At 42.4% G+C, this 288,358-nt stretch overlaps 2 protein-coding genes across 4 annotated transcripts in view; both read left to right on the forward strand.

Annotated features, from left to right (window-relative positions):
- Positions 1-31,212: 31,212 nt before the first annotated feature.
- Positions 31,213-169,160, forward strand: LOC126091602 (epidermal retinol dehydrogenase 2-like). 3 transcript variants are annotated; one of them, XM_049907075.1, is made up of 8 exons: positions 31,213-31,366; positions 105,152-105,223; positions 132,113-132,284; positions 142,529-142,680; positions 152,129-152,306; positions 162,317-162,564; positions 162,742-162,867; positions 168,507-169,160. In XM_049907075.1, exons 1-8 carry the CDS (start codon positions 31,362-31,364, stop codon positions 168,577-168,579), a joined length of 1,026 nt encoding a protein of 341 aa, XP_049763032.1. In that variant the 5' UTR covers positions 31,213-31,361; the 3' UTR covers positions 168,580-169,160. The 3 variants fall into 3 exon arrangements, with proteins under 3 accessions (XP_049763032.1, XP_049763034.1, XP_049763033.1); XM_049907077.1 differs by lacking the exons at positions 31,213-31,366; positions 105,152-105,223 and adding an exon at positions 118,754-118,866; XM_049907076.1 differs by lacking the exons at positions 31,213-31,366; positions 105,152-105,223 and adding an exon at positions 121,501-121,523.
- Positions 169,161-197,153: 27,993 nt separating this feature from the next.
- The window catches only part of LOC126129784 (17-beta-hydroxysteroid dehydrogenase 13-like), a 112,332-nt gene continuing 21,127 nt past the window's right edge, over positions 197,154-288,358 (forward strand). Inside the window, exons 1-6 of the mRNA XM_049915161.1 lie at positions 197,154-197,172; positions 206,982-207,124; positions 216,125-216,262; positions 231,086-231,175; positions 251,882-252,011; positions 268,479-268,599. Of these exons, the coding sequence (XP_049771118.1) occupies positions 197,154-197,172; positions 206,982-207,124; positions 216,125-216,262; positions 231,086-231,175; positions 251,882-252,011; positions 268,479-268,599 (641 nt within the window). The remainder of the gene's footprint in view (positions 197,173-206,981; positions 207,125-216,124; positions 216,263-231,085; positions 231,176-251,881; positions 252,012-268,478; positions 268,600-288,358) is intronic.

A 288,358-nucleotide genomic window follows, 5' to 3' on the forward strand; every position in this document is an offset into this window, starting at 1 on the left:
GAAAGGAAATCGGCCGTGCCCTTTCAAAGGAATATTCCCGGTATGCCTGATGCTATTTAGGGAAATCACGGAACACCACATCAGGGTGGCCGGACGCGAGTTTGAACCGTCGTCCTCCCGAATGCTAGCACAGTGTGCTAACCACTGCGCCACCTCACTCGGTAGCTAAACCTTAAAACATCTGCCACATTCGTCTCATTGTCATTTAAAACAGAGGGCAAGTCCTGTGGAAATGACAAACCTTCTGGTCAAAAAAGCAAGCAAGCAATTAAAAAAAAAGGTTCAAATGGCTCTGAGCACTATGGGACTTAACATCGGAGGTCATCAGTCGCCTAGAACTTAGAACTAATTAAACCTAACTAACCTAAGGACATCACACACATCCATGCCCGAGGCAGGATTCGAACCTGCGACCGTAGCGGTGACTCGGCTCCAGACTGTAGCGCCTAGAACCGCACGGCCACTCCGGCCGGCAAGCAATTTCAGTGTTACATTACACCATCCTCAGGCCTCTTCACCAACGTGAATTGGGAGGAATCCAGTCTCGTTTGCAGTCATAACAGGAACCAATACTAAATAACCGGTGTCCGTAGAAATATCGTTTACACGACACTGTCTCTTCGTTCATCAACCGACGACTGTCAGAACAACGTCCAAGCCAGAACCAATGTTGATATTGGACGTTCTGCTTTAATATTGTCCTGACAGTCGTCGGTTGATGAACGAAGGGATAGTGCCGTGTAAACCAGATATCTACTGCATTGGTTACATAATATTGACTCCTGTTACGACTGCACACGAGACTGAATTCCTTCAAATTCCCGCTGGTGAAGGGGTCTGAAGCTAGTGTAATGAAACACCGAAACTTGTAGCGTAAATTAATTAAATGTGACAGGGACGACTGCAGGTGTTACATTCTTTTATTTAAGAAACATGATAGGCTGAAAGTCACAAACTTAATAAAAGTGGTGATAAGAGTGTAAGCCCATCTGCAGAACCGTCTCTCTCTCTCTCTCTCTCTCTCTCTCTCTCTCTCTCTCTCTCTTTCACCTCAATATACAATATACGTGCGAAAGGTGAACTCTACACCAAATGAAAACTGCGGAAAAATAATGGGATAATTATTACAGTGCTACAATTAGAAACAATTTTCTTTTCATAACACAGGAAAGAGACAATGGTTAGTTCATATTATTATTATTTTATAATGCTTAGTAATATCGTTATAATTTTTGTGCTTTTTTGTAATATAACTTGTCTTTCAGAATTTTATATGTTACGAAGACGGGAAAAGCTTTTTAATTTTAGTATCAGCCAAATTAAAATTCTTTCGCCTTGGGAACTTCGTTTACTGATACGTTAGAGGAAAGTGTTCTTGGTGAGCAGAACAGGTTAAACAAACATGTTAGTTCGCTTGTCAGCTTCGTTCGGTTGCTAAGAAAGAAGCAATGACAAATATATTTTATCTTTTTAGAAGACAAATATTGCAGCTGCAAATTACAAAAGCATTAGTTCCGTCGTGGTGCGCTTTTGGAAACTAGTGATCTACATATATTTATAGGAAGGGAAGAGACTATTATGAAATACAGTAGTTTGTTTGAGCTGCCCGTATCCCATAGCTCCAGATACAATAATCTCAACCCGTCATGCCCCTGACTTTACTACTTTATCATAAATAAACGGACTTAGCTGCATAAAGACGGATTAGTTGTGGTACTAGGGCTTGGCTTGAAGTGAGTGAAAGAAGTGAGAGCTCCAGATGGCGAATACTTTAGAAGAATAAAAAACTGTTTTTCGGGCGAGTAGGGTGATGAATGTCATTCATTTTAGCATAGTTTACAGGCTGCGTTTGGCACACTGAAAAGAGTGGGTCGAGGCCATATAGTGGGACTTTTCTTATTATCAATTTTCACTTTACACACTGCAGATATAGCGAAATAATTCTAAATAAATCGTATTTATTAATAGGCAAAGGAAAGCTTGGGATTGCAAAAAATTTTCAGAAAAGGAGTGTAGGGCGCACACGAAAACTTCGAATATAAAATTAGATATTCTTACTATTTTACAGCAGTTTTACACGTGCTGGGGAGATATTGATGGCAAACAAAAGGAAAACAGAAATTTCCCGGCATCTTGCACACGTTATAAATGCCGCATTTCTACAATTATTTCATCGCTTCAAAGTTTCTATAAGAAAACAAACTTAGTTTTCGTTCATAAAAGGTCGTTTCTCATGACACAGTTTAGAAGCAAACTTCGTGTAACACAACAGTTTGCTAAATATTGGCGAGGATAGCTGATCCTGTCCGATGGAATCTATTTTAACGCAGTCTTCTCGGGATGTGATTTCTTATTCTCACTCCATACAGCAGTTTTGAAGCGTTTTGATGAAATCCTTTATCTGACGATAAAAATACGCGTCGCAGGTTGTGCATTTACGGAGAATCACTTTAAAACTGCCTATCCCAGATTGTCCTATACCTTCAACGAAAGTATTAATAAGTACAATATAACGAGCATTATTTCGTCTTATTTCAAGTGTAAGTAACGTAAAAACTGAAAATAAAAAAAAGTTTCCGCATAGGGACTCGACCCCACGATTCGGATTACCGTGTTGTGCTCTCTCCACTGCGCCACTCGCTGCTTGGAAACTACGCCAGCATCATGCTTCAACCGACCCACACAACAAATGCTGTTTTTCTAAAAGATGGGCCATCTGGACTGCCTATTCTGGTCACTTCCATTTCTGGCCAAACCTCGCATATAACATAAATCTTGGGGAAACCGTTGAGTGCGAGAAGGTGCGGTCCCTTTGTGAAACTCAGTTAGTGAAGTTACAAAGCGATTATAGAGACTACACGTACCTGGTAGCATGTATATTTTGAGTTAAGGGTGTCTGCTCGACTGCCTGCCGTTAGCTTATCGTAAATACAAAGCCACAAAAACGCATAATATCCTATGCAGTCACATACGAAATACTGATTTTAGGTATTCACAGAGATTTGTTGAGATGTATTACACTCCGTGCAGCTGCGCGTAAATACTGCACTTTGTTTACTCTAAAATAGTGACACAGACAAAGATTTTACAGATATGAAACTTACATGGAACCTTACAGGAAGAAGACTTAAAAGATTATCGCAGGAAAGACAAAATAAGAACATCTATGGAAGTCACATCACTATGGTACGGCGGTAAGTTTGTACGTGGTCTGCAGATTTCGAATGGGTTTACAATGGGAATTCAAACTGATCTGTCCAAAAGCATAACACGTACTGTAAAAGTTGTTTTTAGGAAGTCTTATCAATTTTTATTCGACATCAGAAATAAACTTAGTTAAAGCCTTGAAGAGATGAACGCAAGGGTATTTCGCTTCTTTGCGACAAGTGTCACAGCTCAAACGTCGCTCATTTTTGTGACTGGAAAAGAAGGGATAATTAGCGGTATTTTTTTTTGATTTAGTACTGCTCTTTACAGTATTTATCTTGAATTACGCTGCTGTCGGACTGCGAAATGACGTCTTACCACGCCAAAGTGTGTGTCCCGAAAAATATCGTATTTGGGGCGATTATTTCCGTGATGCAGAAACAGAAACGTTTTAGACTTGTTGCCTTAAACTTCGTTCACTACTTCCTGAAAACTTTTTCCGTAACGTTACGAAAAGTGTCATAATGATCACTTGATGTGTGCATGGAATATTCAGCTAATAGTTATTAGTAAAAATCGCTTTATTTTCGCCTCCTTTATCACAAAGCAAACAATTTCTTGTAATGAAATAAAACGACCTGCTTACGTGTCGCTGGCATAGGCGAGAGCGAGACTTTCAACAACCATACCGAAAGAGGTGGCACTACTATTGGCACATTGCACTCGCCATTCTGGGTGAAGGTTCAGATCCTCGTCTCGCCATCCAGATTTAAGTTTTCCGTGAATGCCCTACATAGCTCCAGACAAAAGCTGGGATATTTGCTTTCAAAAAGATACGGCCGATTTCCTTGCCCACTTTTTCACAATACGAGTTTGTGTTCCGTCTCTAATGACAGCGCTGTACTCTATGTCAGTCTGATATCACATATCTGTTTATATTATTAAGAGTATATCTATCTAAATATCTTTAATTCCTGATGAACGTAACAGATGTAAGCCTAACAAACCCACAGATGACAAAACCAAAACTTCCATCTCCTACTGTCACTCCTTTATCTTCTGTCTCTGAATCTCAACCTAAATTGTTATTTACCTATAATTTTGCCATTGTTGGTAACATAATTATTGAACTTAATATTTCCAACATGTCACTTGATTACATCAATGACCACAAAGTTTAAGCTACATACACTTGACAGAAAGGATTTTTTACAATTCAAAATATTTAATCTGACACATCTATTCATTTAGTCAACCCAAGAGCTCCATAAAACTTTGAGGCTTACTCTGAAACAGTGGTTTCGTTTTGTTGCGAGTTGTTTGTAATTTGAAATAGTGTTTCTGTTTTTGTTATATATGCTTTATATCTGTCAGTTTCTAGACACCACCTTTGTTTACAAAGTGTGATAGTTTGTACGTGATATTTTACGACAGAGAAAGGAGCCTCCGGCAACTGGAGGTATCCAATATATTTATTAGTACATTTACGTTTACGTCCAGATTTGCAAATACCTCCACAGAGCCATGTTCTGAGATAGTGTTTAGTTTGCCTACTAGGCAGTACCGTAGGCTACCCAACTGTGGTAGTCGAACACACATGACACTTTAATGCAAATAAATCTACACGATAATAAACGTTGGAACCTTGAAACGCGTTGAGGAAATAAATAGTACATGAAATGTATTTGCAATTGCAAATATGAACCATCAATGGCCGTATATTAGAATGATTATAACGAAAATCTGTACCGGACTGCGACACAAACCGAGATTTGCCGGTTTACACGAGCGGTCGCCTGTACTCCTTCGGCTATCCGTACACGAATCACGGCCAGACCAAACTTGCACATGTGGTACGTGTGTCACAACGTGCACCCGCACGCCGTGCATATTCCCGTCCAGGAAAGACGTGTTAACTGATAGTCGAGGGCCTGGTATTGGTGAATAAATACGAAATAGCAGTGTCTGTGTTATTAAGTACTACGATGCAATGGCCGGCCGTCGTGACCGAGCGGTTCTAGGCGCTTCAGTCCGGAACCGCGCTGCTGCTACGGTCGCAGGTTCGAATCCTGACTCGGACATGGATGTGTGTGATGTGCTTAGGTTAGTTAGGTTTAAGTAGTTCTAAGTCTAGGTGTAACGCCGGAAATGCATAGCCTCCTATTTCCATCTATTGTGCTATTAATTTTTTTCCTTGTTTTGTTACCTCAAGATATGACATTTCTGTCTCTTTGTATATTGTAATTGTTTTACTATTTGTATATTTATGCATTTATGTCGATGTATAATTGGTTTGTTTCGTAAATATTATTTGTATTTTTACGCTGGGTCTTGCCTAGGGAAAACTGCTATCGAACGATTACGTCGATAGGTCGTGTGAAGACTCAAAGTGTGTAGGATCTTTGGTAGTGTTAACTCTGCCGCGTGGAGCGCGGGCTGGGCAGAAGGAGTGTGGCGGGAGTAGCGAGTGGAGCAGGTGTGTTGTGTGACGCTCCCGCGAGTTGCCGCGCTTTCGGGGTTTGGCAGCATGTAATTGCGCTCGACTTGCGATGATAGTTTCTGACATGGTGTCGCGGACGGGAAACATTAACTAGCGCACATCAAGAGCCCGTTTCGTCTGGTGACCGTGTCGAGAAGAAGGCGCGCCAACATCCAGCTTCTGCAACAGCGACGGCCGACAATGAGTGACTGTTGCCACCTCCTCGACCGACGGCTTCAAACCTTCAATCAACCGACAAGGAAGACTGGACGCACGTAAAGTTTTAGAACTGTATGGCAGACCTCAGCTTTTCAAACTGTTCCATTTTCGTCACTATAATTACAGCAACTTAGCATGAACGTTTGTTGCTCATTGCCCCAATTGCATTACCAAGCAGAGTCCCTTCCTTTTCCGAAATGAACCCGAGTGTCGTTGAAATTCAAACGCCAGCATTAAAGTAATATAGCTAACTCGTTTTCACTGCTTTAATTTCAAAGTTCAATTATGGCATTAATAGCTGGCTACAATATTCAGATTACACAAGCACGAATTAAGAGTGCGAGCTTTGTTACCGTATTTTAGCTTACCTGTGACTGCAGCTCAGCTTGGTACGTACTAAATTTTACTATTGTTAATTGTTCGGAATCATTTAATTCAAGTTCAAAGTTAAATCTCTTATTTCTAAATTGCGTAGATTCAAGTAGTTTTTGAAATGATTGTTGAGGTAGTCCAAGACTAACCGTATTTTACTGAATTTCGATGTGCTTCAGAAAGAAAGCTCACTATTAACTTCAGTCACTAAATTAACTTTCGATTTTCCGGTTTTATTAATTCTTTTGCTAAATTAAGTCAGGGTGTAGCGAAATTTATTACTTCTGACAAACTTTCAGTTTTCACACTACACGTGTCAACCTTCAGTTGCCACACTTCTAGTGCTAATTATATGTGTAATAACCTTTCTTTTTCAGTTACTATAGTAATTGTCCTTAGGACTGGCGACCGTGATTTCCCCCAAATCTCAAATACCTAATTACCGCTAGTTAATTGTTAATGTAACGGCTGCACATTTACTTTCTTTATTAACTTTACCCCTTTTCAAAATTAATTTCCACCAGTTTCATTAGCACATTTCCTTTCATTTAGATGTAACCCTTTCCTCCCTCTTTACCGACAATTTAACTTCGGTGACAATTGCTTTTCCAAAACTCCCATTAGGTACACGCGGTTTCATTTTTCACTGTCATTAAGGTCGGTAAGTGAGGGGGAGGTTACATAGGGACTGATGACCTCAGATGTTAAGTCCCATAGTGGTTAGAGCCATTTGAACCATTTTAACGATGCAATGTTCCTTCAGACATGTATGTATTTACAGCCGATAGTGATTCATATTCGTAGTTAATACATATCTTTTATTTATTGACGGCTGTAGTCGTTCAGTGCCTGATCCTTCGGACGTGAATGCGAACTTGCTGTTTCATTCAGTATCAATAACAGTCACCGTAGAGCTTAACCTAAAATGTTCACGAAAAGAGGAGCTGTAGGAAGACGTCAGCATTACAAAAGAAATAATAAACAGGGAGCGATTCTTGTGAAAGATAGAGACACAAAGTAACAGATATAGGGAAACAGGTACGTGAGACAAATGAAGGAGAAATTAATAATCAAGTTTCGGAGAGAGGCAGACAAATGTGTACAGTCTGTACTACTCAGCGACTGTTTGATTGTTAAAAAGTGAATGTCGCAGGGACAGTGTAACACAGGGGTACAGAAAAAAACCGCAAAATTATTCAACAGGCAGGGAAGAACCGGCTTAAGGGACTGAGAGCACTTCTAGACCCAACTAAGGAAAAATATCCACCTCATCCATAATACACAGACCAATATGTATCTATTATATGAGATAGTATTTATCAGTTAGCATGGTGTATTAATACGATCAGTTTTGTGCTACTGACTGCTCTTTCTTTTTGTGTCTTGGTTTCATCACCAGATGAATCAATTTTGTAATAAGCTACAAAGACCAAACACCAACAAAATAAAATAAAAAAGGAAAGAGATACAGACCGTACACACAGGACAGGAGAAGCAACTGTACACTGTCGCAGGTGTACGACACAGAAAGTTCTCCGCTTCCACTGAACTGTTTTGCTCGATGATGATCGCGGCAGCACTCATCTCACAAGGCTTTCCGCATTCGTAATGTCATTTTGACGTCACACACACTATCGACAACTGCAGTAATTACTATCGACTTTGTCACAGGGAAGAATATGAATGTCATTGCCCCTCATTTCATTCGCAGCATTTAAGCTGTCCTCTTAGGTTCATGCCTAACCACACACACTTGGAAATCTCATATTTCTTTCATTCTTCGTTCTTTAATCGGTCGGAAATGCAAATAGCATCCAATATTGAAGATCGTACATGTATTACAAGCATAAGAAAGTGCAAAATGTGTTAAAATGCTAAGATGAAAAAAATATTAACATGTAGCGTCATACGAACCTACATGCTTCAAGTATGTAAACCACGACGTTATCCATGACGTTGGCGCTTGACCATGTGATTTTAATCTCCTGTCTTGGTTATTACAGCGTTTCTTGAAGGTTATGCGTTATTAACTGACATGTAATAATAATGGTGACATGTTCTTGATAAATTTCCAACGCGCCGTTGCTTCTCAACTGTATAATGCAAGTTATAAAATGAAACATCTAGATATGCTGAAATGAATAAGGCGCCTGCTGGACCGATAGTCGAGATTGCATGTGACGTCAAAATTACGTTACGTTTGGAAAAAGTCTTATGAGATGAGTACTGCCCTGATGTTTAGCAGTGCTCGGGGTTCTTATTGATGGAAAACAGACGGAAATAGAGTATCCGATCGCCGCAGCATTAGCTGCGCACGTGTGTTCCAGAACGCATCAGGAAGGCAGGCCGCGCGTGCGTGGCTGGGCGCCAGCGTGCAGCAGACGGGACTATAAATATTTGAGGCACCTCGCGTTATCTTTGGCTGGCTGGCGGGTGGAGGTCCTCCGCTCACACAGGCTGTTTCCACCTCGCCGCCCGACCGGTTACAAAGTGTCTCCTGCTGTCAGGGCGGGAACTTCCGCAAGATGCCCCTTCCATAATCCAGCGCCAGTAGCCGTCTGTTCATATTAAAGCTACACTAAACCTACCGCATAATCTGAATCAAGATATTTATCGATAGTAACGACAAAGTTTGTTAAATGATCGCAGCGTACCGAGTCATCTACATTCGGTACGTCGCATTGTCGTTAAACTACTCTTCTACATCTACATCTATACTCCGCGAGCCACCTTACGGTGTGTGGCGGAGGGTACTTATTGTACCACTATCTGATCCCCCCTTCCCTGTTCCATTCACGAATTGTGCGTGGGAAGAACGACTGCTTGTAAGTCTCCGTATTTGCTCTAATTTCTCGGATCTTTTCGTTGTGATCATTACGCGAGATATATGTGGGCGGTAGTAATATGTTGCCCATCTCTTCCCGGAATGTGCTCTCTCGTAATTTCGATAATAAACCTCTCCGTATTGCGTAACGCCTTTCTTGAAGTGTCCGCCACTGGAGCTTGTTCAGCATCTCCGTAACGCTCTCGCGCTGACTAAATGTCCCCATGACGAATCGCGCTGCTTTTCGCTGGATCATGTCTATCTCTTCTATTAATCCAACCTGGTAAGGGTCCCACACTGATGAGCAATACTCAAGAATCGGACGAACAAGCGTTTTGTAAGCTACTTCTTTCGTCGATGAGTCACATTTTCTTAGAATTCTTCCTATGAATCTCAACCTGGCGCCTGCTTTTCCCACTATTTGTTTTATGTGATCATTCCACTTCAGATCGCTCCGGATAGTAACTCCTAAGTATTTTACGGTCGTTACCGCTTCCAATGATTTACCACCTATGGCATAATCGTACTGGAATGGATTTCTGCCCCTATGTATGCGCATTATATTACATTTATCTACGTTTAGGGAAAGCTGCCAGCTGTAGCACCATGCATTAATCCTCTGCAGGTCTTCCTGGAGTACGTACGAGTCTTCTGATGTTGCTACTTTCTTGTAGACAACCGTGTCATCTGCAAATAGCCTCACGGAGCTACCGATGTTGTCAACTAAGTCATTTATGTATATTGTAAACAATAAAGGTCCTATCACGCTTCCTTGCGGTACTCCCGAAATTACCTCTACATCTGCAGATTTTGAACCGTTAAGAATGACATGTTGTGTTCTTTCTTCTAGGAAATCCTGAATCCAATCACAAACCTGGTCCGATATTCCGTAAGCTCGTATTTTTTTCATTAAACGTAAGTGCGGAACCGTATCAAATGCCTTCCTGAAGTCCAGGAATACGGCATCAATCTGCTCGCCAGTGTCTACGGCACTGTGAATTTCTTGGGCAAATAGGGCGAGCTGAGCTGAGCTCTTCCGACCTTGTATTCCACGGAGCAGGGCACTTCAATCATCCCAAGCCTACAAGGATTCTTCAAACGTTGGAAATAGCCGTACTTTCAGCCGAAAACGGAGCTGTGACTCGGGGAATAAGATCACAGATGTAAAAAGAATGTTGGAGAGCTTACTGCAGTTAATTGGTTGGTATAAACTGGAGGATCATTTGATGGAGCATTGTCGCGGCCAGTTAAATATCTCTGCCTTTATGCTTACAAGGGAGTTACCGCAAGTTGAAATCACAGTTGCAACAAAGTTTTGGTTTGCAGATTTGCCGACCATAACATACGAGGAAGAAGAAATGTTCAAATGTGTGTGAAATCTTATGGGACTTAACTGCTAAGGTCATCAGTCCCTAAGCTTACATACTACTTAACCTAAATTATCCTAAGGACAAACACACACACCCGTGCCCGAGGGAGGACTCGAACCTCCGCCGGGACCAGCCGCACAGTCCATGACTGCAGCGCCCAAGACCGCTCGGCTAAACCCGCGCGGCTCAAAAGATTACGAGGGTGAACATGACAACAGAATATCAAGCGCCAGAAATAGAGTTGCTGATCACAGTAGTAGCTCTGTGTGAAGCAGTCTTCAGTCACAATGCGTTCAGGCTGTGTTTGAAACCTCTCTGATCTGAAGTCATTTTATCCAGCTACAGTCCAGGAGTACCGAACAAAGTCTGCGAAGACTGGAGAACAGAGCTGATTGTGTACACACCAGCAACGAAATACAATCCCTCGACGTAGGTGTGATCTGGTAGTCGTTAAGAATACTGTTATCTTCAACCCGCTTCAGCAGCGCATTGTCGGAATAAAAGCACATAAAGTGACTGACTGTAAGGTGTGCACCCAGATCGGATGGTCTTGACTGGATACACCATATTTTCCGTCGTATAGCTTCGATAGGAGTTCCGTCAGATATGTCCCAGCGAATCAATCGGAAGAAGAGACTCCTTCGCTGCATATGGGAATTATACATCTTAAAGGAATTACATCAGCATTTGTTTCGTAATTAGGTCTTACTTCGAGGAAGCTTGAATCAGATTTTGCGGTACACTATGTGTTGCACTAGTTGCACTCCAAACTGACCTCTGGGTTTCTGGTAAATTACCAGAATCTCTGCAAACACGTACCCACTTGCCGACGTAACGGCTTGGTTCAAATGGCTCTGAGTACTATGGGACTCAACATCTTAGGTCATAAGTCCCCTAGAACTTAGAACTACTTAAACGTAATTAACCTAAGGACACCACACACACCCATGCCCGAGGCAGGATTCGAACCTGCGACCGCAGCAGTCCCGCGGTTCCGGACTGCAGCGCCAGAACCGCTAGACCACCGCGGCCGGCGTAACGGCTTGGATGGTGTAAGAATGAGTTGTTGCATGTTTAGCCTACTCCACACCGAACTTCTTGCACATTTCTGTCCCTTGAAATGCAGAGTTCGCGAAGAGTCAAGTTCTCTCCGTATACTACTTTGATCGGTATTATAAAGCTGTATACTTCCATGGTGTTCATTAATAACATTGTCTCCTTGCGAATAAGTGACATCTTTCATTCACGTCACCACGAGTATTCCAGGCTTTAATGGTTATACAGTTTGTTGTGCACCGTGAGCCAAGATGTTGTCTCTGCTTAAATCTTGCAACCTATCCATGGCCGGCCGCTGTGACCGAGCGGTTCTAGGCCTTTCAGTCCGGAACAGCGCTGCTGCTACGATAGCAGGTTCGAATCCTGCATCGGGCATGGATGTGTGTGATGTCCTTAGTTTAGTTAGGTTTAAGTAGTTCTAAGTCTAGGGGACTGATGACCTCAGAAGTTAAGTCCCATAGTGCTCAGAGCCATTTTGAATGTAATTATCTCCTTTGCCTTTTCAAAAGATATCACAATACTTCTTTCTCTTCGGTGGTCTTGGAAGATAAGCAGACGACTGGCTTCCATCACTCATAACAACTCTTCGTCACTATCAGGTTCTAGATCAACCGTCAGTGTTTCACAATCAGACAAGGCCTTCTGCGTGCTCTTAAATATAGGCTATTGTACTTTCGTGATCTGTGTTATTACCATTGGTTGGCACTGTTCCATCTAAGAATCACGTTGACTATGAAGGCAGCTGGATTTCTCTCTCTTACTGTAATTTCTGTGGATCTTCTTTTGTGTTTGTAATTGCTAACTATCATGCTCATATTTGCAGGTTTCATTATCACACGATTACGTTGACAGTGAGAGTAACGTGACGCGTTACGAAATCAGTAACATCAGAAAGCGACGGATTAACTGCCGAGGTTGACGCAACACAGACGAGGGCCAGTATTATACTGGTTTCCTTGCTTTTATGTGTAATGTCTGTCTGGTTCCCCTAGATGTCGCATCGGACACTTTGTCAGATGACCTTCACTACGGCGCAGCGTGTGTCGACCGTATCAGACAATGCAAATCTCTACCTTAGCTGGAGGAACAGTATTACGATGACTACAGTTACTAAAGTCACGACATCATGTTAGGTATGATCCACTGCGAGCGGAATATCGCATGTTCGTAGCTTACAGCGTAATTGGCGATGACGCTTAGTTCATACAGTTTCGTAATCATCGCCTTAAGCGTTTATGCAAACCATAATTCAACTGCAATAGCTATCGCAACTTGCGCTAACTCCCGTGTTAGTAAAAGCGCCAGGATTTTACTTTCAAATATTCCCTTTACGATGAGGAAATAATAATAAAAAATAAACAGCCACCAATCTTTATACACTGCGGTTTTTATACAAAGACATATGCAGCCTAAACAAATCACTTCATCTTTTGCAACTTGGCGTAGATAGGAAAATACGCCAGTTCTGAATTTATTGACCTTCCTTGTTCACCAAGAAATATATGATGAGAAACGCAGTCAAGTGGCGTGGTGTGCCATGTACCACGTGTTATCTTTCAGACAGTGTACTTTCTCACCGTAATGTTGTCTCAAGGAACAGTATAAATTACATGTTCATACGGTCACAAGTATTCTTTCATATTGGCGTGAGCCGTTATTGATGCAGTGGTGCGTAACGGTTTGCGTCGCTGGCTTGGGTCTCCAGTTCAAACACAATCACCCGAAATTATTTGTTATTTAGTATTTATCATTTCTGAGTGGTTCTCGAAGTTTCTTATGTTTATAATGTTTGTATACTCTCTAATAATCCATATTCGTATAGCACCACCCTCTGTCCACAAATTCAGTTCTGTTCTGGCTGTATGTTGGTGTCGGCAATAAACATGCCTTCAGCGCTTAGTGTTGTACTTCACTGAAGACCCTGCTTTCGGATACCGACTTAAGTCTTTTGACGACATGGCAGCATTGTCATGTGACACTTATACGACTGTTTGTTAAGAGTGAAGTGTAGTGGACTGACAAGACAGCCAGTCCACAGTGACGGGTAACCGAAAGCACGCGTACACACACACACCGGCTGGCATGAGTTCTGGAACAGGATACTTTGTGAATGCTATAGAGAAAAGTATGCAGCTCCTCGAATACTTAACTTTATTCCATCATTGTGGTACATCGCTCTTGACGATACAAATGAGACTTTAATTACAAGCACTGTAAGGCTAATGGCGCCTTTCTAGGTCGTAGCCATGGACTTAGCTGAAGGCTATTCTAACTGTCTCTCGGCAAATGAGAGAAAGGCTTCGTCAGTGTAGTCGCTAGCAAAGTCGTCGTACAACTGGGGCGAGTGCTAGTCCGTCTTTCTAGACCTGCCATGTGGTGGCGCTAGGTCTGCAATTACTGACAGTGGCGACACGCGGGTCCGACATGTACTAATGGACCGCGGCCGATTTAAAGCTACCACCTAGCAAGTGTGGTGTCTGACGGTGACACCACATGAAGCACTCAGAAACAATGGTCTGCAAGGCGCCACGGTAAGAGAACGTGTGTAACAGCGGAACCATAGTAAGTGATGTAAATGGCAGAGAGGTGGCGTGCACTTAAGCCAAACAGTGCCCTCTTTTGTTCGACCGGGTAGGTCAGTGCCACCCAACGCTCAGTCGGTGCGCAGCCGTCATACGAAGTGCAAACGTGTAATCGAGTGCACCATGGCTCGCAGACATCGCAGGGTGGAATAATCGGCACATACGTTCGAACGGTCCAGAATAACTGGTCTACGGGAGGCGGGTCTGTTGTTCCATGACATTGCAGCTAGTACAGGACACGCTGCTAAAACACTGAGGTCTATGTGGAATCAGTGGAGCAAAGACGGCTGTACACAGCGCCACAGCGACCACAGAATGAAATGATCGCCATCTTGTCCGCTTGGCCGTAACGGACAAAACAACTTTATCCACAGTGGCCCGGATGTGGACATGTCGCCGCCTTCTGCGGGTTCAACTTTCGACACGCGTGCCATTGCGTTGGGCCCGCATCTCGTGGTCGTGCGGTAGCGTTCTCGCTTCCCACGCCTGGGTTCCCGGGTTCGATTCCCGGCGGGGTCAGGGATTTTCTCTGCCTCGTGATGGCTGGGTGTTGTGTGCTGTCCTTAGGTTAGTTAGGTTTAAGTAGTTCGAAGTTCTAGGGGACTGATGACCATAGATGTTAAGTCCCATAGTGCTCAGAGCCATTTGAACCATTGCGTTGGCTTCCGTTGAAGGACCCGATAACACTGCAGACTGCACTGTGGACGTGAACGCAGACACTGGCGTGCGGAGCAGCAAAATGCAGTGTTTGCGGACGAGTCCCGCTTCAACTTGTACTACAGTAATGGCCGCATACGGGGTGTACGTGCTGCTGTGGTGATCGCACACGGCCGCTATGGCCGAGTGGTTCTAGGCGCTTCAGTCCGGAACCGCGCAACTGCTATGATCGCAGGTTTGAATCCTGCCTCGGGCATGGATGTGTGTGATGTCCTTAGGTGTAAGTAGTTCTAAGTCTAGGGGGCTGATAACCTCAGATGTTAAGTCCCATAGTGCTCAGAGCCATTTGAACCACTTTTTGGTGCTCGCAGGCTGTATTGTTCAGCGGCATAAAAGCTAGTGGTACCAGACGCTCCGAATTTTCCGGGACGTCCCCCATTTCCGGCATAATTTTAAATTACCCGCCGCGACAGGCTCCGTCCCGTATTTCAGCCTTGTTCGGTTATTGCTGCGGCATCTTTCGCGCTACAACTGGCAAGTACCTAACATCTATACAAGTACAGCAAGAAGATACGGCTAGCTCGGTTAACAATCTATCATAGTGCCGGGCGGGCTGATATTGAGATTCCTATCCTCTCGCCCGACGCAGCGCGTCTCTAAGTGCCCCTGTCTGTTCTACATTCTTCTATTTGCTTACTATACATTTCATTTTCTTTCTACAATTTTGTGTTTACATTTTCATTCGTTTTCTGTCACGTTTAAATGCTATGTCACCGCGTATTAACAATACTGGAATGATTTTTTTTATTCCGTTCTTGACTGTCATTCTACTTTAAAAATTCGGTCATTTGAGAGAACTGCTGAGTGTTGAACGTGCAACGCTTGTGAGTCATTTCTAAAACTGCAGAAAAAATTAGTAATTTAAGTGACAATGACACAGATAATTCGTCTGGAAGTGGTGGAAGCCTTACTAAGTATAATCCGAACTGGTAAAATAGTTACTCCTGGTTAAGACAAGCAAAAGAAAAGTCGTACAAGACGTACTGTCGCCTGTGCAATAAAGATATCTCTTTTGCTTATGGAGGCGTTGCTGATGTAAAACAACTTGCATCTATTAAATATCACTTGACTGTTGTCCGGGCCCGGTAGCTGAGTGGTCAGCGCGACAGATTGTCAATCCTAAGGGCCCAGGTTCGACCCGGCTGTGTCGGAGATTTTCTCCGCCCAGGGACTGGGTGTTGTGTTGTCCTAATCATCATCATCATTTCATCCCCATCGACCCGCAAGTCTCCGAAGTGGCGTCAAATCGAAAGACTTGCACCTGGCGAACGGTCTACCCGACGAGAGGCCCTAGTCACAAGACATTTACATTTTAGTACGAAGCAGCACAGCAACGTCCTGCAGTCAGAGCCGCTAGACATCGTGGAATGGAATGTAGGAACTCCTGAATACGCTGCAGAGGAATACTCTGCCACGCGGTTTGTAAGCGCGTCCACAAAGCATCAACTGTGACTGCAGGAACAAGTTGCCAACCGACCATAACCTAGATATATTCGATGGTTGATACGTCAGGCGAAGGACAAGCCAGGGAAGCAGAGGTAACCGTCGTTCTTCGTAGAAGGCTAGTGCGTTCCTCTCCACATTCGTCCGGGCGTTGTCCTGCTGAAATTTGGCATGTGGAACGGTCTGTTCAAATGTGTGTGAGATATTATGGGACTTAACTGCTAAGGTCATCAGTCCCTAAGCTTACACACTACTTAACCTAAATTATCCTAAGGACAAACACACACACCCATGCCCGAGGGAGGGCTCGAACCTCCGCCGGGACCAGCCGCACAGTCCATGACTGCAGCGCCTAGACCGCTCGGCTAATCCCTCGCGGCTGGAACGGTCTGAAAGAGTGGCAGTGCCTTGGTATGAAAAATCTCCCTGATGCAATGATAGCTGTTCAAATTGCCCTCAAGACGTAGGAGACGGTGTCCCGTGTTCAGGCAGTGGAGCCCAAACCATCACACTTTGCGTTTGTCAGTTTTGCCAAGTACTGCCAATTTTTTTTTTTTTTTACCCTGTAAAGGACAAATATTCGTTTGGACAAAAAAGCGGGATTTCATTTTGTCCTCGGGACAAATGAAAAAATTATTTTTGTCACTTATTGGTCTTTATTACATTTTAAAGAATAATGTACAAGTTTGAATATGCTTTGTTTGGTTTTACATATTTCAAAAACCAATGCAGCTATATTAATAGCAGAAAATGGTCATTAATACAATTTTTATCAAATTTGGGGTACATTTATTTCCTACATCAGTCCATTTTAATGCCATCTGTGAAGATTCAAGAAGAATATAATAATTCCAATCCCAAAGAAAGCAGGTGTTGACAGGTGTGAAAATTACCGAACAATCAGTTTAATAAGCCACAGCTGCAAAATACTAACACGAATTCTTTACAGACGAATGGAAAAACTAGTAGAAGCCGACCTCGGGGAAGATCAGTTTGGATTCCGTAGAAATACTGGAGCACGTGAGGCAATACTGACCTTACGACTTATCTTAGAAGAAAGATTAAGGAAAGGCAAACCTACGTTTCTAGCATTTGTAGACTTAGAGAAAGCTTTTGACAATGTTGACTGGAATACTCTCTTTCAAATTCTAAAGGTGGCAGGGGTAAAATACAGGGAGCGAAAGGCTATTTACAATTTGTACAGAAACCAGATGGCAGTTATAAGAGTCGAGGGACATGAAAGGGAAGCAGTAGTTGGGAAGGGAGTGAGACAGGGTTGTAGCCTCTCCCCGATGTTATTCAATCTGTATATTGAGCAAGCAGTAAAGGAAACAAAAGAAAAATTCGGAGTAGGTATTAAAATCCATGGAGAAGAAATAAAAACCTTGAGGTTTGCCGATGACATTGTAATTCTGTCAGAGACAGCAAAGGACCTGGAAGAGCAGTTGAACGGAATGGACAGTGTCTTGAAAGGAGGATATAAGATGAACATCAACAAAAGCAAAACGAGGATAATGGAATGTAGTCGAATTAAGTCGGGTGATGCTGAGGGAATTAGATTAGGAATTGAGACACTTAAAGTAGTAAAGGAGTTTTGCTATTTGGGGAGCAAAATAACTGATGATTGTCGAAGTAGAGAGGATATAAAATGTAGACTGGCAATGGCAAGGAAAGCGTTTCTGAAGAAGAGAAATTTGTTAACATCGAGTATAGATTTAAGTGTCAGGAAGTCATTTCTGAAAGTATTTGTATGGAGTGTAGCCATGTATGGAAGTGAAACATGGATGATAAATACTTTGGACAAGAAGAGAATAGAAGCTTTCGAAATGTGGTGCTACAGAAGAATGCTGAAGATTAGATGGGTAGATCACATAACTATTGAATAGGATTGGGGAGAAGAGAAGTTTGTGGCACAACTTGACCAGAAGAAGGGATCGGTTGGTAGGACATGTTCTGAGGCATCAAGGGATCACCAATTTAATATTGGAGGGCAGCGTGGAGGGTAAAAATCGTAGGGGGAGACCAAGAGATGAATACACTAAGCAGATTCAGAAGGATGTAGGTTGCAGTAGGTACTGGGAGATGAAGAAGCTTGCACAGGATAGAGTAGCATGGAGAGCTGCATCAAACCAGTCTCAGGACTGAAGACCACAACAACAACAACATGTCGTATTTAAATCTGAGAATATATCGGTGCTTTTTGCCACCATTGAACCAAAGGAAGAAAGGAGGCCTGGCGGAATCAGATCATTCATCAATCGTTGTGTCTATGTCTCACGATCAATTGAAGGCCGAAATGGCTCTCAGCAGTATGGGTCTTAACTTCTGTGGTCATCAGTCGATCAATTGAAGGCAAAGAGCATAAACATCGGTGAACTGTTGAGAAAACCACGCAGGCACTGTGGCAGCTTAGCGACGAAGATTAACTAGAAACATAGGTTTATTGGTATTCAGTTACATCCAGCAAGTTTCACATAGTTCCTCAATAAAGAAGCCATGAGGCCTGGTACTATCACACATTACCGGAGATGGTAGGTACATAGTGTTATAGAAACAATTCTGAAACACCATCTTCAGATACATAAACAGTTCTGAAGAGCTCTCTTTGGGTTTTTATTCAACCAGTGTAGAAAATGGAAGCTTTCCACGTACGGAATGCACTTTAGTCGACGAGTCAAACGCATTGAGATCGGCGCAAAAGCAAGGTAATGCTTGAGATCGGTAGTGGGAGGTGCTAGAATGGCTTAAGTCGAATTGCCGTTCCAGAAAAGTCACTGTTTGAACCTGTAACGAAAGTTCTGTGGTGATTCTTCTCAACTCGCTTTCTATGTTTCCAAAATAATCACAATTCAGATATTACTGATTGATGTAGAATTCACCCTTAACCTCATGCCGCAGTAATATTTATAATCTCAACGGTCTGTGCCCCATTCTACATGCGAGTATCGTTTCCAGACGTGAGTTCATGGCGGTGTTGCTGTGTTACTAGACTGTTGTGTAACTACGGCTGGAAACAGGACAGTGCGACCTTTATCTGCTGTCGGCAGCACGTGGTATCGCGTTACCCAGGGACTCACACAGTGCGCCATTTCGCCATCCACCAGTACATATACAAATGTAAATTACGAGAGTTCCCTCAACTACACCTATGTAAGAAAAACAATTTTATGTTCTGGGCAACCGCGGCTGTTGAAGGGCATGATGGCAGGAAGAATTCCGCTCGCAGCTGGTAACATTGTTGTTTATTAAAACGCGACCGGTTTTCGCGTCTTTAAGCCGCGTCATCAGGAGAACAATGTTAAAAGATCATAGGCATACCCACCGCTCCTAGGCAAACAAATTGTAATGTATGGAGCACTTCTTCCTTACCTTTCGTTCTCCATAATATTGACGACATTATCTGAATAGTAACTTTTGACTAGGAGCGATGTGTGTGTCTATGATCTTTCAACACTGTTCACCTGATGATGCGGCTCAAAGCCGCGAAACAGGTCGTGTTTTAATAAACAAGAAAATGGTTCAAATGGCTCTGAACATTACAGGACTTAACATCTGACGTCATCAGTCCCCTAGAACTTAGAACTACTTAAACCTAACTAACCTAAAGACATCACATACATCCATGTCCCAGTCAGGATTCGAACCTGCGACCGTAGCGGTCGCGCGGTTCCAGACTGAAGCGCCTAGAACCGCTCGGCCACCAGGCCAGCATTAAACAACAATTTTACCAGTTGTGAGTGGAATTCTTCCTGTATGTAAGAGGTGCATCTCCCAAACAACTAAACCGCTAGTTACCAGCAACAACAAAAGCTAACTCATTAGTTTTAATTTAAGGTAGGTTTTAGGTTAATTAGTTTTAACTTGACGCATGTTTAGTCTACTGTGCATTGCTCGCAGCATTTTCTGCGAAGGGACTTCAAAAAGTGAGTTACACGTCACTATGCAATGCCAAGAAACTTCTATTGAATGCTGCACTTCACATCAAAGTTACACAGATACATGACGCTGTTTTGCATTATCGTAACCATGTTTTTGCGAACTACAATAGGAACTTTATGCCAATTTTTCAATTCATCGACGATAGACATCCACTCCTTGGTCATGCAGTTACTCGAGTACATCTGTGTGAAAGTCCTCAGCCTGTTTCCCCCAGATCGTCTTCCAGTTTGCCGAAAACATTCAAATCGCACATATGAACTGTATGGCCAATGTTTCTAAAAAGCCCATAGAAAGCATGAACGCGAAGCTTGCGTCGTGCGCGACTTGTCGGATGTTGCATTGTGGTAGAGAACAACAATGCCTTTGCTGAATACTCCACGTCTCGTTCTCTACTGCGTTGTCCAGCGTGCCAGTGTTGCACAGTACGTATCGGCATTAATGGTAAATGACCTTTACCATAAACTCTGTGTACACGACTCTTTCACAGTGGAAGGAAACTGTGACCACGACCTTCCCTGGTGATGGCGCAACTTTGCGTTTCTTCCGCTGAGGTGAAGTTGTGTGCGTCCATTCCATAGACACGGGTATGAAGCAACAGACCCACGTCTTCTTGCCTGTGATGATGCGGTTTAGGAAACGATCACCGAAGTCCCGAGACGCCATAAACCCTGCGCCTTGGCTCCGGTCTCGTGAACTGATATACGGTGGGGAGAGCGGTGTTTTGACCACATGCCCCTCCATATCTGCATCCAGTGACGCCTGTGGATGAGGATGACACGGCGGACGGTCGGCACCGCTGGGCCTTCCTGGCTTGTTTGGGCAGAGAGAGAGTTTGTGTTCAGGTGACAGTGACAGTGGCCGGCCGGTGTGGCCGAGCGGTTCTAGGCGCTACAGTCTGGAACCGCGAGACCGCTACGGTCGCAGGTTCGAATCCTGCCTCGGGCATGGATGTGTGTGATGTCCTTAGGTTAGTTATGTTTAAGTAGTTCTAAGTTCTAGAGGATGATGTAGTCGATGATGTAGCCGGGACATTGAGACGACAACTACCAAGCACAGACACCTATGACCTTTTAAGACGGGAGGAGACATTTCAAGTACTAAACACGCTAGCAAACGAGGTATCACAAAAAGTATTGACAACTTTCTTGAGAGACCTTCATGCTTGCCCGCAGCTCGTGGTCGTGCGGTAGCGTTATCGCTTCCCACGCCCGGGTTCCCGGGTTCGATTCCCGGCGGGGTCAGGGATTTTCTCTGCCTCGTGATGGCTGGGTGTTGTGTGCTGTCCTTAGGTTAGTTAGGTTTAAGTAGTTCTAAGTTCTAGGGGACTGATGACCATAGATGTTAAGTCCCATAGTGCTCAGAGCCATTTGAACCATTTTTGAACCTTCATGCTTAAATAAATAGACAACACCGAATGCGACCACTGCCTCAATCCCGTACCGCCTGTTCGTGGATAGGTCGACTTTACAGTTGGAATCCGCCACGACCGGGACCAGGGGGACTGGGGCGATCCCGAATTAGGAAAATGCACCAGGAGCTTGCTCATAGGGATTAGATCTATGAGCAAGGCATCTAAGTAGGTTTATATTATTAAAACTGGCACACTTGTAACGCTGCAGGCAGTTCGTACTAACCAATCGTAGTAACTAGAAATTATGTTAGCTAGTAAACCAGAAGTAGTCTGCCTAGTAGAACTCGTAGAACTGTCTGTAGTTAAGAAAAATATTAAAGCTGCTATTGTAAATTTAGAAATATAGGACCCACTAATCACTAAGGTGGTGGGTCATTATTGTATAATTATTATGAAATGAAATAAAGATTTTTTTAAAAAATAAAAGTTCTAGAGGACTGATGACCTTAGAAGATAAGTCCCATAGTGCTCAGAGCCATTTGACAGTGACAGTGGTCGCGGAACCGAGCGTGAGCAAAATTTCCGATACTGCACTCGATCCCGGACGATGTAATGAGCGCTGCCAATTGATATGCGCAGGTGTTAAAGAATGCCGGCGGTAGTCATTATGCGAAAGCTCCGAATCAATTTCTAGATTGCCTCGATATTATCGTCTACGGTCGATGTCGATGGCTTTCCTTCGCCAGCACCACCAAATTCTGTGACGTCTTGGTCAAATTTCTTACAGCATTTCACCACCGATGGATGCGACATTGAATTTGGTCCATATATCTTCAGAATATCAGGGTGAATCTGGATGCAATTTAGACGTTTTGCTCACATGAATCGAACTGTCCTACGTCTTGTCACTCGCACACTGTGACGCACATGTTATCCATACTGTAGCGGAAACGTCTCTGCAGGAAACCCGGGCCGTGTCCTCACTTCTGACAAGGCGCAGCTTTTATTGTGAAATGGTCTTAGCGCGGTACGACATCGTTTACGTACTCTCTCAAATCCCTATCTAGAAACAACAGTCGGTGCATGCAATCGAAGAACTTTTTCGTTGTCATCGCATCTATCAATTTAAACAGAAACGTTATGTGAAATCGTCTGTTTCAGAAGAGCAAGTGCACCTTCGTTTGAATAATATCAGGTTATAGTTCAGGTCATGGCACTTGTATCATTTCAAACGAATGAACGATGCCCGCAAGACACTGTGGGTCAATATGTTATATTGTGAAAACAGTAACACCGAAAATATAGCCCCTGCTTTAAGGCTTAATAGACAACAGTTATACAGCTTAATAGGAGGGACAGGACACAGCTCACTCAATCTAGGGTCACACTCTAACGGCTTTTTATAGTCTGTAGATACTTTAGTTTTTGCTGTTACTATTGTTTAACCGAATCGTGTGGAGTAAAAACCTACATTAAAACAATACATTCGTGTTGTGGAGGATCGGGTTCAAGTCTGTCACACATCCACATTTAGTTTTTCGTAGAATCCCTGTATCACTGCTGCGCATGATTAACAGTCTACGACTAATTCGCTCATAATTCGTTCCTATTCTGCTCTCTATCTACAGGGTGTCCCAAGAAACACCGACAAGCTTTAGCGTCAGGTTCCTTACCACAAAAACAACAAAAATGCCTAGTAAACATAAGCCCTAAAATGGATACCTTAAGCCCTATGAGCACTTGCTCAGTAGAAGAGATGTTTCGCACTAGTGAAGATGAAAAAGTGCTAACAGCTCTTAAGGTATGCATTTTAGAGCCTATGTTTACTAGATTTTTTATTTTATTTTATTTTATTTTTTTTATTTTTTATTTTTTTGCTTTGGTGTAAGGAACCTGATCCTAAAGCGCTTGTCGGCTTTTTTACACCCTGGTTTTAAATATTTTTGCCTTTTTCAAAAAGTCCAAGTAAATGCTATCTTTCTGTTTCATGAAGTCACGAACCGGACTGGCATGTTCGGAAATAATACGTTCGAAATTTCATAAGCAGTCTTGCATTGATCATGGCTGACTGTTTTATTATCCTCCAAGTCCCCATCCCTTCCTAGGTAAGATTCTGGTTTGAGTGTCGTAGTACTTGGACTTGGCTTGCGTTCTTCGAGGCAACATTAAACGGAGCACAGCGACAGAATGTTCATTATTAATTCAGAAAGGGGTACCATGCTGCTACCGGCAATATCCAAATGGGTTATATTGCGTAAGCCTGTGGAGGTAGTCTTCCTGTTGCTGAAGTTACATCGTTCCTTCCTTATTCATCACACTCGCGTTTCAGTCCTTCTGCAGGGAGCTCATTAATGATTCTCCTAGCATTTTCAAGTGGCTCCACAAGTCATCTAACAAAAAAACTTACACATCCGTAGAACACTGGGGGGTTCTGTTGTGTTTCTTAGGGACTGATCAAAAGGCCCTTTTTTATTTGGAGTTCACCTTCTAACATAATATGCTATGCTATGTTCTGTCAGGCAAATGTTTGGAGTCACACACATTCGTCAAAAAAAGCACACTGGGGCGATGTGTTAGCCTGTTTCGGTGCAGCATACACACATTTGGTAATTTTTAAATCTGTCAAATGAAAATGTGGTTCACTGTATTCATACAAGATTTAAGGTCTTAATTTGGTATTTTCTGCTTGAGACGTGCTGTACGAGGCGTGTTTTTTTTTAAGTAAGTACCGTTTTGAAATTAAAAAAAGACGTGGTAAGATATCTCAATAATTTTATCTTTACATGAAAGCCTGTACCTTAATCTACGCACTGGCGCCATTATAGTCTGATTCTTCCTTGTTTACGTTGTGTACTGAGTGTTTAAGATACCTCCGATAATCGTGAGTCCCGCCGACTGTGAAGTACTGGCTATTATAGCATTTCTTAGTGCTAAAGGCCTAGAAGCGAACGATATTCATCGTGAGATCTGTGCAGTTTACGGAGAAAACATTATGAGTGATGGAATGTGTTGTGGCGTAGCAAGAGCCACGCCACTCTGAGGTAGCCGAAAGGCACGCGATGTAATGCAGACGGGCGTGAATTCTGGAACAGGATAACTATTGAATGGTAGCAAGAAAAGTACGTAGCTTCGAATATACTTAACTTTAATGTATCCTTTGGTATACAGCAATCTTCATGATACAAGTGAGACTCATTAACATACATGCAATGTTACAAATGGCGCCTTGCTAAGTCGTAGCCATTAACTTAGCTGAAGGCTATTCTAACTGTCTCTCGGCAAATGAGAGGAAGGCTGCGTACGTCTAGTCGCTAGCAATGTCGTCCGTACAACTGGGGCGAGTGCTAGTCCGTCTTTCTAGACCTGCCATGTGGTGGCGCTAGGTCTGCAAGTACTGATGGCGGCGACACGCGGGTCCGACATGTACTAATGGACCGCGGCCGATTTAAGCTACCACCTAGCAAGTGTGGTGTCTGGCGGTGACACCACATTCCTCCCCCGCAAATCGGCGAACGGTCGTGTTATAAGGCTTCCGCCCGCCGTGGGGAGGGCCCCATGTTGACGTATGCGATGAGGTGGGGAGCCTAACAACAGGCGAGGCTGTGCCACCCGCACCCGGCCATTCGGTCCGAGGGGAGCTAGGAAACGCCTGGAAACCTACTCCAGGGTGCACGTCAACATGCGGCGTACGCGCCCGTAATGAGACAGGGTCGACCTCCATTGCGTCGGGGTAGCCGACGCGCGATGACGCCATGTGGTCCGGAGCGGGCAAGAGTTCCATGGCGGAGGACAGCTGGTCACGGGAAGCGATCGGCGGCGCGTGACCCAGGGAGGCGGATGGCGGCTGCAGCGAAGCATCCTCTGCGGGCGGCAGCGGCGGCGGCTGCAGCGGCGGCTGCGGCGGCGCGACGCCATGGGGCAGAATGGAAGGCATCGTCGGTAACACCTGGGGATGAGGCGAGCCAGTAGATGGGTCCCCAGGGCGCTGACCGGACGGCTCCGTCGCTGAAAGCAGACGGGGAGCGGCAGAACCCAGGCGACGACAGAGGCGCAGCTGATTGAGATGCCGACGCACCTCACCAGAGGCCCCCAAAACCAAATACATCGCGCGGCCGAGGCAGCGAAGAATGCGCCCTGCGAGCCAACGCCGTGAACCGCGATAGTTGCGATAGAATACCACGTCGCCAGGAGCAAAAGCAGGAGTCTGCCGCTGCACAGGAACCTGATGCGGCGGATGCAGCAAGGACATCAAGGTTCGATGAGGACGACCGTGAAGCAACTCAGCCGGCGAGCGACCATCGCGGGGCTGAGAGCGATACGAAGACAAAAAGAGCAACAACGCGTCCTCCCGAGAATGCGACTCGTTCAATTTCAACATCTGCGACTTAAAAGTCCGGACCAAACGTTCAGCGGCACCGTTTGACTGAGGCGAAAACGGCGCGGATGTCAGATGTTGAATACCATTGGCCTTGCAGAATGACTGAAATTCTGCGGACATGAATTGTGGGCCATTGTCGGAAACAATAGTCTGCGGAAGACCTTCAATGCAAAAGATAGCAGACAACGCTTGGATGGTGGCAGAGGACGTCGTGGAAGACATCCGGACAACAAAAGGAAAATTACTGAAGGAATCGACAACAACCAACCATCGAGCATTCCAGAATGGACCAGCAAAATCTATGTGTAAGCGTTGCCAAGGGGAAGCGGCTTTCGGCCAAGCAAAGAATTTCCGCGGCGGTGCGGATTGTTGTTCGGCACACGCCATGCAAGAAGAGCACATAGTCGTAATCGCAGCATCGATTCCGAACCAAGTACAGTGCTGACGAGCAAGTTGTTTCGTACGCACTATACCCCAATGTCCTTGGTGGAGAAGCTTTAAGACAGAGGACTGTAACGAACGTGGGACCACGACCCTAGACTGATCATTATCGGAACGCAACAACAAAACACCACGTCGTACAAAAAGTCTCTCCTTGTGAGCAAAAAATCTGCGAACCAACGGATCCTCGATCCGTGACTTCGACAAGGGCCATCGTGTAGCAACAAAACGCAAAACGGTAGCAAGGACAGGGTCAGCAGCTGTGGCTGTAGCTACACGACGAAAATCAATCGGAAACGATTCGACCACGTCATCGGTTTCCGCATCAATGAACATGCAAGCAAGTTCGGAAGAATCGAATGCTTTATCCTCGGCAACAGGCAAACGGGACAACGCATCTGCGTTTCCGTGCTTAGCAGTGGACCGGTACAAGATATCGTAGCGGTACTGCGAGAGGAAAAGAGACCAGCGAATGAATTTCTGCGCTGTACGTGGAGGTACAGGCTTGTTCGGATGAAAAAGCGATGTCAAAGGTTTGTGGTCTGTAAGGATGGTAAAGTGACGACCATACAAGAAATCGTGAAACTTCGTAACACCAAACACGAGAGCCAAAGCTTCTTTCTCTATCTGGGAATAATTGCGTTGCGCTGACGACAGCAATTTGGACGCAAAGGCAATAGGGCGATCATGCGAACCATCTTTGTGCGCAAGCACAGCACCGATCCCGAAATCCGATGCATCTACCATCAACAAAAGGGGTTTCTGGGGATCGAATGGCGTAAGGCAAGTATTTGAAAGCAACGCCGATTTCAATTGGCGAAAGGCGCGTTCGCATTCCGTCGACCAGACGAACGGAACACCTTTACGGCGTAAGCGATGAAGCGGAGCTGAAATGGAAGAGGCATGAGGAAGAAATTTATGATAATAGTTAATTTTTCCCAACACACTCTGTAGCAGCTTCACATTTTGCGGCGAAGGCAAGTCCTGTATGGCACGGAGGTGCTCTGGACTCGGATGGATGCCTTGGGCATTTATGACATGTCCCAGATACGGCAAGTCACGAGCAAAAAACACACATTTGTCCTTCCGCAAGCGAAGACCATTCTGTCGCAAGACCTGAAATAGTGTTCTGAGATTTTGTAAATGTTCTGCTTCTGTCTTTCCTGAGATCACTATATCGTCCAGATAGTTAGCTGCAGTAGGGACCGACGCACAAATAGTTTGTAAATATTGCTGAAACAATGCAGGGGCGGATGCACACCCGAATGGCAGTCTTTTGAATCTGTATAGTCCAAGATGCGTGTTAACCACCAATACGCGCTGGGATTCTTCGTCCACCGGTATTTGCAAGTACGCATCTGCTAGGTCCAACTTTGAAAAATATTTTCCCGGGCACAGGTTGTCAAAAAGATCTTCCGGGCGGGGCAAAGGAAAAGTAGCAGTCACTAGTTGTGGATTCACTGTTGCTTTGAAGTCCACGCAAAGTCTCAATTTGCCGGAAGGTTTTTGCAAAATCACTAAGGGTGAGGCCCAGAGAGAAGCCTGCACACGTTCAATGACACCTTGGGATTCTAAATCGTGTAATGTTCTTGCGACCTCGTCACGCAACGCGTGGGGAACATTGCGCGCTCTGAAAAATTTCGGTTGCGCGTTGACTTTTAGTTCCAAATGTGCTTCATAGTTCTTAGCGCAACCAAGGCCCGGTGCAAAAATGTCTGCAAATTCCTCACATAGACTAGAAACACTGGCTGAAGGCACAGTCTGGTTCACTGATAGGACCTGATTCACTATAGACAAGTTAAACAATTGAAATAAATCTAAACCAAACAAGTTCACTGCAGCAGAAGAACGAAGAACGTAAAACGACACAAGTTTTGTTTGTCCCTTGTATGTTGCAAGAAGGCTGCACTGTCCTAACACAGGGATATGCTGTCCTGAATAACTAGTGAGCTGAACTTTTGCGGCACGCAACGGCGGTGCGCCCAGTTGTTTGTACGTGGCGTGATTGAGCAATGAGACTGCAGCTCCGGTATCGAGCTGGAACGGTATCACTTGTCCGGCAAAGTCCAAATCTACAAAGAGTTTATTGTCTTGCTGACGACAAGAGCGACTGTTTTGTGCAACTTGAACAGACTCTGGGACAGAATCACTTGCGACGTGACGGGAGTGCCGTCGACGTCGACGCACACTTTTTGTGGGACGAACACAGTCACTGTTAGAAAGAGTAACACTGGGCGGAGTGGCATGAACTACGTGAATGTCCATGGGCGAAGGTTCCCGAGCCTGAGTGTCCTTGGTTCGATTCCGGCGCGAAGCATAGGGCCTGGAACGGTTGTGATTGTCTGATCTGAGCTTTTTCTGGCAAACACTTTGAACATGTCCTTTCTTGTGACAGTAAAAGCAAATAGCTTGGCGTGACGGGCAATTTTCACGCGAATGTCTAGTAGCACACCGCGGGCATGATTTCACTGTATTTGTGTGCTGGCGAGGCACACCTGGTTTAGAGCGCGGCGTCAGCTGCGTCGAAGTGCGCGAGGGCCGGTTACCGGGCCGCGCAGCGCGTCCAGCGGGCCGGTTAATGTTACACACTGCTGGCGAAGCTTCAAAAGATTCCTGAGCACAGTCAAGTGTGTCTTGCCTATCCAATATGTCTATCACTTGTTGAAGGGAGGGATTAACTAGTTTCAAAATCTGTTCCCTTATGCGAACATCAGAAACGTTCTGTGCTATTGCATCACGCACCATTGTGTCTGAATAAGGAAGGCCACAGTCACATTCAAATGCGCAGTCCCTAGTAAGGCCTTGCAAAGTTGCAACCCACTCCCGATTAGTTTGACCGGCCGTACGTTTCGTACGAAAGAACGTATACCTTTTGGCAACGACATTTACTGTTTCTTTGAAATAGGCATCTAAAGCCGACACAATTTCTTCGTAGGACAGAGTAGCTACGTCGCGTCGGGGAAACAATTTCACCATCACACGGTACGTGTGCACGCCGACACAAGACAATAAGTGAGGCTGCCGCTCGTTACCTTGAATTCTGTAGGCTGCGAGATGAAAGCCGAACTGTCGTGACCATTCCGGCCACGATTCTTGAGTGGAATCAAAGGGTCTGAATTGCGGTGCAACAGCATGTGGTGGCGGCGGCAGTGACGAAGCGGCGGCGGCCACATCGGTGTGCAGCGCCCGTTGACCCTGGACGAGCTGTCCCAGGGCATCCAATAACGCCTGCGTCTGCTGATTCTGCAAGCGATAAAATTCGGACAGTACATTTGGAGATTGTGGCGAAGCCATGACACAAGTAAATGTAAGCAATTAGAAAGAACAAAACCCTTTTTTAACTCGTCGCCAAACTGTTGTGGCGTAGCAAGAGCCACGCCACTCGGAGGTAGCCGAAAGGCACGCGATGTAATGCAGACGGGCGTGAATTCTGGAACAGGATAACTATTGAATGGTAGCAAGAAAAGTACGTAGCTTCGAATATACTTAACTTTAATGTATCCTTTGGTATACAGCAATCTTCATGATACAAGTGAGACTCATTAACATACATGCAATGTTACAAATGGCGCCTTGCTAAGTCGTAGCCATTAACTTAGCTGAAGGCTATTCTAACTGTCTCTCGGCAAATGAGAGGAAGGCTGCGTACGTCTAGTCGCTAGCAATGTCGTCCGTACAACTGGGGCGAGTGCTAGTCCGTCTTTCTAGACCTGCCATGTGGTGGCGCTAGGTCTGCAAGTACTGATGGCGGCGACACGCGGGTCCGACATGTACTAATGGACCGCGGCCGATTTAAGCTACCACCTAGCAAGTGTGGTGTCTGGCGGTGACACCACAGAATGGTAAGAAAGTGGGTGAGATCATTTAAAGATGGCCGCACAAATGCGGATGATGAACAACGGAGTGGGCGTCCTTCGGTCGTTAATGAAAGTTTGGTGCAGGAAGCGGACAATAAGGTGAGAGAAAACAGACGCTTTACGATTTCCTCCTTGCGGGATGACTTTCCGAATGTTTCTCGTAGTGTTTGGTATGGCATTGTGACCGAGCACGTGAATTACCGAAAATTGTGCGCACGTTGGGTACCGAAAATGTTGACGGATGTGCACAAAACCAAACGTTTAGACAGTGCATTGACTTTCCTTGAGCGGTACCGACGGTGATGATTTCTTAAGCCAAATTGTTACGGGCTATGAAACATGGGTGGCCTACGTCACACCAAAATCAAAGCAACAGTCCATGGAAGTTGAGCAAGGGCATCGTTTTGCTGCAAGACAATGCCCGTCCGCATGTGGCGAATCAGATCAAAGATCTCAACACATCTTTTCGATGGGAAACTCTAGATCATCCTCCGAACAGCCCCGAACTTGCGCCCAGTGACTACCATCTGTTCCTGCATTTGAAGAAACACCAGGGCGGTCAGAAGTCAAAACTGTGGTGATGCAGTGGTTAACAAGTCAGGCGTCAGACTTCTATGAGGAGGGTATTCAAAAACTGGCACAACGTTATGACAAGTGCCTCAATATTGACCGAAATTATGTAGAAAAGCAGATTAAGGTACAGGCTTCCGTGTAAAAATAAAATTTTTGAGATATCTTAGCACGTATCCTTTATAATTTGAAAACGCCTCGTACTTAGGGAGTGGAAAGGAACCCTGTGGTATTCACTGTGGAATACTTGATGTGTCACAGTAAATTCGCAATACGTGGGAGCCAGAATGTGGTAATCCGAGGAGAAAGACTGACCTCGGAGCATCTCCTATTCAGTGTCTGGCATTGCGGAAGATGGGAAGTACCCGGCGGGGGAGATCTCGCTGGCGGGGAGGTATCATTGATCCCGCATCGGGGTGTGTTGTGGGTCGCTGAGGACTGGTGCGCGTGCGCAGTAAGAGTCGGTCAGTGTTATCTGCTCCGGGCTGGGACGCCGCGCGGCAGTGCGTCGCGTCGCCGTAGCCAGGGCGCACACATCGCCGTCGCAGCACACCCTGCTACAACACAAAACACGTGTGCTCACTGTTCTGCTCTCCTGTGACAGCCGCCACCAGACATGACGTGAGTAACACAGCGCCCCAGTCGCGCGCATCCTTCATACACAGTCGTCTGCTGCCAAAAAACACCTACACATTACAAAAACAGTGAATATAGCGAGGTGCGTCTCAGAGGTTAGAATAGACGGGCTAGAAGAAAATAATAACTGCAGTAATCGGTCTAAGCTCTTGTAAAAGTATGGAAGCGCAACTGTGTGCGGTTAGCCGAACATTTTCGTTCGGCTACTCTTTTTTTTACAGCGAATTAAAGTGATTCAGACGGTAAACACTCGCATCGTCTGGATTGGGTGAGGGCTTCAGTTTCTCAATGCAGAAGGATGAATAGAGTAAAAGTGCGTTTTTTACATCGGTCAGCCGGCCTGTGTGGGCGAGAGGTTCTAGGCGCTTCAGTCTGGAACCGCGCGACCACTATGGTCGCAGGTTCGAATCCTGCTTCGGGCATGGATGTGTGTGATGTCCTTAGGTTAGTTAGGTTCAAGTAGTTCTAAGTTCCAGGGGACTGATGACCTCACATGTTAAGTCCCGTAGTGCTCAGAGCCATACATCGGTCAGCAGTGATAGACTGTTTATGAAATTGTGCCAATCAGATTCACCAGAATCGAAGTTTAAAGAGGTCTTGGAGGCAACTATCTTCTAGGATGCAACGGGCGAGTTACTGACTGAATTTATCCAAGACCATAACAGACGAGGTAGAAGAAATGTTCAAATGTGTGTGAAATCTTATGGGACTTAACTGCTAAGGTCACCAGTCCCGAAGCTTACACAATACTTAACCTAAATCATCCTAAGGACAAACACACACACCCATGCCCTAGGGAGGACTCGAACCTCCGCCGGGAGCAGCCGCACAGTCCATGACTGCAGCGCCCTAGACCGCTCGGCTAATCCCGCGCGGCGAGGTAGGAGACAGAGACATTGCACTCCTATATATACTGCTTCCTGCAGCGTCCAAACGCATTACACATAGTTCTCGTCCTCTTCTGTCTCTCTCTCTCTCTCTCTCTCGTGTGTTGTGTGTGTGTGTGTGTGTGTGTGTGTGTGTGTGTGTGTGTTTGTTTTGTTTGTTTGTTTGTTTATATACCCTGCTAATAAATTAAATCATTGCATCTTTTGCGATCTTTCCTAGTCAACTTTACCTCTCTTCGTAGACGCACCTAGTGCCACCTTCCATATACACTGAAGCGCCAAAGAAACTGGTACAGGCATGCGTATTCAAATACAGAGACATGTAAACAGGCAGAATACGGTGTTGCGGTCTGCAACGCCTACATTAGACGAAAACTGTCTGGCGCAGTTGTTAGATCGGTTACTGCTGCTATAATGATAGGTTATCAAGATTTAAGTGAGTTTGAACGTGGTGTTATAGTCGGCGCACGAACGATGGAACACAGCAACTCCGAGGTAGCGATAAAGTGAGGATTTTCCCGTACGACCATTTCACGAGTGTACCGTGAATATCAGGAATCCGCTAGAACATCAAATCTCCGACATCGCTGCAGCAGGAAAAAGATCCTGCAAGAACGGGAACCACGACGACTGAAAATCGTTCAGCTTGGCAGAAGTGCAACCCTTCCGCAAATTTCTGTAGATTTCAATACTGGGCTTCAACAAATGTTAGCGTGCGATCCCTTGAACGAAATATCATCGGTACGGGCTTTCGGAGCCAAAGGCGCCCTCGTGTACCCTTGATGACTGCACGACACAAAGCTTTACGCCTCGCCTGATGACTGGCAATGACAGGAAACATGTTGCCTGGTCGGACAAGTCTCGTTTCTAACTGTATCAAGCGGATGGACGTGTACGGGTATGGAGATAACCTCATGAATCCATGGACCATGGATGTTAGCAGAGGGCTGTTCAAGCTGGTGGAGGCTCTGTAATAGTGTGGGGCGTGTGCAGTTGGAGTGATATGGGATTTCTGATATGTCTAGATACGACTCTGACAGGTGACACATAACCGTCCTGTCTGATTACCGGCATCCGTTCATGTCCATTGTGCATTCCGACGGACGTGGACAATTACAGCAGGACAAAGCGACACCGCACACGTCCAGAATTGCTGCAGAGTGCCTCCAGGAACACTATTCTGAGTTTAAACACTTCCGCTGGTCACCAGACTCCCCAGAAATGAACATTGTTGTGCATATCTGGGATGCCTTGCAACGTGCTGTTGAGAAGAGATCTCCACTCCCTCGTACTCTTACGGATTTATTGACAGCCCTGCAGGATTCATGGTGTCAGTTCCCTCCCGCACTACTTCAGACATTGAAGTGATAATTAAATCAAGACACTAAGCTGTCGACAGGCTTTGATATACATCAACGGGGACAGTTGAAAATTTGTGCACCGGCTGGGAATCGAACCCGTGATCTCCTGCTTACATGGCACACGCTTTATGCATCTGAGCCACCGAGGGTAACAGAGCATAGTGCGACTGCAGGGATCTATCCCTTGCACGCTCCCCGTAAGACCCACATTCCTAACATAATGTCCACACACTACATTCGTAGTGCCCCTGCCCAATACACTCATTACTCGCGGCAGACAATCTTACCGAGCCCCGTAAGAGTGCGGGAAATGCGTGTGCATCCAGCACAGGAAAAAAAAAATGGTTGAAATGACTCTGAGCACTATGGGACTTAAGATTTGAGGTCATCAGTCCCCTAGAACTTAGAACTACTTAAACCTAACTACCCTAAGGACATCACACACATGCATGCCCGAGGCAGGATTCGAACCTGCGACCGTAACGGTCACGCGGTTCCAGACTGAAGCGTCTAGAACCGCTCGGCCACACCGGCCGGCCCAGCACAGAAAAAGGTCAATGGCCGGTTAGCCTTAACTACACTCCTGGAAATGGAAAAAAGAACACATTGACACCGGTGTGTCAGACCCACCATACTTGCTCCGGACACTGCGAGAGGGCTGTACAAGCAATGATCACACGCACGGCACAGCGGACACACCACGAACCGCGGTGTTGGCCGTCGAATGGCGCTAGCTGCGCAGCATTTGTGCACCGCCGCCGTCAGTGTCAGCCAGTTTGCCGTGGCATACGGAGCTCCATCGCAGTCTTTAACACTGGTAGCATGCCGCGACAGCGTGGACGTGAACCGTATGTGCAGTTGACGGACTTTGAGCGAGGGCGTATAGTGGGCATGCGGGAGGCCGGGTGGACGTACCGCCGAATTGCTCAACACGTGGGGCGTGAGGTCTCCACAGTACATCGATGTTGTCGCCAGTGGTCGGCGGAAGGTGCACGTGCCCGTCGACCTGGGACCGGACCGCAGCGACGCACGCATGCACGCCAAGACCGTAGGATCCTACGCAGTGCCGTAGGGGACCGCACCGCCACTTCCCAGCAAATTAGGGACACTGTTGCTCCTGGGGTATCGGCGAGGACCATTCGCAACCGTCTCCATGAAGCTGGGCTACGGTCCCGCACACCGTTAGGCCGTCTTCCGCTCACGCCCCAACATCGTGCAGCCCGCCTCCAGTGGTGTCGCGACAGGCGTGAATGGAGGGACGAATGGAGACGTGTCGCCTTCAGCGATGAGAGTCGCTTCTGCCTTGGTGCCAATGATGGTCGTATGCGTGTTTGGCGCCGTGCAGGTGAGCGCCACAATCAGGACTGCATACGACCGAGGCACACAGGGCCAACACCCGGCATCATGGTGTGGGGAGCGATCTCCTACACTGGCCGTACACCACTGGTGATCGTCGAGGGGACACTGAATAGTGCACGGTACATCCAAACCGTCATCGAACCCATCGTTCTACCATTCCTAGACCGGCAAGGGAACTTGCTGTTCCAACAGGACAATGCACGTCCGCATGTATCCCGTGCCACCCAACGTGCTCTAGAAGGTGTAAGTCAACTACCCTGGCCAGCAAGATCTCCGGATCTGTCCCCCATTGAGCATGTTTGGGACTGGATGAAGCGTCGTCTCACGCGGTCTGCACGTCCAGCACGAACGCTGGTCCAACTGAGGCGCCAGGTGGAAATGGCATGGCAAGCCGTTCCACAGGACTACATCCAGCATCTCTACGATCGTCTCCATGGGAGAATAGCAGCCTGCATTGCTGCGAAAGGTGGATATACACTGTACTAGTGCCGACATTGTGCATGCTCTGTTGCCTGTGTCTATGTGCCTGTGGTTCTGTCAGTGTGATCATGTGATGTATCTGACCCCAGGAATGTGTCAATAAAGTTTCCCCTTCCTGGGACAATGAATTCACGGTGTTCTTATTTCAATATCCAGGAGTGTATATGAAGATGGTATCTGTCCTTTCGGATATGTCCCAAAGAACAGATACCATCTTCATATACTTCAGACATTAGTCGAGCCCATGCTACGTTTTGCTGCGGCACTTCTGCGTGCTTGCGGGGGCCCTTCGCGATATTAGGCATTCTACCAGTTTATTTGGGTCTTTAGTGTAGCAATGACGTGGTATTTGCAATTCCTTTCCGGTAGTAAAATGATACTGTGCAGTGACAATTCTCTGGACGCATAAAAGCCCATCCATTTTTGACGTAATTCTATGGTTTTTCTCTGCAGATAAAGGCTTAACGGTTATTTGCCGTTGTACATGAGTAAAAAGCTAATCAATTGTTGTTGTCGGTATACCTTGAAAACCAGCGGTTCACTTCGTGACCTCAACGTCATAGACGTCAAACTGATTCGCTGATTGTGTACCCATTCTTGTCTTTTAACATTCTCAGAATAATTGTTGGAAATTGAGAATACTGTGCCATAGGAGTTTTGGCGACTTGTAGAGCACATGAAAGAACGTACACAGAGAAGGCGATGAAAGAGGTAAAATAAAATAGCTATGTATGTGTATTGTCTAGGAAGCCTGCAAACTAAGTTTGCTAGACAAACAATCTAATAGTCGTATTAATGAGTTTTATTACAGTAAGAAAATTGTGTCGCAAGCAAAGGGCCACGAACGAAACAATTCAATGTTCTTCAGTATAGACAATACCAAGTCGGCCCTACATAGAGGGTACAAGTGAAGTGATCTAGCGTTGACGCTGCTATCGAAGTCACTAATCTTGGAGTTGCTATTGAACTGGGCGTCACCAGTCGGTCGCGGCGCTTATGCCCTCTTCACACAGGGGGCCGCTGCCGTCACGTTGTCGTTCTTGAGGGAGGGCTGGTCACCGTGCGATTGGCACACTTCTTCTCAGTCTTCCCATCTCTCTCGTTCCCGACTGACTTTACGTCGTAACGAGATGGACTTCTTGGAGGTGAAGGTGTTACATTAGAAATGTGTATGATGGTTCTTGGACGACAGTGCCTTGATGAAACTTAAAACACAGTAATATCAGACTGACACATCTAAGCCGTCATTATAGTCACCGATAACATCGGCAGGGGCAAATCCATGGTCACACATGGCGAATATCACAAGAAGAGAAAGAAAAGAGTTGCTCAGTTAGCGCTAAGCAACACTCCGTTAGTAGATAAAAGACGTCTGCCAGTTTTTGTATTCTTGAAGCAAGTTTGCAGTCAATGCCGTACACTTCACTTGTCGGAGAGAACATAGTTTATACCTCCTCCTTTATCTTGGACGTGAACAAAATTGTGCTCTGAGAGAGAAAACAGTCGGCCTTGTTTGACAATACGCAAGTATTCGAGTACATGTATTAAAAACACTTGTCGGAGTACCTTTCGATTCACACCTTCAACCACTGGTTACGTCAACTTTCTGAGTTGCCGACCCTCCCACTACTTCCTTGAAAGTTTCCGACGTTGCCTCCCGACAGCAGTCTGTAGTGACTTTCGTTTGCTGATTTTGGCTGGGGTGTTTTTCGGCAGACATCCCATATCTTTTCATATTTTGTACTTACAATAACCCCTGAAAGTTTGTCCAACAACAAAGAAGTACCCTATGTACATAACGTCAGGCGACTGAAAAAAGTACTTTGTCTTTGTCCATTTCCCTGATACGGCTTACCTGCATAAAACATTTTGTTCTTTGTCAGTCTCTCATTTTTAGCACATGATCACTAAATTTCTTCCAGCTTACCATTACTGGGCACTTAACTAGTTTTTTCCTGTCGAATAATTTCAAAAACGCTAGCTAATTCGCTATTGTGGTTCAAGTGAATAGTGTATACAGCGACATTAGCACAATATGTTTTAATTGTGTGGTATTTTATTTTTGACATGTTGATGTTGTCTGACACTTTAATTACAATTTGACACAACATGACTATGTGACTTAGTGTTGTAAAAAGGATATACATCTAGTTATGTTAAAAGATCCGGTTACGACAGCGTATATATATATATATACTCTTTGATATGCAGCCTAATGAGAGGTAGCGACAGCCCAGCATACAGTGCCCAAAACATTTATCAAAAAAAGGGCCACACGCTGCGAAGATGTCAAGTGGAGAGAGTTTATATTGCTACAGTTGATCTCCCCCTTGCTGGCTAGCTTGACAAACGCGTAGACGGCAGCTGAGAGTTTCGACTGACGTTTGGTAGCTCCATATTGCCGTAATACTTCGTGTGCAACGCTGTTCCAGAGAGAGAGTCGCTGTTCGTGTAAATTTCCGTGGCCGGACGCAGGGGACAACTAATTGTACCCTCCTACGTGGGACAAGAAAGATCACACGCTCGCGGAAAAGTAGCCTCCAGCGAATAACGTAGTGTTTGTCGGCAACAGACAACAACAGTGTGGGAACAGGATGGCGTCATCTTGAGGGGGAAACAGCTGCCGCAAATGGAAGCCATCACTAACGACACTGGTTACCATTACCGTGGTTATTAAGAAAACAACCGGTTGAAGTCCATCGTGTACAACTGCGAGCAGTATGCAATCTATCACATGACTGCTACGGTCGCAGGTTCGAATCCTGCCTGGGGCATGGGTGTGTGTGATGTCCTTAGGTTAGTTAGGTTTAAGTAGTTCTAAGTTCTAGGGGACTTATGACCTAAGATGTTGAGTCCCATAGTGCTCAGAGCCATTTTTTTTTTTGCTATCTATCACAACGCGTATTTAATCCGTTTGGATGTAATAAACTCGAGCCGACTGATTTCACTTGCTACTAATGTCCAGCTACTGTCCAGTAATAGTGAAGAAAGGCCGGTTTATTGAAGATGAACACTTCAACCCCTGACTTCCTTAACTTTGTCAGCTGACGTCCTCACTCGTGCAGTCTAGAACGGCTTCAAATGAAAATATTTATTGTATCTACATAAATTAATTCATTCTTTACAGTCATTTTCGTGTGTTGCAGTGAACTTCACTGAGTATGTTCAGTCTGATCCACTTACAGTGAGGCTCAGCTATTTGCGTGTGGAGAGTGCATCACTTTCTTTCAAGCCTGAACACTTAGTTGTTGCAGAAGGTACGCGATTGCAACTCAGGTTTTCAACGTGGCAAAATCTTTCAACGATTTCGTTTTAATGAAAACGAGTGATAATATTTATCAATGTGTGGGATATATTGTTGAGTACAGAGCGTTTCTGTAGTCAGTTTCGTTTTTTGTTTGTGGAATTTCCTTCTATATTAAAGGGGTCTATACAAATATTGAAAGCTATGGAGCCACTAATGCATGCTTGTACGGTGGCTTTCTACTGAAGATGTAGCCAGTTCGATTACGTACGTTTTCTCACAAACATTTAAAAAATCCATCTGATGTTAACAGGTGTCAAGAGACATAAACTAACTACAGTTCACATCCTTTTTTGGTACTCATAATAAACACGATAAACGTTTGAGACACATCTTTAAAAATAACTTCAAAGGACAAATTGTTCAAAATGGTTCAAATGGCTCTAAGCACTATGAGACTTAACACCTGAGGTCATCAGTCCCCTAGAACTTACAGCTACTTAAACATAACTAACCTAAGGACATCACACACATCCATGCCCGAGGCAGGATACGAACCTGCGACTGCAGCGGTCGCGCGGACTGAAGCGCCTAGAACCGCTCGGCCACACGGCCGGCTTTCAAAGGACAACCTCATACGCTTACACTCCCTGATACATAATCGGAAATCCTGTAAGGGAAACGGCACCGTATCGGTACCTGCGAAAAAGTGTACTATTACTGCTGTTCGTTTCGGAAATGGCGCAAATCTTGGCACAGAACGAATTACAATGAAGTATACTAATGATGAAAGTTTAGCGTAAGTGATTTGTTGGTGCGGATGTAGGTTCGTGAGAGTTTTGTAGCAATTTGAACTATTTGAGTACTTGGTACTGGTCAACACAATTTTCTACTGTCCGATTACCACATAATCTCGGCTTGTAACGATTCACAAATTACACGTACTTAAAATGCCGTCGCACGATTACTGAACGCTGCACTATATAACTGCAAAATCACACATATTATTTAAAACCAGACGAAACTAAAAAACAAAGAGACTAACGAAAGATTTCAGGTTAAAATATTGACAAAATTTTGCAGCGATACGTCGCTAACCAAAGCAGATTCACGCATGATGTTTCCGTAATCGAAAAAGGGCTCGCATAATGACTCGAGGTATTTCATAACCACCTCTCGCTTACTGAAACTTATTTGTACCGTTTTTAAGTTACAGCACGAGTCCTTCAGTGAGTTATTCAGCTGGTGCGTAAGCACAAAAAGCAGCGGCTACACACAGCACCGCATTTGTTGCGAGGCTACCGTGACATACTTCGTAGCGTTCCTCCATTTCACGGCTCTTACTGTTGCGTACAGCCCTTTAACTGTTTGCACATTGTGTGCCTGTTTTGTTCAGTTGTTCCACGCCCTTGTTCCCTAAGCCCTTAAAAAAATGAAGCCACGGCGTACGCCGCAGCGATTATTAATTTCTGTTGTAGTTTTCAAAAGATGATAACGCATCGAGAAATATTGTGCAAACTGTAGTTAATGAAGTTGGATAGGTAGCCAGCTTTGGTGAGTGGAGAAGAGTATATAAAATTAGATGATGTAGTAATTTATAAACACAAGTCATTAACGAAATTTAGTTATCATTTACCCAAATATAAGGTAATTACGTGGTATTTCGATACGCGTATACACGCAAAACTCGCACGGTAAGATAGGGGTTTGCTTTCTACAGTATGTATAAAGATGTCACCTAAAATGAACTTCCACTCCTAATTAGATCAGTCTAAGGTTCTGAAAATAATTGTTCGAAAACAAATGTTGCCTAACACACATCCAAGCCCCACGTCTTGAGCTCACGTTTGAAAATCAGTGGCTACACAGGATATACACCCCCCATGTCACTTTCTATTTTCTCCTGACGAATCCCGCACATCATCGTCCGTTGCACTTTTCGGACGACGTGGGTCTCGGCTTACATCCCTACTACAGTCACTATCTTTGCAACACTCCACCAGTCACCACCCCCCCCCCCCACACCCCTCCCCCACTTCCCCCCCCCCCCTCTCTCTATCTTTCTCTCAAAAAAAAGAGACAAATTGAAGTAACATCATTTCCTTTCTGACTTAAAGTGACTTTACGACGTGGCCATTAAAAACTAAACGATGTCTCCGAAGTGAGAGAAAGAACAAGAAAACTGGCAGTTTACTGGCCAATGAATCACTCTCTTGGTGAGGTTTTACGAGTTATTAATTTTGACTGCAACGTAGAGCTAGGCGAAGCAGTGGCTAACACAGTGATGATCGGAAAGAGGGTTAAAGTACCTGTTCGCCCGTCCCGATTTACATTTTCCCTATTTTCTTGAACATCTCGTGGTCAAAGCGGAGGTGGTTGTTTCAGCAGGGTAAGGCCTATTACTTTATCGTCCTGGAAAACAGAACCAGTAACCTTCGTTGTTTGGAAAGCAACGTTAAAAAGCAATGCAGTTCGTGTTCAGCTGTTGTGGCATGTTCTCGAAGCGTTAAAGTTGCTCGATACTGATCAGATGCACCACAAGTAGCTACGAACAGTTCCATTTCACGAAGACCAGAGGAAGTCCGGTCAGCAACACACTCATATCCAGCAGGTACACGTTTCCCGGGGGAAAGTATTCTTAATCGAAGAGCAATATGGGCAGGGGGAGGGGGAAAGGAGGGGTCAATGTCTGTTGCGAAATGCCAGGCATGGCTGAAGATTACGTAAATGCGTGGCGCTGTCAGCAGAACATGGCGATGCGACAGAGACTGTTGTATCTCGCGGAGTTCAGTTCCATCAGAGATAAGCTTGCCAAGAGACACAGTCGTGCAGATTATTCCACCAGGAACGCTCTGTCAGGCGACAGACGACGCACAATTGCAAATGACGCTGCATGCGTCGAATATTTCATTAGTTCAAAAAAATGGTTCAAATGGCTCTGAGCACTATGGGACTTAACTGCTGTGGTCAACAGTCCCCTAGAACTTAAAACTACTTAAACCTAACTAACCTAAGGACATCACACACATCCATACCCGTGGCAGGATTCGAACCTGCGACCGTAGCGCTCACGCGGCTCCAGACTGTAGCGCCTAGAACCGCTCGGCTCATTAGTTCACCTTCCTTCCCTTCTTCCTGTACTTACAATCGGTAACAAGCATTATATTCATTGTTAAGTACAGCACCGGAACCGGGAACTACAGTTTTCCAATCTGATCACTTCATGATGGCTGTGGAGAAAATGCCCTATGTTCGAGAAGGATGTATGTAATATGTGGTTAATAGAAAACATGAAGGAACTTACCTGATGTGCGTATGCACCATATCACAAAGAAGCGAGCTGAAGGCTATTACACAGAACCAAAATCTTCAATAAATGACGTTAAGCGAGCGACAGTCGTAACAACCGGTCTTCAGGAGTAAGAAAATCTGACAGAGTTCCAGAGTTTGTCAAGATGGGAAAGACAAAACGCTAAAAAAAACGAATCCACGATGTAAATCAGGAAGACGATTCCAACTGCTCCTGATCGCGCTAGTCCCACCTTGGAGCAGAAAGTGGTACAGATACGCGATGGAAGAAGAGAAAAATGGCTGAGGGTGTTTCTAGCTACCTACCAAATTCCTAAAATTCAGCGGAATTGAATGACAACTATATATATCCAGTCAGAAATAATAGACTTCTTGTAGGAGAGGACGAAGTGGTGACAGAACGGGGAAGAATCAACGCAACTTTCCCTGCGGAGTAGAGCAACTGTAAATTTGACAAGCGGATGATAGAATTGTTCACTGTTGCTTCGTAAAGCGTCTTCATCACATTTAACATGTTAATGTAAGAACATATCTGAAGCTGATACTCGGTAACAAAGTTAAGAGGCCAAGAAATACCTTAAGCTTCCGGGAAGATGAACTCGTGGAAGAAACGGGAATAAGAGTATGGTATTATAATATCTAATACGAATTTTTTGTATGATTTGTTCAGCCCTCAAATGAAATACTAGCGAAAAGCTCTACTACATAGTTGATCAGATCTGTTATAACGTAGGACTTCGTGTAAAGAATACTTTGATTGGAGATGATTAAAGTTGTGCCTTAGATATATTTCGTGAATAAGCAAAAGGGGTTGGTGCAATATTTTCTTTGCGCCTCACGTCCCCAACTATCGATCCGTGCCACAAAAAAAAAGTCTAAAGAGATCGAACAAAGAGCATATCGTGTATGTGTCACTAATGGCCATGCTTTGGGGAAGAACATCTTTTCAGAAGAACCACCACCACAGAAACGTTATGAAACATTTCTAATTTGATCAGCTAGTCAAAACTGATGTTTCCGGTGTAGCAGTATCTACCATTATGAGCATCTATTACTTTATAATGCAGTTATACATTTGATTATATGCCACGAGCAAACATTGTTTCTTTGTGTCGATCCTCTCGTTTGCAACGTTACATTAAGTTGGCAAGCCGCGGTTTCCTACCCTATTACTCAATCGAATGTAATAGGATAGAAAAGCAATTATTTGCAGCATTTGCCAGTATCTAGATATAGGTCCCACTATAACGCAGAAAGGCACATGCGACTGTATGGAGATGAATAAAATTATTCATTTTAAATGTTCAGGTATGGGACGCTGTAATGATCTTTCGATGTTTAAAATTTTCGCTGCTTAGTATAACGAAGTTGTTAACACCAAAAAAAGGGGGGAGGGTGGAGGGAATATTACACTGCCACTAAACCATCTACATCTACATCCATACTCCGCAAGCCACCTGACGGAGTGTGGCGGGGAGTACCTTGAGTACCTCTATCGGTTCTCCCTTCTATTCCAGTCTCGTATTGTTCGTGGAAAGAAGGATTGTCGGTATGCTTCTGTGTGGGCTCTAATCTGTCTGATTTTATCCTTATGGTCTCTTCGCGAGATATACGTCAGAGGGAGCAATATACTGCTTGACTCTGCGGTGAAGGTATGTTCTCGAAACTTTAACAAAAGCCATCGTCCTCTAATCATTGCAGTCCTTGCTATTTATTTTCAACAACTATCTGAACAACACAGCAGAAATACTCGTTCTCAACAAAGTAAACTTCTGTCTGTACCACTACAGAAGGCTGCCGTGTTCTCGAAATCATGTTCGGGATCAAGAACCCAACTTTGGAACAATCTTCCTCAAAAATTTTGAAAAATTGAAATCGTTATTAGAAAAATTAAAATCGTTTCACACTCAAAAAGACAGTCAATGACCTACCTTCTATTTTGCAGTTCACTATCCTCAGACCTCTAACCCCTCCACTTCATCTACAGAGTTCCCTATTGAAATTCACTTCTTTCTTAGCAGCCGCAGTAACTTTAATTTCAATCCTCTCCTCTCTTTCGTTGTCCATTCCGCGTTTCTAGTACCAAACAAGGCTTCAAAAGCGCTAAACAAATCATTCTCAATGGCTCCATTATTTTATTATTATTATCGGTTCCATTATTATTATTATTGAAAATATAACTTTTATTAATAATGCAAATTATTATGATTGTGGTTATTACGTAGTATTTTTTTGTATGTGTTGCTCCTGGTAAGAGAGACCCTGAATGCCCTAATGTGGTCGGGTTCGGTATAACCGAGCGGTTCTAGGCGCTTCAGTCTGGAACTGCGCGACCGCTACGGTCGCAGGTTCGAATCCTGCCTCGGGCATGGATGTGTGTGATGTCCTTAGGTTAGTTAGGTTTAAGTAGTTCTAAGTTCTAGGGGACTGATGACCTTAGATGTGAAGTCCCATAGTGCTCAGAGCCATTTTAACCATTTCTGGTCGGGTTAAATAAACAATAAATGAATAAATAAGTGAATAAATAACTTTTGCTAGTCCACATTTTATTAATAGGAAATGATAGTTTTAGGTTATACATTAGGTACCTGTATTAGAGCCCAAAAAGTGTTACATACCAAATTAGGTACAAAATGTCATATTTTACGTACTTCCGTAGTCGTAAATTTTACGAGGGTTTAGTAATCAAGGGTTAAACGTCCTAAAGACATAAAAGACCCACTTTCAGTTGACAACTGCGTTTCGTACGGGGTCATTATACATGGTGTGCCATAATTAATGGCGTAAACGCGTACAGTTGAAAGTACACGATACTAGAAGCAAAAAAGTCTCAGTAAACATAGGGCCGAAAATGCATACCTTAAGGGCTACGAGCAATTTTTCATCTTCGATACTGTGAAACAAATCACTTCTACTGCAAGTTCTTTGCTTTCCATGTTTTGGGAAGTGGTAGTATGTACTAAAACAAGAAAAAAAAGGTCCAGTAAACATGTGCTCTAAAATGCATTCCTTAAGAGCTATGAGCACTTGTTCATCTTTGCTACTTTGAAACACAACTCTTCTAATGATGAAGTGCTCGTAACTTTTAAGGTATGCGTTTTAGAGCACATGTTTGCTGGATTTTTTTTCTTATTTTGGTCCATACTACCACTTCACAAAATATGGAAAGCAAAGAACTTTCACTAGAAGAGATTTGTTTCACAGTACGGAGATGAAAAATTGCTCGTATCTCTTAAGGTATGCATTTTCGACCCTATGTTTACTGAGACTTTTTTGCTTCTAGTATCGTGCAGTTTCAACTGTATGCGTTTACGCCATTGATTATGGTACACCCTGTACAGACGGCCGACTCTACTGAAGCGTCACCTGGCTTTTCTAGCAAGAAAGTTTTCTATACATTTTTGTGAAAGCTGATCCACTATTCACGCAGAACTTATCGGCCGTTTACATTCCTGTTGGTTTTGTGTCATAAAGTACATGTGATACCTGCTGAGGAACTATTACCCAACTGGAAGAGTTTAGATCTGACGTAATAAATGTCACCTAATGTCACAGAGTAATAAAAACCTGTAGCCCCGAAGGGAAAGTGCGATTGTTGGGAAAGGTCTCCGTTGGTAGTTCCCTACGACCATTCGCATCTACAAAGTGACTGTTTCCTTGTGCCTCAAAGTTTCATTCGCTAGTTTCTCTCCAAAAAACTCAGTTGCGTCTTTCATTCATTTTGCATTGTCACATTTCTTATCACTGTCGGACTTAAAATTAGTTTTGCTAATCAGCTTTCCTGTAGGGGAGTGTTGAGAAACAGAGAATGTAATAGCTTAATTTAGTTCTTCTACTTGAAGTTTGGTTAAAGATTAACACTACCACGAGAAAGTTTCCCCCATCTGTCGCAGCCGACTGCCGTATATTGTTACGTAGGATGGACGGCTCGCCGTGTACAGAATCACACTCCATTTAAAAGCTGGATAACAACAGGTGGCCAGACATACCATCCTGGACCATGTTTTCACTTTGAGATATAGAGGCCACCGCCCTATCAATGTACCCGAGCTCACCGTACGTCATACGAGAGGTTAGTATCGCTGGAACGTCGTCTGACGCTCGAGGAAGCGAGAAAAGTCGCTTGCACTGACTTCTAGAGAATTATTGTGACGGTGCTTGAAGTACTACATAAAGCGATGTATCTCAGTTGTCAACAGAACACCGTTCAAAAAAATGGTTCAAATGGCTCTGAGCACTATGGGACATAACATCTCAGGTCATCAGTCCCCTAGAACTTAGAACTACTTAAACCTAACTAACTTAAGGTCATCACATACATCCATGCCCGAGGCAGGATTCGAACCTGCGACCGTAGCAGTCCCGCAGTTCCGGACTGAAGCGCCTAGAACCGCACGGCCACCGCGACCGGCGAACGCCGTTCACACAGGTGGCGGAAATATTCTCATACAGGAGTTGTGCTACACAGAACATAGGAGCCCTTGTTAAGTTTCCATGGTGTCTCATAAGCGAACGGTACTGTGATCTACTGCCCATGATACTCACCTGTATCACCAGTACCATTCGGCACTTGGAGGTAACCTACACTTTCGGCAGGAGATTGCACTATCCTAACATTCCCCAATTGTCAGAATTGTTTTGAAGGATAATTCGCTGACATGAGGGAGCTTCTGGCTTCCAACGGGTTCTGTCATAAATGCCGTTGCACTCAACTGGAACCCATCGACGAGACTTGGTCCTCTAACGCTTCTTGCCTTCAGCCCCGACCAGTATGAATGAATTTTGAACGGCGATTGAACAGTCATGGACAAAGTTGTTTCTCCAACACGTCCTGTAACTTGCGGAGTCCATGCCTCGACGGGTCTCCACCGCCATTCGGATGAAAGGTGCTGCTGCTAACTACTAGACCGGAGTTTCTTCTGAGTGCATTTGGCTTCTGAAGAACAATGTATATTACTTGAAGAAATATAGCTATCAGCAACTTTTTGTATAGCTTTATTTATGCCAAGACATGTTTCTGGATTTCGCCCGTCTTCAATTGGCGTAATGCATCTACATCTTCGTCATTATAAGGTTTTTATCGACTGCATTTTGTAGCTCCTTTCTCCGCTGTTATATGCATAGTACAAATATTAAGGTTTACTCACATGCTGACGCAGCGCGTCTTGCACAAATGAGGCTAAAGAAAAAGTAGCTGATTTATGCAGTCCTTTAAGTAATTGAATTCGCAACCACGGGACTCCGCCACCATTAACATGGATAAATTAATGAGATTTGATAGTGACAGAATGAGTGTTTCACCATGCAGGACAGTTTGTTTAATTAACGTTCTTGATAGATTAAGACTGTGCCGGACCTTGTCTTTTTGTGCTCTACTGACCAAAGCCTTCCACGAACCGCCACGGCATGCTGCAAACTTCATTGTACCGAATGCTTCTAAGTTTTCGTACGCAGTGAAGTTCTCTTAGGGGCTATCTGGCGCCTTCTTAATGCGCGAAACCTGGACTACGAATGCGACATCTTACTGGCCCTTACTGGGAAAGACTTAGGATTCCAGTTGCATGAATGAAAGAGCATAAATCACATCTGAAAAGGACACGGAATGTGTGTATATCGCCTGAGTAAACGGGGTGGTGTAATCAATCCAATGCAAACTGTGATTGTGCAGCACCGAACCAGACCTCATTGTCGAAGAGTGTAAATTGAGCCTAACAGGATGAACCAAACGAATTTCATGGGTACACCATCATGCCTTGGTTCGATAAGAAGACTGGACGTTAGTATATAACACTTGTTTGCTAGTTTAATGCAACATTTCTATCTTTCTTCTACTTTTCGTTGTATTTCATGTGTACTGTTATACGATTGGTACATCTACATCTACATACATACTCCGCAATCCACCATACGGTGCATGGCGGAGGATACGTCGTACCACAACTAGCATCTTCTCTCCCTGTTCCACTCCCAAACAGAACGAGGGAAAATTGACTGCCTATATGCCTCTGTGCGAGCCATAATCTCTCTTATCTTGTCTTTGTGGTCTTTCCGCGAAATATAAGTTAGCGGCAGTAAAATTGTACTGCAGTCAGCCTCAAATGCTGGTTCTCTAAGTTTCCTCAGTAGCGATTCACGAAAAGAATGCCACCTTTCCTTCAGAGACTCCCACACGAGTTCCTGAAGCATTTCCGTAACACTCGCGTGATGATCAAACCTACCAGTAACAAATCTAGTAGCCCGCCTCTGAATTGCTTCCATGTCCTCCCTCAATTCGACCTGATAGAGATCCCAAACGCTCGAGCAGTACTCAAAAATAGGTCGTATTTGTGTTATAAGCTGTCTCCTTGCAGATGAACCACATCTTCCCAAAATTCTACCAATGAACCGAAGACGACTATCCGCCTTCCCCACAACTGCCATTAATGCTTGTCCCACTTCATATCGCTCTGCAATGTTACGCCCAAATATTTAATCGAGGTGACTGTGTCAAGCGCTACACTACTAATGGAGTATTCAAACATTACGGGATTCTTTTTCCTATTCATCTGCATTAATTTACATTTATCTATAGTTAGAGTTAGCCGCCATTCTTTACACCAATCACAAATCCTGTCCAAGTCATCTTGTATCCTCCTACAATCACTCAACGACGACACCTTCCCGTACACCACAGCAACATCAGCAAACAGCCGCACATTGCTATCCACCCTATCGAAAAGATCATTTATGTAGATAGAAAACAGCAGCGGACCTACCACACTTCCCTGGAGCACTCCAGATGATACCCTCACCTCCGGTGAACACTCACCATCGAGGACAACGTACTGGGTTCTATTACGTAAGAAGTCTTCGAGCCACTCACATATTTGGGAACCAATCCCATATGCTCGTACCTTAGTTAGGAGTCTGCAGTGGGGCACCGAGTCAAACGCTTTCCTGAAGTCAAGGAATGTGGCATCCGTCTAATATCCTTCATCCATGGTTCGCAAGATATCATGTGAAGAAAGGTCTTTGCAGGAGCGATGCTTTCTAAAGCCGTGCTGATGCATGGACAGCAACTTCTCTGTCTCAACGAAATTTATTATATTCGAACTGAGAATATGTTCGAGAATCCTGCAACAAACCAATGTTAAGGATATTGGTCTGTAATTTTGAGGATCCGTCCTTCTACCCTTCTTATATACAGGCGTCACCTGCGCTTTTTTCCAGCGCTGATTAGGTAAATCGTTTCTACTAAAGGGCAAGTCCGGGTTAGCATCACCTAAGAGCACAGTTCCTGTCGTTTCAATATATGAAAGTACGGATTGAATCCTTCCATAATACGAATTTAGAATGATGTGCAGACATATCAGTTATATGTCAAGCTTTCTGAACCCAGTCTGCCAAAACACGTTATTTACTCTGGGAAAACCTCGTCACCGGTCACATTTTCTCCACCAAGCTCGCCAAACGAGCAGCGCTGTTGAGCAGTAGTAACTGCTTTGAATGAATCACTAAAAGCGCCGAGTAAAACACGCACAATGCGAACAGGGCGACCTTGCACATCGAGAGATGCTGTAAGAATCTCCCAGAATGGACACGAACGAGGTCGAGGAATGCGCTGTTACAAAATAGCACTGGTTTGTTCAGAGAGCACTGCTGGAAGTGCAACCTCTGGTTCTCGTAAAAGCTTCAAAATTCCACGCTAGCAATTTCCAAGGAACTCACGCTACTTCGATTTAGGAACAGGATGCATATGGAAGTGGAAAAGCCCCCTGATACTTGTCTTCGTTTAGAAACATCCTTTTGATTCCTTCAGGTTGGGCGGTACAGCCTCCATACTTTTAATGCAGCGCTCTAGAATGAAATGATAATTAAACCAAGACCCTACGCTGTCGACAGGCGTTGATATACATCAACGGGGACAGTGGAAAATATATGCCCCGAACTGCACTCAAACCCGGGATCTCCTGCTTACATGGCAGACGCTGTATCCATCTGAGCCACAGAAGGCACAGGGGATATTGCGACTGCAGTGACTTATCCCTTGCACGCCCCCCTTGAGACCCACATTCCCAACTTTATGCGCACACACTACATTTGTAGTGCCCCTGCCCATTACACTCATTACTTGCGGAGACAATCTTACCGAGTCCCGTAAGAGTTCGGGCAATACGTGTGCTTACGCACAGATGAAGCACGTCAATGGCCGGTTAGCCTTAACTATATGAAGATGGTATCTGTTCTTCCGGACATGTCCGGAAGAACAGATACCATCGGAGACCATGCAGCGCTCTAGAATGAAATGATAATTAAATCAAGAGCCTACGCTGCCGACAGGAGTTGATCTACATCAACGGGGACAGTTGAAAACGTGTGCCCCTACCGGGATCTCCTGCTTACATGGCAGACGCTCTAGCCATCTGAGCCACCGAAGGCACAGAGGACAGTGCGACTGCAGGGACTTATCCCTTACACGCCCCCGTGAGTTTCTTTTAAAGAACGCCTTGGTTTCCACGAGACTTATTTTAAGCTAGTACCTTATGAATAACGACAAGGTGCTTTCAAGGGTCTGTTCATTGTCGACTGTAAATGAATGTGGACACATCATTCTCGTGCCTACTACAAAACAAATCACATGTCAGTCACAGTTACGCATGTAATAAGTATGCGAATAGCTGTGTATGTGTGGTTTGTGGATACGATACCAGATCTCTTGTACAATGAGGACTGTGTTAACCGTAACTATACATACGTGGGATTTGTTTCGTGCTATTGTGGAATAAGCTCTCATTTGCAACTAAATAGTAGTTCTAAGTAAAGCTTTAATTCGCCACAGCAGCCTGATGAGAACGATGCGGTTCCTTGGTGTCGTCGTAGTTCCTCTTGTTATTTGCAATTATTTCTTCAGTCCGTGTTCCTTTCAGCTGTATCTCGTTGAGGTGCTAAATGACTCAGCTTCGATGGAAAAACATGGAGACGTTACAATGCATATATGTTCAGGTACTGTATGACGAACGGTGGTCAGTTTGACAACTCACAAACGTACGGTAAGCAGTAGTTCTTCGGTAGCCTCGAGGGCCGCAGCCGCCGGCGTGTAGCGTTCGCCTGACCTCGCCACCTACCTCCGCTCCTTCGCTCGCCCGCTGACTTGTTTACACAGCTTTTTATTGCTAGCGGCTCTAGCCATGTGCCGCTATGTGCTTGGAGGTGCGGAAACAGCACCACGAACTACTTATGGTCCTGCGCATCTCACCAGTTGGGAATCGTGTACTGACTGAACACGAAATGCGAAAATTTCGAAGGTTGTTAGGGACATTTTCCGGGTGTTGTGGCGTAAGGACGTTTGGTCACCGGCGAACTTTTAGACTAATTGCATTTCGTTTGAATTCTTATCCCCAGTTTTATTCGTATCCCTATGCACAGAATAGTGCCTGTGACGACGGTAAGCGCTGTGTGTTGCTCTGGAAACAAACTTATTCCTCATGACGAAAGTAATGCCTACTTTGCTATCGCCCTCAAACTTGCAATCGCATTGCTTAGGTCATCCGTCCCTGGACGTACACACTACTTAAACTAACTCATGATAAGAACAAGACACACATCCATGCCCGAGGGAGGACTCGGCTTCGTTTTTCCGGGTGCTTTAGTAGCACGTTAACTGCCATACACAACGGTATGGGTGAAGGTGATCGGGTAACAAACCGAATAAATCATAATTACGTCATTTCTCTGTAACGAGCCATTGCAGATCACGGATCCCTTATGCGAAAATACTGAAATTGTCGCTGATCGGCCTACGGAACTGTGTCGGAGTTTGGGTTCACCGTGTGTCTGTAGTGATGCGACTACGTCGCAAATCGATAGAGTGTGTGCAAGAGGATATTTTTCATTTTACAATGTATTTCGTGGCGTGCGCAGGAAGAATGATTCCTCCTACAACCAACACTAAAACAGTGGAAGGAATATAGCGTGGAAATAGCATTTAGGTCCAATTTTGCGAACAGATTATTTCGAATTAAGCTTTTGTCATAAGGTGGGCTGAAGACGCAGATTTTCCGTGTGTGTGTGTGTGTGTGTGTGTGTGTGTGTGTGTGAGTGAGTGAGTGAGTGAGAGAGAAAGGGCCGCTCGGTTTGAGGCGTCATGTCACGGAATGCGCGGCCCCTCCCACCGGAGATTCGAGTCCTCCCTCGGGCATGGATGGTGTCTTGTTCTTAGCATGAGTTAGTTTAAGTAGTGTGTACGTCCAGGGACGGATGACCTAAGCAGTTTGGTCCCTTAGGAATTCCGTCTCTAATGACCTCGTTGCCGACGGGACGTTAAACACTAATCATCACCACCACCACCACCACCACCACCACCACCACCTTAGGAATTCACACACATTTGAACAGAGAGAGATTTCATTTTAATGGCAGGCCGGAGTGGCCGAGCGGTTCTAGGCGCTACAGTCTGGAACCGCAAGACCGCTACGGTCGCAGGTTCGAATCCTGCCTTGGGCACGGATGTGTGTGATGTCCTTAGGTTAGTTAGGTTTAAGTAGTTCTAAGTTCTAGGGGACTGATGACCTCAGCAGTGCTCAGAGCCACTTGAACCATTTTTTTTATTTCAATGTTTGTCTCGTTATCTCTAATTTTTTGGAGAGAGAGATTTTTAACGTTTGTCTCTTTGTCTCTAATTTTTTGCAAAAAGGCAGCTCGTGGCTGCATACTGCTGAGCACTGACTCGTCGCCTAAACAAGAGGTGGCTGGATACGGAATTAAGGAGCAGCGTACATTTTCTGTTTAACATTACTGGCCAGTTGCTAAACGTCGAAGATGAATAGTTGCCGAAATAACTTCAACTATTTTAGCCGCGTAATTTTTTATACTTTTTCTTCTAGATTTCATATGGAAGAACACCAGTATCTTTGTTGTGGAACTTCCATGTGCTCTCTTCCTGCCTAAATACGGCCGGCAGGGCATTCTTGAGAGACAGCCTGATGTTGAAACGTGGATACAACTTGCGCAGGGGATAAATAACACGTCTTCGTGACTGTTAACTGTTCAGAAATCCTAGGCGTACCTACGGGCAACGAGTGTGTAAAATATTAGTCTGGGGTGCTGGTACTCTCCATACGATTAAAAAGAGTCTTGTGTTACTAATATATTGGGTACTTACCTGAATAATACAATTGGAGCTATTTTTGATCACGTGAGTCGTTAACTACTTCACGATAAAGCCATTCTTAATGTAACCATTAAGAATCCAATGAATATTGTAGGGTCTTCATTAGTCAAATTTTTTATTTTCTCAGATGAAAAAATCTCATTATCACGGGAACTTAGAACTTGATTTCTCTTATTTACAGCTATACTTTCCGGGGTTTTTAGCGGACGGTACTGTAACATTTACTGAATTTTTGACTGGAGATTAAGAGATAGTCTTTCACAGGTACATATCTGACAGTGTCAGACTAAAATTACGAATCTTTCGTCTTGAGATAGTCTTTCACAGGTACATATCTGACAGTGTCAGACTAAAATTACGAAGCTTTCGTCTTATATTTCCTATTATCAACACTTTATGCCTAAATTCACCATGAGCAATGCACTAACATACACGAAAATTGCCTGCTCGGTTGTTCGTACTCCCACTCAAGAGGTCTCCATACATTCCGTCGCGAATTCGAAGTATACGGCAACAATATACTGGAGAGGATGGGTTTCTTTTAGTGAACTACGAAATAAACATCCCTGTATGTGCTCTAAAAGTGTCAGTAGATTCTGTTTGTACTGTGATGATGATGTTTGGTTTGTGGGGCGCTCAACTGCGTGGTTATCAGCGCCCGTACAATTTCCCAACCTTTTCTCAGTCCAATTTCGCCACTTTCCTGGATGATGATGAAATGATGAGGACAACACAAACACCCAGTCATCTCGAGGCAGGTGAAAATCCCTGACCCCGCCGGGAATCGAACCCGGGACCCCGTGCTCGGGAAGCGAGAACGCTACCGCGAGACCACGAGCAGAGTTTGTACTGTGTGCGTTATTCATGATGTGTTTAATTTAAGCGGCTGGTAAACTAAACTTATTTGTTATTACATGAATAGAGGTTGCAAGGAGCTCCGGCAAATTTTCATTAAATGTCTGTAGACTGTACTTCCGCTCACTGGTACTCAAGTCGCGAGGTTTTGTATTACATTGCCCTGCGCTAGAGAAACCAGGGATTTGAGTACTTGAGGGCGGCGCTTTGAACTCGTGTCCGGCCATCGAGGTTGGGTTTTCTTTGGTTTCTCTAGATCGCTTAAGGTAAATGCAGGGATGGTTCCCTTAAAAAGCACATGACATTCTTACATCCCCAGCCTTGCTCCAATACGAAGCTGTACTCGGTCTCTAATGACATCGTCGTCGACGACAAGGCGTAATATCCTAACATGCCTCCCTCCCTCCCTCCATACCGCCCTTTCTTTTCCTTCCTTTATTGTGCTTGGGAATAATTCGATAAATCATAGTTAGTGTAAAGTCGTAATGACACGTCCCCCTTGCTAATATGAAGCAGTTACATACAGCTGCTGAAAAAAACTGCCACCACAAGAAACAAGCCCACGCTAAATGTCTGTGCATTCGTCACAGCCGCGGATCGCACCATATAGTAACGCTCGTCACGAATGTTGCTTCTGTAAATGTGGGTAACGGCGGACAAAGCTCTACACGTACTTTCTCCATTTCATCAGTTATGTCACTGATGTCTGCAAAAACATTTTATACGCGTCATTATACTTGTGCTTAACATCAAAACAAAATTACACAGTTAGCTTTCGACCCGAGGCGCAAATCACCCACAATTAAAAGTATCATTAACGGAATTACAAATTAGATTGTAATACTCAGTGGTCAGCTCACACAGAATTTTATATAAATTGCTTAATTCTTTTGGCTTTGCAGCCACAACCAGATTTAAAAATCAGAAAATGTAAACAAAGACACATCAACACATTTACTAAACTAAGACTGGACATTAAATGTGCGAATAAAATGAACAGTTGCCGAGAAATGTTTAAATATTTATTTATCAGCAACACCTAGGCGCATAGTCAGTTTGTAAAAGAATAAGAGGAGGTGAATGCATAGTTGCAGAGTAAATAAAGTTTACAATGATCGGCGCCGGTCGGGGTGGCCGAGCGGTTCTAGGCGCTACAATCTGGAACGGCGAGACCGCTACGTACGCAGGTTCGAATCCTGCCTCGGGCATGGATGTGTGTGATGTCCTTAGGTTAGTTAGGTTTAAGTAGTTCTAAGTTATAGGGGACTGATGACCTCAGAAGTTAAGTCCCATAGTGCTCAGAGCTCTTACAATGATCGGTCCTAATGGCGCTAGAAATGTACCAGTTACAGACAGTTGAAAATATCTGTACATAAAAATTATATGTATTAGAAGCAGTAGATTCGGGTACTTTTCATCCATCTCTAAAATGTGGAATAATCTGTATATTTGAACGAAATTTAATTTAGAAATATAAATTTAAAATTTAATGTATATAAAACCTTTAGATCAGCTTCTTTCACGCATGATAAAAGAACGTAGTACATTCACGTGAAATAAAAGTTAAAAATATAAAAACAATTTAAAATGTGCTTGAAGGCTGTAGCCATACAGCTGGATCACATAGGCATAACATGAAAGGCGGTACATGCATCGCAGCTGTTACACATTATTATATGTGAAATCCCTAAACACACGATGGGATAGGACGAGGAAAACATGGAAGGACCAACCCACAACAGGAGCTTCATTGGTCATTTGATTGTTTCCATTTATTTAACTACCACATTATAGCGTGAATAAATTGATACAATAACCACAAATAATGAGTGACAGGGGACTTTAACAAGCCACAAAATTCAGTGCCAGAATAAATATAAAACAGTAAAAACATTTTTAAAACCTTTCCTTATAGAAGACAAATTGCTCAAAATGCAAAAGCAACAATCTTATAATTTAAGAAAACGTGACAAAGCCTTCAAAGGATTTTCAGGAAACTAATTGACGATTTTTTTTTTAATTAGAGAAGTCCCTATCGCACAGAAGGGCAAATACACTGCTAAAAATCAGCATAAAATCTACAGAAAATTTCATCAAGTACCAAAACAGCAAATGAGGCAAGTACAATGTCAAGTTAGGCTCAAACAGTAATTGTGGTTAAGTGATTTGCAAAAATTCACCTAACATAATGATAAAAGACAGTACATTGGTTAAGAAAAACTTAACTACCTGGTATTCCCAAAATGTGTAACATGAGCGTATTCCAAACTAAATGTAAAACTTTAAATAAGGTTCCATAAATCAGAACGTAGAGTAATATAGCCATTACTCAACTTAAAATATTTTAGCAGACAGCTTGAACCAGAGGGCAAAGACGATCACGGACATGCTTCAAAAGCAGCCAATAAACACCAAAGCTGTGCATACGGCAAAAAGCCCACGCGGCTCAGAAGACTACGTAGAATTGTTAAACGCCACTTAGGTGAAACATTGCCAAACAAACAACTTAGGCAGATATTAATGGCCACCATATCGAGAAATGGTCAGCATGATGATGATGATGATGATCATCATCATCATCATCATCATCATCATCATCCTTAAACAAATTTTTATAAAATTAAAAAGGGTAGTAGCGGCGAAGGTAATGTCGCTTCGAGCATTTAGCAAAATAATATTTGATACAGGAAAACTTAATAAATGCTCAGAATAAGTTCTGAAAGTAGTGTAGCTAAACCACACGGCAAGGAACCTCACGTGAAACAAATGGTTATGCAACGAAAATGACAAGCTTACCCTGCTAGGCGGTACCTTGAGCATTGCGTCCTTCCGTGGTATTTAGTTATGTAAATTTACAACTGTTTTAATATATATATTAAATATAGGAAAATTTCGTTAAAGCAACAAATATAAAATAAAAGATTAAATACAAAATGCTTAAAACCACTGAAATACACGTACAGTTATATATACAGCCAAGTTCGAGTGATCAGAAATGTGGATAATCTGAAGCCGAGCCGTGGTTTAGATAATTACACTCAAATATTTCAGCCGCCAAGTGGAGGCAATAGAAGTGGGCGTATCTTAGTACGACACATTCTGACCATGAACGCACGATGTGGCAGACATTTGGTAATCCTGGAACTATCCAACGCGACTCCCCGCACCCAGTCCCACACAGCATGGAATACGAAACTATGAAACCCGGACAAATACGCGACCGCGAACAGGACGACGCCGTACTCAGCTCGGTGTCGTAACTCCGACTTCACCAGTTACACCAAGTTTGAACATAAACAGAGCTAACGACCGACTGAACCACTGTGTCCGGAACTCGGCCCGTAATGCCCTCTTGTCCACTGCCACTCTCTGCCTGGCTCTTGCTCTCCACCAACGATGCTCAAGGCTTAGGACTCGCTCTGCCAGAGATAATCAGCGAAAAGCTACAGTCGTTTCTCGCTGCCAACATCTACATATACAGTCTGCAAACCACCGTCAGTTGCCTGGCAGAGGGTACGTCCAATTGTACCAGTTTTTTTTGTTCCTGTTCCATTCACGTACGGAGCGCGGGAAGAATGATCGTTTGAATGTCTCTGTGTGTGCAGTAATTATTCTAACCACATCCTCACAATCCCTATGTAAGCAATGCGTAGGGGGTTTTAGAGTAATCACTTAAAGCCGATCCTTGGAACTTTGTTAATAGACTTATTCGGGATAGTTCACGTCTGTCTTAAAGAGCCTGTCAGTTCAGCTACTTCAGTATTTCTGTGACACTCTTCCACGGATTAAACAAACCTGTGACCATTCTTGCCACCCTTCTCTTTATACGTTCAATATCTCCTGTTAATCGTACTTGGACGGATTCCACACGCTTGAGCAATATTCTAGAACCGGTCGCACGAATTATTTGTAAGCAATCTCTTTTGTAGACTGATTGCACTTCCCCACTATTCTACCAATAAACCGAGGTTTACCACCTGCTGTACCCACGACTGAACCTGTGTGATCATTCCATTTCACACCCCTACAGTGTGTTACACCCAGGTATTTGTATGAGTTAGCCAATTCCAACAGTGACTCAAAGGCTATCACGTTTCTTCGTTTTGTGGAGGAGTGAAAAATTTTACATTTCTTAACATTTAGAGCAAGTTGCCAATCTCTTCATCACGTTGCAATCCTATCAAGATCTGACTGCATATTTATGCAGCTTCATTCAGACAGTACTTCATTATAGACAAATGCGTCATCTGCAAAATGCGTGATATTACTATTAATATTGTTTGCAAGGTCATTAATATACATTATGAACAGCAAGGGTCCTAACACACGTCCCTGGGGCACACCTGAAGCTACTTCTACATCTGAAGATGACTCTCCATCCAAGATAACATGCTGTGTCCTCCCTCCAAAAAGTCCTCATTTCAGTCACAAATTTGACTTGATACCCCACATGATCGTACTTTTGACAATAAGCGTAGTGGCGCCGGTGATTCTTCCTCGAAATCCAGGCACGCGAAATCTGTTGCGAGCCCGCTAAGGCTCAAATACACATTGTCAGTATATATCAAAAGTATTTTTAGTTTTTAGAAAGGTATAAGAAGTTTTCCATCTGCTAACACACACTATTTTTTATGTACAGATACATTAAATTTTCTGTAAATGTTATTTTACTAGCGCCGATCGTTGTAAACTTCAAGTAATCTGTAAATATGCACTGCCTACCCTTGCTCTTTTATGTACAGACTACGCCCCTACATGTTGCAGCTAATTTTTCTTTGGATATTTTGTTCACTATGTTCTCACAATTGACACCCATTCCTGTTTTAGTTTCATAAATCTATTATGTTTTTGTTTACATTTTCTCATTTGTATATCTGATGATTTCTGCAAGGCCGAAACCTGCAATCAATTTTATTACTATATTATGTGACGAAGACACAAACTTTTGTAATCTAGTTCGATAAAAAGTCAACGGTCTCGTAAAGACGTACAAACACATTTCACGAAACTACAAATTACAGTTTTTTTCGTGATACTGGGTTACGGAGGAGTTTATTCACTGTTACCTTACTACTGAGTTGCTTCAGCTAACGAAATTCTAGTTCACTGTGCGTCTCCATATGTCCTTCGTCATCTTCGGATGTATTTTGATGTCTGTTTTTTTTTAACAAATGCAGCTTTCTAAGCTATAAATAGAAGAGCTATTTCTTTACAAGGAATTTATAGGCTTTCATCTCGAGTTCCCACCAGTGGTAGTCTCGAAATGGCAGTGACATTTTACTATAAACGAAAGAATTTGTGGCATCCAATTTCACCTTGTCAAGTATTCGGCTGAAAACAGCTATGGTACGTTAGATGACCGCGGATCTGATACTGCGGGAATGGCCACGAGTCCTAGCGAAGTACACTCCTGGAAATTGAAATAAGAACACCGTGAATTCATTGTCCCAGGAAGGGGAAACTTTATTGACACATTCCTGGGGTCAGATACATCACATGATCACACTGACAGAACCACAGGCACATAGACACAGGCAACAGAGCATGCACAATGTCGGCACTAGTACAGTGTATATCCACCTTTCGCAGCAATGCAGGCTGCTATTCTCCCATGGAGACGATCGTAGAGATGCTGGATGTAGTCCTGTGGAACGGCTTGCCATGCCATTTCCACCTGGCGCCTCAGTTGGACCAGCGTTCGTGCTGGACGTGCAGACCGCGTGAGACGACGCTTCATCCAGTCCCAAACATGCCAGGGTAGTTGACTTACACCTTCTAGAGCACTTTGGGTGGCACGGGATACATGCGGACGTGCATTGTCCTGTTGGAACAGCAAGTTCCCTTGCCGGTCTAGGAATGGTAGAACGATGGGTTCGATGACGGTTTGGATGTACCGTGCACTATTCAGTGTCCCCTCGACGATCACCAGTGGTGTACGGCCAGTGTAGGAGATCGCTCCCCACACCATGATGCCGGGCGTTGGCCCTGTGTGCCTCGGTCATATGCAGTCCTGATTGTGGCGCTCACCTGCACGGCGCAAAACACGCATACGACCATCATTGGCACCAAGGCAGAAGCGACTCTCATCGCTGAAGACGACTCGTCTCCATTCGTCCCTCCATTCACGCCTGTCGCGACACCACTGGAGGCGGGCTGCACGATGTTGGGGCGTGAGCGGAAGACGGCCTAACGGTGTGCGGGACCGTAGCCCAGCTTCATGGAGACGGTTGCGAATGGTCCTCGCCGATACTCCAGGAGCAACAGTGTCCCTAATTTGCTGGGAAGTGGCGGTGCGGTCCCCTACGGCACTGCGTAGGATCCTACGGTCTTGGCGTGCATCCGTGCGTCGCTGCGGTCCGGTCCCAGGTCGACGGGCACGTGCACCTTCCGCCGACCACTGGCGACAACATCGATGTACTGTGGAGACTTCACGCCCCACGTGTTGAGCAATTCGGCGGTACGTCCACCCGGCCTCCCGCATGCCCACTATACGCCCTCGCTCAAAGTCCGTCAACTGCACATACGGTTCACGTCCACGCTGTCGCGGCATGCTACCAGTGTTAAAGACTGCGATGGAGCTCCGTATGCCACGGCAAACTGGCTGACACTGACGGCGGCGGTGCACAAATGCTGCGCAGCTAGCGCCATTCGACGGCCAACACCGCGGTTCCTGGTGTGTCCGCTGTGCCGTGCGTGTGATCATTGCTTGTACAGCCCTCTCGCAGTGTCCGGAGCAAGTATGGTGGGTCTGACACACCGGTGACTGTGTTCTTTTTTCCATTTCCAGGAGTGTATATCCTACGCGAAATGAGGTCGCTTGACCCTTTGTACGCTATAAATTTTAATTAACTAATATGTGACCAAAACATTGATTTCTATTATTCAAAGATTGTCCTTCTACTTGGGATCAATTAATAAACTTGTGCACCTCTCATACTTATGAGAAATAATTAAGTAAATTTGGAATAATAGTCGTCGTGACAGACTATCATAAGCTGCCCTGACATGGATAATGAACGTTTCCTTCCACGCTTTGCTTCTGTGTTCCAAACTTTTTCATAAACAGGCTTTAGCTAATTTGCAAATACCCTTAATCGAAAACACGATTTTTCACCTAATACGATGTATGATGCTTCTAAATGGACGAGCGATGATATAAATTCAATTAGTATTTGTCTTTGTCTATACATATTGGGTCGCATGTTTGTCATCTGTGCAAGGAGACGTATTAACATCCAGCATGTAAGACAGCCTTACAGTCACACATAGCATCACTGCCTTCTTATTATTTTCTGATGACAGGGATTGAATGGAATGCGTTGTGCAACAGCTTATTACTGCATAACTGGAAGCATAGCTTAAGGGAAAATGTTGTTCTTCAACTATCTATTGTTTGCCTTACCACGAGTAGAAGACTGAAAAACTTTTAGATACTTTATCATCAGACCTTTGGCCTGCAGAATTGCTGTGTGGCTGAAGATAACGATTACCTCATGTTGCTCGAGTTGTTTATTACAACAGTCACTCATACTGCCGCTCATATTTGCGTTGTAACTGCTGTGTGCAAGTACCTTGACCACAGGGGCTTGAAATCGTCGGCCAACATTTCCTTCTGCTGCGAATAGCCAGTTCAGAACCGACTAGTACAAAAAACCTTCCGTTTTCTGAAAGTAGCTGGTTAAGTTCTAAACATTTTAGACATTACACAAAAGATAATCGGAAATCACTTAGTGTGCTTGAATCGCGTGATAGAACCATAGACTGGTGATTGTGCTACATTGTTCACAATGTTAGGTGCAACTTCTCTCCTGTGTGTCTTGTATCTGTTTACAACAGAATGATACTGCAGTAAATTAGTGAGAATGTTGTTTGTTTATGGTGTGGCGTTTGGTAAACGGCTTTAACTAGAGAAACAGCATTAATGATCTACAGAAAAAAAACGTGAATCCACGCAAGTAAGTAGAATAAGAAACACGTAAAAATTATTTTACAGCTGCACTTTCATTTCGAATAATCACCGTTCAGTTTTCCCTTTGGTAAAGCATTGCATGAGTTAAGAGGTGTTAACAAAAACGACTTCTGGCGTAGTCAACACAAATCAGCGTTTGCTTGCCACTGGTGCCTTATCATGATCTCTCAGTTCATACAAAATGTATTTAATTAATAATACCCATAGGATTCACTGTAATGTAAACTTCGTATTCTACTTCTTGACACATTTTCAACAAGTCATCAGTTACGCTCGTATAAACATTAAATTATTGCTTGTTAATTATGCCAGCAGTCTCCGTTGTTACAAGAACGGTTTATAATGCACTAGCAGACGCGCTTCGTTTAGGGTTCACACAATCTCAAATTAATCGTACGTCATTGTCTGGGTGGAGGAGGAGGGTGTGGAGCGAGGAGAGTTCATGCCTTCGACAGTGAAATCTTTACAGCAAGTTACTTAGTATACCTCTCCCAAGCAATGTATGAAATAGGTTAACTTTTATAATATTTCTGCACAGTGGTAGCTGGAAGGCACACAGGAGCAGTTCATTGTATTTATAGGAAATATTAACTTCCTCTAGCTACATTTTGTTGATGTTGATCCGTCATACCACACCATTTCGGAATACGTATTCCGTCATCATCAGCGTCTGAAAAACCAGCCACATTTATATCGGTTCAATTAAATACGTCCATGCATGGATAGTCAATAATCACAGGTATCCTGCCGTACCATATTAGCACGTAGTTGATGCAAAGTGTATTCCGAAATCGTTCACGTGCTTTATGTGGCTAACAAACTTAAATACAGAGCAACGCGAGGAAGTCCTTAACATTTCAAATAACAGGTCAAGCGTTAGTTTAACCTTAATGTATTAATTGTGTGTATCACACATCTGATAACTGGAACATGCTCAAGACATCGCATTTTAGTTTCACTGTATCGTAGTGTTAAGATAACGAACACACTAGTGCTGCAGTTAATAAACTGTAACTTGATGCAGCACCGTTAGGATGCTCATTTTCAGCTAACATTGACAACCATCATCCAGCTACCATACCTTTTCCACATGTTCAACAGTTAGCTATAAAAAAAGAGAGAAATGGGTTCTTCCTTCAACTTCTTAACATTTCAGTTCACATTGTTAAAAATGTTAGTCAGGTATTGCAAATGTTTTAACCATTTACATCATGTTCTCAACGGGAAAAAATACACTCCTGGAAATTGAAATAAGAACACCGTGAATTCATTGTCCCAGGAAGGGGAAACTTTATTGACACATTCCTGGGGTCAGATACATCACGTGATCACACTGACAGAACCACAGGCACATAGACACAGGCAACAGAGCATGCACAATGTCGGCACTAGTACAGTGTATATCCACCTTTCGCAGCAATGCAGGCTGCTATTCTCCCATGGAGACGATCGTAGAGATGCTGGATGTAGTCCTGTGGAACGGCTTGCCATGCCATTTCCACCTGGCGCCTCAGTTGGACCAGCGTTCGTGCTGGACGTGCAGACCGCGTGAGACGACGCTTCATCCAGTCCCAAACATGCTCAATGGGAGACAGATCCGGAAATCTTGCTGGCCAGGGTAGTTGATTTACACCTTCTATAGCACGTTGGGTGGCACGGGATACATGCGGACGTGCATTGTCCTGTTGGAACAGCAAGTTCCCTTGCCGGTCTAGGAATGGTAGAACGATGGGTTCGATGACCGTTTGGATGTACCGTGCACTATTCAGTGTCCCCTCGACGATCACCAGTGGTGTACGGCCAGTGTAGGAGATCGCTCCCCACACCATGATGCCGGGTGTTGGCCCTGTGTGCCTCGGTCGTATGCAGTACTGATTGTGGCGCTCACCTGCACGGCGCCAAACACGCATACGACCATCATTGGCACCAAGGCAGAAGCGACTCTCATCGCTGAAGACGACACGTCTCCATTCGTCCCTCCATTCACGCCTGTCGCGACACCACTGGAGGCGGGCTGCACGATGTTGGGGCGTGAGCGGAAGACGGCCTAACGGTGTGCGGGACCGTAGCCCAGCTTCATGGAGACGGTTGCGAATGGTCCTCGCCGATACCCCAGGAGCAACAGTGTCCCTAATTTGCTGGGAAGTGGCGGCGCGGTCCCCTACGGCACTGCGTAGGATCCTACGGTCTTGGCGTGCATCCGTGCGTCGCTGCGGTCCGGTCCCAGGTCGACGGGCACGTGCACCTTCCGCCGACCACTGGCGACAACATCGATGTACTGTGGAGACCTCACGCCCCACGTGTTGAGCAATTCGGCGGTACGTCCACCCGGCCTCCCGCATGCCCACTATACGCCCTCGCTCAAAGTCCGTCAACTGCACATACGGTTCACGTCCACGCTGTCGCGGCATGCTACCAGTGTTAAAGACTGCGATGGAGCTCCGTATGCCACGGCAAACTGGCTGACACTGACGGCGGCGGTGCACAAATGCTGCGCAGCTAGCGCCATTCGACGGCCAACACCGCGGTTCCTGGTGTGTCCGCTGTGCCGTGCGTGTGATCATTGCTTGTACAGCCCTCTCGCAGTGTCCGGAGCAAGTATGATGGGTCTGACACACCGGTGTCAATGTGTTCTTTTTTCCATTTCCAGGAGTGTACATTAAAAAAATCAGTAAAATAATTAAGTATTTCGGTTTATCGCAGTGTTACATGTGAATCAATGTTAAATGCCACGACACTCACATGGGTAAACTTCAAAATAAGGTAGATTCGTCATGTCATTGCAACTGTCTGTCAACCTCAAAAGTCTAAATAGAGATGGGAAATATTGATGGTTGCGGTTGCGTCTATAATATCTAACCAAATAAGTGATTGCGTATGTTGTCGTATCTCAAGAAATACAGTATTTAATTATAGTGAAGGCTGCTGCTTCAAGCAGCTTACCGTCTTCACTGTCACGTTCACCGCATACGACGTCATGTTCTGCAATTGGTTTCATTGGTTGCTATCTTTAGCTGTGTCATTCTTACCCATTTAGTCGACAGTCAGCCAGCAAACTTGATGAAATTTCTTAGGAGGTTAAAGAAACGCGTAAATAACTATCTTCAGTTTCCTAGTGGTCATACAGAAACACGACAGGTGATATATCTTCTCCATACTTGCGGCAGCAGAGAAAGTGGAGAAACGTTACAACGCCCCGACAGCACGCGACGGCTTTGACACACACACAGACACACACACACACACACACACACACACACACACACACACACACACACCAATTATGCCTGCAGTAGTTCCGAGGGACCTGGTTTTGCTTTTGTTAACGAAATCAGTGCCTAGTTATAACAACAGGTGAAAGATTTGTCATGTGTTAACAGGAGAAATTATTTACATCTAACAGTTCCAGTAACTCATTAAGAAAATACGTCAGTATCGCAGTAATAAGTTTTCACTCTTAAAATAACTTAATTTCCAATCTTGATTTCATGTTTTATAATTTGCTGTAACTGGGCTAATCCGACTGATCAGTTCCCGTTAGTAAACTTAGCGTCATTCAAACTACACTCCTGGAAATTGAAATAAGAACACCGTGAATTCATTGTCCCAGGAAGGGGAAACATTATTGACACATTCCTGGGGTCAGATACATCACATGATCACACTGACAGAACCACAGGCACATAAACACAGGCAACAGAGCATGCACAATGTCGGCACTAGTACAGTGTATATCCACCTTTCGCAGCAATGCAGGCTGCTATTGGCCCATGGAGACGATCGTAGAGATGCTGGATGTAGTCCTGTGGAACGGCTTGCCATGCCATTTCCACCTGGCGCCTCAGTTGGACCAGCGTTCGTGCTGGACGTGCAGACCGCGTGAGACGACGCTTCATCCAGTCCCAAACATGCTCAATGGGGGACAGATCCGGAGATCTTGCTGGCCAGGGTAGTTGACTTACACCTTCTAGAGCACGTTGGGTGGCACGGGATACATGCAGACGTGCATTGTCCTGTTGGAACAGCAAGTTCCCTTGCCGGTCTAGGAATGGTAGAACGATGGGTTCGATGACCGTTTGGATGTACCGTGCACTATTCAGTGTCCCCTCGACGATCACCAGTGGTGTACGGCCAGTGTAGGAGATCGCTCCCCACACCATGATGCCGGGTGTTGGCCCTGTGTGCCTCGGTCGTATGCAGTCCTGGTTGTGGCGCTCACCTGCACGGCGCAAAACACGCATACGACCATCACTGGCACCAAGGCAGAAGCGACTCTCATCGCTGAAGACGACACGTCTCCATTCGTCCCTCCATTCACGCCTGTCGCGACACCACTGGAGGCGGGCTGCACGATGTTGGGGCGTGAGCGGAAGATGGCCTAACGGTGTGCGGGACCGTAGCCCAGCTTCATGGAGACGGTTGCGAATGGTCCTCGCCGATACCCCAGGAGCAACAGTGTCCCTTATTTGCTGGGAAGTGGCGGTGCGGTCCCCTATGGCACTGCGTAGGATCCTACAGTCTTGGCGTGCATCCGTGCGTCGCTGCGGTTCGGTCCCAGGTCGACGGGCACGTGCACCTTCCGCCGACCACTGGCGACAACATCGATGTACTGTGGAGACCTCACGCCCCACGTGTTGAGCAATTCGGCGGTACGTCCACCCGGCCTCCCGCATGCCCACTATACGCCCTCGCTCAAAGTCCGTCAACTGCACATACGGTTCACGTCCACGCTGTCGCGGCATGCTACCAGTGTTAAAGACTGCGATGGAGCTCCGTATGCCACGGCAAACTGGCTGACACTGACGGCGGCGGTGCACAAATGCTGCGCAGCTAGCGCCATTCGACGGCCAACACCGCGGTTCCTGTTGTGTCCGCTGTGCCGTGCGTGTGATCATTGCTTGTACAGCCCTCTCGCAGTGTACGGAGCAAGTATGGTGGGTCTGACACACCGGTGTCAATGTGTTCTTTTTTCCATTTCCAGGAGTGTATTTTGCAACTTGTACCATTTCATATAGAACATTAATCCTTGTGGAACTATTGCATTCAATTCATTTGCAGTTCTGCTAAGTGAAAGAAATTTTCATAGGACAACCTGCATCAAACCAGACTTGCTGTTGTGGTCTTCAGTCCAAAGACTGGTTTGATGCAGCTCTCCATGCTGTTCTGTGCACGCCCTTTCATCTGCAACCTGCATTCTTCTGAATCTGCTTAATGTATTCACCTCTTGGTCCGCCTCTACGATTTTTACTCCCCACGCTTCCCTCCAGTGCTAAACTGGTGATCCCTTGACGCCTCAGAATGTGTCTTACCAACTGTTCCCTTCTTCTAGTCAGGTTGTACTACAAATTTCTCTTCTCCCTAATTCTGTTCAGTACCTCCTCATTAGTTACGTGATCTATCCATCTAATCTTCAGCATTCTTCTGTACAACCACATTTCAAATGCTTCTATTCTCTTCTGGTCTAGACTTTTATCGCCCATGTTTCACTTCCATACATGGCAACTCTCCATACAAATACTTTCAGAAAGGACTTCCTGGCATTTAAATCTGTACTCGACGTTAGGAAATTTCTCTTTTTCAGAGACGCTTTTCTTACCACTGTCAGTCTGCATTTCATTTCCCCCTACTTCGATCATCATCACTTACTTTGCTTCCCAAATAGCAAAATTCTTCTACTACTTTAATTCCCTCCTCATCACTTGATTTAGTTAGACTACATTCCATTATCCTTGTCTTTCTTTTGTTGATGTTCATGTTACATCCTCCTTTCAAGACACTGTCCATTCCACTCAGCTGCTCTTTCAAGTCCTTTGCTGTCTCTGAGAGAATTACAACGTCATCGGCAAACCTCGAAGTTTTTTTCTTCTTTCTGGACTTTAATTCCTACTTCAATTTTTTCATTTGTTTCCTTTACTGCTTGCTCAAGATAGACTGAATAACATCGGGGTTAGGCTATAACCCTGTCTCACTCCCTTCTTAACCACTGCTTCCCTTTCGAGCCCCTCGACTCCTATGACTGCTACGTATTTTCTGTACAAATTGTAATTGTAAATAGCCTTTCGTTCCCTGTATTTTATCCTGCCACTTTTAGAATTTGAGAAAGATTATTCCAGCCAATATGGTCAAAAGCTTTCTCTAAATTTACAAATGCTGTAAACACAGGTTTGCCTTTCCTTAACCTATCTTCTATGAGAAGTCGTAGGGTCAGTATTGCCTCGTGTGTTCCTACATTTATCCGAATCCAAACTGATCTTCCCAGAGGTCTACTTCTACCTGTTTTTCCATTCTTCTGTAAAGGGTTTGTGTTAGTATTTTGCAGCCGTGACTTGTTAAACTGATGGTTCGGTAATTTTCCCACTTGACAGGACCTGCTTGATTTGGAATTGGAATTATTGTGTTCTTCTTGAATTCTGAAGGTATTTCGTCTGTTTCATACATCTTGCACTGACGGAATGTTTCCTGTTCCCGTGGTCTTGTTTTGACTTAAATCTTTCAGTGTTTTGTCAAATTCTTCAGACAGTATTACATTTCCCTTCTCATCTTCATCTACATCCTCTTCCATTTCCATAATATTGCCCTGAAGTACATCTCCCTTGTATAGACTCTCTACATACTCCTTCCGCCTTTCTGCTCTCGCTTCTTTGTTTAGGAATGGTTTTCCATCTGAGCTCTTGATATTTGTACAGTTGGTTCTCTTTTCTCCAAAGGTCTTTAATTTTCCTGCAGGCAGCATATATCTTACACCTAGTGACATATGCTTCTACATCCTTAAATTTGTCCTCTGGCCATTCCTGTTTAGCCATTTTGCACATCCTGCAGACTTAAGACAGCAAAAAACAGTATAAATTATAATCTTTGGGAAAAATGACAATATTATTGTAGAAATGATTGACGTATTCCACATCTTTTTCTAATGGGCTATCATAAAGTTATCGTGGCTTTGCTGCAGTGCATATGCAACGTGGCGCGACATGTTAGAACATGGGGATATGTAAGAACATGGGGATATGTAAGAACACGGGGATATGAAAGAGCATGGGGATATGTAAGAACATGGGGATATGTAAGAACATGGGGATATGTAAGAACATGGGGATATGTAAGAACATGGGGATATGTAAGAACATGGGGAATGTAAGAATATGGGGATATGTAGGAACATAGGGATATGTAAGAATATGGGATATTAAGAACATGGGGATATGAAAGAATATAGGGATATGTAAGAACATGGGGATATGTAAGAATATGGGGATATGTAAGAACATGGGGATATGTAAGAACATGGGGATATGTAAGAACATGGGGATATGTAAGAACATGGGGATATGTAAGAACATGGGGATATGTAAGAACATGGACATGTAAGAAGATGGACATGTAAGAACAAACATATAGGCAAATGATTAGTGTGGCATTGTGTCTTTCCGACGTGCATGCCGGAAATGAGCAAACGTGAGCTATGACGATGTGATTACCAAATGTGTCCAAACAGGACCGACCTGGTGTTGATGTTATCTTGGCTGCCGAAGGACAAACACTAGTAGACACCTGTCGGACAATGAAAAATGTGTGTGGGGCAGTGGTGTCATCCATCGTTCCTTCGTCCCAAGTACTTGGAGCCACCTTTTTACTGGAAAGGTGATGCTCACCCTGTTCTAGATTACCGGGATCCGTTGCTTATTTATTTCAATGAACCTGATGTCTCCATCACTTCGGAACGGCATCCATGCCATTATCATCCCATCTATACTTTAGGGAACGACTTGAAGAGTCAACGATTCCTGTCGGATGGGCAGGCGGTTACGGACTTCTTCACGCAGCAGGACACGGTGTTTCACCAAACGAGTACCTTCAACCTGGTGCGTCGGTGGGATGATTGTCTCAGTGCTCACTGCAATTCTGCGTGATTGTCATATCTGTTCTGGACTGTACGGCCTTCGAAAAGAAACTCTTTGATGACCCATTGTATTTTAGGCATAATCGCCGGTCTGGCTAAACACTGACTGTCTTATCACTGGTATTCGGCGAACAAAGTTTTTGTCATATGCTTTGTCATGTGTTATGAAACCCGATAGTGATTATAATCATCTTATGTGACTGTCTAAAATAACTGTGTAATTGTTCATAAATCGTGCATATGGCTCTTCGATTTAATGTTATTTGATCGATCGGAAGCCATTTGAAGAGAGTTACTACTCAACCGTATAGCAGCAGATGATTTGATGTTAACACTATTTATTGTGGCGCATTCAATACAAAGATGTGAAACTTTAATAATAAGAAAATCGACGGGTCAGAGTCTAGTTACGACTTACTGTTGTTTTTTTAAATAAGATACTGATAGGATGATGATACGAGTATACAGCCGCTCTCATCCTACTGCCAACCTCACCTGCCAGTGGTGTATCCTGCCAAACAGACGAGGCTTCGACAGCGGAGCATCGGTGGTATAACCATAACCTCGAGTACAGAGTAAATGCTGTACCACACCCTGTTATGTGACTTAGAGCTATGGCTGGTAAAGCTCACAGATGGCAGTCCCATTGCCAGTATTGCCTACAATGGGCCAGTACCCCATACAGGGACTCAATAGGCGTACTTGCATTACTCAATCTAGCCTCAGGAACAGGGCGGATTACCGGGATACGACATGGGCAAGAAATGGTGTAATGGAGCTTGAAAAATTGCCACCTGGAAAGTTATGGGAACTGCTCTTAAGCAAGTTGAATTAGCTAAACATTTTAAAGAAAAGGAAATAGATTTTGCAGCAGTTACAGAAACAAAGAAGAAAACATCTGGAACTAAATATATAGAAACGGAATAAAGCAGAAACAAAGAGCAAGTAAAGATGGTGCCATCCACATACACAGAAAATTGGAGGATAAAATTCTGGACTATGAATATGTAAATAATCGCAATGTGCTAGTAGGAATTAAAGGTCCAAAAGGAATCCTAAGAGTAATAATAACTTACGCCCAGAAGAAGGAAAAACTGACGAGTCAAAGCCTTTCTTTTACAAACAGTTACAAGTGATCGTAAACAGATCCAGGCCTTTGGTACCATTTAGTTAAGGTAATGTCTGAATTAAAGTATAATCATTCCATAAACTTTTCTAATGAGCTGTCCATTCATTCTCTCGTATATTATTAACACGTATACGATCATGTTCTTGTCTGCTGAGCGATTTCATCACTTTATTAGCGATAGCTTGTTGCCATGTAAATCGTGCTCTACTACAAAGAGATGCTTATATTCAATAGTATAATATTACTGCGTCGCCACCATGTATACCTCTATACATATTGTGTACTGCCTGATGATCGATTCGATAGACGCTACATTAGTTTCGTCAGCAGTTCTTGATGGTAAGTACATACGACTTTCATTAAACATTTATGAGCTGTGGGGGGGGGGGCAATCACAAACTCCTCAAATTATTTTATCTTCTTGTGGATGCCATATCTGCTGCCACATTGTCATTTACCGCATTATGGGAGGGGAACTTATGCACATCACCTGTCTATGAACCGGGTAAACGTCCTACGTTCAGCACATATCAGAATGTGTATTGGAAAAGTCTAAAAACGCAGCCGACTCCTGTCAGCTTACCAGTTCGTAGGTAGTAAACATGTCGCAAGGCTTTGATGGGTACATCGCTCACCTCCTGGTCTCGATAACCAGCGATCTAAGATTTTCATTATACGCGTGTGGTTTGGTAAGCCTGATGAATTTTTATGAAAGAATGGAACATTTTTGTTGTGCCTTCATGATTGATAAGCTTGACTATCCTGAGGAGAGCATAAAGAATGTCAACAATGTTCAGCGTACAGTTCATAGCTGACAGCCGTCTGAACTGGTCAGTGAGTCGACTGCGATTGAAAATAGAGAAAACTGAGGTGCATGCTGTTATTGAACACTTTCATTTGAAAGGTTGGACTGCTACATAAATCAAAACAGAAATGGGTAACGTTCACGCGGACTCTGCACCATCACTGAAGACCATTTACTTTTGAATTCATTAATTTAAATTTGGTCGGACAAGTACCGAAGATGGATCGCGCTCCAGTCGTCCTGTTGAGGTCACCACAAAGGAAACCATTGACAATATCCATGATATAGCAATGCAAGACCGCCGAATTAAAATTTCTGCGACTGTAGGTACTTCAAGTAAGCCAGTGCATAATATTCTGCACAGAGAATGGGCCGTGAAGAAGCTGTCTAAGAGATGGGTGCCGCGATTGTTTACGTCGATGAAAAGCTCATGTGGCACAACTTTCACCACAATGTCTGGCGATCTTTAATCGCTAGCCACAAGACTTTATGCGCCAAATTGTGACCTGGATCCATCATTACATACCAGAGTCAAAAAGGTAGTCAAACAATGGACAAAGACTGCTGAAAGTGCGCCGAAGAAATTTGGTATTGTGATGGCCGTCCGCCCCTCGTGGTCTCGCGGTAGCGTTCTCGCTTCCCGAGCACGGGGTCCCGGGTTCGATTCCCGGTGGGGGCAGGGATTTTTCCTGCCCCGAGATGACTGGGTGTTGTTGTGTCGTCTTCATCATCATCATCATTCATCCCCATTACGGTCAGAGGAAGGCAACGGCAAACCACCTCCATTAGGACCTTGTCTAGTAAGGCGGTGCGGGTCTCCCGCATCGTTCCACTACGCTCTGTAAAGAAGCATGGGACATCATTTCATTTTTTTTTCCATTGTGATGGTCAATTTTCCTTAGGATTCTCAAGGAATAATCGACGTAGATTACTTGAAGAAATGTAGGACTACAGCTAGACCCTATTATGCTTCATTGCTGCATCGTTTGAAAGTTGTATTGGCTGAAAAAAGAGCAAAGTTTGCACCCAAAAAAGTGTTCTTTCACCAAGGTAATGCACCATCCCACATATCAGCAATAACAGTGGCTTTGGATTGGCAACTTACTAACGCGATTCACCAAACTTACCCCCAGGTGTCTTCTTCCTTTCCCTTCACTTGCACTTTCACTTGCTGGGAAGAAATTTGCGTCAAAAGACGAAGCAATAGATGCAGTCCTTGAGTATTTTGCAGAGTTTGGCAGAACATATTGAACATATTTTTCAGATGAGATGAAAAGCTGGAGGATCGCTAGACCAAGTATATGTCTCTCAAAGGAGATTATGTCGACAAGCTATGTGAGTTATTCATGAAACATTTTTTTTTGTTTTGTTTTGTTTTACCAGATATATCAAACCACTCTCGTACCAACAGGGCAATCTTAATCTCCGCGGAGCGTTCCGCACTGTTGTTCGGAAAGAAACGTGTAGAGACCAGGCCGCCGGGTAGATGCTGTGATCGGTTGCGCCGCGAGTTGTCAGTGGCCGGCCGGTGTGACCGAGCGGTTCTAGGCGCTTCAGTCTGGAACCACGCGACAGCTACGGTTGCAGGTTCGAATCCTGCCTCGAGCATGGATGTGTGTGCTGTCCTTAGATAGATTTAAGTACACTACTGGTCATTAAAATTGCTACGCCAAGAAAAAATCCAGATGATAAACGGGTATTCATTGGACAAATATATTATGCTAGAACTGACATGTGATTACATTTTCACCCAATTTGTGTGCATAGATCCTGAAAAATCAATACCCAGAACAACCACCTCCGGCCGTAATAACGGTCCTGATAAGTCTGGGCATTGGGTCAAACAGTGCTTGGATGACGTGTACAGGTACAGCTGCCCATGCAGCTTCAACGCGATACCACAGTTTATCAAGAGTAGTGACTGGCGTATTGTGACGAGCCAGTTGCTCGGCCACCATTGACCAGACGTTTTCAATTGGTGAGAGATTTGGATAATGTGCTGGCCAGGGCAGTAGTCGAACATTTTCGGTATCCAGAAAGGCCCGTACAGGACCTGCAACATGCGATCATGCATTATCCTGCTGAAATGTAGGGTTTTGCACGGATCAAATGAAGGGTAGAGCCACGGGTCGTAACACTTCTGAAATGAAACGTCCACTGTTCAAAGTGCCGTCAATGCGAACAAGAGGTGACCGACACGTGTAACCAATGGCACCCCATACTATCACGCCGGGTGATACGCCAGTATGGCGATGACGAATACACGCTTCCAATGTGCGTTCACCGCGATGTCGCCACACACGGATGCGACCATCATGATGCTGTAAACAGAACCTGGATTCGTCCGAAAAAAATGATGTTTTGCCATTCGTGCTCCCAGGTTCATCGTTGAGTACACCATCACAGGCGCTTCTGTCTGTGATGCAGCGTCAAGGGTAACCGCAGCCATGGTCTCCGAGCTGATAGTCCGAGCCGCTGCAAACGTCGCCGAACTGTTCGTGCCGATGGTTGCTGTCCTGCAAACGTCCCAATCTGTTGACACAGTGACCGAGACGTTGCTGCACGACCCGTTACAGCCATGCAGATAAGATGCCTGTCATATCGATTGCTAGTGATACGAGGCCGATGGGATCCAGCACGGAGTTCCGTATTACCCTCCTGAACCCACCGATTCCACATTCTGCTAACAGTTATTGGATCTCGACCAACGCGAGCAGCAATGTCACGATACGATAAACCGCAATCGCGATACGCTACAATCCGACCTTTATCAAAGTCGTAAACGTGATGGTACGCATTTCTCCTCCTTAGACGAGGCATCACAACAACGTTTCACCAGGCAACGCCGGTCAACTGTTGTTTGTGTATGAGAAATCGGTTGGCAACTTTCCTCTTGTCAGCACGTTGTAGGCGTCGCCACCGGCGCCAACCTTGTCTGAATGCTCTGAAAAGCCAATCTTTTGCGTATCACAGCATCTTCTTCCTGTCGGTCAAATTTCGCGTCTGTAGCATGTCATGTTCGTGGTGTAGCAATTTTAATAGCCAGTAGTGTAGTTCTAAGTTCAGGGGGACTGATAACCTCAGATGTTAAGTCCCGTAGTGCTCAGAGCCATTTGAACCATTTCTGAGCCAGTTGTCCGCTACTCGGTACAGTGGGGACGCCGGTGGCGGTGCCCCGCGGCCACGGCTGTCGGTATCTGGGTAAGAGGGCCGGCGGAGGCGAGAGTCGCCGTAGCTGCAGCGGCGGCCGCGCTGCACTGCGCAGCCGACACACTTCCAGCGACCCCGGGCTCTCGCGATTAGCCGCGGCTGCAACTCACAGGCTGCTGCTCCCCCTGTCAGCAAGCAAGATTCCGCTCTCCCACAATGCTCCTGCACGCCTTCTCGACTGTAGTTCTATGGTAATAAACGGGCAAGTTACCGTTTTGTTCCAGCCCCAGCTCGAATACACCAGGGTGTTCTGTTGCTGGTCTTCAGTCCGTAAGACTGAATTCATGCTGCGCTCGGCACTAAACCTTCCTGTGCAATCCTTATCTGTGCGCAAATGCTGTCTTTTGCATCGATTTCTAACTACTTGCTAAGTGAAGCCTTAATCTCCATCTACAGTTTTTACGCCCGACATTTCCCTCCATCTCCAAAATGACGACTCCACGGGACCTCAGAGAGTATCCTGTCAACCAGTCCCTTATTTTAGTAAAGTTATGCCACGAATTACACTACTGGCCATTAAAATTGCTACACCACGAAGATGACGTGCTACAGACGCGAAATTTAAACGACAGGAAGAAGATGCTGTGATATGCAAAAGATTGGCTTTTCAGAGCATTCAGACAAGGTTGGCGCCGGTGGCGACGCCTACAACGTGTTCACACGAGGAAAGTTGCCAACCGATTTCTCATACACAAACAACAGTTGACCGGCGTTGCCTGGTGAAACGTTGTTGTGATGCCTCATGTAAGGAGGAGAAATGCGTACCATCACGTTTACGACTTTGATAAAGGTCGGATTGTAGCGTATCGCGATTGCAGCTTATCGTATCGCGACATTGCTGCTCGCGTTGGTCGAGATCTAATGACTGTTACCAGAATATGGAATCGGTGGGTTCAGGAGGGTAATACGGAACGCCGTGCAGGATCCCAATGGCCTCGTATCACTAGCAATCGAGATGACAGGCATGTTATCCGCATCGCTGTAACGGATCGTGCAGCCACGTCTCGATCCCTGAGTCAACAGATGGGGACGTTTGCAGGGCAACAACCATCTGCACGACTAGTTCGACGACGTTTGCAGCAGCATGGATCGTCAGCTCGGAGACCATGGCTGCGGTTACCCTTGACGCTGCCTCACAGACAGGAGCGCCTGCGATGGTGTACACAACGACGAACCCGGATGCGCGAATGGCAAAACGTCATTTTTTCGGATGAATCCTGGTTCTGTTTACAGCATCATGATGGTCGCATCCGTGTTTGGCGACATCGCGGTGAACGCACATTGGAAGCGTGTATTCGTCATCGCCATACTGGCGTCTGACCCGGCGTGATGGTATCGGGTGCCATTCGTTACACGACTCGGTCACCTCTTGTTCGCATTGACGGCACTTTGAACAGTGGACGTTACATTTCAGATGTGTTACGACCCGTGGCGCTATCCTTCGTCGATCCCTGCGAAACCCTACATTTCATCAGGATAATGCACGACCGAATTTCGCAGGTTCTGTACGGGCCTTTCTGGATACAGTAAATATTCTACTGCTGCCCTGGCCAGCACATTCTACAGATCTCTCACCTATTGAAAAGTCTGGTCAATGGTGACCGAGCAACTGGCTCGTCACAATACCCCAGTCACTACTCATGATGAATTGTGGTATCGTGTTGAAGCTGCTTGGCAGCTGTACCTGTACACGCCATCCAAGCTCTGTTTGACTCAATCCCCATGAGTATCAAGGCCGTTATTACGGCCGGAGGTGGTTGTTCTGGGTATTGATTTTTCAGGATCTATGCACCCAAATTGGGTGAAAATGTAATCACATGTCAGTTCTAGTATAATATTTTTGTCCAATGAATACCCGTTTATCATCTGGATTTCTTCTTGACGTAGCAATTTTAATGGCCAGTAGTATATTTAGTTACTTGATTTGCGATAGGGATAGAAGTTGAAGCAATGACTTAAAACTTCTGCCAAGGCTGGGACTCTAACTCGTTGTTTCTTGGGAAGAAAACATGTTTATTTTAATAGAGTTGTCGAAGATGATTTACTGAAGGTAGCGTTATTTGGAAGCTACAACCCCTTCACAATTTTCGGATCACAAATGGACTGTGCGATCCAAAAAATTCACGTTCTTTTGAAGCGACCCAGTCATTAAGCCAATTTAGAGATCGTTGAAAGATGTAAAGTGTTATTGAGAATGACAATGATGCATGGGCCGGAATAAGTGATAATCGGGAGGTGCTATGTTTGTTAGGTATGGTGGTTGGGTAAGACATCGTATTGAGCTACCTTAAGTCCCAGTCTCCCACGCTGCGTTAATACAATCGCTGCCTCTCTTCAATAGCTCAAAAATGGTTCAAATGGCTCTAAGCAGTATGGGACTTAACATCTGAAGTCATCAGTCCCCTAGACTTAGAACTACTTAAACGTAACTAACCTAAGAACATTACAAGCAACCATGCTCGAGGCTGGATTCGAACCTGCGACCGTTGCATCAGCGCAGTTACGGACTGAAGCGCCTAGAACCGCTCGGCCACAGCGGCCGGCTTCTTGAATAGCAAAAAATTAATTGAAGCTCCCAATAAAATTCACCGCACTTCGATTCGGTACTTCGTCATTCGTTACTGCGTCTACCCATCTAGCCTTCAGCATTATTTCGTAGATCCAAATAAAGACTTTCCATTACCTCCTTGTCCGCATAGCTTGTCATCAACATTTCAGTTCAGTACAAAGCATCGCTCCAACGATATTCAGAAAACGCTTCCTAATCCTTGAATTTATGTTAGATGTTAACAGCTTCCTCTTTATCTGAAATGCTTTCCTTGCTACTGTCGGTCTGCATTTTATATCCTCTCTACGTCGACCATCGTCATTCATTTTGTTAGCCAAATAGAAAAATTTGTCTACTACTATTAGTGAATTATTTCCTAATGTCATTGCCTCAATCTCACATGATTTTTTTTATTAGACTAGGTTTCGTTACTCCCGTTTTACTATTGTTGAAGGTCATTTTATAACTTCTTTTTCAAGACGCTATCTCCTCAAATCAGCTTCTCCTTAAAGCTCTTTGCCGACGTTGACACAAATACAATGTTATTTGAAATACTCAGTTTTAATTTTTTCTGCCTGAACTTTATTTCCACTTCAGGATTTTTCCACAGGGTATCATAAACTGAGTATTTTCCGATAAGGAAACAATAATTCCAAATGAAAGTTTAGTTTTTATTGACATAAACAATTTACACTTTACAGCAACAGCTTAAGCTCATAGTCGATCAACTGGCGCATTGTTTGAATTCAAACTTGATCAATAGAAATGAAGATTGGGTTCAAAATAATTTTGGTCCATTGGTTGTACACCTTGTCTGTAATAGGTATATAAATGCTGATCTACAGGATTCTCAACACTACAGCGCAGGGGCGCTTGATGACTCTTCTCCCACACGGTCCAACAACATCTCCTGAAATTCTACTGTGCAAACAAATTTTTCTTGAGCTCTCTGTAGCTTGAATAAACCAGATTTTCGCAAGTTTCTGTCCATGGGGATAAATTTCTTGTATTGAGAAGTAGCTTGTTGGGAAACTTTTCTCTGTACCTTCGATCAGATTTCTGGATACTATATTCTGATATTATATTCACCTGATGTGCGCCTGAAAATTTCAGTAACAAGACACTCACAATATTAGATGTATCCAGTTGGGTACTCCAAGCTAGGCATATCACAGGCAATAGTGCACCATTTTTGAAGATAGCGATACCATCGTCGATGTGGCACAGGTTGTTCATCATGGAACATATGCGTTTTACAAACACGTGCATCACAAGCAATCAGGATTTCGTACTGCCTGAAATAACTTTTTCATTTCCGACTATTGCGGCCTCATCTCAACATAGTATAGGAAGTTATACAGTGTGCTTAATTTTGACCCTAAGGTTTTGCGGCGCGTCTCTCACTTTTCGTCGCTCACCGCTTTCTTTTCTTATCTGCAGCTTGACTTTCTGCACTGTATATAGGACTTTTTATGCAGTTTAGTTAGTTAATTTATACAGAGCTTCGGGTATACTCAGAGTTGACTCGATGCATGTGCCACGTAGTTCTATTTGACGTGGTTTCAGATCTAGTAGATCACTCTAGTGATAATTCCTGGTTTTTATTTTGTCTGCTTTGTTCATTACAGTATTCTTCTATGTGTTCACGTATTGTAAGTGGCAAATAGAAACGATGATACAGTTCTTCCTAGAAAATGACCAATCAATGCTGGGGACACTTGGTACTAGCTGACAATCATCCATCCTGTAAGCCGAAAGGGAGGAGGAATCGGCGTTTCGAGTTTGTAAAAAGTCCGTAGTTCTATATTGTATGTTGCTGTTATGCAAATAAGCCGTATTTGTTTTAAGTACACTGACTCGTTGCCCCATCTCCTAAGTGGAATCAAGAAAGTAGAAAAACAAATTTTATTATGTCCACGTGACGTTGCCGCATATAAAGAGAGCTCCCATTTTCCTAGTTAGGAAACTGATAATGGTAACAGAATTAAGAAAATACCATTCATACCTTTATGCTACATAAAGAACAGGCAAAATATGCAAACAAAATTATAAAATACGTCTAAGAGGTATGCTTTCTTTACAAGTACGCAACACAGAAAATCCTTCCTAACTCCTAAGTAAAATTTGATTCTAATGAAGTTCGTCATGTTTCTTGGGGGGCCGGAAGCAGATAACTATCTTGGGCTCGTGCTGAATCATAATGGTCGGAGATAATGGAAAAAGAATCACTCCAGGTTTCTCCCAGCGTGAGAAGCGTCGGCAGATAGCTTTGTCAGAGTCCTTATCTCGACTGATAAGCAGTTTACACGTCTGAGAGTCCACTGACGGCCGGCAGTACCGTAACGTCGCCGTCAGATGCCGCTGCCTCTGATGTGGCGGTAGTCGAGTCGCCAGACATTAGAAAGTGTCAAATTTGTTAGCATTGTCAACCATGAGAAACGTGATCTGTCGTAATTTTTTTTTATTTATGTTAGGAATTCAAAACTCATGAAGGAGCTTATGGGTTTTCAATCCCTAACATAAGCTGTTAAAAATTAGAAAGTGGTTACTTTCATGATCTTCGGCATGTGTACTACACGACAAAAAATGATCGTGAACAATGGTAGAAAAAAGTAACTTTAATATTTAGCATATCTGTACCCTCATAAATTTATTCTGTTTTATTCCTTACATATACTCTGCTGTTTGACTTAGAATGTTACATTTACTTTCTCACCATCCCTCCTTATCAAAACTAAATCTCGATTTTTATCCGAAGAAAAAGTAATTTTGAGACATCAGCGTGTACTTAGGGAAACTATATTTATCGATTGTTCTGGTATAAGTCGCTCAATTTAATACAGTTTTATTTCACATAGAGCAAGTTTATGTCCAAGTCTATCATTCATCCTGCTTACCCACATAAGACACACTCTTTCACGCAGTTAGCGTTCAGAATGCTTGAGTTATTTAGTTACGTCACCAGAAAGTGTTGGACTTCTTCCGATTTCCAATTTTTATACACTGTCATATTTAAAGATATTAGTTTACCATGTGCTCCTAACGACTGCGGTAACATATCACTCTGCGATTCGCAGATAGTAAATTGCAATTCTTTCCAGTTAACTGAACAAAAATATTTCCCATGAATAATCAATAATAGCAGGACTGAGATATTTTTCTTATCACTTTCAAACTATTTATTCTTCAAAATTGTTCTTTTCTCTGCGGTTGTGGGCAGCAGCCCGACCATCGCCCTTGACACTCCAAGGTCTCGGTGGCGCACACAGTCCATTCGAGAGTCCCCGATTGCTGATGCGAAACTGTGGCGTCCAGAACCTTCTAGCACATTGATACCTCGACAACGGAAATGATCTGTTAATATCGATCTTCATTAATGGCATCGATAATAATAGTACTCCTGCAAGTGTTACACTTATTAGTTCAGACTTGAATATTGAAACTGAGGGAGAGGGAACAGTAGTTAAAATTCTGAATTCGCATTTGAAGGATCACGACTCAAACCGCCGTCAAGCCTTCCAGATATAGGTTTCCTGTGATTTCTTTGAATAGACTGAGGTAAATTCCTGGGTTAAATTTTTTCTATACTTGAAAACCATATAATAAATAATGGGGTTTAAACTAAACTTTCACATTTCGATACTGAAGCTCGGGGAGGAACACTGGACTGAGAATTTTGTTTCTATTATATGTGGTTATTCTGAGTCTGCTTCCGGTTCTCAAGACGTGACGAAGCTACTTCCCTAAAATCAATCTTTACTCAAGAAAATGATAGAGTACACGGCACACGAATTACACAACCACTGCCATTAGCTACTGTAGCTATGTTATTTACAGACAGGAGGCAGGTGGGGTGCGAATGCAATACTGTCTATTTCTGCTAACAGACCTCACCGACGCAAGTGTTTCAACCCTTTTTTTCTTTAAGAAAAAAGACAGTAGTGCTATGTTCTATGGAAGTGAACAACAGACAACATAGCTGTAAGTGAGGATTACGTATGCACAGATATAACGCTCAATACTAGATTACGCCGTAAAATAAATAAATAAATAAATAAATAAAAACGAATAAAGGAAGTAGCAAAATCACTGTGACGAAGCAACATTCAAGGACCGTACTTGGAATGGATAGTCTTATCGAGTCAACTTTTGCAAATAATTTACACTCGTTGTAATGGGAACGTTTGCTTACTAAATGGCTCTGAGCACTATGCGACTTAACTTCTGAGGTCATCAGTCGCCTAGAACTTAGAACTAATTAAGCCTAACTAACCTAAGGACATCAAACACATCCATTTCCGAGGCAGGATTCGAAGCTGCGACCATAGCGGTTGCTCGGTTCCCGACTGTAGCGCCTAGAACCGCACGGCCACTCCGGCCGGCGCTTACTATAAATGGATGTTAAGAACTTCTCTCTGGTGTTTATGTCTGTAATATCTCGCTGCGGCCCTTGTTTTCTCCCGTCTGAGGTTCGAGTCCTCCCTCAGGCATGGGTGTGTGTGTCGTCCCTAGCGTAAGTTAGTTTAAGTTGGATTAAATAGTGTGTACGCTTAGGGACCGATGACGTCATCAGTTTGGTCCCATAAGACCTTACCAAAAATTTCCAGTTTTTTCCCTGTTCCCTACCAGCATCTAAGGAAATAACCTAAGAAGAAATGTACGGAATATAGCAGTTTCGGTCGTGTTTTCATGTCGCTGCTGATATTTGTACACAGGCAAAGAAGATTAGAAAGGGACGAACGCAGCAATTAACGGACGATGGGGCGAACCTCAAGATTGAACAGGCGCAGTAGCGAACTGTAGCGTTCAAATGGTAGTGGTTGGTCAATTATGAAACTACATGGGAAAACTCCTTAAGCGAGTTACGCAGACCATGTTTGAAATTTCTGACATAGCTTTTAGCATCTTACATTAGAGACTAGAGATCGACCCTCACGGGTCGGTTTGGAGCATCACTCCAGACGAAAGGAAATGGTTAGACTGAGTCCAGAGTAAGATAAGGAATCTTGAAAGTATGGGAGTCCATAAGAATGTTGAAGGAAGGTCCGCTTGACTGGGTTGTTCATAAAAATGGGTATCGTCTGAAGGCCGATGGTCCAGTCCAGTATACGTGCAGAACAACTCTTCCCCAGAGCGTGTGGTAACCGCCCGGCGCATGCAGGGCTACACACACACGCCCGCGACGGTCACGTGCTGCCTTGAGGTCATGGCCACCAAACTGTGCCAAGAGCGACAGCCGCGTTCGGCTCAGGCCTTCACCGATGGCCCCGGACACACAGACACCTGCTGCTGCACTTTCACTCTCCCATACCAACCTGTTCCGTCCCAACGCCATTTTATACAGGATCGATACGCAAAACAAATGCACTATCACAGTCCAACAGAGTAGCTGACTTACTCTTGACAGCAGTCAACACCTAAATGGTAAATAGCGGAGATCAGGATCCGAGACTATAGCTCACACCCCTACATACACTCTCGTGAGTACTATCTCATAGTGTGTAACCGACACTGTCAGGAGTTTCACACACATTAATCGCCAGTACAAGCCTTGCCAAACAGGTTAAAGTGTCTCAATACCTAAAATTCACCTGGAAAGATAGAACCGAGTTCTTCTTTTATTATTTTGTATTAGAGAGGATAGAATTTAACACAAAACTGTATTGCATAGTTTACGGCGCGTTATTTGACTCCAACACGTCTTGGCCATATGCCGACAAAATATCGCTGTGGAAAACGACAGGCACCGCCGGGATTTACAGCAGCTAATTCCTCAGTCCAGTGATAACGCCTCACCGATGTGCTATGCCTTCCCAACTGAGAAGTCGTTTTCAGCATATTAAAAATTATCGTTTTAAACAATGTCGATTTTCAATGACGACATTATTTGGGGGGGGGGGGGAGGAAAAGGAGCGGTAGGGGGGAAGATGAGTTTTTACTTTTTGGTTCACGACTCCAAGCTTACAACACAAAGCTTGCAGAAAGCGATAATGGAACGTCTGTTGACAAGCCTTCACTTGCAAACACAGGAAGAAACGTCTGACCCTCGAAAATAGCAAATTACGAGGGTAATCCCAAAAGTAAGGTCTTCTATATTTTTATAAGTAAATAGACCTGTTTATTTCTAAAATGGTTTATATCAGTTTACAGGTTGAACATTTAGCTATTTTTCGACATAATCACCATTCCTGTCGATGCATTTTTGTAGACACTGTGACAGTTTTTGCAAGCCCATATCATACCAGCTCGCCGCCATGCTGTTCAGAAAGTTATGAACCTCTTCTTTCACCTCGTCTTCGGAGCTGAATCGCTTTCCGGCCAAATGTTCTTTTAACATAGGGAACAGGTGAAAGTCACTGGGCGCCAAGTCAACACTATAGAGTAGGTGGGTGATTATGTTCCACTGAAACAGTTACAGGAGAGCAACGGTTTGCCGAGCGATGTGTGGCCGAGCGTTGTCATGGACAATGTGTACACCCTTGCTCAACATTCCACTTCTCCGGTTCTGAACTGCCTGTTTCAGTTTTTTCAGAGTCTCACAGTACCTTTCAGCGTTAATTGTGGTCCCAGTGGGCATAAAGTAGACCAACAATACCCCTTTCCGATCCCAAAAAACGGTTGTCATGACTTTACTGGTAGACTGAGTTTGTTTGAATTTCCGCGGCTTTGGCGAAGAAGGATGCCACCACTGGCGTGATCGTTGCTTGGTCTCAGGTGTAACGTGGTATGGCCAGGTTTCGTCGCCCGTGACAATTGAGTCCAGAAAGTTGTCCTGTTCGGCAGCAAGGCAGTGAAGAAATGCGCGGGAAGCATCAACTGATTGCCGCATGTGGTCCTCAGTCAGCATGCGTGGCACCCATCTTTGCTAGCGTTTCCGTTAAAATTCTGTGAGCGGTGGTTCGGGAAACCTCAGGAACCAACGCACAGAGGTCATCCAGGGTGATCCGTCGATCTTCACGCATGCTTTGCTCAACCTTCAACACTGTCCCCTCAGAAATTGACGGTCTCCCGCTTCTTTGTTCGTAGTGAATTCCGGTCCGACCAGCAGCAAACTCACGACATCACTTACGAACATTTTTGACATCCATGTACGACTCACCATACACTTCCGTCAATTGGCAATGGATTTCAGTCGGAGCAGTGCCCTTTGCGTTCAAAAACCGAATAATTGCGCGCAATTCGCACTTGGCGGTAACATCCAACGGGAGTTCCATTCTCAACGGCTGCCAAGCCAAGACTGAGCGCCTCAGCGCGGCGTGCGCACGTTTACACTCAGCGCGTGAAGCACTCTTCATAACAGTGTGACCAACTGCAACACAAAGACAGCTCTGTACTTATAAAAAAAAGTAGGAGACCTTACTTTTGGGATTACCCTCGTAATTGGAGTCTGTGGTGTCACCGCCAGACACCACACTTGCTAGGTGGTAGCTTTTAAATCGGCCGCGGTCCGCTAGTATACGTCGGACCCGCGTGTCGCCACTAGCAGTGAGTGCAGACCGAGCGCCTCCACACGGCAGGTCTGGAGAGACTTCCTAGCACTCGCGCCAGTTGTACAGCCGACTTTGCTAGCGATGGTTCACTGACAAATTACGCTCTCATTTGCCGAGACGATAGTTAGCATAGCCTTCAGCTACGTCATTTGCTACGACCTAGCAAGGCGCCATTATCATTTGCTATTTATCTTGTGATGCATGTACCGTCAGACCGATGTTCACCAATTATGGATTAAAGTTAAGTATTCCAGAAGCTCCGTACTTCTTTTACTAGACTCAACTCCTTTAACTGTTCCAGACCTCACGCCAGCCTGTGTGAGCTTAAACGCGTGCCATTCGGCTTTCTTTCATAGTGGCTTGGCTGTCTTGCCAAGTCACAACAGAGTCGTCATGCTGTTAGCGACTGGGAAACTTCAGTCAATTAAAGCTTTCGAAATTTAGTACGTCCACGCCTCAACACAGAACGTGGAGGTCGGAGGCTTACCCTCTCTATCAAGTATCATAGGCAGATCTGACGAATGAATAAAAAGCTAGCGCTGGCACAAGTGTTTTGGAGCACACCAGTCAGCGAACAGCAGAAAATAACATCGACATTTTTAACTGCAGCAACTAAGGGATCTTAGAGACTGGACTGTGGATCAGTGGAAATGTATGGCCTGGTCGGATGAATTGAGTTTCTTGTTGCAGCTGGTAGATGGCCGTGTTTGACTACGCATCATCCATTTCTTGACGCAATAATTTACCAACAGCCGTATGTATTGTAGAAATTTATTTTATGAACTTCTTCTGTGCTACCAGTTTCGACATTACACTGATGCCATCTTCAGGCCCTACACGTCATAGTCGTAAAATCGGATACACGGAAGGAACCATGTAACTGGATCCGTGAATTAATTCGCAGTGAAACAGCTCTTGGTACCCAGGCGACACAGACTATTTTACGACTATGACTGTGGGGCCGAAACTGGTAGCACATAAGGAGTTCATTAAATAAATTTCTACAATACATACGGCTGTTGGTAAATTATTGCATCAAGAAATACATGCCAGCCGTTGTCCCACAGTCCATAATGGATCAACAAAGACGCATGCCCAGGCGAATGGCTGCTCGAAACGCACCGCTCCACGGACGCAGGCCGACGGGGTAGTATTACGTTATAGGGGAGATGTACTACTTTAACGGGATACTTATATGGATATGCTGTCCGTTTTCTCGGACATGTCCGAAAAAACAGACACCGCATCCTATATCGTTCTGACAATACCGGCCATGACCTTCTTCTTCTGTGCGGATGCACACATATTACCCGAACTCTTACGGGACTTGGTAAGAATGTCTTCCACGAGTAATGAGTATGTTGGGTAGGGACTACGAGTGTAGTGTGTGGACATATAAGGTGAGAATGTGCATCTCGCGGGAGGCGTGCGCGAGATAGTCCCTGCAGTCGCACTATCCTCTGTGCCCTCGGTGGCTCAGATGAATAGAGCATCTGCCATGTAAGCAGGAGATCTCGGGTTCGGGTCCCGCTCGGAGCACACATTTTCACCTGTCCCCGTTGATGTATATCAACGCCTGTCAGCAGCTGAAGGTATTAATACATAATTCTAATTAGTTTAACGGGAGTTGTAGCAGTTAGCGCAGGCACCGTGACGGCTGTGGATTACGTGACCGTTGTTGTGAACTATCTCCATCCTGTATTGCTCGATGTATTCCCTGAAGGCGACGGCATCTTCCAACAGGATAACGATTCGTGTTACGACGCAACACTTGTGCTATAGTGGTTTGAGGGGCATAATAGTGAACCTACTTTGCCTCATTGGTTACCAAATTCGCCTGATCAAAATGTGATGGAGTAGATCTTCGACGATATCAGATACCAGCTGTGTGCCCACAAACCACCGGCCCACAATTTACAGGATTCACGTGACCTGTGAGTAGCCACTTGTACCACGTGCCTTTGGAAACCTACGAATGAGTTGTTGAGTCCATGCCACGCAAAAATCGTTCGTGTACTACGTCACAAAGGTGGACCAACACTGTATCAACCAGGTGGTAAATTGCTTCAGTTCATCAGGTACGTCGTAGTGGTTGGATCCATTTGCTGCACGGCACCTACGTATTAGAAGGTTATCTGTGAGAGAACGTGCTATGGATTCAAATGGCTCTGAGCACCGTAGCGGTCGCGCGGTTCCAGACTGTAGCGCCTAGAACAGCTCGGCCACTCCGGCCGGCGTGCTATGGATCGTCCGTCAAGAAATCCTCTTCATAGACTCCTCGGTAGAAAACCAACAGAGCGTATTTGCATCACTGTAGGTATAGTGCAAGGAATGTTTGTTAAAGGAAAAGAAAGAAAACGTCCTGCATGTAACTGTGAGAAAACGTTGTTTAAATAATCGCGACTTCAGTGGTTAAATTCAGATGTTTGTCCATCCAGATATAGCTAAAAATCTGGTTCCAGAGGAAACTAATGTTTCATGGAGTGGATAGCTAAGGTTAAAAACTTTGGTAAAGTAATGATGCCATTGTGTATCTCTTCGTTGGGCGTCGACGCAATCTAAAATTTGCACATATTAATAAAACTAGAAACGTATCAAGTTTGGAAACTTCACCCTTCCAGCCCACAGTTATCCTACTCTGCCACAGATACAGGAGTTCGACAAAAGTATGGAAACGTCGCTAGAAATACGTTCTTGAACGTAAATGAAGAGCTAGCAAGCCTGCGTTTGGTGCTGTTGTATTTGACCACGAACGACACGTGTGCGATTTCCTCAATACGTTGCAAGTATCAGTCGTCACCAGAAAGGTGTTCTGTGTTGTTTCAAGTGCATAATATGCTAAGTGAATTCTAACGTGGGCAAATTGTTGGTGATTGTATGGTAGGCGAAATGTTTGTCTGATGTTCTAAATGGTACCTTATCGAAGACGTTCACCGGATACAGAGAAAGTGGAAAAACAGGTTCTAAGCCACAATGCGGATGACAGTGTGTGTTGAGTGATCGTGACAGGCGGTCATTAAAGAAGACTGTGTCGAAAAATAACAGGAAAACTGCGAAAGTCACTCCAGAACTGAATGTCGCATTTGCGAACCCTGTCAGCACCAAAACAACACGAAGGGAGCTCCAGAAACAGGGAACTGGATGGCGAGATGGAATCCCAAAACCACTCGTTAGTGATGCAGATGCGCCTAAGAGGAAAACTTGGCACCGAATCCGTAAAACGTGGACTATTGAGCAATGGAAGAGAGTCATTTGGTCGGGATGAGTCTTGTTGCACACTATTTCCAACTTCCTGCCGAGTTTATGTCCCAGGAGTGAAACATGGCGGGGGTTCAGTGATGATTTGGGCAACGATATCGTGGTAGTCCATGGATACTGTGCAAGGTCGTATTACTGGCTGATAAGGTTCATCAAATGGCACAATGTTCATTCTTCAAAAGTGGTGCTACATTCAAAGACGATAGGTTCCTGTTCACACAATTCGCATCGTCCATGACTGGTTTTGTCAGCATGGCGATGAATTCTCGCATCTCCCTTGGCCACCGGATCTCAATATTACTGAGCCTTTGTAGGGTGGCTATAATTTCGCATCTTACAAGCAGTCATCCACATACTGTGCCGTCATCTACAAACACAATTAGGTATCATGTGATAGGTTGTACATCATATACATAAATATATAAAGGAGTCTGACATTGTAACGTGCGTCTTGCAAATAATTGTTAACGCTTATTACATGAAAGGTGACGGAGTGTCTTTATTATAAAAACGGCGTAATGAATGATTGCCTATACTAGTAGAGGTTGGAACGCCAGTGGAAATGAACGGATGGTGGAAATAAAGCCCTGGGTGGAAGGCCCACACAGGTATGTTGGTCCTGCTTAAACACAGGAAATAGCAAGATGGACGTCGTAGCACCTAAGCGCTGGAGCACAATAGAGTCGCGACCGGCCGGTTTTGTAGCCGAACCGGACGGATTATACTTCGGAAACGCTGAAAATCTTGGACGCAGGTGAGAGGAACGAAGAAGCGGCACCTCCGAAACCACGCAGGTTGGGTTATTTCCAAGGATTTTTACTCGGAAGCGTACCATTGCACGAGTATAGGTTTTTCCTCGCAAACTTTCCGCACTGGTCGACAAAGACTAAAATATGGTTGGTCGGCGTTCGGAAGAATCTCAAGAGAGGGAGAATATTCCGTGGTTTCGGGAATATGATTCGATTGCGGAATTACGATGGTGGGGAGCCGAGCCTTGCTGGGAGGCCAGCGGTGGAGAGAAGAGGTCTTCCGTTGTGAGCGCCCGTGTGTGACGGTCGCTCGGTATCATCTTCGGTGGTACAGACGGACTTGCTGTCTTTTTGCTCTCAGGAGAGTTTATAGTTAGAACAGTTAGGTACTATACTGTTGCGAACCTATACGATTCTGGACTTCACCTCCAGGTTGGAAGTCGTTGTTGAGCACGCAGCGTTCAGTAATTGAGGGTTCTCCTTCTGCCTATACTTACGTTGAGACGTTATGTGAACTCCGTCCTTGTGGCTGGGAGTTCGCGTTTCTTGTCTGTAGAACACAAAGAGGAGAAGACAGTATTAGAATATATTAGTCAGAGGACCGCCTTCTGCCGTCCTAGTGTTTGAAGGAGTTTTAGTTTGCAGCTCCGGCCTATTAGGACTATAAAAGCTAAACAGCTGTGATCACGTTAGTTTATTTCCACTGAAGTTCCACACCATCGTAGATCATCTTTGAAAGTAGTGTCTTCTAGTGTTTGGTACGTAGATGATGCCAGTCATTTCGCGTTTTTTATATTAGATGGCACAGTCATAATAAGGGGCAGAGTTGGGCAATTGTTAGTAATTTTACTTAGGAAATGTAAACTTTGTAATATAAAAGTTTGTTTTTTAAATCTACAACAAATATATAAGCAGGCATCACGTATATCATTTAGTAGTATTAGTTGCCTTAATCATTCAATTATGTTTAGGTTGTAATTTATATGTTAAAGTCCATTAAGAGATCCTAAGATCTGCTTCAGGGGGTAAACCAACAGGGTCAAATCTTCATTTTAGCGTTTATTATTTTCCGTTGCGCACATTCATTTTACAGCCGCCTGGAGTAGCATCTTGGACCTTTGTGTTTGATTTACTTTAGTGAGCAGGTCGCACCTGATGAAGGTTACGAGCTACGTGACCGAAATATCGTGCAAGTACGACGCTGATATCCGGCAGAACACCCGACAACCCAAGGTGTCACTCTCCATCTCCATCATCTTTACCTGATCTTGCCTCCATTTTGAAGGAAGAATGGCGTAAGATTCCCTTGAAAACTATACTGGACCTATATTTATCCATTCCGAGACGACTGGAAGCTGTTTTGGATGCCAGCGGGTTTCCTAAACCGTATTAGCTATGGTGTAATGTGCCTTGTAAGCCGAAAACCGATAAGCACAATAAAAGTAATACTATAGAACAAAAGCAAACTAGTGCTTTTCATTCACCATGGTGTAATGTGTACGGTTGTTGATGTTCCCATATTTTTGTCCACCCCACCCAGGCGATGCACAGCATATCTTTGCGTTTTAGTAATTTGGTAATTTAGTTTCCTGAAAATGTTTTCTCACTTTCTCAATGACCTCTCCAATGTTGCGAAAGGCACGTCGCAAGGACGTTTCGCAGCCACGTAAAGGAAAAGTTCGTCTGCTTTCTGTGTATGATACGTTTCGCCTACAGCCAGGCAGTTTTTTCAGAGTGAGCGTTCACTTTTCGCGTCAGTGACGGTGCAACAGAAGCTGCTAAACTTTCTCCTTTCACGCGGAGCCCATGCCATTCACACCTAACTTCTCTCCCACTTGACAGCGATGTACTTGAGAACCTGCGACCTCACCGCTACATCTATAGAATCACACATGTTTGTATTGGCGAAAGACACGGCTGTAAACTGTCTGTACCGACTGTACACTGTTTCAGTTGTTAAGAACGTGCTTACGGAGACAAGAAAAGCGATACCTGAATTTTACGAACTGGTTGAACTGCAGTAAATGTAATAAACGGCACAACATTTTGTCAATCAATACAAAACATGATATGGTAACGTGGCTTCTTGCAGCCGACTTTTAACGGTGGAAATACCTTTTTTTTTTTTTTCTTATCTGAGAATGATGAGGTGACTGAGACACTGAGAGATAGGTCCAAATCTCTGTTCAGTCATTGTGAGTTACATTCTAGTAAGTTACATAAGACAACAACTGAGATGGTTGTTCTAAAAAGGCCACATAGTCTATTCTCAACGCGTCGCTCGTGTATTAATTACATGGAAAATTGTAACGACTACTCAGTCCATATTGCCGCACTCAGCAAAGGAATTTATTTTTTTCTACACAATGTACCATATAACTAACACTCAAGACGGTACTTCAAAGTATTCGCTAACTTCTTGTCATAGGGCCAGTACCCAGAATCAGACCACGTAAACAGTTAACTGCTACATGTTCCCTCTGAAGATAAGGTTCGGCAGTGTTCGAAAACTGGAGTATGCAAATATATTTTTCATAGGTGTCGCCAAAGTTACCAGCATCTTTATTTTGTATTGTCAAAAGATTCAATATATTTTCTTACGAGCCGAGGTTAATAGTAAAAAAATGGTTCAAATGGCTCTGAGCACTATGGGACTTAACATCTGTGGTCATCAGTCCCCTAGAACTTAGAACTAATTAAACCTAACTAACCTAAGGACATCGCACACATCCATGCCCGAGGCAGGATTCGAACATGCGACCGTAGCAGTCGCGCGGTTCCGGACTGAGCGCCTAGAACCGCTAGACCACCGCGGCCGGCGGTTAATAGTATTTATTTCTCCAAATAAATCTGCAACATATGCAGCTTAGATTGTGTGTGTGTGTGTGTGTGTGTGTGTGTGTGTGTGTGTTTGTGTGTGTCACAGAGACACGCTGCACATAAATTGGCAGGTGGTAATATGTCGTAATTCTTCCAAAAAAAAAAAAAAATAGCTGTTAGAAGCCGACCTCGGGAAAGTTTGGATTCCGGAGAAATGTCGGTATACTTGAGGCGATACTGATCCCACGTTTTACCTTGAAGATAGGTTGAAGAAAATCAAAATGGGTTAATAGGATTTACATAGTCAGAGAATACCTTTGACGCTGTACTTGAATACACTCTTTGCGATTCAGAAGGTAGCAGGGATAAAATACAGGGAGTAAAAGGTAGTTCGCTACTTTACAGAAACCAGACGGTAGTTACGAATCGAAGGACGTTAAAGAGAACAGTGGTTGAGAAGGGAGTGAAACAGTGTTGTAGCCAATCCCCGATGATGTTCCATCTGCACATCGAACAAGCAGTAATGGAAACGAAGGCTAAATTTGGAGAGGGAATTACAGTTAATGGAGAAACAATAAAAAATTCCAAGTTTGCCAGCTACGTAGAAATTTTATCATGTACGGCAAAGGACTTGCAGGAGCAGTTGCATGGACTAAACAACAGTAAAAAGAAAAATAGCCAGGTTTGAGTAGGACTCATGCTCTGAGAGTTCCGCACAAACTTAATTACGTATACAGACAGTTCACTCACCCCAGGAATCCAAAATCTCAATGATTTTTGCCTGTTATCGACATCGATACTAGCAAGACATCGCTTCAAAATGGTTCAAATGGCTCTGAGCACTATGGGACTTAACTGCTGAGGTCATCAGTCCCCTAGAACTTAGAACTACTTAAACCTAACTAACTTAAGGACATCACATACACCCATGCCCCAGGCAGGATTCGAACCTGCGACCCTAACGGTCGCGCGGTTCCGGATTGTGGCGCCTACAACCGCTTGGCCACACCGGCCGGCGCAAGACATCGGTCCCAGAAACTCAAAAACTTTTGAGAATTTTTCATTTTTAAGATTTAAGTCGGGTAACAAATGACAATAAAACTACTTTCTTCGTGTTATATAATTACAAATGAACACTTTCCGGATTTTTTTCCTTTAGGTGCACAGTTGAACATTGCATTTTTCTAAATTTTATGATTCTAGGTCAACGGGACGTATTCTATAGGTTCTGATGAGTGAGTCTGCAGTATCAACATACGTGACATAAATGAAGGGCTTATTTCAATAGTGGTACAAGTCCATTTTTGCTTATTCTCAGATCCAGAGTCCTAAAGTTAAATGAGCGCTGAAAAATCTGCAGTTGAGATACCAGAAATATTCAAGTACATATACTTGTACCACAATTGAAATAAGCCCTTCAAATGTCCGTATTTCTTTACCACATTGACTTAGCCTACATTTATTACACCGCCAAGGAACTGTAGACTTAAGCATGTGCTATAAGTTTCAACTTGACTCGTCTGCTCGCTCCTGAGGAAAAGAGTTTCAGATAGACGGACAACAAAGTGATCTGTATTGGTTCTGTTTTCACCGGTTGAGATATGGAACACTAAAAAAGCGTAATGTAATGTTGAGGATTTAAATTGGGCGATGATGAGGAATTAGATTAGGAAACAAGTCACTAAAAGTAGATGAGGCTTGCTATTTGGACAGGAAAATAACTTATGATGGCCGAAATAGAAAGAACGTAAAATACAGATAGCAAGAAAAGCTTTTCTGAAAGAGAGAAATTAATTAACATCAGATATAAATTTAAGTGTTAAGAAGTCTTCTCTGGATGTATTGGTTTAGAGTGTAGTCTTGTGTGAATGTGAAACGTGAACGATAAGCAATTCACACAAAAACAGAATAGAAGAAATGTGGTTTTATGGAGATGTGAAAATTAGCTGGGCGTATTGGAAAAATAAGGAGGCAGCACTGAATTTTATTGGGGCAAGAGAAAGGAATAGTACAAACTGACAAAAAGAAGAGATGCCTTAATACGACACATCCTGAGGCATCAAGAAGTCGTCAGTTTGTTGATAATGGAGGGACAAGTAGGAGTAAAAAATTGTAGTTGGAGGTAAAGACGTAAGTGCAATAAGCAGGTTGAAAACGACGCAGTAGTTAAGCAAGAAACAAGCGGATCATCAAAAAGGCCAATACGAAAAGAGGCTTCATGAAAGGAAGATCCTTTGTGAAGCATGTTTCCTGTCTGAAAAGCATCTCCGTATTAAGAGAAACATGAGGTAAAAATACTGTACTTGCGTACGTTGGCTTTAAAACTGCGTATCTCTCTATTAACCGCCAGGCTCTTAATTGTTTTGGAATAATTCTAGGTCAATTATAAACCAAACGCTAATGGAGACCACTTTAAAAGCAAAAGTTCATGGAGAAATTTCAGAGCTCATCCAGATAGGAGTTATTCAGGGAGATGGACTATCATCAATTTTGTTTAACAGTGTCCTGGAAAGGATTACGTGGAAGGAATCCACAAAAGGTGTGGTGGTCAACGATAAAGAAGCAGCTCTAAAAATGATCGAGAAGCTATACGAGATAGCAGAAAAATGTAGGACTTGTGATCTCCGACGAAAAAATTGAATGCATGGAATATGAAATTGATTTAGAAGTTCATCTCAATACAAGATTTGGAAAAATAAAGAGAACTGATACATCCAAGTATCTTGGCGAATGGATACAACCAAATAGGTTTGATAAAGAAGAAAAGGATGAGCCAGATGAGTAGAACTAGCACACAAGTTAGTACAGAATAGAAATAATAATAAAAATAGTGAAGATCCTTGGACAACAACGTTACGAAGTTACATTGAAGAACAGGAAAAATGAAGATCTGTGAAAACAAGTGGAGATCATCACACACTGTACACAATATAAGACTGACTTTCATGGATACCTCGACAGAACGAGTGAATGTAGATTTACAAAGAGTATCGACCACAACAACAAACGAAAGGTGACCACCAAATCGATTGACGAAATTAAAAAGAAGGATATGGAGGAAGTTCGAATGAATCGGAAAGACCTCTGGGATAAAGAAATATTTCGAATAAAGGTTCACAGCCGGCCACTAGTGGTTCTAGACGCTACAGTCTGGAACCGCGCGACCGCTACGGTCGCAGGTTCGAGTCCTGCCTCGGGCATGGATGTGTGTGATGTCCTTAGGTTAGTTAGGTTTAAGTAGTTCTAGGGGACTGATGACCTCAGCAGTTAAGTCCCATAGTGCTCAGAGCCATTTTTGAAAGGTTTACAAATTTAAGGGATTCCAGGAAGAGATCATGTGGACAGAGGGAAGGAAGAGGAACCTCAGCGACAGAAGTCCAAACAAACTTCATGGTTGTGGTGGTAGTGGGGTGGTGATGGTAATTATTATTATTATATAGCATTATTACTGAGCAGAAACATCGGCATTGATAACGACATGAGGATGCAGAATGCAATGGAAACTATTGCACTGAAGACACATAAGACGAATCTATAGATCATGTGGACTGTAATTGGGACAAAGTGTGTTGACGATCTCTCCATTGGCAGAAGATTCCTGATTAGTCTTCCATTCGGATTTCGGGAAGGAGACTTCCAAGGGGCAGGTGACCATGAGAAGAAATGGAATGACCAACGACGGGATAACAGTCTAAGAGACGGGGCATGGAATGTCAGAAGTTAATGAACGTAGTAGGAAAGCTAGAAAATCTGAAAAGGGAAATGCAAAGCTCAATCTGAATATAGTAAGCGGAAAAAAAGAATAGACAGTATAACATGATTCATGACCCGCCAGGTTAGCCGAGAACGCTAATGCGCTGCTTCCTGGACTCGGGTAGGCGCACCGGCCCCGGATCGAATCCGCCCGGCGGATTACCGACGTCGGTCGGTGTGCCGGCCATCCTGGATGTGGTTTTTAGGCGGTTTTCCGCATCCCGCTAGGTGAATACCGGGCTGGTCCCCACGTTCCGCCTCAGTTACACGACTCGCAGACATCTGAACACGTTCGCACTATTCCATGAATTACACTAGTCGCAGACCGCAGGGGTACACTAATTCCGTCCTGGGGTGTACGGGGTAGGGGGTGGCGGCAGGAAGGACATCTGACCACCCTTTTCCACTAACCTTGCCAAACCCGTTCCTAACAATGCCGACCCTGCGTCAGCGCGGGATATGGCACCAGTGAAAGAAAGAAAGTATAACATGATCCATAGAGGTTCCCCGCAGAATCGGCGAAGGAAGGGAGATACGGGAATCTCTGACAAGCATAAGGCACAGGATGATAAGACATGTGTATCACCGCCATACACACCCCACCGCCCAGAGGAGTAATCGCCTTAGGTTTGGGACGACTGCTATAGACCCTTTACCCCTTTCATCAGAGTCCACGACTCGTCCATGTGACGCGGAACGCAGAAGCTGCCAGGTAACAGGAGGTTAGTCACGCGGCTGGAACAGCTGGCTGGTATCTGTGCGGCGAGGCGTCTGCGGGAGAAAGGACGGCGAGTGCCAGCAGGCGAGGCGTGTGACCGCCATGGCAACTGCCTACTTGGCCAAGTGGCGGCAGCGGCGGCGGCGGCGGCGGCGGCGGCGCGAGCCGAGAGTGAAAACGCCGCGAAATGACACGGCGCTCCCCAGCCGCGACGGCACACGCCAGCGGGGGTTTACCCACTGCCGTAATTGCTCTGATACAGTCCCTGGAGTCCAGCAGTGTCAAGGCTCCCGGTCTCGTCCTGACGGTGAACAGTCACCACATCGCATTTAAACTGTGCCTTCCCTCTTGGAGAATTAATTTTAGAAATAAAGTATAGAAGCGCTAAACGAAACAAAATTGAAGGCTTCTAAACACTAAGAATTTAAAATAAAGTTTTTCTCAACACGAATGTTAGTTTTAAATAACACAGGACTTTAGTAGGTCGCGTTGCAGGTGGTATGCTGTTGCCTTCCTTCCAACCCCAGCTAATTTATACTAGACCCAGCCGTTTAACGTAGTCCCCGAGCCAAAGTGCATCTTGGCATTTTTCACTTAAAAATCTCATTTTCAGAGGAGGGCCGGCCGGTGTGGCCGAGCGGTTCTAGGCGATACAGTCTGGAACCACGCGACCGCTACGATCGCAGGTTCGAATCCTGCCTCGGGCATGGATGTGTGTGATGTCCTTAGGTTAGTTAGGTTTAAGTAGTTCTAAGTTCTAGGAGACTGATGACCTCAGAAGTTAAGTCCCATAGTGCTCAGAGCCATTTGAAACATTTCAGAGGAGGAAGAAGCGATTGTCCACAAAATTTCAGGAATGACTTGAGGCCGAATCACAGACCTCAGAATTTAAACAATGGGAAGTCCAGATTTGAATATCAACAATTAGGACCAAGACAGATTGCTGTTCACCGTAAAGATAGCACTTAGTGTGTCAGGCAGGCAGAACGAAAAGACTGTTACACACCCAGCTTTTGAACCAAGCGTTCTCCTGAAAGCCCAGTGTGTAACAGTCTTCATTATGCACGTAACTCAACGTGATATCCTTGTGGTGAGAGAGACGGTATAATTTGTAATCTGTAAAGTATACGGACGGAGATATAAAATAAACATTACACTCTGGATGAGACGAATAATGCAAATTGTAAGCAATCACAGTTACCTCTTAAAGAGGACCAGATGTTAAAGACTGGTTCTTACTTAACATGCTGATACATCCACACACGGATACTCATGGCTATGCAGTGGCATCATTTCACTTGTGAGCATCAACGACATTATTGTAGCTTCTGTGTAGAGACTGTACGTAAGGGTAAGTGACATCAAGCAGATGATGCTCTGAATTACAAATAATAAACAACACAAGGAGCTTTCTCACTCTCGGGAATAAGCTCCCACGTGAACGAAAGTCATAAATTGAACGTGATTCTTGAAGGACAAGTCACATGTTTACGTGAAAAACTTCTTTGTTCATTATCAAGCTCCCAACACTCAGAAAACCCGTTATCAGATGCTAACATGTACGGGAATTTTATCGATAACATCGCGAAAGTACGTAACAGTGATATGGTAGAAAGGTTCAGAGAGTTACAATACAGGCGGAATACTTTCGAGATTTCTGTATGACGCTGCATGTTGTAGTTCATATAAACGGCTCCATCAGATGATTTGAGAATCTCGGTGGATTTCTGAAACCTAATTACAATTTAAATTTTCGAAGATAATTACGACCGCCCTCAGTCAGAAAATCAGAACCTGAGTCTCAGTTAGTAACCCGTAGACATCCGTCTACTAGCCGCCACCTTTGTTACCATTCTATGTATTTACCAGTACAGATGGTACAAATTTCTACGAGAAGAATTGCGGCCAATAGGCGATCGTTGTTGAGTGATGCAATCCTTAAGACTTTTGCGACCACTTAAAACCAAGAAGCGAAATGGAAGACATGACGGGGGTCAATGACGCCCGCTCCGCTGAATCAGTATGGAAAACACTGAACAGGTAAAATGCGAGATAAAGTGCTTACTCGTCGGGCACAAAAATGTTTGGAGCTTGTACGTCCCCGAACAGTAAAAAAGTTAATTTCTATGTAGTTCAAGAATTATGTCATACTCACTCATTCCGCGCACTGCTGTGCCTACCGTTCCCAGATTGTTTGTGCGTGACTAAAACAATTATGTACAATAAGTGTAGCTACAGAATACTGATTTTCACAAGCGATTTAAATGCATATTCTGTGAGCTGTCGTCAAACTCTTTAACAGCAAGAGCTTAAGCTCATAGAAAAGCTTATAGACTAGAGGCAGTCCTAACTTCCACTCGCTCTGACGGAGAACATGCAGAAAATTCTCTCTTAAATATCATTTCTGTCCATGGGAAGCACCGTGGTTATCTCGATGTGCTCGGTTACAGTTCTGTGCTACGTGGAATAACAGGAACTTGATTGTCGTTTCACTTTCTAATGCAAATAGCGCTAGCTGAAAGCAGATTATTGAAACCAGTCTGTAATGACCTCGACATCGAGTTAACGGACATTTTACAAATAGGACAAGAAGGCATGCTTTTGTTTTGGTATCACGATGTTAAGTACAAGCGTGTTCATAACTGTGTTCTCTTTCAGACGGCAGAATTGTGTAGCGGATAGCGTCAAGTAGCAGTTAGTCAAAATTTGTGTTCCGTTTTTTTGTTGCATTGTTTATAGCAACCTGCTTTCCCACAAACCTAACTCCACTATTCGGCAACTAAGAAATTTCCTTCTTTTCCAGTCCTTACGAATTGCTATTACGTATGCTTAAAAAGGAAAGGAAACACTGAAGATCCAAAAAAAATTGTGATGATTTCGTGCGGCGCAGTGGCCTGGTGCAAGTCTTCCACTTGGATGTTACTTAGGTGACTTGCGTGTCCCTAACCTAGCCCAGTAATTCTACGAGGGAAAGAAAGTTTAACGTGGGATCCGAACCGAGTGTCATTCGTGGCGAATCGTCACTCATTGAGAAGTGAAAGCTAGGTTAAAGATAGACCGTCATTCGATCCTGCTACCTTTAGATTTAGAGGCACCCGACAGACCACCAGGCCCGAATGAAATAGATGACCAATCACGGAATAGTTGTTAGGGGACAGAATTATTTGTAAAATAAAGTCTGTTTCTCCAAGTTCAAATTCCTGGTCATTTAAATTTAACATTTGTGTCATGCTAGACAAATTTGTAACCATCTCTATAAGATGTAAGAAATTAGCAATAAAATTGGGTGTACAAAAGTCGTAATTTTGCGATTCTTTCTGTGATTTGATCTTACACATATATAATTAACGTTATATCTGTTTGGGACTTCAAAGTTTTAAGAATAGTCTGAGGGCGGCGAGGAAGTTAAATAATAGCAAAACGAAATACTTTCCCCTTTTAATCAGAGGAAATTTTTTCTTAATTTATTATTATCCGAATAAACGGTTACATATGATTACCGACAACGCAGGGGAGAGGGGGGGGGGAGGGTCTGACACGTGGGTCATAGATTCCGATCACGCTTTGCAAGGACGTCCTATTCGAAAACAGACACGCATTTTGGCTTTTTATTAGACACTCCCTTAATTTTTGAAAAAAAAAGATATGGGTCAGAGTTTATAACGGAAAATCGTATTTTCAGTATTATACATCGAAAGATCTATAAAAAAAATCACCTTTGATCAATATAATGTGGGGTCCAAAGCTAATAATGTTCGCGTTATTAACGTTTTCTTTTCTCTGCCTCGTGATGACTGGGTGTTGTGTAATGTCCTTAGGTTAGTTAGGTTTAAGTAGTTATAAGTTCTAGGGGACTGATGACCATAGATGTTAAGTCCCATAGTGCTCAGAGCCATTTGAACCATTTTTTATTAACGTTTTCGTTTCTTCGCGTTGTATTCTGGATACCCGCCATTCATAGCGTCTAGCAGAGCGATTTTCGTGGCAGAGCGGTCAAGGCATTAGACCAGCGGACTGATGGTCTGTGTTCGATTCTTGGGCGTGGCATTTTTCGTTCGATATTTTTTGCGGTCTAATTGATAATATTCTGATGATCGAAACACTTCCGTTTGCCTTTTTTGAAATAAAACGCAGGGAGGCGTGATTAATAATTGAATAAGTATATATTACAATGTATTGCCAGTTATTTTCTTCGTGATACGTAGTACAAAAATACACATAAAGTACATTACTGCGTAATCCTATCGGATCATCTATTCGTGAGCGTTCTAACAATCAGCGGGGTGAAAATTATCATAGAAACAGGCGAAACTAAATTTTTATCGCACCATGCGCAACACACGAACGACATCTTGCCTCATTCACATGTTTTCCGGTTCATCGTTCGTGGAAAACATATCTGATTCACATTTCTAAAAACAGATCTATTAGATATCATTTTCGGCGCGTACGCAGTGTCTCGAAAGACACGCGTGGACAACTGGTTATGGACCAACGCATGAACTTTGATAACATGCGTTCTCTCATGTAATTCTGTGCTCTGCTGTGATGGAGCATAAGTCTGAGGTCATGCGATGAAGTCTTTTATCTGTCCGAAAAAGTAAACGTCACACGATTGACAGAAAGCCACATTTCGGTGTTTTCACTTTCACGGTGCAGATCAGACGAGCGTCATCATCCACGAAAGTCCTATGTAGCGCGTCATGTATAACGCTGAAAACGTCAGTACACAATAATATATACCTCTTTCGTGAATAATCACATCTCACGATATTGTATTTCAAAAAAAGGCAAAGAAAAATATTCCGGTTATCAGAATATTACCTGCAGATCGAAAAAACATCGAATGAACAAAAGTGACGACCAAGAATCGAAGACGGACCAGCAGAGTGGTATTTAATGCCCAGGTCACTCGACCGCCGACGTCCCTCTGCTAGACTTGTAAAATGACGGTTACCCAAGGTACAGCACGAAAACACCAAAATGTTAATAAACTGAACATTAGTAAATTTGGAACCCGCATTATGTTGATAATGAAATTCATCTAAAAGCAATCTTTCGATGCATAACATTGAAATTACGATTTTCCGTCATCAGCTTCGACCTCGGTTTTTTGCAAAAACTGGGCAGCGTCTATATTTTGAATATAGAACGTCCTTCAAAAATTTGATCAGAATAGGTGATCCACGTGTCAGACCCTCCTCTTCTAAGCGAGATCGGGCGCTGCTTCAGCCATTGAATTTGAATTCATCAGGGATGGCTTTGAAGTCCACTGTGGCCAAATAGTTTAGATTTTGCGTGGTAGCCTCTATCAATCTGAAGCCAGGATGGTTCCTTCCGTGAGGATGCGACCGATGTCCTATCCCATTTGTACTGGAACTGAGCTTGTGGTCTGTCGCTAATGACCTCGTCGATGACGAAACGTTTAATCCTATGTTGCCTTACTTTTGAATAATTACTTTTATCCAATATATCTAGGCGTGGCGTAAAAACCAAAGAGGCAGGCATAAAAATATTACAGAGCTTGAACAACGAATCTGACGTGCTGCTTGACAATACTAGGAACGTGGTCGCGCACGCGCACACGGTTTTGTGAAGCAAGTCACTCAGGTATACTCTCTTTAGTTCATACGACACCCGAGGAAGTTCCTGATGACATATGGCGGTCCGTCCTTGGTTCCAAAGCATCTCTATCTGGCGGGATCATCTCTGGCGACGCAACGGACCCGTTAAGTCCACGCCTGGCAAGCAGGGGAGCGGCTAATTCCACTCTGAATAAACAAGCTGTGTTGTAAACACCTGCCAAGACCTTCGACTGCTTCCAGACAGCGCAGAGGCAACTCTGTCCAGGGCTCTAGCAGCTGCGTTTGCTGCCCTAATTTGGTATTCACTCTGGGTCGAGGAGACGATGTGTACATGGATATACAGTTTTGTTACAGGCTTATAGGTGAAGTAATTTCCATTCTTCTGGATCCCATTGCAACAGTCATTAACGATGTGAGGACTCGGTGGTGCAAGCAGTAACTGTCAAACTAGCGGAGTGCAGAGACAGCTGTAATGAAGACTTTGCTGCTGCTTTAAGAAGCCTATGTTACTCCGCTTCATACCACTCCGTAAAATTTCAGATTCTCTCATCTACTCAAGTAGGGTACACATGAACAACTCACCTTCCATTCTATAATGTCAAAGTTCCTTCAGTTTATAGTTCAACTGTTACAGCAAATACCTTACTGATGTCACAGACTCCAATTATTTATCCTGACTCTATACTAGAACGATGTTTGTTAGCGTCACTGGCCGGCCGATGTGGCCGAGCGGTTCTAGGCGCTTCAGTCTGGAACCGCGCGACCGCTACGGTCGCAGTTTCGAATCCTACCTCGGGCATGGATGTGTGTGGTGTCCTTAGGTTAGTTAGGTTTAAGTAGTTCTAAGTTCTAGGGGACTGATGACCTCAGATGTTAAGTCCCATAGCGCTCAGAGCCATTTGAACCATTTTTTTAGCGTCACGCTGTATGCTATTCTACATCTACATAGTTACTCTGCAATTCACACTGAAGTACCTGGCAGAGGGTTCATCGAACCATTTTCATACTTCTCTACCATTCCACTCTCGAATGGCACTTGGGAAAAAGGAACCCCTAAATCTTTCCGTTAAAGCTCTGATTTCTCTTATTTTATTATGATGATCATTTCTCCCTACTTTGATGGGTGTCAACAAAATATTTACGCATTCGGAAGAGAAAGTTGGTGCTTGAAATTTCGTAAACAGATCTTGCCGCAAAGAAAACCGCCTTATTCAGTGACTGCCACCCCAGCTCGCGTATCATATGAGTGACACTCTCACCCCTATTGCGCTATAACACGAAACGAGCTGCCCTTGTTTGCACTTTTTAGATGTTCTCCGTCAATCCTACCTGGTAAGGATCCCATACCGCGCAGCAATATTCCATCAGAGGACGGACAAGTGTAATGTAGGCTGTCTCTTTAGTGGGTTTATCGCATCTTCTAAGTGTTCTGCCAACAAAGTGCAGTCTTTGTTTCGCCTTCCCCACAATATTATCTATGTGGTCTTTCCAATTTAAGTTGCTCGTAATTGTAATACCTAGGTATTTAGTCGAATTGACAGCCCTTAGATTTGTGCGATTTATCGTATACCCAAAATTTATCGGATTTCTTTTAGCACCCATGTGCATGACCTCGCACTTTTCTTTGTTTAGTGCTAATTTCCACTTTTCGCACCATACAGAAATTCTCTCTAGATCATTTAGTAATTGGAACTGATCGTCTGATGATTTTACTAGACGGTAAATTAGAGCGTCATCTGCAAACAATCGAAGGGGGCTGCTCAGATTATCACCTAGATTATTTATATAAATCAGGAACAACAGAGGGCCTATGGCACTACCTTGCGGAACGCCAGATATCGCTTCTGTTCTGCTCGATGATTTACCGTCTATCACTACGAACTGTGACCTCTCTGAGAGGAAATCACGAATCCAGTCACGCAACTGAGACGATACTCCATATGCACGCAATTTGATTAATAATCGCTTGTGAGGAACGGTATCAAAAGCCTTCTGGAAATCTAGGAATATGGAATCGATCTGAAATCCCTTGTCGACAGCACTCATTACTTCATGGGTGTTGCACAAGATCGATATTTTCTGAATCCGTGTTGGTTACGTATCAAAATGGCTCTGAACACTATGGGACTTAACAGCTATGGTCATCAGTCCCCTAGAACTTAGAACTACTTAAACCTAACTAACCTAAGGATAGCACACAACACCCAGCCGTCACGAGGCAGAGAAAATCCCTGACCCCGCCGGGAATCGAACCCGGGAACCCGGGCGTGGGAAGCGAGAACGCTACCGCACGACCACGAGATGCGGGCCGGTTACGTATCAATTAGTCATTTTCTTCACGGTGATTCATAATGTTCGAGTACAGTATATGCTCCAAAATCCTACTGCAAATTGAGGTTAGTGATATGGGTCTGTAATTCAATAGGTTACTCCTATTTCAATTCTTGAATATTGGTGTAACCTGTGCTACTTTCCAGTCTTTAGGAACATACCTTTCGTCAAGTGATGAAAGTTAAAGGTTAAAAGTTCGTGCAAATAGTATGCAGAAGATCCCACCGCAGCAGTGGCCGAAAAAAGTGTGTAATATATACAAGTTTCGACAAATTTTGAATGCTTGCGTGTATTTTACCCGCAGGGAAATATTCTTCTCATGTTGCTGTGGTGGCATGAATGTAGCCGTATTGTCAACAGCAGTCGGCTGCGTCTAGGAGGAAGTTCGACGTAACTTATTTTCTTTTCACCGATACGGATATGATATAGCCACATTCAGGAAAAACATTACATTCCTCTGACCCTCACTGATACAGGTACTGGGTCTATATTCTGCTTTCTCTACGCACAACTGAAAACGCTGTATATTTCATAATGAATTAGCCGCGAAATGTTGTCTAGATATTTAAGTAAACCCTGGTATTTCAATTTGGAAAGTTCGATGTAAACATTGATCTGCAAAGAAGATGTGAAATTGCTCTTGCCTGTCCCTGTATCTCTCATAGTATTGTTCTACTGCATGTTTGTCATGAAGATTATCATCTCACAGAAAACATATTTTCCTTATGTGTATATTCTGACGTTTACTGGCTGTATTTCCGAAAAGATAAATTGTCTTGAACTACCACATAGACTTTTTTATTTTATTTTGCAGCTTTGTATGTGCATATTAACTGACGTAAGTTCTCTCTTTCGTTGCAGGTCGATAAAATCGCCGGATATTTCCGTAACAGAAAAGGATAACAATATAAAGCATCATTTCAAGATAAACAGGTAAGATATCAGTTTCTCCAGCATAAGTCAATCTAGCGATTGTCCGAAGCAGGAAAATGTCTACTCGGCTCTCGCCGTCCGTAGTGGCCGAGCGGTTCTACCCGCTTCAGTCCGGACCCGCGCTGCTGCTACGGTCGCAGGTTCGAATTCTGCCTCGGGCATGGGTATGTGTGATGTCCTTAGGTTAGTTAGGCTTAAGTAGTTCTAAGTCTAGGGGACTGATGACCTCAGATACGCCGGCACTGTACCTTAGCGTATTCGGTCAGAGGTTCAAAAAATGGTTCTAATGGCTCTGAGCACTATGGGACTTAACATCTGAGGTCATCAAACCCCTAGAACTTAGAACTACTTAAACCTAACCAACCTAAGGACAGCACACACATCCATGCCCGAGGCAGGATTCGAACCTGCGACCGTAGCAGTCGCGCGGTTCCAGACTGAAGCGCCTAGAACTTCCGGCCACAGCGGCCGGCTCGGTCATATGGTTAGCTGCCCTGTGTAATAAAAAAAAGTGAGTGAATGGATCAGTAATGAACTTCAACGGGCGACAGGGGACGTTCGCCACGAACAATTGCAACGAACAAAATGAGATTTAAAAAATAAATAAAAAGAAATTTTACCCGGCCCTCTTCCTTATATCTGCAGGGGCCATAAGTTAATTCTCTGCATGCAATACGTTGCTTGTGTTACTACAACAAATTACATGTGTTACTCATGCCGGAGGACACTTCGCTTCGCATAAGCTGCTTGGCACTGGGACAGGAGCGAGTCACGACTTGAATCTGACACCAGCTGCCTTCCTACCTCTGTACTTCGCCATGCAGCAGAAATTGTACTGTAAACGCTTGGGCTCAGCTTATAGATGGTGATGCAGCTTTATAGCCGATGATTTCTTACTACAAAAAAAAAAAAAAAAACAAATAGCACAGCATACAGTGGTTTGACCTGTTATAATTGTTTGCAAGATAGTCTCCACGAGCTCGTTTGGGTAGGAGAACGATAATGTTATGAGTAAGGCGATTCCGTCCCGGGGATCGAACTCGGAAGCTTCAAAGGACATGTCCGCAGGACATGTGGCCTTTATTTGAAAAAGTACCATGATGATCTCTCCAATGGTAAAAAAGTTCCGGACTAGTACCCCACTCGGATCTCTGGGAGGGGTCTGCCAAGGGAGAGGTGACCACTAGAAAAAAATTGAATAATCAACGAAACGGTAACTTTCTACGAGTCAGGACGTGAAATGTCAGAAGTTTGAACGTGGCAGGGAAGTTAGAAAATCCGAAAAGGGAAATGCTAAGGTTCAGTCTGGATATAGTGGGGTGTCGGTGAAGTGAAGTGCAAAGGAGATAAGGATTTCTGGTCAGACGAGTATAGAGTACTATCAGCAGCAGCAGAAAATGGTATAACGGGAGAAGGATTCGTTATGAATAGTGGGGTAGGGCACAGAGTGAGACACTGTGAAGAGTGCGGTGTTAGGGTTGTTCTTACCAGAATGAACAGCAGACCAACACCGACAACGATAGTTCGGGTATACATGTTGACGCCGCAAGCCGAAGATGAAGAGACAGAAAAATTGTATGCGGATATCGAACCGTAATTCAGCACGTAAGGGGAGATGAAAATGTAATTGTCATGGGGGATTGGAATGAGGTTGTAGGGGAAGGAGCAGAAAATTTTGAAATTTGTGGTAAGGTCTTACGAGACCAAACTGCTGAGATCATCGGCCCCTAAGCTTACTCACTATTTAATCTAACTTAAACTAACGTACACTAAGAACAACACACACACCCATGCCCGATGGAGGACTCGAACCTCCGACGGGGGCAGTCGCCCTAACTGTGACGAGACGCCCCTGACCGCGTGGCCACCCCGCGCGGCGAAGGAGCAGAAGAAAGGCTTAAGGGAGAATATGGGCTTGAGGTTGGTACTAGGAATCAGACAGGAGAAAGACTGATTAAGTTCTACAATAAATTTCAGCTAGTGACAGCCAATACTCTGTTCAAGAAGCACAAGAGAAGGAAGTATACTTGGAAAACGCCAGGAAATGCGGGAAGATTTCAGTTAGATTACATCATGGTCAGGTGGAGAGTCTGAAAGCAGATACTGGATTGACTGGCGTACCCAGGAGCAGGTATCGATTCAGATCATAATGTAGTAGTGATGCAGAGTAGGCTGAAGTTTTAGAGACTAGTCAGGAAGAATCAATGGCCAAAGAAGTGGGATCAAACAAAAGTTTGTTCGTAAGGACTGACTCAGTATACAGAAAAGTCAAAACGACCTTCGGTGAAATTAAAAACAATGTTTGGTAACATTCAAGGAGCAACTAGAGTTCCACTGTTAAACTCACAGGAGAGAGCGGATGGGTGGAAAGAGTACATTGAAGGTCTCTATGATGAGGAAGACTTGTCTGATGTGATAAACAAGAAAGAGGAGTCGATGTAGAAAAGATAGGGGATCCAATATTAGAAACAGAATTTAAAAGAGTTCTGGAAGATTTAAGGTCAAATAAGACAGAACGGATATTTAACACCCTATCAGATTTTATGAAATCATTGGGGGTAGTGGCAAAAACTAACTATTCACGTTGGTGTGTAGAATGTATGAGTCTGGCGACATGTCACCTGACTTTCGGAAAAATATCATCCACACAATTCCAAAGAATGCTGGAGCTGACAAGTGCGACAATTATCGCACAATCAGCTTAACAGCTCATGCATCCAAGTTGCTGATAAGAATAATACACAGACAATGGAAAAGAGAATTGAGGATAAGTTAGATGACGGTCAGTTCGGCTTTAGAAAAGGTAAAGGCACAAGAGAGGCAATTCTCACGCTGCGGTTGATACTAGAAGCAACACTAAAGAAAAATCTAGATAGGTTTATAGGATTTGTCGACGTGGAAGAAGCGTTCGGCAATGTAAAATGGCGCAAGATGTTCGAAATTCTGAGGAAAATAGGGTTAAGTTTTAGGGAGAGACGGGTAGTGTACAACATGTACAAGAGCCAAGAGGGAACTATAAGAGTAGAAGACAAAGAACGAAGTGGTCGGATTAAAAAGGGTGTGCGACAAGGATGTAGACTTTCGGCTCTACTGTCCAGTCTATGCACCGAAGAAGCAACGACAGAAATAAAAGAAAGATTAAAGAGCGGGAACAAACTTCAAGGTGAATTGACATCAGTGATAAAATTCGCTGATGTCATTGCTATTTTCAGTGAAAGTGAAGAAGAATTACAAGATCTGTTGAATGGAATGAACAGTGTAATGGACACAGAATATGGATTGAGAGTAAATAGAAGAAAGACGAAAGTAGTAGCAGAAATGAGAACAGCGAGAAATTTGACATCAGGACTGGTGATCAGACGCAGATGAAGTTAAGGCATTCTGCTATCTAGACAGCAAAATAATCAATGACGGACGGAGCAAGGATGACATCAAAAGTAGACTGGCACTGTCAAAAATGGCAGTCCTGGCCAAGAGAAGTCTACTACAGTAGAACCCCTCTAATCCGACATTGGATGGTCCGTCACTCCGGTTAGTCCGACTATGCTGAGGCTCGCGAGCCTGTGCCAACTTGTCACTGACTGGACGCCTGGCGGGCCATTGTTGCAGTGTCTATCGCTGTGCATATTGTTATACTGTACGTTATTGTGCAGTTTTATCCTTTGTTGGGATTAAAAAACTTCGTTGTTTGCTTTATTTCGTCTCCTCTACCGTACTTATTACTGTAGATTCACTGTGTGTACAGTTGTCTGTTTTTGAACATGTCTGGATTCGAACGTAAACACGTACCTCTTTCACTAAATGAAAAATTAGCAGTGCTACAAAGACTGGACGAAGGAGATTCGCTCCAAAAAATTGCAGAGAAACGGAATGTAGGTGTTACGACAATGAAGGATTGGAGGAAGAATCGGAATGACATTGACTCCTATACAGTTACGATTTATGGTGAAAACACTCTGAAGAATCGCAAAACATTAAAAAAGCCTAACCTTGAACTGCTTGATAACGCATTGTGGATGTGGTTTTGTCAAGAAAGAAGGAAAAGAACTCCAATATCCAGGCCAATTCTCAAAGAAAAAGCTGTAGTTTTGCACAAAAAACTGGAAGCCGAAAGTAAATTTGCTGCCACTGAAGGCTGGATTGATCCTTGGAAAACTCGTCAAAAATGTATCCCCGACTTTTTTTTCAAGTAATTTGTTTTCGTTTGTACTGTAAAAACAATGCATACAGTATAATCATTCCTTAGTTTATACATACAGTAGTTTATTTCTTTGTAAAAAATTACTTTTTTATATACAGTGCTATAAACAATTTTTAGTTTACAGTATATATCGTTTATACGTTATTATGTACAGTACAGTACTGTAATTTGTTTGTCGTTTTTCCTTTTAAAACCAATACATATTATAGTGTGTAGACGTTTTTTAGTTAATATACTGTTTAACACTGTGTAAAAAACATCTCTTTTATATTACTGTAGACATCTTTTAGTTCTTAAATCGTTTAATTTTTGTACTAAATGTCTTTTTACATTTTTTGCGATAAATATTAGATTTTTCGGATAATCCGACCTTTTTCTCGTTCCGACCATAGTCCCGGTCCCGAAGGTGACGGATTAGAGAGGTTCTACTGTAGTATCAAACGTAGGCCTTAATTTTGAGGAATAAATATCTGAGAATGTACGTCTGGAGCGCATCATTGTATGGTAGTGAAACGTGGACAGTGGGAAAACCGGAAAAGGAGAGAATCGAAGCATTTGAGATGTGGTGGTACAGACGAATGTCGAAAATTAAGGGAACCGATAAGGTAAGAAATGAGGAGGTGCTTCGGAGAATCTGTAAGGAAAGGAATGTATGGAAAATACCGACAAGAAAAAGGGACAGGATGGTAGGACGTCTTTTAAGACATCAGGGAATAACTTCCATGGTACTAGAGGGAACTGTAGAGGTTAAAAGCTGCAAAGCGAAACAGAGATTGGAATACATCCAGCAAATAATTGAGGGCGAAAGTAGCAAGTGCTGCTCTTAGATGAAGAGGTTGACACAGGAGAGGAATTCGGAGTGGGCCGCATCAAACCAGTCAGAAGAATGATGACTTAAAAAAAAAAAAAATTCAGCAAAAGGCGGGGATCTAGGTTCACTAGTCAGTCGCTCTGTACTGGCAACACATGTATGGGGGCGGTCGGAAAGTTCCCGTTCCAAGGCCTCACTAATCAAGATATTAAACGTGGCTGAAACAGCAACTGTTGAAATTCTTCACGGTAAATCATGACAGCCAAAACAGTTGCAGGATAAAGATTTATTAAAAGTCTTGACCACGGTTTCGGTATATCTAAGTATATCTTCATCAGAAGTAAAATACACTAAAATCACATCCTGCAATGGAGATTCATAAAACAATTGTGCCAAAGGCGTCGTCAGTAGTTAAAACATCAAAAAATGGCTCTGAGCACTATGGGACTTAACATCTATGGTCATCAGTCCCCTAGAACTTAGAACTACTTAAACCTAACTAACCTAAGAACATCACACACATCCATGCCCGAGGCAGGATTCGAACCTGCGACTGTAGCAGTCGCGCGGCTCCGGACTGAGCGCCTAGAACCGCTAGACCACCGCGGCCGGCCAGTTAAAACATCATCTCCATTTATACAACATAATTATGGACAGAGGGTCGATGCGAACACAGCATAGCATCAGTACTCTAGGCGAAGTAGTGGTGCCAAGCTGTATTCTCATCGACCCTCTGTCCACAATCATGTTGTATAAATGGAGATGATGTTTTAACTACTGATGACGCCTTTGGCATAATTGTTTTATCAATCTCCATTGCAGGATGTGATTTTAGTGAATTTTACTTCTGATGAAGATATATTTAGATATACCGAAACCGTGGTCAAGAATTTTAAAAGAATTTTAATAAGTCTTTATCCGGCAACTGTTTTGGCTGTCATAATTTACCGTGAAGCCTCACTAATCCCTTACCTTGTAACATTATGTGATTGCCTTATCATTTTTAATCATTCACTAATCGAGCAGTCGCTCGGCAACAGCTACAGTTAGCAAATAATGTTGCGAGAACTTAAAAGGTGAACGACCTATGACTAACTTGTTTATTGTCGAAGCGCCGTCAGAGATGCAGTGAGTTACTGAGTTTGAAAACCGCGGCGCGAAAAACGGACAGAAGAATACTTTTACACATTCTTTTGATGTACGAGATATTCTCGATGAACAGTTACTCATTCTTCTCTTGTCTCTTGTAACTTGTGTCGGACGCGCATGTCCTGCCGCCGTATTATTATCGTTAAAAATAATATTATTTTAGTGTAAAGCAAAAGAGCAATACTAAAAGTGCAGTACTGCATAGCAGTAAATTTATTGTGCGACGTGTATGTGAAAACGTCAAAGGAATTATCTTCATTACGAGAAGAGAAGTGCCAGTCAAAACGGCATCCATGTTAAATCCTTTATTGCAGTGTAAGTTCATCTATTAATTGCCATAAATTCAGAGTTAAATGGAACTGGTGTATGGACTATTTATTTAATATAGAATCTATGTCTCACTCCTTCGTGAAGTTATTTAATTTTCTTTATGTTTCTGCCAAATAGAGAGTTCACAGTCACGAATTCTTTCGTCGAAATCGGACGGAAGTTGTATGCGGTGAAATATTTTCTCCGCGCCATATTCTGCTGGTAAATGCATAATAAACTACGGTTCCTTAGGAAATTCATGTTGAGCTATCCAAAAATAATTATATTTTGAATAGGCATTTACTCTCCTCTGCAATGCAACTTCCGACTGATCAGACGATCCAACAAGAAACAGCCGCACACGGTCGGCGTTCGCAAATATATTTCCACCGCTGATTATAGCTATATGATACAGCACAAAAGTAAACATATTGTTATAATTAGCGACTACGAACGGCGACATTTATAACTGTATGTTTATGTATACACATTACGTAAACATATCGTTATAACCTACATGTTGTTGCTAACGCATAACCGCAAGGGAATCGCGCTGCATCTCTTGGTCGTGCGGTAGCGTTCTCGCTTCCCACGCCCGGGTTCCCGGGTTCGATTCCCGGCGGGGTCAGGGATTTTCTCTGCCTCGTGATGGCTGGGTGTTGTGTGCTGTCCTTAGGTTAGTTAGGTTTAAGTAGTTCTACGTTCTAGGGGACTGATGACCATAGATGTTAAGTCCCATATTGCTCAGAGCCATTTGCACCATTTTTTGAATCGCGCTGGGTTGCATATACGCCACAGAAACGCCCTCAAAAGAACAGTTTTTGGCCGCCAACATATAATTACTGTCCATTACTACGATCACGTCATTGAATTCTCTGCTTTAAGGAGGCCAGGAAACAATACAGCAAAAATACCTCACGAAAATGCAAGTTATCTTTTGCATATTAGTTACTTTCATCTCGCAGTGGCCTCACTGAGTGACACAGCTAACAGTTTTCCTAACACAGTTCACAAGACTTTTAGATTTCAGCATAAATCATGTATTTTTTCAGGCTAAACCTTAAGCAAAGAAATCGGTTAAATTTATTGTTGTATGTCCATTCTCCCGATTGGAGGTGTGAGGAACTTCGGCAGTTCTCTTATGTATTAAAACTAAACACCTACAGCCGTACTTAACGATATTATTCATTGTACGGTTACCAGTTTTGGTGGTGAGTCAGTTGGTAGTTGATGGTTGGAGAGACAACATCTTTGTTACAGGTAGCCTGCGAAAACCAGTTCATAGATGTTGGTCACTGACGAATCGTGTATACTGTTGGAGTTAACACCCTCAGCGTCAGTTAAGGCATCAAGATGGTGCACTGAAGCACCAAAACTGGTAGCCATATAATAAATAACGTCGTAAGGACCGCTGTAGGTGATCCATTTTACTACATTAAAATTTGTTGATCTATACGACCGTGTTACACATAAGCATTTATTAAATGAACCAGTCGACCTGGTCACAACGGCACGATAAGAACAGAGATAGACTCAGTCTCATAAAAAAAAAGGTTTCGATGAACATAGCTTCCAAACCTAAGGCCCGTAAACGATTTTTTCTCACATTTCCTAATTAAGAGATGTTTACCTTGCGCAAATATTTGATATGTTATTTCTAGTTTCCCCACCATAATTCCTCTGTAAATCTTTTTCGGGGCTTCTTAGTTTCTTTTAATTCCGGAAAACTCTTCAAAAACCTTTCTTCATGCAAAGTAAATGTATAATTACCAACTGGGTGCACATTCACACAGACCTAAAAGTTACAACTGTAAGATATTATTTGTAGAAAATGGACTTTCACTGAGTTTAAAAATTAATTGCAATTCAGTCATACCACTGACGAGAGAAACTCATCACTTAGAGTGCAAGTAAAAGACAAAAATTCAGGAAAGCCAGAATCCTCATATTGCTGAGCTACACCGTCGGAATATAACAGCACAAAAGGGAAGCCAAACTACAATGTGTAATTTAGGCCACCGTTCCAGCTAACGAACGCAGTCTGTAAAATAACGGCACTGTTTATAAGTGATGGACCTTATGTCAAGCCAAGCTTCTGACGAAAGCTTATTTAACGTCTCGTCAACGTCGAGATCGTAAGAACTGGACCACTTTCTTAAATGGAAGGGGCTCTAGAATCGAATCGGTCGTGACATTTCAGAGACGAAACCTGAAAATCGATGTCTGGATAGAGCTGAACCCAACTTCTCCTATCTCAACCAATGTTTCAGTTCACACTGGAGAAAACGTCCGAAAATTGGAGATGATCTGAACTCGTATAAAAAACGCATGCGGTAAATTAAAAAGCTTTAGGGGCGATACCGATTGACAGCACACACACATCAAATCTAACCAGTGAGGACAATCGGGTAAAAAAGGCAGAAAAACTTAAGCTATTTCTAGAACGCAACCAAATTGCTATCATGGGTAATAATGTAAGTAACAAAGACTAAAGTAATTAGAGCATCGTCAGCCTGAAAAGTTTTCAAGTGCCCCCGATAAATGTGACTCGTCGAACAAAAAAGTTATCAGCAAAGAGAGCGGTTCTAATCACCGTTCAACGCCCAGCATTAAATATCCTATTGTTTCCCGTAAGTCGCTAAAAATTTTGGAAATCCCCACACTCAACCCAACGCCTTTCGCATTTGTCTACAGTCGGGTCTCCAGCGACTTCATCGTTGATTAGATGTTTAATCATTGCCGCACCTTATAAACAGAGATCACAACCAAGAGGAAGCTAGCAAAAGAAGAAATGGCACAAGCAGACTACGAACGAGTGAGGTATGGAAGTCGAAATTAGAAATCACAGAGGAGAAACAAAAAAAATTAGAGAGATCATGTGTTTCTGAAACGAAAGTAAATTTCATTTTTAAATCTTTCATTTTTCATTCATGACTGTGAAACAGACAAGTATAATTTTGTTCTTTTCGGCCAAATCCCAGTAAACACGGAATTGGGCCGGTTGTTGTCAATCAAGAATTTTGGGAGGTGTATCCACCGTCAGTATTAACCAGATAAGCCAACGAGACATCGTTCGGAAACTGGGGATTATAACTTTTTTTAGATTTGTTTCCACGACAATATTATCCGTTGACACATACAAATATTAATAATTTCTTTTGTTTGTTTGTTTAACCTGTAAGATTAGGGCCATCAGAATCTCTCGATCTTACCAGGCATTCTACATATTCTAAATAGCATTCATTACAAGATTGTTAAAAATTAATGTGCTATATAACATTATAAAAATTAATTACTACAGTGATGAAAGAGAAAAACATAAACACTATTAAAAGCGTTCATGAGAAGTACAACACTAGTGACCAGGTTACAGGAAGGCAGATCTAAACTATGAGGACCAGTGGCAACTGTCATGACGAAACGGATGAAGAGGGAGAGGAAGAGGAATGTGATAAAACACAGGGGAAAAGAAAGTTGCATCATGTATTAGAAAATGAAAATGCAAAGAAACCTAAATGGAAGCATTTCTTTTACTGTTTGGCAGAGGGAAAACACTTTGTTAATTTTTTGGAAAACGTTATGGGCGTGACGGAATGAAGCGTTTCAGGTGCTTCGTAGTTCAAAGGCGGACCACAACAACAGAGAATGAGTCTGTCAATTTTTTTGATAACCACAGCTAGAGTACTAGTTGTATTTCGATTATGGTGATGACAGGCGCTTAAAGACTGATGCGAGGTAGTGGGATGCATGAGACAATGAGAAACCGACGAAGTAAACATAGCACATTCTTTAGAAGCTTAAGCAAGCATAGAAATGTGAAGCTAACGTGATAAACAACTTCCTGTGGTTCTTCATTCTGTAGGAATTGTACTGGATCACGAGGCACTATTCTCAGTTAGATAGGCGGATTGTGTATTTCGGTGGCCGCAACCAAGCTAACTGGGTACGTGAACCACTGACACTGTCAAATAGACGGATGTCGCAGACGTAACGCACACAAGCATTCGTGGTTAGTTTAAACAGTCTAGCGTTCTCACTACACCGCCACAGATGTGGTTCGGTAGATAGAGTGATTGCGTAAGTTCACGTTTCACATTTTGTGGAAATATCTTTCGAAACTTTGATAACGGTATAGTGGCAAGTGGAAGACTTTAGCATAACAACATTTTTTGTCCAGTGGAGACGTTAATCAAAACATAAAATCAAGTTCTCCACTGTTTTCTTGGTATGGTATAGGGGCTATGCTCCAGACTTAACGCTGAAAGGCATAATCAGTCTTAAATGATGATGATGATGATGATGATGGTATAGGGTTACATTAGGGAAGAATAGGAGGCTATTGTCCACGGAATTCAGGACTTCCTCGCATTTAGTACGCTGTATTTGTGTGTGTGTGTGTGTTTGTGTGTGTGTGTGTGTGTTGCATTAAGGCGGTAGCAGTGATAGCCACTAAGTATGTCAGACCTGAAGTAAGTTAACGTATTACAAAAAAAAAAGAAAGCCACCTGGAGTATGAAACAGTGTTGTTTGAATATCAACGTGTAGTTGTTAGGAAATACCTTTTATAATGCCAACCATCCTTTCCTTGCTACTTAATTGTGCAATACATTTTATGAAGTTACGTTGCATTTATGCCACTGGAAATTATTGGAAGCTTAAGCAAGCATAAAAATGTGAAGCTAACGTGATAAACAACTTCCTGTGGTTCTTCATTCTGTAGGAATTGTACTGAATCACAAGGCACTATCCCCAGTTAGATAAGCGGATGGTTTGGCTCGCCAGCTGAAGCGACCGTGGGTACACAGTAGATCGTATTGAGTCTCGATCTCCAGCAGTCACCGTACGGTGTGCGTGCGGTATCCGGTAGACGCGTTACCAGCGAATTGCATCAACAGCTGTATTTCATTCACGTGGGTTAAACGGAAACTTACGCCTTAGCGCTTTCGACCGCAGCCTAATTTCTCTTATAGGATCCTCTTGTTCCTTATGCTATATGAAAGTCAGCCTGAAACACTGAGCATACCGAAAGCTTTCTAGACCATTTGTGCTCCCCAATTTCTTTCTTTTCCCCTTGAACTGTCCGAAATACAAAAACATTAAGTCAGCCAATGACTGTGTAGATGTATTCATTACGCGTTATTTTTGCTTTACCACTCAGTATTATTATGAGAAAGGAGAAATGAAAGTATTTCTATGCCCTTTTCTCAAATAACTTACTCGTAACACAACGTTTTTGAAAAACACGTTTTGCTGCTAGGTACAGTGTCAAAAGTACAGTGTCAGCCAAAGGGCAAGGAGAAGATAAAGTTTTGATTCCTGGACATGACACTTCTTGCACTGATAACTAAGATAGCATTCGCTATCTCTTCCATAGACCACTGAAAAACTCCAATAACATGTTAAGCAGTTAAAATTGTTTCGCGGTCGTTCATATGAATTTCTTTTATTGACAGCACCGTTCAAAGTCTCACTCAAGTTTTCAGATAAAGTCTAATATTTTATAGGAGCAAATCGACGTTTAACTGTTAGCACCACAGATTCTCATTGCTTCCTACTTTCATTTTCTTTTTGTTTCGACATACTTTTGTCGAATTAAATTTAAATATTTTATTGAAAGTTGCTTCCTATGCTAATATATACGTCTACCTGAGATTAATCGGTACCTGATTCTTTTATTAGTCTTCTGATTGATTTGATGCGGTCCGCCAACCTCATCATCTCACTTGTCAGAGTGACAATTGTACCTAACGCCCTCAAGTATTTGTTAGGTGTATTGCAGATTCGTCTTCTGCTACATTTTACCCTCTACGACTGTCTCTAGTACGATGGAAGCTACCCCCTGATGTCATAACACATGTCCTATCATCCCGTCCTCCTTTTTTTCAGTGTTTTCTACACGTTCCTATCTTCGCCGTTTCTGCGGAGAACCACCTCATTCTTATCAATCCGCCTAATTTTCAACATCTTTCTGCAGCATCATATCTCAACCACTTCGATCCTCTTCTTTCCCAGTTTTCCCACAGTCCACGTCTCGCTACAACACAGTGCTGAGCTCAAATCTCTTGAGCCTAAGAATTAAAATAATGATATTTGTCATTATTGCAGACTTAACGTAGGCAGCAATAATATAAAGTTGCAGACATGGAAATCGTACAGGCAGCCTGTGGTCAGGTACTTCGCTCTTGGCTGCTATTTGCCTTTCCTTCTACTTCTACATGATTACTCTGTAATACACACTTGACTGCTTGGTTGAGGTCTATGTCTCGACCATTCCACTCTCAAGTAGCGACTGGGAAGACGTTAACACCTGAGTGTTTCCGTGAGAGTTTCATTTCTCTTATTATATTTCTCCCTGTGAAGCAGGAGTCAACAAAATATTTTCGCAATTGGAAGACAAAGGCGGTGACTGAAATTCTGTGAAAAGATCTCACCGCAATGAAAAAGGCCTTTGTTTTAATGGCTGCCACCCCAACTCATTCCCCTACTTCGCGATAGCAAAAAACCAGCTGCTCACGTTTGAACTTCGTCGACTCCCTCCATCAATGCTGTCAGGTAAGGACCCCCACATCACAGCAGTAGTCCCGGCAGAGGACGGACAAACGTAGTGTAGGCAGTCTCTTTAGTAGAGCTATTGTATCTTCTAAGTGTTCTACAATTAAAATGCAGTCTTCGGACCACCTTCCCTCTCAACATTTTCTGTTACAGGATTCTAATTAAGCTGTTCGTATTTAGTTGAATCAACAACCTTTAAAACGACTGCAAAGTCGGAAAAGCTACATACAAAATTAATTTTGATTGCATTACAGTTCCGAATCGCTTTAGGTTAAAACATAAAGGAATGTAGAACATGGATGTTAGAACTACAACATGGATGATAGAATTTGAGAAGAACCATGTAAGCTACACCTCTCATTTTTTAGTTTTCTGAGTCACTACTAATCAACAATGTTTCTGTGGCACCGTCCAGCTTCAAATAGCATAGCCCACAGAAGTAAGTCTCTAAGATAAGCAAGGGTCACCCAACGAGTCGGGTTATCAACAAGCTATCGCAGTTCTTATGTAAGCACCAGAGAAACGGACCAACCAAGCCGACTCACAAAAGTTTTACAACACTGTGTATAGTCGTTTAGCTCGTAACATGAGTCTTCTTCAATAGTATTTCCTTCGTAACAGGTATTAGTGTCACAGTTCTACTTGTATGTTAAGATTTTACTATATGTGATATGCCTTCCAATTTCCATTTATTTATCACAAAATACAAGTACTTCAACTCTTTCTTTTTTTCTCAGTTGTACATTCACTCCTGTAAGTAGCAGCTTTTTATCCTTTTGCCCTCGGTCACTATGGCAAAACAAAATTTTGATCAAAACTGTCGTAAGCTGTTGTTACTTGCGCAAGAAGTACGCGTGGTGTCTGATGTTACTCGTACTTAAGTTATTCGGCGTTCTTACAGTCATCAGATGACGACAGGCTGTTTAATCTGTTCGTTCACAAGTAGTATATCATCAGGATACAGTTCGTGATATTCTGAGTGCTAATACCATTGTTGTTCATTGTATTTAGGTGGAGGTAAATATTTTATGATTTTTGTTTGCAGTTGTTACGTAAGGAATTGTCGCTCAAAGACGTCTAAACTCAAAAGGATATGACATGTACGAAGTTGTTGCGCAGTGTTCAGGCACTAGAAATCCTGGATGAGACGGCTGCCATAGAAACTCCTAATTTTCAAGCATTCTTCGTGTCTGTTGATCTGTAAGAGGACTCTGTGACTGTTTCAATCGAAATTGTCCGTACCAACCCTATGTACTTTCTCGTAAGGAACACAACTGGGATTATGATGCCCTGTATAGTTGAACATTAAGCTGCACTCTGGTTCACTGCTAAACGCGCCAAAGCACAAAACTGAGCGGACTGGCTGTGTGTGTAGCCGTCATTTTCAACGAAAGAATTGGGATTAGTTGCCCAAGTTTACCCCGTCTTCAGTTACCCATAATTTATTATTGAATCGTTCTAAAAGAATAGCTACGGGCGATGGCGTAAGTATCGTAGTGTTGATGCAACAACAATAGTAGAGAAGTTATTATTAGATTTATTCGTTACCGTATTATTGTGAGGAAGTTGCATTCCGCTGTGATCCCACTCCCCAACTATAAAGTGTGGGGCTCGCTCATTCTCATAATATACCTCTATCCGCCGTCCAGTCAAACCTCATCTCCAAGAAGTCTACGTACTCTGAAGCCCAGTGAAGACACTAACAGATTTTCTTATTTAATTTTGTTCGTATATGCTCCTTCCGTCTGTGTAAGGCATCGGTAACAATCTGTTCATTCCAGTGACTGTTCTCTCTAGGCGAAGGAAACCCATTCGATTGCGCAGCATAATCAGTACACTATTATATGGAGCCTCTAAACGCCTGTCGTAACACAAAAAAAGTCAGATAAATTGAAATATGCCGCAGTCGTACAGACAGATCCTTTCTCTTATCTACAAATTTACAGAGACCTACATTAGACCTATTTCGACGAGAGATGGAAATCCATGCTGACGAATTAAAATTCTAGTTTTGATTTTCCTCGATCAATTGCTTCCTGTGAAAACTACCACTGAAAAAAGTATGCTTGCATTCTTCGGCGAAATTTCATTAGTTGCTCGTAAACCAAGATTTTGAGATGAACAAATTCTAAGCTCAGAGAGGAAATATTAACAACGCATGAAACACACCTCTTGTTAATACTGTGTGCAGTTTCATAACATCAGTTTCATGACACTCTAATCAAAATGACACTGCCTATACACTTCTACTCTACTTTTGACTCAGTCTTCAGAACTTCGTACTAAAATGAAGTTTCCTCCATGTAGCATATCCAGCAATATCTTTGAGCATGTCTTGATATCTCAATGCACAAAAGGAATGTCTAATCCTGGATACGGAAGAAAATAAACTGTTGTAATCACTTCAGCACGGTAAAGCTAACTGCGGTATTATTTGATATGTTAACTCATTCTGCCAAATATAGTCTGTTTGTTGCCTACTGGACGTAACGGATAACTTCGTCCACCTAAATGAAAAGGTTTTCCTTTTTCGTGCAGATTGGCATCTTTCCTAGCAGAGTGAACGAGTGACAGAAGGTGAACCCTGATGCTAACACGTAGCCTGCTTCTCTCAAACTGTATAAGGGACGCCACTAAGCTAAATGTGTTGTCCTGAGTTGCGGGACACCATCAACAGTATGACATACCTGACACCATTAAACACTACCGAAATGTATGGGATTTAACCCAGACAAAGATCTGGTGATCATGAACTTAACGCCGATACTTTCATTTTCTTTGCCTTGTCATATACTGAAAATGAAAATGTCGTTCATAACGTGCACTTGAACAGGTTACGACCAGGTCGAGCGCCGGAAATCGGAGCGGTATTAGTTACCATGGCAACAGGAGAGGGTTGTTCACAGCTCATAAAATTGTCACGTGAAATGAACTTTGTTGCATGTTGTGTCGTCTGATAGCACCGAAGAATACAAGAATATCGACAGAGGAAAAAAGAATATTTTGGTGTTGGGCTACAGGTTGCATTATGTAGAACTGATCAAAGTGTGTGATTACGAGACTACAGTACACACACGTATCACAGCAATAAATAGCGGTGCGAATCTTGATGGAACGCTATCAGAAACCTGACAAATATAGATAAGGTCCGAATCGTAAACAGTCTGACTTTGAGAAGCAAGTGTGCGGATAACTGAGCAGAACGTCTCAGCCGTTCTATCTGTTGAAGTGCGCTAGTCTGCCAGGCTACAGTTGCGCGGACCGAAAACCATGCAACGGTATGTAGTTGAACCCGATTACTGCATGATATTTCAGTTGCAAATTTAATCGTCCATCGTCATATATACACTTTTAAAAAGGTGGACAATTATTTTTCTGAAAATTGGTGCATGCTCCTAGGACTTGAACTATTTATCTTACTCGCGTCCACCCTTCCTGAAATGTTTACTAAGCCTGCCGACATTACTTTTAGTTATTCCGTTCCGTAAGCAGCTGTAGCGTTTATCACTGTGGGAGTGACTTCCAGAATCATATAGAAGAAGATGATTTTCTTAACATCGTTTGTCTTAGTCTTCCCAAATTGTATTCTGAAAAATATAGCATCAGAAGTTTACACCATGTATGGTAGAGCTGTGGTTTCAACATTGGACCATTATTCACAATGTTGTCGTTGTTGTTGTTGTTGTTGTTGTGGTCTTCAGTCCAGAGACTGGTTTGATGCAGCTCTCCATGCTACTCTATCCCTTGCAAGCTTCTTCATCTTCCAGTACGTACTGCAACCTACATCTTTCTGAATCTGCTTCGTGTATTCATCTCTTGGTCTCCCTCTACGACTTTTACCCTCCACGCTGCCCTCCAGTACTAAATTGGTGATCCCTTGATGCCTCACAACATGTCCTACCAACCGGTCCCTTTTTCCTGTCAAGTTGTGCCACAAACTCCTCTTCTCCCCAATTCTATTCAATACCTCATCATTAGTTATGTAATCTACCCATCTAATCTTCAACATTCTTCTGTAGCACCGCATTTCGAAAGCTTCTATTCTCCTCTTGCCCAAACTATTTATCGGTCATGTTTCACCTCCATACATGGCTACACTCCATACAAATACTTTCAGAAACGACTTCCTGACACTTAAATCTGTACTCGATGTTTCTCTTCTTCAGAAACGTTTTCCTTGCCATTGCCAGTCTACATTTTATATCCTCTCTACTTCGACCATCATCAGTTATTTTGCTCTCCAAATAGCAAAACTCATCTACTACTTTAAGTGTTTCATTACCTAATCTAATTCCCTCAGCATCACCCGACTTAATTCGACTACATTCCATTATCCTCGTTTTGCTTTTGTTAATGTTCATCTTATATCCTCCTTTCAAGACACTGTCCATTCCGTTCAATTGCTCTTCCAGGTACTTTGCTGTCTCTGACAAAACCTCGAAGTTTTTATTTCTTCTCCATGGATTTTAATTCCTATTCCGAATTTTTCTTTTGTTTCCTTTACTGCTGCTCAGTATACACATTGAATAATATCGGGGAGAGGCTACAACCCAGTCTCACTCCCTTCCCAAGCACTTCTTCCCTTTCATGCCCCTCGACTGCCATCTGGTTTCTGTACAAATTGTAAATAGCTTTTCGCTCCCTGTATTTTACCCCTCCACCTTCAGAATTTGAAAGAGAGTATTCCAGTCAACATTGTCAAAAGCTTTTTCTAAGTCTACAAATACTAGAAACGTAGGTTTGCCTTTCCTTAATCTATCTTCTAAGATATGTCGTAGGGTCAGTACTGCCTCATGTGTTCCAACATTTCTACGGAATCCAAACTGATCTTCCCCGAGGTCGGCTTCTACCAGTTTTTCCATTCGTCTGTAAAGAATTCGCGTTTTGCAGCCGTGGCTTATTAAACTGATAGGTCGGTAATTTTCACATCTGTCAACCACTGCTTTCTTTGGGATTGGAATTATTATATTCTTCTTGAAGTCTGAGGGTATTTCGCCTGTCTTATACATTTTGCTCATCAGATGGTAGAGATTTGTCAGGACTGGCTCTCCCAAGGCTGTCAGTAGTTCTAATGGAATGTTGTCTACTCCCGGGACCTTGTTTCGACTTAGGTCTTCCAGTGCTCTGTCAAACTCTTCACGCAGTATCATGTCTCCCATTTCATCTTCATCTACAATAAGAGGGATAAAAATTTTCCATTCGATTATTCTAATTTCGGTTTCCCGTGCTTGGCTAAATAACTTCATGTAAATGCAAACCTGAGGCGACTGGATTTCTCGCCATTGTCAGTTGAAGCCCGTATTTTAATGCTGACAGAATCTTAAATTCCGCCTTTTCTTCCCTGCATTTGAAGAAGCTTGTACTGCCATACCTTACCATCATGAAGTTGAAGTTACTACTGTGTCACAAAATATTATTTCAAAACATTTTCTATTGTACACACATTCGTTTCAGTTTCCGAAAAATGAATTCCACTGCCTTTCAATGTATGACTTCATAGTATGGATTATCTCACTGAACACAATTTTTAATGTGCGTCAAGAATCATGTTCATTGCTCCATACCTACAATAGCTCATCTTACATAGATAATAGCTGCACTTTCAGCCGAGGTTACTTTAAAGTAATTTCTAAGTTCAAGGAAAAGTATTCCACAATTTTGAATTCAATAACAGGCTAAATAACAGCACAAGGCATTGATCAACGTCGATAATGGACAGCATATCGTCGCCAGATATACTGAAACTGTATATTTTAAGGATAGTTGAGTCTGTTGGTCTCATTACATAGCATAAATACCATACAAGAGTCTGTTGGTCTCATTACATAGCATAAATACCATACAACCAAGAATGTGAAAATAAATTTTCTATTTGTCATTGTGCTGGAGCACTGCCCCGATTAAGAGAGAAGGAACGTTTGATGCTTGGACGGCTAATTTCAACCATTCTGTAGTTTGAAGTTACCCAGTGACTGAGCTAAGGATAACAGAAAACTCGCTTCTGGTTTTTCGTGACTTGGTTTCAATATTGTGATGGCAAAGCCAGATCCCGCTGCATTTTAAAATGATAATTACATAACGATAAGCGAATTTTTTCAGCACTTAGGACTGGTGTGAAATACAGCAGCAGATAGATCCAAATAGCATGACACTCATCGTCCTTCCAGCAATAGATCTCTTGACGCTGATTGATTAAAACTATTCAAATGGTTCGAATGGCTCTGAGCACTATGGGACTTAATATCTATGGTCATCAGTCCCCTAGAACTTAGAACTACTTAAACCTAACTAACCTAATGACATCACACACATCCATGCCCGAGGCAGGATTCGAACCTGCGACCGTAGCAGTCGCGCGGCTCCGGACTGAGCGCCTAGAACCGCTAGACCACCGCGGCCGGCTAAAACTACTATAATAACAACAAAAGTAGCAGCAATTCTTGACACCAAATAGTATCGCATTTATATGCAGCAATAAAATGACGTTTGCACTTGGTAAGCTTTATCCACTCATGTAAGATTTTTATGTTTGAGGAAACCTGTAATTTTGTTTACGGCACACATTTGTTGCCTAGGTTTCGTCAATAGGTTTCCTGCTTTATACCCCTGTCCGGCTCACTCATAAGTTTCTCCCTTCTTACTTGTGGAGGGAAGGAGTATTACCTGTGTATTTAGAGTGTACAGTTACATTACTGTGACAACCTCTCAAAAACTTGAATAACCACTTTCCGCAGTGTGGTCCGTTGAGAGATGTGCAGGAAGAGAGACAGTGACTGGAAGATACCGAAGAAATGTGGTGCCATCTGGACTCCACTGCCGTGGGCATCTACGATAGACTTCTCGGTTGAGGACCCATGTCGCGATGAGACCGATTGTGGTGGTCCCACAGTCTCGATTGTGTTTAACTCCTGGGAGTTTGGCGGCCAGGTGAGTGCGGTAAACTCACTCTGGTGCTCTTCGAGCCATGCACGTACACTGGGAGCTGTGTGACACGTTGCATTGTTCTGCTGGTAGATTTCATTATGCCGAGGAAAAACACACTGCCTGCAGAGGTGGACATGGTCCACAATGATAGATACATATTTCTGTTGATCCATTGTGCCTTCTAGAATGACGATATAAGCTTGTGGGGAACGGTATCAAAAGTCTTGTGGAAATGGAGGAAACATGGAATGAACTAGAGATACACTGTCTGTAGCACTCACTATTTCAGGTGAATAAAGATTCAGCTGTGTCTCAGAAGAACAACATTTTCTGAATCTGTGCTAGTTATGTGTCAATACATGAACTTCTACAAGACATTTCATAATATTATAAAACAGTAGACGTTCCAAAACCCTACTACAAATACATGTCAATGAAATGGGTCTATAATTCACTGTATTTCTTCTATTTTCTTTCTTGTATTATGGTGTGACCTGGGCAACTTTCCAGTGTTTGGGCACGGATCTACAGCTTTTATAATTTTAATGACAGTTTGGGACTCCCAGCCCATATGCAGGGTATTCCAACTAACGCTGGCATATGCAACAAGTGGTTACTTTCGATGTGGCATGAAACTGTTACAAGCTGAGAACGATGGATTCAAAAAGCGCTATCTGTTCACGCTACCGAAAAAAATTAGTTGAATGATATTCTAATACAACGGGCACAAGTACTTTTAAAATGGCACCATGGAACTTTTTGCACCAGTGGAAGGGAAAGACTGAGAATGTAACTTGCTAGGAGCAGTGGGGTGGTTGGCTAGGCTAAACAAATAAAATGAGATCCACTGTTAATAGTGTTGAATCCTGCCTAATCTTGAATATGGAGTGTCTAGGAAACCTCCATTCTCGGATCCCTAGACGACAATTCGAGCAAATCGTATTAATGAGTTTTATTACAAAAAAGTAAATGACATTCCTTAACTTTGAGAAATACATAGATGTGTCACAAGCAAAGAGCGACAGACAAAATAATTAGTGTTCTTCAGTATAAATAATCCTAATATAAGCTAAGTAATAAAGTTGACGCTTGTAGTCAGGTCGTTAGCCTTGGAGCTTCTCTTCGACTGTGCCGCGACCAGTTGGGCGCGGTGCCTATGTCCTCTCCGCATAGAGGCCGCTGCTGTCGCATTGTCGTCCTGGAGAGGGGTCAGTCAACGTGCAGTTGGCTGTCATCTCGTCACAACTCTCTCTGTTCTGTGGTTCCCGACTGGCGTGCCGGCTCTTGTCTTTACGCCGTAACAAATAGATAGTAATCTCATGAATATCACGGCTAATACAGACTATGGTGTGACTATATTCGAGATTTCGAAGTATCGTTGATAGGAAGAAAAATAAAATTTTGTTCTTGGTTTACAAAATTCATAAAATAATTATAAAGTTTTATAAATAATTTTAATAATATAGCATAAAATGTCCATCTTTCGTTACTTCAGCCAAATAAGCAAAAGATAGGAAAGAAACCTAAGACTACAGGTTTGGACGAATAAGATGACGACGAAAAACACTCCGGCCAAGATTCTAGTACAAACGGCCACTAAATAATCCTACACATATCAGTGTACTGGAAACTGTATTAATAAAAACAATAATTAATAATTAGTTAGCTTTAGTTTGCATTCAGGTCGATGTACCAGACTTTAGCTCCGGCCTGCGCCACTGCTTACGAATGTGGGAACATACTACAGTATCTTAGGGAATACCGGTGTGCAAGTTGCAAACAGAGCAACAGCTGTGCGGCGAAGTGCAAAAGTGAGGCTGTATTATATTATCTACACTTCACCTGGTCACCAATGAGGCCGCTGCGTTCAACATTGCAATCCACAGTCAGATGAAAGGGTTGCTTAAGAACACAAGTTCAGTAGTTCCAGACGGTTGTTTCGTGTCCAGTTCTTCAACCGCCAACCTCGACCTAGCGCCACGCTCCTCACTTCTAGTGGGTGCTGACACCGAATACAGACTCGTCTGGTGCTGTACTGATGCCGAGCTGTCTCAGCGACACCAGGCGGCACAGTAAGACGATGATGTCAGCACGGCAGTTTAGCCCGAAGCGGGAATTTGAAATGTGCCGGAGGGTCGGGCATGCCAGACTAGCAGATACGTAGGAGATTAAATTTTACAGGCACGGTTTCAGCTAGTATACCATTCCCAAGCAACACTTCATTATGAAGTGCATTAAAGCCTATCCAGTCCTCATCCTAGTATCGATCATATTTCGTGTCATACACGCCATCTGATCAAAAGTGTCTGGTGACCTATTAGTATATATTAATATGGGATGCTCCACCCTTGGCCTTTGTGACCGCTCGAATTCTGCTGTGGACACTTCCACTGAGGGGTCTGCAGATAATGGCAGCCCTTTCTTTCTCAAAAGCCGAAACCAGAGAAGATAATGATTCTGGACGCAGGGTTCTGGAGCATCCGAACGGTGTTCCGTTGGGTCAGGTCGGGACCCTGTTCAGGCTAGTCCATTTCGGGAATGTTGTTGTCCACAAACGATTGCCTCACAAATGCTGCTTAGTAACGAGGTACTTTGTCATCTAAGGTACAATCACGACTCCGAACTGTTCCTCTGTTGCACCCACTTAGCGTTTTCTTAAGCGCAATTAGAGAACCACACCCCAACCACGAAAAACGCACTTGCACCCGAACATCACGTTGTCTGTACTTCAGGGATTCACCAAAGCCAAACCTTTCTGCCGGATTGCCACAAGCTGTGTCGTAAATCATCAATCCAAACCACTCGTTTCCACTCATCCACTGGCGTCGCTCTCTACAGAACTTAGTGTCGTTTAGCGTTGACTACAGAAGTGTACAGCTTTCGAGGAGCTGCTCGACCACTGTATGTCGTTACTTTTAACTCGTTAAGCACTGTCGTTGTGCTAGTTGGACTATTGGTAGCACTTCAAGAAGTCCACGAGTGATTACTTCCACTGACTTCACGTGATTTCTTTTTCATGCAAACACTCTCCGCAATGCTCAACGGTCCCTGTCTGTTGGTACACGAAGTCCTCCTGCTCTTGGTTAGTTGTGGTTGTTTTTCGCCGTCTCCACTTCACACACCAATAATAGGTCTTTGTAGCTTTAAAAGGGTTTAAATGTCATTCAGATGAGTAGTCTACGTCGGAAACTAGTTAGCTGTCCTGACCTACCCATTCTGAAGTTATTGATTCTTTACAACACAATATTCTCTGCTTCCTTTTACATTGGCTGATCCGCCTCTCGTGAAGTATAGCGGTTAGTTCAGCATGACGTAGGAATATCCGGATGTTTTCGATCAGGTGGTGTAGATGACGAGGAATCCCGTTTCCCTACGCTTTGGTGCACTTCATAGCGAGTTATTACTTGAGAATGGTATATTGGCTAAAATCACGGTCGTAAATAAATGAATTTCGCCGCAGTCCAGGCAGGAAAACTGGTCTAACTTCATGAGAAAGGAGGATTTTGATGTTGTAGCGGCTTCTCGGCTGCTATGCCGACCGGAAGTTTGTGCCACCGTCCACCGAAACTATCGCTGCCGAGGCAAGCGAATGCTTGACGTTCAGCCTGTTCTCGATGTAGAGTGCAGTGAGCACCGCGAGCGGCGCACCATTCAAACGGCCGCAAGAACAGCGTAACAATACCCATACTCCACGTATATGTACTGTGTCATTTCCTGATAATTGTACAACATGTAGTAGCGTTTTCAAATATTCTAGAGACCGCTGTATTTTTTAGAATGTCATTCAAGTGATTTCGGTAGACTAAGCACTTCCGACTTTTCGAATGAAACTGCCTCATCTGAGTAATTTTTCTTGTCACATCTAAATTAACGTTATACACTGATGTGTCAAAACATTATAACCACTTGCTTAATAACTTGTTTGTCTGTCTTTGGGCCGCGGTGGCCGAGTGGTTCTAGGCGCTTCAGTCCGGAACCGTCGAATCCTGCCTCGGGCATGGATGTGTGTGGTGTCCTTACGTTAGTTAGGTTCAAGTAGTTCTAAGTTCTAGGGGACTGATGACCTCCGATGTTAAGTCCCATAGTGCTCAGAGCCATTTGAACCATTTTTTAGTCCGTCTTTGGAGCGAAATACATCTCTTATTCTGAATATCAGGGATCCGACAGTTTGTAGTTAGGTTAGTGGAGGTGTGTGGCATTATATGTCTACGCATAGGTCGTGTAATTCACTTAAATTACGGCCCGCTGATCTGCTTACGTGATGATGGCGTCCGATAGCGATTCAGAAGGGTTCCATAGGATTTACATCACGCGAATTTTGTCACCGAGACATCAACGTGAGTTCACTATAATGCTCCTCACACCACTGTTGGGGAAGATATCAAGCAGGAAGCGATGCAGGTGGCTCGAAGCTATCAGCGTGTCTTCGATTACAGCCACAGGTCCCATGCAAGCGCAGGAGAATGACTCCCATAGCATAATACTGCTCTCACCAGCATACGTCCGTGGCACGCAGCACGTTTCGAGCCGCCGTTCACCTCGATGACGGCGTTTGTGCAGACGACCATCGACCTAATGAACCAAAAATGTGATTGGCCCAAAGAGCTAACCAGTTTCAATTGATCGATAGTCAAATCCCGATGGTCCTGTGCCCACTGCAATCGTAATTGACGATGTCGTTGAGTCAGCATGTGAACAATTAGGGATGGTCTGCTGAGGAGCTCCATGATCAACAATGTGCTATGAACGGTGTGCTCCGAAGCACTTTTTCGAACATCAGCATTGTGCTCATTTGGCAGAGATGCCACAGATCATAATCTATCCCACTTTACAGAGCAGACAAGCCTTCTAGCCCCACGTTCTGTGAAGAGTCCTGGACGTCCAACCATCTGGCTCCCAGTGGTTGCTTCACTGTCCTTCTAATTCTTTCCTATAAGCTCACGACAGTAGCACATGGACATTCGACCAGCGTCGCCGTTTTCGAGATACTCGTTCACAGGCTATGTGTAATAGTACTGTGCCCCTGTCCAAATCGCGTAGCTCAATAGATTTCCCCATTTGCAGCCCACGTCTTCCGCTAGGGTGACCCCTCGTCGTATCAAGGCCGTTATTACGACCACAGGTGTTTGTTCTAGGTACTGATTTCTCAGGATCTATGCACCCAAACTGCGTGAAAATGTAATCACATGTCTGTTCTACACTCCTGGAAATTGAAATAAGAACACCGTGAATTCATTGTCCCAGGAAGGGGAAACTTTATTGACACATTCCTGGGGTCAGATACATCACATGATCACACTGATAGAACCACAGGCACATAGACACAGGCAACAGAGCATGCACAATGTCGGCACTAGTACAGTGTATATCCACCTTTCGCAGCAATGCAGGCTGCTATTCTCCCATGGAGACGATCGTAGAGATGCTGGATGTAGTCCTGTGGAATGGCTTGCCATGCCATTTCCACCTGGCGCCTCAGTTGGACCAGCGTTCGTGCTGGACGTGCAGACCGCGTGAGACGACGCTTCATCCAGTCCCAAACATGCTCAATGGGGGACAGATCCGGAGATCTTGCTGGCCAGGGTAGTTGACTTACACCTTCTAGAGCACGTTGGGTGGCACGGGATACATGCGGACGTGCATTGTCCTGTTGGAACAGCAAGTTCCCTTGCCGGTCTAGGAATGGTAGAACGATGGGTTCGATGACGGTTTGGATGTACCGTGCACTATTCAGTGTCCCCTCGACGATCACCAGTGGTGTACGGCCAGTGTAGGAGATCGCTCCCCACACCATGATGCCGGGTGTTGGCCCTGTGTGCCTCGGTCGTATGCAGTCCTGATTGTGGCGCTCACCTGCACGGCGCCAAACACGCATACGACCATCATTGGCACCAAGGCAAAAGCGACTCTCATCGCTGAAGACGACACGTCTCCATTCGTCCCTCCATTCACGCCTGTCGCGACACCACTGGAGGCGGGCTGCACGATGTTGGGGCGTGAGCGGAAGACGGCCTAACGGTGTGCGGGACCGTAGCCCAGCTTCATGGAGACGGTTGCGAATGGTCCTCGCCGATACCCCAGGAGCAACAGTGTCCCTAATTTGCTGGGAAGTGGCGGTGCGGTCCCCTACGGCACTGCGTAGGATCCTACGGTCTTGGCGTGCATCCGTGCGTCGCTGCGGTCCGGTCCCAGGTCGACGGGCACGTGCACCTACCGCCGACCACTGGCGACAACATCGATGTACTGTGGAGACCTCACGCCTCACGTGTTGAGCAATTCGGCGGTACGTCCACCCGGCCTCCCGCATGCCCACTATACGCCCTCGCTCAAAGTCCGTCAACTGCACATACGGTTCACGTCCACGCTGTCGCGGCATGCTACCAGTGTTAAAGACTGCGATGGAGGTCCGTATGCCACGGCAAACTGGCTGACACTGACGGCGGCGGTGCACAAATGCTGCGCAGCTAGCGCCATTCGACGGCCAACACCGCGGTTCCTGGTGTGTCCGCTGTGCCGTGTGTGTGATCATTGCTTGTACAGCCCTCTCGCAGTGTCCGGAGCAAGTATGGTGGGTCTGACACACCGGTGTCAATGTGTTCTTTTTTCCATTTCCAGGAGTGTAGTATAATATATTTGTTCAATGAGTACCGGTTTATGATCTGCATTTCTTCTTGGTGTAGCAATTTTAATGGCCAGTAGAGTATGTCATCAAATTCTGACTCTTAAGAATAAATATGTTCTCAGCAAAAAATGTGGGGCATTACTTTTTGAACGACACTCGTAATTTAACAGGGGGGGGGGCAAAAAGGACATCGTCTATTAATTTAAAACTGTTACTAAAACAATAAAAGCACGAGATAGAGGATGGATATACTATTTTGACGGGGTTGTAGTGTACTTGAGGCGTCGGGACTGGCTGAGCAGTGTGTGCGTTTGCCCGCAGCTCCGAGGCGCTGGACTCCGAGCGCGGGATGCTGCTGAAGGTGTACTCGGGGCTGGTGCTGGCGGCAGACGCGCTGCTCGTGCTGCTGCGCGTGCTGCTCGCCATCCTAGAGGCGCTCGTCTCTAAGTTCCTGCCCGCCAAGGAGAAGTCCGTCGCTGGCGAGATAGCGCTCGTGAGTACCCAACGACCTTTTCGCTCTCTCCGTGTCGGTGGTAAACACACTCTCATCAAAACGATCAGGAATCTCCTATTGAAAGGTCTCTTTAAATAAATAAATAAATGTAAGAGTGAAAGTTCTCTTTGAAATAATTAAAAATATCACTGAAATACTGTTTCCGATTGTAAGCTCTGAGCTGAAATAATAAATGAACTGTCGTAATGAAACTTGTACTGTCGTAATGTGAAAGCAAAGCTACACTACAACAGTAATAAAACAACGGAAAATTCAGGATGGAATGTAACAATATTATGATAAGGAAAGATGCTGAGTCGCAGATAGGCACAACAAAAAGATTCTCACAATTATATTGATGCTCGCAGTGTAGTTTCAGCTGCCTGAGACTGCAGTCGTGTGTGTGAGTTGCGTTTGCATGTGTGTGTGTGTGTGTCTGCGAGCGCGTATGTCTGTTTTACAATTGTATTGACGAACTAGGATCACGTTAACAACTTTAGATCCTCTTCTTCCTTTGTTGTTGCTTCCTATTTTTCCAGTATTCCCTCATTCTTTCCACATGAAGTCTCTTCCTTTCTTCTGCCCATGTTGTTCCCGATTTTTTATTTCTTCTGCTTTGAAAGCCTTCCAAATTTAGTATTTTGATTTAAAACAGTTTCTTTCTGCTATTTCTGATTCTTTGATGTTGTTTCTTTCAAGATCTTTTCTTACTTCCGTAATCCATGCTATTGTTGATATCTTCTTCCAAAAATATAGGAGTATTTGTCTTGTTGGTCTATTTCGATCCATTCGGTAGAGATGTCCAAAACAGGTTAATCTTCGTTTGGCCATTAGTTCATATATTTTCTCTGTATTTTTGTAGATCTCCTCATTACTTCTTATTTTCCAACCATCTGCAGTTTTCATTGCACCCATTATTTTTCCAATAACCTTTCTTTCCAGTACCTGTAGTTTGTCCATCTTATAGTACATCGTTAGGCATTCACATCCATATAAACATTCTGGTCGTACCACTGTGGTGTAGTGTTTTAGTTTTGTTTTTCTAGATATACATTTCTTGTTGTAAATATTTTTGGTCAAACCATATGCTCTTTCCATTTTGTTAATTCTTACATCTATTGCAGATTTTTATAGTCCATTCTGTTGTATAGTTCCTCTGAGGTATTTAAATTTATTTACTCGCTATATTTTACCTATTTGTGTTTCTATGTATTTTGCTGCATTTTTTATATTTGTCATAAATTTCTTTGTCAGCTGAAAATTTTGAGACCAGTTCTGTTTGCTAATTTTTCCAGAATGTTTATTTGAGTAACTGCTTCTGTCAGGTTTTCTGAAAGTATTGCGAAATCATCCGCAAAAGCCAATCAGTTTACCTTAATTCCATTTGTTTTCCTTCCCAGAGTTATTGGTTCAATTTTGTGATTTTTTAGCTCCAAATTCCAGATCCTTACATTTTTTTCTAGAACACAGTTAAACAGTAAAGGTGCTAAACCATCACCTTGTCTAACACCAGTTTTTATTTCAAAAGGCTGAGATACTTCTCCCATAAATTTGACTTTAGATACTGTACCTGTTAGTGTTTCACGAATTATGTTTGCTAGTTTTGATTTAACACCAAATTCTCTAATGACCTTATCTATCGTTTCTCTGTCTATACAATCAAATGCTTTCTTGAAATCTATAAATGACACTGATATTGGTTTGCTGGTTAACATTCAATGGCGAATTATTGACTTTAAGTTAAAAATTTGTTCTGCACAGGATCTTCCCTTTCGAAAACCATCCTGATATTCTCCTGTTTATTGTTGACGAAGACCTTAACGGCCGAAAGCTATAATTGTGAGAGTCTTTTTGTTGTGTCTATCTGCGACTCAGCATCTCCGCTCTATAATAGAAATTAATCGTCACAATGAAAAGGGAAGTCTTTCATACTGTAAAAGTTAGCAGTCTGACTGCAAGAATTTTGAACAGTGTGAACTGCCTCAATAATGAGCTTTGACATGAAACCTACAGTAATTGGTTTTGCAAAACTGATCACAAAAGCTTTCTCTGAATGACATAAATTGGCCCTGATCGAATAAATAAATAAAAACATCAAAATATTTCATCCTTACCTCTATTCTGCGCAAATCTGGATAACACGTTGCAGTACTGCTCTGTCTTGCGCGCCGCTATCCTAAAGCTGCAAATTACTGTATCTACACAGAGGCACTCGAGAGGTGCAATGAGTTCTCTGTTAGTTGCAAATCGAACTCATTTTCCGAACACACTTGGTTCCACGATCCATTAAAAATTGTAGGAGAGGGGTTGGTAAAAAAAATGAATTATGCGCGTAAATGACAACACTATGTTTCTTGCATACGGTACTGTGAAAAAGTGTTCATGGTTGATTTTAAATTTAATGAACTTCTTAACATTCAAACAATACACTTTCCTATCTCTCAAATCTAGCAACTTTCAGTTCAATAACCAAGTCAGTCCGATGGCACAGCAATAGTGAAAAAGCAACATCATTATAATATTTACCTCTGACATTCCATTAGTCTTCTTCCTTCACAAATCAGTTTCCGTTACAATCTTAATATAATCATGTTGATTGATCATACTGATAAACTGAGACGTTACATTTGAAACATAACATTGCCACTGCTTCCTCACTCGAACACAGCTTAACATTGTCTGCTGCACTGTGCCCTCGAGCACATCAGAGATAGTAACCTAACTTCTGCGATGTAGCTTTACAATATCGCTGCTCGCTCACAATCGATTCAGATTCCAGTATCATACATGATACCTATAATTACCCCGCTGTGTGGCGGACCAAAATTTCACAGGCGGGCTGATGCCAGTGACATTGTATAGACTGGGAAATTTTACTTTACAAAAACAATATTCTGATAGAAAGATGTAGAGACGTCAGTACACAAGTTCAAAGATACAATACTAGTACACAGGTAATAATAACACTATACATGACAGAAAATACGAGGGTTGTTCGGAAAGTAGGGAACGTTACCGTGTGACGCGCGCGCCGATCGCGTATATTTTGGTATGTGCGTGATCGACAGCTCAGTCGGCATCCATCCGTGACAGTGGGAACGTCTCTGCGCGTCTGGTTTTTTCGATATTCGAATTTGAAATATGCGCTGCAATCGAAAATCCCGCCAGTTGTGAGGTGTGGTTTTTGTTGGTAAAAAACCCAAAACCGTAGAAAATTATCGTGAACTGTGTGAAGTGTCAGAAACAACGTAATGAGTGAATGTTCCGTCCGGAAATGGTGTATTCGGTTTAAACATGGCCGAACCAACGTTCATGATGAAGAGAAGAGTGGACGCCCGAGCATTGTGACTGACGATCTTGTTGCTAAAGTCGATGAAACGATTCGTGGAAACAGTCGCTTCACAATAATGGAGCTTTCGCTTTCTTTTCCACAAGTTTCGTAAACACTGTGATTTGTGAGCCGGGTACAACCGACAACTGCCACTGGAGACCGCGAGAGTCGCAAATCGTGAGGAGCAGCACGTTCCGTTGTAATGGCGCCAGCTCGTTCCTAAGCGTGTACCAAGCGCAATGTAAACCACGTGTGGCGTGCTTAACGAAGACAATCACGCCCTGCGTCCACAAATGAACGGTTCATTTTTCTTTCCTCTCTGACCCACGGGGTTGTGTGGGGAAGGAGACAGACAGCGAGGTCATCGGTCTCATCGGATTAGGGAAGGACGGGGAAGGAAGTCGGCCATGCCCTTTGAAAGGAACCATCCCGGCATTTGCCTGGAGCGATTTACGGAAGTCACGGAAAACCTAAATCAGGATGGTCGGACGCGGGATTGGACCGTCGTCCTCCCACCCATGTATGTTCGTGTGGCGAGGAGCTATTTAACTCAAGACTTTTGTGCACACTTTCATTGTTGAAAACAATGATAAGGAGTGGAACAAAAAAGCCAGAATAACTACACGGTATCGCTCGCATCAAAGCAAACTGTTTTCTTCGTCTATGAAATGGAAACAATTCCATTATCCTTCCTTTGTAAACAGCCTTACAATTAGTTCCTAACGTTCAAGCCATGAAAATCTCTTCTTGGGCATTATTCAAAGGCCATAGGATAAATCTGAACATTAGAAGACATGTGATATTATATCCTGGCTTTGCACAGCGCTTGTGAATGTAAAATGCGAGGTGCTTTCTTTTTTACCGGTTAGACATACAGCTACGACGCTCGCCAATCTTAGATTTCCGCGTCGGAAGATGGACCCCGCTGGGAATTTCTCCGCCGGTATAATAGCGAAACTCGCGCAAGCAGCACTTTCTCCCCCGTGGTACTCGCAACAGATCAGAAAGCTTCCTCACTGAGGCTCTCATTAAAATGTGGGGGCTGAGGAGAAAGTGTTCCTCTGATGAGCTCCAGTCGCTTTAAAATGACTTTTTTTTCTCGTCTACAGAGTGACTTGCGACCGTCTGTAATTTCTTACTTTTTGCCATTCACTGCCGCATAGAGTACAATGCATGCGTCCTGCTTCGATCAGTTGCATACAAGGGCGATCAAAAAGTTTCCATTCCAAGTCGGTATGCCAATCAGGCAAAATCGCCGTGAACATTGAGGTAATATTCCCACCGAAGCACCAGGTTTGGTAAAAACCCGTGTCGTCCTGCGTGACGTAGTCCATAACTCCCTACTGCACATCCCAGTGCTACAGGAAGCGTCGACGCTCAAGCGTCTTTCTTAGGGAACCGAAGACGTGATAATTCACGTTTCCGCATTTACTGCACGCATGTCGTAAAGACATGAATGCCACCCTGGTCGCTTGCCTATGTGATATGTGATTTATTCATCTCATTACGTACAATTTTCAAATAAATAGATTTGATGTACAGGAGACATGTCAAGGTTTACAAAAAGAGAAATACAAAAGTTTACATTATATTTTAAATTTCTATGTTACAGCTACACAAGTACATAAAATAATACATATAATACAATCCCTCTGTTCAGACTTTGAAGCTATCCTCAATGAATCATTCGACAGAATAACAACACTTTTCCACCAGAAGAGTAAAGAGCAATCTTTTCAGTGAACCAAGCTCCATCTTAAATATATTACTGCCTTTTATTTCATCGAAAATTTTTGACCCCATATACTCTGGTGTTTGGGCATAAAGTTTTAAACAATGTGTTGGAAGTTTGAAATTATCTCTGTGGCGAGTGCTGTAGTTGTGGTCAAAACGGAAAGTGTATATTGATTTTTATATAAGAACACCACCACCTCATATATGTAAAGTGAGGTGATAGTATTTTTAAATTTTTTAACAGTGATCGACAGGATACACTTTTTGTTTTTTGCAATACACGTTTCTAATTACTTTCTTTTCTAATACTAGGAGGCTAATGACATTTGCTGAATTTTCCCAGAAGATTATGCCATAACGAATAACTGACTCAAAGTAGCAGTGATAAATTATCTTTCTGGTATCCATGTTTGTGGCACCTGACAAAATACACATTGCAAATCCCAAGCTGTTCAGTTTCTTTGCTAAGCAATATATGTGTACCTTCCAATTTAAATTTTTATCTAGATTTAGGCCTAAGAACTTCAAGTGGTTTGCTTCTTTGATATCCTGATCATTCCAAGTTACCTTTATTTCAGTCCTTTCTTCTGATTTAGCTTCAAATTGCATCAATTTGGTTTTAATTACATTTAGTTTTAACCCTTTTTGATGGAACCAAGATTTGACTTTTTGTTGAATGCTTGCAGATACCTCATTTTCAATTACAACTGATGTATCATCAGCAAATAAGTCTGAATGAACATCAATAGTAAGTGGTAGGTCATTTACGTAAAAAAGAAACAGATAGGGACCCAATATCGAACCTTGTGGGACTCCTTGGGGAACTGTTTTTCAGTCTGAGGCACAATTGGTTCCATTTGAAGTTAAAATTACTGTTTGTTTCCTGTCTGAAAGGTAAGAGCTAAACCATTATAAAGCAGTGTCCGCGATTCCATACATCTGTAATTTGTGAAGGGGTAATCCATGGTTCACTGAATCGAAAGCCTTAGATCACAGAATATTCCTGTGACCTTTCTACCCTTATCTAACGTGGAGCATATTTTTTTGGATAAGCTCATTTATAGCATTCATAGCGCTTTTACCATGTTGGAATCCAAACTGGTGTTTAAAAATTATATCATTTACAGTAAGAAATTAATTAATTTGTTTTGCTAATATATGTCGGTGCTTACATATCCCCATCGAAGTCACGCTACTTTGCATATAAGGCTGCACGAATGCCCTCAAACGGAAAATTTCTGACCACCCCCTACATTTTTATTTTATTTATCCTGGAAAGTTAAGGCCAAGAGACCAACTCTTACATCTAACTAGGCATTTTACATAAACAATCTGACCAAAATTATCTGTACTTCCCTATGCAACTCGGAATACATCACTTTATGTCAAGAGAGGTGGAGCCGCGAGTATAGGAGTCGTGGGAGTACTGTGTTGGCAGCAGAGAAGCAGTCACAGCAGAGTGGATTGGTCAGGCGAGCTCAGTGACTTCGAACATGGACTTGCCACTGGATTTCACCAAATAAATTCATCGGGGACGTTTAAACCCTTTTGCAACTGCCCAAATCGACTGTTCGTGTGATGGCTGTAGAGACAGGAAGGACCACCACAGCTAAACTAACACCATGTATTGATAATGGACCACTGCAGAGGGTGGGCGAATCACTGATGAGTTCCAGCAGTCGAGCTAGCACAATGACTGTGCACAAGAAGTTGAAAAGAGTGAGGTATAGTGGTCGAGCAACTACTTATAAGCCACAAATTTCTGTAGTCACATGTACGTGACGCTTCAGATGGTGTAAAGAGAGAAGCAACTAGACATTGGATGAATGGAAACCAGTGATTTGGAGTGATGAATCACGCTATATCCAGTGACAATCCGATATAGCAGTCAACGAAGGATAATTAGGGGAAAAATTTATGTACTCGAAAATTTTTGTACCGTGGTAGGCTAGAAGTTCAATGAATAACATACTGAAAATCTTGATCGGGGGAGGGTAGGAAAAGCGTTTCTTGACTACCTCGAAACCCGCTGCTCCTAGCGAAAATGCTTTCTGGTTAAAGGCCCTACTCTACGACTAACAGTTTCCACGTTGCAGGGGATGGTAAAATAGTAGATTATTAAAAATAGTGCTTTAATGGTTTAAAATTCATATTTATTGTTAACTGAAGTAGGTTAAGAATAAATGTTGTGCGCACCACATAGTGCAGTAGAACCGTATTAAGGAATAAATTGTGTTCTGGTGGTGTAACGAGGCGGAAAGGAGGGGCTGGAGATTAGAAGCATGAGGGGATGATGGTCGCCGGATTGTACTCATGCATTTGCCTCCTCTCTACTGCACAACGTCACAAAGCAAACTACAAGCTGTTTCATAAAATCATAGAGACACTTCTGCAGCTCGACTTAATGAATCAGTGGCAGTGGACTGTGAAGGCATGCCGGTGTTGTTTATTTATCACAAAGTGTGTTAACGCTATAGGGAATACATATATGAATTACTAACCCAAGAAACTTGTTGATCATTCAGTAATTCACCACCAGGTGATTACAACATGGCTTACAACGTGTGACAGAGTAGCAAGATACCACATTTACCAATCAAATCTCTTTGCTAGCAACGCTACATATGTCAGTGATAACATCACACTTAAAAAATAAGCACTTCTCAGTCACTGTTTAGACTTCCTGAGGAACGTAAGAGAGGTACTGAAAAATAATACCTCCGAACATTTTATGTGTAAACTCTTAAAGTTTTTTAAGCGTTTTCGACATTCTACATCATTATCCTTCACGTCTATGTATTTATTTCTCAATACAGTCACCCTGGCAACGAACACACTTCTCCCAACGAGGGCACAGAAAACTATAAAAAGCAATCCTCAGATACAATAAGCTACAGGCGACAGCCAAGTTCCTTATTATTTTATTTCGCTCATCAGGCACGAGCATCTTCATATATTCATTACCCTGACGGCAACAACACAGTGGTATTGACGATGCTACTGAACGGAGCTTTAAACATCTAACATTCTAACTTCTTGCCATCAAGGCAGTTAACGTATAAAGATGCTCTGGTCTGAAGTGAAAAATAGTAAAAATAAAGTAAATGGCCTGAGGCGGCTTATCCATACTATCGTCACCTCAACAAATTATGTACGTCCTATCAGTAGTAAAATAGATTAAAAATATGAACACAGCCATTTTCTGCGATTTAGTAATAGTCTTACTTTCATCGTTAAGATTTTTGCTGAATTTAGTGTATCATGATATCAGTAAAGGATAACTCTCCTGACAATGTGTTGCTTGTACAAAAAGGTTTCTTCCTTTCTTTCTTTCTTCCTTTCTTTCTTTTTCATACTGAAGTTCCTTTCTGGATATGTAAGAAAAACCTGATTCAAGAGAGTTAGTTGGCTGCACCTGAAAAATAAATGGAAATAATCGTCAAAGGCATGCTTGCGATTTTATTTAAACTTGATGCGCCAAGGGAGCCAAGAACAGTTTTTACGTTCTCCTATTATTGCCTTTCAACTTTAAAAAATAACGTAAATAAATAAATAATTAATTAAACACGATAAACTGTCCACATCTCGAAGGTTGCTTTAAGCCCCACCGTTCTTTTCTTCCGACCTCTGCACAGATACACCGAGCCTACCAAATAAAATGGATCCTGTCCTTGATGGTTAAGCACCAAACTGTTGTTGTGGTCTTCAGTCCTGAGACTGGTTTGATGTAACTCTCCATGATACTCTATCCTGTGCATGCTTCTTCACCTCCCAGTACTTACTGCAACCTACATCCCTCTGAATCTGTTTAGTGTATTCGTCTCTTAGTCTCCCTCTACGATTTTTACTCTCCACGCTGCCCTCCAACGCTAAATTTGTGATCCCTTGCTGCCTCAGAACATGTCCTACGAACCGGTCCCTTCTTCTTGTCAAGTTGTGCCACAAACTCCTCTTCTCCCCAATCCTGTTCAATACTTCCTCATTAGTTATGTGATCTACCCATCTTATCTTCAGCATTCTTCTGTAGCACCACATTTCGAAAGCTTCTATTCTCTTCTTGTCCAAACTATTCATCGTCCATGTTTCGCTTCCATACATGGCTACACTCCATACAAATACTTTGAGAAACGACTTCCTGACCCTTAAATCTATACTCGACGTTAACAAATTTCTCTTCTTCAGAAACGCTTTCCTTGCCATTGCCATTCTACATTTTATATCCTCTCTACTTCGACCATCATCAGTTATTTTGCTCCCCAAATAGCAAAACTCCTTTACTACTTTAAGTGTCTCATTTCCTAATCTAATTCCCTCAGCATCACCCGACTTAATTCGACTACATTCCATTGTCATCGTTTTGCTTTCGTTGATGTTCATCTTATATCCTCCTTTCAAGACACTGTCCATTCCGTTCAGCTGCTCTTCCAAGTCCTTTGCTGTCTCTGACAGAATTACAATGTCATCGGCGAACCTCAAAGTTTTTATTTCTTCACCATGGATTTTAATACCTACTCCAAATTTTTCTTTTGTTTCCTTTACTGCTTGCTCAATATACAGATTGAATAACATCGGGGACAGGCTACAACCCTGTCTCACTCCCTTCCCAACCACTGCTACCCTTTCATGTCCTCGACTCTTATAACTGCCATCTGGTTTCTGTACAAATTGTAAATAGCCTTTCGCTCCCTGTATTTTACCCCAGCCACCTTTAGAATTTGAAAGAGAGTATTCCAGTCAACACTGTCAAAAGCTTTCTCTAAATCTACAAATGCTAGAAACGTAAGTTTGCCTTTCCTTAATCTTTCAAGATAAGTCGTAAGGTCAGTACTGCCTCACGTTTTCCAACATTTCTACGGAATCCAAACTGATCTTCCCCAAGAAGCGCCAAACTACAAATCGAAAAGGTCTGGGGTTCGATCCCCATACGACCTAGAATGTTTTGTCACTTGCTGTCTCTCAATCTCTCTCTCTCCTGTGCTGTAACGGTATGTTAATGCAAAAATACCAAAAGTACCTATTCCTCGCTAAACCACCCAGTGCAACTGGTTGAGTATGCCACGTCAAAGGTCGTGCAAGACTAGGGTGTATCGCCAACAATAAGACCATACCTAGATAAGCACTGCAGTGTTCAAACCAGTCTTCGGGCTGCTGTCATAACCTTGATGTTTTATGTTCGCAGATAACTGGTACGGGTCACGGAATTGGACGCGAACTTGCGCACCAGCTGGGTGCGCTGGGTGCCACGCTCGTCTGCTGGGACGTAAACCAGGAATGGAACGAGAAGACGGCTGCGGAGCTGCGCAAGAAGGGCTACAAGGTGCACGCCTACAAGTAAGTAGCCCACAGCGTCCTGCCGTCTAGTACGCAGGGCAGGTTTACGGCCCAAGCGACACAAGTCAACATGGATTCCGGAAACAGCGATCGTGTGAGACCCAACTTGCTTTATTTGTTCATGAGACCCGGAAAAAATTAGATACAGGCTCCCTGGTAGATGCCATTTTCCTTGACTTCCGAAAGGCGTTCGATACAGTTCCGCATTGTCGCCTGATTAAAAAAAGTAAGAGCCTACGGAATATCAGACCAGCTGTTTGGCTGGATTGAAGAGTTTTCAGCAAACAGAACACAGCGTGTTGTTTTCAATGGAGAGACGTCTACAGACGTTAAAGTAACCTCTGGCGTGCCACAGGGAGTGTTATGGGACAATTAGTTTTCACAATATATATAAATGACCTAGTAGATACTGTCGGAAGTTCCATGCGGCTTTTTGCGGATGATGCTGCAGTATACAGAGAAGTTGCAGCATTAGAAAATTGCAGCGAAATGCAGGAAGATCCGCAGCGGATAGGCACTTGGTGCAGGTAGTGGCAACTGACCCTTAACATAGACAAATATAATGCATTGCGAGTGAATAGAAAGAAGGATCCTTTATTGTATGATTATATGATAGCAGAAAAATCACTATTAGCAGTTACTTCTGTAAAATATCTGGGAGTATGCGTGCGAAACGATTTGAAGTGGAATGATCATATGAAATTAATTGTTGGTAAGGCGGGTGCCAGGTTGAGTTTCTTTGGGAGAGTCCTTAGAAAATGTAGTCCATCAACAAAGGAGGTAGCTTACAAAACACTCGTTCGACCTATGCTTGAGTATTGCTAATCAGTGTGGGATCCGTACCAGGTCGGGTTGACACATGAGATAGAGAAGATCCAAAGAAGAGCGGCGCGTTTCGTCACAGGGCTATTTGGTAAGCGTGAAAGCGTTAAGGAGATGTTTAACAAACTCAAGTGGCAGACTCTGCAAGAGAGGCGCTCTGCATCGCGGTATAGCTTGCTGTCCAGGTTTCGAGAGGGTGCGTTTCTGGGTGAGATATCAAATATATTGCTTCTCCCTGCTTATACCTCCCGGGGAGATCACGATTGTAAAATTACAGAGATTCGAGCGCGCACGGAGGCTTACCGGCAGTCGTTCTTCCCGCGAGCCATACGCGACTGGAACAGGACAGGAAGGTAATGACAGTGGCACGTAAAGTACCCTCCGCCAAACAACGTTGGGTGGCTTGCGGAGTATAAATGTAGATGTAGATGTAGAAGTGGCCTCTTGAAGGTGCCAAGCTGAGAGTGCAAAATCTGTACACAGGGTGTATCATAATAATTAGTAGCGGAAACTACTCGTTTCCAAGCTCACTAAATGTAGATTGGTTTTAAAGGTCTTACCAAGAATAGCAACTAACGCGTGTGCGAGGATGGGAGGGATGGAGGGAAGCAGTATGGGAGGCCCCATGTGATCCACCACTTCTGTAGAAAAATGGAGGGGGTAGGGGCGGCGAATTATATGTCGCTTTCGTGGAAAAATGTTAACGAAACGGCCCTGTTAACATGACTAGGATGTAAGAAGAGACGAACGGAGAGGGCAGTGGCATAAATACTACTATAGTTGAGTCTGCGAAGTTGATCCCTGACAGCTGGCAAACGCTTGCAGCCGAAAAAAATAGCCGTCTATAGAGCTCCGGCAACACTGAAGCGCCCAGCCCAATGATAGCTGTCAGGGAAATTCTTACAGCGACTCGATTATACAGGGAGGATAAAAATTGTGTCACGAAATTTTAACCCAGGATAGCTGCTGCCAGTTGGAGCCAAAATTACTAATGTTGTGTGGGTTGCCAACGTACCATTTTTAAACTACGGAAACTTGGCGCCAAGCGCTCCGATTGGTCGTGAGATTGCCCTGTTGCCATTCGTCGGTTGTAGGGCAGCGCTGTGGTTGTCGATTCACACATACAAACGTCCCTCGCGCCGTCACTAAAAAAAATGTAAATGTCGGGTGATTAGTGCCTCTCATCAGATAGACCGAAGTCTTTCGATCTGACGCCACTTCGGCGACTTGCGCGTCGATAGGGATGAAATGATATGATTTGGACAATACAACACCCTGAAATGATGATGATCAGGACAACACAACACCCTGTCCCTGAGCGAAGAAAATCCCCGACCCAGCCGAGAATCGAACCCGGGCCCTTAGGATTGACAGTCTGCCGCGCTGACCACTCAGCCACCGGGGGCGTACGCCTCGTCACTGCCCCAACGTGATACGCACACGCGTTGAATAGCTCCTGCTGTTTGTCTACACCTCCGTCAGAGGCATTCACATGTAAGCATGACTTCAGAGCACACACATGTCACCTGCGATTTAGTCATACAGTAAGCATGGCGGCACAGTATTCGTTTGAAGAACAACGATATATGGTTATTGTTTATGGACTAGCCGACGGTAGCGCACGTGAAGCTCGACAGTTGTATGAGGAATGGTACCCAGCAAGACACCACCCACACCCGCAAACGTTTACAGGAATTCACGAATGAATTGACGTAACAAGATCGTTAGTGGGATATCATAGCGATGCTGGAAGACCTCCAACACGACGTGATGGTGTATTTGAAAAGACTGTTCTCTAGCGCTTCGAGGAAGAACCTACGACAAGCTCTCGAGCGGTTAGACACGACATGGGGGCCATTCGTCGGTTAGTCTGGGAGGTTTTGAGGGATGACGGCCAGCATCCATTTAGTTTCCACCCTATCCAAGACCTAAATCCTGTGGTGGACAATGCACACAGGCTAGGGTTTTGCCGGTGGTTTCTGCGACGTGTTGCACGAAATCCCGACTTCCCCGTCATTGTATTGTTCACTGATGAGTGCACCTTTCATCGGGATGGCCTTTACAACACTCAAAACATTCATTAGTGGGCAAGGGAAAATCCTCACGCCACGTACGTCCAAGGACACCAGGCACGATTTTCGCTCAACATTTGGGCAGGCGTTGTGGCTGACCATCAGATTGGGCCAGACCGCCTACCTCATCCAATTACCAGGGCAAATCACCTTCACTTTTTGCAAGAAACTCTACCCGGCCTGCTGAAAGATGTTGCCCTGGACGTACTGTTACGCATGTGATTGCAGCATGATGGGGCACCCGCAGATAACAGTCGTGCTGTGCACGGATATTTAAATGAACTCTTCGACGGCTGGGTAACTGACAGAGATGCTCGTAGGACATGGCCCCCACGACCAACAGACCTCATGGTTGGCTCTGAGCACTATGAGACTTAACTTCTGAGGTCATCAGTCCCCTAGAACTTAGAACTACTTACTACTGTAGCGCCTAGAACCGCACGGCCACTCCCTAGAACCGCACGGCCACTTCGGCCGGCCAGACCTCATGCCACCAGACTCTTTTCTGTGGGGATTCTTCAAGGTTCTAGTTCATCCACCCGGACACGAACCTTCTAGAAACAAAGAGAAATTAACAGATTGCATTCAACATGCCACCCATCACATCAGGGAATCTTTGAAAGAGTTTGGTAAAACACTGTTCGACGTTACCAAGCTTGTATCACATCAGAGGGTCGCCAGTTCGAGCACCTGCTTTAAGTAAACAATGTCCTAGGTCCTTTCCAGGGCCGACCCTATTTGTAAAAGACTTTCTGTATGCAAACAAACAGCTGTTAACAGGTTTCTCCCCAGTATGTCTTATCATGAAACTACAATGGATGTCTCAGGTTTCGGCCCCCAGGCAGATTCGCCTCCAGGCCCCCAGAGTGGAAGGCTGGCGTGCTACTACCGAACATTGGATACATCGCTATCTTCGGCAGGCAAAGCATTCATGGACATGCATTGTCCAGAGCATTCGGCAACGTGGCAATCCCGCGGCCAATTGGAGCGCGTGGCACCAAGTTTCTGTAGTTTAAAGATTGTGCATTGTCGACCTACACAGTATTATTAATTTTAGTTTCTACTGGCATCAGCTATCCAGGGTTAAAATTTCGTGACACAATTTTTGTCCAACCTGTATAATAGGTGATTTGCTTTCTCGCTTGGCGCTAGCGTTCAAAAGGCTGCGAGCATATCGAATCACTCATTAGCTTAATGCAAACTTGCCAAAACTGTGTCTCACGCATAATTCCTTGGGTCTCCTTCTTTTACCATATTATCTGTACACCTCGTTGGCAAGCAATCTATGCATCATTATGATTGTAACGTCAGTCTACGAAGACAAGTCAATAAGTCAGTCCTTTTTTCCTGATCGATAGGTTGATAGCACTGACTCAATAATAGCATTTTTTACGTCTTTGTAGTTCTTGTGCATTTGAGACAATAGCATTATTAAGTGTTCCCCGTTGTACATGTGCATCAATGAAAAAAATTGGTTAGGGATTGATTTTATGTGTTATATAAGGACAAAACTCCGGAGCTTATTTGGAGAATGCAGCTGCAGTACGTAATGGTGACAGTTGTCTTAATGAACGAAAAATTTACGAGAGAATAGATTGCTTCAGAAGTGACGCAGCCTGTCGATGAGTCTTCGTGTAGGCTGTACGCTTCGAATATCGAGAGGAAAGTCGAGACAGCCGGGTGATTCGTTTTGATCGTCATGCCACAAATGATACTGCGATAACTCAGACACGGTTTAACTTTTGCAATCATTCATGAAACTATGCACTATCGTTCAATTCGTGTTCGTTTGGTGTCACACGAACTTGCAAACGTAAACAGGAACACTTGGAAATTTTGAAATTACATTTAAGAGATCTTGAAGAGGAGGGAGATGTAACCATTAATAGGACGTGGTTCCATCACTATGAACCAGAGTGTAAGAGTCTGTTTGTTATATGCAGACGACGCCAAATTTTTGGCAGCAAAAATATGATTAACGAAAAGAAATGTACAGTACCTGTAGTGTAAAATACTGAAAGATTATTGTAACAAAAGGAAAATACATCGCAAGAACAAAAATCATTTTAATTGAATTAACGGTGGATTCTTGGCGAAACGTTGTAAATTAACCAAGCAAATACAGTTTTTTTGCCTTGTTTCACAAATTTTATTATGGTTACTGCACAACCTTAGATTTCGGATTAGAAGCCCATTTTCAAGTACGTTACTGAATCCTAATATGGTAAAAAATAAATAAACATCACAACTTCTTAATGTATCGATCCTTGGGTTAATGTAAAATTACTTCAATGGCCATTGTATGACAAATAACATATGGAATTACACAATTCAGCAATTACACTAACATGACTAAACCAACCTAGGAAAACTGTTCTATGTCAGCCTTCTCATGGACTGAGGCCCAAAGTTTTACTTCTACTTGGTGACAATTACTGAAGTATGTGAATTGAAATCGTCATAACTTTTGAACGGTTTGTGTTAGGACATTCAAACTACATGTTTGGTCATGAGGCATACCGTTATGGGAATTATTACACTCTTTCTTGCTTTGGTTTAGCGACGAAGCTCACCTTCATTTGGATGCGTTCGTCAATAAGCGAAACTGGCGCATTTCGGGGACTGAGAACCCGCATTTCGCGATCGAGAGGTCTCTTCACCCTCAACGGGTGACTGTGTGGTGTGCAGCGTCCAGTCGTGGAATAATCGGTGCGATGTTCCTTGATGGCATGGTGACTATCAAATGGTATGTGAAGTTTTTGGAGGATGATTTCAACCCCTTTACCCAAAGTGACCCTGACTTCGACAAAATGTGGTTGATGCAAGAGAGAGCTCGACCCGATCGAAGCAGGAGAGTGTCTAATGTCCTGGAAGAGCACTCTGGGGACCGCATTCTCGCTCTGGGTTACCCAAAGACCACTGGCATGGGCCTCAATTGGCCGCCATATTCTCCGGACCTGAACACATGCCACTCCTTTTTGTGGTGCTATATTAAAGACAAAGTGTACAACAATAACCTCAAATCAATTGCTGTGCTGAAAATAGCCATTCAGGAGGTCATCGACATCATCGATGTTCTGCCACTTCAGCAGGTCATTAGGAATTTTGCTATTCACCTGCACCACATCATCGCCAATCATGGCAGGTATATCAAACATGTCATAACCTAAATCCGAATATCTGTAGTGACGTTTACATGGTGAATAAAGTGTGTGCACTCTGTAGTTGTAACTAATTTGCGTTTTTTTCATATAGTTCAATAATTATCACTCTGTATCTAGGAGTTGTGGTATCATCTAAAAATAATTGAATTACGTTTTTTTCATTTAATGGTGGGTGTGGGGGTATATCCATTCGTCTTTTTTCTTATTTCTGGAATTCATAACTGGCTGAGTTTTGCCACTCTGTGTGTAATACTTCTACATCTATTATATATTTTGTTAAGGCAATGTTCCACAAATGCTTGAATCAGAACTCTTCAGTATCCAACTTCTGACCTCCCAGTCTGTCCAATGTAGCAAGATTGACACTCCCGGTATATGATCTCATAAACCTCATTTTCTGTGATGTCTTTTCCATTGAACAAGCAAATACCTATTGTCTGATGGACATAGAAAAGCACAGATTAGATTAGGTTAGATTAGATTTACTTTCATTCCAATTGATCCGTAGTGAGGAGGTCCTCCAGGATGTCGAACATGTCAGAAAAACAACAATACATGACAAATATTTACACCTAAAACAAATAAGCTAATGTACCATTCCACAGGTCCCAAGTGGAATTATCGTCATTTTTTAATGAACACTAAGAGTCATTTTACAAATACTAATGCACTGAATTTAAAATAAAAAAGTTTTTTATTTATTTATAAGGTAATAAACATGTAATACAACTACTGTAATACTCATTTACAATGAACACATTACTGCACTGAAATGGTGCAGAAGTTAGATTATACTCACACACACACACACACACACACACACAAACACACACACACACACACACACACACACACACAAATTTTCAATGAACACATTACTGCACTGAAATTGTGCAGAAGTTATGTTGTACTTATACACAAATCAGTTGGTTTTACTAAGAAATTCATCAATGGAGTAGAAGGAGTTGGCCACCAATAAATCCTTTAGGCTTCTCTTAAACTGAATTTCATTGGTTGTTAAGCTTTTTATGGCTGCTGGCAAGTTATTGAAAATGTGTATTCGTGAATAATGCCACCTTTTTGTACAAGACTGAGTGACTTTAAATCCTTGTGAAGATTATTCTTATTTCTAGTATTGATTCCATGAATTGAGCTGTTGGTTTGAAAAAGTGATATATTCTTAATGACAATTTTCATTAAGGAATAAATATATTGGGAAGCAGTAGTTAGTATCCCTAGTTCCCTAAACAGGCTTCTGCAGGATGTTCTTGAGTTCACACCACATATAACTCTTACTGCACATTTTTGTGCCCGGAAAACTTTAGCTTGGCTTGATGAATTACCCCAAAAAATAATCCCATATGACATTATGGAATGAAAGTAAGCATAATATGCCAGCTTTTTCATTTTTATATCCCCTATGTCTGACAAAATTCGCATTGCAAACAGAGATTTGTTAAGACGTTTCAGCAGTTCTGTGGTGTGCTCCTCCCAGTTGAATTTATTATCAAGCTGTAATCCCAAGAATTTAACACTGTCCACTTCTTCTATCTTCTTGTCATCGTATGTTAGACATATACTCATGGGACACCCCTTACAAGTTCTGAACTGCATGTAGTGTGTTTTTTCAAAGTTTAGTAACAAGGAATTGGCTAGGAACCAGTGATTAATGTCCACAAATATTTTATTGGCTGATCTTTCTAAGACTACACTTGATTTGCTATTTATTGCAATGTTTGTATCATCAGCAAACAAAACAAACTTGGCATCTGGTAATGTTACTGATGAAAGATCATTGATATACACAAGAGAAACCCTTTGCTTTGAAAATGTTATGTTTCTTGTTTGACATTTTCCCTAGAGAAGGGAATCTGCACCATTTCTTTTCCAGTTTGTCTATCGGAAGAAGACTTTGGACAGGAACGTAATACAATAAAAACAAAAGCTATAAATAATGATTTTCACCCCAATATCATAGACAAAATTCTTAGTAAATTGATGAACAGCACAGATAAACTGGAAAACGAAATTTTTTATTAGAGTATATCAAAAGATTCACTAACTACAGCAAAAATTTCTGCATTACCTATTTTGAAGGCCACACAGAAAAAAATAGTTTTCAGTGCATTGCTGCACTTAGGAGAGAGTACACACAAAAGTATGGAAAGTGTCAAAACCATGCGACTAAAGCAATACGTAAAAGGACCTAGGTTGTCAATTCTTCATGGTACTCAGGTGCAGCAAAAGTGGCACAAACTAGTTCACATGAAAGAAGAATGTTGGCTGTGGATACCGTCAAATTCACACATGAAGAAAGTGAACAGTAACTCCACATTGGTTCACCCTACTTAAATAATATTTTTCTAAGCTTTTTGTAAGAATTTAACAGAAAAGTGCAGGAAAAACCGCCAAAAGAACTTTACTACAATATGGTGTGCTTCTCACATACAGACCAGTTGACACAAAGTAATCCAGAAACTTCCAAATTCATGTCACAGCCCAAGTCTGTTCCTGTGAGAGCTCACTGTCTTGACAAACTACAAAATAAAAGCAACTCATGAATAGTTTTGAGTTCCTGCTAAAATGACTGAATGCCTGTAAAACCTATCTATGTGACCTTCACAACGAGGTATATTGTGTAATTTTCACAAAGGTGCTCGAAATTTTTGTGTCTTAGCCTGACAAAAACTAGATAGGTTTCTGCCACAAACACATTGTGTATAGATATCAAGATTGATGATGTCAATGGCTGAAAACCTAGTAGACAGAGAACCGTATGACTAAATGTAACGTTCGATGAACAATGCCAGAATCGTCTCATGCAAGAACACAAATAGAGTTCCAGATCAAACTGTAAGTTCGAAAAAGTGAGGTAAAGCTATGTGCTAGAACTGGCATAGTGAACATATCTATAATGACAATTAACTACTAATCCACCCATAATGCTGCATATTATTTTCTAAGAAGGCCAATGGCCTTCTCCATGTGACCTGTTTGCTGCAGCTACCGGAGTTGTGGCAGCTGAAAGTGGAATTGAGTGTGTCACATGAATAATATACCTGCCACTCTGAGACAGTCTCCATATCACTAGTGTGGCAAGTCACTAGATCCTTGCCCCCCTAACTAGGCCATAGGAGTGGTAGTGGCCATGGAGTAAAGTAAAGACTGGCAATATTGTGGATGGAGGGGGGAAGGGGGGCAGCTATCCACCTGATGGGTTAGTTACAAAACAGTTTTCTGTGCCTCTGTCTCTATTGGCCTCATCACTTTCTTCTGCCTTTCTTTTACTGTCGTCTTTCCCATAAGCAGTCTCATTGACGACAGTAAGGAAAACTGGTTTATAAGTTTATCGCTTCTGTTTCCAATGGTCACTTCTGTAAATTTTTTCAGATGTGATGTGTCAAACCGTGAAGAAGTACTTAACCTAGCAAAGAAAGTCCAAGCAGACGTTGGTGATGTCAGCATCATCATCAACAATGCTGGCATCATGCCTTGCCGACCTTTCTCGACATACACACCTGAAGTGATACGTCGCATCTTTGATGTAAATGTGTTTGCACATTTCTGGGTATGTAAATTGAATTATTCTTAATTTTGCTAACATTGGTTAATTATATTTTCTTTTTATAGACATTAGACTGTTCTGATTTTACCCCAATGTCTGTTGTTGTGTAGAATATTCCTTTACTAGAAAAATATTTATGATTCAATAGAGACTTTAGAACTAATTGTTTAATGATGTGCTTTACTAGCTCAATAAACTTAACATACATGAGCTCGTAATGAGCTTATTCACTATATAATTATTTGAGATAGATCTACAAGAAGGACAGCAGAAGTGACTGACAAAACTACTATCAAATATCCTTGACATCTATTTGTTGTAGAATCTTTAGAACATATTCTGAGCTCAAATGTAATGAGATATTCTAACAGAATGATCTCCTCCAAGACCACCGGCATGGATTCTGAAAATACTGATAATAGGAAACTCAGCTTGGGCTTCTATCAGGGCATCATGAAAGACATGGGCTAAGGCAGTCAGGTAGACTTTTGAAAAACATTTGACTCAGTACCGCAAATAAGCATGTTATCAAAGTATTGTCATGATGGATACCAAATGAGATATGCAACTGGACTGAGGCTTTCTCAATGGTTAGACACAAAATCTCATCTCTGATGGACAGTGATCGACAGATGTAGTAGTAACTTCAGGTGTTCCCTATGGAAGTGTGTCAGGAATCTTTCTGCCGATGTTGTAAATAAATGATATTGCAGACAATAGGAAGTCACTTCAGAATTTTTGCAAGTGATGCAAAAATCTATAAATGAAATACTATCTGAATAAATCTGGACAAATATTTAGTCACTAATTGATTAGATTTCAAAATGGTGCGAATTTGACAACTCACTCTTAATGTTCAGAAATGTAAAATGGTGCATTTTGAAAAATGAAAAAACTTAAGTAACTTATGGCCACAATAGCATTGACCCACAATTGAAATCAGTCAAATCATTCACATACCTAGGTATAGTGCTTAGTAGGGACTTGAAGTTAAATGATCACATGGGCTCAACTGTACCTGAAGCAGGTGGCAGTGTCTACTTCATTGGTAGATTACAAAGAAATGCAGTCAGTCTACAAAAGATATTGCATACATAAAACATTCATCTGACCTGTCATGGAATATTGCTCATCTGTGTGAGCCTGTACCAAATAGGACTAACAGAAATAACGTAACTGGCAGAAGCTTTGCAAATTACCCCATGAAAGCCTACTTCTGATTCTAGCAGCAGTTTTATGTGATGGACCTAGAAATATACTACAGCTATCTACATATCCCCCAAAGAGGGACAGCAAAGACAAGATCAGACAAATTGAAGCACACGCAGATATATTTAAGAAATCATATGTCCTTTGCTACGTAACTGGTACATCTGAATGTATCCTCTGCCAAGCAATTCAGTAGTTCAATGTTTTGTAGAGTATAGGTGAAGATGTAGATGTAGTGGGCATACTACCTTCTCCCTCTGCTTCAGAAAAAATAGAGTATTTTATATTATTTTGATGATGCTAAACAATGATAAAAAGTAAAAAATACTCCAATCAGAGAAAGTAATGTCCATATAATGAATAATATAAATATTTGTGCAGTCTCCCACAAAGTAATACTAAACTGTTGCATCCTGTATGTATGACATTACATTAATAATAAAAATGGTGTTTAGCACAATGGTAGGTATTCATTGTCCAACATCAGCATGAAATTATAAACTACTGTTCAAGTTTGTAAAGTCACACCCTTTGGTTAAAATCTTAGCCATTGTACTTTCTTGACAATCAGTGCAAAACTGCTGTAAAGTACTGAAGCATCTCTGAGCAGCTGTTGTGCAAATTCAGGTACTTATAAATGACTGAATGCTTTTTGGAATAACTTCTTAATAAAAAAAAGTACTGAAAAGTTTACTCAGGTGGGACCAATATAAAATTTCAGTTGTGAGCTCTCTGAAAAACAGTACAAAGAATTTTCACAAAAATGGCAGGCACATATCTAATGAAAATATTGGAATTAAATTTGTTAATAACCCAAAATTGTGGAAATTAATGATAAATTTGGTTCTATTTCATTAATAAATTATATTAATTAATCACTGTTATTGGAGTTTTGATTATTTCATTGGAATGCATTTGTTTCCCCACTGGGAAATGATAAAAGGATACAAGGCATTCCCCTTCCAGTCTCCCCCCCTCCCCCCCCCCAAAGAAAAAAACCATGTCACACACATGTACTTACCGTATTTACTTGAATCTAAGCCGCACTTTTTTTCCGGTTTTTGTAATCCAAAAAACCGCCTGCGGCTTAGAATCGAGTGCAAAGCAAGCTGAAGTTCTGAAAAATGTTGATAGGTACCGCCACAACTAACTTCTGCCATCGAATATATGTAGCGCTACACAGGCATCCTTTGTAGACACAAAGATAAATACTGGCGCCAAAACCTCTGCGTCAATAAATAAAATTAAAAAAAAAAAATTGGAAGACGAGCTTTTTTCTCCGCCCGAGTTTCGACCACTGCATTTTCATACATTATCCAACGAAGTAAATACAAATTCCGTATTGTTCATCTTCGAATTTCAATGTACTACGAAAATCCGACTGGTAATACTGGGATTTTTGTCAATATGGCCAACTCTACATTCTGAATTTTTTTCCTACCTGTGAGAAGAGATGGTTGCTAATAGGAACCTGATGAAATGTGAATCACATGCAGTATTCTCTTCACCATAAGAATAATACGAATATAAACATTTTGCCATGTATTCTTTCGTGTTTGCTTCTATCTCATTTAAATCCTGTCTGCCAAATGAACTACGAAACTAGAGTGAGACAACAGCAAACGCGGCAGAATATACGTATCGTGTCATGTTTATATTCGTATTACTCTTATGCCTAATAGTGATATAGTCAGAAATGAAGCACGGCAACTGACTAGATTTTTGAATCTAAGATGACTAATTTCTGTGTAGAATTTGATGTACTAAAGAAGCGGCCGCAAAGATTTTCAAACAGAGAAAAATTTTCGCCAAACTCTCATTCAGAACATGTTCTATCATACGCAGTCTATTATTTGGTTCTTGTTGATCATTATCAAAGAAAGCAGCAGTGTAAGTAACAACAAATAGCAGTCTCTTGCCATTGTTTCGCTAATGAGACGATTCCTCTCTTTTTTTAATTGTAGGCGGCGGTAGCGCGCACAAAAGCAAGCCATGCCGCGAGCAGCGACAGGCCGTAAACACGCACTATCAGAATGCGACAAATAAAGCATGACACAGTATAGTAATGCATTTTCAGCTTGGAGTGACTGACGTAAACACCTATAACATAGAAAACGGCACTTATCAGATCAAAGCAAAATAAGCAATCGATTCAAACCAAACGAAGCACGTGAAAAAGGAAGGTATCCGTATAAATACGGACGGAGCGCCTGACGCATAGCAATGGCTACCTGGTAAAGCTTAACTGCTAAGCTTTCGACTCGAACCAAACTACTGTAGCTGTATCGTCATTCATTCGACCTAAATTGTGTCACATATTACAATGGACCAACTTTGTTTCGATTTGGAGGTGCGGCCTAAAACTTCTCTCTCCCCTTGAATTTCGAGTCTCAAATTTCAGGCACGGCTTAGATTTGGGAATTTTTTTTTCCTTTATTTCGAGTCTCATTTTTCAGGTGCGGCTTAGATTCGAGTGCGGCTTACATTCGAGTAAATACGGTATATTCATTCTCCTCATCATAAGTTAGTGTCCAATTTATTTATTTATTTTTATTTGGTCCTGTGACATCGTGTTTAGATATAATAAAAGTCAAATTATAGTGCACAGATAAATATTACAAATTTTTCATACAATGACAACACAGAATGTTTCCTACAGACAACGCAGTTATACAGTACACATATATGGACACAGACAATACAGAAATTAATCACGATACACATTCAGTCTTAGAAATGTTTAATACACATGCAATAGATATGATATAAATGATTCCTATACATAATACGGCTAGACAGTAGATGCATATGATCACATTTATACAATTTACAACACATGTTCACCATTTCAGATAGAGGTAGTATTTGCAATGGTTGGTAATTTTACTTTGGAGTTAGATACCGTGTTCCAATTCATTTGATAAGAAATTCATTAAAAGAGTAGAAATTGTGGTTCATCAGAATAGCTTTAGCCTTCACTTATTTATTTTGAACAGGGTTTCTTTAATTATCACTTTATGGTGGATGAGAGTTATTATACAATTGTGTAGCACTATGTAGGACACTGTCCTGGTAAGCAGATGTTCTGACATGAGAGAAATGAATATTACTGCAATTTCTTATTTCTTTATTATGTACAGAGCTGTTTTGTTTACAAGCATTGAAAGTTGTTAAAATATCCCTTACAAATACTATGGCTTCATGTATATACAAGCACAGAAGGTTGATGACTTTTAATGTTTGGAAAAGAGAACAATATGAATCTTTTCTCTTTTTGTTGCAAATGATTCTAACAGCTCATTTTTGTGTTTTGAATGTAGTTTAGCTACATGGTGAATTTCCCCAGAATATGCTTTCATACCTGACTACAGATTGGAAATGTGCGTGATATGCCTGCAATCTGTTTCTCTATTGCATCTTGAGTTCAATATCCACAGGATATAGCCAATATATGACATCTTACTTGTTGGAGCCTGAATGTGTGTGTTTTCTACTTGAGATCATCCTACATATGTGTTCCCAAAAATTTCACATCATCAGTCAGTTTTAAGCTTTTGTTGTTTATTTTCAAGTGGAGGTGATTCTGTTTGTTTTTATTGCATGTTTGAAAGTTCATGGCTACAGTTTTTTCAGTGTTTATAATAAGTTTATTTTTTTCTTTCAAACCTGTCTGACAGTTGCATCAGTGTCCTATCTGCTGATGACTGAAGGTCTTTTTTATATGTTCCTGTCATCAAAATGCTTGTGTCACCCACAAACAGAATTTTTCTTTGGCATGAAGGAATAGGATTCGAGCTAATGCAAACCCTTGTTGCACACCATATTTCATGAAAATTTCTCTGATGAGTTTCTGTTCTTATGATGTGTCCAGCTGTGTGTCATGTTTAAGAATAACATTTTGTTGCAGGTTTGTGAGATACGATTTGATCGATTCATTTGGAAAACCTTTAATACCCACACTTTCTATTTTGTGTAGTAGAGTAGTGTGATCTGTAATGTCAGACACTTTAGACAAGTCCAGAAATATTCCATTAGCCATTTCCTGTTGGTCTATGGCTTTCAGGATTGCATTTACATACTCATAGACAGCTGTGTCTGTGGATCTAGATTTCCAGACACCATGCTGATGGTTTGATAGTAATGAATATTTGTTTGTAAATTCCGGTAGTCCATTGCAAAAGAGCTTCTCAAAGATCTTTGAGAGTGAATTTCAGAGGATCAACAATATACTTCCCTGTTAGTTTTATAAATCTGTCTGGAATATCACCAATACCACATGAAAGTTTTGTTGGTGAGTTTACTGCCAGTATGAGCTACTCTTGTGTGATCTGTTTGAGAAATATTGAGCCTTTGAGAGGTGTGTTTTTAGTGTGGTGGTTTTTTGTATAAGGTCATTTGCAATATTGCTAAAATAATCAATAAAGATATTAGTTGCTGTGTTGGCACCAGATACTTGTCCACTTTCCAACTGCAGCTTAATTCTGTTTGCAACTGCCTTTACACTTGTTTCAGATCTGATAATGTTCCATGTGGCCCTTACCTTTTTTATGAGATATATTAATCATTTCTCTTTTTTAATGAGGTCATGGTAGATCTTCTTGTATATTTTTCTATAATTTCTTATTTGTTATGATACAGGGTTGTATTTTTCATATGACTCTAAGAATATTTTTGTTGCACTGGAGGTTTTTATGCCAGCTGGAAAGGCTATGTCAAAATAATGCTTATATGTATCGTGAAAGTTACTACTGAACATTTTATTTGTATCTGTCTCATTGTTCACTTAATCCCATATTTCTTGGCTTAGTAAGCAGCACAAGTGTATAATGTTACTATCAATGAAGTCCATAAACTTACTTATTTTTGACTGGTGGCCTTTTCGGTGAAAATACTTTCATGATTGCTGTAGCTTGTACTTATTACTTCAGTGCTGTGTGGGTAGTAGGTTTCTTGAATGAATGTTTGGTCTAGGGCAACCTCATTGTTTAAAAAGATTCTTGTTGGTGTATATGCAATGGAGTTTAGAATGAAACTTTTTGTCATGTTCAGTAGTTCGTCTCTATGATTTGACTGTTTCAAAAAAATCAATTTTGAAGTCACCACATGATCTTATTTTTGGTTGGTTTAGAGTATTTAAGAACATTTCTAGGTTACATAGAAAGTCTTCAAAATTTCCATCAGGGCATCTGTACATAGTGACAATAACAATGCTCTTACCAGAAAGTGCAATGGTTGCTATTTCAGAATCCTTTTCTTTTATACAATCAGGATTTGTTTCCATTGCTCTATAGTTTAAATTCTGCTTTACAAATATGATTGTTGCTCCATGTTTGTGACAAGATTGCACAATGAATTGCCTAGGAGGAAACAAGGAATGTTTAAAGTTGCTGCTTTCCTAGGCAATGTTGAATTATGCAAATGACATCAACATTTAGGTCAGATCCCAGTAGTACTTCTAGATTTTGTAACTTGTTTGCTATTGATCGAGCATTGTGATACCTTATACTAAAAGGGGAAGCGCTGATTTTGTTTTCTTTACTATTGTCATTGCTTTTATTCATTTCTGACGAACTGCTTACTTTAGGTAAGGTCATATATCTGTTTATTTTGTGGCTTATTGATTAGTTAACTGTGTATGATTACCTAAAGAGTAATAAGAATATGGATGTGTGCAATTAAAGCAGACATATGAGAAAGCTAATAAGAAAAATTATCTTAAAATATTATGAAATGGAAAATTTAAATCCCAAAATTTAAGTTGAGATGGTTACAACTGCATGTACCAGCAAAAAGCAGAGCCTGACTGACAGCAACTCCAAACAGATTAAGATACTTCTAGTTTTAAGTCAACTTTTCATCAACAGAAATAGTGTCTAGGATGTATGTTTTAGTTCTATATTCTTACGGTTACTGTAATTTTTTTTTTTTCGTCCAGTTATATTCTACATATTTTTAAACAGAGCTAAATATAGAATTAATGACACCACATGGGGGGCTATTAGTCTTTCTTCAGCAATTCAGTGTACTATCTTTGTATAAATATAGGGTTTGTATAAAAAGTAATGTGACTGATTTTTTGCTGATGCAACTGTACTCCACAGAGCGCACTCACCCGGGGGGAGGGGGGGGGGGGGATTGGTGGTGGTGGGTGTCTGGCCAAAAACGCATGGTGTGCCAGTCTCCTGTGGACTCTTGTCACGGCAGCATTATGCATCTAGTGGACACATTGTAGAGTTGTCAATCATGGTGCAACCTGCAGCAAACAATCAAGCAACATTACACCATGAAGTTTTGTGTGAAACTTGGAAAATTTGATATGGAAATGTTGGATATGTGTCAGCAAGCCTACGGTGAGGATTGCCTGTCAAAAGCACAGGTTTTCAGGTGGGTTAAGAGCTTTAAAGATGGCAGCATTGAGGACAAGGCCTGCACTGGACGCCAGTTAACCAGCAAAACTGACAAAAACATTGACCATGTGTGCCTTTCATTGAACACCGACCATCGGATGAGTGTCAGGATGATAGCAGAAGATCTCAGGCTTGATAAAGTGACAGTGCACAACATCATCACCAAAGAATTGTTGATGAGGAAGATCTGTGCCAAGATGGTCCCGAAGATTTTGTCAGGCGTTCAAAAGCAGACACGTGTGGACACCTGCAAAGACAACCTCAGAGCCTTGAAGCTGATCCAGAATTTTTAGATAATGTTATTACCAGATACAAAACCTGGGTGTTTTAGTACAACCCGGAGACAAAGCGCATGAGTGCCGAATGGTGTACTGCAACATCCCCATGTACAAAAAGGGCTTGCATGAGAAGATTGAAGGTGAAAGCCACACTGATTGTGGTTTTTGACATCATGAGTTTGTGCCTCCAGGCTAAACTGTCAACAGTGCTCAAGAGACTGAAGCCAGGGCCCATCGCATGGGGCTAGCCATTGCTGATGATTGGAAGTTGCATCATGACAACGTGCCGAGTCACACCTGCTTCATGGTGGCCAGCTACCTGGCCAAGAAAAAGATTCCCCAGCCCCCCTACAGGCCCATTGTGGCATCGCCAGACTCTTTTTCTTCCCCAAACTAAAAACTTGCCTGAAAGGACACTGTCATGGGACCCTGGACAAGGTCAAAGCCACCATGACAAGGGCTTTGAAGGCCATCCCAGACTCAGTGTTCGTGACAGCGTTTGAAGTGTGAGAATCTTGAATGCAGTGGGTTATTAACTCTGTAGGGTCATACATTGAAGAGTACTAAGTGGTTGTAGCGATATCTACAATAAATTTTGATTCACAAGCTCAGTCTCATTACTTTTTATGCAAACCCTGTATAATTTATTTTTAACTTTTGGTTTTTCTTTTGGAATATTAAGAGATCATTCTGAAATGGGGTTGTCATAAAGTCTCAATCCATTTATGAGAAATAATCGATGCATTTACATAATACATTATTATAATATAGTTCTGTGAAAACATGAGCCTACCACCACCACCACCACCACTACCAGGATAATCAAGAAGAATGCTTATGCTATAAGGGTGCATGTGGCTGTTGTTAGTGACATGATTGCACAGTTTATCTCACCTGGCTGTGCAACAAGAGTCCACTCAGAAATTTCACAAGGCAGCACCATTAAGAGCAAACATGCAGTTATTTGTCAGTAAGTTCCAAATAAATGGAAACATTGCAGATGAAGAACATTGTAGGAGACCTCTTGTACCACAAGAGGCCATTCAGAAAATTGGAGAAGCAATGGATAGAAGTCCAAATCCATCAACTCTTTGTTAATCAACAAATTAGACATGCCAAAATCAATGATTGTGAAAGTTTTGCACATTATGCTAAAAAATCTATATCACATTAAAGTGGTTAACAGATTAGACTATGAAGATGATGAAGCTTGCCAAGCTGCATGATAAGATGTAATAGAAATTGTTTACAGGAAACATTTACCTTGATATGCTGGAGCAATTCCTGAAACCATAGTTTCAGCAAGAAGGCTTTGCTGACTCTGTTGTGTTTCAGCAGGATGAGTACTCCTCTCATTTTACTCTTATGGCAAGGGAGTACCTAAACTGAAGATTTGCCAACAGATGGATTGGCAGATGTTCAACAAGACTGTGGCTATAATGTTCATGTGATTTGACACCCTTGAATTTCTTTACTTAGGTGTATATAAAGTCAAGAGTGTACAAAACAAAAATAAGGGATCTCCAGGATCAAAGAGCTTGAATCAGAGATGCAGTGTTGGCTCTTTGACAAGGTATGCTTCAGAATGAATTTATATCTGCTCTACAACAACGGAAGCACTGTTTCAAAATGGATGGAGGCCACGTTGCAGTGCAATGAAAATGTGTACACATATTGGCAATAAACATAAATGTGTATTATATATTTGCATTCATTATTGCCTAGAAACAGGTCTACACTTCATGACTACTCTGTATAGATACTTGAAAAGGAGGAAACAAGATTATAGAAAGGTTGTTGCTTGCACTTGTGATATGTAGATCAATGTAAATGCAATTAGGACTTCAAGATTTTGTAGATGTTAAGCATAGAGAATTCAGGTACTTAGACTTGAATGTCTTATTATTTTTAAAGACTAAAATAAGAAATACCTTTAAGTGACTTCCACCACTTTTTTCCAAGTAGTTAGTTGTACTTGAAATAAAATAGAATGATTATCATTATTCAGTTCTCTCTATTATCACATGAAGTGTGTTAAGTCAGTCTCATGACATGATTTCCCCTTATTATGGGCTACTTCTAAAAGTAATATTTGGTATTGATCAATTTTGTTTCACAGATCTTGGAAGCATTCTTGCCACGTATGATATCAAACAACCATGGACATGTTGTGGGTCTCTCTTCTATGGCTGGTGTAATGGGTATCACAAATTTGGTACCGTACTGTGCTAGCAAATATGCAGTTCGAGGGATGATGGAGGCTTTATCAGAAGAACTGCGGGAGAACTTGAAGAACTCTCAAATACATTTCACTACCATCTTTCCATTTATTGTTGATACTGGCCTGTGCCAGAAGCCACGTACCAGGTATGTGATAAATATAACAATAAGACACTATGTAACTAAAAAACTTTGCAGACAATTTTGTATCCAGTGATGTTTTAGCCAGAGAGTGTAGTTTTTCCACAGTATAAAAGTAACTATAAGATGGTTTATGTACAAAGTTGAATTTTATTTTATGTTTTTATTAATATTATATTTCAGGTTCCCCAGTCTTCTAGCTATAGTACAAATTCCAAAAGCAGCATCAGAAATTATTAAGGCAATGAGGAGAAACTACAATGAATATTCCATTCCAAATGGGCTGTTGGACTTAAATCATTTCCTCAGGTATGATCATTTTCTTTCTGAGAGTTGTGTTAAAACTTTTTATAATAGAAGGATATCTATTTACTTGTTATTTACCCATTCTATCTGAAAATTTCTAACTAAGAATACTGAATGGGTCACACAGTTTCTCAATTAACTCATAATCAGAAAAACAATAATTTTATTGGCACAATAAACTAAATTAGCTATAAAGGTATGGTATACTAAACAAATATTTAACTTTGTTATTTTAGACAGTCTTTGATAAATTCTTGTATTGTATAGAAACAGTTCTTCTGAAATAACATTTTTTACTTTAGCTCTGATTTGTTCTCTATTCAACTCAAAACGTATTATAGAACAACTTTGATGTACCTTGTGCTGTGGTGCCCTTTACATAGCCATTGACTAATTATAGATATGTCACTTGAATGACAGAGTGATGATAGTAAAAGTTATTTTTGGTAAAAATTGTAAATCTTCAGGAATAAAACACAGCTTTTTGTGAATATAAATACAAGGCACTGACTGGAGACTGAGCTCCCAGAAGTGGATGTTTACTGGTGAAGGAGAAAGACACTTGTCTCATTATCTTAACTGCTCACTTCTGCATAGTAAATATCCCTCTATGTGACACCCAAAAACAGAGTGCAATATGTGAGTGTTAGATATACAACTGCAAATTATGCACATTTTAATGTTTGAATGTCATACTTAACTCATGACATTAAATGCACAGCACAAACTGCCCAGTCTGTTTACTAACTTCCTTATTTTATATGTTCCACCACAGACTGTCTTCTTTCTACCCTCAGAGGAACTTAGTGGTTACCTCTCAGTTTATAAGGCACATTTCCAAATCTGCCCTCTATTCTTGATGGACCTATGTGATAGACAAAAATTTACGCACTGTTTTGTCTTTAATCAGTGAAGTTACTGGTACCCTTTCATACTGCGTGTGCATTTTTATGTTAAAGAGGCTTAGCCTTTGACAGTGTCTCTGCTAAACATCTTAAGCCTGTTTTTCACCAGGGGCAACCATGTGTCAGTTGTCTTGTTTAGTAGTTCCCCTTACCTCTCCTGGCTTTTTCTTGTATCTTATTAGTGAGCTAATTATTTTTAATGTCTCTTACTAGCATAATAGTTCCATACATAAACACCTTTTGTGTACACTGTTGTGATCAATAAAATTCAACTCTACATTGTCTTTGTAACATTTTGTCAACAAGCATTGCAGTTTTGTCTATCAGGAGTTTTTTTCCTTGTATATAATTTGTGTTGTCCTTTCAACTCTCCCCTTTATTGATATCAGCCCCAAAAACATTTCTTCTGCTTATTTCTGTAATATAACAATTATTTATTGCAAAATCCATTTGGTTGGCCTTCCATCAATAAATTAGTACTTTCGATGTCTTAAAATTTAGAATTTCTTCTAGAATTATTTCAGAGTTCTTATCAGATATGGGACTGACTGATATTTCCCTGTACCTTCCTAATTCATGCCTACTTCCTTGTTCAAAAATGGATGTACTTTACTCTGTTCTATTTTATTGTTTTTAAAACTTCTGATAGTGTTTTTTTCAGAATTTTCTGATTTTTACCTTGAATTTCATTAATTTAGTCTGTTTTATTATGTGCAATCAATTTATTTGCTGCAGTTAAAAAGAATTTATTGTATCTTAGGTATCTGCATTCATTTTTCCAACTTTTTGGAGATGACTGCATTCTGTACATAGTGAAATTCATCCTGTTCATTTCTTTATTGTCATCTTCAGCATACTTCTTTCATTTATCTCTTACTGTCTCGGTCACCTCATGCAAACCATAATAGTTTGTTTCAGCACAAAATGTGTAGTACTTTTGAAAACCTTTATTCATTCTTTCATATTCTTCTACTCGTAGAGTAAATAACACTAAATGATGATCTGTAATACTGATATATACTGGAGCATGTGGCTTTGATAGAAGTAAGGTCTTGGAAAATGAACTTGGAGTAAAAGAAGGCTGGGGGGGGGGGGAGGGGGGGGGGGATTAGGCCTACGTATTACATAGACATGGGGAACACACATCAATCTAGAGGAATGACCATGACTGATGAGTGTCATCAGAAATATGGGTAGATGTAAGAAGGAGAGATTAAAAATGAAAATGTGAAAGGGGTTAATAAGGATGTTAGTAACTGACTGTACAATACTATATTCATTAAAATTACAAGTAAAAAATAGAGTTAGACCTTAGGAGTCATGGTAGAGATCAGTGTACTGAAGTTTTTCTCGCTCTTCTTAATTACTGTCATTCTTTTCTTCTTTTCATCAGTTTCTTTTGGTACTTTCATCATCATCATCATCACCATCATCATTCCAACTAACTCGGTGGGTCAACAAATGAGGCTTCTCCACCAGTCATGGTTAACATTTTAAATGCTCTGGACGTGTTAATGTGCACACCTTTTTACCTGTCCCTATGTGCTCTGAATGTTCAGAGCACACAGGGACAGGTACAAATGCGTGCACGTCAACCAAACCAGAGCAGTTAAAGCATTAAATTTCACTCCCTCTTCAATGATGTCCCAGGTATATCCTCCTTGCATGGTGTTAGATTTCACCTTATTCTTGTACCTAAGTCTTGATCCTTCATCTCTGAGTTTCAGATCACACATTACTCTTGGTAGTCTTTCAGCATTCATGCATCTTGTATGCCCATATCATCTCACCTGCTCAATGTTATTTTGTCTGGTAGTCTTAAAATTTGAGCCTGTTTCAGGTTCCCACATTACAAGGGTCTGTCCCTCCATGTCTTTCTGACTATGCTATGGATAAACCTCATTTCAGCTGCCTGAATTTTGCTGATATCTTTACTTCTCATGTTTTTACTTCTCATGTTCATGTTTCACTATCATATCTCAAAACTGGAATGTAGTAAGTTTTGTAGATGATGCTCTTACATTTTTGTGGTACTTTCTTGTTTCATATTAGGTTCTCAACTGTTTGACAGAAGTTACAACATGCTTGGATCCTGTGGGTGATTTATTTTTCTTGTTTTCTTTGTCATTGTTACTTTATTTCTGTTTAATACCCCTCTCCCTCCCCCCCTTCCACCCTCCCTCCTCCCCCCCTCCAACACCAGCAGGGGTGCAATTCACACTACCCTTATGCAGCTTTACAAAGCCTTGATACAATCCTGCCTTGATTATGAGAGTCTGGTAAGCATTTCAGCATCACTCTCAGCCTTGTGGATACTGGATCCAATACACCACTGGAGGTTTGACTTGCAACACGAGCCTTTCAAACTAGCCCTGTGAACAGCTTACTTGTGGAGGCTGGGGTCCCTCCATTACAGATTATGGGCCAACAACAAATGGTTCTAATGGCTCTGAGCACTATGGGACTTAACTTCTGAGGTCATCAGTGCCCTAGAACTTAGAACTTCTTAAACCAAACTAACCTAAGGACATCACACACATTCATGCCTGAGGCAGGATTCGAACATCTGGCCGTAGAAGTCACGTGGTTCCAGACTGTAGTACCTAGAACCGCTCGGCCACTTCAGCCAGTGCCAACAACAGTATGTCAATTGTGCTACCCAAGTTCACAGCTTCCCTAAGCATCCAAACTACCTTCTCCTCTTTCCAATCCATCTTGCAATCCATTTCCTGCAACAATCATAGCTGACATCTGGTCCCTCATCTCCTTTTGTTTCCTCTTCCACCTCTCCTCTGGACTTACTCACCTCTGTGGTGCATCTCTTGGACACAGCTTTTTCGTCTTGACCTGTCACAAAGTCTGAAAGACTTGGTTCCTCTCGAGGCCCTCTGTCACCAATTTTTCTTAATCCTTGGTGCATCCTGGGGCTCAGAAGTAGTCTTTTCTGATGGCTCAATGGTTGCCAGTCAGGTTGGCTTTGCTTTTACTCACAGAGGACATATTGAACTGTGCTCCTTGCCAGATGGCTGTAGTGCTTTCACTATGGAGTTGGTAGCCATCTCTCATGCTCTTGAGTGTATCCATTCCTGCACAGATGGGTCCTTTCTCACCTGCAGTGACTCCTTAAGCAGTTTGCAAGTTCTTGACTGATGTTGCCTTTGCCACCCATTGGTCATTGGTACCCAGAATTCCCTGTATGCACTACAACAATGTGGATACTCAGTGCCTCTCACCTGGGCACCCGGCCATGTCAGGATCCCAGGGAATGAACTCGCAGATAGCCTGGCCAAACTGGCTACTAATAAACTGACTCTTGAGACTGGTATTATACCAACAAGTTTTAGGAATGGTTTAGTCTGCTTTACCAAACAAGCTACAGGTGATACAGGATACTACAAATTTGTGGAGGTCCTCCATGGAGACCTCTTGCAAGGAATCTGCAGTTATTTGCCAGCTGCACATCGACCATACTTGGCTGACTCACGGTCATCTCCTTCATCATGAAGACCCACCCATTGTCATTCTGGTTCTCTTTTGATGGTGGTCTATATTTTGCTAGACTGTCCCAATGTAGCCACCCTGCAGCAGACTCTTAATCTCCCTTACTCTCTATTAGGAGATGATGGTGCCGCAATGACTGACTTAGTTTTACGTTTTATTCATGAAGGAGGGTTTTACCACTCTGTTTGAGGCAGGGGCACTTAACATTATCAGTCCGCTGAGATGTCGGCAGAACACTCTGTTTCCTCCTTTGTCCAGACTGGGCTGCCACTAACTGGGCTTGGTGGTCCAGCCTGGCCCTGGCCCTACCTGCTCTTTTACTGTTCTTCTCCCTTCTCATGTGGTCTGTTAGACTTGTTCATCTCTTGTCTCTCTATGCCTCTCTTGTCGTGTTTGTGTTGTTAGTCTTTCCTATGCAATTTCTGAGGGGTGTGCCTCTGGTAATTGGTATAGGCTGGGAGGTGTATGTCCCCTCAGTGCACTCTGCTTTCAGGGGCCTCTGGCTGCTGCCTAGATAGGGCACCTTACCTTCCTCTCTTCCTCTGTCTCTCTTTCTTCTTTTTGTCTCTTATCTTGCCTTTGTTGACCTTTTGTAGACCTTGGGGTTTTCTTCCCCTGGGTTTTACATGACAGGCTCTCCCTGATCTACTGTCATGTAGATCTGTCTGTTTGAGGAAAAAGGGACTGATGACTTAGTAGTTTTGTCCCTATAATCATCCAATCAACCATCTAATCTGCATTCCCAACACTCCACTGTGTCAGACAGTCATTCATATAATATTTATTTGCCATGATGACACATTACAGTGCACTCTTCTGCAGGACACATGATTTCTCTTCTTAGAAGCAATGCTATAGCATAGTTTACCCAACTCCTGCTCTCAGAGATGTTGATACAGTATGACTTGGAGAACAGCATTGTGATCTGCAAAGATAAGATGTATCCCTCAGTACATCTACTGCTAACGTACTGTACTCCTCTATATTTATGTAGCTTCCTCCTCTGGGTGTCCACAACATATCACTTAGCATGGTTTTCATTACACTCAAGAATCTAGTTCTATTAACCATCACTTAAACTCATAAACATAAGAAATAAGTTGTTTATTTTTAAACTGTTTTTCATATAGCTCATTTTATTGTGCAAAAATTATTTTAACTGTTAAATAAACTTTTTATTTATAAATTTATATAAATAGAGAAAAACAAGTAATTCTAATTTTTTTTTAATTTTAGGTTGCTGCCACTGAAAGCAACAAACACAATTAAGGATTTTGTTGACAGTGGAGTGGGTGCCCATGATGAGTGAATAATCAGAAATAAAACAAAATGTCTTCAACTAGCAACTTGGATGTCATTCTTCTACAACAATTGTAGGAATGATAAATTTTGTTTGTAAATACCAGAAGTTTACAACACAGAGACTTGAATGAGTGAGCTTCATGTCAAAATGTGAATATTGACATGTACATAGGCAGTTGTATAGAAAACATCAGATATTTTACAGTTGAAATATTGTGTAGTCTTTTTCTATTACCAAATCACTTACATATGTGGAGTTCAGAAACAAAATTATAATTTTCTGTGATTCGCCATTAATTTTAGTGAAATATTTGGCACAAGATAGGAAAAAGATACTTTTTCCCTTGCCAACAGTAACACATGTTGTTGGAATTATTGATATATTTTACCTACAAAAATAATGACCAACTTTTGCTGTGTGCTATTCATAAAAAAGCAGAGCTGAAAGACATCCAAAGCAGGAAAATCAAATGAGATTTTCCAGTAACAGATTGTACCCCTTATGAACAAAAAGTATTTCTCTTCATCATAAAAGTATGGTGATGAGTTAGAAGAAGTTGAAAAGACTTCCACAAATGCCAAAAATAATTTAAGGGACACACATGTTCCAACAGCATTTATTTCTCTCTCTCCATTTTGTACAACAATTATAGAATTTTTTTGATACAACACCACAATAAATATAATTGTGTAAACTTACAGATAAACATGTGATTTTAAAGTGAGTATCTATTTGTCTTTGCACAGTGTACAAAAATAAATCATATATATTTTTATATATGTGATATTCTGTAATATATAATGGCATTTATGTTATGCAACAAATATGTATTTTTGTACTAGAATACAACATTCTTGCCATCAGTGCTATGTTTTGTGTCTGGATGTGTTTGCAACTCTCATTTGTGCTGTCATTAATACATTTTCCTACATTACTTTGTTACTACCTCTAAAATTGATAATGACACCACTTTGTTATCCCTCAGTCCAGTTAATGGTGCAAACAAGCTGTTCACTAAAATTCTTCCATAACAAAGTTCAGGAATTGGAGGAAAAATAATACCTAAGGTCCTTAATAGTTAGTGTGGTTTTTTCCTTCCTTTTTTTTGTATGAGTATTTAAGTAGAGTAGAGGGGGGGGGGGGGGGGGAGGGTTGAGAAGGTACCCATTTAGGACTGCACAAACTACTTAGAAACATTGCATGGCCTTCTTCTGTGACCATATTTCTTTCATTATTTTGTTGTTAGCTTGTTCCCTTGCTTCAGAAAATGTTTCCCCTTTGTTTCCTTGTGTTAATGTGTATGTAATGTGTACTTTTGATCTTGTGGTTCAACACTGTTACATTATATACACAGTAAAATAAATGTTACAATCAAGATTTCCCTGTTTGTGATCAGGTGTTGAACAAAGGATGATTGCATACTAGGACTCCCTGGGGGGAACGCGTAACAAAATTTACACACTTAAAATGAACAGTGGTGGTAAGAATGCTGTTACACGAATACATGGATGAAAATGTCCCTTTGTAATAAAAGAAAGCTTTTGTGGGGCGGCGGGTGGAATAAATTGTTAAATGTTCCTATTATTTATTTAATGCTGTTGTTCGCCGTTCTCAACACTGGCTCTCTAACTACAATATTGGCAACCAGAAAGTGATTAGCAAAACGTGAAGCCTGTAATTAGAATTCCTAGTGCCCACTTCATCTGAGAAATACATTTATAGCTACAGCTTATAGCTCTGAGTAATTAGGAGATTGTCTGGGATTCATAATCGAAAACCATTCTATCTAAAATGTTCACTATATTCTGAAAGTCACAAACCAAAAAGAATCCACACAATCCAACTACCAGAGCAGTTCAGAGTCTAATGCGCTGATGCCACTATAACTGTTCAAATTAAATGTTTAAGTGAATGCTCATCATAATTTGATGATAATGTTCATCAAATGCCACGCTAAATAATGGTAGAATGTCTGTCCCGCGGCGGCACGTGAAAATACAACATACACAAACTGAAGATAGATCATTAAAGTCATCCCAGAATTAACACTTCACTCGAGAATGATTTCATGGTTAAGCGTATCCCGAGTAACTTATTACGGCATCCGAGGCTGTTTATAGCAATGATACTGACGCTACGTGATGCGACTCCCGGCACAGGTGGTGCGCTAATCAGCATCTGGAGAGAACTGGGGCCTTCTTCCTTCTCTTCTTCCACTTCTGAAGGCTGATGGCAGCTATTTACGAAGGATTTACCGGTAGGCATTGCCTTCATCTTAAGGTTTGGGGGAAACTTGTTATCTTTATTTTTGTGTGTTTTGTGGGAAGGGCATGGGTGGTGTTAGGAACTTAATTTATTTTGTTTTCTTCTTACTTAATTGCGTTGGTTTCTTGAGGTTGCAGTGCTTCATCTGTCTATCATTGCAACAGGTCGTTTGTGTCGTTCTCGTGGTGGTGGTGGTGCTCCAAGGTCCCTGATGAGATGATTTGTCGACGTCTGCGTCTTCTCGTAAAAATGTCTAGCGATCTTCTTATGTCTTTCGAGGACTTCCAACTCTTCTGCAGCTTCGTGGAGGTACTGATGTGGAAACTGGCAGTGTACATGGTAGACTCTGCGTAATATTTTATTTTGTAATGACTGCAGCCATTGAATATGCGTCTTAGCAGCAACGCCCCAGACTTTGCAAGCGTAGTCAAACAGAGCGCGGAGATACATCCGATAAATAAGGAGGCCGTTCGCGATAGATAATTCAGACTGCTCGTTGAGTATAGGGTATAAAGCCCCTAGGCGCTGATGAATCTTCTTTCGAAGGTCTGTGATGTGCTGGTACCACTTGAGTTTCTTGTCCATGATAACCCCCAGGTATCTTACTGATGACAGCCAGGTTAGTTGCGTTCCGTAAAGTCGTAGTTGTCGTTGTGGCATAGTCCTTTTCCATGTAAAGATAATAGTCTGCGTCTTCGTCGGGTTGAAGCTGATCCTCCAGCGAGCTGTCCAGTCTTCTAATCTGTTAAGACTTGCCTTCTCCACCCTGGGTACTGTTGGCATGTCAGAAGTGTACATTATGTACAGAACCGGTCCAAGAACCGATCCTTGGGGTACGCCGGCGTTGATGTTGCACGCACGAGAGACTGCATTGTCAAGTCGTACCACAAACGTCCGATGCTCGAGGTAGGATGCTATCAGTTTCACATACACTCTTGGCAGTCGAAGTGTGTGGAGTTTCCAGAGTAGTCCGTGGTGCCAGACGCTGTCAAACGCTTTAGTTACGTCTAGCAGGACTGCACCGCAGAATTCTCGTCGATTGAAGGCGTCTTTAATGTACTCAACTGATCGAAGAATTAGCTGAGTAGTCGAATGTCCACTACGAAAACCGAATTGCTCCGGTGGTAAGATGTCAAGTTGTGTCGCCAGGCGTTGAAGAAGAAGTCTCTCAAAGAGCTTGCTGACATGAGGAAGCAAGCTGATTGGTCGATAGCTGGTGGGGTGCTTCTTGTTTTTGCCCAGTTTCGGTACTGCTATGACGACAGAGTGCTTCCATGCAGCAGGAAACGTAGCTGTCGTAAGGATCCAATTAAACAGCGCATCAAGATGAACGATCGCCGACCGGGGTAGTTGCTTGAGTACTCTGCCGGTGATGTCGTCCGATCCTGGTGCCTTGTTGTTTGGAAGCATTCTAATGCCCACTTGTACTTCTTCAGGTGTGATTGGGGTGATTGGTTCTTCTTCTTCGACGTCTTCTTGTAGTAGGGCGGTGACTTCTCGTTCGATATCAGCAGTACGTTGCAAGTCGACTCGGTCTTCTAGCGGTTGAAAGTTGGCTTCGAAGACGTCTGCTAGCATGTCAGCTTTCTCTTCAGGTCGATAGGCTGTTCGGTCTTCAGTCGTTAATGGTGGCGTTCTCGTTTTCCGATTCGTGAAGTGGCTCACTGTATGCCATCCTAGTGGATCGGGTGTGAAGCTTGCCTGCCCATCGCTGGTTACAATGTGCAGCAATGCCGGCTCGGATTTCTGGTCGGAGTTGGTTAATACGACGTTTGAGAGCTGCATTGCGCGTGATGCGCCATTCTCTGCACAGTCGATTTCACGTCCGGATGGAGGCGAGGATGTCCGGTGGCAGGCTGGGCACTGGGCACCACAGGGTGAAGCGGCTGCGGCGGTGGTGTAGCTTCATGTTAGGCGTCAGTGACAATGTTGGTGAGTCGGTTGAATGAATCTTGAGTGATGTCTTCGTCTTCGTCGATGAATGCAGAGTCTACATGCTCGCGGAAGCGATCCCAGTTCATTCGTCGTAAATTTAGTCGTCCAGGTACATGTTCTGCTGTCACTCGTAAGCTGAAGAGGACCGGAAGGTGGTCGGAATTAAGTCATTGAATCACGTCGGCGTCGAGGAATTGTGGTATTCCTTTTGTAATTGCAATGTCAATGACATCTGGCACACCCCGCGAGGGATAGCATGTGGGCTCTTCAGGGCCGCATGCGTGAGCGTGGGCTTCTTCAAGTGCCTGGAGAAGAATTCGTCCACTCCAGTTGGTTACTGTCGAGTTCCATGCAGCGTGTTTACAGTTCAAATCTCCTGCTATGAAGAGTTTGCCTGGTACACGTAGGAGCGATCTTGCGTCTTCAAGAGTGATGATTCTTCGTGGACTGCGGTAGACAGAGATGAATGTGATGGGTCCTGTTTGTGTTTCGAGAAGAACTGCTGATGATTCGATGTGCTGAGTGATGGGCGGGTGAACTTCGTGATGTTGGATGGAGTTGTGGATGAAGATGGCGGTGCCCCCTCCATGAGTCGGTCGATCCCTTCGATAGCAGTGATAATTTACAATATTGCTACATGTGCCTGGTTTTAGAAACGTCTCGTTAACGAGGCAAACATCGATGTTGTGGTCATACAGGAACTGCTGCAGTTCGGAGATGTCTTGAGTAAGGTTGTTTGCATTATAAGCAACAATCCTTAGTTCTTCCAGCCTTGGTGCTCTAGGCATGCTGGAGTGTTCTTGTAGCTTCAATGGCTGCCGTGACGGCTCTTGAGACCGCCGTGTCGACTGCGACGGCGATGGTGTTGGGCAGCTGTGTTAGCTGCTTAGTAACGTCAGCCAAGGTGGTGACGATGCTTGTCAGTAATTTGATGATATCTGCGTCGTTCTGTGGAGCTGTTTGAGGCTGTTGGCGCTGTCTTTGAGAGGCAGGCATTCGTGGTGGTGCAGTAGGTGCAGCTTCTGTTTGCTGAGCAGAGGCTGCAGCAGCGTAGGCCGCTGTGAGTCGTGCCTGGGCCGGGTTGCGAGTGCGTAATGTAGGCCAGGAGCATCCATCAGCAGGAGGCGGTGGTGGTGGTGGTGGTGGTTGCCGTCGCGGTTGCATTGTAGAAGAGTTCTTAAGTGGTGGTAATCCTCTTCTCCTCCGGTTGTCCTCAAGTTTGCTCTATGAGGGCCGCCGCAGAGTCCGCATGTAGGTGTTTTTCCCTCTTGAAGTGTGCACGTTCAGCTGTCATGTGCACCGCCGCATTTGATGCACATGATGGGCATCGTACATAGGCGGGCAACGTGTCCGAAGCCCTGGCAGCGGAAGCACTGTATTGTGCCCCGCGTCTTTCGCAGTTTTTCAACTGTGACAGTTAGGTTGAAGAATCGCGTAACATTGAAGATACTGCGATGTTGTGGAGTGTCCTGTAGGATGACAACTCGGTGTCCAGAAAGTTGATTAGTGCCTGGCATGTGATGGTAGTCCACTTTGGAAGCGACGTATCCCATCTCCTCCAGTTCTTCTTTCACATCTTCATGCGGTAGTCTCTTTGGGATTCCTTTGATCAGTGCTTTGATGGTGGGCAGCCTATCCGCCTGGAAAGTGTAATTCGGGATTCCCTGCTTCCCAAGTGTGTCCATTACTAGTACGTAGTCCTCTGTGGACGACAATGTCAGCTTTAGTAGGTCCTCCCCGATTTGCTTCACTGTAAATGACTGTTTACAATTGTCTTTCAGCCAGTTACGTAATTTCTTATAGTCCTGTTAGAATTGCAGGACGATTGGCGGAACTTTTCTAGAGGCTGCAGTTGGCGGTGCTTGGTCGGTGTTTTCACCGACATCTTCTTCGTGATGCTGTTCAGCTTCCTCAGGGCGCTGCTGCTCAGCACGGCCGCGCTGGTGGGCTGCCAGGGATGCAATGGCTAGTTGCCCCCGTTCCTTGCAGCGGCTGGTAGCGATTGGAAACCTCTAGTTCCCGAGCAACAATGAGAGGTCTAGGACGCGCTTGCTTCTTAGCCGGAGGCTGCTGGAATCCGTCAGTGGGCGGCTCGTCCCGCACAAATAGTCTGTCAGTTGTGCGTGGGCGAGATCTTCTCCTTCGCTCCTCTTCACGACGACGCGCAATGCATTCATCTGCGGCGTTGTCGGCATCATGTCATAATTGCAGTCCATTTCGGCGTCCTGTAGCTGCTTCGCAGCGTGGGTACTATTACCTCCCCCCGCTGCGGGTCGGTTCGTCATCGGTGTGTCGGCTGATGGCGGGGCAGCCGACGGGGCAAGCCCCATCGGACCGCGGCCGGCAGACACGTGATCGCTCGCATCTCGAGCGCGCGCTGACACCCCCTCCATACTGTGCGACATCTCAGTCGGCACTCTCTTCCTCCTCACGCAGCGTTCTTACATATAAAGCCGCGGTGCGGAAGGCTAAGGCAACGCCTGATCAAATCTGCTTTAAAATTTAATTACACTACACGCAGTAGGCGAGCTCTGAACTTGCTCTTTGGAGATACGCTATAGCTATAGTTTTATAGTTATTCTGTTGAAACTTCTCACATTTTTATGATTATAGTGGATCTCCCTTCTACTTAAATTTAAACATCCTAGCTTTATTTATTCGCCTACTTAATCTATCTTGCTTCCTTAATTTCTAAGACAAAAACCAGAAAATCATGAATTTCAACTAAAATTTTAATTTGTGAGATCCAAATACTGTTTCTATTAAATTATTATGCAAAAGGAATCTAAATATAAATTTTTAATTTTCTAGCTCTTTCCTGTTGCGCCAATGATTTTTACAGAAAAACATCCAAATTTCGAAAATGGTTAAAGTTATTGAACTGATATCCAACACATATTGATTTTGTATTACTCCTGACATGCTAGAAACGTTTCAGATTATTTACTTGATTTTTAAAGTATTGCGCAACATTTATGACGTCAGAGCTAGTTACAGCGGACTCGCTGGCACACAATGGAAAGACTGATGTGAATTTTATAAGGCGTGAGTAGGCTGCTTCCCTACACTTTGTCTAGTTTTATGGTCTGTGCAATGTCCTCATAAACATATCTAGATCACTAGATATTATATCTTCACGTTATATTGAAGGAAACATATTTTTGGATTGTGCTTCACCTGCAGTTCTGCTCTTTTGGTGGTGATCATACTGGAGTTGGAGATAGTGTGTGTGTAATGTTGTTCTTAATTAAGACAGTGAATAATGATAGGAAGACCAAAGTAAAATTCAGTATGCTTTTCAAAATCAGTTTATTATTTGCCTCAGTACAAAATGCAGTCCACTTAACTAGTGTAGGCCAAATGTGTCAAGTACCTGTGGCACACACTGAAGAGTAACTATCTGCTCTGTCAAAGCAAGCTAGTAATAAACTGAGAATATACTACACAACTGGGCCACCTGTATGTACTGATCAGCTGGAAAATTATGACCACATACCTAATAGCCAGAGTTGGACCACATATGCGCACACACACAAGTCACCTAATTCCCATAAATTCTAGGGTGAAGGGGGGGGGGGGGGGGGTAATGACCTCTGAACGCCAGATTCAGCCACATCCCAGATGTGTTCCATTGGGTTCAGATCTGGTGAATGTGAAGGCCAGCATATCAACTGGAACTTGTCACTGTGTTCCTTGAATCACTCCATCACATTCCTGGTCTTGTGAGATGGGGCATTATGTTACTGAAAAATGTCCCTGCTGTCGGGAAACACGATTGCCATGAAGGGGTGTAAGTTGCCTGCAACCAGCGTATGATACTCCTTGGCCATCATAGTGCCTTGCACAAGCTTACTGGACCTATGTGAATCTTCCCAAGAGCGTAACAAATCTGCTGCCACTGCTATACCCTAATACATGTGTTTTCGCCTGGAAGATGGCAGATTGTACCCTCCCATTGGCATGAACGACCAGTGCTGATGGTCACACGTCCATCTCAGATATAATTTTACCAATGCTGGCTTTGTTAGGGCTTTGATTATCTGTCTCCATGCCCCGAAATGATGGACATCGTACCACCCCTCCTAATGTGGTATTCTGTCACCCACCCTATTATACATCATAATAGTCCTTACCTATGCCACTCACACTCCCAACCATTTGCCACAGTGATCATCCCAGTGACAGGCCAAGGTGCAACATCTACCCAGTCCACTCACCCAGTACCTCCTTCTCCAGTCCTGTCACCCACTGATCCTATCCCTTCAGAGGCCAGTTAAAGCAGCCATGTCATACACCAACTCTGCTGCAAACACTGCACAGCTTTTAACGTGAGATGACTGTCAAGCAGTTGTCCACCAGAATTTATGGCCAACACTATCAAACTGTTGCCAAGAACAAAGTTGACCACCCAGTGGCACAACATGCAACTGAGCTCAATATCCTCAATTTCAATAGCTGCTTCACAACCAAGGCCATCTGGAAGCACCTGTATCTCTGAATTACACAGATGGAAGTTACATCACATCCTCCACTCCATCAATCCTCTTGTTCTCAATTCCTGGTAACCCACTGATCCCACACACTCCATCCAACAGTTTACCCTCCCTCTGTCCTATCACGCCCTCACAGTGCATGCCACAATGTCACATTCAGCACGTGCCACTCCCCACTAGCTCCAACAACTTTGTGTCACATGCCTGACCCAAGTACTTTCTGTCTCCCATAGAGATTTTCTGTCTGTATGTGAAGGTTAATCTCAAAACCTACTGCAGGGATTTGGATATGGAGATGGACTGATTTGCAAGGTAGGTATGGGTGTACAATTTATTACCACTATGTCAGATCAGTCATCTTACTGTAGATACTTTGTGCTAGCTGGGGTGAACTGCTAGTTATTACTGTAAATCTATTTCTCAATATTCCTTTGACTGAAGGAATCACTACATAGAGCCACATGTGTAGTGGGAGTACCGGGGAAATAGCATTCTCTCTGCAGTTCAATAGAGTGCCCTGTCTCTTCAGTCATGAATGGGACATCATTATTTCTGTACACTGTTCGGTCTGTCCAGGTCTCAGTGTAATTACATGACTACACCACACCTACATTGTCACTTAACAACCCTTCTTGTTGTTATCATAATAAGTTCACTGCTGATTGGCATACTCCTCAGCAATACTGTTCAAACTTTCAACTGATATTCAGAGTCACAAAACATTGAAGATCTATCTCCTTGTGACTGCCCACATTTAACATTATTAGCCAATGACAAATTATGGCTCATAGGTTCCACAAGGAGAATGCTATAGAACTGTGCATTAGCATATTGGAGGGCAAAGCAGGCAGTATGCAACCATTTGCACGTGGTGATATGGCCTCCAAGTATCCATAATTAACAACAAGGTAAACACCTCACAACTGAAGGGAAGATAACAACTGGAACAAAAACTGTATCAATAGCATCAGTTTTCTTCTCAGACTAGTGTGTGAATTCTCTGATGCCTAATGGTCATAGAAAAGTGACAAAGTGGTCAGGTACTTCTGGCATGCAATCCCATGAGTTTACCACGGAGGTGGGTCAATCATATTTTTTACTGATGTGTTGTACTGACCTCTGATCTCTGTTGACCATAATTTGATGGCTGTGCTGTTCCGAACAGAATCTTTGAACCTATAAATCAGCCCTGTAGTCAACATTCATCATAGGGTTAAACTTCCTGGATGATGATGCTTGAGGACATGACCTCCACTTTGTGAATCCCCTTTTCCAGGAGGCAGGAATCAACCGAATAGACTGACCTGTGTCAGGAACTGACATGAACATGACTGATCACACTTAGGACTAGTTGCATCTTGCAGTAGGTATGGGAAAAACTGACTGGTTAGAACCAATAATGATATTTTAATTCTGAATAACCAGAATTTTTTGGCACTTGTTTGGTCTCAGTTGCAACAGTTTTTTTTTTTTTTTTTTTTACTAATAACTGAGGGAAATAACCAAAATATCAATCAGGCTTAGCAGCAGTGCTGAAATTTTTCATTTTTAAAGAGCTACTTTTATTTATAATATTTACAATGGTTTGAAATATTGTACTAGTATAGGAAATGGGAAAAGTGATCAGTGATATTTTAATAATAATGCCGACAGAAACAAGTGATGTATGATATAAGAATTGATACAGCATTGACAACACAATAATGCCGACAGAAACAAGTGATGTATGATATAAGAATTGATACAGCATTGACAACACAATAATGTCCCTGTTGCTGTGTATCGTGCCTTTAGGTACACATGTATCTGCAATGTGGAAGACTTGGACCACCTGATCTGTGTGGCAGTTGCTTACTTTTGTAGCAGAACATGCATTGCATTGCAGAATGGCACCATCCCTAATCTGGAAACATTTGTGCAAAGTGACTTAGCAATGAAGTACAATGCTTCATCAGCTTTAAAAGACTGAAGATTTGCCTGTCATTTCTAGGAAATAATAGAAGAGGAAGGAAATTATAGTAACAGTAACAAATTAAAAAATTAACAATTCGTTCATGATATACAATAAAAATAGAAAATAGCTCATCTGTTGCCAGTGTCTCTTGAAAATTGACAAATTAACGTGGAAATCTTTGTTCAGTTTTTACATTTATTTCAGGAAATAATAGGAATAAAAAATGGAAATTAGTTATTTCAGAAACAAGTTATTTTGAGTGGTTTTAAGAGTCAGGTAAAAATGGTATGGAAAACTGGTAGTTTCAGTGATAACCACCATCCCTGTTTTGCAGTGCATCGCTGTAAGGAGCCTAACTGCACACTTTGTGAGTATTGCCATTCTTGAAGGGCGGGACAGGTTTGAGCACCAATATCTTGACCACCAAGCAGGAGCCAAACAGATTACAATGTACAGAGTAGAGAAACACTGTATTGGTTGTTATCCAGCAGCACATTTTGTTTCCAGAAGTGTGCTCTTTTGAACAGACCATCTATATTGTGGTTATTCTTTGCCTTTTACTTCTCAATAAGTTCTTTTTTAGTATCATGAGTCTTATTCCCTCATTCCCTGATTCCCTTGAACCTCAACCATACACATTTGCCAATATGAGCTGTTTATATGTCACCACTTAAAGGCCCAAAACTGAGGGTACACTGCTACACACAAATCTTTCGTTTATTGAAATCAAATGCTCGAGTTTCATTTACATAACTGATTTAGACTAAACTAAGTCATTGTCAACATTATTAAGCGTCTATGCCAAGGACAGTCAGAGGGGGTGGGGATGGGGATAGTAGTGGGAGAGGGGAGCGAGGGAAGGCGGATTTCTTTCTCTCCCTGCCACTCCTCCTTTCATGGAGGTGTTACATATGCTTACACTAGTTTTAGGACATGGATTATTCAAGACATTTTCAGAGATGTGATCTGATTGCCAACAGGAAGAAACAATGAGTGTAAAGATAAAATATTTGTAGAGCTCAGGCAAAAGAAATTATTAATTATTTTAAGGGGCACTGATAGCAGGTGAAATGACAATTAGTATGGGCTTGTAACAACATAAGTGAAGGTATCACACATTATTTTATACCAGATATGAGGTATTAATAAGTTATTGACCTGACTCATGCCAATTGTTTGTTTAATAATGGGCTCTTTCAGGATTCTGTCACAACTGCAACTTCATTAAAATGTTAGTGAGGTGAAATTATGTTAACCCCTTCATGTTTTGGCAAAAGAAGCTAATTTTGATATGGCAAAAAGAGAAAGAAAAAACCTTTTTAAGTCAGGTGAACAAAACTCACTCCTTCTGCTGCAATTTCAATGTTAATCTGTAACCATTGCATTTTTAATAATAAATGATTGACTTGTTGAATTGTAGGTTGTATATTCATTTTCAATCTCCCAAGCTGTAGCTTGCAAGTTCTGCGAGATGTATGTTTGTGTAGAACTAACTACCTATCCCTTCCACAATGGAACTACGCCACTAGCATTGTCCACTCCCCTACTGTGCTGCCTATGCAGCTAGCAGTAAAGTAATTGCACTCTGGATAAATACCTCAGAATTTTTTAATATCCATCTGTGAACACACTTTACATCATACTATTTCATTTTAAACTTTTTCTTCACTCACATGTGCTAGGCTTTTTTAGGATACCAATTGGCATTTTGTTTGTCACATGTAACTTAGATCTCACAGTGGCTGGTACTCCACTTGTGTGTGTTTACATACACACAGACTTCAGCGCAGCATATAGTGACACTGTGCCTTGGATGAAACAGCACATTCCACACACGTTGATCTTAGTGGCTCACACAGTGTTGCATCATGGGTTGGTAGCATATTTCGTGCACACTGTTTTGTTAGCAGCTCATATTGTGGTGCACTGTGTTTTGGTAGCTCACTAGTGCTTCATAGTGTGGTGTGCGCAAACTTGTGATGCCATGTATGCTGGTGTTCTGTTACTGTCGTGAGCCAGTTGCATGGGTATATGATTTAATGGTAACACTTGGGATGACACTGCCCCCATACCTTGTAAATAAACAGAAAGAACGGACAGCAGTATCACATAGAAGTAATATTTGTGCCACTCCCACCACCAAACACGTAGGCACTTGTCAAGGTCAAAAACACAACTTGCGGCTGGAAATAACAAATCCTTCGCAACCTGGAAGGTTATCAAAAGGCTTAGGAGTAGGAGCTCAAGTTGCAAGAATAGCCTTGCTCAATGGGGCTACTTTGGTAGGGAATTTCTATGTGATTATGGAAATGTCCAAACAGACAACCACTTACTGAAGTCTCCAAAGCTAGACACAAGCTGTGCCCCGCTAGATTTACAACTAGCTAATGGTATGACAATCAGTGTCGCTAATTATTGGGCAAAACATATTTAAACTTTAAATTTAATTAGGTCCACATATACTAGATTTTAATGTGCAGTGCTCTGGACACAGAAAATAAAATAAACAAGCACTACCAATGTCATGATTCCACTCCAGTTGCTTCATCGAGATCCAAAATGCACACCAAAAATATGCGATTCTCTTAAACAATCGCTGGAGGTATTCTCAACCAGTCTATTACACGTTCACTTCTAATGTTGCTTCTTGATTGTTCATTCACCTGAATGATGTTGTTGAACTTCATTTTCAGTTGTGTGACGCAGTAAATTGTTCTGCAGATCATTGAACAAATACACTCCTGGAAATGGAAAAAAGAACACATTGACACCGGTGTGTCAGACCCACCATACTTGCTCCGGACACTGCGAGAGGGCTGTACAAGCAATGATCACACGCACGGCACAGCGGACACACCAGGAACCGCGGTGTTGGCCGTCGAATTGCTCAACACATGGGGTGTGAGGTCTCCACAGTACATCGATGTTGTCGCCAGTGGTCGGCGGAAGGTGCACATGCCCGTCGACCTGGGACCGGACCGCAGCGACGCACGGATGCACGCCAAGACCGTAGGATCCTACGCAGTGCCGTAGGGGACCACACCGCCACTTCCCAGCAAATTAGGGACACTGTTGCTCCTGGGGTATCGGCGAGGACCATTCGCAACCGTCTCCATGAAGCTGGGCTACGGTCCCGCACACCGTTAGGCTGTCTTCCGCTCATGCCCCAACATCGTGCAGCCCGCCTCCAGTGGTGTCGCGACAGGCGTGAATGGAGGGACGAATGGAGACGTGTCGTCTTCAGCGATGAGAGTCGCTTCTGCCTTGGTGCCAATGATGGTCGTATGCGTGTTTGGCGCCGTGCAGGTGAGCGCCACAATCAGGACTGCATACGACCGAGGCACACAGGGCCAACACCCAGCATCATGGTCCGGGCGATCTCCTACACTGGCCGTACACCACTGGTGATCGTCGAGGGGACACTGAATAGTGCACGGTACATCCAAACCGTCATCGAACCCATCGTTCTACCATTCCTAGACCGGCAAGGGAACTTGCTGTTCCAACAGGACAATGCACGTCCACATGTATCCCGTGCCACCCAACGTGCTCTGGAAGGTGTAAGTCAACTACCCTGGCCAGCAAGATCTCCGGATCTGACCCCATTGAGCATGTTTGGGACTGGATGAAGCGTCGTCTCACGAACGCTGGTCTAACTGAGACGCCAGGTGGAAATGGCATGGCAAGCCGTTCCACAGGACTACATCCAGCATCTCTACGATCGTCTCCATGGGAGAATAGCAGCCTGCATTGCTGCGAAAGGTGGATATACACTGTACTAGTGCCGACATTGTGCATGCTCTGTTGCCTGTGTCTATGTGCCTGTGGTTCTGTCAGTGTGGTCATGTGATGTATCTGACCCCAGGAATGTGTCAATAAAGTTTCCCCTTCCTGGGACAATGAATTCACGGTGTTCTTATTTCAGTTTCCAGGAGTGTATTCATCAGGAAATATTGTTTTGAGCTCTTAAGATGTGATAAATTTTCATGCACCTACATTAGCTGATCAAACAAATCTGGATGCCTGTTACTGGACATTAATATGGGTTGTGCCCACCTTTTGCCTTTGACAGGTTGAAATCTGTTGGGGCACTTTGAATGAGATGTCGCAATGTCTATGGAGCAATTGCAACCCATTCTTCCTCAAGAACTGGATCCAGAGAAGATAGTAATACTAGATTCTGGTCTCTGGACTGAAGTCCATGTTTTCTCTCATCCCAAATGTCTTTCAGAGGGTTCACTTTGGGACTTTGTGCAGGTCAGTCCATCTCAGGAATGTTCTTGTCTACAAATCATTGCCTCACAGATGCTGCTTTATGATAGGGTGGATTGCCATGCTGATACAAGCAAACCTTTGTCTCCAAACTATTCATCTACAATATGCAGTACATAATGCTGTAAAATGTGTTCATATCATCCATGTTTAACATTTTCTTAAACCCAATGAGGGAGGCCACACACTAACCCAGAAAAATACTCTCATACCATAACACCACCTTCTTCATAGTTCATTGTTGGCTCTATACATTTGCAACTGCATCTGCATTACAGTGTGTCATGGATGGTACTTTGTGTACCAATGTCACTCCTCCTCTGCCCATTTTCCTATTCCAGTCATGAATGTTCGTGGGTCATGGGAAGAAAGATCAATGATAAGCCTCTGTGTGGGCTCAAATCTCTCCAATTTTATCTTTGTGGACTTATTGTGTGATACACATAGAAGGAAGCAATACATTGGTTGATTCTTCCAGAAACCTATGCTCTCAGAAGTTTAACAATAAATGACACTGTGATGCAGAACACCTACAGATAATGGCAGGTAATGTTCCACAGGCATTTTCCAAACCCAAACCTTTTCATTAAATTGTCACAGGGTATACCATGATTCATAACTTAAAATCATTCATTTCCAGTTATCCACTTGCAAGTGGTATCACCCTTTATAATACCTCAAGTGTAGCTCAGCACTGACTATAGAAATGTAGCTTACAAGGAGTTGTTTGACCACTGTGCCTTATTCTTTGTCACTTCCTACACACAGGCATTGAGCTAGCTGGACTGCTGGCAGCAATTTAAAACTTGCAAGTGATGCCTTCCTGATTTCTTGTGTTCTGATTTTTTTTTTTTTTTTACAACCACCCTCTGTAATTTACAACAGCCCCTTTCTGTCAATACATCACATTTTCGCTTCATAGTCATGTCAGCAGCAGCTGTTGACGAAGACAGCTTCAGAAGGTTGAAAAGCCTTGGATGAATTTGTTAGTCAGGTGACATCCAATGACTTGTCCTTGATTGGAACTACTAATCTTTCCTGACAAATCCTTTCTGCTGTTCTTGCTTCTCTACACACAACACAATACTCCACACCCCAGAGCCAATCATAATCTCCATTCATTGACAAGACATCCTTTGTGCTGGGACTTAGCAGCCTCTATACTCTCATTCCAGGCTATTCTTGTAAACAGGTCCTGCTAGGACAAGAATTCCAGGAAGACAAGCTGAGGCATCACGAAAACTCCTACAACAACAAAAGCGAGCGTTAACTATTTCAGAGACACTTCACAATATCTGAGAGGGAGACTTGGCTCTTATTTACATGAGACGTCAGTGTAACATTGACAACCTTTTAGTTGCACCTGTGTGGTTGAGTTGCTAGGCAAACATCTCTGCGTCATCGCACCAGCAACAGTGGTTAGGTAAACTTGAACATGGCCAGATGTGTCTCAAATGTTGGACCGACAAACTCGCACTGCCACGGCATGCGCACTTTGGGGGTTCTATAGGGAACAGTTCGCTGATACGATGCGGTCGGTTTTCTTAACGATAGTTCGAAAGCGTTTTTACGTGCAACCAGTGGTTGTGCACTGCATTACTTTTGGCTGTTTAAGCATTGTGAATGTGTTTCCAGAGCATCATAGACGCATTATTTTTGACGATTTTACGCTTAGTGATCATGTCTGTACGTCAGTGTACCAGTGTGCAGTGTAACCCCCCCCCCCCCCCCCCCAGCATCAGACCATCCCCTCCTCTGGTTTTAGTTTATGCATCCCAACCTGGGATGTTTATTTCTCACGCACTTGAGTAAAACTTTACATATAATTTAAATTTGTGGAGCCGAAACCTGAAAGTTTACTTTTAATACTATTAATATGTTTGCTTATTAATTTTGAAAAAGTGTTATGTAGTAGTTAAGCATTTCAAAACATTTAGAACTAAATGACAAGACGACACATGCCACATTTCCGTAGCATGCCACAATGTTGCAAGACGTCGCCCCAGCGTAAACGAGGCTTTATTGTATGGTATGTAACGGAAGCACTACAGGTAAGAAGATTTCAAAGTGATGAAGACGTCATTGCTGCGGTACAAAATTTGTTACAGATGCAACCGATAAACGTATTTTCTGATGAAATAAAAAAAACCGTAAAACGTCAGGAAAACTGCATTGAAGTCCGAGAGGTTACGTAAAAAATAACGCATGTTTCAGTTTCCTATCATCAGCTTTTCACAAATGTGCCTTTACTTTTTGAATTCCCTTCGTATACCTGTATGTAAATGATTTTGTAAATAAGCTTTCTATAATGTACTTTTAAAGATATAATAAGGAATGAATTTTCTGATAGTGCATACGCGTGAATAGTGAGTTTCGGCATTAACATCTATTTATAAATAACTGTTTAACCATGGGTAGCGCCCCGGTCCAAGCTAGTAACATATATAATTATACTAACCCCCTAAGACATCCCCCCTACTGGTAAAAGCACACATCGCACACTGCAGTGTACTGCATTATTTTGTGAATATGTTTGTAGGCTGTGCAATGCATTATTTCGAAGGTTTACAAGTAGTTAGCGTGTCTGCAAAACGTTTTACATGCATTATTTTGACAATTTACGAGTTGTTTGCATGTCTGTTCATCAGTGTACTGCATTGTTTTCGTAATTTACGAGCATTTTGCAGGTCTGTAGGCTGTGCAATGCGTCATTTCGACAGTTTATAATTATCGAGTGTGTCTGCAGAGCCTTTTACATGATATTATTTTGACAATTTACGAGTTGTTTGCATGTCTGTACACCAGTGTACTGCATTGTTTTCGTAATTTACGAGCAGTTTGCAGGTCTGTAGGCTGTGCAATGCGTTATTTCGACAGTTTATAATTATTGAGTGTGTCTGCAGAGCCTTTTACATGCATTATTTTGACAATTTACGAGTTGTTTGCATGTCTGTACATCAGTATACTGCATTATTTTGTTAATTTACCAGTAGCTTGCTGGTCTGTAGGTTATTTATTGTGAACCAAAGATCGGGGTGAGCATTCTGTACCAGCGTAATAAATAAACTATGTGAAATCCGTCCCTAAAGAAATTGTTCCCATTTCCCACTGAAAATAAATAAAGTACACCCCCACTCCTCTCTCTAGCAGCTGGACACAGTCTGAGTCCTTTTCCCACCATTTTTCCCCAGGCCATCATTGGACCACAGCACTCTCTGGTGGCAGTACTGTGTGCTAGTTCAGTTGGACCCTGGACCTCATAGTGAACACACTGGATGGAGCAATTACCCATGACAACTCAAATTGTTTAAATAAAGACTGCATGCAAAATAAAGACTTATGTCCATCCTATCCAGCAGCCCTGCACAGGCTGAGTCCTTTTCCTGCCATTTCCAAGGAAAACGTGGTGGTTGGATGACTTTGGTTAGTGTAGGTAGCCCAAGCGACCTTTTTCCCGCCATTTTCTAAGGTTATTGGAGGTAGTCCAAGTGAACTTTTTTGCATGAAAATTTTTCTACCATTGTCTTACGTTAGTGAAGGTAGCCAAAGTGATTTTCTTCCCGCCAAAATTTGATCTTCCCACCATCTTCTTAGGGAAGGGTGGTGAGGGGGAGGAGAGTGAGGGGGTTAGGTTACTGGAGGTAGCCCAACTGAACTATTTTTCCTGCCAAAATCTGAACTTCCCACCATGAAGTAATTGCAACATTGCCACATCTATCGCTGCCAACTTGGATCTGCCATCTTGAATAAATTTGGCAAGAATGCTATATGGGGTGGTGCTCTCGTTGCCATACTAGTCTTGTACTCTCATGGGAGTGAGTGTTTGTGCTGTGTTGCTCATAAAAGAGCTTTAAGGCCTAGAGAGCAGTAATCAATTTGAACAGTAGTGGGTCAGCAATAAGTTTGATCAGTTGCACTGTGATGCCGTCCTGTCATTAAATGCTGAACTGAAGACTTTTTCGATGGCATTGTCATCTAAAGACACAATTTTTCACGACTGCCATCATTTACCTTCGTGAAATAAGCAGTAGGTCTAAGTTTTGCTTGTAGTTTAATAGTTCTTGTGAAGTGAAGTAGTCATCTAGTTCCTTGGCTGGGACAAAATGATCGGCTGCAGTTTCTACTTCGCTTATTCTTCTCTAGGTCACACAAGCTTTTCCTGGGCTTTATGTTTTAGATTAATGTATTGGCATGCCTTAGTTATCGTTTCTCACAGACTGATTGATTCTCTTTGCTTTTTGCTTGTAATCAGTTTTATTTTCAATGGTAGGAGGTCATTTGTAAGTCCAATGTATGGTGTCTCCAAGATTCAGGAACTGTTTTCCGTTAGCCAAGGTGCAGGTTTTTCCTTCAGGTTTCCGATCTCTGAGGGAGCATATTTATTGTGTAATCGAAATAGTTTGGTAGTAAATCCATGGAGCTTGTCTTTCAAGTCCAGGAATGGAAAGGAAGTCATCTCGCAGATTATCTCTTGCACCTCCGATGCATGTTCCGGTACACTGATACACTTAAAGTCTCTGTATGTTGTCAGTTACACTTCATTTCTTGGATATTTTAGAAATAAAGTCATGAATATGATGATGTGAGCTGATTCCAGGTAAGAATTTCTTTGCTTGTGTATTTCGTGGCAGATATTTGTATGAGGGTGTGATTATAGGCTGCATTATAGGTAGGTGTAAGCTGAAATATTGTTACATTTGAAGAAAAAACTACACAAGTGAATCTGAAAGTGAAGGGGATGAATACTTATCTGTTACTAGTATTACTTTATGTTCCTAAGTCGAATAGAATTTAAAAAGGTCAGTTTCGAAACAGGCTACCCCTCCTACTTTTAGAGGTCTGTAGAAGAAGCAGATTAGGTGGATATTGCTAAGGAATTTGCTACTTACGAACATAGGGATATTCGACTTGTTTGTCTTAATTACAATTGGATGTGAGTACCACATGCGGTAATAAGTCACAGCGTTTGTATGCCACTGCTCCACCTCCTCGTATTTTCCTTCTGTAGTGACTTAGGACTGTGGAGTCTATATTGACGGAAAGGGAGAGCATGCTTGGCTTGAGCCAGGTGGCCACGTTCGTTAGAAGAAAGGCAATATGCGAGGGTTTCACTGCTGAAAGATAAAAATTTTGAATAATGTGATATCCAAACTTGGGCTATAACGCGTGTGAACAATATATGGGAGGATAATGGTGCGGATAAAGGATGGAAAAAAGCAGTGCAAGTGGACTCTAAAGCCCGTGCTTTTGGAGCTACGAACTTGTCTACTCATGCAGCCCCATCTTATACATTTGTGTCTGTATTGTTACTGTAGAACACTGTTGGTCATCACTTCCAACTCATTTCGAAGAACCCCACAATTAATCGCTATGACTGTTTCAGACTTTTTCGTATATGATACAAACTTCACGATTGTGGGTCTAAATTTCGCATATCATAACGTACTACATCCTACCTTATAACTGCTGATCATAGGATCTGGTGCATGTATGTTTGTTTTCACTTTAAGCTTTTACAATTTAAAATATCTATGTTAAAAGTAAATCTTTTAATTTTTCCAGCGTACTTTTCAGTGCAGCACAATAAAATGTCAACCACCTTGCCTTCGACTAGAAGAATTACGAGCGATGTACCGTACAATTTTACCAAAATGGAAGAAAAGTGAAAATGCCGTTACTGTCAGCAGATAATTGCCATGGCTTCTATCTCATCATCAATCCTGAAGGGACATCTAAAACGAGGAATCCTATAGTACCTCTGGAATGATGTGGGTCAGGAAGCCGATAAAGATCGCCATCAATCGATGCAGAAATTCGAGAACTCATTTCTTGTGAACCGTCCTCACTGACATCTGCTTGCACCTCTGGTGAACGTATCCTCTCATAAAGGCGAAGTCGGCCTCAAGCTGTATCCAGCCCATCACTGTCGTCAGGTTCTGGACCTAGTCCTGATTTATTTCCTTTTGTGATGCCTTCACTTCAAACTGTTTTTCATTTACAACAACCATTAAGTAAAGGTTTTAATATTATAAAGCTGCTGACATTAATTAAAAGGATAGCATTCGATGTACAGATTTTAAAATATATATATATATATAAAGAATCCAAACTCTCTCATTCCTGGATTGTATCACTAGTTATTCGAGAAGATCAGAAATGATTGGCCACCGTAATGGCATTCTGCCTTACGTCTGATGCGTGGACGAGTGTAAATAACCGAAGTTTCTGTGCCCTCACTGCGCATAGCATAGATGAGAAGCGCGAACTAAAGTCATACAAGTTACAGTGCTCACAATTCGAAGACAGACGCACTGCTGAGGACATCTCAAACTGGCTAAAGTCTGTTATTGTCAAATATAACATCGATTTTAAAATCACCTCCACGATAGCAGACAATGCGTCGAATATGAAATTACCTGTCATCTTCTCAAATTTCCACATATTCCATACTTTTTACATTTTTTAAACCTCGCTGTGTAAAACGCATTTCAGAAGTCTATACAGAAAACCGTTGACGAAGTGAAAATAATTATGTTTCTTAAGGAAAGGCCTTTTTATTTAAGCAAATTTACTGAAAAAAAAAATTAAAAAGTGGCCGACTAAAACTGAAACAATATGTCCCAAACAAATGGAACCCTACTTACGAAATGTTGCAAAGACTAAGGTCTACTTTAGATATAGATCACATAATTTCTTGCCTCACTATTCTAGGTAGAAAATCTATCACCTTAAACTTAAAAGATACTGACAGGGAGATAATGCAACAGGCTTTACAGATTTTGAAAGTTGTCGATGAGGTAATCAAAGAAGTGTTCTAAGAGAAAACAGTCTTACACTCAAAAATGAAAATACTGCCAAGATTAATGGAACAGCAGCGGAAATCTTTTAAAGACAAAAATAAAGAATGTCCTCAAGAAATAGAGTCATTAGTTTATAATTTCCTTAAAGGGTTATGAGAGTGGTTTTGGGGTTATCTCCAGGAACGAATTGACTCGTTAGGCAACTTATTTGACCGTTTCTTTCGTTGGACTGAGACCTGTCCTATAAGAGACGCAATGACAGCAACTATAGCTACAACCTTCCTTTGTGAGTGGGTCCCATGTTTTGGCGTTCCTCTCTGCGTCACTAGCGATCAGGGCAAACAATTCGAGTCGTATCTCTTTCAAGCAATCTCAGCACTGCTTTGTATGGACCGTATTCGAACCTGTGTACCACCCCGCAGCTAAAACTGTTGTGGAATGGCTCCATCAGCACTGAGATGCCTTGAACAGAGTGCTGGACTAACAGCCCTCTTATTGTCCTACTAGATTTCTGGGCAGATTTCGAAGACCATCTCAGTGCAACAACTGCTGGGTTGGTGTATGGATAAACACTTGAACTACCAGGAGAGTTCTTAAATGGTTCAAATGGCTCTGAGCACTATGGGACTCAACATCTTAGGTCATGAGTCCCCTAGAACTTAGAACTACTTAAACCTAACTAACCTAAGGACATCACACACACCCATGCCCGAGGCAGGATTCGAACCTGCGACCGTAGCAGTCCCGCGGTTCCGGACTGCAGCGCCAGAACCGCTAGACCACCACGGCCGGCGGAGAGTTCTTTACTGACACATCAAACAGTATTATTGGAGCCTAGAACTTTGCGCAACATCTTCACTCTCAGGTTCGCTAGCTCCGTCCTGCAATTTCAAAAGAACATTCTACCCTACGGCCATCCGTTTCCTGCGACTTACTTAGCCAAACAGGTTATCGTCTGACACGATGCCGTTCTCCAACCACTATACGATGGCCCACACACGGTATTGGGATGCCACGGCAGAAAATTTGAAGTTGATGTCAGTGGTTCTTTTGCCGTCATATCCATCGACAGACTCAAGTCCCAGCTGTGGCTTACACCATTTCAGAGACAACTGCTAACAACAAGACGCTACCGACTGTGGCTACAGTCCATTCCACGAGAACACCTGACACACCCAGTCTTCCACAGACAGTGCCTCCAAATAAACGTCAAGTCAGAACCGGTTTTGGATGCCGCATACATTTCAACCCCAAATAACACGTGGTGGGGAAAGGAGGGAAGGGGTGGGGCGGTGTCGGAGTGATGTGTACAGTGCATCGTCTGCAAAATTTTATGTGAGCAATGCAAATTGTCTGATTCTTTGCGCTGCCTCTGAACTACAAAAAAATGACAGGTAGACATTCCTTGCAGTCTTGTGATTACAACTCGTAATTAAACGCTAACATTACTTTGAACAAGTAAATTGTATTTATGCACGACAAATACTTCGATAACAAAATCGTAAGCACATTTCATTAGTGTAATATATACTGTATATTATTAATATGAATATGAAATCCACCATTTTGATTTAGAAATTACATCAATCTTCGATTAATTACGTGGAATTCAATGAATGATTCGCAATAAATATTTTTATTAATACACCAATAATGTTAGGCTGTCACAGAAAATTAAAAATCTGAAAACGAAAAAAAAGTCAGAACACTGGAAAACATCCTGCTAGTATGCAGAAAAAATAATCAGGAAAAATTCCAAGTTAATACTTCTGAGAGTGAAGAAACATAAATAAACTTAAAACTGCACTATTTCCTATCTCAGCAATGCTAAGTCAGTTATTTAGAAAGATCTCAGATAATCATTGCTAAATTACGCGAGAATATTGTAAGGAATGAAAAATATATACCCTCAGGTTCCAGGAGGGACGAGCACCCCTCCCACCCCCTTCCACCACACCACCTCTTGCTCCTTGTTGAGGACACATATGCACTTCTCATTGATAAGTATCAAAGCATTGGCTAATGACAGTTCTTGTTATGGCTTTATTATACCTTAGTTTAGCTGTTTGTTGCTCTGTGTCCTTCCGTGGTGGGGAATAGCTTAAAACGGGACGACAGACTGATTTGAACAACGCAGTACCCAGTCGGTTGTTTTTTCGTCCAGTCGTTTTTTTTTTCAGTCGAATGAAACAACGGAATAAAACTACCCTTTGCTGCCATATCAGCTGTATGAATATTTTCCTTCACTCTCCAGGTCTGAGTGGTTTCACTTAAGGCGAGGCAACCGATTGACAAAGGTCTCTGACAGTTACGGCAGTTTTCAGGTTTTGCAGCCTTTTCGGTTATACTGAAGTTGAACCATGACTAGGGTTGCCAACGTTTTTCGGAGAAGTGATGTAAAGTATATTTCCAAAAATAATGAAAAGTATATTTCCAAAAATAAGATATTTTCAAAATTAATTTATAAAATTAAGTAAATACTTGTATTTCTGACATTGAATATGATTTTTTGTCGATTTTAAAAGTTTAACAACTGGTGCTACATTATGAATTTATGTTTAAATAAATGAACATTTATTTCCTTATTTAAATTTATTCAAGCTCTGTCTCTCTTTTCCCACTGGGTTGCAACCACCAACGATAATTCTAATTCGGTAAATGCTAATGTGGCCTGAACCGAAACCACGTAAGATACACTTCTTTGACTGTTTGGTGACCTAGTCATTTCCTCTTCACGCATATACACTGATAAGCCAAAAATAATGACCACTGCCCGCCGCGTCATTTGACGCCGCCTTGGCCGGCCACTGTGGGCGAGCGGTTCTAGGCGCATCAGTCTGGAACCGCGCTGCTGCTACGGTCGCAGGTTTGAATCCTGCCTCGGGAATGGATGTGTGTGATATGCTCAGGTTAGTTAAGTTTATGTCTAGGTTTAAGTAGTTCTAAGTCTAGGGACTGATGAGCCATTTGAACCTTGTTTTGAACTTTTTTTTTTTTACGCCACCTGGTGGCGATGCGGCCATGTGATGCGGTAACAAAAGTACAGGGTGTTTCAAAAATGACCGGTATATTGGAAACGGCAATAAAAACTAAACGAGCAGCGATAGAAATACACCGTTTGTTGCAATATGCTTGGGACAACAGTACATTTTCAGGCGGACAAACTTTAGAAATTACATTAGTTACAATTTTCAACAACAGATGGCGCTGCAAGTGATGTGAAAGATATAGAAGACAACGCAGTCTGTGGGTGCACCATTCTGTACGTCGTCTTTCTGCTGTAAGCGTGTGCTGTTCACAACGTGCAAGTGTGCTGTAGACAACATGGTTTATTCCTTAGAACAGAGGATTTTTCTGGTGTTGGAATTCCACCGCCTAGAACACAGTGTTGTTGCAACAAGATGAAGTTTTCAACGGAGGTTTAATGTAACCAAAGGACCGAAAAGCGATGCAATAAAGGATCTGTTTGAAAAATTTCAACGGACTGGGAGGGTGACGGATGAACGTGCTGGAAAGGTAGGGCGACCGCGTACGGCAACCACAGAGGGCAACGCGCAGCTAGTGCAGCAGGTGATCCGACAGCGGCCTCGGGTTTCCGTTCGCCGTGTTGCAGCTGCAGTCCAAATGACGCCAACGTCCACGTATCGTCTCATGCGCCAGAGTTTACATCTCTATCCATACAAAATTCAAACGTGGCAACCCCTCAGCGCCGCTACCATTGCTGCACGAGAGACATTCGCTAACGATATAATGCACAGGATTGATGACGGCGATATGCATGTGGGCAGCATTTGGTTTACTGACGAAGCTTATTTTTACCTGGACGGCTTCGTCAATAAACAGAACTGGCGCATATGGGGAACCGAAAAGCCCCATGTTGCAGTCCCATCGTCCCTGCATCCTCAAAAAGTACTGGTCTGGGCCGCCATTTCTTCCAAAGGAAGCATTGGCCCATTTTTCAGATCCGAAACGATTACTGCATCACGCTATCTGGACATTCTTCGTGAATTTGTGGCGGTACAAACTGCCTTAGACGACACTGCGAACACCTCGTCGTTTATGCAAGATGGTGCCCGGCCACATCGCACGGCCGACGCCTTTAATTTCCTGAATGAATATTTCGATGATCGTGTGATTGCTTTGGGCTATCCGAAACATACAGGAGGCGGCGTGGATTGGCCTCCCTATTCGCCAGACATGAACCCCTGTGACTTCTTTCTGTGGAGACACTTGAAAGACCAGGTGTACCGCCAGAATCCAGAAACAATTGAACAGCTGAAGCAGTACATCTCATCTGCATGTGAAGCCATTCCGCCAGACACGTTGTCAAAGGTTTCGGGTAATTTTATTCAGAGACTACGCCATATTATTGCTACGCATGGTGGATATGTGGAAAATATCGTACTATAGAGTTTCCCAGACCGCAGCGCCATCTGTTGTTGAAAATTGTAACTACTGTAATTTCGAAAGTTTGTCTGCCTGAAAATGTACTGTTGTCCCAAGCATATTGCAACAAACGGTGTATTTCTATCGCTGCTCGTTTAGTTTTTATTGCCGTTTCAAATATATCGATCATTTTTGAAACACCCTGTATCTACGCGGAGCAGACAAGGACGTGGGATTACCCTAGCAAAGATATGGGCTGCAAATGGGGAAATCCATTGAGATAAGCGACTTTGATAAAGAGCAGATTATTATTATGCAGAGCCTGTGAACGAGTATGTCGAAAACGGCAAAGCTGGTCACATGTTCACGTGTTACTGTCGGTGAGCATGTACGGAAAGAGGTATAACGACAGTGAAACTACCACTAGCCGCTGAATGACAGGACATCCACGACTCTTCATACAATTTGGGGCTCGGAAGCTTGTCTGCTCTGTAAAGTAGGATAGATGTTGGTCTGTGGCATCTCTGCCGAAAGATCACAATGCTGGTGCACGTACAAGTGTTTGGGAGCACACCGTTGGACATGGAGCTTCGCAGCAGACCACCCCTATGTCTTCACACGTCTACCTACGCCGTCAATTACGATTGCAGTGGGCACTTGGCCATCGAGATCCGACCGTCGATCAACCGAAAAATGTCAGCTCTTCGGATGAAACACATTTTTACTACACTAGGTCGATGGTCGTCTCCACAAACGCCGTCATCGAGGTGAACGGAGTCTCGAAACGTGCAGCGCACCACGGACGCAGTTTGGTGGGAGTAGTATTACGCTATAGGGGACATTCTCCTGCGCTTGCATGGAATCTATGAGAGTAATCGAAGGCACGCTGACAGCTGCATTCCCTTCACGACGACGATGTCATCTTTCAGCAGTACAATTGTCCGTGTCTCGGAGCAAGAACCGTGCTACATTGGTGTAAGGGGCATTTTAGTAAACTTACGTTGCGACCAAATTCTACTGATGTAAATATTATGGAACCCATCCGGGTCACTATCGGGTGCCATCAACACGTACACAAATCCGCGGCCCGTTCTTCACGCGAATTACATGACCCTTTCATAGACATCTAATGCCACATATCTCCACAAACCTACCAACAAACTGTTGAATCCCTGATACGCAAAACTTTGATGTATTTCTTTCCAAAGACGGACAAGCAAGGTATTCATCTGGTTGCCATAATGTTTTGATACATCAGTGTACGCTCACTTGTCGGAAGGATTGTTTTACGAAAACATTTGTCATCATTCATCAATTTCCTTAGCATGTATTTAATTAATTTGGTTTTATAATGTGAACCATTCTTGCAGATACTGTGTATCGCACTGAATTTGTTTTGAGGATCACTTTCTAATCCAGTCGTATGATTTCACCTCCTCCACGCCACTGAGTGTCGTTTGTTTCCATTCGGTCGCTCTCACAGATGAGTTCACTCGAAAGAGGCGAATGAATGATAATATAAGGGTCTGTAGAACTACAGCCTACTGAATCGACTGTTTTCATTCGGTTGCGCCGACAGACTGGTTTCACTCAAAAAATGCATGAACAGTCCAGCCGACACTAAAGACTACAACCGACCGAATCGATTGTTTTCATTCGGTTACTCTCATCACTAGAATTACTGCCGTAAAGCGTAAATGAAGTTGGCGTACTCTCTACGTTTCACTTGGCCCAGTGACATTACGCCATCTACATTAATAATTAGTACGACACATTATGTTATTGTTCTCTTTAACTATCTTGTAAGGTCAAAAATCACGTCTTTGAGGTCCTTGCACGATGAACAACTCACGTAATGAACGATAGTAATGAACGTGTACTCCATTACCGACTGTAGTCTGTTAAGAGTCTTGTCTGACACCTACTCAAAAAGAGTCTGTTGCTGTTTATTTACTATCCAATACAAAATATTCGTGTCAGTCAGTCTTCTTACTCTGAAAAGCGATTTTTCCGCTTCTTGTACATAAAATGGCTTCCGTTACATTGAAACACAATTGCAGGGGATAGTAAGACAAAACAGGCTCTCGCATCCTATTGATGACCAAATCTAGAAGAGAAAGTTGCGGAAATCTGAACAAAATAAAATGACTCAGTAGTACCGGTAGATATGGTGAATAGTTACAGAAGCTGCATATGTTGGTTTAATACACATATACCGTTTGAGTTTTCATTGCTTTTCGTCAGTAACAGAGATAACCATCGATTTTATTTGCAGATTTCGAATTATCAATTCTTTGTGGCGTGCCCTGAAGTCTTAATGGATGTACGTGATTCTTCTATAATCTAGAATCTTTGATACCTAATATTTCCATGGATATTTCATTTCCGAATACAATCTTTGGCACATCTGCATTCTTCCAAAGAGTATATATTCAGTTTCATGTAGATTTTCGGATGCTAAATTATTCCAGTGAAATGACTGCCACAGTTATTGGTAAGTTATTTTCTCATCAGAATATTAGCGTTGACTGTCATACTTTGCATATTACGATGGAGCGCAAGGAAGAGGTACTGTCATTGCACCATGTTCTTAGTGTTGGCCACCTTCCTATTCCACACAAACATGGACTTTGATGTAAAAGCAACTTTTATTGTGTTTATTGGGTCGTAATTAATCGTAGCGTTTCCGTTGGGTTCTGACACGTGAGTGTTCATAGATGCTCCCAAACTTTACTTGCCAGATATTTGTCATAACTGTTAGTTGTTGTGGCCTGTTAATCCTTAATAAACGACAAACGTATTTTTAGATTTAATGTCTTGCTCAACTTTACATTTCACTACGGTTAAATCCAGTAGACAGTTCCTACACCAGTCTTGCCAAGCTCTGAGGAATTCTCATTTGTGCAGCTTTCTTAGGACGAAAACTTGTCACAGGTGACTACATCATCAGTGGACAACTCGCGCTAACAACTTTTGTTGTAAAACAAACCATTAATATTCATAAATATTAGGACTCAGTCAGTTCTCTGACGTTACCTCTGTCTCTTTTGATAACTTTCCGGCCTACATTACACGCTAGATTATCCCTCTGAAAAAATCGAGTTAGGCAGTCTATATGAATGAAGTTTCTTCCACACCCTACAATGCAGCCTTTCTAAAGTCAACGAACACGGTCAGTAAGGTTACACTGATCTACATATCTACACTTTTACGCTTCACTCATAAATGCCGCTTCGCGTCACTCATAAATGCCGCTCGAGAGATTGAAGTCTAAAGTAGGAAACAGGCATGCGTTAAGCGGTGATTATTGCCAAAGCCATTCGGGGGAGAACAGAGATGGAAGCATATGAAACAACGCTCTGCTCCAATTGTTTCACAACACTGTGATTGATAACAGAAACATAAAAGATTTTTTAAAATTAAAACTCCTGGAAGAAAGGATATCACAGTTTTCATCTGCCAGGAAGTTTCAAAACAGAGCACACTCTGCTTCAGAATAAATGATTCATTCAAGAAATTTCCATTTTTGAGATGATGGTGAGCCTATGTCGATTAGAAGGCCGCAGTTCTCAGAAGAGCCGTACCGCGATGATAATGCACATTTCTTTTAGCGTGATGTATAACAAAGAACAGATTTTATTTATAAATTATTAATAGTGGATAAGTTATTAATTAGGAATTAAAGTAAAGGAGTTATAATTAAGAGTTGGGAAAAATACCCCTTTCCAGGAAGTGTGTTTCTATTACAATTTTACATTGAATTTTCTTGCTTCGAGCGAAGCAGTATATGAGGTAAACTCTTAGCTCGGTGATCAAAAATCTTAATGCTTTCGTTGCTTTAGTGTTCGTTTGAGCTAGAATAACAGTGCTCTTAACGACACCATAAGCTTGAGCAATGCAAACAGTATCAATGGCAGAGCAGTGGCGGGTTTGCAACGGCGGCGCTTGCCCTTCCTAGAACCTAGGGATATAGACTTTATTTTTATGACAGTATTCTCGCAAAATTTTAATAATGATTGAGATGCTACTAAAAAGAAGAGTTAACAGTGCCGTGATAAGAGATACTGTGATATTTTTTGTTTATTTCTGTTTCTGCACTTTCAGAAGTATTAATTTGGCATTTTTACTGATTATTTTTGTTAGATTCACAGGATTTTCTTCTTCGTTCTGACTGTTTTTCTGTTTCAGATATTTTTATTTCCGCTGACAACCTAACAATATTGGTGTATTAATAAAAGTACTTCTTGTGAATAGCTCGATGAATACCCTGGAATTTATAAAAAAATTTATGTAATTTCAGATCGTTAAATCAAAATAGTGAATTTCACATTCATGTCAATAATATAGATCTATATAATGCTAATGAAATATGCCTGTAATTTTGCTAACAAATTATTCTATGTAAAAAACATTGAAAGAATATATATTAATCGTTTAATATGCAAAAGTTTTATGTAGTTCCGGTCAAATTTTGTTCTTCGGGCAATATGCATTCTCAAAGTAACTGCATCAGTTATATGAGAATTGCAGTTCTATATGTTGCCCTACCTTCGAAAAATTTCTGTGAGTGCTCGTGGGTAGAGCATATTTTTGTTTACACGAGGGTTGGAACAGTGTATGGCCGTCTATAGGCACACTAGACAGTTCTATTAATACAACTGAGCAACAGAAACCTTATTCTTGAATACTTTTTTATTTCACGGCAGATCGTAGCAACCGAAACTTAGAGGAGAATAGAATAAATTACGTATTTCCTCCATCCAGGGGCGCCCGGAAGCTTTTCATGCCAGTAGGGACAAACATTTTCCAGATACGTGTAATTTGGAAATTTTGAGGCCTTTAATAAGCTGAAGATTTTCTCTTATGGGTTTCTACAATTATCTTTTAGTACCAGCTCAATGTTATAAACAAATTAGAAGTATAATAATAGTTTTTACATTCCCAGATTTTACGTAATCCCACAATTACGTTGTTTTCCGCTAGTTCCGTCGTAAGCCGTATTCTCTCAATTAATTGTTTTCCTGCTATTAAGCACTTCGCATAGATAACGTTTTCCACATTACTACTATCACAAGCTTTAACATTAGTTTTAAAATATATTTATGTGGAAACTATATCGTTTTCTTGCTCACACACGACCTGTAGGATAATTTTTAGTAAATAAACTGTACAATTTGTTTCAGTCTAAATCATTTTGGGTTCTATGATAAATATGGGTGGCATTTTTTGGACACTTTCAAAATGTGTCCGCAATTTTTCTCACTTAGTTCCGCTCTAAATTGCAATAAATATGCTCATCGAAAACAGCATTTGAATTTGTTTTTTTTTTTTTGTCTTAAGGCAAGTCATTTAATGCACAAAACAATATGCAAGGAACAGTTGGTTTCAACTTAGTGTGATTAGTTTGTACTAATTTCGCAATATTCTCGTTAACAAGTTTATTTACAATCTTAGTTTTGTATTCATAATAGATTTTACTTTTCAGCTGGATTTTTATGCCATTCGGAATTCACGCGTATTTTTGCAGATTCGCGAAACTGTTTGAAATTGTTTAATGGATGTCTGCTGGTAACTGCCAAACATTACACGTGGTCGGAAACGTACACACAACTTACGAAGCGCACCTTTAACCGTTTTAGAATAAATCAACAATGAATATAATTGATAGCCAGTCGAACTGAAAAAATCTGTTTACGGCATCTAGGCGATTCTTGAAGCTGCTGTATAATTCCTGTCAGCTCGCCATGGCTCTAAGAAGGGCAGGAACAAGGTATACGCAATGAAATACAAGAACCATATAGAAGACAGAGTGAGGCACCAAATATTCTTTGTAGATCTCAAGAAAGCGTTCGACTCACTAAATAGAGGAAAACTGATGGAGAAATTTACAGAATGTCCAGATAGGGAGACCCACCACTGAGAGCAATCGAGGAATACCTTCAACGAAATCTGATCTAAATAAACAACAGTACTGAATTGTGAGAGGAGTTGTAAAGAAGAAATCCAACCCACTTCAACACTACACAGCAATGTGACAAATATAATGGAGGAAGACTTAAAAGCAGGAATGACTGTGCGCAGACGACATATTGATAGAATCAGTAGAAAGAGAGGACGTAACAGAAGGCACTAATTGCGTCAAAGACAAATGACCTAAAAGTAAACCAAGAGAAGACAGTTCAAATGACTTTCAGGAAGGGCTAGAAAATGTGACACGATGATAGTATAAGTGCATACAATTAACCACAGAAGATAGTAGGGAAATGTATGTGGATTACGTTAGAGGCAACAGTAATACCTTTCGGTTTGCACATTCGGGAAAGAACAACAGCAGCCATCAAAGCCTTATACGAGATACGGCAATGGCACTGTTTAAAGCAGCAGTGGCGTCAGTCATATTGTGTGGAGCCGGCCAGTGTGGCCGAGCGGTTCTAGGCGCTACAGTCTGGAACCGCGCGACCGGTACGGTCGCAGGATCGAATCCTGCCTCGGGCATGGATGTGTGTGATGTTCTTAGGCTCAAAATGGTTCAAATGGCTCTGAGCACTATGGGACTCAACATCTTAGGTCATAAGTCCCCTAGAACTTAGAACTACTTAAACCTAACTAACCTAAGGACATCACACACACCCATGCCCGAGGCAGGATTCGAACCTGCGACCGTAGCAGTCCCGCGGTTCCGGACCGCAGCGCCAGAACCGCTAGACCACCGCGGCCGGCGATGTTCTTAGGTTAGTTAGATTTAAGTAGTTCTAAGTTCTAGGGGACTGATGACCTCAGATGTTAAGTCCCATAGTGCTCAGAGTCATATTGTGTGGAAGAGAGATCCTACGTTGGCACGGGTCAAACTGCGGCCCGCATGCTACATCCTACCCTAATCAAATATTCGAGCGTCCCGTGGTTCTCAGCCTATTTTATAATAACGTGCATTTAGCCGAATCCTAAAATGTCAACTAACGTTACGGGCTTCTTAGGAGTGTATTTTTACTGCCCAGTAGCAAACAAAAATACTTCAGAGATTGTAATATTTGAAGATGTGCTTAATTTTAATTGAGGTTGGTGAAATCAGCAATGAGTTGAATAAAGCTGACCACTGACCTCGGGGGCATTGGGATAAGCAGTGCTGCCACTGTGCGGTTAGAGGATGTGAGAGGAGGGAATGTTTTCTTGTTTTTCTTCCAGTACTGACAACTCAGTGGCGTGCGAGCCGGTACCGATCAGCTGCGATAGTATACATTTTGAGACGGTAATTACCAGGATTTGCGAATGCGCATTACAGAGACAGACGTCTTCAAATCAGATTAAGGTTGTGGTGGTACAAAAGGCCTCGTCGCTACTGTTGTGGAGGCCGTGTTGCCACTGTTGTTATGATGGGCCGAGTTTGTGAGTTCGTGAAACGGCTCCTGGTGCAGTACACCGCTAAGACAATTTCTCCCTGCCACTATTGCCCAGCTATGCCCAAGGGTCAGGTAGCAGAATAGGAGAACGAAGGTTCAACAACACTCCAGCAAATTAGTAATAAAGTCACACAAATGAGTTAAAAAGGTTTACTTATCTTTGTGACTTGTTAAATAATGAAGTCTGCACCACTGCATATAATATAACACAAAAAAGGCCCTCAATGACTAAGTGCAAATAATCGTAGGTAAACTTCTCAGTAGGTAACAAATGCAATTTACATCTGTCTGTTCACGTCTAAGAGTTCACTAAACGACGTTCCCTGTCTAAGTCAGCCCTGGATGATGATCTATAACTAAGTGGGCGAGAACTGCTCTTCTGTCTTCCGAGTAGGCTTCTGTCCGTTGTCCTGCCTCGGGCATGGATGTGTGTGATGTCCTTAGGTTAGTTAGGTTTAAGTAGTTCTAAGTTCTAGGGGACTGATGACCTCAGAAGTTAAGTCCCATAGTGCTCAGAGCCATTTAACTCTGTCCGTTGTCGTCCGGTCATTGACGGATCGTATTCGGCCGGCAGATGGCCGAGGCGAAGTCGATATCTTCATCCTCAGCGCCGCCCGTGGCGCTATTAGAACTCGCGCAAGTCTCAATAGGACTGGCCCCAGCTCGCATCTTTGCTCCTGTGGTGCTTTTTCCCTGGCTATGTCTTGTTCGGACGACACAGCAATCCGCTCACACAGATAACAAAACAATACTTTGCCAGGAAATTACAGTGTCATATCTTTGGGTTCTCTGTGGGTAGCAGCAATATGAAACAGAGAACAGTCAATACGAAGTGTTCCGAATAGTGCTGCAGATTTTAACGATTGATACTAGGGGGCCGGTGACCAACTTAACTCGCCCTCACTATAGCTAGTCTATTGGTGGCTCAAGACATATTAATTTACGTAGGTTATCAATTAATAATAAGATCAGTTCATATGCGGCCCAAGATACCGTCCCACAAAGTGAGTATTGGCTCTTGAGTAGAATAAGTTGACGAGCGCTGCGTTATAGCTCATGGTCTTGTGGTTAGCATTACTGGTTCTCGATCATAGGGCTCTGGATTCGATTACTGGCCGACTCAGGGATTTTCTCCGATTGGGACTGTGTGTGTGTGTGTGTGTGTGTGTGTGTGTGTGTGTGTGTGTGTGTGTGTGTGTGTGTGTTTTGCCCTCATCGTCATTTTATCATCAACAACGGCCAAGTTGCCGATGTGGCGCCAAATAAGAAGACTTGTACCAGGCGGCAGAAAATTCCAGTAGTTGTCTCCTGGTCGCAAATGCAATAATCACATTTCATTTTCAGAGATCATATGGAAAAAACAAGACAACGTTCGTGAAACAGATACCAGGAGTGGTGAAAACAGCGCCATTCCGACTTGCGTTTGACGCCATTCCGACTTGCGTTTGAACTCATGAAACGGACTTATTTCAGAGAGAACATCAGATTAGAACACTGCCTACCTGTCACAGTACCACATCAGCAGCTGATTATCATCAGTCATCAAGAACCGGAAGAAGGAAGAGATAGACCCAAAAAAGTGCATGTCCCACCCGTGCTGGATGTTAGCTAGACAGCTAGACCACAGAATGTAGGAAGCAGAGACATGTACCAGTAAGACTCGCAATGCACGGTTTTCATCATAAAATATGTAGCAGCAACAAATTCCACGAACCAATTAAAAAGTGTAAATGTGTGCTGTGCAGACAAGGGGATGTAAAAATACCACATTGTAACGAGAGCGAAGAGAATGAAAACTAAAACAATTTATGGCAAACACCAAAACTTATAAACTTGTATAAATCTGTATATTAATGCTCAATCTGAGGGCACTTTACTCATTAATAGTAATAAAGTCTTTTACTAGGTACTCTGAATTCTCACTAGGGCAAGCTGCCTCGACTATCCCTGCCGCCCCCCACTGGCGCCGCTGCCTCCACATATTGCTTGCTTTCTTCATCGTCGCTTCTAGTATCTTTCGTCAGCTGGAAAAAATCGGACTTCTTCGATCAAACAGAATTCAACACCCGCTCGCCGGCCTTTGAGATCCTTCACCACCGTAGGGAAGTTGCAACAAGAAGTACACGCAACAGATGCGTGAACCAAACGCACTGTTGCCACAACAGCGTCGGATTTCAGTCGCGGATCAAGGGAAAGGTTTTCCAGAGTTGCCAGTGTTTGAGAGCTAACTGACTTCTTTTTAATAACATTTACCTGGCATATCAGTGAATTAGCTGGGGTCTGGAAGCATGACCTTTTTCACGATAATTTGGTTTCTTTTCTAGTTGTTTTCTTTATTGAAAAGCATTAAAATCCATGTCGATTAAAGAAAAATTATTTGTCTCGAACTAAAATTTCGAAACACGCATCACTATTCCATGAAAATGTGGTATTAGATTGAATTAAAAAGCATAACAAAGCAAACTAAAGCTGTGTTGGTGTATGTTCTAGGTTAGTCAGCATATCCAAGAGCAAAAACGTAAAAAACGTAAAAACAGTTGAGAGCCTTTCTGAAAAGGCTGTTGCTGTCTTGAGCGGAGATTTGTAACTAAACAATAAGCTGTTTCAAGCAAATCATACTTTCATGTATTCAAGGTAAATCAAGAGTATGCAGGATGAATCAGAAGTCATGCTCTTCACTGTTGCAATGAACAATGCGCTGGCGCCTAAACTGACGAGCGGAACAGTGTTCTTTCGGGAGTATAAGAATAATGTAATATCACAGTGCAGATATTGCGAAGTTTGCCCTATTATTTACATTTTTACTGTGAGAAAAAGGAAGTTCAGCGAAAGGTGCAGATATTTTATAAGCATATCATAGAAATAAAATCTCTAATTGTTATATCTGCATTTGAAGTAAGAGTGTGGCCAGAAATCATTTCCCTAATGAGACGTGGAAGGCATGCCTCTAAATTTTTATTCTTTTTTACTTTCTGGAAGTTTTACGTTTTAGAACATCTGTACATTTTCTCTCCGCCTATTAAAGCCATGAAAATGAAACGTCGTAAGATATTAGTTAAAATCATGTGGAACAGTTATTTACTGAGTTTTGTTTTAAGCTGGATTACACATCTGATACGAGTAAATCTCAGTAGATTACTTTTAGATAACTGATTCCAAAATTTAAAAAATCAAAACAATATTAGCTTTCGTTACATCTTGGCTTCTCTGTGTATAAAATTTGATCAAATTGTTCTTCTGTTGGAGTAATCTAACTATATCTACCTCATTACGTTTTCGTATACGGCTCTCCCCTTTAAATACATCACACATCAAAATTATTGCAGAATAAAATTACACAATAATACACTTCGTTTTATCTCAGCTTTCTCTGCCTTTGTCGTAGACACATTTAGCACTGATCAACCAGAACATTATGACCACCGACCTATTATCGATATAGACCCGTCCAGACGATATAGCGCCACCTGGCGAAGAATGACTGCTAGTCAGACACACGCACGGTGCATTTTGTATCAATGAGCGTTCTGTACTTGTGTAGAATGGGGTATGCGCGCGATCTTAGTTTGACCGAGGGCGGACTGTGAAGGCCAGGAGGCTCAGCACAAACATTTTGGAATTTGCGCGACTTGTCAGGTGTTCGAGGAGCGCTGTGATAAGGTCTTCAACACGTGGTGAAACCAAGGTGGAACCAATTTGAGACTTCAAGAGACTGGACGGCCACCCCTCTTCAAATGGCTCTGAGCACTATGGTACTTAACTTATGAGATCATCAGTCCTCTAGAACTTAGAACTACTTAAACCTAACAAACCTAAGCACATCACACACATCCATGCCCGAGGCAGGATTCGAACCTGCGACCGTAGCGGTCGCGCGGTTCCAGACTGTAGCGCCTAGAACCGCTCGGCCAGCAATCTCTCTTAACAGATCTCGGACGTCCCAGGCTGGGCAGTCTGGTAAAACAGGACAGGCGCGAACTGAGGCTGAACTAACATGAGACTTTAATGCTGGGCAGAATACAAATGCGTCTGAGTACACAGTGCACGAACACACCTAACGATGGGCCTCCGTAGCCGACGACCTGTGCATGTGCCAATGTTAACACCACGGCATCGGCAACTACACTGAAACGGGCAAGTGACTATCGGAACTGGATGTAGGTGTAATGGCAGAGCGCTGCATTGTCTGTCGAAACCAGATACCTTCTTCATCATGCCGATGGGAGGGGGCAATTCCGTCGTCTTCCAGGGGTACAGCTGCTTGATACATATACTGTGGCACGGAAACAAGCTGATGGCGGCTCTATTGTGCTCTGAGGAACATTCACTTGGGCATCCATGAGTCTAGCAAAGCGCGTGCAAGGCACCATGACGGCCAAGGAGTATCGTACACTGGTTGCAGACCACGTATACCCCTTCATCACAATCACGTTTACTGACAGCAGTGGCATTTTTCAACAAGATAATGCATCATGTCACAAGGCCAGGAGTGTGAAGATGGAGTGGTTTTGAGTAGCGCAGTGACAATTTCCAATTGATGTGCTGCTCCCCTTTCGATCGCACCCCCTCCAACTCTCCCCAAAGGTGGATAAAATGGAAATTAGGTAGGAGGTCATAATGTTCTGGCTGATCAGCGTATTTCGTTTTGGACAGTTGGCAACATTGAAGGTTTCTTCTCGTAGGCAGAAGATAAGAACTTGAGGGTTAACATAACTCACGTACCTCACCCTATTAATTCTTAAAAGTCTTTCTTTCCTTTGTGATCAGTTTTTGGCTCTCTCCTCTGCCTGTGCTTTTAACGGGAAACAATTTCGTCACTGCCTCGATACGACGGAGTTCTCTGGTCAGCCTACAGGTGATAGTTTTCTCGAAGCTCGCACTGGATTGTGTACGTGTGTGTCCACAGCGAGGGCGACGGTGCACGGCGTGCGACTGGTGGGCGACGCCATCTCTCTAGCAGTGGGGGTTCTGTGGGTGCTGTTCACTGCGCTGCTTCGGACGCTGCTGCCCCCGCCACTACCCAAGAGCATCGCTGGCGAGGTCGCGCTGGTGAGTGTCCATCCACATATGTGCCTGTTACATGGGCGTCTGCAAGGTGGGTGTGGTGTGCGTACTGTAAGACCTTCAGTACACACTCCATCAGATTATTTGACTTGTCGCTCTAACGAAGTAGGCGAGTGTCAGCAATATATCTCGTGGTCTTATCGTGGGGTGTTTATTTCCGCCATTAGGTCAGATGATAGAAATGCCACTTTCACGCTTAGAGTAGCAGATTGACGGTGACCAACTTTAAACAGAACTTGATTAATTTTCAACACATTTATTAAAATAATAACAAGCATAAAAATACTTAACTTGGTTCTGGATGCTATTTACAATTGACAATCTAATGGCTCTGAGCACTATGGGACTCAACATCTTAGGTCATAAGTCCCCTAGAACTTAGAACTACTTAAACCTAACTAACCTAAGGACACCACACACACCCATGCCCGAGGCAGGATTCGAACCTGCGACCGTAGCAGACCCGCGGTTCCGGACTGCAGCGCCAGAACCGCTAGACCACCGCGGCCGGCACAATTGACAATCTGAAGTTGCTTTGGTATTGGTACGTTAATCTTATTCTCACATATATGTCTGATACTTGACAAAAGTGTCTATACATTTATCTTCATGGCTATGTACAGGAATATGGTAATCTTATTAGGCGCAGACTGAAACTTGACTATAGACTGGTACAGACAAATGTAGAACTCGTGAAGACTGGTACAGACTAATGCAGACTGGTGCAGACAAATGCAGACTGACTAATCGGAGGTCTGTACCCTCGTTATAATACCTCGCGCGTTCATGTATCACTGCGTGAGTGTGATCCACGAGGAGAAAAGGTTCTATGTTAGCAGCAATCTCACTGGCTGCGTTACATATTAATACGCGGATCGGCGAAAGCAGAATTTAGCCCATCTCTATGGCAGCGCCATCTCGTAGTGCGGAGACGGACGTGCGCTGCACCCCCGCTGTTGTGCTTAGCGGGGCGCGCTCTAGTGGGAAAGTTGTGCACGCGCTTACTACGCGGAACTATGTACACAACAGTGGGGCATTGGGAAATGGAAGTAGAAATTGTGATCGTAACCGAATTCCTACGAATTTATAGCAATGAATATCTGCGACTCTGTAGTCCGATTAAAATTACTTCATAGTTGACAATTCACGGGCTGGGGTGGTTTCCGCCAATCAGAGCGTTCAGTGTCATGCCTGAACCATTCGCTGTTGCCAGACTACCGCAACAATTGGTCAGTTCACCTTGTCCGGCTTTATTTCTTGTTGTACTGGACCCAGAATCGTGAATCTGGCCCTTTAATTTTATATTTCGTCACACTTGATAACAACACACACACACAAAATGATGTTAACGATATCACCTGTTTCATACATAGCACTAACGAAATACTATTGGATCCTTCCTCACTAGACGCTATTCAGTGTCACATATATAGTTATTTTAATCACAGAGATCGGCTTACATTGGAAACGTTTCCCACGACATTATGTGAAGCCTAATTCTTTAAGGCTGCAAATCATCGTTGCTGCTTGAATATCAGAATCGTAAATGTAACAACTTTAGGCAACGTAGTCTTGCAGTGGTTAGCAGATTAACGTGCTGTGCAGAAGGTCGTAGGATCGTACTCACGAAACACGGCGAAAATTATTTTATTTATAAATCAAATCAAGAGATTTCCATTATTATTTTTATTGAATTAATTGATTTAAACGTATTTTTTTAAATTTCTAATGTTTTGTGGGGTCATGTTCATTAACATATTACCTTTTTTATTTGCCTTTATTTTTCTTTTCTCATTTGGAATCTGCAGTTTCATCTATAATCTATAACCAAATGTCAAGCAGTGCTGCCAACTCATTTTCGACCATGTCCCTACATAACATGTGATGAGCCCCAACCTTCACCTTGGAAGTCCCTGCGGATGCCAACGATTCTAGACTGACAAAAAAAGAAAAAAGAAAAAGAACTAATCACGTATTGGGTAGTATCATTCTCCCTTTATTAACAATTTCACCGTTTTCAAATAATATATTCAAAATGTCTTTTATGAGCTCACCTACGTGATATATTGTTGACAACGATACTGAGTCCTCAGCAAATGCTGACACTAGTTTATTTCAGCAGCTCTGGAGCCCTCTTCGAGCTTAACCCTTAGCTACTTTGGATGTTGACAGGAATACAGTTACTATGGAGGGGTCTCTCAGATCGCCTTTGTTTTGTTGAATATATATTTTCATTACTTCCTGTTGTTCGCTACACTGCTTGGAAACAGACTCTATGGAAATTTGCATTTTGAGAACAATGCAGAATTTAAAATACTTTCAAAACTAAACGGCAGCAAAATTTGCAGTTTATTTTTATTTTATGTATTACTGAAATAACTGCACATAGTTACCTCTCTACTCAGTCACAGATTATTATCAGGGAGATAATATTACAGATTCGCAACATACATGTAAGGAAAAACACATTTTAGTTACGACAAATTGTATCTGGAATCAGCTTTGAGTTTACTACACGACGTTTCAGCCTTATAGCCACCCAATAATTGTATCAACGGATTTATTTTAACAATCAAGAAGAAAGTAATTACTTTATGTATTCTTTTGAGGACTTAATGAAATGTTAATTGCTTTCAGCCTGCATGCATTTCACACAGACCCCCTATATTTCTACAACCAAATCGAAACACCACACTGTTGACACCGGTATCTTATTTTCCACTTCAAACAAGGACAAAAGAAGGCTGATGTTTTTTGTTTTTCAAAAAATTATTTCTGTATTTGAGGCTGACACATCCAAAACAGCAAGTTTCTCCATGGTTTTTGGAAGTTGCAAGACAGTGTTGAGTTGGCTTGTTCTTATGTTAGTTAGCGGCTTCTGTTTTCTCCATCGAAAACATTTTTCTGTCCTTACCGAAGGAGTATGCTTCTAGATCCTCATCACCTGTCACATCTTCATCACTTTTAGTTTCCTTCTCCGAATTAGTATCGTGATCATTAAATTCTATTGACTGGATTTGTTTCTAGGCAGCGGACGTATTTGTATACAAGCAATAATTAAATAACAAAACACTGTCGTCGTCAGATGAGTCTGGCGGAAGCGGCTGTCTCCGAGTTGAAGTTTCCGCTGTACAACTTTGATTTGATCCCACCTAAAAAGCCCAGTCTTTGCACAGTTTTGGATATGAAGTGTCTTATAAGTCAAGGAGCCACGTTACGGCTTCGATAAAGTATTCTTATGTCACGTCGTACTCCACCTGCACTTGTTCCTACGGCTATGGTCCGTACAAACTCTGACGACAGCTGATACATGGGACATGTCGAACTGTTCCATTTCCCCTGTCCATGATGCCAAATTTTCTCCAATGCATTAGGTACCGTAATTTAATTACTCGGCACCCGAAACAGTCATATTGTTTGAACTCATTGAGTACCCCAGAAATTTTCAGACAATCGTTTCAGGGAACCTGTTTCGGAGTCGTGCTGAAATGAGATACAGGCTTTAAGTTATTCCTCCTCCTGCTTAAAATTTTTTGGCACTCATTATACGGTGCTATTTGAGACTTCCCCGATGTAATAACTGCTTCACATCGGATAATGTTGTGAACGCTGCACAGTATTTCAACGAGACAGCTGCTCGTCATCTTCACTTGTTTAACTTTCGTGTTACTGCCGTTGTTCGTCAGTATATGCCCTGGATACCTGGGAAAGCGCAGGCGCCAAGGGGTGAGGTTATAATCTCATCGTGGACGAATCATTGAGGACTTCTACTTTCAGAGCCGTCTGCCAGAGAAACGGGCCATGGTCTCCGCATGCGCGACGCGGGAAAGGCACTGCCACAAATCTGGGCCCAGCGCTCGAGAGTGCAGACTGTTGGGGCCTAGTTTAAGTGTTCAGACTTAATACCACCTTTGCTCGTTTCCATGTCTCGTAAGTTGAAATGCCGTGTCTCTGTTGATCAGGTCGTTGATTGTAGGTATTTCGACTGCTCCTTTACTGTGGTGTCCCAGTACGTGAAGATGAACGAAAGAGTCTATGTCTCTCCGTAGTTCATGCTATGTATGTCCCGTGTCAAGACAGTGTTCGGTAACAGCAGACTTTTCTGGCTGACCTGATCTCGTGTGATGTCTATGTTCAGTGCATTTACCTGTGACAGAGCCACATGTCTCGTCGTCGTACGATTTCCCACACTGGCACTTGATATATACGAGGTGTGTTTTTTAAGTAAGATCCGTTTTGTTGTAGACACTAGTAGTTCGCACGCATACCGCAACGAGCGCGTGCGTCGTGTGCCAACATACCTTGGGTACAACTGTGCTCAGTTTCAGCTCTGTAGCTAACCTGTACGGTTCTGTTCTGTGCTTTCAAAATATTTTAAAACGATCAATTCGCCCGCCGCGTGTGAGGTTCGCTCAGTGATACGGTTTTCCTCTGTAATCTGTCTGCTGAAGAAATTCATCGACAGATTTGCGAAGTGTACGGTGATACTGTTATGAGTGAAAGCAAAGTGCGTAAGTGGGTATGAGAGTTCAAAGATTCCATGACAACGTCCATGATGAGGACCGCTCCGGTGGCCCTTCTTTGATTACATACGTTTTGGTGGCTTCACCTGAAGCGGTTCGTGAGAACAGGTGCTTCACAGTAACAGGTCTCTCAAACGAATTTCCTGACATGTCGAGATCAGTGCTTTACAACATTGTTTCTGAACACATAAGGTCGGAAACTGTGCTCCCGTTGGGTCCCGAAACTCCTAACAGAGAACCACAAAAACCAAAGATTTGAGTGCGTGATGAAGTTCTTGACTCGTTATCACGAAGAAGGTGACGGCTTATTGAGTCAGATCGTAAATGGAGATGAAACATGGGTTTCACATATCACGCCCGAAACGAAGCAACAGAGCATGGAAAGAAGACACAGACACTCACTTGTAAAGGTGAAGGCCAAACAAACTCTGTCCCAGCACAGAATCAAGGCTTCAGTGTTTTGGAATATGCATGGTGTTTTGTTGGTCGACTTCATGCAACGAGGAACCGCTATCAGTGCAGAAGCATGCCAAACCCCGAGAAAGCTATGCAGAGCGATTCAAAACAAAAGACGCGGCATGCTGACAAAGGGAATTGTTCTTCTCTATGACAATGCAAGGTCAGACCCGCGATTTATTGGACAGTTTTGGCTCGGAAGTTTTAGACCACCCACCCTACAGTCCTGATATTGCGCCGAGCGATTACCATCTGTTCCTCCACCTCAAACAAGAACTCAGTGGCAACCGTTACAATGATGACGGCAACGTGAAAACGGCAGTGAACTCTTGGTTATCGGAGCAGGCGGCAAGCTTTTATGAAGAGGGTATTTTTAAAATTGGTTGAGAGGTATGAAACGTGTTTGAACAAATATGGAACTATGTCGAAAAATAGAGCGAAGTATGTACTTTCTGAAAATAAATATTAATTTTTTTGAAATAACCTTTCACTGTGTACTTACGTTCAACTGGACCTTAGTTAAAAAAACACGCCTGGTCTCCTTAGACCTAGGTTGTCTACCGGAAACTAACACCCCGTGCCAGTGTGGTAAATCGTATATTGCCTATGTGTCACACAGTTAAAGATAGATGCAATGAACACCGACATCATACCAGATTAGATAAGCGACAAAAGTCTGCTGTTGCTGAACATTGTTGTGACATATGATATATCATGAACTACGGAGAGACAAAGGGCCTTTCGTTCGCCTCCCAAGTACTGGGATTCCATCATTAAGGAGGCAGTCGTAATACGTATAAACAATGACCTTATCAGCAAAGACAAGGAATTTCAACTTAGTAAGACATGGGAACCGGCATTGGCGGTGTTCAGGTATCGTCAGGCGCAGACGAATCAATCTAGTGATCTAGTGAGTTAACACAGGCGGGGCGCGAAAACTCTGCTCAAACGCTCTGGGCCGTGATTTGTGGCTGCGCTTTTCACACGTCGCGTATGCGAAGACAATGGCCCGTTTTTCTGGCAGAGGGCTTTGGCTGTTGAAGTCCTCAATTATTCGACTACTATGACGTTGAAGCCTCGCCCGTTGGTGCCTGTGCTTCTTTACCGAACCAGCATGTATACTGGCGAGCAGCTGCTGCGGCACGTCGGTAAGGGTGTGAAGATGACGAGCAGCTGTCTCGTTGAAACGCTGTGCAGCTTTCACAAAATTATCCGACGCGACGCCCATGAATCACTGAAGCAGTCATAATGCTGTTTAAGACTTCTCAATGACAGAACGAAGTAATGGGGCTATTAATAAATACTATTTGTGACGCTTTCTGCTATTTTCCTATTTAGAGTGCTATTAAACCGTCATTTTAAGAGCTCTGAAGTGATACCAGACATCGATTCAATAAGCGTTTGGGATTTTGCACTGTGTGCTACAAACGATGGATCCACGATCACGCCTGGGATTTTCAGACGCTGGACGCCTGCTTTAATTTTAGCGACTGGGATATATGTGAGGTTAAGACATCGTCTGCAGAATCAGCAAACGTATAATTCATGTTAGTAGATCTCATTTTGAGCAGACTGGCCCTGGTACTTCTAGATACAGAAGTGAGCTACGATGACAGTGTGGTCTCTTATTAGTTTCGTGAAGGGGCAGGAAACGAAGAAGCACAATCTTCCACAATTAATTTTCCCTTTGCAGTGGAGTGTGCGATGTTTTGAAACTTCCTGATAGAAAACTATGTGCCGGACTGTGACTCAGGCCTGGTAGCTTGGCATTTCGCAGGCAAGTGCTCTGTCTACCGATGTAGCCATCCATGCACGTCTCACTGCCTGCCCTCACAGCTTTACTTCCACCAGTGCCAGTTTCCCACCTTCCAAACTTCTCAGTAAGTCTCCTGCGGGACTGGCAATCCTAGAAGAAAGAACGCCGGGGTTACTGCTGAGCGACAGATCGTTTTTAAATTATTAGGTCATTTAAACCATCACATACACTGAGGTGACGAAAGTCATGGGATACCGCCTAATACCGTGTCGGCCCTCCTTTTTCTCGGCGTAGTGCAGCAACTAGACGTGCCAAGGTCTCTACAAGTCATTGGAAGTCCCCTGTACAAATATTCAGCCTTTATAGCCGTCCATAATTGACAAAGTGTTACCCATGTTGTGTACGAATTGATCTCTCAATTAGCTCCCATAAATGTACAGTGGGATTCACCTCAGGCCATCTGGATGGCCAAATCATTCGCTCAAATTGTCAAGGTTGATTGTTCGTAAGCCTGTGTATTAGCTCTAATTTCTCAAATTTCCTCATCGTGGTCATTTCACTAGATGTATGTAGTTACATGTCGACCGATTCTTCCCGAAAAGTACTCTCTCCAAAATTTCAACAGCAAATCTCTCCGTGATGAACAACGCTTCTCTTGTATCATCTACCATTGGCGTTTGCTGAGCATCTCTGAAACGCTCTGTAGCGACCAAGCGATCCGGTCACAAAACGCGCCATTCTTTGTTGGATCTTCTCTATTCACCAACTGAAGTCAGCAGAGGCATTTGACTGCAGGGGAACAGCAAACAGAAATTAAAATTACAGAGCAGCCAAAAATCACATGTAACTTTTTGGTTCAAATGGCTCTGAGCACTATGGGACTTAACATCTGTGGTCAGCAGTCCCCTAGAACCTAGAACTACTTAAACCTAACTAATCTAAGGACATCACACACATCCATGCCCGAGGCAGGATTCGAACCTGCGACCGTAGCAGTCGCGCGGCATGTAACTTTTTCTTCGTATTTACTTGTTTCACTCGATCACTGTGAGCATCTTCAGAAATTACGTTGTCGAGAGCCACACATTACATTAAATTACTTATGCTACAATGGAAATGTAAATCATTCCTAAATTAACAGATTTAAATAGTAAAATTACATATGAAGCTAGTTTAGATCAGCCCTTGTACTATATTTTGATAATTCCGCTTTTAAAAAGTAGGTCAAAAAACCCATTTTGTTACAGGACCCATCCTGATGTTTGACTTAAGCGATGCAGGGATATCACAAAAAACTTAAATCTGAAGAGCTGGACAGAGATTTGAAACCACATCTTCCTAGATAGAAGTCCAGTGTCGTACCTTTGGACCACTTCATTCTGTTTCAGGGACCTGGACCGCATCAAGCTATATATCAACAGAAACACAAACAACATTTTTTCATCCGAAGGTGTTTGGGTCTACCATCGACTGGTATTTCAGCATTAACTTCAACCGCGTTAGAAACGCTACGGGGGACACCAATTCAACACAGGACATCAGTAGCTTTAGGTGCACCCGCTTCATGCTAACAGAAATAAAATTAATACTAAAGTTGCAACAAATAATAAGTCTCCAGACTGTTGCCTACAGTGACAAACGTCCTTTCCAACTGAGCTATCCACACAAGGCCCTCCAATGCAGCTTCACGTACGCCAGTGCCTGACTCCTACGTTCTAATCTCCTTCATTTCTAGAGTGTAAGTCCATCAAGATGTGCGGAAGGGCTCCTTTTAAGTTTGTAGAATAGAAGAAAGGTATCAAGAGAAATGAAGATGCTGAAGTGGGTCAATGGTAAGAGCTTTGTCCTCGAAAGGCAAGGACTGATTTTCAACTCCCGGTCTGTCACACAGTTGAAATCTGTCAGGAAGTTTCACAACAGTTCAAACTCTACGGAAGAATGAAATAGTGGTTTTGAATGAGTTTCAGTATTGCATAACTTTCCTAGCACTTTCTCTCTAATTCCTTGATGAAACTTTTTTATGTTGTTGCTGATTTCTAAACTGCAAGGACTAATAGTAACAGTAGATCCACTGCTGAGGCGCAGAATTTAAAAACCTGTTCAACAGAAAACTCACTAACTTACAGGATCTGGGACTTGAGATCTAGTTTCTTACATTCACCCACTCCCTCTTATCTTCTACTCGTTCTACAGTTGCTTAATGTTATTAGTTTTTATGTACCTGAGTCACTGGTTTAATTACTCCGTCAGGTAGTGGGAGCAGGACACGGATTGGGCCGCGATGTGGCGCTGCTTCTGGCCACCAGAGGCGCCAACGTCGTCTGCTGGGATTTCGACGCAGCAGCCAACGGCGACACCGTCCGGCTGATTCGCGGTGTCAGAGGCAAGGTATACAGGCACAGGTGCAGCGGGGGTTTTTAAACTCATTTGGTGCAAGTACCAACCTAAAATAATGGAGTATTAGCTCCTAGTTTATCGTGAAGTTACTGATAAATGCTAAACCACCTAAGACGCTTACCAAGCTTGTGTAAGTGGAGTACGCTTCCTCACAAAAATACATGGTAGAATAAATTTCTTTTATTTTCGTCTACGATTTTATTATTTTGAGCAGTAGACTTCCACTAGTTGTATTTGATTTTCCAATGTTTTGCTGCAGATCTGAAGATGGTCATCACTGACCGAACCAAGTAGTCTAACGTCAAAAAAGTTTTGCGATCGTAGACAGAAATAAAATAAATTTATTCTACACTTTCTGTATCACTGATTTATTCACGACTGTGTTGCACCTCGTGAAACATGTACATGATAGACGTGTTAATATTCTCTATATCGTGCATCACATAAGAAGGCAGCCCAGTTTTTTACACTCTGTACAACACCCATACTAGTCAATAGGAGCTGCTGACATTTAAGCCTATTTTATACACTGTGGCTTCATGTCAGTTGCTTGTGTGTAAATCAGCCGTCAGCTACGTTGTGAGTGAATCAACAGTGTCAGTGATCAAGTGACTGTGCCAAGTATGGAGTTCTAAAATTTGAGTTTGCTGCAGACTGCACATGCAGGAAAGGGGACTGTCATGCCATCTGCTAACATTGGAACTTATCCTATGTTATCTAACAGTTAAAAAGTAAACAAGGCCTCCTTCTTCTTTTTCTTGCACCTTTGTTTTGCATCGGCGCAGGGTCAGCACAGCTATTTATGGGTTTGGTGTCGTTAGCGTAAGGTGTGGCCATTTGTCCTTCCTGTCGCCACGCCGTTAACTCCCTCCTCCTGGGATGGAATGTGTCCCCCAAGTTTTTGTGGGTATTGGAGACAGCAGCAGCAATAATTAGTCAACCACAGTATAATTGCACCTGGGAGTGAAGGTGCATTGGTTGGTTTATCAGGAATTTTTGTCATGGTACTTCATGAGGACACGCTGAACCACTTGACAGTATATGCAGAACTGTCTTGAAGTCATTTGATTCCCAGTGTGGTGCACTTTCTTTCGTCACTACTGGACTTGTTTACTGTGACGTCACTGCACGTTTCTGATAACGGCCACGGGAGGCCAGATGCAGTAATGTAATGGATGGTTAGTGCAGCAGCAGCAACAACATTGCAACAACAGTTACAACAACAGTAGTTTGCAACACCAATTTGCTGAGAGCAAACGGCAACGTGTGCACCAGCGGTGCAGACTCCGCCACAAGCCCCATCTGAAGATTTTGATGAGGCCATGGAAAGGCGGGAAAGTTATTTACACCACATAGAGGTTTACTGGCAGTGAGGAGCTTCACAGAGTCTGTAGATCAGAGCATTCTGTTGCTGTCACATAGTAGTAGTTTGTACAAAATGGTACAGGAATTGTGGCTCATAACAGACCCTTACAGCATTTTCAGAGTTGTGTACATCACTAACGCATTACTGCAAATACACATGGTGGCTGCCCATTTATAGTTCAGTTAACATCGTAATCGTCCCGGGCACTTGTGTGCAGTCTGGATAGCCGACTTGGAAGGGGTTAACATGTAGTTGAGTTCTTTTGAGTCTAAAGTGTCCTTCACTGACTCCCTAATTTGCAATGTTGTGGTGTGGCTGACACCAGACGGGGCAGTACAGACTAAGCCATTAGCACATTTGGATCGGACATTACATGAGACAACGCAAACAGCAGAATCGGACAGTGTTGACTACTGCAGCATAAAACGTGTTTTCAGACGATTGGCAGGTGGCGAAAATTCATTAGTCACACCAGCAGGACGGATCCCCATTGGGGACTATTCAGGCTTCAGCAATCACATCCTTGAGTCAGTCAGTTGTGCTTAGGAATAGATACATTTTCTGGCATCCCGACACCAGTCAGCTACAAAGATAGAGGCCGCAGGGGACTGCTCTCAGTCACTCAGTCACCCACTGAGTTCACCACAGGCACAGAACGCCATCCTTCCCCTGTACTGGACTCATCACCACGAGTGTGAAAGTCTTGCCCAGATTGTTGGTCATTATGTGAGAGGAGAAAATTCCCCTATTTCTTTGCAACTTTTTTAGCTTGCCATTTGCCAGAAAATTTAGCAGCTTCTTGCAAGCAACAGCAGTGTGCAGCACCATAGGAAAAGATTACTGTGTTTGCAGTTGAGGCTGTGAACATGTCTATGAGCCTACAGCCTCACTAAATCCTGGTAGACATACAGATAACAGGGTGTTACAAGAAGTTTCAATTAGACGCAGGGGCTTCATCCACTCTGATCAGTTAAGACACTTATCACTAGCTGGGGTGCCTCCCCCTTGGAGCACTCTATGCGCCAGGTAGTACCTTATACTGGGCAGTGGATTCCCTAGTGACCAAATACAGAAATGTGGAACAGCAGCTCACACTTCTGATTGCAGTTCGCAGTTGGTAGAAAACATTTTCATAAGTGATGCTTTTACTATTGTTGGGTTTGAAGTTGTCAATAAAGCTACTTTGCCTGTCAGGTACTACTGTGTGAGATGACTGGTAGCTGGTCCAAGCTCCAAGACAGAATGGCACAGCTTTGGGCCTTGCTTTTGTGTAATGTTTCCTATGACATTCACTACAGGTCCACATAACATCATGTGAATGTGGATGCCTTATCTCGCTTGCCAGTGGGTCCTGACATCACCTTAAGACGGCAGGAGGACTTCCGTTTTGCACTGGACCAGAACGCTTAAGATACCATCAATGAATTTCCTTTGACGGCACGCGAAGTTAAGGCAGCTATGAACGAGGATTCATTCTTGCATAGAGTAATTCAAGTGGTCCAGCTAGGAAGGCCAGAGCGTTCTCCCACATACTGCTAGCTATAGAATATCAGAATTGTTGCATAGTTATTCCACTGTCACTGCAACAATACACTCTGCAGATGTTACATGCTTCGCTTTGGGGCATATCACTCATGAAACCACTGTCCCAGCTGCATGTCTATGGCCAACAATTTATTTCGCCTTCGAGTGCATGGAGTATGTCTGTCACCATGTGCCTGCAAGCGCATGATCCCACACAAAAATTTTGTCCACAGTCTATGACAGCTCGTCCATGGGACCAGGTGCACGTGGACTTCACCAGTCCCTGTTTGGAAGCCATGGTGACAGACAACTAGCCTGATTTGTCATATGTTGCTCAATGTTCCTCCATGACATTGCACACTACAAAAATGGTTCAAATGGCACTGAGCTCTATGGGACTTAACATCTCAGGTCATCAGTTCCCTATAACTTAGAACTACTTAAACCTAACTAACCTAAGGACATCACACACATCCATGCCCGAGGCAGGATTCGAACCTGCGACCGTAGCGGTCGCGCGGTTCCAGACTGAAGCGCCTAGAACCGCTCGGCCACCAGTGGCCGGCTGCACACTACAATTTGGGGCTTAGCTACCATTCCTGCTGTCTAGGGTGTGTCGTGCAACCTAGTCTCAGACAATGGTAAGCCGTTCATATCAGAGGATTTTGAAGCTTTCTGCACTGAAATGGAATTCAGCACCTGACCAGCGTGCTGTTCTGTTTGACACCAACCACAGATGTCTCGTGGTTGGTCAGTATGTTCAAGTTAGATCTTTACAGTATCTAGAGAAGGTGCACTGTCCAGTTTTTTGGTATCTTACCGAGCAACTCTAATTAGTCAGCGCAGTCTGGGAGAAGTGCTGCATGGCAGTCAACGATGTGATCTCTTCGACCTATAGCTACCAGTGATGCATGCCCCTGGTCCGCAGGCCATGCCAGCAGGTGCCGAAAGGTTCCGCTGTCTTGGCAAACATGTTCAGACAGACACCAGGATCGATGGAAGGCATAGTGGTGGGACACCAGGGGCGACAACTTTTTATATTGTCAGTGGGTCAACAGCACCTGAGTCCTCACACATACCTATTACGCTTGCATCAAACTGTGAAGGAGGTGCCACAGCTCAGACAAACAGGCCCAGCAGCAACTGTATTTGTTCCCAATGTGTGTTTGCCTCCCACCATGTAATTTATCCTGTCGTGCCTCTCACCATGTAATTTATCCTGTCGCCTGTAGAAACTTGCTATCCAGGAAACCTATTTGCCTGGATTATCTGATGGAGGTGGAGTACATCCCTCCTCCTTCACTGCAGCTAGCAGAAAGTGGCTCCTCGTCCTCCCAGTTTTCATCAGTTCTCGACCCCAGTCTCTTGTGGACATTAGCCTGTCGCCATCCTCAGTGTCGCCCTTGACGTCGCAGTGGAGAGCACCCAGGTGGAACGATCAAGAACTCCATCATAAGTAATGTGGGTGTCGCATATAGTGGGCAATGCCTTTGGAACCTTAGCTTTTCTGGTGTAGCCTTGTAACTGCGAGGCCAGTCAAATCCTAGCTCTAGACGTGGTACTGGTTTACTTCAGCCTATGCATTTCTGTGTGAATATTTAATGCTGTCACGCTCTCATAGTTCTGTGTGTGTACCTGACCAAGCTTTTGTATTCCTCTCACTGCTTAGACTGAAATTCTTTGTTTGTTCGCAGGTACCACACGCTGTGGTACTCTACAGTCATTCTGAGCATTATTGTGAAGGCTATCATCTCTCTACGTGAGGTATAACAGTAATATCATCAATGAATCAGATATGATAATAAGTTTATTAATAACGAAAACCAAATTCATTGCGAATGTTCTTGAGAAAGGTATGTGGTAAACCCTCCCACACCGCCAAAAACTGAAAAAATACGAAAAAAGAACAAAAATTACAAAATATTATCATTTTTACATAGAAACACATAAAACAGTACTTAGAAGTCAGCACATAGCACTTCTTTACTTTATCCTCTGTGCCTTGTTTTCATAATAAGTCTCAGATACAAACGAAACCCTTTTTCTACTTCAATAGAGTTGAGTTTTTCACTGCTGAAAAAATTTTCATTCATAACTTTTACCTACGTAAATTTCTATCTCTAAAAAGTGTGAGCTATTTCTTTGTACAAGTATTGTTACGAGGAAACAGAGTTAATTTCTTGCTTCCGAATATTTGGCCTATCTTGTGGTTCAACATTTATAGGAAAAGGTTCAAATCTTGATGCAACCTTGCAGTGTGTCTTGAAAAGAAAAGTAAATAATAAAACAAAAGCTAGGACGACACAAAACCTATTAGTACAGCATGTGTGAACGTGGCGAATCTGATTCACTTCAGGTATTATCAGACTGCACCACAGTTCCTATTTCTGTGCACGTGCAGTGCCTAACATACTCGAGATTTTAGAGCTCTTCACTCGGCACAGTAAATTTACCATTAGCATCACTGATCAACTCATGGTGTGGTTGACCGTCCCAGCATTTAATTGAAATAGCTCTGGGAAATCACAGACAATCTAAATCAGGATGGTTTAAAACACTAATGCAGCTTCAGTTAGTTTGATCTCGCAAATATAAGACCACTCTGTTTAAAAAGAAGCTAAACTCATTCAGTTAAATCATTTATTATCATTTTGTGTCATTCACCATCCATGTCTGAATAAACTGCGTCAAAGACTACAAAACTGATATAGTACAATACTAATACATTGAGGTGGCAAAAGTGTTGGGATAACGATATAATCATAAATTGATGCCGGTGGTATCGCGTACAGGATATTAAAGTGCTGTGCATTGGCGGAGTTGTCATTTGTACTCAGCTGATTCATGCGAAAAGGTTTCTGATGTGGTTATGGCCGCTCGAGGGGAATTGACAGACTTTGAACGCGGAATGGTAGTTAGAGCAAGACACATGGGACATTTCATTTCGGAAATCGTTAGAGAATTCAGTATTCTGCAGTCCATAGTGTCAAGGGCGTGCCGAGAATACCACGTTCCAGGCATTACCTCTCTCCATGCAATGGCCGACAGCCTCCACTTAACGACCGAGAGCAGCGGCGTTTGCATAGAATTGTCAGTGCTAACAGGCAAGCAACACTGCGTGAAATAACCGCACAAATCAATGGGAGACGTACGATGAACATATTCGTTAGGATAGTGTGGCGAAATTTGGCATTAATAGGGTACAGCAGCAGACGATCGACACGACCGCCTTTGCTAATAGCACGAAATCGCGTGCAGCGCCTCTCCTTGTCTCGTTGCCATGTCAGTTGGACTCTAGATGACTGATACACCGTGACCTGATCAGATTACTCCCGATTTCAGTTTGTAAGAGTTGACGGTAGAGTTCAAGTGTGGAGCAGACCCCACAAATTCATAGACCCTAGTTGTCAACAAGGCACTGTGCAAGTTGGTGGTGGCTCCATTACGGTGAAAGCTGTGTTTACATGGAATGGCCTGGTCGTCTGGTCCAGCTGAACCGATCATTGACTGGAAATGGTTATATTTGGTTACTTGGAGACCATTTGCAGCTATTCATGGGCAACATGTTCCCAAACGACAATGGAATTTTTACAGATGACAATGTGCCGTATCACTGGACCATAATTATGCGCAGCTGGTTTGAAGGAAGGTGTGGACATTTAGAGTGAATTGTGTGTCCCATAGAATATTTATGGGACATAATCGAGAAATCGCCTCGAGCACAAAATTTTGCAGCAGCAACACCTTCTCAATTATACATGGCTAATAGAGATAGCACGACTCAATATTTCCGCAGAGGACTTCCAACGACTTGTTGAGTCCACACCATGCTGAGTTGCTGAGCTACGCTGGCCTAAAGCAGGTCAGACACGATAATGGGAGGCATCCATGACTTAGGTCACCTCAGTGTAATGCACGACATTACAAAACAGTCTCGCATTTTGAATAAAAATTTCTCGGTTTTCCAGCCGCGTCAGTTCGAATAAAATCCTCGAGCTTTCGATGGCCATCTCCGTCATGGTCGTTAGGAATTCGCTGACTGCCGGAGCTATTTTTTTTTCTTTATTGAATTTCAATTCCCCCCGAAGGGGGTGGGCTGGCAGCAGCTTAGTATGCCGCTCTTCAGCCTACAGATTTTGTGAGAAAGATCAAGAGAATAAATAATAAAAAACAGGCGATAAAATCGGAGACTGAAGGAGTAACATGGCGAAAAGAAATCGTGGAACTTAAAACAAACAACAGAGGGATGATGATGCTAATAAAATACATACGAAGCAGACAGGGAAAACAATAGACAGACAATTAAAAAACACGGCGACAGTCTGGATTCTGTTCGCAAAAGACATAAAAGTCACACCTAGCGACAGCATGGTTTCTGTTCGCAACACGAGAAAGACAAACAACACCGAATAGTCACTGGAACACTGCACTAAAAAGTTGGCACATGTGACATACCACAGTCGAGAGCAGGTGGGGGGAAACTGGACAGAAGATGGGAAAACAAAAAAGGGGGGAAAGGAGAGTAAAAGCTGATGGAGGATGAGGACCCATAAGAGGGGTGGGGGGCAGACGCGACAGGGATTGGGGTAGGCAGAGGAGGGGAATACAAAAGGACTTGGGGGGGAGAAGGGAGGTAGGGAGAGGTTTAGTGGGGAGAAAACAGGACGGAAGGGGGGGGGGGGAAGAGGGAGCCCAGGGAAAGGACAGAGGAAAGGAGGGGGAGTGAGGATCAGAGTTGATAGGAACGATAAATGGAGGGAGAGAGGGCATTGTCCGGGAGGGGGAGTTGACGGAAGCCACCTTGGGAAAGGAGATGGAGGGTGTAGAGATGGAGGGTAGGGGGGACACAACGGTGAAGACGTGGCAGGGGGCGGGGATGGGAGAGGAGAGGAGCAACCAGGGGGTGAGGGAGTTCAAGACGGCAGGAGGTGTAGAGGATGCTGCCGGAGCTACTACGGTTTCTCAGTTATATAGGCATGATGACATCATCAGCAGCCAATCAGATCGATCCAATGTGGCGCGCGCGTAAGTCGACCGGGGCAGGTAGCGGAGCTATTGCCCGTGGCAGCACCGGTGACGTCAGGTGGCGCCAGGGGCAGGCGCCACATTTGAAGCTGTTGCTCCCGCGTCGCGCATCTGTCTTTGCTTTCTTTCGATGTCCAACGCCCGTCCCCATGCCCTGCTGAGTGTGTATCCCTGGTCTCTGTAGAAATTTTTTTTGTTTAAACGAATCTCGGCCGCTTCCTTTATAACGGAGTCCCAATATGTAGACGCATGAGCCAACTCTTTCGTATTTTCGAACTGTATTTTATGTATGTTTTTTAGGCAATGCTCCGCTAAGGCCGACTTGTCAAGCTCCCTTTGTTTTATATGGCGCTTGTGCTCAGTACAATGCTCCGCAACCGTGCGAATTGTTTGTCCAATACACATGCTGCCAAATTCACGGGGTACACGATACACACCGGACACTCGAAGAGCTTACGCGCGCACGCCACATTGGTTTGATCTGATTGGCTGCTGATGATGTCATTATGCCTATATAAGCGAGAAACCGTAGTAGCTCCGGCAGTCAGCGAACTCCTAACGACGATGGCGGAGATGGCCATCGAAAGCTCGAGGATTTTATTTGAATTGACGCTACTGAAAAACCGAGAACGTTTTATTGATGTATGCCGTCGCGAAAGACTCCGAGGACACACAGTTACGCGTTTTACTATAGATACATTTCATCTACCATTTTTATTTTAGTTTTATTACAGATTTACTAGTTTTAGAGAAAATTCAGTTTCCTAACAGTAAAAAAATCTCTTGAAATTTTTTCTTGAACCTCTGCAGTGGCTGGATTTGCACCTGTTACGCCATGAATGGCAAAAAAATGTTGCATACAATATTGTCAACATTCTGCTGTGCTGTAAGGGTCCAGCTATGAAAAGAAATGGGTCCACAGATCGTCAGTCTGGTTGTTGGACGACAATGAGGATGGTGTCAAACTATTATGGCCATCTCCAGACACGTCTGACTGGAGTAGACCTTTCTTCAGTGATGAGACCTGCTTTGAACTGAGCCCGAATGATCATTGAAGAAGTGTCCAAAGATGCCCCAGACAGCGGTGGAATACCAGCCTGACTGTCTCCCGCCACATGGCATGATAGCCAGGAGTGGTGGTAAGGCATGCAATTTCTTTTCATAGCAGGACCCCTTCGGTCGTCATCTGTGGCACACTTACAGCATACCGATACGTCGATGATATTCTACGCCCTGTTTTGTTGCCCTTCATGGCAAACCATCCTGGGCTAACATTACAGTAAGATAATGCCTGCTCGCACATGGCGAGAGCTTCTGCTGCTTGTATCCGTGCTTGCCAAAGCCTACCTTGACGAGCAAGGTCACCAGATCTCTCTCCAGTTGAGAACGTTTGGAACATTGTTGGCAGGGCCCTCCATCAAGCTAACGATTTTGACGATCTGACGCATCAATTGGACAGTATACGGCACGATATTCCTCAGATGTCCTCTTGAGGAATATCGTGCTATCTACTGTCCAATTGAAGCGTTAGAGCCGGCCGCTGTGGCCGAGCAGTTCTAGGCGCTTCAGTATAGAACCGCGCTGCTGCTACGGTCGCAGGTTCGAATCCTGCCTTGGGCATGGATATGTGTGGTGTCCTTACGTTAGTTAGGTTTAAGTAGTCCGAAGTCTAGGGGACTGAAGACCTCACATGTTAAGTCCCATACTGCTTAGAGCCATTTGCACCATTTTTGATGCGTTACATCGTCAAAATCGTGCCAAAATGCCAAGCCGAATAACTGCTTATGCAAGGGGAAGAGGTGGACCAATGCGTTTCTGGCTTGCTCTGTTTATGAAGCTCTTTCTCTTGAGTAAAGCATCCCACCTTTCTGAAATTATAATCATTCGTTTGTCTGTACATGTACAACACATTTACTGGTACCCGTCCCACTCAGTTGGAACCGTGGTGTGTCTATTTTTCTCTTGTTGTTGTTGTTGTTGTTGTTGTTGTCTTCAGTCCTGAGGCTGGTTTGATGCAGCTCTCCATGCTACTCTATCCTGTGCAAGCTTCTTCATCTCCGAGTACTTACTGCAACCTACTTCCTTCTGAATCTGCTTAGTGTATTCATCTCTTGGTCTCCCTCTACGATTTTTACCCTCCACGCTGCCCTCTAATACTAAATTTGTGATCCCTTGATGCCCCAGAACATATCCTACCAACCGGTCCCTTCTTCTAGTCAAGTTGTGCCACAAACTCCTCTTCTCCCCAATTCTATTCAATACCTCCCCATTAGTTATGTGATCCCCATCTAATCTTCAGCATTCTTCTGTAGCACCACATTTCGAAAGCTTCTATTCTCTTCTTGTCCAAACTATTTATCGTCCATGTTTCACTTCCATTCATGGCTACACTCTGTACAAATACTTTCAGAAACGACTTCCTGGCACTTAAATCAAAACTCAGTGTTAACAAATTTCTGTTCTTCAGAAACGCTTTCCTTGCCATTGCCAGTCTACATTTTATATCCTCTCTACTTCAACCATCATCAGTTACACTCCTGGAAATGGAAAAAAGAACACATTGACACCGGTGTGTCAGACCCACCATACTTGCTCCGGACACTGCGAGAGGGCTGTACAAGCAATGACCACACGCACGGCACAGTGGACACACCAGGAACCGCGGTGTTGGCCGTCGAATGGCGCTAGCTGCGCAGCATTTGTGCACCGCCGCCGTCAGTGTCAGCCAGTTTGCCGTGGCATACGGAGCTCCATCGCAGTCTTTAACACTGGTAGCATGCCGCGACAGCGTGGACGTGAACCGTATGTGCAGTTGACGGACTTTGAGCGAGGGCGTATAGTGGGCATGCGGGAGGCCGGGTGGACGTACCGCCGAATTGCTCAACACGTGGGGCGTGAGGTCTCCACAGTACATCGATGTTGTCGCCAGTGGTCGGCGGAAGGTGCACGTGCCCGTCGACCTGGGACCGGACCGCAGCGACGCACGGATGCACGCCAAGACCGTAGGATCCTACGCAGTGCCGTAGGGGACCGCACCGCCACTTCCCAGCAAATTAGGGACACTGTTGCTCCTGGGGTATCGTCGAGGACCATTCGCAACCGTCTCCATGAAGCTGGGCTACGGTCCCGCACACCGTTAGGCCGTCTTCCGCTCACGCCCCAACATCGTGCAGCCCGCCTCCAGTGGTGTCGCGACAGGCGTGAATGGAGGGACGAATGGAGACATGTCGTCTTCAGCGATGAGAGTCGCTTCTGCCTTGGTGCCAATGATGGTCGTATTCGTGTTTGGCGCCGTGCAGGTGAGCGCCACAATCAGGACTGCATACGACCGAGGCACACAGGGCCACCCGGCATCATGGTGTGGGGAGCGATCTCCTACACTGGCCGTACACCACTGGTGATCGTCGAGGGGACACTGAATAGTGCACGGTACATCCAAACCGTCATCGAACCCATCGTTCTACCATTCCTAGACCGGCAAGGGAACTTGCTGTTCCAACAGGACAATGCACGTCCGCATGTATCCCGTGCCACCCAACGTGCTCTAGAAGGTGTAAGTCAACTACCCTGGCCAGCAAGATCTCCGGATCTGTCCCCCATTGAGCATGTTTGGGACTGGATGAAGCGTCGTCTCACGCGGTCTGCACGTCCAGCACGAACGCTGGTCCAACTGAGGCGCCAGGTGGAAATGGCATGGCAAGCCGTTCCACAGGACTACATCCAGCAGCTCTACGATCGTCTCCATGAGAGAATAGCAGCCTGCATTGCTGCGAAAGGTGGATATACACTGTACTAGTGCCGACATTGTGCATGCTCTGTTGCCTGTGTCTATGTGCCTGTGGTTCTGTCAGTGTGATCATGTGATGTATCTGACCCCAGGAATGTGTCAATAAAGTTTCCCCTTCCTGGGACAATGAATTCACGGTGTTCTTATTTCAATTTCCAGGAGTGTATTTTGCTCCCCAAATAGCAAAACTCCTTTACTACTTTAAGTGTCTCATTTCCTAATCTAATTCCCTCAGCATCACGCGACTTAATTCGACTACATTCCATTATCCCCTTTTTGCTTTTGTTGATGTTCGTCTTATATCCTCCTTTCAAGACACTGTCCATTCCGTTCAACTGCTCTTCCATGTCGTTTGCTGTATCTGACAGAATTACAATGTCATCGGCGAACCTCAATGTTTTTATTTCTTCTCCATGGACTTTAATACTTACTCCGAATTTTTCTTTTGTTTCCTTTACTGCTTGCTCAGTATTCAGATTTAATAACATCGAGGACAGGCTACAACCCGGTCTCACTCCCTTCCTAACCACTGCTTCCCTTTCATGTCCCTCGATTCTTATACATGCGATTCTGGTTTCTGTACAAATTGTAAATAGCCTTCGCTCCCTGTATTTTACCCCTGCCACTTTCAGAATTTGAAAGAGAGTATTCCAGTCAACATTGTCAAAAGCTTTCTCTAAGTCTACAAATGATAGAAATGTAGATTTGCCTTTCCTTCATCCAATTTTAAGATAAGTCGTAGGGTCAGTATTGCCTCACGTGTTCTAACATTTCCGCGGAATCCAAACTGATCTTCGCCGAGGTCGGCTTCTACCAGTTATTCCATTCGCCTGTAAAGAATTCGCGTTAGTATTTTACACCCGCGACTTATTAAACTGATAGTTCGGGAATTTTCACATCTGTCAACACCTGCTTTCTTTGGGATTGGAATTATTATATTCTTCTTGAAGTCTGAGGGCATTTCGCCTGTCCCATACATCTTGCTCACCAGATGGTAGAGTTTTGTCAGGACTGGCTCTCCCAAGGCCGTCAGTAGTTCCAATGGAATGTTGTCTACTCCTGGCGCCTTGTTTCGACTCAGGACAAACTCTCACGCAGTGTCGTATCTCCCATTTCATCTTCATCTACATCCTCTTCCATTTCCATAATATTGTCCTCAAGTACATCGCCCTTGTATAGACCCTCTATATACTCCTTCCACCATTCTGCTTTCCCTTCTTTGCTTAGAACTGGGTTTCCATCTGAGCTCTTGATATTCATACAAGTGGCTCTCTTTTCTCCAAAAGTCTCGGGGCAGTATCTATCTTACCCCTAGTAGGATAAGCCTCTACATCCTTACATTTGTCCTCCAGCCATCCCTGCTTAGCCAGTTTGCACTTCCTGTCGATCTCATTTTATAGACGTTTGTATTCCTTTTTGCCTGCTTCATTTACTGCAGTTTTATATATTCTCCTTTCATCAATTAAATTCAATATTTCTTCTGTTACCCAAGGATTTCTACTAGCCCTCGTCTTTTTACCTACTTGATCCTCTGCTGCCTTCACTACTTCATCCCTCAGAGTTACCCATTCTTCTTCTACTGTATTTCTTTCCCCCATTCCTGACAATTGTTCCCTTATGCTCTCCCTGAAACTCTGTACAACCTCTGGTTTAATCAGTTTATCCAGGTCCCATCTCCTTAACTTCCCACCTTTTTGCAGTTTTTTCAGTTTTAATCTACAGTTCATAACCAATAGACTGTGCTCACAGTCCACGTCTGCCCCTGGAAATGTCTTACAATTTAAAACTTGGTTCCTAAATCTCTGTCTTACCATTATATAATCTATCTGATACCTTCTAGTATGTCCAGGATTCTTCCATTTATACAACCTTCTTTTATGATTCTTGAACCAAGTGTTAGCTATGATTAAGTTATGCTTTGTGCAAAATTCTACCAGGCGGCTTCCTCTTTCATTTCTCTCCCCCAATCCATATTCACCCACTATGTTTCCTTCTCTCCATTTTCCTACTCTCGAATTCCAGTCACCCATGACTATTAAATTTTCGTCTCCCTTCACTATCTGAATAATTTCTTTTATCTCATCATACATTTCTTCAATTTCTTCGTCATCTGCAGAGCTAGTTGGCATATAAACTTGTACTACTGTAGTAGGCATGGGCTTCGTGTCTATCTTGGCCACAATAATGCGTTCACTATGCTGTTTGTAGTAGCTTACCCGCACTCCTATTTTTTATTGATTATTAAACCAACTCCTGCATTACCCATATTTGTTTTTGTATTTATAACCCTGTATTCACCTGACCAAAAGTCTTGTTCCTCCTGCCACCAACTTCACTAATTCCCACTAATCTAACTTCAACCTATCCATTTCCCTTTTTAAATTTTCTAACCTACCTGCCCGATTAAGGGATCTGACATTCCACGCTCCGATCCGTAGAACACCAGTTTTCTTTCTCCTGATAACGACGTCCTCTTGAGTGGTCCCCGCCCGGAGATCCGAATGGGGGACTATTTTACCTCCGGAACATTTTACCCAAGAAGACGCCATCATCATTTAACCATACAGTAAAGCTGCATGCCCTCAGGAAAAATTACGGCTTTAGTTTCCCCTTGCTTTCAGCCGTTCGCAGTACCAGCACAGCAAGGCCGTTTTGGTTAGTGTTACAAGGCCAGATCAGTCAATCATCCAGACTGTTGCCCCTGCAACTACTGAAAAGGCTGCTGCCCCCCTTCAGGAACCACACGTTTGTCTGGCCTCTCAACAGATACCCCTCCGTTGTGGTTGCACCTACGGTACGGCCATCTGTATCGCTGAGGCACGCAAGCCTCCCCACCAACGGCATGGTCCGTGGTTCCTGGGGGTAGGATTTTTGTCTTACAGTTTATTTTAATTTTTGGAGTCAGGACTCATGGGGAATGCACTCAGATGCTTTACTGAAAGCAATCAGTGTGTGTGCGCCACAGCCTCTCTCTCTTCATATGCCAGCTTTATATTTTTTCTTCAAGAAATCCAGAATTGCTGGTTACAAAGCTCATTCAACCTTGAAAAACCTTTTATAAAACTTCCTATTGACCGAACTTGTTGCGGCACGGAGCCTCCTCCTACTGCAGGCGACGGGGTACGCAGTGGACGCATCGAACCGCGACGAGGTGCAGGTGGCAGCGGCGCGGATGCGGCGCGACGTGGGCGTGGTCACGCTGCTGGTGGGCGGGGCGGGGGCGCTGGCGCCACGCCTACCGCTGCTGCAGCAGTCGCCGGAGCTCATCGAGCGCACCGTGGCCGCCAGCCTCTACGCCCTCTGCTGGGTCAGTCTTCAACATTAGATCACTCGTTCCCCATCACTATGGATATATATATATATATACAGGGTGAACATTTGTAAAACCACTAAACTGCAATGACGGATTCCTGACTGGAAATGGAGGAAAAAAGGTCCTATGACCATGTGTCAGGAAATGCATCGTTGCCGTGGTAGATAACACTGATGAAGGAAAGTGCCTCTGACCAAGTGCTGTGTCTGTAGTTCAGAGATGATTATGCAGACTGATGATGGCAGTTCTTATAAAGGAAGCTTCCTCAGTAAAAATGACAGATGACAGAAATCCCACAGTTGTGATGGTCTAGTGCAAAAACTAACCATACTGGCGGGCAACTTGCCTGTAGCTTGTACTAGGGCTTGTCTCAATATCGTCTAGGACCCAGTCTTCTAAATCCGGTGTACACAGTTCGCCGCTTCCTTGCAGGTTTGTCAGTCTGACACAACCCATGATGAGTCAAACGCCGGAAAAGGGGCTTGAAATGTTGTGTGATGTGGTTGGTGTCTGTAACGGTACGTGTTTTGGTATAGCTGTGCTGCCTCTCGACCATTTCTGTCTACTTGGCCGTACACCAATATCTTCTCGGCTTGTTCCCGACGTGAATACCGAACTATTCTGCTGTTTACAGTACATTGCTTCAGTCACACAGCCCGCCCAGGAAACACAGGGCATGTGATCACAGGAACTTGCATTCGTCAGCGCCATCTATTGTAACAGTGATGCGCTTCCAGACACATGTTCATGGGACCTTTTTTCCCTCATCTCTAGTCAGGAATCCGTCCCTGCTGTTTTTCGGTTTTATTAATATACACCCTGTATAAGGTGTTTTATTTTAACTGAAGACTTTTAAATATCTCGAAAACTGCACATCACAACAAAAAAAGTTATAATTCCAGTTCGTTTGTGTCGGAAGGGTACGTCCAAGTAACTGCACTCAAACTGCTACCCACCCCGTGTGTGGGCAGCATGGGATAATTTTGAAATCTTCAAAGGGAATTCCGGTTTTTTTATTGAAAATTACAGTTCTACAGCAATATCTAAATATATTTTGTGTGAAACTTTGTCTTCGCTTCGCCACAGAAGGCGCTGTAAGCGGAGGCATAGAAATGGCTACACAATTGTAATTTACGACATGGCACTCAATGGCCCTTGAATATCCAATAGCACGTGGAACCCAACCTTATACTACAAGGGTTGGACAGGCCAGAATTTCAAAACTTCTAACCGGAAACCCCATTCACAACGTTCTATGCCTCCAACATATTGAACTCTGGAACACTGGACTACTCGACACGCCACTGTGGCCTTGTAGTTCAAAACATTACAATACTTGCACACACCTACCAATCATTTGGAAAACAGACTTGCAAGTGGACGATGAATGCTATAACCACAGAAGATAAAATGGAAATGATCCTGATTTACGGAGAACGTAGGAGATATGTTGAGACTGCTGTTGCCTTGTATATCGAGCGTTTTACAGTGAAATCTCGCTCTCGTTCGTTCTTTTACAAGGATGTGAACGCCTCTTGTCTGCTGCCAGCGTACAGACCAGCAAACATAAACGAAGCAAACAAGCTAATGAAACAGCTGCACTAGCAGCGTCCGGAAATTACACGGCGATTCCGGGTATAACCGTTGGTAGTAATGTCACAATACTGCATCGTCATAAGTACCATCCCTACCACGTGTCACTGTATCAACAACTTCAGAGGGTGATTTCCATAAACGGGTAGTGCCTTGTGAATGGGCACGTCAAAAAATGCATGTGATCCCCACGTTCTTTGCCGAGGTACTGTTATCCGATGAGTCTACATTCACAAATCATGGAAGCGTTAACCGGCACAACGTGCATTGCTGGAGATAGTCCCTCACTGGTTACAACAAGCTGACCATCAACGTCCCTGGTGGGTTAACGTATGATGTGGCATCATGAGGAACAAACTCATTGGTCCGTATTTTATCGACGGCACGTTGAATGGACGCAAGTATTGAACGTATTTGGAACAGCAACTACTAGTATTAATGCAGGATGTTGCCCTGCATGCTCGACATCGTATGTGGCTTCTGCATGACGGTTTTCCGGAACATTATGCAATTGAAACATGAAGTTGATATTATGATAACAATGATGTGACAAAGGAATTTAAACAAGAAATTACATTTAAATCAATTAACTGAATAACAATGATGATCAGTCATTCTGATAAGAATTTAAAAATAAAGGAATTTAATGCACATGATGTGATTCGAACTCATAACCTCTTGCACATGACGCCGTTACCCTATCCATTACAGCACTCAACCAGTGCACGCAACAGATATTTTTTACGCTGTTCAATTGCACGCAAAATTCTGAAATTTTTTTCACCAGTTACTTGCAAATGAGGGTCCATCAGGGTGAATGACTGCAGTTTGCGATGCTTGGGACTTTAAGCAACATAACCATGCAGATAGTTTCAAAACGTCAATCCACCACTGGGCACTTCTCCTCATTAGTCAGAAATAAAAAATACGTGTTTCAGTATTTTTGAAAATTCTACCACTAAGGGAGTGAAATAGGGGATGAAAAGTTTCATGAAGTTATTTCATTTTGGAAGTATTTGAAATGATTAATCTACTAAACTTTGTGATTGGCTTCTCTGTTAGAAATAAAAGAAATACATGTTTCACTGTTTTTGGATATTGAACCCCTAAGGGGGTGAAGTGAGGAATGAAAGTTTTTAAGAAAATACTTTGTTATATTAAAAATTTCTTAAACTAAATTTATGAAAATTGGTATTTCACTTCTCGATGAGATATAAAGAAATATAAGTTAGTGGATGAAAGTTTCTATGTTAATAGTACCACAAGAAGGCAAAAGGCATGATTAACAAAAATCTAGGACTACAGCTAGCATAATCACTTTTTGGTCAGAAGTACGTTCGGAAAAGACCATGCTTCTATGACTTTGATTAGCGTCAAAAGTTTAGAAGGCGTTGCAATTCGTGAAAAACATAAAAATTAGATTAAAGAGGACAAAAAAAAGTGCAGATCGTGCAGTCTACGCGAGCGAAGCAGTGGGCGCTAAGCTAGGTCTTATGAATCAAGTGGCAAGTATAGGTTGGACAAAAATAAAATTGTTCCAGAAATGCACAGCAAACATTGGTCTTAACATTATGCGACGGCTGTTGATCGTACTGATGAGGATTTTCTGATGATAACAGAGTGTTTTCTGTAAGTTCACTTACCCCTAAAGGCTGAACAACACCTCATCCAAATAAATGAAAAACTGAGAATCCAAATGTCCCAGTACTGCGTAATTCAAAAAGCACTGGCAGAAATGAAAACGTGCAAATTGTTCTGCATCCCTTAACTCACGCACAGCACACAATTTGAAAGGTTAAAGGCGGAAGGGATTTTTGATAAAGTTCTAATCCACTCACGGGGCTAATCGGTGTTGCCGTTAAGGAATGTTTTCTCGTGTTCAGACACATTTTAGATAGTTTTCTAATTATCTCTTCGCTGCTCTGATTATGTTTTCTCGAAATGTCGAAAACACTTTCCAGGACACTTTTATGTGCCCTCTCTGTACTGACAAAACAATCGTTTATAGTACTGTGGTGGTTGTTAACAGTGACAGCCGATGCAGATATGACCATCTAAATTCTAGAGAATGTGTCGACTCCATTTGTTAGATATGTCAGTGTTTCCCTTCATGTCAACATATCAGTAAGAAGTATGCCCAGTACTGTCCGCCTGCTGAGCTGAGTGATAACATGTTTGCCCACTATGCGGCAGGCCCGGGCTCGATTCCTGGCCGGAATGCAGATTTTCTCCGCTCGTGGGCTTGTGTATTGTTATCTTCCTCCATCACCGACACGCAAGTCGCTCAATATGGCGTCGCCTGAAATATGACTTGCAACCCGGCGGCCAAACTTTCGCGGCGAGGCCTCCCGACGGTCAATGCCAGACGATCATTTCATTTCATATCTATTACTGATAGCAATTCATGGCAAGCATCCGTGTAGAACACTCACAGCAAAGCTGTTCAAAGATCCTCTAGATACAGGGTGTTTCAAAATCTTCGCTTGTACGAAAAATGTTCAAATGTGTGTGAAATCTTATGGGACTTAACTGCTAAGGTCATCAGTCCCTAAGCTTACACACTACTTAACCTAAATTATCCTAAGGACAAACACACACACCCATGCCCGAGGGAGGACTCGAACCTCCGTCGGGATCAGCCGCACAGTCCATAACTGCAGCGCCTAAGACCGTTCGGCTAATCCTGCGCGGCTTTCGATTGTACGTAGGAAGGAATTCGTCTTCCAGTGAAGTATTGAAATCCTGATCTGAAGTGATAGCTGCTTGCTTAAGTGGCATGAAGTTAACAAGTACAGACTGATGGAAACATTTTGCTTAACAATAATTTGGAGGACGAACCAGACTACGAAAATTTGCAGACATGCTGAAGCTCTATGCTCTTAGACCAGGCTTAAACATCCAGTTCGTGAAGAAGTCACTGGCACTATTGCACTTTTTACGTATATGTGAACAACATTCATAAACTTCAGTGATAGGGAGTAATGTAGTAATCTATGCGATCCTTACCGTGGCAGAACGAGCTTCCGCGTAACTCATTCACTGAGAGGTCGAGAACAATCGATCAAATATAATTATGTAGGTAGCATTTTCTTTTGTTGTTATTTGCTCACAGAGCATCCATACTCCCTCCCTCAGAACACACCAGTGTTTACAACAGAAGATGCGGCCATCGTACTAGCTGACCCGTTAGCCAGATACGGATCATGATCTTCTCCGACATGTTTTTGATTCGTTAAGAATACTATCAAACATAAATATCCAAGCAGTTTAGTCGATAACGCCTCTCTTACAATTATAAGCTGAAGACGTTTGGAGCTACAGCGGTGTGGAAATTCATTAAGCTTTTTATCGATACCAGTGCACCAGGAACTCCTCTGAAAGAACGCAGTGCAAAATTCACACTTTGACATCGGGAGATGTAGGCGAATGTCTTTATGCGTGAACAGTAGTTCGACTTGCACACTATTCATTTTTATCCATACCAAACAAATTAAAACACATAAATTGCAATTACACTAAACGTTTTATGGACAAGTGCCTCAGCTGCTACTCTGAGGAGCACGTGCAACTACACTGTAAAACATTACTACGATGTACCCTTTTTTTCCAAACTGAGGCGCCATTTCTTGAGTTTGCTCCACATCTCGTGATGGTGGAACACCTTTCAGGTCACGCCACTCTCTGCTCAGGAGAAATATCCACGTCCTTCACCAGCCACATGAGCTTTCGACTTTCTTGCAGTGTTGTTTCTGCTGGTGTGTCTGATATTGACAGGTAATCCTTCATTAACCTGAAACGTTGGTGAGAAGGCTAATATCCAAATGCGGAATGTGATGAAAATGTCAATGCCTTGAGCCCGCATCTCGTGGTCGTGCGGTAGCGTTCTCGCTTCCCACGCCCGGGTTCCCGGGTTCGATTCCCGGCGGGGTCAGGGATTTTCTCTGCCTCGTGATGGCTGGGTGTTGTCTGATGTCCTTAGGTTAGTTAGGTTTAAGTAGTTCTAAGTTCTAGGGGACTGATGACCTAAGATGTTAAGTCCCATAGTGCTCAGAGCCATTTGAACCATTTTGAATCAATGCCTTGAACCCTTCTCTGCTGGCTGCTATTTCACGATGACTGTCTGATGCTACTATGCCAGCTGTGTAATATCTCCAGTGGGGTAGGATGCAAGTAGCCTGTAACAAAACGTCACATCTTATTGAAAGCCACAGCTATTATTTTGATGAGACTTGGTCTAGTCTACATTAAGTATATGCATTTGGGTACGAAATATGATAGAGCCATAGTGGTTTTCTTCATTTTGTATAGTTGTGATTTTCAGGTTTTGTCCATCAGCTTTCATGTGGTGGTGTTTCTAGCATATGCTTTTTGCTTTCAAGCAATGCTTCATGTAAATCAATGCGCGGCCCAGAGTAATCTCCGGGCACTATAATACTCAAAAGAGGTTCCTTCCAATGTGATTTACTGTGCCAAGGATGTGTATTTTCTCTTCAGGTGGAAAAATAATGTCTACGCCTTAGATGACTTTGGGGTGAGGCTCTTTCAACTGCGACGTTATCTTCTAGTATGATTGGTAGTGTTACAATACTTAGCAGAGGTGAGGTTCCCTATTCTTTCAGTCTGGGCTAATCATGTATACACAGTGTTCAGTAATTCCCGTTACAAACTTCCAGGACTTGTAGAGGGGAGGGAGAACAAAATATTTTGGTCAGGAACTGATGTCCAGAAACGTACCGTTTCCATGCTACAGCCGTTTGAAAATATGTTTGCTAGGTAGGTATGCAACAGGGCAGTCGTGGTGGGGAGTGGCTACATCAGATTAGCTACTGTCATTTGACGTCTCTTGTACCTCTCGGACCTGGTGCGGGCCTCATTCACGTGTCTGTGAGTAACAGAGCAATGTGTTGAATACACATTTGCAGAATGAACCGATATGGTCCTTCTGAATGGCGAAGCTTACAGTATTGGAAAAGCTGCTAATCGCTTTTATAAAGATTGTTCTCCATAATGTCCGACTCCACCACATAACCCATTCGCCACAATTACGCAACGGCTTTGAGAAAGGGTACTTTCGTCATCGGCTATGGTGCTCCAAGGAGATGCTGCACACTGTTATTGGAAGAAGCTATACTGCATGATGTTGAAGAGGACCCATCAACGATTACAGAAGCAATTTCTTTGGCTATTAATGAGTGGAACTGTAAAACAAGTGATGTACTGGGTCACGCCGAATCGATTACTTGTGTGAGTGCCAGCGCTACCAATATGTTTTCAAATGGCTGTAGCGCGGAAATGGTATGTTTCTCAACATGAGTTCCAATTCAGAGTATTACCTACTCACTCCTCTCTACAAGTCCTGACGTTTGTAATGGGAATTTCCAAACGCCTTGTACAACAGCCGGAAAAAAATAGTACACCTGGAAAGACAATGTCGATTTTAATCCAATGATGGCATATGCCACCTGGGGAGTTGTAGATATACTGATAATGGTTTCGACATCATCCACCAACAGATGGCATAGCAACAAGAGTGCCATCTGTTTCTCCGCTTTAATCGGGAATGCCCACAGGCAGAAGATTCACTGTGGTGCAAATGTGTGAAGCAAGCAGGTGACCATGCCACCAAGATGCACTCGTGCTTCCTACAGCCAACTGAGCGAGTTTGAAAGGGTTCAAATTGTGGCCTTCCAAGTGGCGGGACAGTTTTTTCAGAGAATTGCCACACAAGTTGAACCTGCTATGTCAGCTGTGCAGTGGTACTGGAATCAGCGGTCATGGGAACATTCTCACACACATAGACAAGATTCTGGATGTCCACGCAGCACACATGCCCAGCAGGATCGTTGTATTGTAAGGGCAGCAGTGGCACATCGTACAGTAATCACAGATGTGAGCCTAAACGTGTCAGCACGAACTGTTGTGAAGCAGTTATTAGCAGTCGGACTACAAGCATGCACACCTCTAACCCATCTTCCACTCACACCACAGCATCAAATTTCATGGCTCAGCTGGTGCCGTCAGAGGATCACTTGGAAGGTGGAATGGTGCACAGCAGTCTTCAGCGATGAAAGCTGATTCTCCGTGCATGCAAGTGATAGTCGTTTGTGCGTCTGATCTGGACCTGGCCTAATAGTCTGCGGTGTGATAAAATATAGCTCTCGTTTTCCTTTGGTGTGTCTGGAAGGGACACCAACAAGTGCTCGGTACATGTGGAATGTTGTTAGGCCCATTCTTTTGCTGTTCCCGCAACAGGAAGGTGTGGTGATGTTCCAACAGGATAATGCTCGCCCACACCCTGCCTGTGAAACTCAACATGCTCTGCAAGATGTGCACGAAATTCCCTGTCCAGCGGTATCTGCAGATTTGTCTCCAATTGAGCACGTATGGGATGTGATGGGATGAGAAGCAACTCAGGCGCCTCATCAACCATCAATTCTTGCAGTACTATATGAACAGGTCAAGCAGGCGTGGCACATTGTGTCTCAGGATAGTATTTGCCATCTCTACGACTGACTCTGTGCTAGAGTCAGTGCCTGCACCATCGCCCATGGACGCTACACCATGTACGGTACTAATATGGGTGTGTAGGAAGTACAGTACTCGGGATAGTAGTTACATATAACAACAACTAACAGGTCATACAATTCCATACAAATATATTTTATTGTCCTACATGGTACAAAACATGTTGTCACAAACATCAAAAATGGCTCTGAGCACTATGGGACTTAACTTCTAAGGTCATCAGTCCCCTAGAACTCAGAACTACTTAAACCTAACTAACCTAAGGACATCACACACATCCATGCCCGAGATAAGATTCGAACCTGTGACCGTAGCAGTCGCGCGGTTCCAGACTGTAGCGCCTAAAACCGCTCGGCCACACTGGCTGGCCACAAACATCAATCAGAGCAAACTAACTGCAGGCCCAGAGAGTTTAGGTGAGATGCCACAGGGCAGCCATATTGTTCCGGGTGACTTCATAGAGTTACGTCCCCACAGGTGTTTCAGCAGCTATTCTTTCACGATCTTGAGCTGTCAGATTCAAATGACTTAAGTCTAGATCGTGTTCAACATGAGTCAACACAAACTTAACTAGACACCTTCCTTCCTTATAGAGGACTTTCATCCCTGCAGGGCACTTTCCATTAGCTTTGTTATTACGCACCATTGTTAAGTGCCTTATCCCTTCACCTTTGGAGATTAACTGACTTGAACGATGGCAAACATACATACAGGTTGAGTAGTCATCAACAAACTTAATGCCATCGCATATTGAGACGCGTACACATACTTTGCACGCACCGGTTGGCGAATACAAATACTCTCAGAAACGACTTCGTGCAACTTAAATCTATACTCGATGTTAACAAATTTTTCTTCTTTAGAAACGCCATTGCCAGTCTACATTTTATATCCTCTCTACTTCGGCCATCATCAGTTATTTTGCTCCCCAAATAGCAAAACTCCTTTACTACTTTAAGCGTCTCATTTCCTAATCTAATTCCCTCAGCATCATCCGCCTTAATTCGATTACATTCCATTATCCTCGTTTTGCTTTTGTTGATGTTCATCTTGTATCCTCCTTTCAAGACACTGTCCATTGCGTTCAACTGCTCTTCCAAGTCCTTTGCTGTCTCTGACAGAATTACAATGTCATCGGCGAACCGCAGAGTTTTTATTTCTTCTCCATGGATTTTAATACCTACTCTGAATTTTTCTTTTGTTTCCTTAACTGCTTTCTCAATATATAGTTTGAATAATATTGGGGAGAGGCTACAACCTTCCGTCACTCCCTTCCCAACCTCTGCTTCCCTTTCATGCCCCTCGACTCTTATAACTGCCATCTGGTTTCTGTACAAATTGTAAATAGCCTTTTGCTCCCTGTATTTTACCCCTGCCACCTTTAGAATTTGAAAGAGAGTGTTCCAGTCAATATAGTCAAAAGCTTTCTCAAAGTCTACAAATGCTAAGAACGTAGGTTTGCCTTTTCTTAATCTTTCGTCTAAGATATGTCGTAAGGTCAGTATTGCCTCACGTGTTCCAATATTTCTAAGGAATCCAAACTGATTTTCCCCGAGGTCAGCTTCTACCAGTTTTTCCATTCGCCTGTAAAGAATTCGTGTTAGTATTTTGCAGCTGTGACTTATTAAACTGATAGTTCGATAATTTTCACATCTGTCAACACCTGCTTTCTTTGGGATTGGAATTATTATATTCTTCTTGAAGTGTGAGGGTATTTCGCCTGTCTCATACATCTTGCTCACCAGATGGAAGAGTTTTTTTAGGACTGGCTCTCCTAAGGCTGTCTGTAGTTCTAATGGAATGTTGTCTACTCCCGGGGTCTTGTTTCGACACAGGTCTTTTAGTGCCCTGTCAAACTCTTCACGCAGTATCATATCTCCCGTTTCATCTTCATCTACATCCTCTTCCATTTCCTCAAGTACATCGCCCTTGTATAGTCCCTCTACATACTCCTTCCACCTTTCTGCTTTCCCTTCTTTGCTTAGAACTGGGTTTCCATTTGAGCTCTTGATATTCATGCAAGTGGTTCTCTTTTCTCCAAAGGTCTCATTAATTTTCCTGTAGGCAGTTTAGTGCATTTTACACCATATGTTGCTGCATATGAAATTTAGCTAACATCTTGACTTTTTCTTTAGACTTGGAAGGAGGTCTCTACCTGCCCCCGATCTCGAGAAAATGGATCCCATGTAGCGCGTTTTAATGGTGGCTTTTTATAATAATTGTTTATTATTGTTATTTGGTTTTGAAATTAGTATTAATTTTATATTATTATGCCTTTTAAATTTTGAACTCAAATGCAAGTCTGAATCAAATTAAAATTATCTTTGGTTAATTGAGTCTTCAATTAAATCAAGAAAAATCACGTACTTGAAAACTCCCTTAAATTTTTGTTTTAAATATTGAAACTGGAATTTAATTACCACCATCATCATTCATATTTTTTTAGCTAGGCTCCTCTACCGGGACTGTCTGTGGGCGAATATAATTTTGGGACGTGATTTACGCCTAAAAGCTGTCGGACTTCGTTTTGTGAAAAGTAAAATTTTAGATGCAGGGCCACTGAAAGCAAACCAAACGATTACACTGATTAATACGCGATCATTCACTAACAGACATCCCCACACAATGTAAGCCACATTTAATTATCAAATTCATGAAACAAGCTGAGGAAAAAAGGTACGATAAGTCGTAATAACATACACAATGAAATTAAATAGTTATTATTAAGGAAAATGAGCACAAATAACAAAATCTGTACACAACATTGACGAAGCAAGCAATATATTTTATGACCGTAGGCCTACCATACAACGGCTGACCAGGAAGAGAAAGAACAAAGAAGTTGCGAGTCCTTGTTCGCTTAAATTACTGAGGTATTAATTTCGTGGTAATCGTTCTTTTAGCGATAAAATCGTCTCAGCAAAATACAGTCACGAAATCCGGTAACACTTGGGGAAACATTATGCGTTCACTCCCAATCTCAGGCCCGCCAGAATGAAATATTCAAAACATCCCTCGTATCTCCTAAACCGCTCGAGACATCGAAACGAGATTTTGGCGAGTGATAGCACACAGGGAGGAGAGTATTTTGTCAATTCGTAAGCACACGGAACTCTCTTATCTATGGCGATATATCTGTAGTTGTAATTTCTTTTTTATGTTTTTCATTCCAGTGACTGTAAGTTTTTAAAGAGTTATCGACAGCTAGTGAAAAAAGAGTTTCCTAGTATGAAAATCAACATGAAGATTCTTCTCTTATGTTACTGCAAACCGACCCCATGAGGTTTTTCGTAAGCTATTGAGCTCTCTGGTTGCCTATTACTCGTTTAATGAGGCACTCTTTTTTTCAGAATTCTGCCGCAATAGCACCTGTAAGATGAGTTTGTGCATATTATACCGTGTTTTGGCAAAGGAAGCACAATTAAACCTGTCAAAAGAGAAATGTGGCCGTTATTCATGAATGGTGATGCTTCTTCGAATGAGAAAAGGTTAACGACTCACACAAAAATAAATTGTCAGTTCTGTTGGAATTTTGGTTGAGTCCCGTAACCCATCGTGTTTTTAAAACACTGAACGACTGGAAAGGAAACTTACCAAAGGATTTTATCCCTTCTCTTGATCTGAGCAGTAATAAAATAATGACAAGCGTTCCTTCAGACGGAATGATAGGCACATGCCAGACGCTGGTTACTCACCTACGGCTTGCCAAACTGACAGTGTGTTTGTCATTCTCGAATAAAATAGCTGTTATTGAGAAAAATAAACAATTGATCTGTCGCACAACACGATGGTCCGTGTATTGTCAGCAGCTGAGAATAATGCGTGCGTCGGGAATGCTGTAGCTAACCATGCGTGCCTTGTGAGCGGGAGTTCACGTAGTTTGAAAAACATTGTCACGAAAGTAGATCTGTCTTTGTCAGCAATACATTTCAACAAATTAAATATATCAAATCACCACACTCTTTCAGGATACTCAAACTTTTGTAATAATACCAACCTTTTTTTCATTTGTGTAGCCTGTTGCATAATTAGTTTATTATTGCTGATATATGTATGCAACCACTGAAATACTTTTTCTCGTCACGTGGAGCCAATTAAAACATTGTTATTCGTGAGGGCTTCTCGACTATTCCTAGCTTGCAGTGGAAATGTGATGTCCACATGTATTTACTATAATCTCCCTTATTAGGTCCATATCCAATAATGATAAACATATGTACTCCAGATTTTGGACGCTTTTTACCAGAAGCACAAAGTCGTCAAACCTGTGGAAATTACGCCTTTTCGACTTTAGGCAACAGATCGTAGAGATATGTCAGCATAACAGGCAGCAAGCAGGTAACTTTGTTTTATTTTCCTGCCTTGCTTCTAGATCACATGATTTTATAATATTCTTTCTTCCTTATTCACTACCTTCACAATGAATCATCTGTCCCTTCTTACGATCTGAAGACATTGTGGAGACAGAAGATATAATCCCACTTGCTAATGGCTCACCAGTTATTAGGCTCTGCATTGTTCTTGACAAAAGAATAAACAAAACAAAAGAACTGCACAGCTATTGTAACTGAAAACTATTATGTACTAACGAAAAGAGATGGAGCGCTTGAACCGGGAAAAACGAAACACTACTCAGTGACAATAAAATTTAGTATACAGTAAGCCCGCATTTTCCGGATTGGCCCATACGCCTCATAGCGAAGTGAGCATATGGCAGGACTGCCTTCCCGCTCCCCTCCTCACCTCTGCCGAAGTGTTTACGTGGCGCGCGGGGGAGAAACTGTGCCGCAACCACAACGCCGCGCGACCTGGCGCAGGCGCGAGTCGCGTCCCCGTCGCGTCTCGTCCCAATTTGCGCTGTCCTATTTGAACCTGTGAAGTTTACAAAATGCGCGCTGCGCTGCGCCGCTCCGCGCCACACGCGCCTCAGTTTGCGCCTAGACGAAATGCTTGTGTCCAGTAGCAAGTAATTTCTGTAAGCACTTGCTGAGATGTTAATTACAGCCGGCCGAAGTGGCCGTGCGGTTCTAGGCGCTGCAGTCTGGAACCGCGAGACCGCTACGGTCGCAGGTTCGAATCCTGCCTCGGGCATGGATGTGTGTGATGTTAGGTTAGGTTTAACTAGTTCTAAGTTCTAGGGGACTAATGACCTCAGAAGTTGAGTCCTATAGTACTCAGAGCCATTTGAACCATTTGTTATTTACACAAGTTGAATTCTTCAAGTCACTAGGGCAAGTTTATTTCAGGAAGTTTCTGCAAGTACTTGTTGCAGAATCGCAGTTTTCCTAAAAACCAGAGCAATTGCAACTGTTGTTGCATTATTATTAACGAATAAATATCGTGACGAAAATTAAAAAAAAAGATTTTTTTAAAGAGTATATATTCATGTTACCAAGAAACATTATTCATTTAAGTAAAATCAGAGAACTTCATATAGATTTTATACTTTGAGGATGAGAATGTCATATTTCGAACATCTCTTGTCTAATATAGCCTACAATCAAACATTCAATACCAGGAAACTAAAGTGCGCTGTCACCAAGAGACTGTGTTTTAATCACTTTTCGATTTTTGCAAGCAGTATTTACCACTTTTATCAAAAATGTAATGCCTTTATGTTTAATGGTAACATTAAAAAATTTAAAGACGTCTGTACTGACATTCTACTTCTTCTGGTGAAACAAATTGACTGGTTAACTCATTTCGCATTTCCTTGACTGGTGGTGCCGATTATGTGTGTTTAGGGGTTCCAATGGTACGTTTGTTTTAGCTCAACTGCCTTTGTGCCATTCTCTTTTTCTACACTGACATTTTTGCACCGGTATTGAAGGCACACAGCTTCTGCAACTATGTGGAAAACTTGCACGAAATGACAAATTCGGTAAGTACTTGAAGGAAGATTCAAAAGACAACAATGAATTTTCACCCTGCAGCGGAGTGTGCGCTGATTTAAACTTCCTGACAAATTAAGCTGTGTGCCTAAGCAGGACTCGAACCTGGGAAATGTGTGTGAAATCTTATGGGACTTAACTGTTAAGGTCTCGAACCTGGGAAATGTGTGTGAAATCTTACGGGACTAAACTGCTAAGGTCATCAGTCCATAAGCTTACACACTACTTAACCTAAATTATCCTAAGGACAAACACACACACTCATGCCCGCGGGAGGACTCGAACCTCCGCCGGGACCAGCCGCACAGTCCATGACTGCAGCGCCTAAGACCGCTCGGCTAATCCCGCGCGGCGAACCTGGGAATCCGGTCTGGCATAAAGTTTTGATTTGACAGGAAGTTTCAAATTAAAAAACTAAAACTGTGTGCTGAAGCGGGACTCGAACCTGGAAACCCGATCTGGCACACAGTTTTAATTTGACAGGAAGTTTCATGCAAGAAACTGTTTCCACTAACATGTGAACTTTCTGAAGTTTACAGAACTAGCTAACGTCGACGGAGGGGGGTGGGGAGGGGGGTGGTGGCAGATATGGTGCTTCCTAATGCTCCACCCAATCTGTGTGTGGATAATGCGCCATACCACAGCAGGAAGTTCGAGACAATGCTTAATAAACGTGATTTGAGAATTACAATGTTAGAGTGACTGCGAGACTGACAAAGAAACTGCAGTGACTCAAGTGACAAAGGCTGAATTGTTATCGAAAAAAAAAAACAGCCATGAAAGTGTACGTCGTGGATAAAATAGTTGAGAGCAGAGGTCGTGAAGTAGTCCGTTTACTGCCCTACAGCTGCAATCTAAATCTGACGCAATTGGCATGGGCCAAAATAAAACACAAGTTCAGGTAGAATGATGTCACTGGTGACATGTTGAAGAAAGATTGCAGAATCTTGTTGTTGCCGCTTTCCTCTCAGTTACTGCAAAGGGCTGGCAGACTTACTGCGAGAAATTGCAGCAGCTGGAGCAAGAGTATTGGACATGAGATGGAATAATGGAAATGGTCATCAATGAAGTTATCATCAATACCATGCCCTCAAGCGATGATGATGATGATCTTGAATCAGATGACTGCTCTTTCGTGAACATCATTTCGACAATTATTTCACGCGCAGTCAACACATTACTGCTGTCCTGTGTTTAATAAATGCAATGTGCAAACAGTTTTTGACTTCCGATTCAAGTTGCACATTCATCTACTTTCATTTTTCGTTATTGCCGAAAAATATATAATACGTAGGTTGTAGGCAAAACTCTCTAGCATGAATATGTCAACAAGTTAAGCGATTTCCCATCCGATGGAAATGTCAGTGCGAGGCACGGCTGTTCCCGACAGCTACTGCGCCAGTCGTTAACTTATCGTGGACAAACAGTACACATCCTTTGTTAACTTAATAAAGGGACGTATCCTTGATGTTGCCTATCATGTGCATGGACTACTCAGTTTGTATATTTTGCTTATTTTTTTCATAGTTGGACACAACTTCTTCCTGTTTTCTCAATTGATCTGTGTTCAGTTTTTCAAGTCCTATCCACTGTGCCAACTTATAACTAAATCTGAGGGGGGTGCGATGGGGAGGTTCCCTTGTCAGTAACCACATAATAACAGTATATGAAGTTAACGTAGGTACCACCTCCCCAATTTAAATAGTCACCTATTTAACTTCCTTGTGGAATGACAGTCAGTAAGTGACTGCATGTTGTAATAAGAATATCAGTAACCGGTTTTTGTTCGAATGATATGCAATGCCGTTACTGCTAGGCAGTTGCTCTAGATGGAGTTTGTTGTTTTTCGTCTACTTACAGCCAATCCTCACTTCTGCTATTTATTGACTTTTCTTCAGCCCTGTGAGAGAAACAAGGAAATTAACTAATGAAATAATCAAAATGGTCCAAAGGGCTCTGAGCACTATGGGACTCAACATCTTAGGTCATAAGTCCCCTAGAACTTAGAACTACTTAAACCTAACTAACCTAAGGACATCACACACACCCATGCCCGAGGCAGGATTCGAACCTGCGACCGTAGCAGTCCCGTGGTTCCGGACTGCAGCGCCAGAACCGCTAGACCACCGCGGCCGGCAATGAAATAATCAGTCACCATCTCCATTATGCAGTAGTAGAAAATGACAAAAACATATTCTGCTTAATTCAGCATGATTCAAAACTAGCATGCAGAAGTAATTAACTGTTGAGTACACTGAAGTGACAAAAGCCAAGGGACACCTCCTAATATCGTGTCAGACCTTCTTTTGCCTGGTGTGGTGCAGCAACTCGGTATAGCTTGGTCTCAGCAAGGACTCGGAAATCTCCTGCAGAAGTACTGAGCCATGCACCCTCTCTAGGTGGCCGTGATTGCAAAAGTGTTGCCTTCAGGAGTTTGTGCGAAAACTGATATTTCGATTATGTCCTATAAATGTTCTATCGGATTCTTTTTGGGTGATCTGGGTGGCCCTGTCATTCACTTGCATTGGCCATTGTCCAGATTGTTCTTCAAATCAGTATCAAACAATTGTGGCCAGGTGACACAGCACATTGTCATCCATAAAAAGTCCTTCGTTGTTTGGAACACGATGTTCATGGATGGCTGCAAATGATCTCCACCTAGCTGAACATAACCATTTCCAGTGCATGATCGACTCAGATGGACCAGAGGACTCAGTCCATTCCGTATATACACAGCCCACACCATTATGGAGCCACCACCAGGTTGCACAGCACTTTGTTGATGACCTGGGTCCATGGATTCCTGGGGTCTGTGCAAACTTGAACCCTACTACTAGCTCTTACCAACTGCAGTTGAGACTCATCCGATCAGGCCATGGTTTTCCAGTCATCTATAGTCCAACCAGTATGGTCATGAGCCCAGGGCAGTGGTTGCAGGTGATGTCATGCAGTAAAAGCTGTCACACCGCTTGTCTGCAGCCATAGCCCATTAATACCAAATTGCGCCATACTGTCGTAAGAGATACGTTCATTGTGTGCAGGGGCAGAGGCAAGGGGGGCACTATAGCCACCCTCTCCCCCCACACAAACCCCCTAATGGAGTACCATATTGCACTGGACAAAATTACTTCAGAAATCAGGGAATATATTACTTCAGCAGATTCAATCATTTTCTTATAAACTTATGTAGCAATAAAGGTTGCAATGTAATTCAAACACATTTTAACAAAAGAATAAGAGCAGCAAATAGCTTATTATCTAAACCAATAAATATCATTTAACTTAAAATGGGCATCATCACTTGCAATAATCGAGAAAGCTAAATATGCTGCATACGCCTACCAACACTTAAATTGCTCGCTCAAGACAAAAACTTCAAAATCGCCTAACATCTTAGTCAAATCGTTTTGTTTTCCTGGGCACACACATTCATGCACATGCACATGCTTTGCAGTGCTGGTCAATGCCAGGGGTTACATGCCACAAGTAAATATAAACTACATATGAGAGTAACAGGAATTTGTCAAAGCCAATTATAGTGACAGTTTTTGGAGAGTTCTTCACTTTTAATAAAAAGAGAGATGAAACTATGGATGAAAAAGTGGGTTGATGAAAATAAAAGACTGAAACAGCAACTGGAGCTTTAAAGAACTGTGACAAGCAGTTTTTTCCCAGATGTATATGTTTTACTTCAAATATTTGGGACTATTCCTGTCACCACAAGCACTCCTGAATGAAGCTTCTCTACTTTGAGATGAATAATCTTCTTTGCGTAACACAATGGGGCAGGTTAGACTAAATGGATTGGCTCTTGCAAATATCCATAAAGAAAGATATATGGGCATTGAAAATATCATTGACATATTCAAAAAGAAGCAGACGAATGAGCATGACAAATTGGGCACAAGACGGAGATATCCAGTGAATTTTGTTACAGAATTTTTTTTTTTAATATTCGTGTCAAGTTCAAGTTTTTACATTCATTCATCTTCTGTATCCAGAAATTAATAAAAACTTATTTGTTGTAAGTTGACGTTTTTTATGGTATATGGTTTTTTTTATTTTTTATTTTTTTTTTTTTTTTATTTTTTTTTTTTTATAGTCCTGAACTCCAAAACAGTTGCCGAAAACTACTTTAAGCAACACCAAATTTTACCAGTTTGGCGGTGGAGGACCCCAACTCTCCTTTAGTTAAGCAGTATTCCATCCCCCATCCCCCCTCATATCTGCGCCCGAACAAATTCTCCAATCTAATATAGATAGGACCACAGATCAAATAAGTCGATGGCTTCAAAGTAACAGGCTGCTTCTTAATGCAAAAATGACAATTGGAATAACCTTCTACACTGCCCAAAACAGGAATCCATTACTACCAACTGTTTCACTGGAAAAAAATAATGTTGAACTTGAAAATGAAATAAAATTTTTGGAGGTCACTATTACTGATACACTCACATGGAAAAGGCACATTGACATTACCAGCACAAAACTTTCGTAAAGTATGCTTCATGATTAGATCAATAAGGAACGTCACTAACACAAATACCCTAACCACAATGTACCATGCACTCTTTCACTCTGTACTTAACTACGGAATTATCCTCTGGGGCCAAAATTCTGAATCAATTAAGATATTCAAACTGCAAAAGAAGATAGTCAGAACAATTATGTTCAAAAAACAAAGAGACACTTGTAAACCATTATTTAAGAAACTAAATATTTTGCCCGTCCCATGCCAATACATACTAGAATTATTATTCTTTACCAAAAAAAGTATCAACAAAATTAGCAAAAGTATGGATTACCACGATTATGACACAAGATCAAAAACCTCTCTAAGAATACTTCCCCACTCAACAAAACTGAACAGTGATGGTGTCAAGTGCATGGGAATAAAATTATATAACCATCTTCCAACTTTTATACAAGAAATCCAAGAAATAAATAAATTCAAACAGATGGGGAAATCTCTTTTAATAAAAGACTGCTTTTGTACCATCCAGGAATATTTGGAATCAAAATTGTCTTAGTGTGTGATAATATATCAAAGCTGAATGTTATTAAGTCAATTTTGTCACATCGTGTAACAATTCTCTGTAAAGCTGTAACTTTAAGTAACATAATTTGTAGGTAATATAAAATAATCATTCTTCTGTGTTCTTGTTTACTGTTTTAGACTCCTGTAAATTGTATATTTGTATTGACTTAACCCATATCAGTTGTACAAGCCATTGTACTGATTTGATCTACGGGACAAATAAATAATAAATAAATAAATAAATTATCGCCCCCCCCTCCCCCCCCTTTGACCGACTTCTAGAATCGCCCCTGGTTGTGTGTTCTATATTGAGATGTATGGTAATTTCAAACAGTGTTGCTTCTCTGTTAGCACTGACAACTCTATGCAAAAGCAACTGCTCTTAGTCATTAAGTGAAGGCCATCCGTCACAACATTGTCCTTGGTGGGTAAGAGACAATGTCTGAAATTTGGTATTCTCGGCACACTCTTCACACTGTGGATCTCGGAATATTCAATTTCCTAATGATTTCAAAAATGGAATGTCCCATGTGTCTAGCTTCAACTACCATTCCACATTCACAGTTTGTTAATTTGTCGTGCGGCCATAATCACATTGGAAAACTTTTCACATGAGTGCAAATGACAGCTCCTCTCACTTGCTCAAGATCTCTGGCTTCCTAAGCCAGGTGTGCATGTGTGTTAAGCAGTAAGCTGCTGTACCTGCTAGGACCTATTATTGGAAGTTTGGGCCTCTCTCATTGGATTGACCTCTATGAACATCAAGAAACATTTCTTTGCGATGCCTCTGTGCTGCTATCCCATGACTTTTGTCAGCTCATTGTATAGGCCTAAAACTGAAACAGCTTTTCTTGCAGATTACTCAAACACTGTGGAACAAAAGGACAGCCAGCATTCATCAAGAACAAGGCTTCAGCTGTGTAGATGCATTATTTAACCACAAAACTGTTATAATTGGGAAACACACTTCTTCCGTTTATGACATACCGAGCAACAGACTTACGGAAAATTGAATAAATAGTTCACATCTTTTCTGAGAGACTTATAACAAAAATAAATTAAAATTACTACACTTCAAGCAGTTAGGATTCCACATTGGTGTATTAAAACAACAATGTGAAGAAAGTACCCAAGTTTATTATCTTATCAATATGTCATCATGTAAGTCAGTAGCATATTGAAATCAAATTTAATTCCAAAAACTACCAAAAAATTTCACTGGAACACAAGCCATTAAAGATCGAGTGATAACTTAGTTGAGAAAGTATGAGGAGAGGAAATCAACCATGGCCTTCACAGAAGAAGCATTCAACCGAAATACTTAAGGATACAAACAAAAATCATTATTTGAGGCTGTCAGCCCAGAATTTTAGCTTGGCTCATACTACTAAGGCCTGTGTCGTGTTGCCTGATGACACATCATCCAAACTTGTGTTTGTCATAATATTTCACATAGAATTGAAACACATAGCAACCTGTTTCTATTCTTCCAGATTTTAAGAAGTAAATAGTGCACACATAAAATATCAGTACTGTGCTCTTTTTCAGACCCTGGAGGCATTCCTGCCTGCCATGATTGATAAAGGTCGTGGCCATGTGGTGACGCTGATATCAGGGAATTCTCTCAGACCAGAGCCTAACATGGTCCCCTTCTGTGCTGCACAATACGCCGTACGAGGTATCCTCTATCATGTTGAAATTTTATCAGTTCTTTTCTTTTGTGCTTTGCCAAGTGAGGTAGCACAGTGATAAATGCAATGGACTTGTATTCAGAAAATCTCTATACATTCTTAGTTTTGAAAGGTTTTTTATTTTTTACATATTTCTTACAGTACTATTTTTTTAGATTTTCATGAAATTCCTTTTATTATTCTACTAGTTCATTGCCATATTCTAAACTAAATTGTTTACACTGCTATCTGATTTAATCATGCATTGGTGTGAGTGAAGGATAAATTCATGTCATGATGCATCCAATCCCAAACAGCAACATAAAAAGATTAAATCTTCGTAGCTGTGGATTCTGCCTGGTGTCTGTTCTTTCAGACATGTCTGAGAGAATGGACACCATGCATTCCTATAAACCTTCCCCTGATAGTTCAGTAAATCGTTGTGGGTCACATATTTAACTGTTCGTTTCCATTGTCCATGACCCCCTCCCCCTCCCTGCTCTCCCTTCAGCTGCTCCCACATTACCCTGCCATGCTTCTCATCTTTCTCCAGCTCAGTGACTAATAACTTCAACCTTCAACATCTATGATTCATATATGTGGTGTCTGTTCTTTCAGACATGTCCAAAAGAACAGATGTCACATATATATGTAATTGAGTTGAAGACAGCCAATTGTAGTGTAATATGACATTTAATTAGGAAATGCCATGGTACTCTCTCAGGCTGTTCAAGAAATCTAATGTATTCACATGAATATAGATAGAAAAACTATTGTTTTAAGTTAATTGAACTACAGTGGAGCAAAACACTGTTGCTAGACATCTGTTTATGCAGAGCCAAGAATGTACGAAGGAGTTGCACTTCCCATGGGCATGAGTGGTGAACAGAAGTTGTAACTAGCTGTGGTGGGCTAGTTATTCCACACAGCCACTGATGGAAAGTGTTATGGTAAACCACCAAGGGATAACCATTAGTAACACATGTTATGTCAAATGTAATGTGTTGGACTTCCTCTATTTTACACGGACCAGAGAGAAGGAGAAACCTGGTGCTCATTTTAAAGTACATTGTATTAATGGTTAATTTGACAATATATGGTTGAAATGATGGAACTCTGGTTATAAATATTTTACTTTATTTGAAGAGAGAAATGAGCTCTTTTTGCTGCTAATTCATAAAACCTTCAGGAAAGATTACAGACGGTGACAAAGATTATTAGCTGGGACTGAATAGCAGGACCATCTCTGAAACTTAAATTTACAGGCTACCTTAATATTCAGAAGATATTAGTAATCAAATGAAAGCTACAAAAGTCGTTTGCTATTTCAGGAGGCCATGTGTAACTGGTAGGTTTGATGTCTCCCTCTGAGCACTAGCCAAATGATACAGTGCTGATGTACATCAGCCTTAAACTCTTGTGGGAATCAGTGAGATGCCATGAGTAATGAGTCTAATGTGCAGGAACACCACATCAGTAATGTGTGGTTTAAGTTGAGAATTTTGGTCCAGTGGGAGGTGTGCTAGGTTAGGTAAGGCAGTTACGGTGACCACTGTGTCTGGGTAGTGTAGTGGTCAGCGAATCTGAACCCTGCTGCGGCAAAAATGTTCAACTTGACACATTGATAAAAGACAATGCCCACTGGCATTTGTATCTTGATCTATGACTCATTTAATTCTACCATTATTCCTTTTAATCACTGTAAGTTTTAATGACTTCAACCTTCAACATCTATGATACATTTAATATTCTAATGCTCTTTCCTTTATCTATTGATTTGAAGAAATTTTTATGGAAATAGCAGTTCAATAGCAGCATTTTACTGTTTTTATTTCTTACATTTATAAATTTAGATGACGAAGAAATTGAAGAAATGTATGATGAAATAAAAGAAATTATTCAGATAGTGAAGGGAGACGAAAATTTAATAGTCATGGGTGACTGGAATTCGATAGTGGGATAAGGAAGAGAAGGAAACATAGTAGGTGAATATGGATTGGGGGTAAGAAATGAAAGAGGAAGCCACCTGGTAGAATTTTGCACAGAGCATAACTTAATCATAGCTAACACTTGGTTCAAGGATCATAAAAGACAGTAGTATACATGGAAGAAGCCTGGAGATAATGACAGGTTTCAGATAGATTATATAATGGTAAGACAGAGATTTAGGAACCAGGTTTTAAATTGTAAGACATTTCGAGGGGCAGATGTGGACTCTGACCACGATCTATTGGTTATGAACTGTAGGTTAAAACTGAAGAAACTGCAAAACGGTGGGAATTTAAGGAGATGGGACCTGGATAAACTGACAGAACCAGAGGTTTTAGAGAGTTTCAGGGACAGCATTAGGGAACCATTGACAAGAATGAGGGAAAGAAATACAATATAAGAAGAATGGGTAGCTTTGAGAGATGAAATAGTGAAGGCAGCAGAGGATCAAGTGGGGAAAAAGATGAGGGCTAGTATAAATCCTTGGGTGACAGAAGAAATTTTGAATTTAATTGATGAAAGGAGAAAATATAAAATGCAGTAAATGAAGCAGGCAAAAAGGAATACAAAGGTCTCAAAAATGAGATCGGCAGGAAGTGCAAGATGGCTAAGCAGGCATGGCTAGAGGACAAATGTAAGGATGCAGAGGCTTATCTCACTAGGGGTAAGATAGACACTACCTACAGGAAAATTAAAGACACCTTTGGAGATAAAAGAACCACTTGTATGAATATCAAGAGCTCAGATGAAAACCCAGTTCTAAGCAAAGAAGGGAAAGCAGAAAGGTGGAAGTAGTATATAGAGGGACTATACAAGGGCGAGGTACTTGAGGACAATATTATGGAAATTGAAGAGGATGTAGATGAAGATGAAATGGGAGATATGATACTGTGTGAAGAGTCTGACAGAGCACTGATAGACCTAAGTCAAAACAAGGCCACGGGAGTAGACAAAATTCCATTAGAATTACTGAAGCCTTGGGAGAGCCAGTCCTGACAAAACTCTACCATCTGGTGAGCAAAATGTATCAGACAGGTGAAATGCCCTCAGACTTCAAGAAGAATATAATAATTCCAATCCAAAAGAAAACAGGTGTTGACAGATGTGAAAATTAACGATCAGTTTAATAAGTCATGGCTGCAAAATACTAACTCGAATTCTTTACAGACAAATGGCAAAACTGGTAGAAGCCGACCTTGGGGATGATCAGTTTGGATTCCGTAGAAATATTGGAACACATGAAGCAATACTGACCCTACGACTTATCTTAGAAGCTAGATTAAGAAAAGGCAAACCTACGTTTCTAGCATTTGTAGACTTAGCGAAAGCTTTTGACAATATTGAGTGGAATACTGTCTTCCATATTCTGAAGGTGGCAGGGGTAAAGTACAGGGAGCGAAAGGCTATTTACAGTTTGTACAGAAAGCAGATGGCAGTAATAAGAGTCGAGGGACATGAAAGGGAAGCAGTGGTTAGGAAGGGAGTGAAACAGAGTTGTAGCCTCTCCCTGATGTTATTCAATCTGTATATTGAGCAAGTAATGTAATTCTGTCAGAGACAGCAAAGGACTTGGAAGAGCAGTTGAACGGAATGGACAGTGTCTTGAAAGGAGGATATAAGATGAACATTAACAAAAGCAAAACGAGGATACTGGAATGTAGTCGAATTAAGTCGGGTGATGCTGAGGGAATTAGATTAGGAGATGAGACACTTAAAGTAGTAAAGGAGTTTTGCTATTTGGGGAGCAAAATAACTGATGATGGTTGAAGTAGAGAGGATGTAAAATGTAGACTGGCAATGGCAAGGAAAGCGTTTCTGAAGAAGAGAAATTTGTTAACATCGAGTATTGATTTAAGTGTCAGGAAGTCGTTTCTGAAAGTATTTGTATGGAGTGTAGCCATGAATGGAAGTGAAACATGGACAATAAATACTTTAGACAAGAAGAGAACAGAAGCTTTCGAAATGTGGTGCTACAGAAGAATGCTAAAGATTAGATGGGTAGATCATATAAATAATGAGGAGGTATTGAATAGAATTGGGGAGAAGAGCAGTTTGTGGAAAAACTTGACTAGAAGAAGGGATCAGTTGGTAGGATATGTTCTGAGGCTTCAAGGGATCACCAATTTAGTATTGGAGGGCAGCGTGGAGGGTAAAAATCGTAGAGGGAGACCAAGAGAGGAATACACTAAGCAGATTCAGAAGGATGTAGGCTGCAGTACGTACTGGGAGATGAAGCAGCTTGCACAGGGTAGAGTAGCATGGAGAGGGGCATCAAACCAGACTCAGGACTGAAGACTACAACAACAACAACAATTTCTATACAAAACTTAATAACAAAAATAACTTTTGCATGCTTTGTGTCTGCGACAAAACATAGATTGATGAAACCTAGACCATACATAGAAAGAACTGCTACAATATAGTGCAGAAGGTGACTGAAAGAAATATGCAATGAGAGAAACGGAAATGACACTTCTGTTCAACCCATAAGCTATGACAATTTATGATGGTCTCCTGGATATTACAAAAGGTGGAACATTGTTCTTAATAACATGTGCTTACCCATAAACATGAAGTTAGGGCTGAATACACCCCTGAAAAGACACACCTGGAGTACAGTACCATAATAACAATGACCAGTGAGTGTATCATGTTCAAAGATTTGTAGGTCAGTACATCCATCCAACATTATGCCTCCCCGCAGTGTAACACCTGGGCCATCAAAATTATCATGTTTGACAATGTTCCTGGGTGCATTACATGTTCCCAGCCTGAGGGTATATCCAGAATTGCTGTGCTGATGGAATCTGCTCTCATCCAAGAACAGCACATGATCACACTCCTCACTAGTCTAGTAGCTGTGCTCTTGGCACCAACGCAAATTTTTGAACATGTTACACTCACTGGTCAACACTATTATGACACTGCACTCCTTTCCTTTGTGTGTCTTTTCAGGAGTGCTTTTGGCCTTGGTGTCATTTTTATGGATGACCACATAGGAGTGCACAGGCAAAGGATCTCTTAAAACAAGAGGATTTTCAGCACACAGACTGGCTTGCCCATTCCCCTGACTCAAATCTCATCAACCACAAGTGGGATGCATTGTGGAAATGCATTTCAGCTCATCCGCATGCAGCAACGACCATCCAGCAGTTGTCAGCTGCACTGATGGAGGAATAGAATGCCCTGCCACAACGACTACTTACCAACCTGGTGGCCAGCATGGGGACATGTTGCGTAGTAAAAATTGCTGTCTGTGGTGATCACACATCCTATTAAGAACAATGTTGCGCCTTTTGTTATCTCCAGGGGACCATCATAAATTGCAGTGACTTCAATGTAATTATTGTCTCTGAGTAAAAGTATAGTTTCTGTTTGCCTTATTGCACATTTCTTTCAGTTATCTTCTGCACTGTATGGTAGCAGTTCTTTCTATGTATGGTCCAAATTTCATTTAACTATGTTATATGGCAGTGGCACATCATGCAGAAGTTACTTTCTTTTTGCACAACAGCTCATTTCATTCTTTGTAACTCATTGTAGTAGAGCCACTGTCCACACTTCAGTGGATTGAGAAACAAAATGAAAAATTTTAATAGTTATCCTGAAAGTTAAACATTTTCAGATATCATAACTGTCAAACACATCTTGAGTTACTGAGCACCTCCAATTTGGCATTTGGTACAATGTCCCTCTGGCAACACATTAACGTTGGTAAAATACACAGTCTGACAAAGTGAAGCCTACTGAAAAGGAGGAGAAACTTTACAGGTTGAGAGGATATATGACGTTATTTCAGTGATTATACTATCGAATCAAATTTACAAAGAACTTGGCAATATGAGGCCATTTGTCAGTGTGATGTTGCACCCACTGTTGTCTGGATGCATGCACTGATTTGGTTAGGTAACAGTGTTATGAAATGATTGTATCCTCTCCTGATGTAAGGCAGCCCACAACTGTTGTAACGGGTTAGAGTTGAAGTCCAAGCTGGTCCACACACATTCAGCTCTAGGAATCTCAGGAGTATCTCAGCAACACACACACAATTTATAGAGACATTTCGTGTGTGGATGAACATTGTCCTGTTGAAAAATGGTACCACAATACTTTTGCATGAGAGGTGACAAATGAGGATCCAGCCACAGTTACCCTACTTCATGTTGATATCTCGGTGTGGACATGGACATTTGAATGGAATCCAGGGTGAATCTTTCTGTCTGTGGTAGAAAAGTAGTGGTGCCATGTGGTGTTGGTGGCTAGAACACATGGGAAGCTGAGCCAGCACTACAACCAACTTTGATTATGGCACACTGGTTAGCATTATCCCTTAGCAGGAAGTCCACCATCAGCACCACCATTGCAATCACATCATAGCTCTCTCCATTCCCAGGTCACAGACGATGACCGCCAGGTCCTCCCTTCCTGTTAGTTGTAGGACACACCTCTGATGGGTGAATCACTGGACCTGCTGCATCCTACAGGAATATGTCCACACCCAGAAGTCTCCAAGCCTATACAAAAATTTCCAGATGTAGCACCATCATCACTAGTGTCTCTCTACATCTTCTAAGAGACTTCTGTCTTGACATCAGCCAGCTCCTTCATGTTCATGTGTGGATGGAAGATACTAACTGACCAATATGCATAACACTGTCCATGTCCAGCCAGCAAGGGTGCCTGCAGCAAAACCATGGCTAATAATACAGGCCAATCCCTTTAACTTCCAGAGAGGATAAATATGAGGCTGTCTGGCAGTGGGTTCTTGCTCAGTTACTGTTATCCGACTCATCTCTTACCTGTGGATTCTGATTGCTATGCTTGTTTACTGTGTACTACAAAATTGTGGTTGTCCATCACCACTAGGCTTACTGGAACTTTGCTTTCTAAACATATCTTATCACCTGAGTAGTGCTTGGACTTCAATCAACTTAATCAGGAACTGTCTCATATTAATTTATATTGTGGCTCAGATGAAAATTCTACTGAAAATTAGTACTGTTTGACTCACAGACTAATTGACACTTTTAGTTTGTTGTTACAGATGTTACTTTATATATTCTTGGCCCTAGGTGAAGGATATAATAACTTACACCAGTCAAAACTAATCATTGTTGCAGTGATGACAATTGCATGAAGTTATGAATTAGTTCAGACAGCAAAATAGTATCTTCAGTATGATCAAGATGCCACAGTATTGTTAAATTAGGAACCAGTAACAATACAGACAGCCAGGTATCTCTTCTCACAGTGAAAATATGTATAACTTGTTCTAGTCATGTATCTTCTCCTGCAAGTCACACTCCATCAACTTAGCCCAGCTACATTTCGAGTTACCAGCAGTATGTACATTAATAAGTAAAGTTTTTGCACATTCCCGCTATAAGCTGCTATTGTCCCACTGCCAGGTCTTTGGCTATTTTAAGAGGGTTTCTACTCCTACTGTTCATCACACGTGTTTTCTTGAATGAGATGGTGATATGCCTCACAACACACACACACACACACACACACACACACACACACACACAAGAAGACAGGGAGAGAGAGAGAGAGAGAGAGAGAGAGAGAGAGAGAGAGAGAGCATCTGGCAACAATCAGACTTAAAAACGTGCTTATTGGCTTACATATATGTACCAACCAGTCAAGGCAGAGACAAGCACTTCAATATAATTGATGAATTAGCAAATGTATCCCACATTAGGCACTGCAAAGTTGGAACCTCATGCCCTGTGTTTATTCTCATATTATACTCAATTATGAAAATGAGCTATTGCAAGCAGTAAGAGAAATGTTTGAAATAGGAAACATTTTGTTCAAGAATTTATATTTGTTGTGATATAGCAGTGGCCCACCCATGAACCATAGACCCTGCCATTGGTGGGGAGGCTTGCATGCCTCAGCGATACAGATACCCGTACCGTAGGTGCAACCACAGTGGAAGGGTATCTGTTGGGAGGCCAGGAAAATGTGTGGTTCCTGAAAAGCGGCAGCAGTTTTCAGTAGTTGCAGGGGCAACAGTCTGGATGACTGATTGATTTGCCTTTGAAACATTAACCAAAACGGCCTTGCTGTGCTGGTACTGTGAATGGCTGAAAGCAAGGGGAAACTACAGCTGTAATTTTTCCCAAGGGCATGAAGCTTTACTGTATGGTTAAATAATGATGGCATCCTCTTGGGTAAAATATTCTGGAGGTAAAATAGTCCTCCATTTGGATCTCTGGGCTGGGACTACTCAGGAGGACATCGTTATCAGGAGAAAGAAAACTGGCATTCTACAGATTGGAGCATGGCATGTCGGATACCTTAATTGGGCAGGGAGGTTAGAAAATTTAAAAAGGGAAATGGGTAGGTTAAAGCTAGATATAGTAGGAACTAGTGAAGTTCGGTGGCAGGAGGAATAAGACTTCTGGTCAGGTGAATACAGGGTTACAAATACAAAATCAAATAGGGGTACCGCAGCAGTGGGTTTAATAATGAATAAAAAAAAATAGGAGCATGGGTAAGTTACTATGAACAGCATAGTGAACCCATTATTGTAACAAAGATAGACATGAAGCCCATGCCTATCACAGTAGTACAAGTTTATATGCAAACTAGCTACGCAGATGACAAAGAGATTGAAGAAATATATGATGAGATAAAAGAAGTTATTCAGATAGTGGAGGGAGATGAAAATTTAATAGTAATGGGGGACTGAAATTCGATAGTAGGAAAAGCAAGAGAAGCAAAAGTAGTAGGTGAATATGGAATGGGGCAAGGAATGAAAGAGGAGGCAGCCTGGTAGAATTTTGCACAGAGCATAACTTAATCATAGTTAACACTTGGTTTAAGAATCATGAAAGAAGGTTCTATATGTAGAAGAATCCTGGAGACACTCGAAGGTTTCAGATAGATTATGTAATCGGAAGACAAATTTAGGAACCAGGTTTTAAATTGTTAGACATTTTCAGGGGCAGATGTGGACTCTGACCACAATCTGTTGGTTATGAACTATAGATTAAAACTGAAGAAACTGCAAAAAGGTGGGAATTGAAGGAGATGGGACCTGGATAAATTGACAGAACCAGAGGTTGTACGGAGTTTCAGAGAGAGCATTAGGGGACGATTGATAAGAATGGGGGAAAGAACTGCAGTAGAAGAAGAATGTGTAGCTTTGAGAGGTGAAATAGTGAAGACAGCAAAGCATAAAATAGGCAAAAAGATGAGAGCTAGTAGAAATCCTTGGGTGACAGAAGAAATATTGAATTTAATTGATGCAGGGAGAAAATATAAAAATGCAGTAAATGAAACAGGCAAAAAGGAATACAAACGTCTCAAAAATGAGATCGGCAGGAAGTGCAAGATGGCTAAGCAGGCATGGCTAGAGGACAAATGTAAGGATGCAGAGGCTTATCTCACTAGGGGTAAGATAGATACAGCCTACAGGAAAATAAAAGAGACCTTTGGAGAAAAGAGAACCACCTGTATGAATATCAGGAGCTCAGCTGGAAAACTGATCCTAAGCAAGGAAGGGAAAGCAGGAAGGAGTATATAGGAGGTCTATACAAGGGCGATGTACTTGAGGGCAATATTATGGAAATTGAAGAGGACATAGATGAAGATGAAATGGGAGATATTATAATGTGTGAAGAGTTTGACAGAGCACTGAAAGGCGTAAGTCGAAACGAGGTCCCTTGAGTAGACAACATTCCGTTAGAGCTACTGATAGCTTTGGGAGAGCCAGCCCTGACAAAACTCTGCCAGATGGTGAGCAAGATGTATAAGACAGGCGAAATACCCTCAGACTTCAAGAAGAATATAATAATTCTAATCCCAAAGAAAGCTAGTGTTGACAGGTGTGAAAATTACAGAACTATCAGTTTAATAAGTCACAGCTGCAAAATACTAACACATATTCTTTACAGACGAATGGAAAAACTGGTAGAAGCTGACCTCGGGGAGGATCAGTTTGGATTCCATAGAAATGTTGGAACTTGTGAGGCAATACTGACCCTACAATTTGTCTTAGAAGATAGATTAAGGAAAGGTAAACCTACGTTTCTAGTATTTGTAGACTTAGAAAAAGCATTTGACAATGTTGACTGGAATAGTCTCTTTCAAATACTGAAGGTGGCAAGGGTCAAATATGGGGAGCCAAAGGCTATTTACAATTTGTACAGAAACGATATGGCAGTTATGAGAATTGAGGGGCACGAAAGGGAAGCAGTGGTTGAGAAGGGAGTGAGACAGGGTTAATGTTATTCAATATGTATACTGAGCAAGCCATAAAGGAAACAAAAGAAAAATTTAGAGTAGAAATTAAAGTCCATGGAGAGTAAATAAAAACTTTGAGGTTCACCGATGACATTTTAATTCTCTCAGAGACAACAAAGGACCTGGAAGAGCAGTTGAACTGAATAGACAGTGTCTTGAAAGGAGGACACAAGATGAACATCAACAACAGCAAAACAAGGATAATGAAATGTAGTTAAACTAAATCAGGTGATGCTGAGGGAATTAGATTAGGAAATGAGTCACTTAAAGTAGTTGATGAATTTTGCTAGATGGGGAGCAAAATAACTGATGATGGTCGAAGTAGAGAGGATATAAAATGTAGACTGGCAATGGCAAGGAAAGCATTTCTGAAGAAGAAAAAAATTTGTTAACATCAAATATAGATTTAACTGTCAGGAAGTCTTTTCTGAAAATATTTGTATGGAGTGGAGCTATGTATGGAGGTGAAACATAGAAAATAAATAGTTTAGGCAAGAAGAGAATAGAACCTTTTGAAATGTGGTGTACAGAAGAATGCTGAAGGTTAGATGGGTAGATCACATAACTAATGAGGAGGTACTGAATAGAAATGGGAAGAAGAGAAATCTGTGGCACCACTTGACTAGAGGAAGGGATCAGTTGGTGGGACACGTTCTGAGGCATCAAGGACTCATCAGTTTAGGATTGGATGAAAGTGTGGAGGGTAAAAATTATAGAGGGAGACCAAGGCGTGAACACACTAAACATATTCAGGAGGATGTAGGTTGCAGTAGTTACTCGGAGATGAAGATTATTGCACAGGATTGTGTAGCATGGATAGCTACATTAAACTAGTCTCTGGACTGAAGACCACAACACTAACAACATAGCAGTGGCTGTATTGTTAAGAACAATGCAATATTCTTTCAGATATTTGGGTTTGTGTCCTGGTCTGTCACAAATTTTCATTGTAATTATTCCCTTATACAACTGATAGTGGTTCATATTCACAACTGCAAATACATTTCATGTATTTCAAGTATATTATTTTTTTTTTAACTTGTTGGATTAGTAGTGTCCATATTTGTTGATCAAATACTCATTTTTACTTTTTAAAGTAGAAGTTTAACACACTTCTAGTTTCCCACATTTATTGGCCCCTGCAGGTCCAGGGGTTAGAACAGGATCGAGGTATCCCTGCCAGTTGTAAGAGGTGACTAAAAGGACTCTCACACTTTTTGGCCCTATAAGTTCAGGTCCCATTTTATGGGTTTTACCTGCCACTTTCCAAATTCTACAGAAGTGCAGGCCATATGGGGATGGACGCCTTACGTGGTGCATGAGTTATCCATAGTGCCTTTAGATTTGGTCTCCTGAACCTCTTCTTGTGGCTTTGCATCTCCACCTGTCATCTTCTTCCATAATCTCCTATCCTCTTTTTCCCACCATGATAAGATTGGATTTCTCTGCACCCTGTGCACGTAGCCAGCCCGTTGTGGCGGGGACATCATGTACCCATTTGGTGGTAGCTCCCTGACAACACAGGGATCACACTGCTGATGCCTGAGCTGTAAATTCCCCATATATGCCAAGGATGTAGATGCCTCTCTTCCTGGGGCATCAGGACTCCCAGCAACAGCCATCATGCCATGTGGCCTTTTTATGGCTGGGGAGAGCCCCTGATCGGAGTGGGTGGCATCAGGGCGGATGACCTGCAATGAAGCAGACTATGTCATCTCTTGCTGGTGACCGTATGGTGCCATCAGTCTCTAAGAAGGGCAAGATTGAGTACAATGCTGACAGATATGACCATAAATCGTTTCCCTCCCTTGCAACACTGTGGGAGGAATGTAGGGCTACAGAAAGAAGAGAGTCATATTCGCCTCAGTATTTAGACTGCAGCAGAAAGGACAGAGACTCCTGTCTACCTAAAAAGCCTCAGTTTTTTGTTGAACATGTTAAGAATAAGTTTGGGAAGTGACAATACTGTCCAAGATGAGAAATGGTGAAGTCTTGATTCAGACAGCATCCCCAGCCCAGTTCTTGGTGTTACTCACTTGTGACCAGCTGGGTGATATTTCTGTTTCCGTCACTCCCCATAAAAGCCTCAACATGGTTTAGGGGATTATTTTCCATCATGACTTCCTCTTGCCATTTGACCACGAGCTCCATGCCAATCCAGAACGGTGGGGTGTTCATTTCATCCAACGCATTTACATGGGACCCAAAGACAACAGGATTGCTACCGGTGCCTTCATCTTGGCTTTTGAGTGTGATTCATTGCCTGAAAAGGTCAAGATGACTGTTTATAACTATGATGTTAAACCATAGTCCCCCGATGTCGTGCTTTAAGTGCTGGAAATTTGGGCACGTGTCTTTTCGCTGCAGTTCCAGCACCACATGTGGACACTGTGGACGTCCACTGCAAACAGATACTCCGTGTTTGCCTCCTCACATTTGTATCAACTGTGGAGAGCAGCACTCTCCCTGCTTGCCAGACTGCACTGTACTCCAAAATGAGTGGAAAATCATGGAGTACAAGACCCCAGACCAGTTGACTTACCAAGAGGCTAAACACAAATTTGAACGATTACACCCTGTTTGGTTGATGTCCACATATGCTGCAACTACATTACCATTGCTGTCAGAAGTACCAGTCATACCACACACTGTCCCACGAACAGTGGACCCTCAGGGCCTCCAGAATACATCTGCCCCTCCTGGTGGTAGGGGGAAAATCTCCTTCCATTTCTCCCAGAGTACCTACTTTGGGAGCAAGGCTCTCCACAAACACAGGGGACATCGGCCCCCTCCCCGCAGCCAGAAAGCAACAGCCTCCACCGAACCCTTGGGACCCTCTCTCCCAAGGTCTCCACTAATGCCACAGCAGACACTCGCCAGTGGCTAAAGGAGCCAAAAGCTGATGGACGAAGAGCTTCACGGCCTTCCTCCATGCCTGAAGCCACTTTGGAGAAGTACTCCCAGCAAGAGCATAAAGAGAAGCGAGAGGGCAAGGAAACAAAGAAGTTTGTTAAGAAAAAGAACCCTCCGATGGTCCCAACACCTCCACTCCCCACCAATTCTGCACCTGAGGATGAGGCGGAGATCCTAGTGTCCCCTGAGGACCTGGATTTCACTGATGCCTCATCCACAATAGGAATGGATACAAATAATCAGTCGGTAGCAGCAGGTGACCCTGAGACGTAACCTGACTCCTTGCGTGCTTCATGCCTTCCCAGCCTCATGATAATGACAGCCTTCAGTGGAATTGCTGCAGTTTTTTCCACCACCTGGCTGAGCTACGGCAACTGTTAAGCTTTACACCTGCTTTCTTCATTGCCCTCCAGGAAACCTGATTCCCAGCAATGCGGACCCCCCCCCCCCCCACCTTCCGTAGTTATAGAGGATATTACAAAAACTGTAGTGACTATAATAGAGTGTCAGGAGAAGTTTGTGTCTATCTCCTGAACTCAATATGCAGTGAGCCTGTGCCCCTTCAAATCCCTCTTGAAGCTGTGGCTGTCAGGATAAGGACGACACAATGTATATCTTCTTCCAGATGGTGCAGTTTCCCTGAATGCATTTGCTGCACTGATTCATAAACTCCCTGAACCTTTCCTACTTTTGGGATATTTTAATGCCCATAGCCCCTTGTGGGGTTGGACTGTGCTTACTGTCTGAGGTAGAGATGTCGAAACTTTCCTGTCTCAACTCGATCTCTACTTCTTAAATACTGGGACCCCCACACATTTCAGTGTGGCTCATGGCACTTACTCGACCATTTATTTATCCCTCTGCAATCCAGGACTTCTGCCATCTGCCCACTGGAGAGCCCACAATCACTTGTGTGGTAGTGACCACTTTCCCATCTTCCTGTCACTCCCATAGCACCACTCCCCCAGACGTCTACCAAGATGGGCTGGGAAGCTTCTACCTCTGCTATCAAAGCTTAATCTCCCCCACATGGTACCATCAATGTGGTAGTTCAGCAAGTCACTAGAACAATTGTTTCTGCGGTGGAAAACATGATCCCTTATTCTTTAGGGTGCCTCCGGCAAAAGTCAGTACCTCCTTGGTGGTCACTGGAAATCGTTGAGGCTGAGCTCTACAGCAACATAAGCAGCACCCTTCCCTAGAGCTCCTAATAGCTTTTAAATGGCTCTGTGCCCGTGTTCAGCAGGATATAAAGAGACGGAAACAGGAATGTTGGGAGAGGTACGTCTTGACAATTGGGTGCCATACGTCACCTTCCCAAGTCTGGACAAAGATCAGACCTGTTTGTGGATACCACACCCTGACAGGTGTCACTGGCATTAACATCAATGGTGTGTTATCTACCAGCTCACATGAAATTGCCGAGCACTTCGCTGAGCACTATACTTGAGCCTCCGTGTTGGAGAATTATCCCCCAGCATTTTGCACCCTCAAATGAAGGATGGAAAGGAAAGTCCTCTCGTTCACTGAATGTCACAGTGAACCCTATAATGCTCCATTTACAGAGTGGGAGCTCCTCAGTGTCCTTGCACATTGCCCCGACACAGCTCCGGGGCCATATCAGATCCACAGTCAGATGATCAAACATCTCTCATACAACTACAAGTGACATCTCCTCATCATCTTCAATAGGATCTGGTGCAATGGCATCTTTCTATCGCAATGGCGAGAGAGCACCATCATTCCAGTGCTCAAGCCCGGCAAATACCCGCTTGATGTGGTTTCCGCAACACCTGGTTGCCGCCTTTTTTTATTTATGAAAAGCTTATGACATGACCTTGATGGTTGTATGAGGAACAGTACCCAGCAAGATGCAAACATTTACAGCAATTCACTGGCGACTGGGTGAAACAGGCTCGTTAGTGGGATATCACGGTGATGCTGGAAGACCACAAGCGTGATGGGATACTACATTTGAAGAGAGTGTTCTTGAGTGCTTCGAGGAAGCTCCTACAACAAGTACTCAAGCGGTTGGACATGAAATGGGGGTCACTCATTGGTTAGTCTGGGAGGTTTTGAGGGATGATGGCCAGCATCCATTTAGTTTCCACCCTGTCCAAAACCTAAGCCCTGTAGTGGACTATGAACACAGACTAGGCTTTTGCCGGTGGTTTATGCTACATGTTGCATGAGATCCTGACTTCCCCCCTGTTGTGTTGTTTACAGATGAGTGCACCTTCCATCGGGATGGCCTTTACAACTCTCAAAATGTTCTTTACTGGGCAAGGGGAAATTCTCATGTCATGTACGTCCATGGGCACCAAGAACAATTTTCGCTCAACATTTGGGCAGGCATTGTGGGTGACCATCTGATTGGGCCAGTCCGTCTACCTCCTCAATTTACTGGGCCAAATTACCTTCACGTTTTGCAAGAAACTTTACCTGGCCTGCTGGAAGATGTTCTCCTGGACATACAGCTACGCATGTGGTTGCAGCATGTTGGGGCACCTGCACATGACAGTCGTGCTACGTGCGTATATTTAAATGAACTCTTCAACAGCTGGGTAATTAGCAGAGATTCTCATAGGACATGGCCCCTTCAATCACTAGACCTCACACCCCCAGAGTTTTTCCTGTGGGGATTCTTCAAGGTTCTAGTTCACCCACCCTGACGCAAACCATCTAGAAACAAAGAGGAATTAACAGATCACATTCAACATGCCTCCAATCACATCAGGGTAATGCCAGGAATCCTTGAAAGATTTCAGCAAACCACTGTTCGATGGTATCCAGCTTGTGTCACGTCAGAGTGTCGCCAGCTCAAGCACCTGCTTTAAGTAAACAATGTCCTAGTTACAAAAAAAGGTCCTTTTCAGGGCCGACACAATTTGTAAAAGACTTTCTGTATGCAAACTAACAGCTGTTGATGGGTTTGTTCCCAGTACGTCTTATCATGAAACTACAATGGATGTTTTGGGATCCTGGATACATCGTGATCTCTGGCAGGCAAAGCATTCACAACATGCATTGTCCAGAGCATCTGGCAACAGGGCAATCCCATGGCCAATCGGAGCACATAGTGCCAGGTTTCCATAGTTTAAAAATTGTGCATTGTCGAACTACACAACATTAGTAATTTTGATTCCTACTGGCATCGGCTATCCAAAAATTCAGACTGGCTTCACTCCACATCCCTGTGGTACTGTAATTTTGTGTAATGCTACAATATTCAGCATGTCAACTAGTGTGAAATAAATCTGAAATATGTTAGCTCATATTCAGTTCTCTGTCTACTATTTGCTATGTTATTTCTTCAGGTTTTATTGAGGCCCTGGAAGCAGAAATTCAACAGGACATGCGAATGACTGGCATCAAATTTACCACAATTTACACTTGGAATATTAACACCAAAAGGAATCTGGAGACACCTAGATTTAGGTAATGTGTGCCATTTAATTTGAACTTGCCAATAAGTATGGTATTTTTAAGTTTCATAGAGTCTCCAAGTTGAGACAAGCTCATCAATTTGATAAAACATAGATTAATTACAGCATGGGTGTTAGTGATAATGAGATACAATTAATCTTCTGTAACTCAGAAAGTATTTCACTAAATGTGGAAATATCAGGCATTACATTTGTCATTACGATACTTTGCTGAAGGAACACAGTAAGAGGGCATTTGGTATACACAAAAAGTTAATGAGTTGTGAGTCACTAATATTCCTGTTTCATGGATCATTTCCAAAATGTTTTTGGGAATGAAGTGGAACAAGTCAAGAAACTTCCTGGCAGATTAAAACTGTGTGCCAGACTGAGACTCAAACTTGGGAATTTTATCTTTTGCAGGCAAGTGCTCTACCATCTGAGCTATCCAAGCATGACTCACAACCTGTCCTCACAGCTTTACTTCTGCCAGTACCTTGTCTCCTCATTCTGGAACAAGTCAGTTTAAAATTATATATACATGATCTGTATATGTGAGTTTGGCTACGTGCTGACCATTTATACATTTCTAAATGGCAACCGTTAAAACTGAATGTGAACTTACAGTGGTTTGCAGAATATGGGTGTAGGTGTCATGGCATTAGTTTTAATGCTACTCAGGTAACTAGTGATATACCTAAGTTTAGGTTTTTTTACCACATGACTGACAATTTTTAATTAAAACTTATTTATCCACTGATTCAGTGATAAAATTCATTGTTTAGATACAGTCAAAATATACACTATTTCCATTAAATCAGTTCATTCTTAATACAGTAAAAACATAATATGGTAGGATGTGTATGAAAATTCAATACAAGATTTTGCAAATACATAGGCAAGATAAAAGTGTAACTGGATCGCGCTTGGATGCCTACAACAGTCCGTTCAGTCACCTTCAAAATTCTACTCTTTAACAGCTTCATTTGGGCAGGATAGTGAGTGCCAGAAGGTATCTGAAACATAACGAAGAGAGTAATAGCAGCAGCATTATCCTCATATTAAGGAAGAATGAGACATTTGTAATGGAATAACAATATGAATTAGGATAGATTGTTACTCACAACTCAGAAGAGACACTGAGTAGTACATGTGCACATTGAAAAGTACCTAGACTGTTGTGTATTATTTAGTGTTTGGGCAAGGTCTGTCCCCAGATAAATAAGTACAACCATGCACTACAGTGAAGCCACAGCACCCAAAGGCTGTCTTGACCATGTGTATGTAACTTGCGCATGTATCAATGTGTGTGTGTTTGTTTATCTTTTGACTTTGCATGAAAGCTGAATAATAATTAACAGTTTATTTTTAAATATGCTTGTCTGCTGTTCAGTGCTTCCTCTATGTGGTGAGTAGCAGTCTACACTAATTAATATTGCTGTTATTCATATAAAGATGTAGTATCTGCTCTGTTTTCAAATAATGTTAACTGTCCTTGAGCTAATAAATCTTCTGTGCGAGGTATCAGGCATAAGTCAATCCTAATTTTCTTCTCCCCATGTGATGAGGACTTGCATTTTCAAGTGGATGTTTTCAGAGACGAAGTCAACACGAAGAGAGAATACCCACAGCAGCCACACCAGTATTGCTGTGTATCATTTGGGAGAAAACTTGATTACTAAGACAGACACCAAAACTAACAGGAACTGATATTTATTCAGTGTTCCAGAACTGCCACAATGTTCTTAACACTCAAGCATCTATGCCTGCACATGCTTCTGGGCAGAGACTTTTGGTGCAGCTAAATGATAATTACTGCAGTTCTGGACAGTCCACATTATCTCTCTCCACTATAACCACAAGTATTAAGACATTCATCCCACAGGGAGACAAAACCAGAAATTTCTGCTTCGTGCAACACGGTTGGCAGCTGATTGATCCACAGTCACAACTAATCTTGCACTTCTTCATTTGACTGAAACTGACGTCCAAATATGTCTTTCGTCAGGTCACCAAAAATGTGAAAATCACACAGTGAAAGATCCATGCTGTATGGAGGATGTTGCAGTGTTTTCCAACAAAGTTTAGCCTTCGTTTGATTGGCAGTGTGGGGACAAGTGCTATCATGCAACAAGATGATTCCACTCTATGAAACAGGAATTAATCATGTCATCTCCAAGTGGGAGAAATGTCTTAACACAAGTGGTGATTATTTTTGATTGGAACAATTCCATGGTTCAGTTGTGGTGGGTGTTCAGTTTTCATTTAACTGTGACTTGTAGTTCACACTTGACACTTACGAATCTTTGGTGCATCCTGGAATGCAAACTATCCTATAATATGATACACAAAACTATATACAGAACAATACACTTGTGTGTTTCACTTTTCAAATTAATCTTTCAATTCTTATATTGCCTCACAGTATTTCATTGGTACTGTTTAATTATGCTCATTTGAAAGGACAGATTCACCAAATAAAGGTGACAGTAAGTCACAGACAGACACAACAACAAAAATGCTAAGCTTTTAGATCTCAGACATAAAGGTCCTTCTTTAGAAGCAGATAACAGACACACACAAATGTCTACTGTCTGCAGTCACTCAGGAACTCGCCATATGTGGGGGTCATTCTTATGTCAACATATCTTTGTGTTTTCTGCCTCTGAAGAAGGACCTGTTTGTCTGAAAGGTTAAACCTTAGCAGTCTTTTCATTGTGCCTTTTCTGGGCTTTGATGCCTCCTCTGTGTGGTGACTTGTAATCTATCCTTCGCATATTGTTGTTATTTCATCCTAGACTTCCAATTGTCTAATTTTTCTTTTATTTATACTGATATTCTATAAATGACCTAGGTGACTAAGTCAAACAATAATAGACATAGCCTACATAAAAAATAATGATGTATTGCTAACATCACATAAATCATGTAACATTTTTAATGTAAGGACATCAAATTTTGAAGAGTTATTCTTACTGGAAAGATATTTATACTAAATAATGTTCTAGATCTTCCGGGTGAATGTTAAGGCAGTAAATAAAGAGAAAAATAAGTTAAATTAAGAAAAGTGAAAAGTAAATTTGGAATGCTTTGCAATGTCATCAAAAAAGGAACATGTTAATAGAAATTGTCTTTATAATAATGTTGGCACATCAAAATGTCATTTATAAATGAAAATAACCATTTTTTTTGAAAATATAACATAACTGGATAGATAAATAAATCTCCTCACAAAGGAGTTAACACATACAAAAAGATAGGAATGTGCAAGCCTTTAGATCAGTAGCTCCTTCTTCTTCTGGAAGATGGGGAACATAGAAGGATGAACAGAAAGTACTGGTGAGTGTAGGAAATGGAGAATTTTGGAAAAGTCACCAAGAACTCTGGGTCAGGGGAGACTTATTGGGTGGGTTGAGAAGGAAAGACTGATTGTTGGGGACTGCACTGGACTATACTTGTAAATCTAAAGGGCTTAAAGTTGGAAGACAGAGCAATAATCAAGACAGATATTACTGCCAAAACATAATGCAAGAGTTAATAAGAGCAGAAAGCTTACTAGGGGAAGCCACGACATTGGGATCACAGATTTACTTCAAAGTTTGTATACCATTAGCAGGCCATTAAAACAACATAATGTGCAAGTAGTAAGGAACACTACTCAGGAAATTCTGAGAAAATCACAAGAGTAGTTTTATGCATCTATTATGTAACTGACAATATTATGAAAAAGAAAGTTGCCTGACTCAGGTGACTGTAGCCACACAGCAGGGTAGCTACAGTTGCCTGAGACTGCATTCATTTGTGTGTGTGTGTGTGTGTGTGTGTGTGTGTGATCTATTTTTAACATAGGCCTTATGAGCGGAAAGCTTTATTTATGACAGTCTTATTGTTGTGCCTAGCTACGACTCAGCATCTCCGCTATATGGTGAGTGGCAACTATCCTTTCCATAATACTATTACATTCCATCCTGGATTTTCCATTGTATTATGTAACGGATGTAACCATGCATAGGTGCCGGACGTTAGAGTTCATGGTGGTTACACTGTTAGCATTTGAAGTTCTTATGATGAATGTGTATGAAGCAATGGTTTGACTCCCACCCAAACGAAATTTTTAATATATATTTTTATCATCACTGGTCATATTATTTAATTTATATGACATTTGAGAGGTAATATAATTTAAAAAGCTACACATATTTGCATGAAGTTTTAGTGAATTTAATGTTATTTGATTACTTACTATTTTTAATTTAATCAGAACAAAAATATTTATAGCTTTTGACAAGTAAATGAAGAAATGCATAGAGTTTTCCTGAAAATGTATGCCTGTCATGATTTACAAAATACCTTATACATGCAATCTGGTGAGGTACCCAGAACTATTTTGCACTTTGACTCTTTGAGCTGCAGACACAGAGGCAGGCCCCATTTGGCAGTTAACCTGTGAGATGCTATGTGACAAGAACAAATAGTATAGGTGCAAATTTTTTTTTAGTATCACAGAATTTACACTTGTACCACAAAAATGAAAGTTTGAGCAGGAGTCAAACCATCACCTCACATAAGTCCATCTTACGAAGCTCAAACATTAACTAAAAAGTTAATTTGGGGCAGATGATCCATGATGGCACCTGTCCAAGTTCACTGTTGATTCATTCACTCAGTTTTTTTATTTACAGGTGGCAGCTAACCCTCTGACCAAACATACTGAGCTACTGTGCTGGCAACCACTTGACCACCATGAACCCCAACGTCTGGCATCTACACACAGATACATCAGTTACGTAAGAGACAGATAAAACTTCTCTTGCAATTTTCTCAGAATTGCCACACTAGTACGCCTTATGTTGTTTTAATAGCCTACTAAGGGTGTACAAAGTTCGAAGTAAATCCGTGATCCCATTGTCGTGGTCTCCCCTTGTAAGTACATTATATGTGGTGGGGACAGGGATAGGGTCAAAAGGCAAAAAATATAGAAAACTAAATGAGTAAATAAATGCATAGTTACAGAGAAAAAATGTTGAGACCAAAGAAATTATTGTAAATTAAGAACAGTTGGGTGGCAAGAACCAAAGACATGTTAATATTAGTCAGTCTTCCTCAGTTTTTAGCTCTGACTTGGCTTGACGTTGGAAATATTAGTGCAGTATTTGTTTGAAAGCTCAAAGATCAAGTGTATTGAACTTCTATTTCAAAAAGTAAAAGTGTGAGAATCACGCTGCAGTACATGACAAGCTGAAAGTAACAACCCAAGAATTTCTGCAGCAAACAAGAATGACGTATTAATTTGATCAAACTCATTGACACTACCAATCCAACAAGTTAAAAAATTATTCAACAGATTGTTTCCTGCTCTAAAAATTTCTCTTATTGCTCACAATAACTCATTTTCAGTTCTGAGTATCATATCAGTATAAATAGTGGGTATGTGTTTCCAACTTTGGAGTGCCTAAGGTGAGATAAATTTGCTAATTTATCAATTATACTGAGATGCCTGTATCTGCCTTGACTGGCAGGTACAAATATGTAAGTCAATAAGCAAGGTTTCAACTCTGATTGTTGCCATATGCTTCATGTGTGTATATGAGGCACATAATCAATGTTACTCAAGAAAAGGTTGGCACAAGACTATCAGAGATTCTTAAAATGGCCAAACTTCTGACAGTTGAAATAATTAACCAGCCTTTTTTTAAATTTATTTTTACAATTCTGCTGATAATCTGTTAATAACACTGGTGGCAGGACTGAGGAAGCTTGTGGTGGGGATGTGAAGAAACATTAGTTACTAATATACATGCTTCTGGTGATGTGAAAAGCAGCAGAGACAAGTTGGTGGAGCATGACTTATGGGGAAAAGAAGACTGTCTATGCCAATTATGTTGTATACATTTCATTGTGGGAGGAGGTATCTGGCTGTCTGTGGTGTACTGAATCCTAATTGTAAAATTCTGTAACATCCTGACTGTACTGAAGATGGTGTTCTGCTGTCTGATCTAATTCATAACTTCATAAAATTATAAAAACTACAGACAATGATGAGTTTGACTGGTGTAACTATTATATCCCTCACTTAGAGCCAAAAACATATAGTAAAAACAAGTAACTTCTGTAGCAAACAAATTAAAAGTGTATTAGCCTGTGAATCAAACAGTAATAGTTTTTGGTAGAATTTTCATCTGAGCCACAATATAAATTAATATGAGACAGTTCCTGATTAAGTTGAATAAAGTCCAAGCACTACTTAGGTGATACGACGTGTTCAGAAATCGAAGTTCCAGTAAGCCTAGTGGTGATGAAAACGACGTGATCACAATTTTTAGCACACAGTAAACAGGCATTGCGGCCAGTCTGTAGGTAAGAGATGAGTCAGATAACAGTAATTCAGAAATAGACCACCTACAGGCAGCCTCAAATTTACACTCTCTGGAAGTTCAAGGGACCAGCCTGTGATATAGGCCACATTTCTGCTGCAGACACTCTTGTCAGACATGGACAATGTTATGCATATTGATTTTTCAGTATCTTCCATTCACACTTCTGGTAGGGTAATTGTAGTTCCTGAGCTGTAGTAAGTGCCTTTGCTATGAACATCCCCTCTTCCCATGCTACATTGGGATGCACGAGTTGCCAACACCAATGGAAAGAGGTTTGGTAAGTCACAAGATAGGGTGCTGATTGGTGGACCAAATTTAACTTCTGAAAAGACCAGTAGCACTCATTGGAACATTGAAAAGGAACTGCCTTTATACAGAGACAATTTAACTGTGGGCTATGAAGACTACCTGGTGAATAAATTGTACATAGCAATTCACTTTTCTTAGAAATACTTGAAGGACCTTGACAGATTTAGGCAAAGGGATATTCTGAATTACCTCTACAAACTCTGTGGAGAGTTAAAAGCCTTCTTCATGGAGAATATAATCTAAATAAGTGACTGCTAGTTGAAAGAAAATGCATTTGGAAAAGTTGGACTTAAGGCCTTTCTGTGCAAGGGCTACAGAAACCAGATACAGATTGTGCAAATGTTCAGCTCTTCTATGAACATTGAACAGAATATTTAGACAAACCTCAAAAAACCTGTGGAATATGGCAGGAGTGCTAGCCACACAAAAGGCAATGTATTATATTGATACAATCTGAACAGCATGTTCAAGACTAATGTCTCCCATCGGTCTATGTCAAGGGGTAACTGAAAATATGGCTGCCAGTAATGGTACAGCCCAATGACTATAAGATATGGGGGAACAAAATTTGTTGTTGTTCTGAAACTGCCCGGCAGGGTAAAACTTTTTGTGCCAGACTAGGAGTTCAGCCTGGGACCTTTGCCTTCCCCAAGCAAGTTCTCTACCAACTGAGCTATCCAAGCAAGACTCATGACTTGCCCTCACAACTCTACTTCCAACAGTACCTCATCTCCACTTCTTGGATAGCTCAGTCAGTATAGCACTTGCTTGTGAAGGACGAAGGTCTCAGATTAAAGTCTTGGACCAGCACACAGTTTTAATCTGCCACAGATTTTCAAATCAGCACACATTCTGTTGCACAGTGAAGATACATTCTGGTTGTTATCCTACTCAATCTAGTTCAGTCGTAATTTAATCTTTAATGATGAACAGAATTGTGGGATTTGCAAAATCTGGCTTTAAGGAATGTGAGCCTGGAAGTCAGCTATTTTCCTCAAACCAGACTCAAAAAGTGGCACAAACTGCATACAACGTTTATCAATGGCAGCACAAGGTACTGACAAGTCAAGGATGTGCACTGCACACCCAAGGAAAATCCAAAAGTAGAATATGTGCTGAGACTAAAAGCATTCTCAACTGACAGATTCACCACAACCAAAAACAATAATGTCTGAGGCACCTGATTACACGTGATTGTCTGTTCTAACTGACCTATAAGTGCCACCTCATGGGCCACACAGCTGCAACTTTGATTGCACTTTACTGAGCAGTGGAATGTCCACACAAAAGTATGTATACAAGTTTATAACTGAGAGTGATGCACCTCTGTAAAAAAGAAAAGTTCACAATGTCTTGCACTGTTGCCTATAACAAAACTTTATGTGGTGACAGCCCCTGACGACTGCCTGATACATTATTAGTTTGAGTTAAAACTGCCTGCCACTTCCCTCCCCCCCCCCTCCCCCAGTGCAACAACATACTTCTGCAATGTGACCTCGATGTAAACTCTTATAACTATCATCCTCATAATGGAGATATTCCAGTTGTGGATGCAAGGAAAACCAGTTTAGGCAACATGGAAACAGTGTGTATAACAGCGAATAATACCAGGTACAAGCCTGAGATTGTGAAGAATGCAGAACTGTATCATTATGTTTCTGGGTCATGTGAAATCTCAATGGCTGCCAAACAAGTTTGTTGCATTAGCTGCCTACTCGATTTGTCTGCACTGATATTATTGGTAACCAGTGCTTCCTTTGAAAAGGGGCTAAAAATGCATGGTGAAAGTTGACTACTGTTGGTAACGTAGTCCACATTAAATCTTGAAATTCTGACACTTTACGCCAATTTGGGTCTCATGTACTTCAGTTTGGTACAGATAAATGGATAGCTACATACTGCACCCAGTAATCATTCTATAGTTGCAGCCTGAATACAGTAACCTGACACCGACAAAATAGTCCATAATTCTTCAGAGGTGTCAAATAATTTTTCAACAGGAATTACAAAACAAATAACTTTATACAACAGCAACACAGTTAAACAGAATATCACTCTGTTATTCAGCTCTAATAGAATTATTAACGTAAGCTAGAAGGGCACAGTATGACTGTTCTCATTGATCAATACTGTCGTTACAGGTCATAACTTGACACATACATTAATATCACACATAAATTTACCACATAAGTTAATTATTAATTTCAGTCATTGCATAGTTATCAGATTAATTACCAGAGCCACACGGTGTAGCTGCACGGTTTAAGGCGCCTTGCCAAAGTTCACGTGGCTCTCCCAGTCAGATGTTCGAGACCTCCCTTGGGCATGGCCGTGTGTGTTGTCCTTAGTGTAAGTTAGTTTAAGTTAGGTTAAGTAGTGTGTAAGCCTAGGGACTGATGACCTCAGAAGTTTGGTTTCATAGGAACTTACTACAAATTTCCAAATTTTTCCAACTCCCAGACATGAAATTTGAACTGAATGCAGTATATCTTTCAACTGGTAATGTGCACTAGACCAGCTGTAGTACATTCCACCATATTGGCAGGCATAGATCTTGCTCTGTTGAAGACTCATTTGCAGACTTGAAAGTTGAAATGTTATACAACAGAATAGTATAGATATTTTATTGAAATATGTACACTCTTAAGAAGGAAAAAAGGAAACGATGCACCACAAAGGAATTATCTGAATGGGACTGAAGTTGGTAGATGCGATGAATGCATACAGACAAACAAATGATCACAATGTCAGAAAAATTGTGTGATTTATTCAAAAGAAAGAACTTCACAAATTGAGCGAGTCAGTAATGTATTTGTCCACCTCTGGCCCTTATAAGTATGTATTTGGCTTGGCATTGATTGATAGAGTTGTTGGATATTCTCTTGAATGATATAATGCCAAATTCTGTCCAATTAGCACATTATATCATCAGAATCCTGCACTGGTTGGAGGGCTCTGCCCATAATGTTCCAAATGTTCTCAGTTGTGGAAAGATCCATCACCTTGCTGGCTAAGGTAGGGTTTGGCAAGCACAGAGACAAGTGGTAGAAATTCTCACCATGTATGGGAGGTCATTACCTTGCTGAAATGAAAGCCCAGGATGGCTTTAGTTCTTGTATCTCAAGTAGATATAAGGTACATGGAAGATAAACATTACACTAAGGAGGTCCATGTTGGACGAAATGCAACACTTAACTTCTGACAGCCTCTATGACAGCTACTAAATTAAAATTTCATTATTATTACTCTCCCATGTAGAATATTGAATCTTTGAATGAGCTGCTTCTGTAGCTGATTGAAATATCAGAAACTCTCAAAAATTAAACTCTTTGAGCATATAATACATTAATAGATCATCTGCAATCACTAACAACACATACATCCAGCTTAACAAAACAAAGATGAACATCATTCTCCAGACATCACTCATGTTAAATGTCAATCAGAACACACCAATGTTCCTTAATGTGATTATGAAAGGATATAAAAGGCATGTTAGAACTATAAACGACTGGAAAGAAGGAACTCTCCTTACACAAACACCTATTATGCAGCATGTAAGAAAATTATTTTGAGTATGAACTTTCTTGACTATTCCATAAATACAGTGGATTAACAATAACTTATTACAGTTTTACAGTGTTAGCATACATATAGTCCAACTTTTGAGTGATTGTAAAGGCTAGTGTCATACCAGTCTTGGTCAATAAAGATACTTTAGATGGAGTGTAAACACAGAACAAAGTAGCAGTTTTCCATGCTGATGTCTAACAGTGCAATATGAAACCACTCTTTAAACATAAATATGAAGATAATGTTTTCTTGAACCTTAAGGTTGGAAAATGGTTAAACATCTTATTAACAAAAACAGTGCTAACAGGTGTATTTTATACCCATAAGTGAGGTTCAAATAAAATATTCTGTAAATAAACTGAGAATTCATCTTTTACCAATGGTCCCTGTAGAAAAAAATGCCCATTGTCTAGAGGCAGCCAGGTTTGTGGCTTACAAGAAAACACACTGTAATGATGTATGCTTTAGATTTATCTTCATTTGTTGTTGGGTTTTAATTGCATGTTTGCACAAAGATTAACTTCAAATGAAGTATCTTAAATACATTAACATAAACAAAATGTCACATTGAAAAATTTTTCACAATATTCCTGTAAAGATTATTGAAAAAAGCCGAATTGAACAGACAAAAACTGTGTTCTGCCACACATTTTAGAGACAAAAGATAAACTGCTATTTACAAACTGCTTGCAAAGAAGAAATAAACTAGAGCATCCTACAAACTGTACCATACTAAATTCTCACATCAACTAAGAAGACAGCCTACATTCGTCTTGTCCGTCCTCTTTTACAATACAGCTGCGCGGTGTGGGATCCTTACCAGATAGAGTTGACAGAGTACAACGAAAAAGTTCAAAGGCGGGCAGCACAGTTTGTATTATCATGAAATATGGGGGAGAGTGTCACTGAAATGATATGGGATTATGGCTGGACATCATTAAAACAAAGGCATTTTTCGTCGCAACAGAATCTTCTCACGAAATTCCAATCACCAACTTTCTCCTTCAAATACAAAAATATTTTTTTGACACCGACCTACATAGGGAGAAACAATCATGATGATAAAATAAGGGAAATCAGAGCTCATACGGGAAGATATAGGTGTTCGTTCTTTCCATGCACAATACAAGATTGAATTAATAGAGAATTGTGAAGGTGGTATCATGAACCCTCTGCCAGGCACTTAAATGTGATATGCAGAGTATCCATGTAGATGCAGAGCTTGCAATATTTATAACCTTTGTAAGCCCACCAGAATGTTCTGGAAACCGTCATTGTCATATTACTAGGCTGAAATCCAGTTTTTCTATTTGCAAAATTTCAGATAAAATTACATGTTGTCATGCACAGAAAAATCCAAGAACAAAAATGGCTACAAAAGATAAATTAAATACTCACTAATTAAAGACTGAAGGTTCAAGAAAGAATCATCTCTGAAACATCACTTATATTTTGTTACTAAGTGATTTTACAATGGATAAAAATATTTCTCATGAAGCTAACTTAATTTATGTAAACAAAAGAAAGTTTTTTTAGATGATGAATAATAAATGTTAACTGGGAACAACCTAAATATGTGGATTCCATAATGATATACACTTTATTTTTTCCCATGATTTATGAACATTTGACTCCTTGTTGCAGTATGCAGTACTTTGGTGTAACCTAGGTGGCATGGCAATTAAAAGAAGCTTCATCTCTGCACAGTACAGCCCATTTTCTCAACTGCTGTCATGATGTGAGTGGACAACATAGAGTATGATAATCAAAGAAAGTGCTGGAAGATGTGATTTCTGTGGAAGGAGGGTGTAAACACTGTGGACGTTCACAGACGATTCGTGGCAGTGGGTGGAGAGTGTGCATCATCATGAAAAGTTCTCTTGCAACACTACGAAGCTTGCCCCATACAAGCTGGCTGCCATTGCCAAAGTGGATTCCAAGTACTGGTACACCCACTGTATTTTTCCTGAAAGTGCCCCTTTAACTTCTGTAGGCCCAGTTTGCTGGCACCGGTCATACTCACTGCAGGACTGCTGCTCATAATTCATGGAAGTCTGCAAAATGATGTCCATGCAGGGGTTTCTTCATAGCCCTGGAAAGATGGTAATCAGGAGGGGTCAAATAAGGAAAATATGGTGGGTTTGGCAGTACCTAGAACCCCATTTCAGTGATGGCAGCCACTTTTCCCACTCGTATGGGGACGATTGCTGTCATGTTGCAAGAGCACTTTTCATCTAGTATACAGTCTCCACACACTGCAACTTATCACCTGTGAGTATCTGCAGTGTTTGCACCCTCCTCCCACAGAAACCACATCATTCAGTGCCATCCTTGATGATAAAACCCAACATTGTCACTCAAACAATGACAGCAGTTAGGAATATATGATGTATGTGCAGGGATTACATTTCTAGTGACCGTCCTCACACTTACAGTTAGACAAAGGTACTACATACTTGCAACTGTAGTGATGAATCATATTGCAAGTCATGAATGATGGCAAAAAATAAAAGATAAATCACTATGGAATGTCCCTCATAAAATTTCATAATTTATGTGGTACATGCTAGGGTTTATTTTGTTTTCTAAAAAAAAATTGTCTTCAGAATTATGTTCCCACTCATATCTATTCTGAAGTGAAACTGTTAGGATGAGCAATTTTCTGATATATTATTTTATGGTTTGTATGTTATGGAATGGTCTCATCAATTACAAATGAATGAGAAAAATATTACTGCAGAAAATGCTTCATTGTACTAAGTACTTCCTCAAATATTATGCATTGTGTATTTCAAAACTAAAATGATCTCAAAAGCCTTAAATCTAAAAGTTGTATCAAACAGTTCATTTTATCTGACTGGCTTAAATCCATATAATGTGAGTGACATCATACGAAGTGGAATTATCAGGTCTGGAAAATGTGTTTACTATACTATAACATTTTGCCTGGATCAGTATGTGCTGCTACAACAGTGATATGTGAGTAATATATTATTACAAGAAGTTAATTTGCAGTAATTAGTGCATACTCAACCATCCCAGGTTGGTCACCAAATCTTAATTTTCAAAATCAAGGTTTTCTTCCAGGTTAAAATAATAAATTTCCAGGTTGTCACATAGCTTATTTTTACCTAAATGAGATTAGCAAACGTACTGTCCTGGATATAACAAGAAACATATTTTTAAAATATATGTCAGGCAATCTGAACCATGTCATGTTATGACGTACAACTTATAGCCTACACTGTAATGGACTAAGTCAAATTTAACAGTTGCAGGATACTGCATATTACTGTATAATACAACACAGTTGTACTCGAATTGCATTCATTTAAGCTGGACTTCTTATGATCATCTGACGGTTTAAACAGTCAGTGCACGACAGAAGCACTAACTGGCAGAAACAATAAAATACAGCCACTTCCTATGAACTGATGGCTGCACGATGTTACATTTCATCCTGAAAGAGTACTTGAAGTTCCTTCTAGAACTTTCTCATTGAAGTTTTTCAAGGCAACAATAACCTACAATTTGTTTCTTTACCAAAAAAGTGTCATCGTATGATTCTGTAACCAATACTTTTCAACAAATCGTACATTACTCATACTGTTTTTCTCAATTTGTCTACTTGTACATATTGTGCAATATGAAGTGACAGATCAGTGCAAGGGCTATTTTTGAGGAAATTTTATGGTGAGCCATCAATTGTTATGTGATGTACAGCAGTTTGAATATTCATCAAGAAAGCAGAATTCTCGCCCCTTCCAAGTCTGTCAAGATAAGCTGTCAGTGATGTCTGATGCATGCAACATGCACCGCACATATGCCTGGTCCTCTACATAGCTAATCTGCACATTGGACTTTTATGACTGGTTCTATTGTAACGTGGTTACTAAGGTAACACACACACAAACACACACACACACACACACACACACACACACACACACAGAGAGAGAGAGAGAGAGAGAGAGAGAGAGAGAGAGAGAGAGAGAGAGAGATGACTAACAATTTATTTCCAATATAATATTTGAAAACCTACTGTTTCACATGATACACTGTGCTTTCAGGAAATGAAAAGCTATTTTTTTCTGTTTCAGTTTTTCATTTATATTCTTCCCAATGATGGTTTTAAAACATCCGTGTAGTCAAACAAGTTTTGTCCTCCAAAACTCTAGCATCACATCAACTAATTTTAATGCTTCACTGAGCGTGATAACACATAGGCCTAATGGAGAATGTTGGAAGGTTTGAATTCTGGAATTCAGAGGAGATGAAATGGGAAATGGAAAAAACATTTCAGGAACAACGGACATGTGGGATTTGGCCTCACAGAATGACACTGTTACCAGTACATGCTCAATAGTGCATTTTAAATGGAAATATTGTTTTGTTCAAATTAGATGCTTCATTTTTTGTTCTTTCAGTTCTAAAAAGACAATGAAATATATACAGATGATCTGCAAACCACATAATTGAGACTTTGCTATACTTGTGTAACTTTGTTTATATTCTTTTCTTTTTATGAAATCACTTGACATACATGCATACATACATATCTACCTATATTTCATGAACATACACAAATTCTGCTTTTGGTTCTATAAATAAAACTTTTACAAGCAAATAACTTTGGAAAATTTATAAAATATTAAAATTTACATTGTATTACGAACAATATGATCAAAAACCTACAAAAATATTTAGATCAAAACCACTTTCTCAAATGTTCTGTTTCTGCCATAATTTTAGCTGCTTCGGCCAACACTTGTGGTTTACGTTGCCTGAGACTGCAGTTTTTGTGTGTGTGTGTGTGTGTGTGTGTGTGTGTGTGTGTGTGTCTTCTATTGTTGATGAAGGCCTTAATGACTGAAAGCTTTATTTGCGACTGTCTTTTTGTTGTGCCTATTGTGACCCAGTATCTCTGCTATATGATGAGTAGCAACTTTCCTTTTCATAATATTGTTATCCTGGATTTTCCATTGTTTGATTCTTCCTCCCATACATCGGCTCAGCCCCCTCCCCCAGATTGGGAGCGGAGGGAGGGAGGGAGGGGGGGGGGCGATGGCAAATCGGGGTATCTGTCCGGGAGGCATTTTCAGGGGGTGCCAAATTCATATTCTTGAAGAAAAACACCTTGTGCATGTTGATCTATCGATTATTCATTTGATTTTGAAACTCATCCCTGTTGGCTTTTGAACACATCCTAAGTTGATTTCTGAACAAATTGTAAGTTGATTTTTAAACGTGTGGTTAGTTTACATGATGCCCCTGCCAGGGGAATCCCCATTGAATCTAGAAATAAAGTTTCCGGCAGAAAAAAGGGGACTAGGCTATACTGGCGGAGACGAATAAACCCGAATGGCTTCTGCCCCGGTTCGGAAATGTCGTAGATCCAGGGCTGACAATCACATAGTGGCAACAACCAAATCTTATAAAAAACTGGCTTATGCTGTTGATTGCTGTGGGAGGCATTTTTATTGTCTCAGGTTCTAGGTGTTGCATAAATACATTTATCGAAAAAAACTTCCATTTGTTTGTGAAAAGTTTATTGTTTTTGGCTGATAGCATGGCTGCTCAAAGCACTTTACCCCATTCTCGAAATGTTTATCATTGTGTTGCACCAAGAGCATAACACATTCACTTGTAATTTAGTGTCATGCATAACCCATGGATAAACTGAATGTGTACTCTCTGGTATCAAGTTATACTCTGTTTAGACATGACTGAAAAACACTGCACTCTGAAAATGTTATGAACATGTTCAACTGCGAGGCCAATTCACACTATCCATCTCTGTCACTGTTCTTCAATTTCAGAAAAAAGTAGATGGCACTAGGCTGGGCAAGCACTTTCAAAAAAACCCTGGAATTTTTTAGAATTCCGGGAATTTTTCATTGTTTTACTTTCAGTTCGATTCTTGTAATTTTTATTCATAAGACCCAATATTCTAACAAAGGATATTATTGTATCCCAGTACCGCAGAATAATACTGCAGCAATGAAACATGATCGAGAGAAAAAAAAATGAAAATAAAACTGAAGTAGCAAAGGAAATGCCTCATATTCAACAAAAATGTGAAAACTTTGCTTTTGTTGTAGCAACACGATGTATAGTAATTTAAACCATTAACTTTTCCTATTTGTATGGTCGTGCTGCTTAACAGTTATGTTGCCCACCGTCATCAGTTGGTGAGATCACGTGACAATGAGCTGTGTCTGGCTTACAATAGGGCATCGCAATCCTGATTTCAATGCTTCAGAAGGTATTGTGCTGTGTTTGGTGGAATTTGAATTTGTACGAAAATATCCAGTGTACATGTTGCTGCACATGACATATCTTCCAAAACATGTTTTTCTCCCCCTAAGTTTCGTTTTGTAAAGTGCCGGCAAATTCTAAGCCATAACGGTTCAGTGGATTGATAAGTTTTACAGTTCCGAGAAAAAGTATAATGTCACTTATTATGGAAAAAGTGTATTTTCACCTGGAAGAAAGTGTGTTTTTAACCAGGAAACCTGTAAAAAAACCAGTTTTTTTTTACTTGCCCGTGTATACATCCTGCGTTAGTACACATGCTACAATGGCATTAAATATGTGTTTGTTTGGTCCTGCTTAAATGCTTCTCATCCCGTTTCTAGTTAGAGTCCCACCCATAGTGATGGATGACCATCTGATATGTTTACCTTACTATTAACAATGAAGTGCAATCGGGAAATAGCTGAATGCGGGGACTGCAAAAGCACCCCACTCTGATTCCCACAGCTATGCCCATGTGCGAATCTGGCAGCTTGGCAGTGGTATAAAAACTTTAATGCTGGGAGTGGCTGCTAGCTCTCATTTCTTGTACACCGGACAGCCGTACTCTAAGTGGCCAGAAGTGGGAGAAGGCACTGCTTATACACGATTTCAGCTCTGCACATGTGCAACATTCTGGCACTGCTTATATGCGACTTCAGCTCTGCGCATTGACGACATTCTGTGTGGCAGCATGTATGGTTTAAAAAAATTACTGTTGGAGGAATAATTCAGAACTGAAGAAAACCTGCCTTCCCACTGAATTTGCATATTTTTGAGGTTATGCTCACATCTTTTTTGGCTGACCATCAGCATGATAAAAAATCTCTACCAAGACTACATGAAATTGCGTTTACAATCAACACTGCCAATGTAAAGTCAGCCACAGGATCTATCTATCATTATTACTAACAAAACACCAATACCAACTCGTACAAAGTATTGAGTTCGAATTATTAAAAACCTCAGGAGCATGTTTCCTGGGAGAGATTTTCCTACTCAGAATCAAACAAAAGAAAACTTACCTGTGATGAACAGATCTCATACTGGCGAGCTGTCCAAGTGTGGGTCATTTATCAAAACGTGAGAATTTAGTGTAGCTAAATAAAGCATTTCATTCAAGCTGCGATTTCGCACAAAAGGATGCTCCGATAACATTGCATCTCTTGAACAGAGAGCCACGCCGGGAAAGAAATTACATCAAGTTGAATGGAAGAAGACATTGAGATAAAGATGGAAATACTCAGATAATGTGGAAATACGTATCCTATTATTTGAATGCTTCTGAAAATGGCCATAAACTGATTCAAAAAATGTTTTGGGTGCAAAAATGAATTGATGAATATTATTTTAAAAATCCACACTTCTCACGCAAATTCAAGCTCTCTACCAGGTTTTTCCCATTTTTTTTTCTTTTTTCCAAATTCAAGGCTTTTTCTTGGTTTTCAAGGCTTCAAGGTTTGGTAGCTACCCTGCATCCACTGGTCACGTGTTGCACTCCATACCACACACATATTGACTAAATTGTTTGCTGTCAGAAAGGTAACTGCAATAAAAGGGTAGGGAGGGGCAGATAGCAAAAAAAAGTATTGTAGTGATGAGTGGCTGATGCCAATATTCTGAGAAGCTGACAGAAATAATGGGCAGTGAAAATAAGCCAAGTACAATTACCTGAGGGGTAACCACAAAATGGAATGACCACCATTGTATACCCATGCTCACAACAGGGTTACACCTTTGCCCAATGTTGGCTTTACACTACAGCACCACAACAGATGTGAACTTGTCTGTGCCAATAATCCACTGTTAGTTTCTCCCACGTGAACTGTCAGTACACATATCACTTTGTTGCTTTCCGTTGTCCAGAAACCATAAAAAAATTCAGATTGCAATGTAAATGTGAATATTGCCAGTATTTTGCTGAATGGAAAAAATTAGTAATTTATGGTGAGTCCTATTTCAGTCTGTTCTACAGTGGCAGCCATATACACTGAAGAGCCAAAGAAACTGGGACATCTGTCTAATATCATCTAAGGCCCCCGCGAGTACACAAAAGTGCTGCAACACGATGTGGCATGGAGTCAGCTAATGTCTGAAGTAGTGCTAGAAAAAATTTACACCATAAATCGTGCAGGGCTGTCCATTGATCTGTAAGAGTACGAGGGGGTGGAGATCTCTTTTTGAACAGCATGTTGCCAAGCTTCCCAGATGTGTTCAATAATGTTCATGTCTGGGGAGTTTGGTGGCCAGCAGAAGTGTTTAAACTCAGAAGAGTGTTTCTGGAACCACTCTCTAGAAATTCTCAATGTATGGGATGATGCATTGCCCTGCTGGAATTGTTTAAGTCAGTCAGAATCACAATGGACATCGATGGATGCAGGTGATCAGATGGGATGCTTACGTATGTGCCGCATGTCAGACTCGTATCTACACATATCAGGGGACCCTTATCACTCCAACTTCTCATGCCCACACCATTTACAGAGCCTCCACCAGCTTGAACAGGCCCCTGCTGATGTGCAGGATCCATGGATTCATAAGGTTGTCTCCATAGCCGTACACATCCATCTGCTCAATGCTATTTGAAACGAGATTCGTCCGACCAGGCAACATGTTTCCAGGCATCAACAGTCCAATGTCAGTGTTGATGTACCCAGGTGAAGGTCAAGCTTTGTGTCGAGCAGTCATCAAAGGTGCACAAGTGGGCCTTCAGCTCCAAAAGCCCATACTGGTGATGTTTTCTTGAATGGTTCGTATGCTGACAGTCATTGATGGCCCAGCGTTGAAATCTGCTGTAATTTGCAGAAGGGTTGCTGCACTTCTGTCACATTGAACAATTCTCTTCAGTCATTGTTGGTTCTGTTATTACAGTATCTTTTTCCGGCCACAGCTAAGTCAGAGATTTGATGTTTTTCTGGATTCCTGATATTCACAGTACACTCGTGAAATGGTCGTACAGGAAACTCCCCACTTCATTGCTACCTCGGAGATTCTGTGTCCAATCTCTCATGCGCCAACTATAACATCACATTCAAATTCACTTAAATCTTGATAACTTGCCATTGTAACAGCTGCAACAAATCTAACAAATGCACCAGGCACTTGTTGTCTTATATAGCAGCACTGTATTCTGCCTGTTTATGTATCTCTGTATTAGAATATGCATGCCTATACCAGTTTCTTTGGTGCATCAGTGTACATGCTACCTTGAAATCCAGA

Source organism: Schistocerca cancellata, chromosome 1, assembly GCF_023864275.1.
Source record: "Schistocerca cancellata isolate TAMUIC-IGC-003103 chromosome 1, iqSchCanc2.1, whole genome shotgun sequence".
In the NCBI taxonomy this organism is placed as follows: domain Eukaryota; kingdom Metazoa; phylum Arthropoda; class Insecta; order Orthoptera; family Acrididae; genus Schistocerca; species Schistocerca cancellata.

Bases quoted from the DNA above. Each gene is read 5' to 3' on its own strand.
- LOC126091602 (XM_049907075.1), top strand. The intron at 142,681-152,128 runs GTAAGTAGCCCA...AAATTTTTTCAG, and splicing joins TACAAGGTGCACGCCTACAA to ATGTGATGTGTCAAACCGTG. The intron at 152,307-162,316 runs GTATGTAAATTG...TTTGTTTCACAG, and splicing joins ATGTGTTTGCACATTTCTGG to ATCTTGGAAGCATTCTTGCC.